Consider the following 270,634-nt stretch of genomic DNA (forward strand, 5'->3'; position numbering starts at 1 on the left):
GTAAAAGAGATACTAGAGTATAGAGATAATAAATTTTAGGTAGGCTTAGTATATAACGTAATTGCACTAATAGGTAGAATTAATAAACTATAGAATAAAACTTTAGAAAACTTAGACAAAGATATATTAATAGTGCCTATAGAGTATAAGTCTAAGAATAAGAATAGCATTCTACCTTTAGCACAAAGACTACGTTTCTAAGTAGTACTATTAAGAAAACGCGCAGCTTAGAGCTAAGTAGACTAGTTCTCTCTAGTGCGTATAAAGTAATTATAATAGAAGTAGTAGAATATAGAGAATAGCGAACGCAACCTCTATAATAGAGGTTTAACTAGTAGAAACCTTACTAGAGACCTATCTACGTAGTCTAACAAAGATAGCGTAAAGTTAAGTAATAATAAACTAGTTATTTCTAGGCGCTATAGAAGCGCAACTATTTAGTTATATCTTTAATATATATAAAATAATCTAACTATTAGCGCAAGAGTTATTAACGTAATAGTAGAAAGAGAAGAAAAAGATAATAAAGAAATAGTTAGAGAAGATAATATAGAGAGAGGCGTATTAGAAACTATTATAGAAGAAGCGTAGAGTAGAGTAAAAAAGAAAATAGAAGAAGAAGTTGTTTAAGAGGTAGAAGAGAAGGTAAAGAAAGGTGTAGAAAAGAATATAAATAGAGAAGTAGAAAAAGAGGTAGAATATAGAGTAGAGAAAGACGTAGTTGCTAGAGAGAAAGATATAGTAGCTAGAGGGGAGAAGAAAGAGTAGGAAAATAAAAGAAGAGAGGAGAATAATAGTCTACTATAGAACGTAATAATAGAATAGAAAATTATATACGTAATAATAGTTATAAATAATAATTAATAGGTAGAGGTGCGTAGAATAGTAATCTAGCAAGACCTGCAAATAAAGCAACGCTATCTAATAGAGCTGTAGGCGCCTATAGTAGATATACTATAAGAGAAGTAAGAAGCTTATAATAATATAGTAAAAAGAGATAAAATAATAATTACGTAGCTAATTAGTAGAAAGGTAGATAGTAATAGAGTATTTTATACGTTTATAAATACGCTATACACTAAAGTAACTTTATTTTTAGTAAAGGCGCGCTAGTTTAGCAACACTAGTTTGTAGTATAATACCTAACAGTTTCTTTAAAACTAGCGCTAATAAGGTACTCTATTTATTAGATAATCTAGTAATTATTAGAGTCTTAAGCAATTCTAGATAGTTATAGCTATATTATCTAGAGGTTTACTAGAAGATAAGGTAAACTAAGACTTCTGCTTTGCGTAGAACATATACATAAAGTATAAGATAGTAATAGTAGCTGTCTATATTAGCGTATAATAGGTAATAGTATTACTTAGGTAGGCGTACGTGCGTAAAATAGAGTAGATCTAACTAGAAGATAAGCGCGCTAGTAGAGACGTTACACGTAACTATTATAGTAAAGGCTAAGTGTAGAGTAAAGCTATTATAGAACTTATTTAGCTAGTCTACTATTTACTATCTAGAGTAGACTATAAGGCATTCTACGCAAGACTTAAACTAGCAACGTAGTAGCATATAATTATATAGAACTTAGGTTAGAGTAGTTTACTTCTTATTCTATATAAGAAAATATTAAATAGATAGTTTAAACGCGTGTTACGCGTAGGTAAGTTAGACCTATTTCTTTAGCTAGTAAGAAAGAAAAAGCCTAATATATATAAAGCTAGTTAAGCGTTAGAAGAGTAGCTAGGCCTAGAGGGTATTAAAGAGGCACTAATTACTAAAAAGGCTATACTAAGTATTAAAACAGTAATAAGTGCAGCTTATAGTAAGATCTATAAGATAGATAAGAGTAAGAATAAGAATAATAGTTTAGAAGAAAAAGACAAGAAGAATACAAGTGCAGGCGCTTTAGAATACAATAATTAGACTACTAAACTCTAGTAAGAACTATTATTACTAGATTTGTTTATTTTAGTAAGCTCTAGTAAAGAAAATTAGTAACTAAATAGAATTTAACATTTAATAAGAGCTAAGTAGAGTTAAAGAATAAGTATAGTAGAAGTGTAAGCTAACTATAGAGAAGAGCGTAATTAGAAATTAGAAATTAGATAAGATAGTGTAAAAGCACTCTACGTATGTAGTTAAATAAAATAGATATAATAACCTACATAGTTAAAATAACTTATAAAAAAGAACTATATATATTATTCTTCTAATACTCTATTATAGTAGATTAAGTTATTCTCTAGAAATATAGTGTACTTACTCTTAGTCTTCTATAGAGTAAAACGCAATATAATTATCTTAGCAAAACTATTAGCGTTCTCTAATCTTACGCGCTAAGTAAGCTAGCGTTAAGTAACGTAAATAAGGTATTTATATATGCACTATAATAATATAGGTAGAAAAACGCGCAGTTAAAATAAAGTAAAGAAGATATAGTAACGTGCGCAATAACGTAGTAATAAAGGTTAAATAACTAGCGCTAGTAAAGTAGAAACTAAAAGAATATAGACTTTATAGGCGTTATAAAGGTATAAGTTAGGTAACTAGTAAAAATAGCTCTAAAGCTTAAGTAAGGTAATAGCGCAAGCGTAGCAAGAGCGTAAATAAGGTAACTAGCGCAAGCGTTATAATAATATAAATAGAGTAACCTATATAGGTATTATAATAATATAAATAGAGTAACCTGCGCAGCGTTATATAAACCTAAAAAACAAAACCTACGCGTTTAATATAGCAGCGTTAATAAGAAAGATAATAGATACGCTATATATAGGTAAACTATAAAGTATTGCAAGTATTAATTTATTACACTAAGATAAGGTATACCTTAAGTAGGTAGAGGCAACCTGTAATACCTAGTATAGGCTTACTATAGTAGATAGTAGGCGTAACGCAAGCGTGCGCTGTAGTAACAATAACACTAAAACTAGTAATTAGCAAATAGAAGCGCTAGGTATTATATAGTAAGCCTACTTATTACAAAGTAGATGTAGAAGTACTAACACTAAAGAGTAGGTAGAAAGATAACATATATAGACTTAGTATTCTTAATACACTATAAGACGCCTATATAGCCTACTTAGAGTTATACGTAAACTTTAACTTTCTATATTAGCGTAACTCTAATAATAACACACAATAGTGTATAGAGCGTAGTAAGTATTAAGAAAGAGAGCGTATGCAATTGCAATACTACTATTAAAATCTAGAGATATATTTTAATAGTTAAGTGTAAATAATTATAGCTACAAAGAATAAAGAAACGCAGTAGGTAGCTAGTGTAGGCGCTAGCAATTTGTTAGCGAAAGCAAAGAATCTAACTCTAATTCTTTATGTAATAAAGTTAGGTTAATAAAAAGTTTTAGTAAAAAGTATAGACTTTTTTTAATTTAACTTTTCTAAGTAAATATTTACTTTATCTTTCTAATAACTTTTATATAGTATATAAGCTATAAATCTAGTTTATTAATATAGAAAAAATATAAAAAAGTTAGATTTTTTTCTAAACCTAATCTCTAAGTCTATACTATAGTAATCTATACTATATATTCTATTTAAAAAAGCTAGTAGAGAGTTATAGAATATACTTAATTCTAGATTAATACTTAGTAGATATAAGAAAGAGAAGGTAGCTTATATATATAATAATAATATAAAGCTAGTAGTAGAATAATAGTACTACTAAGAATAATATACTTTTATACTACTACTTAATCTTTATAAATTTAAAAAATATATTATTCTTAGTATAAAGTAAAGAGAGCTATAAATATAGAGTATTATTTCTAATATCTAGATATCTATAGAAAGATAGAATTTACGCTAATATTAGTGTTACTAGTTTATATTATAATATAGATAAAGCGTAGTTTAATAAGTAGACTAAAAAAGAAAAATATATTAGATTTAAGGTAAAATTTATATATCTTATACTATATAATATAAAAAGCTATAGCTCTAGAAGCTATAATAAGATTATAGAGTATTCTAGTATTATATATAATATTATCTTATACGTAATATTACTTTATATATAATAGAGTTAACTCTAATAGAAAGCTATTCTATACTTAGTTTCTACTAGATATTATATATTCTAATATAGTTAGCTCTACTAAGTTACTTTATTATTACTATATTAATTACTTTTTATATAACTATATTACTATTCTAAAGATTCTATAAGCTACTTTATATTTACTAGAAGAGAAACTATTAAAAAAACTATTTTTAAAGCTATTCTAGTAGCTATAGAATAAAATACTATCTATATAATAAAAGATATAATCTAGATCTTCTACTCTAAGTATATATATCTTAGTACTATTAATACTATTAATACTTTTATTATTCTAAAGATATGTTTAGCTAAGATAAAGCTTTTTTTTATTTATTTATCTATACTTATCTTTAAAATACTTACTAAGAAGATTTATAAAGTATTTTATAAAAGCTATTCTATTACTATAAACTAGATAGAAAATTACTTAATTAGTAAGCTAACTAGAAAAGAGTTATTAATTACTATTACTATTTATATTTATAACTTTATATATATAGTAAGGCTTAAAATAAAGTCTTTACTATCTTTATATCTAAAGTAGACTATATACTAGTAGTATAAAACTATTACTAGAATTCTAGATATAGATAATAAGAAATAGAATACTAGAGATAAAGTGTTTATAGCTTATTTTCTTTTATCTAGTACTATTACTTAGATAGATACTATAGTTACGTATTATAGTTACTTTTAATAAGACCTATTAGTAGCTATTATATTAATATTACTAGCTAAGAATATAGATAAAGTTATAGTTAATAGAGAATAGATATAGTAAGTTCTATTAGTAGTATTTCTATTACTATATATTATATTATTTCTAGTTATTCTAGATTATAGTATAAAGAAACTTATATAGATAAGTATAGAATAAGTCTATACTATAGACTAAAATAACTATATTACTATAGTAATATATACTAAATTAATATTAAAATTATTTAGTAGTTCTAAAAAAGACTAGCTTAAAGTTTTTTAATATCTTTTAATATCTTTTAATATTATTTTACTATAAAGATAACTAAATTAGACTTAAAGCACTAAGAATATATTTATAGTTTACTTTTCTATATACTTATATAAATAGAAAATATTAAAAGAATTAAATTTCTTTATATTTTTTACTTTTTTACTTTCTATACCTTTACTACTTTTATAGTAGAACTTTTTAAAATAATTCTAAAAGTTAATAAGTACTACTTAAATAAGCTTCTAAAATTTTATATACTTATACTATAATATAGTAGTATTATATAAATATAAAGTAGTAGAGCTTTTAAGTAGATCTAAATAGTAAATATTACTAAAATATAATATTTTTAGTAAAAACTAATTAATAAAAATTATATAAATAAAATATCTATATTACTATAACTATTTTAAGTTTTTATATTTAAAAAACTTTATAAAAGATTTTAGAAAATCTTTAGAAAATCTAAAGTAATTTTAATCTAATATTAAATTACCTAATTAGAAAGAAAATTACTATTTAGTTTTTTAGAAGTAGCTAAATAGTAAAAAAGAGTAGCTAAAAAAGCTTTACTAAAAATCTTCTTTATATAAGAATTTATAGTATTAAAAAACTTTATAATATCTAGTTACTTTATTATTATAACTAATAAGCTATAGTTATTATATTATTATTTCTTAAGTTATACTTAGAGTAACTATTATTATCTAATTTTATTAAAAAAGTTTATCTTACTAGGTAATATTTAGATACTACGCTATAAAACTTAGTTTAAGCTTCTTTAGTCTAAGAATATATTATATACTTTTATTCTAAAATCTTTTTAATACTAGTAGAAAGCTATACTAGACTTAGATATCTTTTTAAAGATACTCTATAGTTTATACATTTATCTTAATACTGTCTTAGGCCTACTCTCTTATTTCTTATTAGCCTTATTACTCTTACTAAAAATCGCTTAGGTCTAGCGGACCTAAGACGTTCTCTAGGGTAGGCTGTAACCTATCTATACTAAGATACGCTCGCGGAAGAGCTCTTGCGCGTTACGAAAGAAGATACCTGTTCGCTCGACATCTTCCACAAACCGCGACGTCTCGATGCCTACTAGCGAAGGCGCATACGTGAAGATCGGCGCGTACGGGTAATCCGTCCCGAACAGAAGCTGCGACGCCGGTATGTCGTACGCAAGAAGGCCGCCGACTTGGTGGAAGTACGTCGGGCCCGCGGAATCCCAGAAGAAGCGCGTCTGCAAAGCAGCGAGGGTACGGTCGTAGATCGCGGGGAACGACTTCAACAGGCGGTCTGCGACAGACGGGAATGCGCCGCCGACGTGCGGGATGATGTAGTTGATGTTTGTGAAGTTGAGGATGGTTTGCGTGACGGCGAGGTCTTGGAGTACCCGCGCGGTTTCGAAGTAGAACTCGATGTTGCCGGTTGGGTATGTCGTTGGGTTTGCTTCGATGAGTGAGCCGTTCACGCGCAGGTACGGCGTCGTGGGGTGGATATAGAGGATCTGGTCGGCCCCGCGCGCATTCATAGCTTCGAAGAACGGCGTAAAGGCTGGGTCACCAAGGTAGCGACCTTCGAAGTTGGAGTAGAGCGCGATACCTGCGGCTTCCAGCGTGCCGAGAGCGTACATGGCTTCAGCGATGGCATCCTGGGTATATGGGAGTGGTACGACCGCGTAGAATGAAAAGTGCTTCGGGTAGACTCGCGCGTACGCCGCGGACTGCTCGTTAATCAACCGCGCAAGCGCGATCGTCGCCTCTCGATTTCCAGGATACACGTTCGCGCCGGGCGAGGAGAATGCCACGACTGCATGCGAGATGCCTTGGCTCACCATGAAGTTGAGATGCCCGCTGACATTCCAGTATGGGGTTGGATTCCCGCCGGCTGTCGGAGCGATTGCGCGATACCAGTCAGGAACGCAGTGCGCTATGAAGCATCATTAGACCTGTCATCACATGGTGGGGCGAGGGCTTACCGTGCACATCGATGATGGTGGTGGCGTTCGAGCTATTGCGCTGTGGCAGCTCTTGCGCCTGACTATCGAGGTATGTTGACGCAATGCTGTCAAGAGCGGAGCTGAGGTTGAAGCCAGGTATTGCCTCGAGGTTGATGGAGTCTGAACGCGAAAGGTCAGTTGCATTGCGACGTCGTCTGCAGGTGCGTTGCGAATACCAGCGGTGGCGCGTTCCTGGATGGACTGAATGATCTCGTCACGAGTCGGCCATCCGTGAACAGAGGCGCAGAAGGCAGTCGTCCACGTCAAGGCGACGAGAAATCTCGTGTACGTCTTCATCCTGGCGTAGAAAGAGACGAAAGTGTCGCTGCGAGAGCGGGCATGCGTGGTACGCCTACTTATGTAATGCGCATCGCTGCTATAGGGTACGCCGGCAGTACATCTAAAGAGGAAAGTCTTTGAAAGCCTCATATGGTCCTTCATTCATCGGTGACACCGCGCAAGCGATGCGTAAGCAACGCCACTGCATGTCAGCACGGGAGCGTGTAAACAGGCAGCTGAGGCCAGACTAGACCCGAAAGGCTGGGCCTTGAGATCTATCAACCGATGTACTGCTGTGCGATTGAAAAGCTCACTGGCACGAAGTTTAGATGCGCTTTTCAATCGAGAGACCTCGCATAAGGACATGGCGTCCGAAGCATCTTGAAAGCACGCAACAACAGGAGCGAGCGATAGACGCTTCACATTAGTTCTCATTCACCCCGGTCGCCATAGCACGACGAAGCCGTGCGCAGCGCATTGCAGATTGTGATGCGGGATCTGGTAACACATGCGTCGAGTTCAGCTTCGCAACCGCTTCCATGTGCCCTGATTGTGCTCGACGAAGCATTTGCGACGAGTACGACCCCAGGGTGCAGACCCATCTATGCCTCTCGCTTCGCCCGTATGTCTTTTGAACTGTTGCGCGCCTATTCGATATGTAGCTCTTATCGGGTTACCGGGTTAGTCACGAATGTGCGGCGTTTGGCGGATTGTGCTCACACCATGCCCTGGTGCAGTGTCCGATGCCGAGGAATGAGGATGAGACCATGCATCGGTGGCTGGCTCGGATGCGCGAAGGCGTGTGGTGCGACGGGCGCCTTTTCGAATTTTGGGGTCGAGATTGGGCGCTGGTGGCTGATTGGACGGGCGCATCCGCCTTTGCGAGAGCGTCGCGAAGTCAGTGCACGTCCCACCCCCACATCCCGACTGCTCTACCGATTGCGACATATCTTCCTTCACTCATGGACGGCACAGCAACTATACCGCACTGTTGTGCGCATAGGAGTGCCATTACCGCTGCTGCTAATGGTAAACACGTTGCTGATGTAGAGGATAGCCTGGGTGTGTCGCACTGTGGTAAGCACTGGGCATAACGCATTGGACCTGTGGTGCGCTCTCTGGCGATATCTGACAGCACTTCAGCGCACGTAAGAAACCGGGGTTCTACACTATCCGCTAGTTGACGAGGCTTTCGCTATCTTGCATCGATATCGAGAATCACTGCGCTTTCCTCACGACCATGGTAAGAAGATGCAGAACACATCAGAACCACCATAGCAAGATCTTCATACGAGGTAGAAGCGACTATAGTGCGCCTTTCGTTCTACTCTGCGAGTACTTTCCCATCCTTATTTACAATTATCACCCCGTCCAGCTTCCCATCGATCTCCACCTCCCCCACTACACCATCCTCATCCCACCCAAAGTCCACAACCCCACCGCCCCTCAATCGCAACCCCTTAACGCTTCCCCCACTCCAACTCATCGGAATCGCCGGGCCCAGCACCACAGTCCTCTCCCTCATATCCCCCGCAGCCAACGGCATATCCGCAACAAGCATACTCAACACCGCGCCTCCGAACCCAAAGTTCGCATCGATCTGAAACGGCACCCTATCCCCATCATACATACTCAATCCATTCCCAGCGAAATTCTGCTCGATAGCATATCTAAGCTCGTAGTACGCTTCATCTGTCTCATTGAGGCGAGCCCAGCAAGCGGCGCGCCAAACCTTCGCCCAGCCAGCATTCGCCTGGTTGAGGGCCTCACCGTTGCCGTTGCCGCGGCTGTACAGTTTCTGGCGAACGGCGTCTTGGACTGCGGTGTCGGTGTAGCCGTCGAGGAATGAGGAGATTGAGTAGCCGGGGTACCAGCCTACGAGTTCGGAAAGATGGCGGTGGGTATCGTTGATGAACTCCAAGCCGTAGGGTTCCTCGGGTAGCTTCCACTCTTTGATCTGGCCCCAGGAACCGATTGCAAAGCCTTTGTCGAGCTGTTGGAGCGAATTGGTGATGTTGGTGATGAACGCGCTGTCGGTCTCACTGACGATGGAGGCAGTGGAAAGGACGACATCAAAGACTTGGTGGATGAGCTGCTGATAGTGCGCGCATCCGAATGTTGTAGGGCCATGCTCAGGGCTGTTGCATGGGTTCACGACCAGCGAGCCGTCATTGTTGAACCGATCTTCTTGCAGCTGGCTGAGCCAGAATTCGGCAACACCTTTCATTAGCGGGTAGCCCTGATCACGCAACCAGGCTTCGTCGCGCGAGTAGTCCCAATGGTCGAAGACATGCTGCATCATCCAAGCTGCAGAAAGCGGATAATTCGCCCACTCCGCTCCGCTCTTCATGCCCGTGTGGCCGAAGATGTTCATCTCGTTGTGAACCACCCAACCAGGTGCGCCATATAGCAGCTCGGCGGTCTCGCTGCCGCGTGGGACCCAGTTGTTCGACATGTAATCCCATAGTGGTGATTGGAGATCAGTCAAACCCGTCTGGTCGGCGGTCCAGTGGTTCATTTGGATGTTGATGTTGGAATGATAGTCTGCCGACCAAGCGGGTTCGAGGCTTTCGGCCCATCGTCCTTGAAGGTTCGGGGGAAGAGAACCCGGTCGCGAGCCGGCGATGAAGAGATATCGTGAATAGTCGAAGAGAAGGCTTTCGAGGTATGGGTCGCCGGCTGTGATGTTGGCGTTGTAACGTGCGACGAGCTCGGATGTGGGTACTTGAGATGCGTTGGAAGGATCGGGAAGAGATAGCGTGAAGCGGTCAGTGAGAGAAGTGAGGTCCTCCATGTGACGCCCTTGTAGATCCGACAAAGGTCTGGCGGCGGCGGCGAGAGTCGTGGACTCAACGACCGGGCCTGGATCTTCGCCACGGAAGGAGTAATCGTACTCCGCTGTTCCCTTCCTTGCGTCGTAGTTCGTTTCAGCGCCGACTACTATCGTGACGCTGTTCGTACCGTTGCGCGGGGAGACCATCAAAGACTTGGCTTCACCATCACATACAACTTCGATGCCGGTGTCGTATGCAACTCGTGCCATCACGTCGTATCGCATACCTTCAGGTGGGCCAAGCTGCGTCAGGGCGCTCATTCTGAGATGTCCTGGACTCGTCGCATTACCGCCGGCGCATGTAATATTGCGCAACTCCGGCTCAATGAGTGCATTGTCCAGTCTCACATCCAGCGCTGGCAGCCCACCTGACGAGCGAACCGAATAGACGCAGACTTGATCTGGAAACGAGCAAAACGCTTCCGTCTCGATAAGGCTGCCGTTTACGCTGAATGCCGTAGTGTGGACGCCATTGCTCAGGTTTAATGTCCGCATATAGTCGGTAACATCGGCACCTGCTAATGACGGGATGGTCACACTCAAGTTTCCTAGCACTTGGTACGAGCCATACGAAGCGTCTAAGCCCAGCAGTTCCGTCACGTTTCCCGTTCCATTGGTGAAGATCCAGTCGCGGATGCCCGGTAATGCTGCTGCTTTGGAAGAGGTCGGGTTACCACCCGTGTAGTTCTTTTTGATGTGTTAGTGTCGGTTGAAGGTCAATTGCCAGCACAGAGTCAGCGGAGCTTACAGATGCATTGAAGGGACCTCCGGACCACAATGTATCCAAGTTCAGGGTGAGTATCTCAGCACCGGGAGGGCCCATCGGCATGGCACCAAGACGTCCATTGCCGAGAGGATATGTGGTGCGGATGATGTCGCTACCATTCGCAGGGACTGTCGACCACAGTGATTTCGCATTTGACAAGTCAACCAACCCACAGGTCGCTAGAAGCGAACCAATCTGGGATAACCGCATTATCGGTATTGACGAATTGATTCGAAGCGGCCTTTATCATGATCGCAACACGGCGCCGCTGTGGTCTTATTGTATGTTGGCGATCCATGTGACGTTGTGCAGCGGGCTTGGATCTTTTCCGGGGTTAGTTGCGGGGAAGTACAGTATGTACGGATGGCGATCGCTATAAAGATCCTCCGTGAACGACTTTCTTGGAGTTGTTCTTCCGGTGGCATATTTGGGACATCCAGAACTAGCAATTCTCGCGCAAAGTAGGCCGAGCACTCAAGGATCGCGCATCGCTGATAGGTTGACTACTTCGGGATCTAAGTCCGCCACAGACACAACCGAGAGACATGATGGACGAGGCTGGTGGGGGTATCAATACGTTGTCAGCACATTCTGCACCTTCGATATCTATATGCTAGAGGTTGATACAAGCAGGAAAGGTCAATATGTCTGGTTTCTTGTCCTCTTCGCCGAGCGTTTTTGCGGTAAAAGGACGTGAGCTATGGTGGATGTCGTTACGAATGGACCCGAAGCTGATTGGATGACGTGTCGCTGACGGCCACAGTGAGTATGACCTAAATCGCGGCAACTTTTCGATGCATTCGAACCCGCGCGACAAGCGACATGAAAGCGCCGTGTTGTGGTGGTAGAGCGACTTGGGTGTTGACTGGGAATGGGCGGCGGCGGGTGATGATGTCTTCGTCAGGGCGCCAGCCAATCGGCGTTTGGATTGGCCGGGACCGCGCTAACATTCGCGGACCCTCATGTCACGATATGGCAGCAGCCCGCCAACACCAATTGCGAGTCGACAGCCCAAGATGAGGACGCCTTACACCTGCCGACAGTGTCTCTCGGCCCTCAAGACGCCGCGGTCTCAATTACGGCCGTCGCAAGGTCTCCGCCCGCTCGCGCCCAAGGTGTCGTCGCAACGCAGTCATTCCACCAAAAGTGCAGCACCGCCAAAGCTTGCCCTGCCCAAGCGCAGCCTCTCGACGACGCCGGCCCGGGATTTCGAGAAGCCGTTCGAGCCGTATGAATACATCGATCCCGAGGGCCATCGGCGGAAGCTGGTGCTGACCGAGGACAACCTCTTCAATTCCTTCTCCGGCTCGCCAATACCTGAAATACGGAAGCGTGCGGCCTTCATGCGCCAGCATGCTTACTGCCCACATCCCTCGCATCAGCCGACGCGTCCGGCGAACAACCCGATGGACCTTGAGGCGCGCAAGTCCTCTGAGACCGGCGCCCCGCCAGCCCATGTCGACTTCGAGTGCCCGGACTGTGGCATACCGGTGTACTGCTGCGAGGAACATTGGGCGGATGATTACGAGGCGCATCTGGAAGTGTGTGACGTCCTGAAGCAGATCAACGAGGACGATCACGATCTGAGGAGTGGGCGCTTCTTCAAGGAGTTCCAGTTCGCGGAGCCCCAGATGGAGGAGATTCTGGTCAACATGACGAGCTGGGACACGTACATGTACACGCGAGACTTCGACGCGCTGAACGAGGACCGAGAGATGCGCCAGGCGACAAAGCTCTTGACATACCCAATCACCATTGCAAGTGTGTTAAACGAGCTGAGTCCCTACAACATCCGGAAGAACGGGCGCATGACGCCGGAGGGACTGAAGAGCTTCAGCGGTACGTTCCCATCAATTGACTTGCTGAGATAATACTGACACAACCCCAGCCCTGCGCCACACCCTCCACCCACCCCGAACCGGCGGCGGCGACACCTGGAAGAACGCGCGCCTCGCACCCCCCTCCGTCCGCCTCTTCATCCTCGGCGCCCGCGCAGAATCCTCGCTACCCCGCGAAACCTGGATGCAACTCTCCTACCTCTTCCACCGCGTACAATTCTCGCTCAACTTCATCGGACCCGAGAGCATGGCGAACCGCGAGAAGGAACTGCCCCTTCCCGAGCGCACGCCTCTAAACCCGTTCGGCGCCGTTGTTGAGGACCGCATTAGCAACTCGCTGAAGATTAGTACGTTCGTCGAGTACTACCACAACATCCACAAGACGGGGTACTTCTACCCCTACGACCCCTACTTCGATTGCTTCGTCGTTTTCCACCCCGGTTTCGGCAATCCGGCGTCTGCGCATGAATGGGAGGAGACGCTTCCCCTCCTCCTCGAGACGAAGGTACCGATCATCGCGACCGGATACAGCCCATGGGATATGCAGCAGGATGTCGACTTCCTCAAGAACAGGTTCGGCAATGAGATGGACATGTTGCTCGAGCCGGGCGAGAACCTGTTCAGGAGTCTAAGATGGGATCTCAATGATCTTGACCCGCATGATGTTACGTGCAGTAACTGGGGCGTGTACTCTTTCCGTGGTAAGAGGTATGAGACTACGAAGAAGGAGGATGATGAAGAGGTGCATAGTGAGAGGACGGCGTGATTGGAGGGGGAGGGGGGTATGTAGATATGATATGTACAGTATTGTATACCGCACTTCCGTCGCGCTTGTGGATATATGCTTCACATTCTACGGGCTCACACTATCATAGTTTCTGTTGACATTGCTTGTGTGCTCGCCACATCGGAACGCCCATGAAGGGGGGCCTTGGTTCTCACTCTACGTCCTCGTCAACCTCATCGTCATCTAGCAAGCCATCAAAATCACGGGCGCCGTTCAACCTGTCCAGCACCCTGTTCTGCTCGTCCTTCCACGGCGCCAGCACCCAATCCGTCCCACCAGGCTGATAATCGGCCCCATGAGTATACGCGACTCGTCTCTCCGTCTCGTCGCGCACAAAGTCCCGCCATTCCTGCGTACGCGTCTCCCAGAGCTTGTTACGCAATTCCGGAAGCCACATGACATCGCCCACACAGTATGAGACGATATCATCGGCAAGAGGCCGCATGCTGAACGCTTCGCGCGACCCGCCAAATTCGACCCTGAATACCAGCTCGCCCGCGGTCCTATCTCTGCACCAAGTGTTGCGGCGGTGAAATGAGATTATACTGTTGTGCTCCACGCAACGGGGCAGTCCACTGAGATACTCACGCTCTGCCCTTTTCTCTCTCGCCGCACTGTCCATAAGCTGTACGTCCTGCACCCCTTGTAGGGCGATGCCGAAACGCGCGAACAGCGCGTCGGAATCGTTGCGGACGTCGAAGAAAACCTTGGGGATCTTTCCATTCTGCAGTATGTCTTTCAGTGTCGTCCTCATCGTACCCACAGTACTGAAGGCGTATGCGCCGAGCTTATGGACGTCGACGAGGTAGGTTTGTTGCGACTGAGGGTCTTCGCAGAGCAAGAGGGTGAGGATAGAGATCGTGCCCGAGCGGCATAGGTTTGCGCCTTCGAGAGAGAGGTGGATGATGGGCCTGTCAAGCGTGTCATTTCGGGCTTCGTGGGTGGAGATCAGCTGGTCTACTAGCTTCACGATGGCTGGGAGCGTATCGACTATCTCGGGGTTCACCGTCGTCATGGCTGGTACGAGCGTTGAGTGAGTTCATCATTACCGACGACTTCGCGCCTTTAAGGGTTGCCTGCGTCTCCGTCGCTTGCTGCTCTGACAACGAGTTGCGGTTTGATGCATGCTGCCTTTCGGGGTTTGCGATATATCCAGCACATCTCAGGTATTTGCGCCTTCAGGTTTCGTGCTTGGGCTTCGATGAGTATCCGGGCGAACATGAACCCTGAGAAGAACTTTTGAGTGGAGCAATGTACTCTAACGTCAGAGTTGTGAGTGGTCCACTGAGCCTAGCAGCTACGACGAACCACGGGACGGCCAGCCGACTTCTGCATCCCGATTCCACGCTCCTCGAAGCCTTCTTAGTTCGTGGGGTAATGCTGATGCCTGCTCACCTCGAATTCCTAGTCGACTCGCTCCTTCCTCCCACATCTGCATCCTTCCCTCTCAACCGCCTCATCAACGCACAACTGACGCCTCCATACTACTATGTCGATCACAGGTTCCTCGTCGTCACTGCCCGACCCAAAGTACCACTCATCTGTTCCGCAACAGCCCAACCCCCAAAATGTACGAGTCTTCGCGACCGCACCTCCCAGACACCCCAAAACTAATTCCCCAGTCACGATTCCAAGCCCCGCGCCTAACGCGTTTGATGCGCAAGTCACTAATTGCATCCTACAACCGTCTTTCCAAACCCTTCTTCCCCAGCGACAACAAGTCTACACGCAAGCGCTCTGGTTTTCGAAACGAGATGCGCAAACCGTGGAGGAGACACGAGGACGCACTACCGCTCTGCCCGGACTGCGGCGCCATGACGTTCGCCGAATGGGAGAAACGGAGCTGCCTGAGTTCGTTCGAGATACACCGACATCAAAAGCAGACGTTGCCGGGAAAAGCGGGTACCCACGATGTCTAGAAAGAAATCCCATATGGTGAAGCTGTACCCTCCGATACTACGGTCGTGAGTGGCTTGCAACACAAACTCGATGAATTCAATTACGTTACGTGAGTGGCTCACCACGTGATCGAGACGAACCACAGAGTGGCTACCGAATTCCAACACCATAACTGCGCCATGATGAACTTTCTTCGGGGGTCACGTGCCAAAGCTGTTGCCTGCACCGGTTGAGCTTCAACACACACTGATCTTGCAATTCGTGCATTTCTTTCTCCCACACCCACCGCCCCATTCAAACGTCGAATAATTCACTGTCGCACGATGCTGCCGCAACACATCTCGTTATCAGTACCCGAGTTAAGGTATGCTCCGGCTATACCACCGTCCTCGGACGCCAAAGATGTACGAGTTCTCACGACTGCACCTCCTCCTCAGCACAACACTAATGCACTAGTCGCGAAACCAGACCGAGCCTCTACTGCGCAACAAGGGCGCACCACTGACCGCACACTATCTTCGTTTTTTGGTGTCTTGATACCACTGGGACAGCATGTGAGCGCGGAAGACCTGCATCTTGAGATACCAAACACCGAGACCGTGCGAAAGACCAAGGAACAAACTATAGCAGTGCCTGGACTACAGCGCTCTGAAGCAAGCCGGATGAGATCCGCGGACATGATCGAGTTCCTTCAATACACACCAACAACGGCAAGAGACTCCCGCGGACGAACAAAGATGGTGAAGAAACGTGAGTATCCGCTCTACCAGCCAACGAAGTTCCGTCATTTCGTACCTTTAACAGAGAAGTTCGTGAAGATACCCGAGAAGGAGGTCGATGTCTACGACCCGCCGAAGGGTAAACGAAAGCGCATCCCGTGCAGAGCGCCTTCGCCGCCGGCGCAAGTTCTGCGGTCTACTTGTCGAGTGCTTAGTACTGAAGAGCAGGATCGGTGGAAGATACCACCGCTGGTGTCGGGTTGGAACAGCCCGAATAGATACGCTATACCTCTCGACAAGAGACTGGCGTCAGATGGAAGGGGATTGCAAAACGACACCATCATCGTCAGCAACTTCCACGAGTTCTGCGAAGCCCTAGAGGCTATCGAACGATACGCAAGCGAAGACGTCGGCCAGCGCGCAGTGGTACAGCAGCGTATCAACGAGAAGAACAGGCTACAAAACGAAGCATGTCTTCGCCATATTGCATGTCAGCAGAGAAACGATCGCACTAATTACACCCGCCGCTCAGCTAGCCCTTTCGACTCCGAAGATGAAGCCATTCACCGTCGCTTGATAGCACGCATTGAGCGAAGACGAGAGTTCGAACGCGAAGAGCGGCGAACGAAGTTATGAACAAGGAGACAAAGGGAGCGTTGAAAGTGTCGGGGCAGCAACGACTATCCCACGCCCCGTCTCCAGGCTAGGTATTTGGCCCGACCCCACATTGCTCGCTTCCCCGCACGTCCCATTGCTGCCGCCGCGCACGCATACGACGGCATCCATGCTCACACTGGGAAATCGGCGTCGATGTCAGAGAGTTCTTGGCATGATTGGGATAGTCTCGAGCTCCCCAGAGCATCTCATCGTAGATTCGATTGACTGGGCCGCCTGGTTGCCTGGATTATAAATAGTAGTACTTGCGGTATCTTTAGACTCGAACCAAAGCCAAAAGCAATCCCAGAGCTTTACCTTACAAAATGCTTCAAGCGTTTGCAATTCTTCTCTTCTTCGCTTTCGTTGTTTTGACCGCTGACTACATCCACATGCTATGGCGCCGCCGATACCTCCCTCCAGGCCCCTTCCCATTTCCCATCGTTGGCAATCACTTCCAAACGCCTTCGCACAAGCCATGGATTACATGGGAGAAATGGGCTCAGCACTACGACTCACCCATGATGACTCTCTGGATTGGGCGGCAACCGCGCATCATATTGAGCGATGCGTGGGTCGCGAGCGACTTGCTGGAGAAGAGATCAGACATCTTCTCGAGCAGACCAAGAATCATCGCAATGGGCGATGCAATCAACGCGACGAATACGAATCAGACTACTTTGCCATACGGCGATCGATGGAGGAAACACCGGAAGCTCATGGTATGTTAACCTGTATTGCCGCGCTTGCTGTACAACGAGCTGACAGCGTAGCACATGGCCGTCGGCTCTCAAGCCGTACGCAAATACCGCACATTCCAAGCGCATGAGTCCGCGATCTTGATCCGCGACTTCCTTCTTGAGCCGCACGACTTCGAGCTCTCAATCGAGCGCTACTCCGTATCCATCACCTCGATTGTCGACTGGGGCCGACGAATCGATCGGAAGAACGACTACGTTGCCCAACAAGCTCTCAAACTGATGGAGGCTGTTAACTACATCGTCCCTGGCATCTATCTGATGGAAGCAATTCCGTTCTTGATGCACTTGCCTGCTTGGCTCTACGCGTTACCGAGCCAGATGCGACTGGGTGCTGGTATACTGTCGCGCTACTTCTACCTGCTTACGCAGGAAGGCGCCGAAGCGAAGGGAGATAACTTTGGCAAACACGTTATGGCATCTCAGCAAGCTAGTCACATGACGGATCTCGAGGTTGCAAGCCTGATGGGTAATTTGATTGGTGGTGGGGTGGACACGACTAGCAGCACTATGCTCTCATGCATCCTGGCAATGGCGCGCTTTCCGGAGGTGCAGCACAAGGTACACGCTGAGTTCGATGCAGTCGTCGGACATAATCGCTCTCCAAACTGGGATGACATCGACTCCAATGCACTGCCATACTTGACTGCAGTGGTAAGTTACAGGTATCCCAAATTTGACTCTACATCTAACACACCACAGGTCAAAGAAACCCTCCGATGGAGAACTGTAACGATCCTAGCAGGAATACCCCACGCCAACACCGTCGATTTCGATTACAAAGGCTACCACTTCCCCGCCGGCACCAACTTCACAGGCAACATGTGGGCCATCCACAGACATCCGCGCGACTTTCCCGACCCTGACCGATTCATGCCCGAGCGATTTCTCGAGGGCAAAGGCAGCGCGAAACAGCCCTATCCGAACAGGTACGGCATGAATCCTTTCGGTTGGGGGCGCAGGCAATGTAGTGGCCAGCCGCTTGCCGAGCAAGGTCTTCTTTACTCGCTTGCGCGCATGATTTGGGCTTTTGACATTTTGCCGGGTTTGGACGAGGATGTAAGTCTGCTCCGACTGTTCACCAGGACCGTTAGTGTGTGCACCACTAACACACTGCGACAGCGGGATGAGGTCGATTTGGACATCTTCGCATACACCGACAGCGAAAATATGCGACCAGAGCCTTTCCGTATGCGATTCATCCCACGCTCGGACGCGATCAAGAAGCTGCTCTTGGATGAGGCTGCGGAAGCGCGTGAGGCGTTGAGGCCATACGATGGGGAGACTAGAGTAACGATGGAGGATGCTGTGAATAACTGATAGCAGTTGGTGGTTGGCTCAAATAAGAGTAATTACTCTCTCTTCTGCGAGACGATGCGCTTCGAGAATTTGCTTGACGCCAAGATCCCCATCAAAACAGAGCAGTCCCACCTTTGCAAACGTATTGTCGCCATGTGCCTGTAAGAACAAAGCTTCGGCGCTATCCTTCTCATACGGCTCTTCCTCTGACTCAGAGTCTGTTTCTTCCTCATTCTCTGAAACGTCGGGACTTCGGGGCATTGCTGAGTCTTGGCTATGGACACAGTGCTGAATGAGTACGACGTAGCCATCCGTACTTGATTGTCTCTCATGCGATTCCTTGTCGATCTTCGCCTTCTCAAGATAGAATACTTCGCAGAACGTTTGAACCTCGCCACGTCGGAATCGGTGTGTCAATTTGCGACTCGCTACGTCTCCGTCTTGATCGAACAGACGAAGTACCATGTCGCGTGACGACCATAGCGCCAGTTCAGTGATGGTTGCTGGCACTAGCTTACACTTTAGCTCGATCGTGGCGGACTCTAGTTCCCCCGATACCTTCCCGGTAACATGCTTCTTCACGCACTCAGCCTCAATTCGGCGGCTCGCATGGCCCCCATGTCGCTTTGTCAATTGGCTGAGTAAGACTGGACAGTCGGTACAAGCCCAGCTCCATGTGGGGGCCCTCCATTTCGTAGGCCTTGTGTCAGGCTCTGTCAGCGGGAGTTCCCTTTTCTCATCCCAGCAGAGCTCTTCCTCGATATGATCTTCACAAAGGCCAGCGATGAATCGCTCGCCTGTTAATTTAGTAACCCATTCTGTAATACCATGAATCGCTACTAGCTTGTCATTAGGATTCGTTAAAGCGAAGCCCGAATACTGATCTCTGTATGTCAGCCAGGCAAAATAGGTCCCATAACTCATCGACCGTTTCATTCCCAATGATCCAAAAGGCTTCGGAGTATCGTTTGCGCTTTGCTCGATAATGCGACTAAGTTCAGCTTTCAGTTTGGTAGCGTCGAATGCCCAAAGCGCTCGCGTCCAGAGCGGTAAGCCATCTGGATATATCTCGCTCGAGTAGTCCTTGCAGCATTCCCAGAAGATTTGTGTCTCAGTGAAGTGAAGGATTCGTCTTGACAATTGTCTCTCTTGGCTTGCCCAAGCTCTCTCGTTCAGTGGCGCGCTCTCGATACCAACTAGAACTCTGTGACTTATATCGCAAAGGTAAGTACCTCTCAATGGGAATTCGACGTCCTTCCGATATCCCTGCCTTCCACGCATTGTCGGCCCAAATTGAAAGTTTCCACGGTGGGGTAAGAGTGATTCGGGGCATCTTTCAACGAAAAGACCGCACCTGCTATCAACCCCAGCAGTGGCTGCAATGGTGAAGGCAGCGTTTGCGTAGACGCTACCCATCCGACTCGATTCTGATGCCCAATCATCACGGTCATCTTGAAGTATGCAGCTAGATTTGTCAGCTTTGAAATAATGTAACGCGCGATCGTAGAGTCATACAGTGAGTCGATCCAGAGGTACCGGATGCCCAAGCGACGAGTGACGAGCACAGCATCCTGAAACGTCTTTGGAAGCTCATCAGCGTGAATTCCCGATTGTAATGCCGAACGTGTCGTGGCATTTAGTGTCAGCGGTTTGTATGACCCCCAACAGTGTGACAGACAAGCGTATTCTTCAGTACGGAACGATTGCGTATCGCGAACTACGATGGGATCAAGTAGCTCGGTCCCGACATCCAGGAGCCTGGAAGGATAAAAAGCCGACTTGAGAATCTGTGGAATTTTACAACTCGTGTGTAGTCCACGACAACGATGATATTTATCGACGGCGAATGCAAGGGCAGAATCCGCTCCAGTGTTCGACGAAATACTCTCTGCAATTTTTATCTTACTCGAAACTATGTGCAGTCTCAGTATCTGTTGACTGGTGAGGGAGATGCTACTTACTAGGGTATGCTCGGAAAACTAGAGTTTCACTAGTTTGCCTTCTTATGCCATCTTCGCGGAACCAGAAAGTCAATGAGCGATAGTCGTCCCAATCCTCGTTGTCGTAGTAATATTCCCCTTGCATTCCCACCTCCCAATTAGATTCAGCGGCTGGTCTGAGTGAAGCTCGATGCCAAGCAAGCATACATATCAAGCATCGAAGCTGTATCGCCTTCTGGAAGGATTCGAAACTTTCATGATGGTTCCACTCTACTGTGTTGTAGCCGTCGATGGTGACATTGATATCTCCGCGGATGAATCGTTGACAAGGGTCACAGTACAGGTTGTCCGACATGGTGTAGGCAGTCGCGAAAGAGGATAGATGAGGTCTTCTGCTCTGGAAGAGAGCCAGATAGAACGGTGCTGTTGCGCTGGAGAGCCTCCCCGCATGACATCACAGACATTAGCCGCTCAGGAAGGTCTGTCGGGTGTATGCGCTGCACGCGTGATGCAACTGTGCCACATAGCATCTCGTCCTATTGGTGGGGCGCCCTTCGGTCAACGAAGAAAGGCCGCCGTGCCGCATGGAAGCGTTTCAAGATAGCGAGCATGCTTTGGGAGGGGTCGTAGTTGGGAAAGACCGCCGGGTATATCGGTCGCATCCTGTTACCGTCGCCCAGTTTGTGTGAAGGCGCGAAAGCGTGGCCCGCCATCACGGGGCCGATATGCGCAATGCCGCATGCCGCATCGGCTACTTACTCGACGTTCGCAAAGAGTTGGGGTGCAGCTTTGACTAGTGGATTGCCGGTTCGAGCCGATCTTGATAGGGTCATTGTCGTCGCACGCGACATCCTACGAGTTAATCTCTTCGTACCTCCCACCTCCTCTCCACCGTGATAGCATGCTTCGAATCAGCCACCCTCTGCTCCCCATCATGTTTATAAACCGATGAAACGCGCACAATCTGACAAGTCTTAACCGGCTGCAGTTCAATCTGCGAAGAAGCATCATTATCGTCCACCAACTCCGAGAAAGTCGCCGTCGGATCGGCATGTCTCCTGCTCCCTTTTTTCAAGAAGAGACTAGTCTTCTTGCTACTGTCATAGTCGAGACTAGATCGCGTGGCGTGGTTTGACTTCCCGAACAAGGGGCGCATGAGGGGAATGCATGCCAGGACGATTGCGACGGCGGGCTCGAGGCCGGAGAGGAGCGTAGCGAGTACACCGGTGTATGTCATATCCATGAAGTCGAGACCGGGGAGAAGCGTTTGGCGGTATATGGTGATGGCCCAGGTTCTGCGCGACGTGTCAGCAAGAGTTCAGTACGACTCTATGGGCGAGAGCGTGTACTCACCCTACTCCAATGCTGAGAAGAGCCATCGCAGCCAACTTCCTGCGCCACGTCAGACGCAGACTGTACAAGTATGGCATTGGTAATAGGATCATCACGGCGTCTGTGATGAGGTTGATGACACCCATTGCAAAGTAGAAGTTTGGTTGACTACCGCAACTCCCGGGCAAGTTGAAGTTCCAGTTCTTCGCCAGCGGCCGGCATATCGCGAGAGCTGCGATCACATCGGCGATGTTCCACGTTATAATGACAGCGCCGAGAATACGGGCCCATTGCACCATGGAATCCATTGGTATCAGTGTCGTGTACATTGAGAGGACCGACAGTTTGCTGAAGCACACGGTTGCATTCCACAGTATCGCAAAGGACATGATTCCCTAAGACATGGCATGTCAGAGCTGGCAAATGCGAGAGGAAAGTCAGAGGTCTTACCTTGAAGAAGAATGTTGCTGTGTCAGGCCCAAAGCGCTGATAGATATCAAGGGTATGGAAGCCAAAGCCGCCATAGGTAACTAGCGAAATGCAACAAGCATGAAGTGCAGTGTTGCATACCTGGCAGATTTGTTAGCATAGGAATGGTTCGCTTCCCAGTATTGACCTACTAAGGCGGCAAGAATGCAATAATCGCTGTAATCGATTCGATTGGCGATCCTTTTGGCTGCTAGTCGCAGACCCACGGCGACAATTACTATCAAGATAGAGATGGAGGAAGTCACGAGGATGCCGACTTGTTGCCCATTCTCGATGGGAATCGTTTCGGTCATTGCAATGAGTTCGCGTAGTGAGATTGTGGCGTGGAAATGCCCGAGCGGCGTGTGGACTCGTTCGAAACAGACGCAGCTGGACCCGACAACGGGAAACGTATGATGAAAAGGAAGCGATGTACAGCGTTCTTTACGCCTGTATGCACAGACCTGACCTCAGAGTGTTCCGAAGGAACTGCTTGCTAACCGTTATCTGAGATTAGCATCGTCAGAACGGACGTTCTCACGTTGACCCAATGACTAGGGCCTGACGATCAACATCCAACAGCGGTATGCGATATCCTAACGACCAATGCGGGTGATATCGCATAGTCTGCCCCTGCATGTTACGTATGCACAGGAGGACCGTTGCCGCTTAGTGGTGATCCCGTGGGGGCCTATGTAGTTTCCACGATTGGAGGCGCGACATTCGAAAAGAACGGTGATCAACTTCTTCACACACTCCCTACAACAATCTCCTGGTTGCCCATGCATTGCAGCTGCGACGCATATCCGATATCCCGAACTTGCTTGCCCAATGTTGGATGATATGTGTTTGGCGAACAGCGCAACAAGAGATTGTGAATAGCGCAGGAAACTGCCCCTCCATGAGCGTTGTGACGGGAAAGCATTGGCGGCACGATCCTCTTGTGTGCGAAGGATCGTATTCCCTGTACATAGCTATGTGAAGTCACATCGGAATCGCTCTAGGCCCCACACTTAGCGTGCCCCCACTTCCTGTTCGGTAGCTGGTTGGGAACCGCGCCGCATTGCCAAGCCAGCGCGGATGCGGGCGACACGCATCGTCGGCTGTTTGTAGCCTGCGGCACGGTTTCGCGAAGGTCGAACAGGTGGTATTCAGCGAGCTTGGAGTAACGTAGGCATCGTAAAACGAATGGAGTGTCGTCTTTGCAAGATGGAAAAACATCGCTCACCTGGACCCTGAGGGAGGAGTTGTACTCAGGTATGGATCCTGTGGATGTCAACTCCCGCAAACCTTGTAATGTCTAGGTCGAACGGCAATGGAAGCGTTAGTCGCGCCAACTCCTGCAGCTACCGAATCCTCCGTAAAACGGCTCGGAGAAATAATAGGAACAAGCAAGTACTCCTTCTTTGAGCATAGGAGTAGCTACTATGGGCGCGAAGTGGAGAGCATCGTGCCCCAGTACTGAACGCGGATGGAAGGTGTCGCGCATGCATATAGGCAAAATCGTGTGCGTGCCGCTCCCTGTTGGATATAATGCATCATTGTTCCCAAACCTGCCAAAGACCATCACCCGATACTGATAATCGACACCATGGGTTCCATTTCGCAGGATGAGCGCAAAGTCGCCATCATCACCGGTGGCACGGTTCGTCACATCGCATTCCGCAGTTAATCTGAGCTTGCTGACAGATTCCAACAGAGTGGGATTGGTTCCTGGCTAGCAGCCCGGTTACAGGCGAGAGGCTACCGTGTCGCAATCTGTGGTCGACGTGAAAGCGAAGGCAAAGAAATTGCCTCATCAATTGACGCAACAGGAGATTCGGTCATCTTTGTCCAATGCGACGTCAGCTCATACGCCTCGCAAACCAACCTATTCCAGACCACATGGAACAAATGGGGCCGCCTGGACGTTCTGATCGCGAATGCGGGCTTCCCTGATCGTGGATCCGTGTTCAACCTCAACCGCCGCGATGCGCCCATCGACGAATTGCCTCCAGAACCAGACACTAGCTGTACAGACGTCGTGGTCAAAGGAAGAATGTACGGTACAACGCTGGCAACGCACTACATGCGCCACAACCCAAGAGGCAAAGGCGGCAAGATCATTATCACAGGAAGCATGCTTGGCATATATCCATGCAACAGCTTTCCGGAGTACTGCTCGGCTGAAGCAGCGACAGCAATGTGGACGAAGACAACCGGACCTGTTCTGCTAGCCAAAGACAACATCTCTATCAACTGTCTGATGCTTGGCCCGATCGAAACTCCAGTCATGCCTGGCTTCAGCAAAGCCTTTCACCCCGAGCACATGATGCTGCAGTCGACTCTCTTCGCCGGTTACGATCTGTTTCTGGATGACGAGAGGAACATGAAGACAGGGCAAGTTGTCGAGATAGCGCACGACAGACTGGTAGAATGGGGACATCCGGGTTACAAGAATGGAGCTTTCTCGAAGCGTAGTGAGGCTGTCTTCGAGCCATGGTTCGCTATGGTGCACGGAGAGAAGAGCGGCTTGCCCGGTACGATCCACGACTGGCCAAACCGGGGCAACAAGATCATCGCCGTGACAGGCGCGACAGGAAGCCAAGGTGGCGGAGTAGTCAACATCATGAAGAAAACGCCAGGCTGGTCAGTCAGGGCGATCACCCGAGATCCGGACAGCGATGCGGCGAAGAAGCTGGCAGCGGAGGGAATTGAGGTTGTGAAAGCCGATTTTGAAGACGAGGCATCGTTGCGAGCCGCCTTCGATGGCGCAAATGCCGTCTTTGCGGTCACGAATTGGTGGGAAGCGCTCTTCCGGGGCAAAAGCCAGCACGAGTGTGGCGAGATCGAAGAGCGACATGGCATGAACCTCGCTCGGGCTGCCGCGGCCACACGGTCAGTCGAACACTACATTTGGTCAACTTGTCCAAGCGCGAAGCGTCGGTTCTGGGGCAAGATGGAAGCGCCGCACATGGATTACAAGGCGAACGTGGACGCGCGCATCAAGGCCGAGTTGCCGCAACTTGCTGCCATTACGACTTACCTGTACTTCGGGTACTATCCGCAGAACATGGCTTTCTTCCCACTCTGCAAGCCGTTCGAATACGTGAGTCTGACTGGTTCCCCTTCATATGGGCGCATTTAACTGACATTCAATCCAGCCCGGCACCGGTAAATACATCCAAGCGATGCCCACGAAGCCCGACGCGAAAGTCCTTGTAGCCGGCGATATGACAGTCAACCCCGGCATCTGGGTCCGCCAAGTCCTTGCCACTGGCGGCAAGGCTTATGGTAGATACGCGAATGTCGCGCTCGAGAAGATGACATACCAGGAGATGGTCGATGTATGGTCGGAAGTCACTGGCAAGAGCTGTGTCTTTGCTGAGCTCAGTATGGACACAGCGACCAAGCTGTACGGCGATGTGGGCAATGAACTGGCGCTCCAGTTCAAGTATGGCGAGGCTTGCGATCCTTGGGAGGTCACCGAGGAGTTTGTGAGCCCAGAGGAGCTGAGCATAGACGCTGGGGAGGTCGTTGGGTTCAGAGGCACGATCGAAGGCCTCAACGCAGGCGGATTCTGGGCTTGATGCGAACGTGCATTCGACATAATGCTCGGGTGACGTCGGTAGCGTTATGTATGCGGGTTGCGACTACATAAGTAGTGTCGGGACTCTGACGATGAAACGGCGCATGCGACGATGGTTCCCATGTGGGGACGGCCTTCTGTAGTAATAGGTCAGCTTGATGAATTCTAGAGATGATGGTACCACATACAGTAGTAGAACCAGTAGTAGACACAGCCCGGTCGCCATTAGAAGTTGCCTTCGTCGTGGCAGGTGAGGAATGGGGGTGTAGCGTCTGGGGCAGCGGCACCTGTGTAAGGGGGTGTGCAAAAGTACCTCGACCATTCGTGGGATTGTAGCCTAAGTAAATTGGATATGCTTGGGACTCATCGGGTATCTCTGGCAGTTTCTCCTGCAATCCAATCCTCGTGTGTGATCGTTCCAGCCATGGTGGTGAGAATGTGACGTTGTGCTCGTTCGCGAGTCGCCTTGAGGGTCAGTGGGTGCCCAATGCGCGATTCGGGGAGGTAGGCAAGGCTCTCATATTATCCCTACATCGTCAAACCGCGAGCGAAGGGTATGAGCGACGCATGGGGTCGTATTCAGGTATGGTGGTATGGTGTCCAGCGTTGGTTGCACTGGCGGCGGGCAATGTCCGGGTTCCCGTTCCCGCGACCCGCTAATGCCGCCACGTGCCTACCCGTAAACACGCGACGCGCAAACACGTGCGACCATCTTGTCGCCACCAGCTGAAGAACAACCCGCGAATACACCTCTGCCTGGCGTCTCGCTTGTGAGCACCTCTTGCAGGGCTGGAAACAGTGACTTATTTATCGTGTGCCAGCGTTCTTCGCCTGGTGCGTGAGGTTCGGTTTACATTGACGGCATGAACATTCTGGAAATGGACACAGCTTGCGCAATTTCATCACGAGCAACGACACGACCAAAAAGTCTCTCTGGGATAACGCGCCTTGCAAGTATTGGAAACGACAGTGAATTCGATGAGGTTGAATCTGGAGAGCCATCCTTCAGGTCGCATCAAAGCGCATCTGCATGCACAATGGGTGGCTGGTGCGGACCCTGCTTACGACACTCCTCAGGCGCATCCCAGCATACTGGCGCTGCCCATGTCTTCCTATCCACGACAGTATTTTTCGGAGCGCCTGGGGCGCGTGAGATATCAGAGGAACTAGAAGAGTCTGCATCCGTCACCTGCACATCCTTCTTTGCCTGTAGCTCGACCTGCGCATCGACATCGTCCTCATTGTCGAACCAGGACGGCGGGTCGAGCAATCGAGGAAGCTTAGCTGGCGCCTTCTTGTTCCCTTTCTCCAGATGCGCTCCCGCGTTGAGGTTGTCATCATGGTGGTGTACGTTCGATGGGCCGCGAGCCTGACTTCTCGAGAATAGAGGACGCATGAGCGGTATGCAAGCCACGACGATCATGACTGCACACTCGAGACCACCTAGGAACATGGCGATGGCCATGTCCGAGTATCGATTGACCTTTCGCCAATTCAAACCCCACAAGCACTTCTGGCGATAAATGGTAATGGCCCAGGTCCTAGGGTTCATGTTAGCACATTGCAGGCGATGGAAGTATGTGTTGTATACGTACACTATACCCATTCCTAGTAGGATTATCGCAACGATCTTCTTACGCCATGACGTACGCAGGCGGATCAGATACGGCATCGGAAGTGCGATGATGATTGTATCGATGATCAGATTCAGTAAGCCCATGATGAAATAGAACAGAGTCTGATTAGGGCATTTGTCTGCGTTGATCCATGCCATGTTGAACGGTCTGCAAATCGACAACACTGCAATCAGATCTGCCATTGTCCATACGACGATCGTCGCGCCGAAGTAGCGACATATTACGCGCATGGATGCGTTGGGTATGATCGAAGTGTACATGAGCAGGACTGAGAGCTTGGACAGGCAGGCAGTGACATGCCAAGTACACACCGCGACTAATGTGCCTTTGGAGAGGATGCGCATATTGAGGATACCAAAACGCTGTAGGAGGGGTGGGAGTTCGAGGCCATAGCCTGCGTGGAAGACGAGGTATAAGTGGTTGCAGTTTGTTGCTAGGTTGAACACCTGTCAAGTCACGTCAGCGCCTCTCTTCTACACAATGTATCTCGAATCGACGTGGTCTATACGATGCGTCCAGATGCAGTATGAAGATGAAGGGTGAGGATGTAGTACCAAAGCTGCTATGATGCAGTAGTCGCTGGCGTCGATTCGTTTACGGATGTATTTGGCCATGAGACGTAAGATGACCGCGATGGTAGACAAAGCGATCGAGCTGACTGATAAAGCGATTGTCCAGACCTGCAGTCCAGTTTCGATTGTGAAAGCCATACTGAGCGAAAAAGCGCCTTGCGAATGACAAAAGTTCAACGGTAGATAGAGAATGCGAAAAGACCGCTTCCTCGAGTCATGACGGGGGCTTCAAATACAGACGTTGCAAGCTCGACAACATTACAATGACGATTGTCTACCTCTACTCCTTTCCAACGGACGCAAGCCACTCGAATCTTCCGAACGGTGAGCACTCGTCCCTTTCAAAGGGAGGACATCCGAAGAGTTCACTCGGTCTCGGCATTGAATTTCTCCAAAGGGATCTCTGTATACTGCAAATTTCATGCTTAGTGTATCATGCAACGACGGCCCAATCGAGAACGGATGCATAACGTAGATGCAGTGAGACACATGAGTGGTCCGTGGGATGATCCGCGGAGTCCACTCGATCGCGGCGTTGGATGTTCCCAAAGGGATCTCTGTATACTGTAAAGTTCATGTTGGTGTATTATGCAGCGATGGCCAAATCGAAATCGGATGCATCATGTAGATGCAGAGTGGTCCGTGGGAAGATCGAGGTATGTTATAGCGGGCCGCGGGAGTAGTTCGTGATCGGAGCGGACCTGGCCACCGGGAAGATGGGATCAGAGGCCACCCTCAAGATATGCAACTTCAAAGAAACGACTAGCTGTCGCATCTGAATTATATGACGAATGCGCAACAAAATGTGCGCATAAAATGTGCAATTAGTATCCTGCTAGGCACTGAGAGCAGCGCATGCTGAATGTCCAGGATGATAGTTGTGGTGAAGGGAGCGCAGGCAGGAAGGCAGCGGGCGAGACCAGTTTGTGGATCCCCGCTTTTAGAATCAACGCTTTACCAGACCAGGACTAGCCCGAGATGAACGGTCAGCTCTCGCGCCTCTTACACGTCGCGTGCCTCAGCTCACAACAGCAACCAATATCTTCAAGGCGCGTATCAGCTTATTGTTCTCATCTCATGCATTGAATGTCGCCCCCGAATAGCGGTGTCATTGCACCGTTGATGATCATCTCCCTCATCGGAAACAAGAGGTCGAACTGCCCCAACCCCTAGCCATGCCAGCGCATGGTCTTCTCGGGCTGCCATTGGTATTATTCCGCATGATTGTAGAGATTGTAAGCGCCCTTATGGTTTGGCCGAGCATGCAATCGACTGAAGCCGGCATAGCTTCACGACGACGATGCGAAATCGCTGTATTCACTGCGATGTGTGTCCAGCGTATGCCGCGAGGAATCCGACATGTTACTCTTTCGTAGCATCCGTCTAAAAGACCATTTAGATCTCGTCGAGCTAGAATCTGACATAACCCTCGACCTGTACATGGATCAAGCTATTGTTGTCCAGGAAGAGTTTTGGTTGCAGAAAGTAACTAAGAACCTGCTGCAATGCATACTGGATAAGAATAGATCCATCGCGAGACATTTCAGACATCTGGAGATCGGCGCCTTCCATCAGGGCTTCTTCGATGAGGCGCTCACGCCTGTTCTGGAGGATGTATTGACGATGACGACTGGCCTGCAGTCTTTGAGGTTCGGCTGAACCCTTGGTGATATACTTGTATACTAACTTGGCATAGCTGGGGCACGAGCATACCTATACCAGAGGGTGCCCTCCACCTGTTTCACACTATGCATCCCACGGCTCGCCTGCACGTGACGAATCTCGAGCGGGAAGGGAAGCCTCTGGATCGACGTCTACTCTCGTCACCGCAGCTTCACTCCCTCCGGTTGAGCGTTTACTACAATGAACCAGACCAAAACCTTTCCCTAGAGGGTTGTCGCAGCGAGCTCCAAATTCTGAAAGGTTACCTGATGCTCGGCAACAGCATCAAGAAACTTGATCTGAGCTTCGAAGACGCTAAGCTAACCATACATGATAAAGCGCTCGTCGGTCTCAAAGATTACACGCATGGCCCTTTGAACTTTCATTGGCAAGAAGGAGATCAATTTCCCACGCTTGAGGAGTGGGTTTTGAGCCCATCCCATCCATGGTACTGCGATGACGCAGAGCGAGACGAGCCACTCATGACTCCCGAATTACATAACCACCACATACGCAAAAGGTACTCCTCATCAAATGAGGGACATCGCAATACTCAGAGTCAGTGGGTTTTGAGCGAGAGTCACGGAGACTATGTTTACACGGCGCAACACATGGACATGTGGCATCGATGCATGGATTGGTCCCTGCTCCGCGTCCTTGATCTTGGCCGTTTGAACATGTATCCTTCATCTATGCTGCCGATAATATCGTTGAATGGCCATGTCCCGCGGCTTGAGTCTTTGATTCTCGCCGTCTTCAACTATAACGAACACGATAGGAAAGATCCAAAACGCTCACTGTCAATATTGGAAGAGTTTCTGCGAAACGATTTGGCACTCAAAAGATTGCGTCTAGAGTGGGACGGCATTCCGGACTGTCTACCAATAATATTACAACATCAAGGCTCGACGTTGCGTGGATTGGGCTTGGAAGACCTTGGCGATACAGCTCCCTGGAGCCACCAGCTCTTTCTCGACGTACTGAGCAAGGCGCCGCAACTGTGCCATCTAGACGTAAAGACGTCCAATCAACACTCTGAGTTCGAACTAGAAGGGAGGTGGTCAGGTGAAGCCGTCAACTCATCGCCATCTGAGAAGTATAAGAGCATGGAGCATATGCACATGAGCTTTCAGGTCAACAAAGCAAAAGCAGAAGCCGATGTTCTGAAACGCTTGGATATACCATACGTACTAAGGCGAGCTGGAACATACGAATTGAACGCCACAGGAGTCACTTGAATACGAGAATCACGGTAGACAAGGTCATATTCGTGTCATGTCTTCGATTCGAGGTTCGATTGTCATGTTTTAACAAAGACCTTTCGCGTACCTAGTGAAATGTCAGACCGCTCCATTTGGTCAATAGGGTGTACTCTTCTCGCTGATAGACAAGCTTATACAATTCACAATCTCGTATTCTTCGTTCTCAAAGAAATCTTGATGCTTGAACCCAAGCACAGTCGCCATTACACAACACGATATATCATCGTAATGCTGCTGCATTCTGTGAAAACCTTGTGCTCGCTATGGGTACCCACATGTTCCCTTAGTACACCTCATAATTAGCAACAACCATGAAGCCATGCACCCTCAAGAAAGGTCACAACGAATCTCCATGTCAAATCAGAGGTTGGGGAACGAGACAAGACCTTTGTCATGCGACTCAAAGATCCGCAAATCCAAGGATCTCGCGACTTCCCGTATCATGTCGATGGCGTCTAACAAATTATAACCTTGAAGAGACAGCTGTTCGATCAGCGGACACCATGTGTCCTTAAGCTTCAGCATACCACGAAGGCAATCTTCGCTCAACTCGGTGTTGAAATAGCAGTCCTGCAGCTTCAGACATTTCAACGACTCTGGTAGGTGACTGAGGTTCGTAAGTTTCTCAAACTGGATCGTTATGTGCGATAGCATTTCAAAATCGCGGAACGAAGGGTACACGTAGTGTAACGAGCCCTCCCCGTGCAGCTCGATGTCTTCTTGAAACTCCGCACTGCGCATATCGTAATAGCTGTTGAAGTGCAATTCCAGAGTCTTTAGAGTTGCTTTATGCTTTTCCAGTAGCGCGATTCCCAGATCTCGTGGCGTGACGAGGGGTTGGCTGCCTATGTCGACTGGCAACATACCTCCATGACGATTGTCATCTGGGACGACGAATTTGAATGTTTTCAAGCGAGGACATGCCTCTAGAGCTTGTCGCATTGTAGCGAGTGGCCCAAGACTCCACCACAACTCAATCGCCGATGGTGTGAGTAAGTTCGTGGCAGGATGAACATCATTACCGTCCGATACTTCGATCTCCGTAGAGAATGAATTGAACAATGGGTATCGAAGGAGCGGGATGTAGTCAACTATGTTGATTGGCTCGTTATCGAAATGCTTGTGCCTGCAGCTTGTTGAGCGAGAGCGACATGCGCAGGAATTGGTGAGACTTACAAATGGAACGTCTCCAACCTAGCGAGGAAGGCGTCACTCGAAGCTCTCATCGCATGCATCCCTTGCAGCAGTCCGAGAGGAGGCAGATTGTGTGTATCCATACGAAGATGCCGTAGATTGGGCAGACAAAGAAGTGTGTATAACACAAGCGTTTGATACAACACGTTCCGTTCGCTATCGAAATTCTGAACTTGCCATAATTTCGAGAATTCTGAGAAAGTGGGATGGCGCATAAGGTCGGGTCCTTTGTACGGGGCTGGTCGATGGTAATGTAAAGTGAGCGATCGCGTCTTCTTTGCGAGCTTGGGGCGTTCGACACAGGTCCGCAAGAAGAGCTCAAGAGATCTCATGGTCTCGGGCATCGACTGTCCTAGTACCACGCAGGTGTAGAGCGCTGGTTGCGCAACAGCTGCCAGCGCGCGGGATGTTTTGCATAATTGCCATAGTGCTCTGACATCCGACCAGCGACCGGTCTCAAGATGTGCGACAATAGAATAGAGCAATTCGTTGGATAGATCAGTGAGCTTTGCCATGGTCTGATGCGGAGTGACCGCCGGAGGTGTCGCAAGCCAGGTGCACATTATCAGGCAGCAACATTAGTAAGCGACGCTAGCTTCGCGGCATCTCGGCTGGTGGCCACAACCTTCACCTTCACCAACAATCAAGCTCACGGTATCAGTCATACAGAAAAAGCTTCTGAGTGGTACAATAGATATGAATTCAGAGATCACAACAGAAATTTAACAAACAACGGAACCCCCTTCCACTATCCCTCCCAACCAGTCCCAGCTCGCCAATGCAGACAGCCTACATCATGGCGCAAGGAGGGCACCGCTTCTTGCCGCACCTCTTCTTGTTCTCCTTGTGCTGGGTCCGCTTCATCGACTAGATGATCGTTAGCAAATACCATATTAAGCCCATTCAAAGTATGACTTACAGCGACCTTCATGTCCTCGAGGAGCTTGGCCTCCCAAGCCTCGTCCGTCTCCACAATGACTGTGGTAGCGTCGGTGCTGTCCTTGGTGATAGCGGCGGCAGCGGTGGTGGTAGCCTTGGAAGGCTCATCGGCCACGGTGACCATGGGGATGGGCATCCCGCTGGGGGGCAGGATGACGGAGGTGGACCAGGCAGTGACCTCGGGCCAGGTAGGCTCGTCGGCCACGGTGACCTGGGGGATAGGCATCCCGCTGGGAGGCAGGATGACGGAGGTATATGTAAAACCTGCCGGGGTGGTCTGAGAAGGAACCAGGCATGTTAGTTCATACTTCATGAAACAGTTGTGAAATGAATTGCTTACGGATGTGGTGAGAGCAGGCATTTTGCTTCGATTTTTGACTTTGAGATACTTTTTTGTAGATGTCTTGGGATGAAGATGGAATATTGTAAGTAGTTGGGAGGGATGAAGAGGTTTATATAGTGATATTCTCAATTCCTGCTGCGGTAGCGCACGGAACTATGTTGGTGGTGTGTGTGGGCACGAATTGCAAAAACCTCTTCGCTACCCTTGAAATGTGGTCTCACCCAACCACTCAAATCTATTGCACCCACAATGCACACCAAAGCTCTGGAAATTGGAATCATGCAAAATGAGATACCCCCTAGCCGTCCAATAGTATACCTGATATCTCATATCAGGCTGGCAGCGACAATAGTTCACCTCACCTCCCAGAGAACCCACATCTCTACCTCTGGAGAAAACAACCTGAGCGACCATCGCAATCGCACCACCCTTTGCTACCCGTGAAGCATACATTGGCTGCGCGGGGCCACTGGAAGCTTTTGAATAAGAGCCCTTGCCAACTACCCAATGATGTTCGCGATGTATGAAGCCTGGTTGGTAGCGACCGTAGTTTCCAGCACCTCGCGAAAAGCCCTCACCTCCACGCCTAGAAAGCACTACCAATCTTACTATACCGATAATACACCCAAAGCTCACCCATAGAGCATACCACAGTTGCACGCGTCCCTTACAAAGCGCTCACCACACCCATCCGCAACACCCTCACTCTGAATGGCTCCCACAGCCACCGCACTAGCCTGCCCCATACAGTACCATTATACCATCGTCCCTTCCCTCCCCACCCACTCAACCCCACGCTCCCCAATATCCTCCAAACTGCGCACCCTCGCCGCTTCTAACCTGGGGAAAAGTAGCTTAGCGCCTCCCACACAACTTGCCGTGTATATCATCTCACCTTCTACTTCCTTTCTCCATCCTTCCTTCACCTCACCTCACTTCACAGAACGCAAGTCCAGACGCATACTGCAAGCCACCTTCCCAACCCAACCCAAATACACACCCACCCACCAACCACAAAAATGCACACCCCAACCATCATCCTCATCGCGGCCGCAGCCAGCGCCGCCGTCGCCGCGCCCGTCACCACCATCAAGCCTACTGACTCAACCAAGCCCGCCAACACCGCCATCGTCGCACCTGCCTCAGCCGGTATGGTCGACACAGAAGGCCACTGCATGCACCCACCGCGTGCCGCCTTCGCCGCTCTTGATGCCGCCATGGCCGCTGGAGATGCAGCTACTGCTGCCGCCGCCGCTGCTGAAATCGCCTCTGCTGTCGCTGCCGCCCAAGCTACCACTGCCCAGGCCGCTGCCCATGCGGAAGAGGAAGAGACACAAGAGCAGTACAACAAGAAGCTCGTCAAGATGGACAAGGCGAGGGAACATGGTGTTGTTTGCACTGTTTTGTAGATGTATGGCTTTACAGTAAGTACTTCCCATGCACGCTTCCGGAATAATCCAAGCTAACACGATGGCAGTCTGGCGCATCTACCTGACGAATGGCGAGTTATACGAAGAAAGGTGATTTACATGAGAGAATGAGAGAATGGCGAGGGATACATGGCATGAGCATGGCGTTAAGGCACCGTAGTGACGTTAATCGCGATCACGGATACGAACACGAACACTGCGCTCTTAGAGGCTTTTCATCATGTCAATCTGATTCAAACATTACAAACATTCTACACTATCATGCCGTTGTGAAACGTTATATCTCTACTAACGCCCCTGCTTATACGTGATCTCACAACGATGCGCCTTCGGCGCAATAAGGAAGAAGTTCTAACACCAGATATTAGCTTACATATCACATACACACCCACAAACGCATGCATGAACTTACCTCAAACTCCATACTCTCAGGCGTCGTGCTTGCGGCCAACCGGATACCACGGCACTCGCGGAAGAAAAACGCAGTCGCATACCGCAGTTCCATGCGCGCGAGATGGATACCAATACACGAGCGCGCGCCGGCGCCAAAGGGATGAAAAGCGAGCTTCGCATCCGGCGATTGCGCTTCAGGCACCATTTCCTTGTCGGCGATCCAGCGCTGTGGGTTGAAACTATCCGGGGGTTAGCTTGAATTGCTTGCGCGATGAAGTGCAAAGGCACGACTTACGTTAAAGGATCGCTCCAGATCTTGGGGTCGCGATGCAAAGTATACGCTTGCGTATCGACCGTGACGCCCTGTGGGATGTAGTGACCAGCGAACTTGGTGCCACCTTGAGGTACCACTCTCGGCAGACTACTTGGCGCCGCACCGTAGAGTCGCAGCGTCTCTTCGATAACCGCGTTGAGCAGCGGAAGTTTGATGAGATCGTTTTCGGAAAAGTCATGCGCTAGCGCCGCGGTCTCAGCCTCGAGCGCTGCTTGCAGCTCCGGTCGCTGGAGCACCGCCCATGTGAGGTACGTCAGGGTCACTCCCGTCGTGTCGGTGCCTGCAATGATGACGTTCATGGCTTCGATTCTGACGTCCATGTCGTCAATGTGACCCTCTCCTTCCTTCTCGCAGTCCTCGATGACCTTTGCGAAGATGTTGTTTTCGCCGGTGCGCGAGCGTGCGGTTTCGACGGCTTTGCCTGCGCCGGCGAGGATGAACTCGTTTGCGTTGAACATCTCTTGGATTGCTGGGACTGGGACGAAGCGCAGGAGGCGGAGGAATGGCATCTCGACCATGATGCCAGCGCCCATTGTCAGCTTCTTCAGCACGCGCATGAATTGGTTTTGCTACGACTTGTCAGCTTTGATGTGGCATCCGTAGTCGCATCTTCATACCTCTCCTGATTCCAGCATGTTGAATGAGTCGCCAAATGCGAGGTGAGCGCTAACGTCTGAGGCAAGGAGCATCCACCAGTTATACACGTCGGCTGTCGCTTGCGTAGCATCCGCCTTGATCTTTGTAACAGCCATGAGCGCCTTGTCCCTGACGACAGACTCCCAATGCTCAACCAGGTATGTCCTGCTGAAAGATCTCGACAATAGCTTCCTCCGCGGTCCATGCTCGCGTGGATCAAGCATGGTGAACACACCGGCCTTGGGGAAGTTCGCAAGGCGGAGGTACCATTCGCTCTTCATGTACTTGGTGCCAATCTTGTGAATCTCTTTGAAGGCATCCAAGTCTGCAACGGCAACCTCGTTAGGCGATAATCGTACAATGGGTCCATATTGCTCGTGCAGGGAGTCGATGTAGAAGATGCGCTGCCCTGTTACGACTGCGCGCTTCAAGCGATAATGTGTGAATCGAGTATACCAAGGGCCTGGCAAATGCTTTGTCCGACAGGTAAGACCAACGTAGAGAAACTGTGGTCGTTAGTGCTGGGTTGCGGAAGTGATATCTTCGCTGCACTACCTTTGCTACTAGCAGACCGATTGCCAGCAAGAATGCGTAGGCGAACGAAGCCATAGTAAGATGTAGTCGCTCGGACCAGAGACAATAAAGCTGATGTAATTGCAGTACGAGCAGTTGAAGCTTGGGAGTGCTATCAGTCGACCGAGGGCTCAGTGCAGATATGCTGTCGGCACGGTACTTAAACCAGTGCTACGGATCTATACAAGTGAAAATGACCTGCTTGCACACGAAAGACGTGCTCTTATCCATCTTCATTTCTTCTTTCGCTAGACCAAACAGGATCAGCGGGCATCGTGTACCGGCATTGCTTTTGCGTACACCGGTCTACGGTCAACTGGGGACCCGACAAAGATAGCTAACGGTCCCTGTAGACCTCCGACTATCGTCCCGCAACTCTGTTGTGGCATTGCATGGGGGCACGCGAGCGGCTGTCAGGCGAAGCAGGCGAATGGCAGACGCAGGGCGCTCTTCCGCATCAAGATCTCCAGATGAAGCCTTGCCGAATCGAGTATAACGTAGATTGACCGCACCGAAACTTGCATGGTGCTCGCTGATAGATGGAGGGTATACCGGCTCGGGCCCAGGGAGCTCGTGTGAGGCGTAGGACGTTCTGGCAATGGCCCCGACAGACGATCGCACTGCCTCGACGCGAACTTCCGTTGCTGTCTCTACCCGTTCAAGGTTGGGTTCGGTCGTTGTTGATGTGCTTGATGTGGGCGAATGTCGCAGCCCGCGGAAGCCGAAGCCAGCAAAGGTAGTACCAATCCGATAGTTCATAGGATTCGCAGAGTGCGTTTGGCCTGCTACCCAATCTCCGCAATGCGGGGATACTGTAAAATAATAAATGTGGAGGCTAGATAGAGGTTAGCAGAAGCGCTAGAGGCACATCACCGCCATGATCGCCGTTGGCTTACCGCAAGCTTCGAGTCAACGTTCCACAAGCCATACCCTTGTACCCCGCCAGCTCGTATCCAGGATAGCGTTGTTGAAGCGAGTATCTCCGGGCGCTGCATAGTCGGAACAAGAGGCGCGTGCCGATGTGGTCCACGCGAACGCAGCCGGGAATCAAGGGAACCGTGGCCGGGTTGGGTGTTGCGGTGCGGCTTGCTTCTGACGGTACCTAATTTTTGGTAGACTTTTGAATGCATTGTATACCTCAAACCCACCTTCCTCGAAGACTCCCATTAGTGTGACTGTGCAAACGTGAGAGGAATACTTACTACCCTTCTACGAGTATACTTCTCCAAGCATACTCCTACTACCTAATACCCTTGATACCCTCAACACCCTTACATAGAAAAGTGATATCCCCCACCACCCCTCCGCCTCCCCTCCTCCTCCCCGCCACCTCCCCCACCCACCCTAGATGCCTCGTATCCGGCTGAGCTTCTGCACACTTCACTAGGCGTACCGGCTTCTCAGCGGACAGGCAAACACCAGGTACGATGGCGTCGTTGAAAGGTCTGGCCGCGAAAAAAGTCAGCCCAGGCCGTCATTGTGACAGGTCGTTGATTACATATGGCGGCGCATGCTGGGCTGTCGCGATGCGTTGCGTTGACCCCGCGCAGTCGGCCAGCCATGCGCGCAATCCCGATTGCTGTGGCTGAACGCATGACTTCCGGACCGCAACTGTTGCTGCAAATGGGTTACCGGGTATCGACATGCGGATGTGACAGCGGACGGGCCGATGGAAAATGCTGAATGTGAGATGGACGAAGGTGGTTGAATTCGGGGAGCACATGTATCACCCACGGAAGGAGGTCGTGACGTCAACCGTTACCTGTCGCTGGAGCGGGTGTTGCCCGTCGCTATTCGCATGGCTGGGTATAGCTTGAATGATGCTAAGCATTACTTGGGTATATCATACTACCATTGACATATCATCTTGCTGCAGGTGTATGTCACGTGCCCTGATGAGCGACTGCCCAGGTGGCTCTTGCCTGCTTTCCACGGTAGCCGTGAAGGCTGTCCCTACAGCGCTGCACGCGGCCGAACCGTCCAGATGTCAATAGCTGTTCCGCACCCAGTCAATGGAAATGCCAAAATCCGCCACAACACGGGCTGTGAATCCCTGTTCATTGCCTCAAACCCGCATCTGCGAATAGCACTCCTAGATGTATGCAATTACATTCTGATCCGATACCTCACCCGTGTATGTCAGCTTACTAAACGAGAAGGGTATTAGAGCTCACGATCGAGGCAACGCAACCGGATTTTAGCTAACATGCGCTGGGAGAACGAGCAATCCATCAGGCTACACAAAAAGCCATTCCAAGGTTTTTTGTCAAATCAATCCAGGGATATCACGGCACCATAGCATATAACTCTTAACGAAGCAGTCTCTTCGCGCTTTCAGCCAGTTCTTCACTCATTACCACGACCCACCAAAGAATACAGCAATGCAGCATCCATCTTCCCGCCAAATTCCAGATCCCATCAATACCTACCCTTCCATCAACTCCTCATCCCGAAGAAGACGCCCATGCCATCTCCAACAACTCTTACACGTCACCTTCAAACACGGCGTCTCATACGTAATCTTATTCTGCCACACCCCCTTCCTTTGTCTCTTGGGTCCGCCGTAATGGAAGCGGAATAGCTTTACCTTGCAAGACTTCACACCATTTCCTGCGTCTTTGGGTTTACGTTGCTTCGCTTCGCGGATCTTGTTGGACGGAGAAGGAGGTAGTGATAGGCATCGTAACTTCAGAGTCAGCTTCCGTGGTGCGTTCTCGTTATTTGTTTTGTGTAGCGGCGTTGAGGGAGGGGGAGAGTATGCGTTCCATATGTGTGCCGGTATTCTGATCCTCAGCCGCGTTTTATCTGGAGGGCTGGGATTTGCGACAAGCGTGGTGGGCTGGTACTCATTCCACATGCGCTTTGGTATCCTGATCTTTAGGCCCATCATGTCTGTGATTAGGTCGGCTATCGCGACCCTTTCATCGGGATGTTGTTTGACTAGGCTCATTCGTTGCGCTGTCGAGCTTGCTGTTTCCTCCATCATTGCGGTGCTACAAATGTGTTGCTAGCTGAGAAGTTTGTTAGAGTATTTGTTGGGTGCTTGATAGCTTGCATGTGCGGTAAGCCAGAGATCAATGACAGCATGGCTGCCGGAACAAAGGTGTTTCAGATTGTTGAGATGAATGCCATTGTCTTGCCCATGACCAAATGTCTTTCTCTAATGATACCCCGCGTAAATGCTCATGATGCGATGCTGAATGCTAGATGATAGTATGAAAGTCGCGTGAGAACAATCGTCTACTCGTAACACTGGTCCCAAAGACCACCACTCCTCGCAAAGCTCTGGCTCTCCACAAATTTACTCAAGGTACACCTTCCGAACTTGTCGCCGCCGCAAAACTCTAATGGGTGCACGCGATCGTTCACAATGACACGAACCGACTCTTCCTTCGCATGCCTGCACTGCAGCTTCTCCACGTAGAGTCGGGCTGCGAAAGGTACACTCCACGCTGCTGAGTAGCCATGTGTCTTCTTTGTATCCTCGATGGTCGTGTTCGACAGCGGCTTCGTTTTGTTGTAAAGTCCGAGCGCAGCCAAAACACCGCTGATGTCGTTGTCGTGGCTGAAGTCGGCGTAAACCTTGCGGTCGAGCGGGAACGTCTTGGGATCGGAGTCGAGCGTGCGGTTCGTGTTGGTGTTGTCGTCGACAGGCTTGTTAGTCAGACGCGCCAACAGCTCGTTGACGTAGCCGACGCCCTGCGTGGGACCGAGCGGGTTGCCGACGCTGTATCCGTAGTACTTGCCCAGCGTCTGGAAGTAGTCATACTCGCGCCATTCCTTCACCTTGAAGATCTTGCAGAAGTCGGACAGCTTTGCAGACGGGTGTGCTAGTGTATCGAAGGGGCACATATCCATCAGATAGACGATGGACGTCGCGCTAAGGTTCGTTCCAAGAGCTGAGTTGATGCGTTCTTGGATGGGTGGGACGAACTTGTCGGCCCATACCTGCTGCGCCCTGAGTCCGAGACCGTGATGTGGGCCGCCCTCGAAGGCGGGACAGACGTCGTGGGAGAGGGTGTTGTTCCACGTCGGCCCTTCTGGGATCACCACGTCGATGTTTCCCGGCTCCTCTTTCAGCGACTGCGCAACGCCCATAAGCCACTTCTCCGCGGATTCGACCACGCGATGCTGGCCCCCTGACCGCACGAACGGCACGTTCCCGTCGATCAGCTTCTGGTACCGTTGGTAGAAGTGAGCCCCGGAGTTGACCATCTCCTGCCTTCCAGCATCTGTCAACTCATCCGCACCCAGGGTGTAGTCATAATCCTTCAGGAACTCGAATTCCTTCGGGTACGATGTAGTCGTGTTCTGTATTTCGGCTAAGAGAATGTGGTACGCGATCGATTTGCCCAGAGTTGGGTCGCGACCGCCGTGGCGGGAGAGGACGTTCGCAAAGGTGACTTCACAGCCCTTGGGAGGAGCTACGTCGATGTCTGAGGGGACCGAATACCAAAGCGAGTATTGGCCCCAGAAGTGCGATTTCTTCGGACTACATCGGTAGCCTTGGTCGATGGTGTCGCACGACTTCTTGGGACGAGAGAAAGTGAAGAGACTGGCGGTTGTCAGCTTTGCGTGCTCCAGCATATTGGTGCTTCGTACCCATGGACACAATACAGGACCACACATGCGCCAACCACAAGAAGGACCCGACGCCCAAAGCCTTTCGGTCGCTGTTCGCGTCGAGATCTGTTGGAAAGAGGCTCCTTCTCGCTCATTGGGAGCGGAGCATAATCTTGCGAGCGATTGTTGCGCATCCTGTTCCACGCCTGCGTCATCTAATGGATGGGTTGGGGACGATATACAATGCGAGTGGCATTGACGCGCTGCGTACTTCGGTACTAGGTGTTGTTGATGGGAATCGAGTCGTCCAAGTGACGTATGCGTGTATGGCCATCATGGTGTTCGGCAGAAGCCGTGACCGCCAAGCCGACGCCCGGGCCCCATCCTCAAACTCCGCCAGCACTCTTCAATGCCTTTGCCTTTCACTCGCTGTCATCTGATCTCGTCACATATCTCCAAGCCCATCTCCAAGAACACGCTCTTGACGCGCAATCTCCGGCTAGATACGGTCGCGTCCGCTTGCCGACACCAGTTAGGCCTGTGTGCAATTGCGCGATGTAACGCCGTTCCGTCAGCGCGAGATAGTCGTCGCTATGGCGCCTGATTGGCTTCTACCCCATGTTTTGGCCCCTGTGGAGACCACCACCGGGCCTCTTATCTGTGGATGAACCACAAGTAAGCATTGACAAGCTTCCACTGACCTGGTCGCCATGCCTGTTCGGTGCAGCCGACGTCAATGGCCGCATGGCTAAGAGCACGGCTTCGCGCATCCTTCCGGATCGCATCTTCACGTCCATGTGTTTATAGAGACTGTCTGCTCCATCATCATCTTCCGGTCGTTGGTATCACGTCGCGAGGACCCGGTAGCTGCCTGCATACGCCATCATGAAACCCGTCGAACGGCACACGCTGGACGATGAAGCCCAGTTGCAGGCACTCGGACACAAAGGCGAGTTGAAGCGCAACTTCAGTCTTTTGTCTATGCTTGGACTCGCTTTCGCCATCTTGAACTCGTGGACTGCGCTGTCATCGTCAATCGGACTGGCTTTGCCATCTGGTGGCTCTACAAGCGTCATCTGGGGACTCGTCACCGCTGGCATCTGTAACTTGTGTTTGGCCGCATCGCTGGCCGAGTTCCTGTCAGCGTATCCTACTGCTGGTGGACAGTAAGTACCTTCAGTCAGCTTTCGCATCGTCAACTCACGCATCGCAGATACCATTGGGTTGCCGTCATTACCCCGCGGAAATGGGTTCCCCTCGCTTCTTTCATCACCGGCTGGATCAACGTATCCGGATGGCTCGCCTTGACTACCTCCGGAGGCCTCCTCGCGTCCCAACTCATATCCGGCCTCATCGCGTTGTTCCACCCTGAGTTCACGCTGCACGCATGGCAGGTCTGGCTGATTTATGTCGCTTGGACTCTCATCGCCTTCGTCATCAATGCGTTCATGAACAGCCTCCTCCCCTACGTTAATCGAGGCGCATTCATCTGGTCTATCGGCGGCTTTGCGATTGTCTGCATTACAGCCCTGGCATGCTCATCTCCTAACTACGCTTCCGCCGAGTTTGTCTTCACCGAGTTCATCAACGAGACGGGATGGCCCGACGGCGTCGCCTGGCTCTTGGGCCTACTCCAGGGCGGTTTCGGACTCACCGGCTACGATGCTGTCGCGCATATGATTGAAGAGATTCCGAATGCGTCAGTCGAGGGCCCAAAGATCATGATCTACTGCGTCTGTATCGGAACTGTCACCGGCTTCATCTTCCTCATGGTCCTGCTATTCGTGTCCGGCGGCGACGCGGAAGCCATCATCTCTGCAGCTCCCGGTCCACTTCTACAGATCTTATACAACGCCACAAGCAGCAAAGTTGGAGCAGCATGCCTCTTGATGTTCCCATTGATCTGTATCCTCTTCGCGGAGATTGCCATCATGACTACCTCTAGCCGCATGACATATGCATTCGCTCGAGATGGCGGCCTTCCATTCTCCAGGGTCTTTGCCAAGGTACACCCGCGACTCGGTCAGCCGCTCAATGCTCTGATCCTGGCTGCGACCCTCACCATCCTGTTTGGATTGATCTTGATCGGGTCCAGTAGCGCTTTCAACGCTCTGATCTCATCCTCAGTCGTCGCCTTGGGCGTGAGCTACGCCATTCCCGTCGCAATCAATGTCTGCCGCGGCAGAAAGATGCTTGGACCTAGGGCCTTCGTTCTGCCTGGACCCTTGGGCTGGATCGCCAACTTGATCGGTATCGCATACACAATCATCACCACCGTTCTGTTCCTCTTCCCTCCTGAGCTCCCTGTCTCAGCGTCCAGCATGAGTAAGTTTCAGTATGAGTGTGCTTGGATCTCACTAATAACGCTAGACTACTGCGTCGTTGCTTTCGGCATCATACTGTTCATCAGTACCTTCCAATGGTTTATCGATGGGCGGAAGAACTTTACTGGACCGCGGGCGGATGTCGATCTTGAAATCTTGGAAGCTATGCAGAGCAACGAGCCAAACAGTGCTTCGCTTCAGCATGCCAAAGTTCCCGGTGACGATATCACCAAGTAATTCAAACGACCGCATGTAGCAATATTTCATCTCCATATACCCTTTCGCACTGTCTTCCCTATGGACGGGATCAGGTGCTGCTCCTTGGCGGAGCAATAAGTGAAAGCGCGAACTAACTCCCGCACAATAGTATTGACACAACGTCATGTGCAAGTGCTGAAACGCCACAATCACTACTCTCGGTATTGTTATTGATGACGTTAAAGATTCCGCACCCAATGCACCACGTCTCGACCTCTTGTTCACAGCACTCTTCCACTCACAACACTCTTTCCGATACGCTTTCCACGAACATCAACCCCATTCCACATACAGTTCCACGAGAAAGCCACTTGCCAACAGCAAAGATGTTCAACCCCATCCGCAAGCTCTTGAGTTTCTGGAGCGCCGCAGACGCGAGCGTCACCACATCGTCCAACAACGCGTCAACCAAGGATGCAGCGACTGAGAGCACAGCGTACCGCGCCGCCTGCAATCACGCCGCACCTCCTACACGCTACGCAAGCGGCGAGTTCAACACCACACCGTCTCCGCCGCCCAATGCTGCGCTATCAGGATACCTGTTTTCGCAAGTGAAGAACACCAATACGTCTACAGCGAGAATGAGCAACATCCCGCCACCGCCATTTCCCATGTTCAGTGCGCCGACTGGCAACGCCACTGACGACGCTTCTACCACATCGGACGACATCGACATGCCAGATGCTACGCCGATGTCGCCTCTGACGCCTCCAATAACACCAGCCCGTGATGGTGATGATATCCGACCTTCGGTCGAGACACCAGCCCAAGAAGACGTTCACGGCGCATCCGCCGAAGACGATGACACTCGCGAGCCGCGCAACGACACGACACCACCTCCATCTCCGGAACGTGACGACAGTCCTCATTCCCAGCCACCGCGCCAACAAGACACCCAACCTACGACAACCACATCAGAGCCCGCACCAAACTGGTTAGACGAGATCGTCATCGAAGAAGACACCCCCGAGAACGCCCTCCCAGTCGGCTACCTGGGCACATTCCGCGGTAGCCGGCACTTCATCCCCGAGTACCCCGGCATGAAACGCTGCAGCAACCAAGTCACTCACCTCCTCCTCTGCGGCCACTGGATCGCCAGCACCGAGCCCTGCGGCGCCAATTGCAAGAAGCAAGACCACAGCCACAAACAGTTCAAATGCCCAACCTGCACCGACATCGTCCGCAACATCCTCACGGGATCTTTCCAGCCCGCTGATTCAATGAGGCTGAGGGAGTTCAGGAAGCAGAAAGATATCAAGTTTCTGGCTTGCTGTGTCGAGGCGGTTGTGAGGGCGGCACCGGAAATTAAGAATGGGGTTACGGAGGCTGTGGCGGGGTTTCTCTGCAAGGATTCTGGAAGGGAGTGTGAGGTGGCGGAGAATCCGGATCCGAGTGGGAGTGATAGTATTGAGGAGATTGTAAGGGATATGCAGGAGCGGTATGAGCGGAAGCAGCGGGAGAGGAGGGCGAGAGAGGAGGAGGAGGTGAATACGCGGGAGAAGAGGGCTAGGGAGGAGGATGCGAGGGATGAGAATGGCGATGCGGGAACGAGCGCGAACGGGGATGGAGTGGAGGATCGTAAGCGTGAACGAAACGACTCCTCCGCGGGTGACGACGAGAACCACGACACCGCACCCCCTACCAACCCCAACAAGAAGCGTAAGACGTCCCTAGAAACCCACCGCGAACCCATCACACCCTCTACCCGCGGCACAAAGCGTCGCTCGCCATTCTCTCCTTCTCCCTCTCCCTCTACCCCCACTTCATCTTCAACTTCCTCCTCCTCCTCCCCCACCGCCTCACCCTTCGCCTACCTCCCCAACTCTAAACCCCCCTCCCCACCATATCCCTCACCACCCCCGAAGAAGAGGGTCTTCGAGAAGCCTGATCCTGCATTTGGTGAGGCGAGTTTCGTTATCGCACCACCTCATGTCGTCGGGCCGCTTATGCGGAAAAGGCATGCTGATGTTTATGTTGAGGGTGCTATTGAGCGGGAGAGTAAGCGGAGGAGGGAGGCTCGTGAGGCAGAGAAGGAGGGTAGTGTAGAGAACGGAATGGGGAGCGAGAGGACGAGGGCGAGGAGTTTTGAGGCTTTTAGAAGGGCGTGGGACGATAGGGACGAGGAAGAGGATTGTGAGCTATAAGGGTTTGTACTAGAGACGTGAAGTTGAAGAACTTTGAGAGGTGTCGATGACGGATATTATTAACGGTTCTGCGAGGGTGAAGTTTGTCGGAGGCGGTGCATTTGCCTCCATGCGTATTGCTTTTATTCTTTTGCGGCTGATGACGTTGCGATTCTAGGGACTAGCACGCATGTATCAGTCGCTGTGGCAGCGCGGCGTTTTGCTTGAATAGAAAGAGTGTAGCGAGGCACCTCAGTCGCTGCAGTATTCAACACTCTCTAGGTAAAACTTCAAATCGTAGAAAGAATCCTCTCCACACAGACATCCTCATTATCATCCCCATAATCCTACATCCCCGTCATCACCCACTTCCCTTCCTCAATATCTATATCCCCCACCCTACTCATTCCTGCCAACTCCTCCACCCCTCTTCTCTCCACTCCCCACTCCTCCCCCCCTCCTTCATTACAACCCTAACACCACTCACCCTCTGCGCCCTATCCACCGCCTTACACATATCCACCACACTAAGCGCCGCGCCCATAACCGCCGTTAGGGCCTCCATCTCCACTCCCGTCGGCCCCGTACATTGCACTTTGGCTTCGATGTTCACACCCCCAAAACCCATTTTCCCCTTCCCCTTGCCCTTCCCCCCTAATATCTCACTTCTCTCCAATACCCCCATAATCCCCTCCATCTCCTCTTCCTTTGTTGTTGTTGTTGTCCGCGGATCCCACTTATCACCAAAAAGGCGGAGTTCAACGCTGACGTGGGTTAGGGCGATGGGGTGGCACAAGGGGATTAGGTCTGGGCATTTTTTCGCGGCCATTATGCCGGCTATGCGCGATGTACCCAGTACATCTCCTTTCTTGTTGGCGTTTGAGCGGATGAGGCGGAGGGGCACGGCGTTGGTGAAATACACGGTTCCGACGGCGATGGCGGTGCGGGTCGTGTGTTCTTTGGCGGATACCGAGACCATGTGTGCGGAGCCGGTGGGGGTGAGGTGGGGGAGGGATGGTTGTTGTTGGGACTGTTGTAATTGGGATTGTTGTCGTTGGGATTGTGAGGAGGTGGATTTGGTCTGTGAAACGGGTTGTTGAGCGAAGGATGGTTGTTGCACTGGTACCTCCATCCCCCCCTCCAGCATCGACATAGGACGAGTCTGCTGTCTCGGCTCCGCCTCAAAAGGCGAATGCGCAGCAACCTCATTCATGCTATCCAAAAAGTCTTGCAGCGACTTTGTTCCTGGGGCCTTGCCCTTGACGTCTGTCGCAGGCTTCACGATATGTCTAGGCGGCCCGGGCAATTCTGTTCGCTCCAATTTCCTCCATTCAACATGCCTCGAGCGTCTGAGTTCAGGTAGGGACTGGAGGGGTCTCTTGGCGCGTACGAAGGCTGGTTTGTCGGTGTCGGTTTCGGTGTCTTGGTTAGGTACGATTTGGTGGGTTCGTGGGACGGGCTTAGGTAAGACTTCCTCGGCCTTTTTGATGCTTTCCGGTCCGTATTGCGGTACTTTGTCGATTGTGCGTTCGACCGTTAGCGGCTGTTGGGGCGGCTGTTGGGCTTCAGACTCTTCTGCACGCTCTCGTGCACGTACTTGTGAGTCCAACTGTCTCTTCTCATCTTCTGTTCCCTGCTCTTGTACTTCCACCCCTCTCTCTTCACTCTCCCCACCCTCTCCTTGCCGCTTCAGTGTCTCAGTCATTCGTCTCTCATCCTCCATCTTCTTAGCTTGCCTCCTCTTTCTCCGCAAGACGGTACGACTTACGCCCTCACCGAAAGGCCGATGCATCCCAGGTAAGTACTCTATGTTTTTGGGAGGGTCGGGTTTGGCGTCATCTTTTGTGTCTGCGTTGGCGTCGGATTTGGCGTCTGCTTTGACATCGTGCTTTGGTGGGACGGACTCTGCGGGGCGCTTGGGTTGGGGCTTCGGGTCGGGCTTGACGTCTGGTTTGGCGATGGGTTGGACGTTAATCTTCTCGTGCATTTTTGCATCGATCTTCGCGACTGGTTTGGTGTTCGGCGTAGCAGCGGGCTTGGGCTGAGTCGGGCTTTCTGGTTTGGCGATGGGTTGGACGTTGGTCTTTTCGTGCGTTTTCGTTTCGATCTTCGCGACTGGTTTGGCGGGCGGTGGAGCAGCGGGTTTTGGCTGGGTCGTGCTGTCTGGTATGGCGTCTGTCCTATAACGCTGCTTCAAATCCTTTTTCTTCTCGTTCTTTTCGTCTTTCCCCTCCGTCCCCAAGATCTTGGACCAAGACCAAAAGCCCCGCCTTGTGGACGTCGAATACATCCTGCGACCCATAACCCCATTCGTTGTCACACCACTTCCCGCCGTCCTCGCAGGCGAAGGCTCAATGTTCTTCTTCTCGACATCCACCTCCTCACTAGTCTTGCCCACCTCCTGCTCCAGCACCGTCACCCCACCATCCACCTCTTCAGTCTCCACACCCAAAAACCCCAACCCCCCCGCCTCCATCTCCTCCCAGTCCAACCTCCCCTCCGCATCCCCCCACATATCCCCCCTCCCCCCAAAAACCTCATGCCACCTCATCGCCATACGTTCCGCCGCCTCATTCCCCAAATCATGTTCCCTCACCATACTATCCAGTACCTCCTTGACCCTCTCATCCACAATCCCCTTATCAACCTGGCCCGTACGATCAACATGGTCAAAGCGCTCATTCCACCGACTGATCAGGATCTTGAGCCAGGTTTGCAGGGTGCGTTTGTTGGACGAGGTCCAAACGTCGTAGGGGAGGTTGTCGATGCGGGGGTAGGAGGATTTTAGGCGGTTGCGGAGGGCGAGGACTTGGGATTGGAGGGCTGGGACGGGGGAGTCGAGGGAGAGGATTAGGGAGGCGTCGATGGGGACGATGCCTGAGGGAGGGATGTTGAGGCGTAGGTCGTCCTTGGAGGACGGTGGGGATGGTGGTGGGCGTGGAGTGTCTTTCTTGATGGGTTTGCTGGCTTTGATTGATGGCTTTTGCTGGGGGGACGAGGGAGGGAAGGGATCTCCTGCGTTTGCGACGGAAGTGGTGACATCGTCGGCAGTCATGTCAACTGGCTCATCTACCAACAGATCGTCGGTCGACCCGCTGGTAATGACCGTTGTCTTTTCCTGACCCGATTCAATCGTGAAAATTTCCCCAGCATCAGCTCGTTCCCCATCCATAACCTCCTCCCCCACCACCTCCTCCCCATCCCCATCCCCACCCCTCTTCAGCACACTCACAGCCCCCTTCCCCGCCGGCCACACCACCCTCTTCGCCCTCGGCACATCCACATCCTTCACCTCCCTCTCTTTAACCACCCTTTCTTCCCTCGGCGGATGCATCGGCATCTTCTTAACCTTCTTCATCGCATCATCGAGTACCTCATCAAGCTCAAATCCCTCCGGCAACGCCCCTGAGCTATCAGCCTGGCTAGATATGCGTACGAGACTGGCCCTGCGCTCCTCCTCTTCGTGTTGGTGTAGTTGGCGGAGTAGTAAGCGTTTCTTCGCTAGAACGACTTCTCGTCGCTTGCGCATCTCAGCGTGCCTCTCTGCTTCGGCTTTGACGACTGCGGCTTGTTGTTTGTACTCCGCTAATAGTACACTGAGTTCCTTCATCTTCTCTTTCCGGTATCTTTCTTGTTCGCGTCTTCGGGCTCGCTCGCGCTCGTTTTTGCCTTTCCTTTTCCTTGGTCCCGTCGCATTATCGTTTCCATTACCAACAGCAGTGCCAACGGCATCGAACGCATCCGCCACACTTTCTTTAATCAATACTGGCGGGTCCGGCACCTGCGATGCAGAAGCAGAACCAGAAGCAAGCGGCGTCCCCCTCTCAACCTCCACAATGCGACGATGTAGGTTCGCAATCTTCTTCTCGATATCCTTCAGGAGGTTTTCGGATTCATTCGGTGCTTCGACGTCCTCTAGAAACTGTTGGACGCCGAAGGCGTCTGTGGATCTTGATGTATCGATGTTCTTTAGGAGCCTTTTGGCTTTGGCGAGTCGTTTTAGTTGGTAGGTTTTCTTTGCGAAGGGGGTGGGGGATGTGGAGAAGGCGCGGGTGGTTGTTGTTGTTGGATGAGAGGTGGTGTGTAGGAAAGGGAGGGGCGAGGTGGGCATGCTGGAGCGTGGTCGCAAGGGGTTGGAGTGGCTGTAGGAAGGTGTTCGCGATGTAGGCCATTGGGAATCCAGGCTGGACAAGAGTTTACCATCTGAACAAGGTTAGCAAGGTACATCACAGACTGGACGGTCTCAGATGAGGACTGAATCGGGTATATGATTGGTGTATGTAGCCATAGCATAGCCGACTATCCAAGTCTAAGCGACAGTGTAGAGTCAGAAGAAAGAAGCTCGATCGCTCAAAACGCCATCTATGCAGTGACCGCCGTGGTATCATCAGACATTCCTACCATGACCGTCGTGAGAGGAAGAGATCTCGTCGCATGCGACAACAGCTCGATGGATCCAGAATGCGTGAGAAAAGAGAAAAGGAGAGTCCGAATTCACCCACCAATTAAAATCATAGGCCTATTCTCCCCATTGGCCAAATCATCCAGATCAGCATGCTTCTCCGCCTTCCTCTTAACAGCAGCTCCAACAACATCCAGAAGTTCGCGCTCGCGTTGGCCCCAGCCCAGCACCGTTTCGTCGCTCAGCCGGCCCTCGTGCCGGTCCATCTCGATCTGCCTGATACGCTCAAACGCTTCCTGGTCAATAGGCTCGCCATTATTACCCTGTCTGAGCACGTCTCTCAAGCTCACCTCCGCATTACCATGCAAACAGACTTTGAGATTCCCGTCACTCGTAATGCGAAGTCTATTGCAGGACCCGCAGAAATCGTTCGTCATACTGGTTATAAAGCCGACTTTGCCCACGAAACCAGGTACTTCGTATGTTTTGCTCGTGTCGTTTTTGTGTCCAGGGACGGGTCTTAGGCCGGGGTATTTCGTGCGGATGATGTCTAGCATCTCTTGGAAACTGATCATCTTGTTCTCGCTCCACTTGTTCCCGCCGAAAGGCATGTACTCGATAAACCGCACTTCGATGTCTTTCTCGCGGCCCATTTCGACAAAAGGCAGGATTTCGCGCTCGTTGAGACCGCGCATGACGACGCAGTTGACCTTCAGCTTAACATTCGCGCCCAGCTTATTCATTTCGAGTATGCGGTCAATTGACCTCATGACGGCGTCGAAGCCTTTCCTTCGGGTCATGATCTGGAACTGGAACGGGTCTAGTGTGTCGAGGCTGAGATTGACGCCGGTCAGGCCTGCTTCGACCATGGCGTCTAGTTTGCGGTGCAGCGAGATGCCGTTGGTTGTGAGGGCGAGTTCGCGGAGGCCGCGCGGGCGCAGACTGCCGATTTGCTGCATGAGCGGGACGATGTCGCGGCGGACCGTGGGCTCGCCGCCTGTGAGCCGGATCTTGGTTACGCCTTGCGAGACAAAGAGGGAGGAGAGGTAGAAGATTTCGGGTGTGGTGAGCATGTTGGCGGGGGGTGATAGCGGTATGCCCTCTGTTGTTTGTTAGCAGCTTGTTTTGCTGTGCAGATATTGGAAGCGCACCCTCTGGCATGCAGTACAGACACCGCAGGTTGCAGCGCTCTGTGATGCTGATCCGGAGATAGTCATGCTGCCGATTGAACGTATCCGTCAGGAAATCAGAAAAAGGTTTCGCGTTCTTAATCGCCTTCCTCCGCTCCTCCACCTTCGACGACGCCGGCACCGAAACTGGGGGTACTCCCGCGGGGAAATCCACATCAGGTTCCTGGATCGCAGCATTCGTCGCAATGCATCTTGTGCGTAATGCGCTTATCGACAGTCGCGTAGTCGGGTGTGCAAGCGGTCGTGAAAGCGGACGTGACATGGGATTGCCACCAACCGCCCGTCGCAGTCGCAGCGCGGCCGGACCCGCCCGTATCCTAGCCATTTGCGCCATTACGTGGAGTGTCGATTCGAAAGTCCGCGTCGTACATTGGGAGGAGGAGGGGCGCACATGGGGAGCTATATACGCCGCAAGAGGGTAGGGCGGAGATGACTGATATGTGACATGCTTCGGAGCGGTTCAGGTGGGCTGTCTGAGCCTGTGACAGGGATCTACAACCGCTCTTGGCGAATCCTTAGTAAGATGGCTCCAGCAAAGGTGGGGTATGCGGCGAGGTGCGATACGCGGTAGTTCGATACACGGTAGTTGGATTGTCACAATCGTGCGTAAGTACAGAGATCCATGCTTGTTCTTATGTGCGATTGTGTAATTCCGTGCATGGTGTTTGCAATGCGTTTGAACATCTTCGCATCGCCGCGGATTCGTTCCGAGATTTCCGACATGGAGAAAACGAGTGACCCTCTACAGGTCCTTCTCATACAAGGGAACATACAGCAAATCCGAAGACTACGCTAAGACAAAGCAAGCATGCAAGACACCTGGTGTGAATGAAGACTCTAGTATCATTATCTCTTTTGCCTTCATTTATGTGCCACTAAGAAGCCCATCCATAGACGCGCTGCCACAGACCACCAATACATGCGCGATCGTTCCCAAAATCGCACCCGGGCAATGTCATCAACCGCGAAAAAACGACCACAGCGACTGCGCTCCCTTGCTGCACCTTTTCTACCCCAAACAAAAAGCCGCGAAATGACGTCTTATCTGGCGCGAACACATACTCCCTCGCCTTTCTCGAGCGCAACAGCGTGTACTCTCAATTCTGTATCACACTCTCCCTACACCCCCAGCCCTAGCCGTCCACTTTTCATACAACCCTAACCAGCCCCCATCTCCCGACATACCCATCTACCCTCTCATCCCCCCCTCCCAATTCCATACCCAGGATACGGCCTAACCCCCTCAAACATCCTAATACAATCCCCAACATTCCTCCCCTGCCCCTCCAGCCCCACCATCTCCTTAACAATATTCTCCAAGAAACATATCACCGCCCTCGCTCCCTCTGCCGGATTCCCCCCACTCAACCCCTTTCCCACCAACCCCTTCTTCCCTCCCTCCTCCCTCGCCAACTCCATGATCAGCGGTAAGTCAGAGGCGTCAAAGATAGCAGAGTCGTCGAGATCGAATTCAGTCGCTGGACCCGTGAGGTGCGACCATGTGGCAGGCCAGTTTACATCGTCTTCACGTCTGAAATCCGCGCGGCCGAAGAAGAAGAGGGGGCTGTTGTTTGTGGAGGAGTTGAGGAGGGGGGGTGTACCGGAGAGGTTGATGCTGAAGCTTGCTCTGGGGGAGTTTGTAGTGTTTGTACCGGAGAGCAGGCTAGGAAAGAGACTGAGACTCGTTGCAACTGTGCCACCTAAACCATGACCAATGACACCGAAAGACTCCGTGTTTAAACTACCCGTAAAGTGGAGGGCAGGAAATTGGCGGATTATCAAGGAAGTACTGTTGATTTGGCTGAGTGTGAATGCGATATCCGAGATGCGTGTCGCGACCGCAGTTTCCACAGTTTCGTTATACTCCGTAACCGGCGATAAATTAGACAAAGGAACCGTCCCGCTGTTATACACAACCTCCAAATCCCGCGTTCGAGACGACGTGAACTCGACGATTGACGCGTCGCCAGGGTGATCGATGACGACAACTGCGGCACCATTAGCCGCGATGTAACGCGCGGTTGTCGAGTACATCAACCTGCTCGTGTCGACGTGTGGTTCCAGTACCACAACGGGTACCTTACTGACGTCGCCGCCGCCGCCACCACCACTATCACTACCAACACAAGACTCGTAAGTCATCGTTTCAAAAGCCCCCGCATCCCGCTCATTCCCTTCAACAAACTGCTCATTTGCTATCTTCGCGGTTTGAGGCGGCATGTACTCCTGCGTGCCCATCGCAGAACACTGTTTCCTGGGTACAGGCATGTACAAGCTGACCATGATCCGTCGGTCTTGATCTGGGCGGTAAGGATCCTTTTTTGTCGAATCGGTCAAGGGGAAGTGGGAGACCGCGACGAGGTAGTTGTGGTTGGTGTCTGCGCCGGGGATTTCGATGGAGTGGACATTTTGCGGGAGGAGCACTGTGAGTGTGATGACGAGTATGAGGCCGATGATGCCTAGAGAGGGAAGCATGATGGCGGGGCGAGTGCAGAGGCGGAGGAGCTTGAGGAGACGGGCCTTGAAGGCGGGTTTGGTGGGGGTATCTGAGGACATGGAAGCGAGTGTGGTGCGAAGTGATGTTGGTGAAGCAGTGGAAGAGCAGCGGGTTCCCGTTGTGACGTGGTAGATACGGGAAGAGGAGGAAGGGACGCAAGTTACCGGATTGCTACTGTAGGAACTTGGTCTAGCGCAAGCATTGAGTGAATGTCTCAGCAGCGGGAGGAACTTTAGTGTGTCGTTTGTGTTTGTACTACGGTGCCGACATTCCATACATAAGCAAGGCCGCCGGCAGCATAGAACAGGCATGCAGACATGCACACGCACAGAGGAGAGAAAAGACCTCCACCACCTCCCCTCCTCCACCCCTCCGCCTCCCCTCCGCCTCCCCTCCGCCTCCCCCACCCACCCTGGGATGCAAGGTACCGGATTACTCTGTTTGCGATGTGATCTAGTGGAACGTTTGAGTGAAAGGTTTCAAGAGCGGGAAGTACTTAGTTTGCCGTTTTTACTACTGTGCTCACGCTCCATAAATATAATAAGGCCGGCAGTGTACGCCAGGCGGACAGATAAACACACGGACAGAAGCAGAGGGAAGAGGCCTCCGCCACCTAGGCATGCGAGGTACCGGATTGTTACTGTAGCAAGTTGGTCTAGTGCAAGCATTGAGTGAAATGTTTCTGACAGCGGGAAGTACTTTAGTGTCCCGTTCGTACTACTGTGCCCACGTTCTGTGAATGTGACGAGGCCTTTGTGTGGTCGGTGCGTGGTCGCACTGGCAGGATGCGCCTTCGTCTTCATCTATGTCTTGGTTACGAGCCGAGTAGTACCCGCACGGCAAAAAGTTGCCGATGTGTATTGTGTTTCGCATACCAACAGACACTGCGTAGGACCCGAGTTCGCTTCTCCAGTTTCGGGCTAGTGAAGGAATACCAAGACGTGAAAGCTGGCTAGGAAACTGGAATGGGATGGGAGAACAAGGAGAAAGGACGCGGGACTCTTGGAAATGAATACGCGGATGGAATGTGAGAAGTAGAAGGATCGTTACTAGTCTATAGCCATGTACCATGACACCTCTATGTCTTGTCTCTTCATCCCCTCCTCTATGCGCAAAACAAGTAATGTTGAAATCCGGCCGTATCTTCGTAATCGTGCAGTGTGGGGTATAAGCAATGTTGAATCCTCCGTACGTAAAATGAGCGTAAACATCGTGGCCTGTAGATCCCCTCATCAAATGATTGATTGAGAAGGGATCTCGAACGCGAAGGTCATGGCCTGACGTAGATCCTTGGGACTGGAACGTCTCCCAGCCAGAACCTATCAAACACGCGTAAGTAAAACCAGAAACAAAACCAAAACTTTTCAAGACCCCGACTCCAGGGAAGAAAGCGACAACCTCTTCCTCTTCTCAATCGGCAACCTCTTCCACATGCCAACATGCTCAATACCCTCTTCGATCCAGTGGGGTTCTGCTGGTATCTCAACCTCGCCGTCATCGTTCTTCAACTCCTCGTGGAAGCCGTGCTTCTCCCACATGCTCTGCAGGTTGGCTTGGGCGTGGATCATGACCAAGCCTTGCCAGGTAATCTCCCGCTCCTTGTTGTTGCCGAGTATCTGCGCCATCTCCAGGGCGGTGGGAGAGGGAGGCCGGTAGATGAGATCAGGATTTGAGCCCGCGTAGTCGAGGGCGGCGTTGATGAGCAGCTTTGCGAGGCCGAGACTGCGGTAGGGCGCTAGGACCGCGAGCCTGCCGAGCTTGATGTATGGCTCTGGCGGGTGCTTACTCTCCTGCTCCTCACCGGGTGGGTCTGCATCGGCATGCTTGTCCGTCTTGTCGTCCTCGACGTACTTGTTTGGGCCGTGGGGCGGGGGTATCAGGCGAATCGTCGCGACGGGCACGCGGGTGGCGGTGGCTGAGGCGCGGCGGGCGTCATCAGCTGGAGTGTTGCCAGAGTCGGAGCGGCGCAGTGTCTTGGGAGGGTGGGTGGAGTGTGTGGCAACGGAAGCATAAGCGACCCAGTGCCAGCTGCGGGCATCGTCTTCGTCGAACTCGGCTTCGAGGGGCACGCCCTGCTCGCCGTAGACTTCCTCGCGGATGGCCATGGCGTCGGCGAAGTTCTGCGGGACGTGGATCTTCTGCTTGCTGCAGGGGAGCGTGTTGTCGTAGCCATCGAGGGCGCTCTTGAGTGGGCACACGGTGTTGACGAACTCGGTGCCGGAGTTGGTCGCGATTAATGGCGCACCGTTGGGCGAGCCGAAGCCGCCTTTTAGTACGCTGGTCATGGCGGGGATGGATGGGGTCGCTGTTTAGTTGCGCATGTGGTGAGGTCGGTGTGGTGGTGAAGGTGCGGTTGATTTGGGAAGAGAGGACTAGAATGGCGCGCTTGGTGGCAGTGATGAGGGAAATTGCGTGGCAGTCGTCGTCTTGAATTGGCGCAATTCAGGCAAACCCTGCTTTGGGAAGGCGCGATGCGCCCTATAAAGAGGGCACACCGACAAACTCTACGGTAGCATGCAACACGTTGTTTTGGGACCCGCAGTTTCAGTCGCTCAGGGTCCTAAGACTTGCTCTATACTCATAGCGGCACAACAGCTGGAGATCGCGCGCAGTCGAGGTGCGCGGGCGAGTGACGTCTCGAGGCCGTCCCCCACTGATGTTGAGAAAGTGATGTCACTAGCTTGAACCCTTGCTCGGACCGCACGGACTACACGGCATATGGGGTCCGACGACCAATCACGGCGCGCGCTACACATCGGGCTGCCACTATCGCTGCCCTGAGATCGTCTGGTGCCTTACCTGCGTCTGTTTCACATGTCAGCTCGAGCTATTCGCCATAGCAGAGTACGGTAGAGTTTCCGGTATTGCGCGTTCCCTCCATCAGTGCCAGACTGCCATGGGCATGTGTGCGTACGCAAGGCTGACAAGAGGAGGCGCAATGAAGCCGATAAAACCCACCAGGCTCGAATAATGCATACCACGCTGCCTTTGCATTACTGATCAGGTTATACATGCACGCCCTTCAAAAAGTTTTTGACACAACACCAGCAGGTTGCATACTACAATCAGAATCGAGCGAGCTTTTTTTTTTTTCACTAACGTAGCTATCGTGACTCATGCACTGCTGTGTCACCTTGAAGGGCGTGCGTATACACATGAACGCTACTCTCGTGGGATTCTCCTATCCTCTCCCATTCATCACACCCGGATAGTTCAGACAGCCGAGGATCATCGAGCTTGTGAGAGAGTCGTAAGCAAAACCCTTAGATACCTTGATAGATCTACGAAGGTTGGAGCACCAGGGCGAGCTATTCGCCACCATCGCCCGTTCGACAAAGTTCATGTTACGCGGTCGCTTTATGGCTTACACCCAAGCTTCCTATCGACGTGGATACGTATGGAACTCTGACGTGTGGGGCATGAGTAGGTATAATATCACAAAAGCCTTTTCACGAAGATGAAAGGATAGATTAAGGCAACCTTCAAGTCACACATGTGCTTTCGCATCCAGCTTTTCCATTTTCCCCTCCGTCTTGGTTAGGCAACCATACAACATCAAGCGTCGCTGAGTTCTACTGTGGGAGTTTTTTTGGACTTCTCTTGGGTATATAAGATTCTGGGGATCTGGCAGTCTTATCTTCGGCGAGCCACTCGACCAAACGAGTCTCCAGTGTATCCCGATCAGTCATTATCAAATCCCCAAAGCTTTTGGGATGATCTGACGGATCAGATTGAAGGTAGAAGTCTTTGAAGTAATGCCATACTCGCAATGAACTGTAAATAATAAACACCAGTATGGCGGCATTTCGTTCGTCTGTATAGGGTAGGATCTCGAAATTTTCGAAATATGCCCTAAGTGCAATAGACAAGGTCCAAGTAGATAGTCCAAACACCGGCTCCTGGGGATATGTGGGATTTTCGAGGAGATCGTCTTGAACAACCCCTTCGAAATTGTCCAGTTGAGCCGCGCTCAATCTAAAGATCGATGCAATCTTTTTGGAAACATATGCGTTCCGTGGAGAGGGGCGCTTCATCTGCTTGAGAGATTCCGTGGAAAATGCAGAAGCGGTACTTGCTATCATCGTTGCCGGAGATATCAATTGTTCCCCATGCTCCCGAATCATCATGATTGCGATGGATATCCTTGGAAGTGACCGATACTTCGCGGGCAACAATTTGGACGTGAGTGGAAAGAAGTTGTAGACTCTCACCACATCTTCCCAATCATCTAAACGCCTGGTGTCATTCCGCAGTGGGGTCGTGGGAAACATCCTGCGGTACAGATGAAGTATATAATGTGTCAGAGAGTCCAGAAGGTGGTTTTTTGCAGCGGTGTTTACCAAAGGAGTGTCGTCCATGTTGGAAATTCCTTCGTACCAATAGTTGAGAGTTATGATCCAAGATATGTCCGGTTTAGAGGTAGAGACGTAATCGAGACTTGAGAGGAACATTCGGAAAGCATCGCGGTGGAAGTTCGTATGGAATTCCACTACGTCTCCCAATTCTGGCCAAAAGAAGCGTATTGCGTCTTTCCATTTGACCATGCTGAAAGAGTAACTCCAGACCGTCATTGGATCGGACCCCTTGGTGTCATATTGTCGAAAGTGAAGTGGTTCCAAAACGTCTAGAAGATTGCGGACTCGCCAGAGGAGCCTAAGCATAATATAAAAGCCGGCCTTTGAAAATGGAACTGTGGAGCGTTCAATCGTCACAGGACCGAAACCATCGTCCAGATCAATCTTCATGGGGCTAGAGCGACCGCAAAGCAATTTTGGCGAGAGCCCCGAGTCCGCTGATGAATTTTCTGGTGGTATATCGGCGAAGATCAACATCTCGGAAAACTTCGTCCGAACGTCGCACGTAAACTTCGGAATAGCTGTTCGCCACGAATATGTCTTCAAGATGTTTTGGCATCGAAGACAAATACCACGAGCATCAAGATCGCACTTGGGAATTAATCAGCAACATAGTCAAGCTTCAACTGGAAGTTGTACACGCACCTTTCGTTTGTTGAAGCGACACCCATAGCATGACCGTGTGGCCTTCTCCGTAACGTGACGACGCCTTGGCTCAAGTCTCCGCCGCTGGCGATCAGCACTTGGGTTGGAATGGAAATATATGTTGTCGAGTGCATATGCAGCGCTTGTCCGTTCAGCGCCAGTACTCTTAGAGCTGCGTTCTTTCCGTTTTCCGCGCTTGATCTGTCCTCTGCGACTTATTGCAGGAAGCTGGGGCTCGAGAGTCTCAGGTACATGAAGGCTGATTGTGTCGGAGTGATCGATTGCCGGTATTGTCACATCCAAAGATTGACCGGGCACTAGAGGGGTATGGCTGTCCCATGACGGGCCCTGATGAGGAGTAGTCGAACCGTGAAGAGGTCTATTGGTTTGACATGTCGGAAATTCGCCCCGGGAAGCAGGACTTGATCTAACATCGTACAGTGGAAGACTCAGTTGAATGCAAGGAGGCCTAGGGGCGGCCATGGAGAGATCGTAATAATTGCCTTGGTCATGTGAACCCAGCACAGAAGGCATCGTGTGGTATTGGGATGTTTCGAACATTACCGGATGAAAAGCAGGTTGCTGACTGTATGCCGAATGACCGAAGGCATTGTAGTCGAGGTCCTGGACGGCGAGAAAGGTATCGTTCTGCTGGCTAACATCTTGGAAATGATTCTGAAAAGCATTCAAATAGACAGTAGGCTGTGGTAGCTGTTGTGAAGGCCAAAAGTTGGCGTCGATCCCATGTGCAGTCATGTTGTCTGTCGAGATCAAGCCGTGATTGGGTATCTGAGATGGGTTCGCAGGCATGTTGGTGTAATCATCGGCCCCAGTATATCCAGTAGCTGTCCAATCCATGGTAGTATAAGGATGGCTATCCGTAGCATCCTGTAAGTGTTGACTTGCGGGAACCGCCTGCGCTTTCTCGAGAATCTGGTAGCGTGCTACCTCATGCTGCCACTCCACTTCAGCAAGCTGTCGCTGAACTTCTTCGGATAGGTGAGTTTCCTGTATATGCATGTTCTCGAGATGATTCGCTGCTTGCTGATCCAACTGGGAGGGCACCAACGGTGTTGGAGGGGGTGCGTATTGTAGCCCAATACTCATGGATGGATCACCAAGCATCTGGGAATCGTCCAAGTGCGGAAGAGGGTATGCAATATCTTCTTGAGCGACTGTAAAGAGCGATGAATTGGGTGGTCGATGGTTTCGTCCAGTCGTGACTTCCTCGCCTTGTTCGGCTGCAATTTCGCCATCATCCACGACGTTGACTTGCATGCCTACTTCGTGAGATGCGGATTAACGGTTCTCTCTTTCGAGAGAAGCTCCGGAGATCCCAAGGGCAGAGGAGCGAAATGCTGATGAGGTATCGTGCTGAAAGAGAGGTGCGCAACTGTGTGAAAGCCCTCAAATGATTGAGTCGGTGGGTTGGGAGGCGACATGTTGATAGAATGCAGAAGCATTGTTTATACACTGACACGGCGAGAACCAGGGCTGTTGAGAGACAGGCAGACATCAAGGGCCAAGCCTGAGTGACAGAGGCTGAGGGACGTCGGTAACAGCTTCCGCATCCCAAAGCAGACTAGACTACGCCATCCTTCACGCTCAGGCCATGCTTCCGCAGCCAGAACAGTCTTAGCGCTGTTTCGGGCACTCACTAGCGCGATATCATTACCAGCACTCTGCAGTTCCGCAGCACGAAAGAGACTAGCACCATCAACATGCGAGGATGCTCATCGTTCCGCAACCGCATACGGATGCGCAAAGGAATTGAGCCCCTAAACCTCGCGATGTCGCCGCGCACAGCCTTCGTGCCTTCTTCCCGGGCAAACATGTTCATACCCAGGTAGATAAGAACACAAAAGCCCGCAATGTAGTAAAGGACAGAACGACCCCCGAAGGATCACAACCTATCGTTTCCGCCCCCACACCCCCTTACCACGCCGCACGGGAACAGCAGCCAACATCCTAGCTATGTGGACGAGATCAGACGTGCTTGCTCTCCTTCAGCTTCTTGCTATGATCATCTTTGCGAGTGTGCATGCTGTATGGTGTTTGACCATCCATCGAGGTACGCCCTTGGACATCCTGCATTCGCGCGGACCGATGTACTGACATCGATCGAGTTACTGTTCGACGTAGCGCGCCCGTCCCAGCATCAGGTGCTAGGAACAGGAGTAGAGGCGGGATACAACCACAGCCACAGCCAGGAGCCCTGTCGCAGCCACTGCCACTGCCACTGCCACGCAAGTGAACGTTGTTGTCTAGTGTTGCAGCATACATACATATCTGCCAGCCACACCAAACAACGACTCGACAAAACCTGCGCAAATACAGCCACGTGAGAGCGTCCAAAAACCTGTTACGAGAACAGACGAAGGAGATGGTGGTCGCCCTCGACACTAAGAGTATCGCAAGAGCGCCAATCCACACATGGAGTTGGCAGTTGCGTCCATTACACGAAGAAGAGAGAGGAGAACACCAGAAAACAATGATCACGTTGAATTGTGGATATAGTGATGTAGAAACTATTTTTCACATAACTGTCATGTTGAGATTCATTTGGGTATATTTCCCCTGTCGTCACTCCTTTACCTCTCAATGTCTCTACACGCTCATCCGCAGACCATACCATCCCTCGGCTCCTCAACAACCTCGTTCCCCCCTTTCCCTCCCTCTTCCGCATCCTCCCCACCCAAAACCCTCTGCTCAACCCGTCCCCCAGGCACCAGTCCCACACTTCTAACTTCCTCCTCCTCTTTCTTCTTCCTCTCAGCCTCCTCCTCCGCCCTCTTCCTCTCCTTCTTACTAACAGTCATACTCCCCTTCTCCAACGCCTCTTTCGGCAGTGGTCTAACATACGGCTGACACACCCAATACGGCCTCTTAACCCTCGCGACGGTTGCGAGAGAACTCTCATACGGGTCTAACTCCACCTCTTTCGCCCCCTTCTCTTCTTCTTCTTCATTCACTGTCGCTGTCCCTGTCGTCGTGGAGGTCGGTTCGGCAGCACCATTACCACACTCCTCCTCATACCCCATAATCCCCTCCCTAACCGCCTCTTCAACAAGCCTCAACACATTCTCAAACGCATCGATATCGCCCGTCCGTGATCGGGCAAGCGCGTCTCGCACATTGTGGTGTTGAGAAACCAGTGGACGCAGTAGGTGAAAGAGATGGGCTTGCATGGCTGTGAGGTTGGGGTTACTAGCTTCCTTCTTCTTTGCGGCTTTAGACAACGGTTTTTGTTTCTTCTTTGGCGGGCTTTCGCCTTGGTCGGCGGGGCGTTTGCCGTTTTCTGCTGCGTCCGTGTTCGTGTTGGTGTTGGAGTGGGCTGTTTCTTGCGGTTGTTTTGATGGGTCTTCGGTATCGACATCTCCAGACATCCAGAGGGGCTTCCGTTGTGGTGGTTCCTGACCGAGTGCGTATTTGTGGATGATGTCCATGTACCGTCTCATCACAGCGTCCATCCTATACCCACCCTTACCATCACGTCCGCGCCAGTACTCTCGTCCTTCCTGGCCGGGCGGCGGTGGAGCGGCGAAAATGGTGGGGTCGTAGAGGTTTCCTTCTGCGCTCATGACGCCGTCTGCGCCTGTGGCTTCTAGACACGCGGCGATGTCTTCGTGTTGGAGGATGTTGCCGTTGGCGAATATGACGGTTTCCTTGGGAAGGTTTTCCCGTAAGTGGCGGATCATTTTCCAATCTGCGAGGCCGGTGTTGTGGCCTTTTTGTTCTCGGCGTCGGCCGTGGACTGTGATGATGCTTGCGCCGGCGTCTAATAGGGTCTTTGCGTATGCCAGTGTCTTTTCCGGTGTCTCGAGGACACGCATCTTCGCTGTGACTGGGACGTCTAGCTCCTCGTGCAGTTTGCGTATCATCCTTGATATCAGATCCCAGTCTTCCTGCAGGAATGCGCCGTATTTCCCTCTCTTCGCGATTCCTTGTGGACATCCCAGATTCAGATCCACCGCATCGCAAAAGGGCGCAACGTGTTTCGCCGCGCGCAGAAAGTCTTCGGGATCGTTCGAGCAGAATTGTACGGTGAGGGGTCTGTCGAACGCGGGGTTGCCGTCGAGATGTCTCTCCGATTCAGGCAGTTGTGAGAGGTGGTATTCGTCGCTGGGTGAAGGGATGGTCGATTTGAGGGGTTGGAAGTGGGCGTCGCGGTAGTTGCTCTTCTCGCCGAACATCTTCGAGTGGAACATTGGGGTGTATGCTAGGAGGTCTTTTTGCTGAGATTCGGGGAGGAACGAGCGCGATAGTAGTCGCCATGCCTATGGACAATGATGTTAGCTATTGTCTTTGCGCAGAGTCGTATAGAGACGAAGAGACATACGAACTCAGACTGTTCGACCATGGGCGCAAGGATGAGCTTCGGACTGCCGATACTCTCATAGAATGCGCGCCCATGTAGTTTCCTCCTCTTCCCGTTTGACTGCGTCGCTCCATTACTGCTTCCAATTTCTTGCGCCATCCCATTCCCAGTGTTGTGCAGTGTCCCCGCCACCTCCCCATTCCCCTGCACCGTTGTCTGAGCCATAGTCGCCATCTTCGCGCAGTATCGATTCGTGAACCCCCTCGCTAACCTGGGGGCGACGGCGCCCCCAAACACGTGGAGAAGAGAAGGACGTATGGCGACGGACGTCGAACGCGGTGATGTTGAGCGCAGCGAGATCTTGTCCGTCGGCGAGTGTAGCGAGCCAGCAAGTGAAGCGCGTGTAGCAAAGTCGCAAACCCGTAAATGCCGAGCAAGTTCGAGTAAGACTAGTGTATCTCACCAGATGCCTCGATGACTCGTGCAGTATGCAGTGAACGTCGTCGTGCTCGTCCAGCAAAAAAACGCCATCAGCACTCCACTGCATCTGACCAATCGGAGTGCGGGGTATCTCCGTATGGTGCCTTTGTGCGAACGAAGCACGGGGAGGAGTCATGGACTTTGTTTGTGGTATGTAACTTGTATTCTCTGTTTCTTATTTCTGTGTCATTGTTCTTGTCTTACTGTTTTGCTGTTTGTGTCTGGAGTTCTTGATGCTGGGGTAGGTTGGTGGAGATGTTTCTGCAACTCCATCCATGCTTGAGACCTTACAAGGGATATGCTAACATATAACACATGTGCAAACATTGTCTATAGTTCTCAACTACTGGGTTCAGCATCATTCGATCCCGAAGACGCGGTACATTACCCACAAGCGGCATCCACATATCAAACAACCTCCCTTAGCCTTGCCGCAACCAAACCCTTACCGACATCACGCCATCAGGGTACCACATCACAACACACCCGCCACATCTACTACATATATAAGCACATGCCCACCATTTTATACATATATGTATAGGAAGAAGTACTTGTCTTCTCCCATATATTAGCACATCACCAACACAACTTTGCACAAAGATTCAGAATATACCAATGTAATTTCATCTCATCTCAACAAACTACAACCACCACACACCATCTTCCACGTATACCATAACCACATGATAAAACACACTTACACCCAGCCGAACGAACAATCAGCCATCCATCTGCCCAAAGACCTCCAGATCACCACGGTACGCGGTGATATGAGACGGACGCACGTCTTCCTGAACGGCCTACGTGCGTCCGTCGCACATCACCGCGTACCGCCATGATCCGGAGCTGGAGCTGAAGGTTTCATCGAAAAGAAAGACCATCTCCAACAATCATTATTCTGGATATCTTCGTCGGCCGTGAAACACTGTAACATCTTGTCTTCTCCACAAAGGGGACATATCAACAGATCGAGAGAGGTAAGAAACTCTCTATAAGGTTGTTGAAAGAAAACGCTGAATCGCAAGGACAAGACGAGAAAAGCACACGCAGACCACCCCCCGTGATTGATCAAGACGCCATGTTGGAAAAGCAAAAACAGGACGCCGGTATTATGCAGTTTAGTTGATGCAGATGCAGAAAGGCTTCGTGTCGTCGAAGCAGTGAAAAGGTGGAATGGGACCAGTGCCGTTGCGACAATACTGGGCCCTCCGGATATCATCAAAAGAGAGTACGCCAGGAGCAGGAAGATCCGTCCGTCCAGGTGTCATGAAGAAATGAAGGAAGTTTGTGGGCAGCGATGACAAGCAAACGCCCATGTTTAGAAAGTGCTCCAGTTCCATGTTCCCTGGAAGCTCTGTGCGAGGCTGCCTACGCGCGTATTCTCAGGACGCTTAGCCGGGACAGGGGTCTCGATGGATTTTGCGGGAGCGGGGCTGCTATTGCTGCTGTCGGAGCTCTCGCTGTTGGTGCGGCTGGAGCGGAGGTGCTCCCACTCGCGGAAGGAGCTGTGGCAGCGGTCGCAGGCACGGTGCCAGTGGCCTTCTGGGTGGAAGCGCGCGAGCTCGTCGAGACGCACGTTGTTGCGCGAGTGCTGCCAGCAGAAGATGCCGCCGCACTTGCGGCAGTGGTGGCGCCGCTGGAAGAAGCCAAAGGGCTCCTGGCAGCTGGATGCCGAACACACCGATGTGGAACCGTCGGCCTAGGGATGAGTTAGTGGGGATTCTGGACGCAACGGCAACTCTGAATTGTGGACAAGTGGACAGGTGTCGCTAGCCCGAACAGCCCGGACTCCAGCCCTGCATCGGGTAAAAGAGTAGGTATAGGTCTAGCGTGGGGGACGACGTGTGCATGTCTCGACAGCCGGCAGACGATGGAAATTATCCGAAGGCCATGGCGAGGCGACATGCACAACATGATCGACCTTGGCCGCCGAGTTTGCCCCCCAGGCGTCTTGTTGAGCTGAATTGGAGGGCTCGGCATGTCGGCTCTGCAGACAGCGGGAGGCCAGACCAGCGCACGCTAGGCGGTGGGACCGGACCATGTACGTAAGACGGTCCCCTCGCAGCCCAGGTGAGCACGCGACAGGGAAGCACGGACGGGCTAGCAGCGGCATAGCGGACAAGTAGGAAAGGCGCGAATACATACCTGCCAGTGGTTGCGTGTGATTGGCCCCGCGACGGGCGACAGTGGTTCGGCGTTGTAGAGGCTCTGCATGTCTTCATTGCCAATCTGCGAGACGGGCGTCGCGCTGCCCTCGTTGGCGACCCACCCGTACGTGCCAGCCGACCAGCCCTGGTTCGGGGACGACACGCCCGAGTCGACCTTGGGCGGCGACTTGCTGCTGGGCTTCTCCGTCTTGCGCAGCGCCGCGGGGATGCCGATGGCGGTGCGCGGCTGGTAGATGCCCTGGTGGCGGGCGAGGGGCAGGTGTGTGGTGCGCGGCGACGTGGGCGAGACGTTGGCGGGCGTGTTGACGCCGGAGTGGGTGGGCGAGTACTGCGAGTGGGTGCTCTTGCGGTAGGCGTGGTGCTGGTAGGGTGCGTGTTGCGGGATCGCAGTCGCCGTCGAGAAGGTCGTGGCCATGGTGACGGGGGGAGTTGAGGTTGGCGATGACGGAATGAAGTTGAGGTTGGCGAGAAGTCGAGAGAGACGTATAATACGTAGTCGTAGGCGGTGAAGTGCTGCGCTGGTATTGGTGCGCTGGAGGTTCTGATACAGCGCTTTGGGAGCGGGAGGCTATCAGTGGCTCTGCAGTGGTGCGACGGGTGCAGACGACGCTGACAGGCCAGCAGGACGCGTGCGGCTCCTTGGGGACGGTTGGGGACGTGTTGGTGGTGAGGGTGCGTGTCAATTGGTAGCTGACGTGCAGGCGATAAGAGACGAGGGCGGTGATACAACAGACGCCGGGGCCAACAGTCGACCGTGGTTTAGCAGGACATGATAGTGAATATAGTCGTGGTCGTGGTAGTGGGCGTATATGTGTTATGCGTCGAGTGAGGCGGATATAGGTGTAGATAAGAAACAGCGGTGTCGCGTGAGTGCGGAGGAGACCTGGGGTGAGGCTCTGGGGACAGGATGAATTAAGTTGTCGCCCGCCAGCTGCTCCAGCGACCTCTTCCCAGCAGCGAACTGACGGATGGGCGGCCATGCCCGATGGGGGATGCCTGCGCCCTTGGCGACCGACCGAACGACAGGGTATCATCGGGCTACGACCGGCCATTTGGAAGATTCTAATTGTAACATGGCCGTCGCATCGAGCGAGCTGTCTTCACGCTGCCCTCCCATGCTGCTTGAAAAGAGACTCGACAACTACAAGTCCTAGGCTGAGAGTAGCTTCTATCTCCTACGCGAACGCCCCATTTCCCCCTTCCCCAGCGCAACCCTCATTTCTTCACCACGACCGTTGCGCCTCTTCTCGAGGCGGCCAGCCGTTGGGCCCCACTGTGCCCGTTTGGGCGTCTCTTATCTCTAACCAATCACGCCCTCTGCAAAAGAAAAGCAACGCCTCAACCTTCTCCGAGGACGGAACTGCTGCGTCAAGCGTGAACTCATTTCCTGGGGCGCCCGTACAGTGATGACATAGCACTCACCCCATATCTTGATTGCGACGCCCTGCGCAAACGCAAGAAGAGGCGGTGATGGACGTTGATAGACATGATAGACATACTTTGACATCACAGCTAAATGACAGGCAAGTATGCCGCGAGAGGCGCCACACACACTACCATCCCGCTCAAGTACGGCCAGCTTGCAACAACTGGCGGGGCATTTGGCCACACTACTGTATTCAATTCAATGCACCTCATCCACTCTGTAGCCACGCGAGCAAGGCGCGCGCGACGCAATTATCCAATATATTATGCTCCACTCCAAGTGGAATTGAGGCTATTCGGCCAGAATTGGGATGGCGGGCGGGGGAGGTGGAGGGGTGGTGGTGGACGTCAATTCAATCTACTTACTTGGGTGTGTGAAGTCTGTAGGTCCGTATCGGTGAGGCCATCATGCCATACGTGCATCGTGAAGCGCAGCGAAGAATTGAGGCTATTCGGCCAGAGCTCACGATCTTGAATAATGTGGGACCGCTTCATAACATCGTACCCACTTGGGCATAGGCGTAGTGTCGTTGTTCGTATTGGTGTTGTGACCGTGCGTGCATCGTGAAGCGGTCCTGCGAGGCGTTGCAGCGATCCCCGGTTGGAGTTTTGACATCGTACCAAACCTTGCGACGCTGACATCCGAAGACTCCCCACCGTATCCGCAACTTTCCTGGGAGAACCACGAGGAGCCTGAACAAAGTTTCTGGTGACTGAACTCTGATTAGAGTCCTGGTAATACCGAGTGTCATTGCACGGTACGTCCTCGTCACCTTTACAGTTACGAACGTCCAAGGTGAAGTCACGGATCCGAATGCATCTTTCCATCAACTATCTGTCACTATTCGTCGTCCCAAGTCTTGCTAAGTCTAGGCATCTCTTGCACCGAAGTAAAAGTGACGGTGAAGCTGAAGAACATCTGTCATGTGATGGTTGGAGTGTTTGGGTCACTACGTCACAGTCGCCCAGCGTCTTACCCATGTCCACCAACCGTACGATCTCTAACTTCCCAAAGCTACATCCACCACCCACCATCTCGCATCGCAATACCTTCGCCATGTCCTGCAAAAACATCTGCAAAGACATGTCTGGGCAGTATCTTTTGCATTTGGAAGGAGACGCGAGTATAAACAAATCATTCAAGGGCTGGCACGAGAAGGATCTTATAGCCGCGACGCAAGAGCTCTCTGAGCTCAACAAAGAGACAAGGCATATCTTCGATAGCGAGAAGGAGGATAAGAAGATCATCTGCACGAATAAGATTAACGATCTTACTGCTAAGATTGCTCAGCTGGATGAGCAGCTGGCGAGCCTTGACGAGCAGATTCAGCGTTGGAAAGAAGAACACAAACCCCGTCCCCCGCTGTCACAGAGCGAGCTTGCGGAAGTGAAAGCACGAAATGAAGCGCATATGCGCGCTAGGTTGGAGAGGATCCGGTAGGGGATTGTTCGATGCAAAATCATGAAGACAGCACCTAATTCTGTAGCTATTAAACTAATCACATATTCAAGCTAAAGTCAAGATATTAGTTTATCTAGGTAGCACTGACGTACGCGTCTTGACTAGCGAGCCTTCAATACCTTACACCAACGACCGCTTGCTTTCCAAGAAAGAACTGTTGGGACCGAAATCGAGTCTCGAGTGCAAATGCTCTCATCAGAACCATCTCCAAAGAGGCATCAACGAATGTCTTGACAGACAGTGGTATTGTGGAAACCTCATCTCGCCTAGAAGCAGACGGCTTCCCAGTCGGTCCCCTGCATATTCCTGAGGCGCACCGACCAGATCCTGCCAGATGGATTCAACCGGATAATTGGATTCGTGGGGACGTTGCGCAATCATCCTTGGTGGGATTTGCCTCGCACGAAGTTCGCTCGAGCTTCTAAGATTGCACGGGTGTCGGTAGTTTCTTTTGACCACACCATGCGCAAGGGTGAGGACGTACGTACGCGTAAGAGATGGAAGTTTGGCCGGCAGATATCTCATATTACCTAGGTACTGATCCTACGCTGCGAGTTGTTTCAATGTAGTCCAGCTGCATAGGCGCGAAAGCGTAGTTGGAGTACTCCTGCTAGATCCAGAGATAAGCGACTCCCCCCGTTGGAGTCTTGGAGACGCCGGCCAGATTCGCCGAGATGAAGAAGCGCCCGTCTCATCCTGGTTCAAAGACCGAGCCGACCCACCCACCATCGTCGGATATTCGCCTCACTAACGCTGCGCCGCCGGCCACTGCAACCTCACGATACCGCCAGAACTTCGGATCACATGGACACGCTCTTCCAATGCATTGATGAGAGATCCGCAGTCTACGACGCTGAGTTGCGCAACGGCCCACACGCATCGAAGGCTAACATGACTACGACTGAGATCTGCCGCGCAGATCAATGCAAGACATCACAGGATTTAGCCTATCCTGACGTCCTCTATAGCCCTTGAAAGACGTCCAATGGCGGCTCCGGCGAATCTGTCCTTCCGACATCCACGAGCAACGGCAGCCTTGGCAACCCTCCGCCGGGACACGTCGATGAACTTTGTTTTCTGTACCGAGGCATGAACCGCCACGGGCTAGCAGACGTCAACAATGGCACGGCATGTGGCGCGGGGGAAGTTGCTTCATCTCTCGCAGTGGACACGGTTGGAAACTAAACAAAACGACGCCTGCGTCCTTAGCATGCCCGACAGCTCCACCTTCAAGACCCTTTGATGGTCCACGCGCGACATCCAGGCTATCCCTGAACACCCAACCATACGTGGCAAAATGTCAACAACACTCCCTTCTGAGCCCGTTTCGCCGAAAGCTACTCCGCTGCCTCCGCTCCCAGCTGAGGATCCGCTCACGCCTCAACAATGGAAGACGCTACTTGCTATCACGGATGCGGTCATCCCAGCAATCAAGCCCATCTCCACGGCGAGGACGCAGACTGAACTCGCCGCAACCGACACCGACTACTCGACTGCAGTCAGCAAGCTGAGGGCTTTAGCGCCCGGAAACGATCCTGATGCGGAGACGGCGGTGAAGGAGTATCTCGACGACTATGCGAGTCAGGATCCGGCGTTCCGAGCGGAGCTGCAGCGCGTCTTCGCCATGTACATGCCGCAGAACCAGAGAAAGGACCTGTGCATGGTGTTGAATGTCCTCAACACTCGGGCGGGGTCACTGGCTTTGACGGGCTATCTCACGCCAATCAGCGAGCAACCCGCTCATGTAAGGGAGTCGATTATCCAGGGCTGGGCTACCGCACGGTTGGGACCGCTTCGCCAACTGCGCCGCTCGTTGGTGATTATCACTAAGCAGGCTTGGATCAAGACGTCGCCTTCGCTGAGACGCGTAATAGGTGCTCCACGTGTGCCTGTTGGTATGAGGCCTGGGAAGGGCTTCGACTATGAGTTCATCCAGATACCTCCAGGTGACGAACCTGAGATCATTGAAACAGACGTGGTGGTTGTGGGTAGTGGGTGTGGTGCTGGTGTGACGGCGAAGAACCTCGCTGAAGCCGGCCATCGTGTGTTGATTGTAGAAAAGGCATACCACTGGACGCCAGACCACTTTCCCATGGCCGAACTGGATGGATGGCACCACCTCTTCATGAGCGGATCCTTCCTAACATCCGACGACAGTTCAGTGAGCGTAGTAGCAGGCCAGTCCCTCGGCGGCGGAGGAACAGTAAACTGGTCTGCCTCCCTCCAAACCCAAGGCTACGTCCGCCGCGAATGGGCAGCCCGCGGCCTCCCCTTCTTCACATCCGCCCAGTTCCAAGAATCGCTCGATCGCGTCTGCGACCGAATGGGCGTCTCAGACAAAAACATCAAGCAAAACCGCAACAACGAGATCCTGCTCGAAGGCGCCCGCAAACTCGGCTGGAACGCTGCGCCTGTACCTCAGAATACCGGCGGCCAACAACACTACTGCGGCTACTGCAACTTCGGCTGCGGTTCCTGCGAGAAACAAGGCCCTGTCGTGTCTTTCCTCCCTGACGCCGCCCGCGCAGGAGCGAAATTCATCGAAGGCTTCCACGCCGAAAAGATCATTTTCTCCAACAAGAATGGCAAGCGCGTCGCAACCGGCGTGCTTGGTACATGGACCTCACGCGACGCCCAAGGCGGCGTCTCCAGCACGCCCCTAACCACCCGCCGCGTCCTTCTAAAAGCCAAACGCGTCGTCGTCTCCGGCGGGACAATGCAATCCCCGCTCCTCCTCCTCCGCTCCGGTCTCACAAACCCTCAAATCGGACGAAACCTCTACCTGCACCCCGTCACCTTCCTCGGCGCCTACCACAACGAAGAGATAAAACCGTGGGAAGGCGGCATCCTGACATCCGTCGTCTCCGAGTTCGAAAACATGGACAACGCAGGCCACGGCGTCAAGCTCGAAGCCACAAACATGGTGCCCTCGGCGTGTCTGATGTGGGTGGACTGGAAGTCTGCGATGCAGTATAAGATTGATGCTGCGAAGTTGAAACACATGGTTGGGTATATTTCCATTGCAAGAGATCGGGATACAGGGAGGGTGTATCCGGATCCGGTGGATGGACGTGTCAGGTTCTCGTATCAGACGAGTAATTACGATAAGAGACATGTGCTCGAGGGCGTTATTGCGCTGGCGAAGATACAGTATGTGGAGGGTGCGACTGAGATCTTTACCGTTATACCCAATATGCGGCCGTTTATCCGCGATCCGGCGGGACCGTCTGGAGATGGTATCAACGATCCCAAGTTTGTGGCTTGGCTCGATGAGATTCGTGCTAAGGGGCTGCCGTCGCCCGAGACTGTGTATGTGTCTGCGCATCAGATGGGTACTTGCCGGATGAGTGCAAAGGAGAGAGATGGTGTTGTGGATCCCAAGGGCAAGGTCTGGGGCACTGAAGGTCTTTACGTTGCGGATGCCAGTGTCTTTCCCAGCGCTAGTGGCGTCAATCCTATGGTTACGAATATGGCGATCAGCGATTATATTAGTCGGGGGATTATGGCGGGGTTGGAGGTTAGGGAGTCGGCGAGGCTGTAGGGGAAAAGGAGAAGGGGGTGGAGAATATGTGTATGAGGTTTTAGGGTTTAGCGGTAATGATAATGATGTCTTGAAGGGTTTGCTGCTTTGCTGTTTCGATGGTCTACGTGGTGTAGCTGACAATGGCTCATCATTGCGATTCAGTTAGCATCATCGAGAGAGTCGTAGACAAACACAATTCAGCAGGCGAGCTTCGGATTCAGGCTTGTTGCATACAAACGATGGACACAAGATCTAGATAGCGATAACTTCCACCATCTCCCATCCGCCTCCCCCACCCACCCAAGCTACAAGTCTCCCCCTACCACCCATCCGTCCCACATCACCACTCCATCCCCCAAAGACCCCTCACATCCCTCAGCGCCCTAAAAACCGCGAAATGATCCTCTTCCTCCATAATAAACAACAACTGCATGCCTCTCCTCCGCATCTCCTGATGACTCGCCCAATCCGCACACCGCGCCAATCTCTCGAACAAGTTTCGGAGCATCTGGGAGTCGGTGATGCACACGGCCTCTTGACCATTCACGTCCTCTCGACCATTCATATCCTCTCGTTCCTCGAAGCTATCGAGAAGTTCAGGCTTCCCCAGGATATGAATATCCTGCACAATAGCTTCGAGCTTAGGCAACAGGTCCCACAGTTGGCTAGCCGTGATACGTTTCCCCCAGTCGAGTTCAAGCGCGCGCATCATGAAGTGGTTCAACAGGGTGCTGTATACTTTCGTCGTATACTCCGACGGACAATCGATGCGTGTGCGTTCAACAACGTGGCCAGCTTGGTAGTAACAAAACTCCTTATAGAGACCACGCGCAACAACACCATCCGGTATCTCCCGTCCACTCCCCCCAAACCAAGTCTCGGGATCAGTCTCCAGCTCCCGCACTTTCTGCATGGGTACACGACCCAGTACCAGTTCGTGCATCATGCTTCCCAAGGACCAGATATCGGATTCTGGGCCGTGGCGAAGATCGGCTTCGGGGGGTTGAAAGGACGGTGTACCTATATGTCCGCGTGGGATTTCTGGCAAGGGGTTACATGACGCAGCGCCGAAGTCTGCGATCTTGGGTAGGGAGAAGCGCTCGCCTTCTCGCGCCGCGGTGAGGAGGATGTTGGCGGGTTTTATGTCGCCATGCACAATGCCGCGGCTGTGCAGGAAAGCGAGACCGCAAGTAATATGCTTGAACACATGCCAAAGGAATAGTTCGGGGATAGGGCCATCCAAGGTATCCAGGTAGTCCAGTAGATCGCCTCTGGGACAGTATTCGAAAATCAATTGGAGGCGAGAAGGGTGCGGGGGACTCAGGACACTGTTGTAGTATCGGATGATGTTGCCGTGGCGGCCTAGGTTTTGCAGAATCGTTGCTTCTGGTAGAGGTGCGGCGGGGTTTGGGAGGGTCAGAGTCTTTACGGCGACGAGGATGCCGGCCGAGGTGTCGAAGCAGAGATCTACGAGGCCGTTTCCACCGGAGCCTATGCGCTTGACAAGCTCATACTGGGTCCAGATTGGTTCCGCGGGGGCTGCGCTGCTTTTGATGATGCGTAATTTGGTGAGCGCATTTTTGATGCCGAAGGTGCTTGCACGTTTCTTGAGTCGTGACGTGTTATCTTGAGCCTGCGGGGCGTCTGTTGCTTGCACTAAGGTCTGGTCGGAATTCTCAGGTTGCTTGGGGCTGCGCGCTGCCCTTCGCAAGTCGTGCAGAGTGCGGCGCCTGCCGAGGGGACGTTGGCTGCCTTGCTTCATGAAGCCCATAATGCCGGCTACTTGGGCTGAGGTCAAAGCGGGAGGGAAAAGGGCTGCTGTAATTCCGTGGTAGCGAACGGAGTGTGGGTTGGAAGCGAACCATAGGGGAGCACAACTGGTCATTCAGGGTCATTTGAGTGACTGCTTCTCTCGCCGCTCAAGGCGCAATTCACTCACAGTTTTGAGAGCTCGTCAATATTCATGTGAATGTTTGCAACTATGGAGAACAAGGAAGGATGTTGCAGACCTATCAGAAAGTTGCAGTAGCAATGTTTCATCTTCGCCAATGTAGCATGCGGTCATGTGCCAGCCACATCGCGATACAAGATCCACCTTGGTATCGCTCACACGCCTCTTCGTTCGAACATCAAAGGAAGGGGCTGAAGGTGGAGCGTGAAGCAGTCGGCTTGATGATCGATGAAGTACTGGCATAGAGTTTCCTGGCCAGGAGCAAATGCCATGGTGAACCGTCGGGAGATCATGGCGAGGACCATGCGTAGTTGTAACATAGCGAGGGGCTTACCCGCACAGTTGTACACGCCATAGCCAAATGGAACGAATGCGTCTCTGCGAAGGATAAGGTCGGGGCGCGAGTACCAGCGTTCGGGAATGAACTCGTTTGGTCGAACGTACGCGCGTTTATCTAAAAGATCAGCTCAAGCTGCAACAAGTGGGAGAGAAATCGCTACCTCGATGTAACGCGTACGTCGGCGTTGTGACATTCATGTGGCCCGGTATGTGTCGGCCGGCGATGACTACGCCTTCTGCGGGTGTTACACGCTGAAGACCGGAGGGAACAGGCGGATGCAATCTCAATGCTTCGTTGATGATCCCATTCAAGTAAGGCTGGTCCAATAGATCATAGTCGCTGGGGAAAAGAGAATGTAAGCCGGACAACTCATCGTAGAGCTTTGCCTGGTACTCAGGATGCCGGCATAGAAGATGGCAAATGTTCGACATCGTGATAGCGTTTGTATCAGCGCCAGCAACGATAGCCAGCTTCGCCTCTCTGAGAACGTTGCCGTTCGAGTCTGCAGATCGCGGCAAGTATGTGTATAGGTCGGACGTTGGAACGGTTTTCTTGGCACATGAGCATCACGATTATGAGTCCGTCGGAGCTTAGCTAACTTACCTTACTGCGGGCCTTCAATGCTTCATCGTACCAACCTTCCCAGGACTTCTGCTTCTTCACGGACATGCGAAGGTTCTTGGCGAGGTGGAGTAGAGGCATGTTCAGCAAGGCGAAGCCAAGTGCTTTCTGTTTGCTGAGAAACTCTACCACGATCGGATTTCGCTGCTTCGTGGTCTGTGTGTCGAAGGACTGGCCGAATGTCAACTCCGATATAACATCAAAGAAGAGGTCTAAGAAAGCACTGCTGGCGTCGATCGGCTTTCGTGATGCTGCATGACTCGCAAATATACTGGCAGTGATTCGATAGTGTCTTATGAGTCGTGGCACATAGCCCCGCGATGCTACAGCTGTTAGCTGTGATATTCAAACATTCCATCATGCTAGCTGGCCACGTTGATCGCGGGGAATCAGGAGGGGTAAAACAGAAGGAGGTGTATGCTCGACCTATTTGCTTGGCAGCAGACGAAAGCGGCGACCACTGACCTTGACTAAAAAAAGCTCTGTCCCAGTTCCGACGCTGTTCCCTATGGAGGTTCGTATCGCGGATGAATTGGAGGCTATGAAATGGATAGGTCTGATCGTAGAATTCGCCTTTCCTGATCTTGCTTCTCGGTCCGTGTACGTCCGCTATCGCATCAGGATGACAGATCGAGATCTCGCGTGGCCCTGAACAAGATCAACACTGCATCCGCTTGAATGCTCTCGAAACCCACTTATTCGCACAAAGTCCCCATATCGATCGTGCAGGCTGCGCATCTTGACGTAAAGGTCGAGATGAGGAACATTTTGCTTGATCACCCAAAGGCTGGTTATCCGTGCAGTTAGCGGTCCTGGAAACGATCTGAGAGGGTGAAGCAATAGTCGATACACAGTCATGGAGCTGAGAAGGCCGCTGACGAAGGACGCGCTTAAGATGCTCGCGGAAGCGAAGGAAGAGATCCAGGAGATATTTCCAGTAACAGCGACTGCTATAACTGTAGCTGCGAAGAGGACGCATGATGAGATGAGGATGTTGGCTGCATGGCGGTCCCATTCGCGATCCCCTGCGAAGACAGTAGCGTGGAGCACGACACCCGCAGCGAATGTAATAGCGAATCTCATATTCTGTATCCTGGCATAAGAGTGATTGATGGAGCAGAAGGGTTCATTGTTTGGAAGTCATCTAATACGGCGGGTAGCAGCAGCTATGTGTTGCTGCCAGGCAGTCACGCTCGGTCCGCGCGGTCGGCATTTTCGGTCATTCCTTCTCACCTCCATTACGGTGCTGCGTGCTGTCTAATCAATTCACAAGGGACGATTGAGGATAGGCAAGAGATAGGTGTGGTGATAGAAAGAGCAACGTGATGGGTAGGAAGAGATGGTAGTCGCAGACGCGTCACGAAAGACGCGATGCCGCCGGCACGACTCCGGCAATGCTCATTGGCTGACACGCGTCGCCCGTGCGATCTATCTCGAAAACAACGCGATGCCGCCTCCATCGCCCTTCGACTCCGAAACCTCAACACCCATACCGGCCTTCGCATAGAATCCTCTATTCTTCTCTCCGCACAATACACTAGCCACAACCTCGTCGCCCTCCTTCTGCGCTTCGCGTACACCCCACGTGGCTAACAGCTTTCCAACACCTTTACCTTGGTAGTCTGGGTGTACACCACAGACGTGTAAGTCCCAGCACTCAGTGCGATGGCCAGTCCAGTACTTTTCAGAGTTCGCGACAGCGGTGTCGAGGAAGGAAGTGCGCGTAGGATCAGCCGCGCGGTTGGGGAAGAGCGCTAGAGACATGGAGTGATATGTCTTTACGACCGACGCGACGAGGTTACCTGCGGAGGTATGGTAAGCTGAGTGATACGCTCATAGAGGCTATAGGAAGTGCTTTATGGACTTACGTGGGTCTGCTCTCGCCAACTCCAACTTCTCTCCACCTCTACCTAGCCTTCTCCAATCCGCTGCTCCGATGACCTTTCCAGCGTCTGTCACGACGAAGAATCGATGTCGCCAGTCCCAGAACCGTTCTCGGATACCGCGCAGCAAGAACCAGTATACGTCGTCCGGATACTCCTTGCGGTGCGGATGCATGATCACGCCGATAATCTCATCGTCAAAGAACGCCGCTGTCCATACTGTCGCTATCGAAGAAAGATCTGAGAATCTTGCAGGGCGAAGCTCAAAGTTGGTTGTGCACGTCGACATATCCGGGCAGTTGATCAACGGTTAACACTGCGATACAGCGCTATGCTCATGCATTGCCAACTGACGGGGCTGCGTGTACGCGCTCTAAACGTACTTTATCCAGTTGTGAGAGGCCCCACATTCGAGCTACACCCCTGTCGCTATGCGTGCGGAGTATGCATACATCACAACCAGGACAGCACGCTTTCTTTCTTAGTGCAGTCCAGGAGACCGAAAAGAGTCACAAACCTTTGATCTCTGCTACCATTCCTCTTCTCATTGTTTGTCGGTGCTCACAAGGGCTGTGAAAATGGTTGAGCAGCACGTGATGCTGTTTGCTCACTCGGTGTGGTCCACGCGCGCTACGCGGGACGGGCATACGTATATATACGTGTATCATTCGCTGATGCTGACCCCGGATAATAGCGCACGTTCAACTCATGAACCAGATGATGCCCTGGTCAAGTACGCTGGTTGAGGAACAAGCTCATCTCATCGATCAGCCGCGCATTCAACGACTCCATGACGATGCTTGCTCGCCGTCCACGCCATCGCGCAATCGCTTCCCACTTCCGAACGAACTTCTAGACGATGTACTAGAGTACGTCGTCTGCGACAATAATGAGAGCTACAGTGACGTCCTTAGCTTCCTCTTGACCTCCAAGGCCTGCAACGAACCGGGGTTCAAGAAGTATCTCGATCGCACCGTGTGCTTTGCGCCAAATCCAGATAGCCTCGCCGTACTCAAAGGCATCGCTGATGATCCAGCTCGAGCGAAACTCGTGAAGGCTATAGTGTACAAAGATGCGGCGCCCAGACGACTGGAAGTTGCAGAGTTTGAGAGGGCAGGCCTGAGCTATCGTGACCGCGAGTTCCACCGCCCTTGTCAACACGACCGGATGACGGATCCCTATCTTTGGTCTACATGGTTGGAAGATAACAGCGTAGGTTGGATGGACAAGTTCATCAACTTGGAAGCAGTTTGCTATCGGCCAACCCGCAGCATGCTTCCACTTTCCGTGGATAGAGCGTACACGAAGCATACACCACTCAGGGAGACTAACAACTTGCGTCTCATGGATCAGGCCCCCTATCAAGAGCTGTACGGAATTAATACAGGCAACATTGTTCTCCCTTCATTCAGCCTCGCTCAAAATTATCCGCTACGGTACACCTGCGCGAAATCTCAAAGCAGACACTCCATGAACATCTTCTACGCGTTGCTTAGACACATAGATCACCGCCAAGGCCAGCGACTTTGGAAAGCCTCCATCAACTTCAACACACTTGGCTTCGTCGGTTTTCCGACCGGAGACATGGTACTCTCTCATCTCACTACACTGGAATACATATTTGACAGTGGCGACAAGTCTGATGCGTATAGCAGCGACTCGTTGAAGATGAGACTGGCCAACGACACTTTCATCATGCCCAACACCTTGCGCTGTCCAAATTTACGGCATCTGACCTTTTCGGGAAGATCGCTCGCAGAAAACAACGCGCTTCACATGTCCATGCCTCAGATAGGGCTAGTGTCGGGATCGTCTCAGCTTCTCTGTCCGATCTGGACCTCCAGTCTCGACACGTTGAGTCTCGTCAATGTGAAATTGAACCGGATCGCAGTCCAGAAGTTACTTCGACTATCAATCAGACTTCGGTTAGAGAATGTTGTCTTTCTTGAGAATTCATTGGAGGTCTTTACAGAAACCTTGGAGAATCGCCTCCTGTCAATCGAAGTGGGCGGTCTTATCGTCGTTGCAAATACGATTATAGGTGGGTTTGACAAGGTCTGGGTCGTCGGTAGTGAGATGGAGGCTGCAGCAATCGTCCGACAGTATCGTGAGTATGTTCGCGACTCGTCGGCTTTGGAAAACATACCCTACGTTTCGTCCAAGGATCTAAAGTGGTATATGCTGCTTAGGGGGCCTTCGCCGTTGCGGCTGGACAACATGTGGACGACGTCGAAGGTTCTGGCGCTGAGGAATGATTCATGGTGAGAGCCATGCAGCCATCTACGGAAGCATATCGTCAGTCCCTCAACTCTGCTGATGTCCCTCGGGGAACGCGGGGGATCGCGAGAAATGACCACTAGAGCCAGCGGAGCCATTCCCATAGCTAGTAACGCAATGACACGTAAGGCTTTTGACTCATCTCCAGGGAACGAAGTATTGTGGAACACACCGGCACTTTCGATCATGCAGTCTAGAAGGGGCTCACATAACCACATTTCTTCTATCCATCCACCCAGGCAGCAAACAAACCCATTGCACATTCACTTATAAAGCGCCGGGACTATTCTTACACTTACCTCGCTCAGATTCACTCCACTCAGACCGACAGTAATAGCGATGCCACCCATAATCCTACGAACGCTAGACAACAGTACCCCTACAACCAATCTATCAACACCCTCAACACTTACCCCAAACAACAATACCTCCACATCTACTTCAGCCTCCCCTTCAACCTCCCCTTCGACAGCTGCTCGCGACTCCTTAGCCGCCAACCGCCTACTTACCGGCTTATTCATCAAACCCAACCCCAATCCGCACGACCAGCCAGAGCCCGCCATGCCTGATCTAGAACGCGGTCGCTCCCCGCACGGAAATGATGGACGCAAACGTCGGTATACTGGGATGTACAGGCAGGGTGAATGGGTGAACATGACTATCGCGGTACTTCTGGTTGTGAGCGGTGTGTGTTTTGCGTTGTCTATACTTTATGGCACTGGTGTGTTGTGAGTGGTTGATGGGTGAGAGGATTGGAGATCGCGGTATGGGGCGGGGGCAGGGTGTTTCCCAAGTCCATCCGATCGAATACTACACAAGTCGCTCGCAGCGCTACATGCCTTTCGTTCACACCAGATTTCAGCCAAACAGTGCATTGCTCATTCACTGTCAAAGCGCCCGGCCGCTCTATATAATCGTCTCACTTATTCACCATATCCACTATGTCACCCATTATATTACGAGCTCTACACAACGGTACGCCTACAACCTATCAACCCCTGCAACCTGTTCAACAGTTGCTCGCGAAACAGCAACCGACACCAACACCATGTCCGACCCAATCATCTGCCCCAACACATACGACCAGCAAGAGCGCACTACAATTGATCTAGAACGCGGTCTCCCTTCAGAAAGAGATGATAGGCGGCGGGACATCAGAATTCACAGCGTGGACGAAATGTCGAACATAGAGATCGCGGTAATCTTGGTCTCAGGCGTTGTATGCTGTGTACTGTCTGGACTGTATCTATCTAGCGTATTGTGAGTGGTTGTTGGATAAAGAAGGGGGGGATTTGAGATGGCGACGTGGGGAACTTCATGTATGATAGTTTAGAACTAGATGTACTGGAGCATGCAGATAGATAGTTCAACTCGCGTTAATAAGTGTCAAAATAAAATATGCTGTACACTTCAACCGTGCATTTGGTACGTTGTACAGAGGACGGGTGGCGAGATGGCAGGTTGCAGATTAGTCAGCAGACGAAGTGGGGTGAAAGCAACATCGCACACGATCACCAGACGTTACCCTTCTGCATCACATTTTTCATCAGAAGCGTGATCAACGACATGTTCCATTCAATATGTACCCATACCAGAATACCAGCCTGGCAAATACGACAGTATCCACGCATCGCATAGCAGCATCCCCACCATCCTTGTTTTCTCCAACCTCGTCATCACATCCACATCCTCACGTTTTCGCACCACCTGTATCCGCCAACCCCTCACACCTTCTTGCGACCACTTCCCTTAGGGCGCCCTGGCTTCCTCTTCGGGGTAGCTGGCAGAGCCAGAGGCAACGAAGTAGCCTTTTGTCGTTTCCTGGTTCTCTTGACACCCTCTGCTTCTTTCTCCGGCGCGTCCACGTAGTCCTCATCGTCGTCGATGACGATGGGCCTCTTGCGCGACTGCTTTGGAGTTATCTTCTGCGCGACATCGGGGCTTGGTACCACCGACGATGCTGCAGCGGCCTCACGGGGAGCAGACAGCGATGCGGTCTTCTTAGCGTTGGAGGCGCTCGGCTTGGCTTTGGGTGCCTTGGGTGCTGCGGATTGCGCTGCCGTGTATCGCAGGTAGTTTGCGCCGGCTTCGCCGAGATTGGCTGGGCTACTGCCGACGACGGGGTGGTTTGCTTCTCCAGGCGCGGTCGCGGTAGTGTTGCCAGGCGCCTTCATTTTCTCCACCGGGCTCACCAGGATGTCTTCGAAGAAGTTGTCGCCTACTCGAGGGATCGAAATATCGAAGGCATGATGCTCTTTGCGCGGCGTATAACTCTTGCGTAGTGTGCCGTCGGTATGGCAAGGCACGGAGGTGATCTTGAGTGCGATATAGCATTTGCGAAACTTGGTCTGCTTCTCGCGCTTGATAGCTGCCTTTTCGCGTAGGGTGCGACGCAGGTTCTCTGTCAAGCGGTCAGCGTCATCGCGGGCGTTACTGCCAGTAAGTGAACATACCTGCCGCTGCTGACGTCAAAGTACTAGCCACGAGCTTCTCGTTCTCCTCCTCTACGCACGCGTCGCAGTAGAACAGCAGCATCTTCGCCTTCTTCTTCTCGTCGCCGTTGATCTTGTGCGATCTGTGCTCGACACAGTAGCAATTGGGTGCGCATCGCTCGTCGGGCGTGGGTGTGGTGATGAGGTGGCCGCATGCGAGGAGGTGCTCGTAGGACATGGATGTGTTGTTGCATGAGTCCGCGTCCCGTGATCCTAAGACGCGTGGGTAGGTGACTGTCTCGTGTATGGCGTCTGTCTTCTGCTTGGAGTCGGTCTTCTGCTTGGTGGATGGCGACGGCGCGGCTGCTTGGCCTGGGAGCGACCACCGAGTGTTGAGCATGTTGCCGAATTGTCTGGCGACAGACGACGACATGAGTGCTAAAGACGAGAACACTTTTGGATACAGGATGATATAGGCGGCAAGCGCGATCTGAATTGTGCGGTAGGTGGGTGGTCGGTAGCTTGGACTGTAGGTCAGGCGAGGCAGAGTGAGTCGAAAGAGAAGAGTCGGTCTCGCGACAATAGGATTGAATACTCAGAATTCACCGCCAAGAAGTGAGGGTGAGTTGGGTGTGAGCTCTTGAACAGGCGATACTCACGCAGCCGTAGTTAGTGAAGGGCAGGCCGCGCACAATAGCAACCGCGCAGTCTTCACCTCGCCCATGATTTCAGACCGCGCATCGCGTACGCAGCGAATATTGAGGGTGTTATAGCGTCTTCGGACGATTTCGTGACGTGGGTTCACATGGTGGTGTAGTATATAGTTGCACCACCTGAGATTGGCGGAGGTATCGTGAAGCTGGGTAGGCGCGACTGACGAGTGATTCAGGAATGACGTCAGCTTGCTACTTCTGCTTTCACGTTGATTGCTGGTTGTGCGTGCTTGCTCTAGGACGTAACAATATGCGATGCGCAAGATGACTGACACTTGCAGCAAGTGAACGCCTACCCAACTTCGTATGATTTCGGCGATATTCGGATGTATCGGCACCGAGACCAATAGCTCGAAGAGCCAGTGAGAACTATGAGGTCTCTCCAGCAGCATGGATGACAGCCACGCTCATTGGCTGCCATAGTGGTTGCCTAAATCGTCAACATCGGGCGGAGTCAAAACGTCAAAAGCCTTGACATCAACATCGACATTCACTCCTCTACACACCCTTCTTCTTTGACGACCCATAGAACAATCAACGTTTCACGATGCCAGTCTCTCTAGAACTAACAACAGACACCGAGCATCCCGACACTCTCACCGCATCGTCAGAATGTCCAGATATCTACGCAGAAACCATGCCTGGCAACCCGCCATATCTTTCCGTTACCATCAACGACCCCGAGACCCTCTCAGTCCTAGGCGACGCGCTAGCCACATCAGGCGCCGACATCCGCATCCTGCAGCCACAGTCTTCACGCAAGTCTGCCGACGACTGCTTCTCGCTCCCCGTCACTGCAATCAGAGCGCTGCACATCGGGATATCTCCGCTCGTCTCCTCCGATGATGTTCTAAACGACGGTGACACCTACGGCCCATTGATGACTCCTTTCATCCAAAGCTGGCGCGAAGCATTTCGTAGTCTCCCAGAGCGGCACTCAATCGAGCGCGTTGTATTCAACGTGCGCTGTGAAGATCCAGGCACGGTACGGAAAAGTGGCCATTTGCTCCAGGAAGTGAGCACAGGGATGTATGTAAAAGCGAAACGGACAATGGGGAGGGAGATAGTGTTTAGGGTTGTGGGCTATAAGGATGTAAAGCACAAGCGATGGCTGGAGGGAGCTCTGCCTGGTAAGAAAGAGGGACTTGGAGCTCCGGTAGCCAAGAAGGATACGAGGATAGCAGATGCACTGCAGCTTCAATGAAGGTGGTCATTGTATGCCGAGAGTAAGCCAGCCTTCAAACAGATGCAATCTCACTTGCACTTTGACCCCTCTCCCATATGTCCGTCCACATCATATCTTCACAATCCAGTCACTACAGCCTACCATTTCACTCACACCCAAACCCGAATTCTTCCCGCCCGCGACTTATCTAGCCAACCCATACCGCACCCTACCATGGCGCTCACGAAGCCGTCGCCCCAAAACCACTGCGACGACCCGTCCACCCCTCTCCATACTCTAGACTGCGAACACGTCATCAAGCCGTCGTCCTCGCGTTCCACGCCGGTGTGCTTCCCTGCCCCAAAGTCGCCATGCTCAACAAACTGCACGCGCAGTATCTACACTACAAAGCCCCAACTTCCCTTGGCCTGGCTCAAGCGACAAGAAAACCTGCATCAGCATCCATTCATCTGCCCCGTCTGCATCGAAGATCAGATACGCAGTCAGTACGCGCGATACGTAGGGAAGCAAAAGGCACGATCGGATGCGCGGATAGTAACAGACGATATGGAAACGAACGTGCAGCTTTGGACGTATGAGGCTGTGTTAGAGGTCGCAGCGCAGGGAGGTAGGGTCTGCGAAGCAGCCTCTGGAGATGGCGAGAGGTCTGTCTTTCGGATCAAGTATCTTGAGGGGTTCAAGGCTTTAGGACAGAAAACAGACATCATGGATAGGGTTTGGGAGATGAGAGTCGTGCGCGAAGAGATTGGAGTTGAGGAGCAGAACATGATCACGCCCAATGAAGATGTAGAGATGGACAACTTAGCTGAGCAGCTTTTGGACACAAAAATTGCGATTGCGCAAGACAGCGCAGTTGATGATCTTATGGAGGGTGTGTCAAGATTGTAGACGGGGGCATGTCTTCTGTTGTGTCCACCTGGTTAAGCTTGTTCTCGCCGTCGGCCTACCTGCCCGCCCCGGACATGGGAAGATGGCAAAAAAAACATCAAAATACATACAACAGCGGGGATTCGCTAGTAGTTACCCACCTAACTACTAATCCGCCGGTATCATGCTTATATATAGCTTAATTAATTAATTAATATTAGTTTTACGCCTATATATAACTTTCTAGAGAGCATTTTAGTAGGCACTACTAAGAAGTTATAGTAGTTGTATACTACTTTATAAGCCTATTCTAAAGTAAATTATATATATATTAAAGAAATAAGAAAGACCTCTAAGTACCTCTTATACTTATTATATTTAGTAGTAATACTACTTTTTAGTAGTATTAAAGTAGCTTACTACTATATTAGATAAAAATAAATAAAAAATAGTAAATATAAATATAAAATAATAAGAAAATAGTAAATAAAAGTAAGTAATAGTAGCTTTTAGACTACTAGTACTTTACTAAAAAATACTAAGAAATTTAGTAGGTCTTAGTAAATTTAAATAAATTTATAGTATAATTATACTACTATAGTAGTTTATTACTTTAATAAAGAATATAAATTTATTAGGCTAGTTTATTAATTTTTTAAAGTACTTAAGCTTTTCTTTCTATATACTAAAAAAGGTGTTAAAGTGTAAAAACTAGTATTAAAACTTTAACTAGATTCTTTTATAAAAAATAATATATTTAAAAGTCTTAGCTCTACTATATATATACTCTAAAGTTATATCTTTATAGTTAAATCTTTAGTAATACTAAGTAAAGTCTTTATATTTAAAATAGATTATTAGAGTCTTAGCTAGTACATACTAAAGTAAAGTTAGTATAGTTAGTAGCTATCTAGTAGCGTAAGATAGTTACTATTATAAGTACTAAGTAGATAGTTTATCTCTTTTAGTATTCTACTAGTTTTAGTAAATATATTTTAGTAGGCTTTAACTAATTAATCTAATACCTAAATATATAGAGTTATTTACTTATCTAACTAGTAGATATAAGTCTTTAGCTTTATTATTTACTATTTAGTCTACTAGTTTATTTCTAAAGATACTAGTATATTTAGGTATTTACTATACTTATATATTATAAGTATTTATAATACTATATATTTATAAGAATACTTATTAAAATAATACTAGTACTTATTTTTAGATACTTTAAATAATAGAGGTACTATTAATATAGAGTATAATCTTCTAGTAGCTAAGTAGAGTAAGATAAACTATATATATAAGACCTTTATAGGCTTTTATTACTTTTATATTAAATACATAAAAGAGAAGATATAATAAGCTTTAGCTAGTTATTAATTTAGTCTAGCCTTAGTAAATAGTATATTTATAAGTTATAGCTTTTTAACTTTTAATTTATTACTTAAAGCTATCTAAAAAAATAGTTACTATTATTAGGCTAAGAGCTTTCTACTATACTATAAAAGTAGCTATAGCTTTAGTTTTAGCTTAGCTAAAAGTAAAGTCTTCTTATAAGCCTAGTAAGAAATATTAAATATTAGTTAAGATTAGCCTAAAGATAGTAAGTAGAAGCTAGACTATTTATTAGACTTTAGATTAAAAGTATTAGTAATCTTTAGCGCCTTTACTCTATTAAATAAAAAGTAGTAAAATTTTATTTACTAGTAGGTAGAAGCTATCTATACTTAGTAGATATACTAATTATTAGAGCTTAATCTCTTCTAGAGCTACTACTACTAATAGTATAGTAGCCTCTCTTAGTATAATAGCGTTTAGTATAGTTTACTACACTAGTAGTATAGCTCTTATAGTAGTTATTATAGTATAGTTTATTATAGCTAAGTACTACTTAATATAAGTACTAACTATAAGCTTATAAAAGGCTCTAATAATTTATAAGTTCTTTATTCTTTTTTTATACTAAGCTTTAGCTCTATAAAATAATAATAGTATAATATAAGTTATAACTACTTTATAAAAGAATATAGTAAGTAGACTATAAGTAGTATTTATAAAACTTTAAAAGTAGTAAGAAATCTTTTAAGTAACTACTACTTATTTAGTAATATAAGTTTTAAAAGTTAGCTTTCTATTAAACTATATCTCTAGCTAGCGTAAAGCTACTAAGCTACTATTTACTTTAAAAAGAATAGCGTAAATTTCTTAGTTATTAAGCTAGATAGAAAAAGAAAGTAGGCTTTATTTTTTTATTAGGTAAATTAGCTTAGTCTTTTTAAAAGTAAATATAATTTTATTTACTACTTTCTATTTATTAATAGACTTTAAATTAAAAACTAGTAATATAGTACTCTTATTTAGAGAATAAGTAGTTCTATAAATATAGATATTATTAGTATACTTAAAGCGTAATTATTAGTTTTAGTTTAAAAGTTTAGCTAAGTAGAAAGTATAAAAAACTAGTAATAGTAGTAATTCTTAGAGTATTTTATAGCGTATAAAGTAGACTAGAGTAGTAGCGTTTTCTAGCTTTATATAGATAGTTTTATTAGATAAAAACTTTTAAATAAGCTTTCTAAAAATTAAAAGCTAGCTCTACTCTTTAAGTTATTAAAAAAACTAATTCTTAAGTAGTATATTAAATACTTCTTAAACGTCTATAGTAGCTATAGATATATACTTATGCCTAGACTAGGCTGTCTTTACGTTATAGATAAAAGAGGTAACTAGGTCTATAGCTAAGTGCTTAGGTAGCGCACCTCTATGCTATAGGCTAAGGATGTTGTGTGCTATAGCGATGCAGGCTATCCGCCTCGCGAGCTTGTATATGGCTGAGCGGACGGGAAGCCTAATTTTCATGGTCGTATGTGAAAGAATGGATCATTTTTGTATACATATCCATGGGTGTTGGGTGATGAATGTTAAGCGAGCGAAGCTGCATGAGTGGAGGTAGTTCCCGCAATACCGCTGTAGAGGAAAGCAAGAAGCGGAGTAAATATTAGACAAGATATCGAGAGATTGGCAGCATGAAGGTCTGTGAGGGTTCGTGCTCCAGCTGACATCGGTGATGTTGGTGCGCGCGCTGCCGCAGTCTAACTTGTAAAGAGATCGACTCATCTGGAAGAGGAAGGTGGCTAAAGAGTTATCATGCATGCTGTACTTCGTCACAACCTGGGTACATGTTCAATATGCATGTTTTCCTGCTGATGCGGACGGGTGCGGCTGAACCCTCCTGAAAACGAACGTGGTCCAATTGTACAGGCCAGGTACCCACAATTTCAATAAGCGACGCATGCTGCAAGTCTGCCCTCCCTCTACTTTCTCTTGTTTGGGGGTTGTTCGCCTAATTTTACGGCGCTATAATATATGTCTTGTTCACTATGACTGGTCTGGCCACCCGAATTGTGGAGGCTATGCGGCTGGGAAAACAAGCTTTGAGGGCGGAAGCTGAGTGACAGCAGTTTAGCTGCTCTATTGCGAGCCGTGCCGGGCTGCGTTCAAAAGCTGGGCGTAGACATTCAATGCGGGAGCCTGAACCTGAGAGCTGCGAAAGTAAGTAGTGACACTAGGCTCGTCTTATCGAGCTGCAGATTCCGAAGGATTAGCGATGGATTTCTTGTGCTGATCTTGAAGGTAGCCCCGGAAGCAGGTGCCAGAGTTAGACTAAGAGACGCGAAATCCCAAAGCCTCCAGGGCTTCGACTGCGCGATGGCAACTGACTCTGAACCGCCAATGGAAGGGACGATGCCGAGCCAGCCTATCGAGAACGGCGCGGTTATGGACAGAGTTGAGCGACCATGCAAGGAGTGCGCATCGCTCAATCTAAACATTGAGAAGTTCGTGATCGAAGACGATAAGGCAGCAGAGATTCGCCCGTCACTCGATTCGTTGCGACTAGCCAACGAACGATTTCGACTCGGAACTCTTGACAGCATCACTGAGAGAGCAGAAACTTGCCCTCTCTGCCGTCTCGTAATCAACTCAATCGCAAAGGACGTCTTGAAGAATGTCGATGCTACTAAGGCAGTCTGCCATCTGACGTGGGAGATGGACGGCCGGTTGTCTGTCGACCCCAGACGCGCACTACGAGAGAGGCGAACCCGTCGACTGAGGGTTACATGGAGTGATGCGTTGCTCAAAGCCTTCGAGTCTTACTTGGTCTTAGCAGCACCGATGAAGTACGCCAATTCTGATCTGGATTATCCCAAGCAGCTGAACAGGGAAACACAATTCCTCGGGCGTCGCTTCGGTGCAACGGAGAACAAGAAGAACCTCATCCGCGAGTTCTTACGTCTATGCGAGAATAACCACGATCGTCGCTGTACCGAGCAGATTGGCATCGAGAACCCTTTCATGGAAACGTTGATGGAGCCCTATTTCGGCGTCATTGACATCGAGAATGACCGGCTTGTTCCCTTGCCATTCGAGGGTACGATGGAGCGCCTGGAATTCGAGCCTTATGCCGCTGTGAGCTATGTTTGGGGCGACACAGGTAGGATGGACTATCGAACGAAGATCAGTAACATACAAAGTCGGCGGAAATCTGGTGGTCTGGCTGCTACAATTCGCAAGCTGCCAAAAGCGCTTGTGCAGAGCATTCGGCTGGTCCATGACTTGGGTATAAGATACGCTTGGATTGATGCGCTGTGTATTGTGCAGGACAGCAGCCACTCGTGGAGCCTTAACTCGCGGGCCATGCATCTCATATACGGCAATGCGACGCTGACGATTTGCGCTGCGGACGGTGATTCACGGACTGGTTTGCTGGCCCTTGACGAAGGTCAGCGTCCACAGCAGCAGATTGGCGTTTATGCTGATGGCGTGCACTTAATATTGCATCAGCCATCTGAGATCAGTATCCAGACGTCAAAGTGGAACACGCGCGCTTGGACGTTCCAGGAACGATTGCTTTCCAAACGTTGCTTGATATTTACCCGAGGTCAAATTTACTTTCAGTGTCGCTCTACTGGTATGTCGGAAGATGTCTTCGCAGACGGAAAGGGCAGAGGCTGGTCGCTAGATCTGGTACAAGCGCCTCTCCAAATGCTCACGGAGCTCAAGAAACGTAGCATGTGGTTCTATGCCCACTGTGTACATCTCTACACCTTGAGAGAGCTTCACGAACCGCTAGATATCCTGGCAGCATTCAGTGGAATGTGTAGGCTGATGGAGGGAACCATGCGAGCACCCTTTGCTTTCGGGCTTCTAACGTCACACTTTGACTTCGCTCTTTTGTGGGAGCCAGTTGACCGGTTGGAACCTCTGGACTATCACAACGTTTCGGAAAAACCTAAGTATAAAGACATTAAGTTCCCCAGTTGGTCTTGGTGTGGGTGGAAGAGTGATGGTATCCAATACAAACCGCAGATGATCGATGGCTGTCTCACTGATGTGCATGCTTGGCTGTTGGACCACACGTGGATTGATTGGCACATCAGAGACGGCCATGGAACACTGCGTCGCCTTTGGGATAGAGAATGTGCCATCACGGATCGAAGTACCGACGATAAATGGAGAGGTTACAGCGCATCAATACGACCAGCCGAAGAGCCTGCTGTTCCTGAACCCAATACAAGCGAGAATGGAAGCGACAATGACTCAACGTCATCCTCCAGCGCGATCCACGGGCGTCGGCATCGACGGGCCGTTCGTCTTAGGCGACCTATTGCACATGCGTTGACCAGTACCGTTACGGATCGGCAGATGACTAACACCATTGGCACGGGAAGCCTGAAGCGCATGAGAACGTCCACCGGTCAACTTCTGGAGAGAATGGCCAACCGTGAAGCCCATGATAGTTACGGTCGGCGCTTAACAGGAGGCCCATTAGATGAAATCCAGTTCAAAAGACGATTAGACTTCGCTCTAACCTTACCCGAAGACCCCTATCATGTCAGGATAACAGCATCCAGTCAATCCGCCGGTGATCTCAAAGAGTTTCCAGACCAGTCCTTCTTACAATTTTTCACTTGGCGGGCCTCTTTCCACATAGTACGCTCAAGTGAGTCCAACGTCGAGGGAGACAACGTTGGAGCCGCGAGAGCTCGATGCCACATAACAGACCGACGGGGCGACAAATGCGGATCCGTTGTTGTCAACAAGACTTGGCTGGAGAAGTACGAAGCCACCGGTCAGACTACGTTCGAATTCATTGCGATCTCAGACGCAAAATCATTCAGCCAACAGGAGTTCCCGGTGTGGACATATTATCTGCCAAAAGAGAGGGTCGATTCCGAATGGGATTTATACTTTGTGCTCTTGGTTGAGCCATTTCCCGAGGAAGGAATTCATCGGCGCGTGGCTCTTGGCAAAGTCTTCAAAGCGGCGTTTACCCTCTCGGACGATGAGTGGAAGGAGATTATCCTGGGATAGTCTAGCGTTTCGATATGGCAGAAGACGAATAAAAGGCGCATTGACGTGATGCCGTGAAGACACACCGACATGACAGCCAATCCGGTGAGGTGGGTATGACAGACCGTAAGATGGCAGAATGTAATGACAGTCAGGCCGTAACGGACATAATCTTAAATGCGTGATGTGTTAAGTGGTCGCAATGCCATTCGCCAAAAGCGGGTGAGCGAACGAACTTGCCCATCTCAGACAAACAATGACCGCAGGTTCCGACGCATCATGTTTGCGCGAAGCAGGGAAGAAGTCGATTGGACTGTCCTAATTAGCCACAATAAAACAATACAATCGAAACCTGTCACGACGTCAGGCAATAAACATGGTCAGCAGCGGAGAAGGGTCAAACCACAACCACAGCCACAGCCTCATGGAACCAATCCACATCCAACACTCTCCACATCAAGAAGGCCATAGTAACAAGGGATCCAAGAGAGTATCTAAACACATGATTATTGGCAGACAAGTCATCCAGGAAGATAGGAAGTGACGAGCTGGTCCTATGTGCTATTAGCAGCCATGAGTCCTCCACTTCCGTGGTAAGTGCCGCTGATGCATGCGCAATCGTCTGTGAGGAGACCTGAGACCAAGTGAAAGATCTGAACAAGACCGAAGTCCTTTCACGGAACGTACCGAAGTAAGCACTCCTCCACCGCCATGTCCCACGCCATATACAAGCTCTCGCCCATCATCCGCCTAAACAATCATGCCCGTCATGCACCGGGACCTTATCCTTTCAGTTTCCACCAAGACCTTCATCCATCATACCTCTGAACGTTCGTTCATCCCTCATGTTGATCTTGACAACGCAGCTTCCACCATCCAAAGCACTGCACGTTGTACACCTTCGCCAGCAGAGCCTGAAAAGCAACGCCAAAAAGAAGAACAAGCAGATGAAAGAAAGAGAGTCGTATCATACCGTCAACGCCATGCGTACGTACCAGAGGTGTGAGAGTGTGCCGAGAGTAGGCACCGTAAGAGTAAACCGAGAGAATGAGTCGTAAAGAAACCGTAAGAACCGATCAAGGTATACTGTGCACATGAGTGATCGGGCATGCTCGGCAGTAGTGGCTACCGAGCACCCCACGACAGTTGTGACGTACCGGTCGGTTAAAACCTGCTGGCAGCAGCACCCCAGAGGGAGTTGTAGATCTTGTCCACGACGTAGGAAGCGCGGATGGTGCGGTGGTTGAAAGTACGACCGTTGAGACCTTGGAGAGCCTTCTCACCGCCGGAGACCGAGTCGAACTTGACGAAGACGTCACCCTCGCTGTTGGCGTCGACAGCAATGTGAACGACCTTGCCGTACTTCTTGTCACACTCGGACTTGATCTCGTGCTGGAGCTCCTTGTTCCAGTTGTCACCGTAGTTGCGCTGTTCCCTGATAATGTGTTAGCGAATGTCTGGGAGAAGATGCGAGGACTTACTCGTCAGGGTCAAAGACGTTCTCGATCTTGACGCACTTGGAAGCCATGGGAACGGCGGGGGCAGGAGCGGGAGCCTTGCGAGTGGTGGGGACAGGCATAGCCTGACCACCCTGCCTGGAGTCTCCGGGCACGTCGCGGCGCGCGAGAGCATCCATGAGCCTGCTGCGATCATAGGTCTTGAAGTTGACCCCAGCGACATCAGAGTCGTCAAGAGCAGAGGCGCCGCTAACACCGCGGTCGTCCTTGCTATGGGTACGGTCGAAGACACCACCAGTACCACCAGCATAGGCACCACGACCACCAGCACCGCTGAAGGCAGAGCCTTGGTAGGACTGAGCCTGCTGGGTGAATGTACGGAGGAGGTTCGCGGTCGATTCGGGGGTGAACTTGTCGTTGCCGAGACCAACGCGGATCTGGCGGCCGGCGAGCTCAAAACCGTTCATCTCTGCGAGAGCATTCTTAGCGTGCGAGGGGTCAACGAACCTGTGATGTATTAGCAAATGATGTTGCAATGGACACAGACAGAGTGCTTACTGAACGAAACCATATCCCTTGGAGCGGCCAGGGTTCAACTCATCGCGCTGGAGGATGACCTGCTCAAGCTCACCAAAAGGCTCGAAGATCTCCTGGAGATCCTTCTCGGTGACGCTGAAGTGGATGTTGCCGACGTAGAGACGGTGGAAGGGGGCGCCGTTGGCACCGGGTGCAGCACCGCCCTCGGAAGGACGAGCAGCACGGTTCTTCTCGGCTTCAGTAAGCTGGGCAATGATGGGAACGCCCTTCAGTTTCTGGCCAGTCAGCTCCAGTGCAAGAGGTACAGACTCTTCAGCTTCGAACTCAACGTAGCCGACGCTGGAAGGATGTTAGCATGCATCTATGAGGAATGGAGAAGTGAGCACTCACCCCTTGCTACGGCCAGTAACACGGTCCTTGACGATCTGAGCTTCGACAACAGGGCCGACACGCTCGAAGAAGCTGCGCAAGTGACGCATCTCAGCGCGCTGGGAGATCTGCTGGACGAAGATGGTGCGCTTGTCGCGGTCGTCCTCGGTGACCTCTGGCTTGGGCGGGGTGTTGTTGCGACGGCTGTTGCGGCGGTCGTCACCACCGTTGCGGCGACGGTCGCGGGACCTCTCACGGTACCTGTCGTTGCCGCGGTCGCGAGGGGAGCGGGAACGCGGACGACCGCTACCGCTGTAGAAGTCGCCTCCGCGGTCACGGCCTCCACGACCTCCACGGCGGTCGCGCGAGCTGCTGCGGCGGAGCCTATCACGGTCTTCATCTGTGTCAGCACCTTTGCTAGAACGGGGACGGCTTCCGTCTCTTCGGCGGTGGTCTCTATCGCGGCTGCGACGGCGATCTCCATTGGACTCACGATGACGGTCCCCACGGTCTCGGCTCCTATCACGGCGGTCACGGCGATCTGAGTGGCGGTCGTCGCGGCGGCTGTCGGTGTCGCGCGCCTCGCTGCTGGCGGTGCGCTTGCGCTCAGCGTCCTTCATCTCGACTTCGCGGGCGGTCTCCTCGAGGAGGGCCTCGACTGCGGCTTGGGTAGACATGTCGACGTCGGTGGCGGTTCCTAGCTCTCGATAAGCGTAGCTGGTGGAAGTGATGCGCGATGTCACTGCAATGGGCGATGTGTTGTTGTGATGGCGAGCTGGGGCTCAAGTATTGATTTCAATTGCGATATCGAACGGACGTAGAAATGTCACTGCTGGCGCTTGCCGAATGACCTCTTGACCGAGATGCACTTGACAAATGGGTGCTTGATTGAAGCTTTGCTCGTGCAGCACGACGTGTTAATGGGTGGGTGAGTGGAAAGTGGAGAGGCAGGCCTGGGCGTGATAAGTTGAAAAGTTGGAGAGGCCTTGGCAGGGTCCGCGTGACTAATAGTCAGCGAGTCCGTGCGGAGGTGACTGCCGCCGTGAGCGCAACAGGGAAATGAGCAGTGACTGAAGAATGGTGAACAGAGGTGAAGTGATTGTTGGCATTACGATTATCTGAGGTAGTGAGTCATAAAGTTATCTACAAACATCAAAGCTGCATCGACCCAAAATGGCCCTGCAGACCCGCTGAACGCCTTCTTCAATGCCGGTCTTGACAACGTGGTGACAGGTGGGTGTCTAATAACAAAAGTCTATTCGTGGGCCGCCATTTAAGTGGACTTGATGACCTTGGAGGGTCCCATCTCAAGCTCGGTGCCGAAGATGCGGTCCCAGAAGCGGCTGGTGACACCGAAACCGTTTTGGTAGTCGGCGAAGTGGTGCGCAAGGTGGTACTTCTTGAGTTGCTGGTAGTAGGGAGGTAGCCTTCAGTTTGTTAGCGAGGTCCTTCATAGTGATCTATGGGTATACATACTTCTGGTGGTGGAGGAAGTAATGTGTCATGTCGTAGCAGGTGTAGCCAAAGATACCACCACAGTAGGCAGCCAGAGCGGCATACCAGTTCCAGAAGATGATCGCGTGTGCAAACTTCCAGAACGGCGCCGCCAAGACAGCGAAGAGTGTAGGGGGCATGACGAGCCTGTATCTGTCCATGGGAAGGTAGTGGTGGATGCCGTGGAGCAAGAAGTGGAGGGTGATCGCGACGCGGTTATCAGGGAGATGGCTGCTTGTTGTTAGCACAAGTCGAATCCATGTGGATGGGGAGTACTTACTCATCCAAGTGGAACAATCCCCTGTGCAAGACGTATTCGATAATGGTCCAGAATCCTAGCCCAAAGATCCAGTATCCAGCAAGTTCCGTCGCTGATGATAGCCCACCAAACGCGACCGCTGTTCCATATGCGACACAAGGCCACCAAAGCGATGGTACAACCCACCATGGGGTCTTGCTGAGCGGCTCCAGGAAGTTACCGAACAGCGGCGCGGAATCGCCTCCCTTGTAGTGGCGCGGGCGATGCACTTGCTGTAGGTAAAAGTCCTTGCTAAATCCACCATTCCAGACCTGCATCAGAAGCGGCTTGCTCAGGTCCAAGAACTTGTGCTGCTTGTAGTCCTGGTTCGGGTCTGTCGGTTTTGAAAGGTCTTCCGCAGATGACATGCCGGTTGCTTCGTACAGCGGCTTGCCGTCCTGTTCCATGCCCTTGAGCTCCAGCTTGCCAGCCTCGGAAGATGGCAGAGGCACGATATCTGCAGGATTCGAGCTCTTTACTACGCCATTCAGGAGATTTTCGGGGACCATGAAGCCCACCAAGTTTTCCTCGAGAATCTCGTAGGCGGAATCGGAATGGGTGTGTGAGATCTCGTCCTTTAGGATTGCCTCGATGTCTTTGCCCGCATATTCAAGGATAAACTCGGGGCCACCGGGATGGCCATCAAGGAAGTCGGTAACATCGTAGACCTTGGTGCCAATCGTGACATAGCAGGACTTCTCGTTGTTGTGCGCGCGTACCTCGGCGGTCGGAATCGTCGGAAGGGTGCGGCCGGGCATTGTGGTGGTTGTAGACATCAAGTCTATGTTCGGCGGTGGGTTGTTTGCGGTACGTAGGAATGGGACTGTGGTTTATATGTGTCCAGCGGTGTATCTTCAAACACTGGTCTCGGCGGTGTGGTGAATAGCTGCGGTTGCGTGGCGACACTAATTCGGTGGCCGAGGACAGAAGCTGCGGCGCAGTAAAACACAGCACGATGTAGAGAAGGAGCGTATAGGGTGGGAGGATGCGCGGTAGAGTAACAATACAACACGCGGGAGTGTGCGGAGAGTAATGTAGCAATCAGTCAATTGTCAGGAGAGCCAAGAGATGCGCAGATCTCACCACCCGCAGCTAATGGTGGCGAGACCGGCATTCGTGCGCTTCCACCTCCGAGATGCCACCACGAAATCTCAGACCGCGAATAGGAGATGCAATTTCCCCTCGCCTGGTATTCGCCGTAGTATGCGCTGATTGGCCTCGGTCTCTTGTAGCGTTCTGCTCATGCCCATAGTCGGATCACTGATGTTCTAGTTGTCCGCTTTCGTTGTCCGAATGCTTTCGCTGCCCGGATGCTTTCGGTTGTGGTTTGCATGTCGACCACGCCTGACGCCTAACGCCCCAGGGGATGACAGACTTCCATCGCATTAGTTTGCATGCACAACATTCCAATCAGTCCATAATTTCTAGGTAGACGTAAAATCCTATCTCGATTGATATTACCATCATGAAGGACCTTCTCAGGATCTAGTGCGACACATAATCCGGCGTACCTTGGTGACGCTTTCACGTCTTTCACATGCTTCACGCGTTGCATGGCCACCAATGAGAACCCGGATGCAGCTTGCATTGTTGCGAAACTATCTGGGTGCCTGGGGCATTTGCATCTCTTTGTAGAGGACAGCAGCAAAACTAATCAATAAGATTGAACATCTCCACGAGATCGACCAACTCTCAACGACCGAGACCCGGACATCTTATCAGATGCCTATCTCAGAGAATGCAACCATCAAGCAAGCCACCAACTCATCGGCCCGTTGTTTGGAAAGCCATGGCGTGGACGCCAATGACAGGCTGTGAGGCTGTCCGTCAGCCTTGCTGGACCCTTGTCTGCCAGGGGCAGGAACACGACATTGCGTCACTGACGGATACCAAGTCGCGACTTCTTCACTACAGCCAACAACAGCCAATCCTTGGATATGTGCCTTGCTTGCGGTGCAGGGCCCCGGCCCTTAACCTCACCACCTTTCCCAGCCTTATTCTCAGCATCCTCACAACCTTACGCTCATCTCTATACCTTTGCGACGACGCTCAGCAGATCTGCACCCTCGCATCACATATCTAGCAACCATTCCTCACCACGAAGACCTATTCTGTGATTGCGCATGCGCCGTGCGCAGTCACAGCCCATCATGTCTGCTGTTATGTTCAACAGGGATCATACCCGGTCTATAAACCGCCTCTCTATCGCACAGCTATGCACCCTCCTCTGCCTCAGCGCGCTGCCTATGGCCGACGCCATCCATCACATGGGACCTAATCACCACATGGCATTCAAGGCACCCTGGAAGACCAATCGAAGGAAGCTGGACATCACACCCCTGCTGGTGACGAACCAGTGTCCCGAGCCCATCTGGCCTGGTATTGGAACGCAGTCCGGCACAGGTCCAGGCGAGACTGGCTTCAAGCTTGAACCCGGAGAGACGAGGAATCAGACTGTATCAGAGGACTGGCAAGGTCGAGTCTGGGGGAGAACAAACTGCACTTTCAACGACGATGGCACTGCTGCTGCATCGGGTCGTGGAAAGGCTTGCACATCCGGCGACTGTAATGGCGCCTTGAACTGTCAAGTCGGAGTATGTCATACTCGTCTTCCCTTCTAACCGACTCCCGCTGACTCAGACACAGGGAGACGTACCCGTTTCGCTCGCCGAATTCACGTTGGACGCTGGAGACGGAAACACATACTACGACATCTCGCTGGTCGATGGCTACAATGTCCCCATGGCAATTGTCCTCCAGCCGCTTGACAACGTGACGCTCGACGACATCCCTCCGAACCTCACCAACCCGTCATGTCAAGGCACAGACGGGCTCCTGGCTACCCAGGGCTACAACCCGTACCCAGAATTTCCCAACTTCCTCCGCACGAATACCTCGTATCCACTTTCCTTCGACCAGGACGTAGACGAGAATAAGATCTCCAAATGGTGTCCGTGGGACCTACAACAGAGTCCTCCCGAGAAGCCTGGCGACGGCGTATATCCGTACCCTGACGACAACATCCAACGGCCACAGTTCAACCCATGCTTCTCCGCATGCGCGAAGAACAACCAGCCCAAGGACTGCTGTACAGGCGAATACAACTCACCCAACAAATGCGAACCGAGCGAGTACTCCAAGAACGTCAAGGCCGTCTGTCCGGATGCTTACAGCTATGGTACGTTCAGTCACACTGAACAATTAGAATGAATATGACTAACAGCCGCAACAGCATTCGACGACCAATTCTCTACCTTCATCATCCCCTCTGGCGCCGGCTTCGAGGTCGTCTTTTGCCCTGGTGCGCGTTCCACAACCATCCTTGCGACGAGTCGAGATAAGATGCTGGCATTGGCGCAGAATGGGAGGGTCGAGAGACAGACTACGATGATGATGAGCGAAGCCAGGAGTGACGAGGTCCGGAGAAGCGCTGCATCGGGAATCTCCCGACCTGACGGCAGCTTGCTCGCGTTTGTCTCCGCTGTGGTAGCTGCTGCTTCAGCTTCGTATATTTGGTAGCAAGGCGGTTGCATATGGTCAAAAGGGGTCTGGAAGCTCCGTTGTTGCTGGTAGTTGAAGGTTGGATAGCTCTGGTGGTTGCTGTTGTTTGATACTCGGATAGTTCTATACCCTTCGTGTTTGTACGAATTCTTCTTTAAACACCTCATTACATCAACTACCTGGCCACCGAAGGCTTACTGCATGTTCACATATGCCGCCTCGGAAAGCCGGCAGCCCATTCACCCTCCGTTGTCAAAGAAGCAATCCTGAGGTCGCACGACGCCGGCACCATCCCACACCGCGTGGGGCTGCACCACCCGGAACGCTGCCGTCGCGCCTCTCCCATCCTACACAACACTTCCAACTTCTGCATTCGACACGGAGCGACCAGGACCGCTACCATCTCGCAACTCGCCGTCTATACCTGCATCTCGTGGCCGCTGGACGGCTGAACTGCGGCTCAAGACCGCATCTTCCGACGTCAGATCCACAAATGGTATCGCGCTAGCTGCTTTGGGCGCGGAGCAGGTACTCCGTCTTCCTTTCTTGACCACGTTAAGCGCGAGAGGGAGCTCAACGCGGCACTGCTTGCTCCGGAGTGGTGAAACGTCTGATGTGGTATGGCTGAGGTCTCCAGTCGTCATTCAAGAGGACGGTACTCTTCTCTCATTTGAAGCTACCCCGCCAATTGGTAGTTCACAGACAGCCACGTCCTGCTGTCACGAGTTTGATCGACTACCACCATCTTGGACGACGACCATCATGGCGAAAGCACAGGTTTTGAGTGTTCACGTCTTGTCGGAAGGATGGACTTTCAAGCAGGGTGATGACTCTGCTGAGGATGCTTGGATGCCAGTCAAAAAGGTCCCTACGAATGTTCACCTGGACCTGATGGACAATGAAAAGTACGTCCAACATTCCAAAATCTACATGAACTTGGAAGAACTGACACGAAGACTAGAATTCCAGATCCGTTCCTGGGCTTCAATGAACTTGAAGCAGAATGGGTAGCGGACAAGACTTGGACCTACAAAGTCGAACTGCCCAAAGTACCAGAGGCGAAGGAAGGCATCGTACATGTACTCGCATTTGACGGTCTCGATACCTTCGCCACTGTCAAGCTAAACGGAGAGACTATCCTCAAGAGCGACAACATGTTCGTCCCGCATCGACTTGATGTGACTAAGAAGCTCAGCTCCGACGGTGTCAACTCTTTGGAGATCGACTTCGCCTCCGCACGTCTTGAAGCCATCAAGATCAAGGAGAAGTATCCGGATCACAGATGGATCGGATTCAACGGCGACATGTCAAGGCTTGCCGTTAGGAAGGCCCAGTATCATTGGGGCTGGGACTGGGGACCGATCTTGAACACTTGCGGTCCGTGGCGCAAAGTGCGACTGGAGACCTATCAAGCAAGATCTAAGGACCTGAGAGTCGACTATAAGCTCGATGATAGCCTCAAATCCGTCCAAGGAACCATTTCTGCGACTGTTGAGGGCGACTCGGCGGATAGCGTCAGCTTTGATGTATACGATGGGGACCAACGTGTCTTCAGAGAGACTGCGAAAATAAGCGACGGCGTTGCTAAAGTGGATTTCCATGTCAGCAGTCCCAAGTTGTGGTACCCGCACGGTTATGGCGAGCAGCCGCTGTACACTGTCACTGCAACGGTCCTTGCCAATGGAACAGACGTCCATCAAACATCACGGCGAACAGGATTTCGGAAGGGCGAGCTCATCCAGGAACCGGATGCGATTGGCAAAAGCTTCTACTTCCGCGTCAATGGCGTCGATGTGTTCTGTGGCGGTTCGGATTGGATTCCCGCGGATTCATTCACTCCTCGCGTAACCGAGGAGAAGTACCGCAAATGGCTCGAGATGATGGTTGATGGCTATCAAATAATGATCAGAATCTGGGGCGGCGGCATCTGGGAAGAAGACATATTCTACGAGCTCTGCGACGAACTCGGTGTCCTTGTGTGGCAAGATTTCATGTTTGGGTGCGGCAACTATCCCGCCTTTCCGGACATCTTGCAGTCAATCAAGGAAGAGTGCACTGCCAACGTCACCAGATTGCGACATCACCCATCCATCATCATCTATGCGGGGAACAATGAGGACTACCAGGTGCAGGAGTCGTATGGCTTGACTTACGATTACGAGGACAAGAACCCGGACAACTGGCTCAAGACCGATTTCCCGGCCAGGTACATATACGAGAAGGTACGTGCGTATCGTATACTAGCAAATACCATTACGCTGACAGTACACGTTGGTAGCTGCTGCCCGACGTCGTTGCGGCGGAAAGCCCACATGTGCCATATCACCCAGGGTCACCATGGGGCGACGGACTTAAGACGTCAAACCCCACAGTGGGTGACATGCATCAGTGGAATGGTAACAATTTCCACATTGCCTCACATATAGTATGCTAATGATGGATACAGTATGGCACGGCACACAAGAGAAGTACCAAATATTCGACACGCTCGGGGGACGCTTTAACAGCGAATTCGGCATGGAAGCCTTTCCACACATCGACACGATCAAGTACTACTGCACCGACCCCTCGCAGCTTTACCCGCAAAGCCACATGCTTGATTTCCACAACAAGGCCGACGGCCACGAGCGGCGAATAGCCACGTATCTGGTGGAAAACTTCCGGACCAAGACCGACCTAGAGGTATGTGCCGCCCGACGGTTACCCGGTTCATGGTCGGGAACTAGACCAAGTGCGCCGCAATATAGCCGGTATAGGGTACTGACAGCGAATAGTCGTTCATCCACCTTACACAGCTGTCGCAAGCCGAAGCACTAATGTTCGGCTACAGGGGCTGGAGGCGCCAGTGGGGACAAAACAGGCATTGTGGTGGTGCACTCGTCTGGCAGCTCAACGACTGCTGGCCAGTTACCTCGTGGTCCATCGTCGATTACTTCCAGCGCAAGAAACCGGCTTACTACGCCATGCGCCGCGTACTTGCCCCGATTGCTGTCGCCGTCAAACGGGCGCATTTTGATTGGAGCGTCGTGCATGCCAGAGTGCCCCCAACGAGCGACTACGAAGTCTGGGTCGCGAGTCAGAGGCTAGAAGAAGTGGTCGCAACTGTTGAGTTGCGGTATATTAGCGTTGAGAGCGGCAAGGAGATTAAGAACAAGATCGTCAAGAAGGATATCAGGCTCGTACCGAACGGAACGACCGACGTTCTCGCAGGCACGATCGACAACCGGAACGAGGAGCCGCATGTCCTAGCCGTACGCATATGGGTCGATGGCGAAATCGTGTCGCGCGACGTCGATTGGCCGCAGCCGCTCAAGTATCTGGACTTCATGGACCGCGGGCTGGAAGTCGTACCCCAAGGCGAGACTATCACAGTCAAGGCACAGAAGCCGACCAAGGGTCTGGTCTTTGAGGAGCGCTCAGGCGTCCTTGTTCACGACAGCGCTATAGATGTTGTTCCTGGCGATGAGCAAGTCATTAAGGTCAAGGGGCTGGGTAAGCAGGACGAACCGTTGAGGTGGACATACTTGGGCAAAGAGTAGCGATCAGCTCGTAACTGTGGATTCGGAATGTGGAGGTTGCTTGATGAGGTGGGAAGGATGCAGGATCACAATGCTGTGGAGTTTGTGGAAATGCAAAGTATACATGTAGTTAGAGGAACATGTCTTCGCGCATGCTGACGCGCCAGCACTCCAAGTCCTTCATCACCACATCATTACTTGCAACATTCACCGGCCCTGCGTAAACAGTCATCTCGGACGATCTAACATAAACTTTGTGAATACGGACATTATAGGCAAGGAGCGACACATTTACGAATTACTGGATTACTCAACGGTAATACTACGCATTGTCGAGTACATACATAGAGTTTGAACCGGCGGCCTATATGTGAGGCTGCTATAGGCCCGTCGTCATGTTGGCCTGCCAAGGCCTGGATATGAAAGGCGTCTATCTTTCCAGGGTAAATTAAATGGCGTTGCTGGCGGGATGTCGCATTGGTTGAACGCGGCATGCATGGGGTAGAGGGGTGCAGGTAAATGCAACCTAGCCGCATGCTGTCACGCAAAGCCGGTTCCCAAAGTTCGCAGCGATGGTGGTGCAGTTTGCGGGTCGAGAGGCTTGGGAAGGAGCGATGGGTTGATGGGAAGGTGGTGGACGACCCCTCTCTCTTTCTGTGTGTTTGTATTTGTGGTAATGATAGAGCATACATACCCAGTACCTACGAAGCCTTGCAAATAGCCGGTGATGCTTTCCTTCAGCGCTCTCTTAGCACTGGTCAGAGTACTGCTGCATGGGGTAGAGGGTGCAGACAGTATGCATCCTAGCCGCATGCATCACGCAAAGCCGGTTCGCAGCAACTACGCTGTGCTCTCGGCCCAGGAAGGATCGCGACCCGGACGCTGGTATGTGGACTTTTATTTTGGATACTGAATATGCCGGCAGAAGGCCGTGGTAGCGAATACGCGCAGACCCTCCTCGTTCTCTCGCCTGTAACGCGGCTTGCCTGTAATGACCGGCCTTCATAGATCGGGTGAGTGGTACCCGAAACATGGTGTTCGACGTTTGGGTCTGGAATTTAGGTTCGCAGCGCACCACACGCGCTCCCCAGAGACCCACACACACATGTACACGTTCTCTAACGTAGACCCGCCATCCTTTCTCATCCGCGGACATGCGATCGAGAGTACGCGCTGCTTGATCGTGGCGGGAAGGATCCGCACTCGCTGAAACGACGTGCAGTAGTGCTGCCGCAGGCGGCCAGGTGGGAAAAAAGGGTTGCTTCATGTCCCGTCGGACGAGAAAGGCAACTGACATGCGCGATCTCTTCTGGAACGCATTTCGAAGCCGTCGGCAGCGGCACGCTCCCATCTCTCGACACCAATCTCGCTTGGCTCACCCCCTCCCCTCCCCCTCGCAAGCCCTGGAAGCAAGGCAAGACGCAATCCCTTCCCGTCCGCCCGTCTCAACGGTCGCCTGCACTTATTTTTTTTTCTCCTCATCTTGCCAAACTCCACCAGTCAGCCCTGCTGCATGCATCACCAGGGTGCTGTGGGCTATAATGCGGGGATTATACCCTCTTGAATAGTCCACTCTGGAAGGCTGTTTTGTCGCTCCGGCCCTGCTACTGCGACTTGCGACTAGCTTCCGCGCGCCGACTTCATACACACAAGCTTTCTGCAGGATTATGACGGCACATGCCTGGAAGCCAGACGCACCTACGTTTACGTTTTTGCCTCTGTGCACTTTCTCGTTTTTTTATTCAGGCTGCAGATGGTATGCGTTCAGCTCAAACTGCACTACCGAGCGTCTCTGATATATCAGATCCCGGTTCGTCGACGTTTTAGTTCCGAGTCTTGTTATATTGGTCCTGGGACGTACCACTGGTACTTTGGACCATCGTCTTGGTTTTTCGCCTCCCTCCTGACTGACCTGTCACGACATATTTCATCGAGCGTCCTGCAGGGTCGTCTGACAACTCTGGCCTGAACTTCTTTCTCTTTCAGCTCGTGGTTGTCGAGTGCGTGGCCAGCCGACGTACCACCGAGGTCATCGCAACATGTTCCATACCTTCCAGTCGTCCGTGGGTATGCGCTCGCCCGGGATCGACAGCGACAGCGCGGGAAAACCATCACGTCCACCTGGCTCACGACGGATATCCACCAGCAACGCATGTGTCGAGTGCAGGAGACGCAAGATTCGGTGTGACGGTTCACAACCGTGCGGACAATGCCAATGGTATCAGCACCCTGAGGCATGTGGCTATTCGAAGCCTGCACAGCGAGTTGTGCCTAGCAGAAAGTGAGCATTCTAGAACACTGCCAGGACGAATTTGGCGCTAATCAGTTTGGTAGACTAGTCGACAAGCTTTCCAACAACATCGAACAGTACAAGACCATCTTGACAAAGTTGTACGGAGTCAAGAACCTGGAATCGCTCGCTAATCTTCCGCGGGAAGAATTGCTAGAACTGGCGCTGTCATCCTCCGCGAACCACCCAACGACATCACCATCGGCGGCCGATTCGCAAGCCTTATCCGACGCCCAAGCTGGATCTGATGGAGCCGAGAGCTTGGAAGCGCTCGAGCAGGCGCCGCCTGAAGATCCTTACTGGGACGAGGCACGGAAGCACCAACTCCGTGTCCAAGGCATCTCCGACGATGTTAACGGGCTGTCAATGTCGGTCGACCGCCTGTCTTCTTACGTTGGCATCTCGTCAATCACAGCCGCACTAAAGGTTATCGTGCGATGCGCGCCTCAGGCACGTTCACTAATCGCACATAACAGCCAGGAGACTGCGCTACCAAGCCGTGCAGGCTCACCGCCACCAGAGCTAGCAGATAACAGACCTGATGCTCTACCGCCTCCTCAGCATGGCCAGGAACTGCTCGAGAGCTACTTCGACCGCGTACATCCTTTTTGTCCTATGATCGATGAGCGCAAGTTTTGGTCTACATTCTTGTACGGTAACCGCAAGGACTCAGCATGGCTTGCACTACTCAACATGGTCTTCGCGCTGGGGTCGCTTGCCTCTCTAGCTGCAGACAACGAAGCTCACTATGTCTACTTCAATCGATCTCGGCGCCACCTGTCTCTGGAGTCGTTCGGAAGCGGCAATCTGGAAGTCCTCCAGGCTCTGGCTATCATGAGCGGATACTACATGCACTATCTCAACCGCCCGAATGAAGCGCATTCGCTGATGGGTGGTACGCTTCGCATGGCTACTGCACTTGGATTACATCGTGAGTACTCAGAGCGTAGCGACGCGAGTAGACAGTTTATGGCGCCTGGTGAGGAAGACTCGATATCGCCTGAGATGCGCCGGCGCATCTGGTGGAGTCTGTTCTGTCTGGATTCGTGGGCTTCGACTACGACAGGACGCCCTTCGCTGGGAAGAATGGGGCCGTCAATCACTGTCTTGAGACCGGGTACGGCTGTAAACGCTGTAAGACTTACTGGTGCATGTTTCAAAGCGCAATACTGACGTCACGACAGCCTCAGTGTATTCCACCACCCAATAGCCCTCAGTACATCGAGCAGCTCAAGATCCTGCCTCTAGTCCACGCCTCGGCATTCTGTCAAATCGCTACGAGGATACAGGACCGACTTGTCGAGTCGCCACTCCTTGCCTCTGCAGAGACAGCCAGCTACGACGCGCAGGTTGTAAAGTGGCACGAAGAGCTACCATCAATCCTTTCCAACCCCGATGAGCCGTGTCCAGAGTTTCTCCGACGAACGCGCTTGGTCATGAAGTGGAGGTTTCAGAACATCCGCATCATCCTCCACCGCCCCATCTTGCTCACTGCCGCACTCCGACGCTCCCCATGGGTTGCCCTGAGCGCAGACGAAAAGGTCGCAGTGGGCAAATGTCGACTCATTGCCTCCAAGACCATCGAGGAAATCAGCCAGGAATGCATGCCCGACCTCATCTCCGGTTGGAACGCAGTTTGGTTCTGCTTCCAAGCGTGCATGGTCCCACTCGTCTCCCTCTTCAGCGACACGAGCATACCAGAAGAAGTCGAAAAATGGAAGACCAGTATCGAAACAGCACTCACATTCTTCGAGACAGTCAAAGACTGGAGCATCGCAGCGAAAAGAAGTGGAGATGCAGTAACTCGGCTCTACGCAGCGTACAAAACGAACGTCTCTACACTATCACACCAAACCCAGCCAACTATGCCACACATCCCGCACCCCCAGCAATACCACCCACAACAACCTCATCCCCACAGCCAGACACACACCCACTTCGCCATCCCCGGTACCTCGACCGCACCGCCCATGCTCAACACCCACGCCGCCGCCTACACACCACAGCACCCATCGATGCCACAGCCCCAACAACAACATCCCTCTTCCTTCGGCCACCACTACAACCCCGCAACACCCACCTGGGCCAGCGCTAGTAACGACCCCACTATCCTGAACAACTTCTGGGACGACATGATGTGGGATACAAACTTACCGGATATGCTAGAGACGCCGTTTGGGCTGGGGAACGAATATGAGTTTGGGGGTGCGGCGCAGGATTCTGGGGCGCAGGGCGCGTGTTGGATGCATGGGAACTAACGGTAACGCTTCAGAGCGTTGACTTGACTCTCCCGCAGCGCCAAATACACTACACGCACAATCGTTGGGGCTCTACGCAGCACTGGAACGCAGATCCGACATGCGCATGCCAAACACGACACCATCCACCGACACCGGCCGAGAGCGGCCCAGTCAATCGCATACCCACCCTCCTATTTCCCCTCCATGCCCCTCGATTCCCGGCATACGGAGACTGCACGTTGTCTACAGCCGTAGTACAAGCTGCAGCAAGCAATATACAACAGCCGGCACCGGCACCCGTAGACGCGGAGTATACGCGACATGGATGCTGAGACACCCTTGTACTTCGTCTCATGTATATTTGCATGGTAAATTCGTGCTTCCGCGCGCGTCTCGGGAAATCGGGTTACAGGATGATTGCCGCGGGTTGGAAATAGATCGGCAGTAGGTGTATGGGAAAGGGCTTCTGGAATTGCGATGCCGAAGCCGCGGCTTTGCGTTTGTCGATCTTGTTGATCTTTATATGACCGGGTTGGAGGGAAGTGAGGCTGGCTGCCATCTTTGGGCTAGAGTGTTGAGGGCAGCGCTGCATGTGTCCATTTCCTCTCACATCTTCACGCATCAACATCTTTCTATCCTTTTTCCACGTACATCCCTCCTTCCCCTCACGTCTCTTACCCGTCTCTTTACCCCTTCGCCATTCAATCACCAAGTACCGCATACATGGTTAGACATCTTCCCGAGCTCCTTTTCACACTTTGTTATAGACCAGGGGGGTGAGCATTATGATACCCCGGATTCTGGTGGTGGCTAAATAGCTAGTGGAGATGCAGATGCGTAGTTGATCGCACGCATGCATGCACGCACGTTGGATGTAGTTAGATATGGACTTGAACATGTATATCGCTGTTTGCCGAATGTAGAGAGGGAGTGCGTGAGACCGTTGTTGAGGTGACGTGTGATGGGCTTAAAAGAGGATATATAGGGGGCTGTTACGAGGTGAGGTGACTTACTCCACCTTTTTGGGGTGGGAGGGCGTGTTTAGGCTAAGAGGGTGCGTGATGGTCGGAGTGGTCACTTGGAACAACTACTTCTACTGCAATGCTACGGCTGGTCGATTGAGATGAGAATTTGTACATGAGGATATGTCAATGATATCCATCACGCGACTCACCAAGTCTATCATAACCGCAACACACCACAATCTTCACCTCACCATCAAGCCCACAGCAGTCACAGTTCCTGACCATCTTGGCAGCGACACCAATTGCTTAACCGACCTGTATGCTCATCGGTGAGTATGCGCAAGTGGTTGTGATATGCTGTGTGAGCTGGTGAGGTATATGCAGGGTTCAAGATCCATCCGTAGATGTTGAGTGTGCAAGTGAGAAACGTGACGCACGTGGTTCTGTTCAACGTGGCAGGCCAGCCGAGGTGAGCGGGGCGCCGATGACGGAATGGGTGCGTCTCTTATCGATAAGACACCTAAGGATCTTGTCTTGTAGCGCTGCTGCGCGTGCGGGCTGGGCGCGATAGACTCCGCGCGCTAGAGTATGAGAGCATGCTTGGTAGGCGGTAGTACTTTGTACCGTGGTACGGGTGCATGTTGACAGATGATAGACGGGCCCTGGAAGTCGGGTTTGTAGAAGGATCTCGGGATGGTCTGTCTAGATACCGCAATACCTTGAAAGACAAGTTCGCAAACAAAGGAGTCGGGACGATTAAACAAAGTTCACCTATCACCACGCCGCGCATCTCCCCCACGTGTACGCTGGAAGCTTGGCCACAAGCGGTCGATCGCAACTATGGCGCTTGGCTGGCTTGCTTCACCGGACCTATTTCACCGCCGCCATCACTGGCATCTGTGAAGGGAGCGCGCAATTGCTTCAGTATCCATCTGCATCCACCCACATCAGTGTGCGAAATCGAGTAACCACCGCAACAATGTCAGAACCCGATCTGCACCGCGCCATATCTATGAAACCGCACCCGTTCCACACGCACCCGGACCGCATAGAACGCACATCAAGTCCCCACCACGCGCACCTCAGCGCCAGCAGCAGCAACAACAGCCCCAGCGCGCAACATACCCACAGCCATGCCGACGCTTCAACTCCGCGCAAGAACGACGCCAGCAGCACCGCCATCGAAACCAGCGCCCCAACACCGTCCCACGACCCCATAGCCCGCCACGTCCGCCACTACCCCGAAGGCTCAGACCTAGAATCGCAATCACCCCCCTCCTACACCCCCGACAACGACCCCTACTCCCTCTCCTCCGCCATAAAACCCGAATCCGAACTCGCCCTCATCCGCGCCAACACGAGCCGCAAACGCGATGGCTGCGGGCCCATCACCCTCAACAAGAAGGCGACGTCAGCGAAGAAGCTCGAGGAGTTTTACTCTGCCCAAAATGAGAATATAGAGAGGTTGCTTAAGCCCGTGGCGGAGCATAGGGCGGCGGCGAAGGACGAGGATACGGCGAATCATCTCAAGTATAAGATTGCTGTTATTGGGAGTTTTGCGGCGAATATTATTCTGGCTGTTTTGCAGCTTTATGCGGCGGTGTCTTCGAGGTCGCTGTCGCTGTTTACGACTATGGCGGATTCGCTCTTCGATCCCTTGTCCAATCTCACGTTGATAATGTGTAATCGCGCTGTTGCGAGGGTGGACGCGAGGAAGTTCCCCTCCGGGAAGGCGAGAATTGAAACAGCGGGAAACCTGTCGTTCTGCGCGCTTATGATTACCGTTTCGGTGGTTATCATCGTGGAATCTATCCGCACAGTCGCCGAACACAACGGTCCTGAGACGAACGACTTCTTTCTCCCGTCTGTCATCGCAGTCAGCATAGCATTCGCGACAAAGTTCAGTTTGTTCCTGTACTGTTGGGCGTTGAGGAATAAGTACAGTCAAGTCCGGATTCTGTGGGAGGACCACAGGAACGATCTCTTCATCAACGGATTCGGTGTCCTGACTAGTGTCGGTGGATCGAAGTTGAAGTGGTGGTTGGATCCCATGGGCGCGATGATACTTTCTGTTCTCATCATCTTCCTTTGGTCGAGGACGGCGTACTCGGAGTTTCAGCTCCTCATTGGTGTTACGGCTGATACTGCTATGCTGCAGCATATCACGTATATCTGTAAGTCTTCTAGTGCGGGCAGTGAGCGGAGGTCTCCTCCATCTTTTACCCCACCTACCGCTACACGGTCCTTCCAAATTCGCCCTCAGATTCAATTACTAACATATACCCAGCGATGACACACTCCCCCACCATACTCCAAATCGATACCGTACGCGCCTACCACAGCGGCCCGCGTCTCATCGTCGAAGTCGACATTGTCATGGACCCCGAAGCTACGCTACGTGCTACACATGATGTAGCCGAGGAACTTCAGATCAAGCTGGAGAGTCTGCCCGATGTGGAGAGGGCATATGTGCATGTGGATTACGAGACAGATCACCGACCTGAGCACTTCTTGAAGAAAGAGTTGTAGTAGCAGAGAGGCTCAGAGGGAAAGAGGGCACGGCCTCGTTCGAAAGCCTTGCTTCGACAATCTGAAGTCATATAGAAGTCTCCGTCTGTTAGGGCACTGGATCTCCTGCAGAGATAATGACCAACAATAGCACGCTACAACCTTTTACGAAAAGAAAATACATCTGTCCGGCATATCTTCGCTAGCACTGAAAAGCGCTCTCTAATCCACCATTTCACTTCCCCTTCCTCCGATACGGCGTCGCCATCCCCCCACCACCTACCCTCCCACCCTGCACATTCCACTCCGCCGCACTCCCCGCTCCAGCCCTATCCTCAGAAAGATCATAGTCGCCAAAGTTTCTTTCTTTAAAATCATTCCAGCGCTCGCGGAGCGTTTTCTTCTTGCGGTCGGCTCGTCGCTGAGCATCTAGATCGGTGTATTCAGAACCGAGGACTGCTGCGATGGTACTCGCGGGTGCGCCGCTGCTGTGTCGTTGATTTGTGGGTGCGGGGCGTGATGTAGGCTGCTTTTGCGGGTCTGGAGAAGACGTGGAGGGGTTGGTAGGGTATTTTGGGGGCTGGGCTGATGGCTCGGCGTCGTAGTAGATTGGTGGTGTCTCGTCTGAATCGACGTTGTTTCTGTTGACGTTGGCGTTGGATTTGGCATCAGTCGAATCCGACTTTTCGATGCCCTGGGTGTAATCCGATTTCGCGCCCATGTTGTGCCTGGCGAGAGTGTCGCAAGTGGCTGATAAGTTCGCAGCGTTGTGGATATAATGGCAGTAGCTTTGTGCATAACAATGGTCAAACCAGTGGGACCAACATCGCCAATGCTTGGTTGACGTAGGGTGGGGTGACCAATTTGGTACGAGCTCCTCCGTACTTTACGCCCGGGTGGCACAGCATGGTCAAAACTTCCAAAATAAGAGACATAATGTGCCGTAACTCCGACGTGGCGCTTAGATAATCTAAGCGATTTACTCGACTTATCGGTTTAGTAGCAATACTACTATTTTGTTTCTACAAATGCTACTGGCTACAGCGTTGCTTCTACAACCAGTCGTTATAGTAGGATTCCTATAACCAAGGCAGCCGTCAGCACTACATACGAGGCCTCCAAATGATCCTTCATAAACAGATTGATCCCACCAATCATCGGGATAGAACACTTCACTAGACCCACCACTTCCTCGCGATGAACCCATTCGCGCCCATCGGGATACATGCCAACGTCGTCAACGGCATTGTTGTCACCTTTCGTCAGCACGAGTTGCCTACGCACTTTTACGTCAGCCTTTTCTAGATGAAAGAGATTTATTCAACTTTGATTCGCAAACGTGCCTTGTTTGTATGGTCATTTCATTGCCACTCTCATCAAAATGAACGCTCTGATGGTACTCGATCTTGATTGCACGATGCACCATTGGCTCTTTTCTCCCGCTGAACCACACCACAGGTATATCACCAACCTGGATCGTCTCCTGTCTATTCCATAGGAAGATGATATCGCCTCGATAGAAAGTCGGCTCCATTGATTGTGAGGATACCACGAGGATTGGGTGCGTGGAGTTCGTGACGATGCAGAGACTGAAATATGATGTGATGATTATTCCCACCATCCACACGATGGGAGCAATGCTGGTGATTCGAGAGAGCGAAAGCCATGGTGAATACATGTTGAAATAATCCAGGTAGTATATAGCAGCAGCTGTGAGAGCGGATGAACGAGCGATTGTATTTAAGAAGAGTACAGTAGTGCTGGCCGACTGAACGACGTAACCAAGTATAATCGTCAGCGAAGGACACTGGCATCCCCTTGTTCGCGATTCAACGTATCTTGGCAAGCTGGGAAAGCTTCCAGTCATCACGGATACAATGACGAGGAAGGCGAAAGCATGGTGAAAAAGGATTCCTCGGCCACCTCATAGACTTGGAAGGTTGCCTTGAGCTACTCACACGAAACAGGCAGGTCGTATCTTGGCCGTAGAATTGTTGAGGCCGTGTTTCCGTGAGAAGAATGGATAGAATAGGAAGGACGAGAAGGATAAGAAGCTTGAGGTGTGTGAGAAGAATTGGAAGGATGAGAAGGATGTTGGGATCGGACCGTAGCGACCACCTTCTTGAGACGGGGCGTATGTCAGAAGGATTGTTGCCCTGTATATATCGAGTTGTTGTTGCATGCAACATTACGTATGGATAAGATGTATAGGTGCAGGGCCCGTGTATCCTGCTTGTGATTAGATGGGTTAAATTTGTGTACGGCTTGGAGTCGAAACGCCTTGCCGAGCCTATGTTCAGGCAAAATTGAAGATGCCGGATAGGAAGGATCATGTTGGTGTGAAGTTACGAGAGACATTGAAAACAATCCATCTTGGCTTACTTGGGATCGAAAGAAAGGCCCCCCATTTCTTGCTATAAGAATGATCATCGGCATCATACTGTTGCTCTACATCCCCACTCCCACTCTTTCAACCAGACAATTCAATCCCTCCAGCATAATGCATACCAAACTACTTCTCACGGGCACCGCTCTAGCAGCGCTGTCCACGATCCCTTCTTGCCCAGCACCAATGGCCGGTGCAATCGTATCCGGCGTTATTGGTGCCGTCGCCGCTCCGCTTGCTGGCGGTATCGTTGCTGTGGGTCTCGGTGCCGGGGGCGTTTTCGATGTGCCTCAGTGCTGCGCCCGCAAATTCGCACGATCTAGCAAACGAACCGAGCCCATCGAGATAGCTACTCGTCAGTCTGAAGACTGGCCTCCAGGTGTCTCTGAAGAATCTATCGAGCAGTGCAGGGTTACTAATGAGGGCCGACAAGTCACGCTCACAAGGACGGGCGAGTACTGTATGTTGCTCTCAAATTAATTCAGAATGTTTGGTGCTAACGATCGTGACTTGTAGCTATGCGCATTGAAGGGCTAGCGCCAGAGTGCATGAATTTTGCGGCATTGTTCACTGATGAAGGAAGCCCTATCCCTTGCGGAACGTCTTGCCTGGACTACGTGGACTTGCCTCAGGACCAAATGGTCAACTTGGTCAATCTTGCAAATGGTCTTCTCTGAAGATATGTCATTGGAAGGCTCCCCGCTCTTGGTGTCCGAGCTGCAAACTACCGTCACGGAAGATTGGCAAAGTACTGGAGATGTACTTTAATGGGTCTATTCAAAAGCACGAGAATGTCACGTTCGCTAGCATTTCGCGTCAACAGTCAGTCTTTCATATATTTTCGATTGAAGTGTGATAGCACTGCATGGTGCCCAGCTGGTCGATGTTTGTATGCACATTCGTCTGGGATAGTACATATCTCTTTATAAGCAAATAGAAACATGCGTTCTGAATTATCCCGGAAGTTCCGGATTAAAGTGATCATGAGAGCCACAGGCTTCGGGGCGACCAAGCATACAAGGCTTACATATGTATTGGAGCGGATATATAGAACAAAAGGACGCGTGCGCAAAGACGCGCTAATCTCAACGGAAGACTTGGTAGCCGAACTTCCTTAATTGGCTTTGAATGCCATGCACGCTGGAGGCCGTGCTCGGCGTAGGATATATAATTGGCGTAGCCTGCCCAACATATCTTGGTTCTCATCTGTACGTCGACCGCTCACTCTCAAACTCTCCTCATCACGAAAATGTTACCACTGGCGGCCTCTATCCCGATCTTAACTTTCTGTGTCTCAACAGCAACATTCCTATTCGCTATTCAATCACCCAGGAAGATGCGCGTCTACCTATCGCCTCTGTTAATGGGAAGTGCAATCATCTCTCTTTGCACATGCTCAAACCTACCAGAGTATCAAGGAATTCCAGCACTATGGGGCCTGTTCCAATGCATCTGGATGCACGATGCTATGTCGTTGTTATTCTTCGAGGATTTTGAGCTGCCTCCAGGCACAACGAAAGAGCGCTGGATCTACGCTTATAAGAGCTGGTGTGATCCTCAGCGGCGTGTGGACTGGGTCACACTGCCGCAAAGCATGAAAGATAAGAACGTACTACCTTCACAGCGAGTAAGGTTCGCGTGTAATCGGCTGGCCAAGTCGATGTTCTGCTGGATCTTACATTGGTATGCCGTCGCAGCGATACCGGGCCATTTTCGATTGAACTCTAAAGACTTTGCACCTGAGCGAGAAGGCTACATCAAAAGAATCCTATGTCAAGATTCAAGGCCGCCCATCACGGCCAGAGAGACCGAGATCCGTATCTTCGTGTCGTACTATTGGATCTGGATATCGTATCTCATGCTAGATACGTGCCATGTCGTCCTTTCCATCTTCTTTGTTGCAGTCCTGCGCATCGATGGGCCACAAGAGTGGCGACCGCTGTTTGGCTCTCCGTTAGAAGCCTACAGTATTGGGCGGTTTTGGTCACGGTTCTGGCACAGACTCACCACGCCCGCGTGCATCGCCTCTGGACATCGAATTACCAGAAATTTGTTAGGCATGAGAGCCGGCTCGCGGAGCGAAAAGATTCTAGTCGCTTTCTGGACTTTTCTAGTGTCCGGACTATTCCATGCGATTTCAGACTGGCAAGCCGGAGATACTGTTGATCCTTTGAGGGACATCAAGTTCTTTCTGACAAGCTTCTTCTTTGTCATGGTGGAGCTAAAAGTCACGAAGCTATCTAAAGGGCTGTTGTCGATCCATGGCAGCTATGGCCGCATGTTCCGCTCTGCCGTTGTGGCGAGACTGGCAGGATATGCATGGGTACTGTGCTTTTTCTTTTGGATTTCGCCCAAATGGCAGTATGCTAAGCTTTACCGAGCCGTGAAGGATGCAGAGTACCTTGCTTTGTTGAAGGCGTTAGGATTGTAGTAGCGTGTACACCAACCTTCACGTACTATATGTATAATCTGTATACGGTTCTTATAAACGAGGTGCTATCTTGGTAGCTTGTACCAACTCCAGCTCGGATTACAGATATCTCCATCTTGTTTTGACCGGAGCATGTTGACTACCTAAACTAACCGGTCACAGAGGAAGCGGGCGTACCCTTACCAGCCAACCTCTTACTCCTCCTCATCACTCCCACTGATCCATCTCCACCGTCCTCCACAACTTCCCTCTCCGCAACACAACTCGGCGGATCCTCCCTCCTGAACTCCCTACTCCCAGACACAGGCTGTGCATTAAAACTCGCAGTCCTCCCAGCCGCCCACGGCCCGCTGTCAAACGTAGAAGATTGGCGCCGATACTTCGCGTTATTACCAATAAGCGCATCAACAGCCTCCTCATCCATACACACATCATCCATGCCCTCAATAGAAAATTCATCGAGATCGATATTAGACCAAGAAGGATCGTTGTTAGCGGGGAAGAAGGCGCTGAGGCTCTGTTTGCGGTCGTCGAAGGGGATTGCGGGCGCGTAGTTGGCCATGAAATCGCTGGACGGAGGAGGCGCGGCGGATTGCACAGGGAGTTCGGCGGGCTCGGAGTAGTTGATGCGCTGTTTCTTGCGGAGACCCGCGCGGGAACCTTGACGGGGTTTTGTGCCGGCTATGATTTTCTCGAAGGAGTCTGAGTCTTCGGAGTCGGAGAGAGCGGTTATGCGTCCTGTAGACCGGGCCGTAGACGTGCGTTTGAGTGCCGGACGCTCGTCATCAGAAGAGTCGCTATCGTTACCCTGACGTTTCTTGGACCGCGATCGCTTCCGCGAAGGAGTCTGTCGTTCATCATCCGAGTCCGCAAAAGTAATAGTCCGACGCGGTGTTTTGCGCTTGCCACCAATACCCGCTTCGTCTTCTTTGATGAATTCGTCGCGCTTCTTTTCCATTTCCGCGATGCGCTGGTTGATCTCCGGGTGGAGGATATCGTAGTAGGCTGAGTAGTCGAACTCCTTCTTCGATCCTTCTCGTTTGTAGTCAATGTATACATCCATTTTCTCGATCTTCTTGTCAACAAGCTTAACCTCCATGTCACCGCGGTGAACGGGGAAAGAACCGGGGCGGATCTTGCGCTGGAGAATGAACTGCTTCATTTGTGATTTCGCGCGGTGCTTCATGTTCATGCCGTAGAGTGCGTAGATGAGCGTACGTTCGTGAGGCTTAGGATGACCGCCCTTGTAGTGTTCATGGACAGGGTAGTCAGAGAACTCGTGGGTATCACCTAATCGGCCTTTGCTAGCAGCTTCAATGAACTTGCTAGCCAACGCCGCTTCGTAATGATGTTTCGAGCCGAACGCGGATGCGAAGTGGCCTTTTGGCTCTTTCTCCATGCCTACTCGCTGATCAACCTTGACGTTAGCTACCTGGCAGATGTAGGCAAAGTCTAGGAAGCGCTCCATACAGTATAGATGAGCGAAGCCCACACAGTCGTACGGATCAACCACACCAGTGCCGTAGGCTCGGTGCTTTTCGTCGAATGCGACGCGGTAGTTACCGACTTCCGCTGTGCCTTTGCCGGTGTACACACGCATTGGGCATGCGTCGAAGCGACAGTGGCTGTGAGATGCAGAAGCATAACGACGGGCAGAGTCTGAGGCTACGGGCTGGATCCAGATGCGCAGATTTTCGCCGGGATACTGCGTGATATACTCATGAATCTCGCGGGCAGTCATGGTACGCTTCTTGAACTCGTGCATGCCGTTGTTTTGGCTGTACTCGAACTTGAAACCTGATGATGATGACCAGTTGCCGTGAGGAAGAGGCTTGGTCTTGTATTTGCGACCTTCTTCTGCGTGTTGGTTGATGCGAGCGGTGCGTGTGGTTTCGCCCCTAGTCGTGTTGTTAACGCGGACCCAGGGCTTGTCGTCGCATTTCTTTGGCTTTTCTCCAGCTCGCACGACAGCTACTTTGACCGGTTTGCTAACCGAGCTCGCGCATGAAACGTTAGAATCGTGACGGGTATCTACTGATGATCGGGTTCGATGTGTAAGCTGCCTGGGAGGTTGCTTGGCGACATAAGCGTCGTCGTCAGATCCGAAGCCAGATTGAGTACGTTTACGTTTGGGTAATTGCGGTGCAGGGCGACTGGATTGGCGAGAGCTTGGAGGAAAGGTTTGGTTGAATTGGTGTGATGCAGTATACTGTTCGGTAGGCATCGCCACGTATCCAGTGTGCTGCTGCGGATACGGTTGCTGTGTTGGCTGGTAGTACGGCTGCACTGGGTAAATCGAAGTGAATGGGTCAGGATATGCCTGTGAAGGCTGAGCAGCAACAGGGTACTGCGACATGTCCGGCATGAACGCGTTACCACCTGGAAATGCTGAGAAGCCGGGAGTGGTGTCTAAAAACTGAGATGGCATCTGGAAGTTAGTATCCCAAAGACCAAGATCCTGCGAGAAGTCATAGCTAGGGTCAGTAGGCTGGTAGCCATGCGGCTCTACGGGAACCAAGTCAGTCGACACTTGTCCAACCTCATTCTGGTTGACCAACTGGTGTAACTGATCATTGGTCTTATCTTGCACAGGCGCAGATACAAATCCTTGACCAGTGTGGTTTTCTTGAGAGGGGTCACTGAGTTGGAATGCGCCTGCGTTGACCCCGTTCAAAGGCTCCTCATCCATGGGCACATCGAGGCCATTATTAGGTATCCAGTCGAGCGCGTCTAGACCAAATATATCATCGTTGCAATCTTCGTTGAGATTAAATTGCGTTAAGTCAAACTCGCCGAGAAGGCAAGGATCGATTGTACTGGGTAGACCAAGCACAGCGCCGGAGCCGGTTCCTGATATAGTATGAGCATGACCTGTTCGTAGATGAGTATCTGTTATCGAATCGGGCTGACGAGCGTGAAGCGTTGGAAGTCCTGACTGTAAGTCGTATTGGGTGAATGCGTTCGTGGGTTGATCCTTGTGTGACCTCGGAGAGATTGGCGAGATGCGTGAGACAGAAGATGGATACATAGCTTGAGCGATCTGATAGGTTCACGGCGTACGGGACGCACAGATAACACGGCTCACATCGTATATATATGAGAGCTCACGAGATTCTTTCATCGAGTCTTGTGAGGTTACAGATTTGAATTGGACAAAGGAATGTCGAGTGTAAGTATACTATGGTGTGCATCATTGTGCTGAGCTACAAAGCGGTCTTGAAAGGGCGGCCAGGCGGTGAATTACCAGCATTGTTCGAGTCGCTCTATCAATTGAAGAAACAACCCCACTCATCGTCGTGGCGATGGCGTACTTCAAGCAGATGTGGTGTTGAACAAGACTTCGGACCGCCTGGTAATGTGGACAAGTGGATTGCATTAACCGGTAACTGCTCTTTGTTAGCCAATGAGCTCTCTGATCTGGACGTAGAGAAGCAGGTAGCCAAAGAAGGTGATCAGATTATATAAAGCAAAGTTTTCGACACAATTTTTACGAACAGGTCTGTGAATTTTGTCTTTTTTTCATCATGAAAGGGGAGGGTGTAGGAATGATGGAACTTACCAATTGCTGGGTTAGTCTCGCGCTGCACTAGAAGTGAGCATGTGCGAAGTAATGCCTGTAGAGCCATGTCGCGCTCTGCGACGCGCTGAGAGCCTAGATTGAAGGCACATGCGTGTTGAACACCCTTTGACAACTTTGCACATTATAACCATGGAAATCCAAGATCATAGTGTTCAAAGTTGTCCCCTGATGCTGGCCGCGCATGTGAAGTAAAAGTTGAGGCGCTGCAGCTCGAAGACAAAGAAGAAAACTTTCGCCGAGGCGCTAGGATCGGAGCATCTATGTTGCCGAGATCCCGGACCATCTTCAACCACACGGGCCTTCCCGCCTTGACACCTGTGGCCACAACCCTGGGCCTTACGAACACCGAGTGACGTTCGCCTCAGGTATCCACGGGTTCGGTTCTCTCCTAATGTTGGGACGATCAAACATGCGTGCCGCATCTGCACGTGAGTCGTTTGGGGATGTTCCCTTCTGCACCAGGCCCACGCGAAACACGCCTCACGCGCCCTCGTCAAACACGGACTGTTTAGTCAAACATGAGAGCTTTCGAGAACACGAACCTATCGCATCTGGGAGAGCAGATTGATATACGGTCAAAACTACACTCCGCTGTCAATCATACCATAATTCCAGATTTGTATAACATCGAGCGCGTTTCCTTATTGTCACGCGGAGAACGAGTCGTCGAGGCTCTTTGTATCGAAACTTGTGTTTCTGATGGGTCGACTCCAGACCTTTGCGGGTGGCACTACCTCCTGGGGTGTTCGGAAATGCAGCTCATTCATCGGGGAGACCGACTTCTCACAGGCATATCCAGACTTTAACATCGTACGACTTCGCAGCTCGACGAGGCTTTCTTTCATAGCGTCATCGATGAGGCCAGCTTCCCCAGCGTACATGACCTCGGTGCTCATGCTCACCCGCTGGATGTGGAAGCAGTGTTTCAAGATCGACGAGCCTCTCGAGACACCCTGACCATGACAACAGGGGCTCCCACGCATCAAACATTCTTCGGACTGCCGAGAACACTGTGGCGGGATCTGATCCGCATGGGTTACATTACTAAACACCAAACATCTGGAATGCTTGAGCTGCGACATCCAGGTCATTCACAAACCGTTCGGGTTACCACCTACGTCAGTAACCAATCGGTGAAGGCTTGCAGAATAACAAAGTTCATGACCCATACCACACACCCGATCCCTCACCATGCATGCAACGCGTACTACCGGGATGTTTCCTACCGCGGTCATCGTGGTCAAGGCCATGCGTTCTTAATGCCCGGCTACCTCTACCTGCAGCTCGGATCCTTTACCGTCGTGCTACTTCTCGACTGCTAATCTTCCGCCAGTGCGTGGTTGGTCCTTTTCCGATTTCGGACCTTATATCTTTACATCAATGTTAATTTCCTTCTAAACTATGGCAAGCGAAAAGCTTATGGAGCTGGTGCTCCTGGGTCGAATCACCTTCTATGGTATAATAACACTTATCATCTTGAGCTATGTTACAGTCGGTTTGCGGTTATGGGTGCGGTATCGCATCACGAGATCTCCAGGTTGGGACGACGCTGCTATGGTGGCCTCACTTTTACTGTTTACTTGCTATTGCGCTTTCGTAATGGCCATCACCTTTCGGAGCATGGACCGAAAACTCTTCGGCGAAGAGGACATCCACGTAACCTTAATTGTGAGTATGCCTCCAAACTTCACATCCCTCTCAGTGCTAATTAGATTGCAGTTTATTCAACTTTCCGAAGTCTTTTACGTCCTAACGACGAGCTTCCTCAAAGTCTCGCTAGGTCTCTTCTTCCTAAGGGTCCTTACAAAGAGATGGCAAAGGCATCTATTCCACGTCGTTCTCGTCATCAGCGCAACATACGGCCTCTACTACGTCCTGATCATCATTTTCCATTGCGGCGACCCAACACGCCTCGCAGATAACCTGCGATCACCGTCATCGCCCAACTGCTTGCCATCTGTTCTTGTTCTCACCTCCGGGTATCTCTACGGCATAATCAACGTGATCGCTGATTGGACGTTCGTATTGGTACCGATATCCGTCCTACTGGATAGTGACCTCGATAGAAGGAGTAAGATCAGCGTTAGCATGGTTATGGCGTTGGGTGCAGTGGGCAGCGTGAGCTCGATCCTCAGGATGGTCTACCTGAAGGGACTGGGCTACAATGGACCAGGTTTACACAGTGAGTCTTCCTTCATCTGCATGTCATCATTCGAGCATGTACTAACAACTATCTAGTCGACGCCGTCAAAGCAACAATATGGGCGACCGCCGAGCCGGGCACAGGCATAATCGCAGCCTCAATCGCCATCCTTCGCCCGCTCTTCCGCAAAATCGCTTCGGATGTTCGGTCAAAGGCGTCTTCTTACTCCAACTCACGCAAAGGGTCTCTACAGCCCGACGACTCTATTGCGTTGAGGAGCCAAGATATGGTTGCGCAGGAGATGAAGAACAACAAGAAGTACAGCGTGTACAGAGTCAGCGAGGATCTAGATCCATGGAGCCCGACGATTGTTGCCACGGCGGATGTGCAAAGGATGATTGTAGTGAAGGGGAGGATGAGCCCAGCCCCAGGTGCACCTCCAACGAGGCACGATAATATGATATAATGCATTGAACTGCGATTATGCGTATACAAGATATCAAAAGTTTCACAGAAGACCCAGGAGGACTCAATGTGCTGTCAGTAATTCAAATTATTACTTTATGATTAAGACCAGCCTACCTCCTCGGCCCCAGATGTGTTGTCGTCTTGGACTATCGTCGATTCAATGTGGTATCCCAACCTACAATCGATCTCTTGTCAGCTGACCAGACAAGGGCGTATGGCTCAACAAAGGCCTCTCGACTATTGATGAATGTCGCGGCGCTCATCACTACCTCGGCGCGCTGATGGAGTGGTGGAGTAGGGCTAACGGATGACGTGCCGAAAAAGGCAAAGGCGGGAGTGCGGCCCCAGGAACAGCGGAACATGGCGAGTTTGGAGCTTGGAATTGGTTATCCCAAGGTCACCAACCATGACATAACTACCCACCTAACCGCGCCATGCGTCCTTCGCAGCAAGAGACGACATGTGGAAACCGAACCTCCACGCCCAAAGAGGCACCATAGGACACCGCGTTGCCTGCCTCTGCGCCCGCGCCCCCAGGCTGCCCCCGACCTATCACCACCCCCGCCAGCGACGCTGCTTCCACGAATACTTCATAACCCACATACCCTCGACGTCGCTGCATCCTGACTCGCGAGTCACCCAGCCTGCGCTGCACCACAAGCTGCCGCGCGACAAGAGCACGCCATACAATGCGGACAAGTCGGGGCGGTCGCCGGCTGCCGTCGTGGGCACGTCGCGCGAGATGACCGTCGTCCGCATACCATTGAAGAGCGCAAAACACCATTTCGGCGTCTCCTTGTCGCGGGGGTCGCGGCCATACAACGAAGATGCGTTCCAGGCGGGCACCATTGACCTCCCCGCTTTCGCACGGCGGTGCCCCATCTCTCTGAGCAGAAAGGGACAGAGCGCGGACACCGAGGTCACACCAGACGTAGGCGCGAGTGGAGATCCACAGGTCTTCTACTTTGGCGTCTTCGATGGCCATGGCGGCGCTGAGTGCTCTGGCTTCCTGAGGGAGCAGCTGCACGAATACCTGGAGAAGGCGACCAAGCAGTTTGAGCTCACGAGCAGCCTCGCACGGGAACGAACCGAGACCCAGTCTGGCAACCCAAAGGCCAAGGGCGAGGCTTCTTCTGGCGACCGAAGGCAGAGGGACAAGGAGAGCCTGAATGCTATAGAAACGCATACGCCACCTGGCACAACAGCTATGAAGCCGCCACAGCCTGGAAGCAAAGACCAGCTGCCAACTGCCGGCTCCAAATCCATGGACGGCCCAATTGAGGGCGTTGCCCCAGTGCGACAATCAGACAGTGTACGGAAAGCTGAAGAGCTCGAGCAGCAGCTGGTCAAGCAATGGAAGGAGCTCGTAGGCGGATACTTCAGACGCTTCAAGCCCGAGTACTTCTCCATGTTCGCGGGCGGACGCGGCCATCCAGCCGAGAAAGAAGTCATTGAGAAGCGCCACACCAGCAATCCAACAATACCCGAAGACGTCAAAGAAGGCATCGGAATTGAGACTGTCCTCGAATACGCCTTCCTAAAAGCCGACTACGACTTCGTCGCCGCCCAAGTCGGCAAGAAAGAAGAAGACCCCGTCCGCGCAGACAAGGCTCTAAACGACGACGACATCCTCGGGCAGCCCTCCCGCCAAACCAGCACAAATATCGGTGGCACAAACCGCTTCAAAGGCGGCAGCACATGCAGCGTAGCCCTCATCTCGACACCCACGCCCTCACCCTTCTGGCACCCATCCTCGCCATCCTCCCTCATAACCGCTCATGTCGGCGATACTAGGATACTTCTCTGCAACACCGCAACCGGGCTCGCCGTACCCCTAACATCGAACCACCACCCCTCCCTCCCCGAAGAAGCAACCCGCCTCCGCCGCTTCGCCGCCTCTTTCGTCACAGACTCCTTCGGCGAAGAACGCATGTCCGGTCTCGCAAACACCCGTTCTTTCGGCGACATGGCACACAAACGGGTGGGCGTAAGCGCAGAACCCGAGATCCGGCGTATAGAACTGTCGCCCGCGGAATACTCCTTCCTCATCTTGTGTTCAGATGGTGTGTCGGGTCATTTGAGTGACCAGGAGATTGTGGATATTGTTAAAGAGGCCAAGACGCCGGAACAGGCGGCGAGGGATGTTGTGGCTTTTGCTACGGAGACGAGCACGGGGAGTGAGGGGGCGGATAATGCGACGGGCTTGGTTGTTAGGTTGGGGGGTTGGGAGAGGAGGGGGGAAGGTGGGTTGGGTAGTCTGGGAACGAAGGAGATGAGGGATTGGAGGAGGCAGGAAGCGGAGAATCCGAGGGCTAGTGGGAGGATGTGAGGACTTTACTCGAGGAAGAGATTCTTTTGTATCGATGGGACTGCGGTGCATGATAGATGCTCTTTGGGGACATAGGAGGTGGGTTAGATGCATTGTATATAGGACTACTATGATGATCCTCCTATGAAATAGCATATATCGTGTCTTCCGTTGTATTATTGTGAGCCGCGATGCCGTGTATGTCTTGCTCGCAGATTGTAGGTACAGGGTGAATCTCAGAGAGAATAGGCCTTTTCGTACATGTTGGTACTTGTCAGGGGACATGCTTCAAGCCCAGTCAAACCCTCTTTCAGTAGCATCAAGGAGGTTCCGCCAGATGGGACTGGTAAGAACGACTCTGTCTCCTCGAAGGATGAACAGCCTAACACGTGAGCACTTGACTTTGGCGCACGCTCGTCCATGAGCCCATGTCCAAGCAAAGAGTCGTTCCCAGTAACCCTCTCTAGGCGTCCAGATGTGGGTTCAGCTGTAGGCTGCCGTCGCTACCAACTACGTTGAAGACATACATGATGTAGGCTGCCTCGATGACTGGGAACTTCCAAGATGATGATGTTCGTGTACTAGAGTTTTGCATCGATGCGATTCGTCATGATGCGCGTGTATCGTCCAATAGCCTCGAGGTGATTGACGGGCTGCAGGTAGACGCTTGGCTTGGCTTCCAGACAGAACCACAGCGACGCGATGTAACAGTATGAAGAACTCAAGGTGCACAACGACTAGGCTGGATGTCATAACTCTATGCAGTGTCTGTGCAGGACGGTAGGACCCTCGTTCAGTGTCATGGCTCTCACAGGGCTGCATGCGGGAGGGCGAGCTCAATCTGGGGGGGAAAGCACGATGCGCAAGCGAGCCAATGCGCCGTTGCCAGGCGGGCGCCGCTCCTTCCTCCAACGAACCCATCGACGGTGCCTGAAGCAGCGGAAGAATAAATTTCTCACCTCACCCTCGCCCTCACGACGCCGTCTCACTGTCAAACGCCGTGTTTGCCTGTTGCTTGCTGCTCTTTGACTGGCTGCCCTTACGCCCGTCTCCTTGCACCAAAGTCCGCACTGTTAGTGGGGCAGACCCTTTAGGAGGAAAACAACACGTGAACTAGGCCTGTCTACGCTCGACCTTCTTTCGCTTCAAATTCCCTCCCTACGACGGACGCCCTCCGCAACCTCACCACGACCTGCCTTCCTGCCGCACCACCTTCTGCTTCTCCCGCCACCGCGGCCCTTTAATTCTTCCCACCGCCAGATACCCCGCCTGAATCTTTGAAGCACCCTTCAGCAGTTATGGATATCAACCAGGTGTTGGAGGGGACCTACTCCGCCGGTATGCTGCCTTTGCTGAGACCCGCACTTTTCTAGAAGCTCGACTGACCCTCCTGCAGACGCTAGCATCCGTAACAACGCCGAGCAGCAGCTCATCCAGGCTGCCGACAACAACTTTGTAAGTCTCCCCGCAGCCAGAAGGCTGCATGCCCCCCGAGACATAGCCAGAACATATCCACTAACGTCTATCCTCAGCCTCAATACCTCACCGTCCTCGGCGGCGAACTCGCAAATGAACAGGCCGCGCCCCAGATCCGACAGGCCGCCGCCCTGGCCCTAAAGAACGCCTTCACCGCTCGCGAGTATGCCCGGTTACGTCAGGTTCAAGAACGATGGCTCAGCCTCGACACCCAGATCAAGCAGCAGGTCAAGGACATGGCCCTGCGGACTCTGGCCACACCCAACAAGAACGTAGGCTCCGCCGCCGCACAGTTCATCGCCTCCGTGGCTGCTATCGAGATACCCCGCAATCAATGGCCGGAGCTCATGACCTCGCTCGTCGAGAGTGTCGGTCAGGGCAGCGACGCCCAAAAGCAATCTTCGCTTACCACAATCGGTTTCGTGTGTGATACAGACGACGTAGAGTTGAGGGACGCGCTAGCACAGCACTCCAACGCTATCCTGACGGCTGTCGTCCAGGGTGCCCGCAAGGAGGAGGCTAACAACGACGTCCGTGTAGCCGCCATCAACGCGCTCAGCGACTCGATCGAGTTCGTCCGCTCCAACTTCGACAATGAGGGCGAGCGCAACTACATCATGCAGGTCATCTGCGAAGCCACACAAGCGGACGACAGCCGCATCCAGCAGGGCTCGTACGGATGTCTCAACCGCATCATGGGTCTGTACTACGACAAGATGCGCTTCTACATGGAGAAGGCGCTATTCGGTCTTACCATCCAAGGCATGAAGAGCGAGGAAGAAGATGTTGCTAAGCTGGCTGTCGAGTTCTGGTGCACCGTCTGTGAGGAGGAAATCGCCATCGAGGACGACAACTCCCAGGCTCAAGCCGAGGGCTCCACCGAGCTCCGCGAATACTTTAACTTTGCCCGAGTTGCCACACAAGAGGTCGTCCCAGTACTGCTTGAACTTCTTGCCAAGCAAGACGAGGATGCCGACGATAACGAGTACAACACTTCCCGTGCAGCATACCAATGTCTGCAGCTCTGGGCACAGTGTGTCGGTAGCGGCGTTATGCCCCCTGTTCTTGCTTTCATTGAGAAGTACATCCGCTCAGAAGACTGGCACTACCGTGATGCGTCCGTCTCCGCCTTTGGTGCCATCATGGAGGGTCCTGAGGAGTCTGTGCTAGACCCCATTGTCAAGCAAGCTCTGCCTACTTTGATCGGAATGATGGATGACCAAAACATACACGTCAAGGACTCCGCCGCATACGCCTTGGGTCGCATCTGCGAGGCTGTTCCCAGCGCACTCGACGCGCAGCAGCACCTGCCTCCCCTGATCGGAGCTCTATTCAACGGTCTCGCCAGCAACCCTAAGATGGCCGCATCGTGCTGTTGGTCGCTGATGAACTTGGCCGACAGGTTCGCGGGAGAGCCCGGTTGCACAACCAACCCATTGTCGCCCCACTTCGCCCAGAGCGTGCAGAGCCTCTTGCAAGTCACCGAGCGCGCTGATGCCGACAACACGCTCCGCACAGCCGCATACGAAGTACTCAACTCCTTTGTCAACAACGCCGCTGGTGACAGCGTTCCTCTGGTCAACGAGCTCGCCAACGTCATCCTAGAGCGCCTCGAGAAGTCCATGGCACTTCAATCGCAGGTTGTCAACGTTGAGGACAAGCTGACTCTCGAAGAGATGCAGACTAGCTTGGCCAGTGTCATCATGGCCATCATCCAGCGCATGGAGAGCGACATCAGGCCCCAGGCCGACCGCATCATGCAGGCGCTGCTGAGTCTGCTTTCATCCCTGCCTCCCAAGTCCAGTGTTCCAGACACTGTCTTTGCCGCCATTGGTTCGATCGCGACGGCTCTCGAGGAGGACTTCCAGAAGTACATGGAGGCATTCTCGCCATTCCTGTACAATGCTCTTAACAACCAGGAAGAGCCCGCGCTCTGCTCCATGGCCATTGGTCTGGTTTCTGACATCACCCGGTCTCTGGGCGAGAACGTCCAGCCATTCTGCGATGCGTTCATGAACTCTCTTCTTCACAACCTGCGCAGCCCTCAACTTGGCAACCAGCTCAAGCCAGCTATCCTGCAATGCTTCGGTGACATCGCACATGCCATCCACGGCGCGTTCGAGACTTACCTGACTGTTGTTGCTCAAGTGCTGCAACAAGCTGGACAAGTCACATTGACCACCGAGGGCAACTACGAGATGATCGACTACATCACCTCCCTCCGTGAGGGTATTATGGATGCATGGGATGGTTGCATCGTTGCCATGAAGAGCAGCAACAAGAGTAAGTTTTGTAATCCAAGACGTTGATCACACACTAACAGTTCCAGCTCAACTCATCGTCCCATACCTTGACTCCATCTTCGACCTCCTCCGCACTATCCAAGCAGACAGCAACCGCACTGAGGCTCTCCTCCGATCTTCGTGTGGTGTTATCGGGTATGTACAGGTGTCCCTCTTTCAACATATCTCACTAACATCATTTAGTGACCTCGCGGATGCGTTCCCAGCTGGTGACTTCCGGGAGTACTTCCGTCACGAGTTCCTCACCGCAATGGCGAGGGAGACACGCGCAAACCAAGACTTCAGCGGTCGAACCCGAGACACTGCTCGATGGGCACGTGAACAGATCAAGCGTCAAGTCGGTACGTCGCTCGGCTACAACCCCTACCTCCGCCCCGCTCCTCTCTAGTGAAATCGACATCCCCACCTTATATACATACTCCAGCCCACTGACTTCCCCTTCCCAGGCGGCAACCAAGGCGTAATGGCTTGATTGTCTTGATACCCCTTCCCTCCCCCAGCACTGCTTGAACCTTGTGTTGGCCAAGATGTTGGATAACCTCTCTGGAGGTACCGTCTAGCATGTGGCTAAAACATAGGTTCTAGCTCCCCCTCGCGTATCCCAGCACCTCGAAGCACAGTACGGAGCCCATCCGTTCGAAGAATGTCGTCGCGCACGGAACTTCGCTCCCCCTGGGTCATCGGTCTACGTCCCTCGCAGTTACCCGGAAATCCTTGATAGAGCAACGTCGTCGCATGCGTCCCGATTCGGAGGAGGAGGCGGAGTCGCCTCGCCGCAAAACGGTCGTCTCGCTGCAGCATTTGGGTATTGGGAATTGGTTAACGGTGTCTCAACCTATCGTCCACCCGTGGAAAAGACTCCAGGTGGCTGCGGTCATCCCGAATTTGCCTAAAGTCGACACGAAACATATCCAGCACCCCGACCCCGCGACTCCCGACCCCAGCACCAATGCGCATTCCCCCCGTCGAACCCGAATCGCACAGCACCCTCTCCAACCCTATCATGTAGCACCAAAAGTCTTGTAAGGCAAAGCAAAAAGCTGTTATAGCTTTTTCTTTCTAGCCAAGGAGAATAATAGATTCATTCCCATCCACCCCTTTTTTGTACACTCACTTCCTTCTTTCTCCCCCTTCGGGGCCTTCGGGGCTTCAACTTCCCAATCATAACATTGGAAATAGGCGTTTATACCACTTTGACTACTTTGATTCTGAAGTAGTTCGTTTCTGTGGAATGGGTATATTTGCTGGCCGGTGGTTTATAGTTGTAATGATTACTGCGTAGACTTGATGCTGATGTCTTTCCTGTGATGGACTGTTGATGACGTGGTTATGTGTGTTGTTCTGTCGTGATGTCGATAAGATGACGGTGTCACGAACAAGTGTGAAGAGTGAAGACCCATCATGTGAAGAGCTCTTCATCCCAACGCAACGTTCATCTCCTCTTCTCTTCCCTATCTCTATCATCTCACCGTCGCTTACTATCACTACTAAGCTAACACATACTTCTGCATAAATACCGACAAAACAGCTCGCAGGCCGCTACCGCGCATCTACGCACACACTCATACATCCATCTCTCCACTAATTAACACATGGTTCGTGAGTACTGGCAAAAACGATGGTTCAAATGGCAAAAGAATACAACGGCTGATAGTCAGCCCGGCGGCTGTGTAATCCGAAGGTCAAACCAACAAGCCCCGACTTTTCGATGCAGACAGCCATGACGCCCTACAATACATATCTAAAATACATATTCTCACCATCCGTCAAATCCATAAACGCCATCTTATCCCTTTCTTCCTCGTCCACGCTCATCGTCTCTCTCCTCTTGTTCTCCCTCTTCAGTACGGCGTATAGCGCTACCGCAGACGCTATCGTGATACAATAACAGATGATCAGGCCCGTCCATAGCCTAGGATAATGCGCACCCTTCTCTTGACTCCTGATCAGCAGTGGACCGACGATGTTGCCGACGCAGTATGCGACGAAGACTGTGCCAGCCATCGCACTCTTCTTTGTTGCGCCGCTGACGTTGGACATGGCTATGACGATCGTCTGGCTGACGACTGCACCGAAAGTGCCGATTATGGAGTATCCGGCTACGGGGGTGGGTGCGTGGTATGTCCACTCCGACTTCCAGATCATCGCGCAGCCGGCGATGACGGGGAGGCAGTTTACTATGAGCAGAATGATTCGTATGTTGGGTATACGCGAGGAGAGATAGCCGCAGAGGAGAATCGTAACGAGACAGATCAGCCCGAGCGGGAACTGCCAGAGTATAGATGCGAGAGGCGACCAACCGAACGTGTTCACGATGAGTGGGCCGAACCCGGAGACTGCGCCGTTGACGGTATATGCGCTACCCATGAGTAGGAATACGAGGTAGAACTTCACATCCATAACGCATTCCCTGAGTTGATACATCTTAATCTTCTGGCACCGCACACCCGTCGCACCCTTCCTCAGCCGCTCAACAGCGACGACTCGTTCGTTCTTCGTCAGAAACCACGCTTCGGCACAGGAATTTGGGATGAAGAAGCAGAAACAGCCGAAGAGGAAGGTTAGGCAGCCGGCGAGGAGGTAGATGTACTGCCAGCGTCTTAGCGCGCCGGACGTGATTTGTGCGAACCCGTAGTTCAACGCGCCGCCGATGATGGTGAAGAGACCGGTGGAACTGAACCACCAGGACTGGCGTACGGACTGTTCGCGCTGCGTATAGTAGCTGCTCACTATTGTCATAAAGCCAGTTGGGATGATACTCTCCACGAAACCCAGGAAGAAACGCTGGACGTACAATCCCTTGTAGTCTGTAACAGCAGCTGTTAACATGCAGATCAGACTCCAGAGTAAGACGACAGCACCAAGGATACGGCCTAGGTTGAAACGCTGGAGGGCGAATGTTAGTGGATAGAGTCCTGCGAGCATGCCGAAGTAGAACAATGAGGTGGCCCATGAGAGACGTGTCGTGGAGATTACTGCTGGGGAAGTTGGTGTAGCAGGGGAGAGGGTTTGGGTGAGATGTAGGTCGGTTGTCATGCCGAAGAGGGCGGCGGAACCAAGGATCGCTTTGTCGTAGTATACCAGACCATAGCCTGGATTCGCTGTTAGATGGGAATCATGTGGTAGTCATGATGGTGAGAGGTGGATGGTATGGACGAGGCTGGTGGGATTGACGTACCCACGATCATGGCGGGGATGAGAAACCAGTCGATCTTTCGGAGAACTTTTGCTTCAATCTCAGGGTCGATGTCTTGGGCGCGTTCACCGACGAGGTTGATTGCTATATCTTTGTCGGTGGACGTCGCGTCCAAGGCTGTTTCGGCGTCATGGCGAGGAGATAACGCCGTCGCTTTTTCGTCTTGCAGGGCAGTCACCATGTTGAAGTCGCTGTCGCGATTCCAGATCCGGAGCCAAGAATAAGCGATGAGAGAATTAGAGGAAGAAATGAAGTTGATGATTCCACATCGCTTGACTCTACACGCACGGCTTGGATATCCACGGGATGCCACATAAACACTAGCGCAACATCAGTCCAGCATGCCAAACCTCTGCGAGCTGCAAGCGAAGCCGGCGGCCAATCCAGGGCCCTGGGCACGCCATCTGCGCACAACTTTGATTGGCGGGTGCTGAACATGCCGCGTGAACTGGCAGAAGTTGGGATGAATTGCGCGGGTTGACTATGAACGCTAGTACCCTACAGGTTTAGTGGCACGATGACATAATCGTGAAAAACTTTCCCTTGCTCACGCCGCGCTTTCTCCCGCCTACTCTGCCCAACCACAACCGGTGCCACCATCACCACGCGCGTGTGAAGTTTGTGTACTCATGTCGTACACACCTTACTACACGTAAATCACTATCACAGTCTTCATCAATTCATGAAGATGCGCGCGCAGTACGTGCGAAGCTTCCAAGGTTGGGAAGCCTAACGCGCGCGCTTTCGTAGAACGGTCTCTTACCTCGCTCAGTCCGCTGTTCCATCAGCAGATTTCGAGCTGGATACACACAACACTTTCTCTTCTCTTTCTTCGAGGAGAAGAGGTTGTGTGTATGAGACAAGAGTAAATGCGACGATCTTTGAGTACGGAACCGCCTGAAACCATGTGTCGGACCTCTGTAATTTATCTGTCGGGACATATTTTGTATTATGAATGATTTGCTTTCGATGTTGAGCATGTTGGACTGCTCATATGTTGGATGCGTGCGTAAAACAAATTGTTCACTACGAGAAAGTATATCGCGTTATGGCATTGATGTAGATCATTCTGTGGAGCTCCTCGATGTGATGCGCTATACTAAGCGGAACTCTCTTACTTCATTATGCGCAAAAGATTGTCGCTTGATCTCTGCAGTTCGAGATGAATCCTCGTGATTGCGATCCCTTTTCGCTAGCCCACTATGCTGGGTGTTCCTGTATAACATTTCGCAAGCTCCGACTAACGTGTATTCCTCTTCGTCGGGTCCAGTGGCATGACGAAGCAGCCATGGTTTTTCGGCTCCATTCAACATTGCGAGTACGTCTCCCTTTCTAGCTTGTTCGTCATATCTTATAAGACGCAATATTGAACCTCGCGAAGTTACAAAATACAAGCTCTTTGCGAATTTTGACAACAACTCGGTCAGAACAGTGCTTTGAGACGTGTCGCTCGTGTCGCCCGTGTCGCCCGTAGAACAAGACATCATCGAGTACCACTCTATCAAAGAGTTTTGTTTTGGGAACAACGTCAATGGCGATTCAGACACGCACTCGGAGTAGACTTCTCGTACCTTGCTTGCTTGAAACCCGCGAAAACAGGCATTTACGCAGAAGGCCCCGAGGACTGTTTTCAGGACGTGGTCTTTGTCTAGCTGTCGTTCTCTGCAACATCTTTCCAGAAATTTGTGGAAGTGATTGATGACGGCAGCGTGTTCATGTTTCGAATCGGTGACGTGGCTCCAATCCAAGGCTAGTACTGCTTCTCCTAAGTAGACCCCTTTCGTAAAACATACTCGGCCGTCCTCGGAGATGGTGACATCAGGCTTGATTGACGACGGACTCACATTCGTCGAGGCGGGAATTGCAAGCGCGACCCTGAAGTCTGGAACCCAACTGGGCACGCCTGCGAGTTTGTGTTGCATCCTAGGAATGATGGCAAGATCGCCTGTGTACTCTAGTATCAACTTACTGTATTGATGGAAGACGTCCTCATATCGTAGCGCATAATTCGGTGCAAGCTCTTTGGGGTATATCAAGGTACCCCCAATCGAAAGGATGCCATAAAGGTAATCATGTGGTACTGTAGCTTTGTACCCTGAAGCCATGCTCAAGAGCGCAGCCTTGAGTAGGAACGCAAGGAGTCGGGCGCGTATGTGAGCTTTCGCAACCGCAAGGCTCTCATGCAAACTTGCTGCTTCGTGGGCCCAATCTTCAAAGATGCTTGATCTTGGTCCAGGCTCAGGAGAACGCTTCTTGATGTAGCAGTCTGATTGCCGATCACACCCATCTTTCTCGTTTTGTGACGTAGCGGGAGGCCTACGTGATACTGCTATAGACTTTTGCGCAAAGATGGCCTTTATGTCGTCCTTAAGCACCGCAGCGACGGAAACATGGAATCCCGGCTGAGATATACGCCACAAGCCTAGGCCTTCATCGATCATTGGACATTTCATGAGTATCTCTAACATAGCGTTCCAGGCGTCCAGGAAGAACCGAAGGTAACACCAATGGGAACCCGCTAGTAAGATAGTGCAGTGTGACATCAACATTTCTTGTACCACCCATGTCCTTTCGAACCAGGGTCGCTGCGAAAGGCTCTCGAAGCCATGTCGGATGCGAGAGAGTCTGGTCTTATCGAGGTTATCGATTGTGCAAGAGTAAGTACGAGAAGATCTCGTCACGTTGTCCGGACTGACACTGTCAATCAGATTCATGAGATCTTGAACGTCGCGATCGTCTTCTCCATTCTCTCCTAGCCATGCCACAACAAGCCCCGCAGTTCCATAGATCATGCCCATCCGAGGTACCTGCGCTGATTTCTCCGCATCATCTGACTGATTGATGCATAGGGCGTCGACCCAAAAGAGTGTGCTTTTGTGGTGGAGGATAGCGGGTGTGTCAGAAGGGTCTTCAAGCAAGGCCCTCAGTCGCCGCAAGCCAGCTATGAGATTGGCGGTCTTTTGGACTGGCTGGCCATCGAGAAGGAGTTCTCCCGTCTGATTTGAGTCACCCCACACATACGATATGGCGACGAAAGGTGTCGGCGCGGTTGCAGTTGATTCTTCTTCAGAAGTTTCCGTCGTGCCTAAGCATCGTGGGTCATATAACTCTTGATGCAGCAATTTCGGTAGTGGCTTGCCCGAAAACCATGCTTCCACCACGTCGACTTCAGTGTTGGGGAGCGGTAGGTATACCAGCTCACATTGAATAGGATCGGTCCAGGCACCAGGCTGAATCCTGACGAAACGGACTTCGTCGCCTTCGAGCGTTCGGTAGATGTTGGCCATGCTGTGGTCGAGGGGAGTGTCGACTATTGCCACGAGGCTACGGCGGTTTCTCATGAGGAGGGGCAACTTTCGGCCTTGAGACTGTGCCACACGAGCGCATGATGGTACAGGACGTACGCAGCGCGTCGCCGTCCAATGGCATATGCATGCTTTCACAATCAAGCCTGGAGCCTACGTCAACGTCAGGCTACCTAATTTGTGCGTTTGTATCTTAATGTAGGCTCTTAGGTGTTTGGTTTTGCCCTGGTATAAGAGAGATTCGCTACGCAGCCGTACGTTTCTCCGAAGGACCAACAGCCCTATCTTGACGTTGGATTACAGGAGGAACGATACAAAGGGAGGAAGCTTCGGTGCACTCGTAGTCTTCAAGAACTGGAAACAATAACGAAGTCGAGTACACTCGCTTGGACAACGGCTGTTACGCCATCTTGGGAACTCCGAACGCATCGAGCACGATGCGAATGTTTCGTGACCACAGGACAGAGCTGGGTCACCGCATCGTCGAGAAGATCGTGGTTTTCGGTAAAGAGGGCCTTAGGATCAACATGGCAGACACATGAAGTATGGCCATCATTCTCTCCGCTCGTCGAACCCCTCCATCTCGTATTCCCGGTTCCGTTAACTTGACTCGCCCTGCCTATTGAATCACACCAGGAAGGAAAACCCAAGGAACCCAAGGAGCCGAAAACCCTAGAGCCTACATTGACGTCATGCCACCTATTTTGCATGCTTTGATGTTTATGTAGTCTCCCGACTTGTTCGTTGTTTTTCTTGTATGAGGTGCTGCTGGAGAGGAGGAAGAGCTGGGAAGGCGCCGCGGGACACAGGACCGGAAGAATGGACCCTGCAGCACCGTGCATGCCGCCAAGTCTAGCGCCTTGGCGGGAGGCGGGAATTCTCATGTTTGGACGCTCGAAGGTGGTAGATACCTTTATACTTTGCGCAACAGATACTGCCAACGCCGCTCTGATAAGATACTTTGTATGGTCGGCACAGGTTTGATCGAACCTGCATTTTCGAAAACGCGTCTGATGCCATGCACACTCTCGAGAGCGCTCGAGAAGGAGAATCCATGTCAACCCCCCTACACATCTTGAAAGGATGGCGACTAGGTTGCAGCACTGCAGATGATTACTCTGAACGCCCCACCGCGGCTGACGCCACGCTATGGAGGATTCTCGCCACTCGCCTAAGAAGTTCTACAAAACGGCAATAACAGCCCGGGTAAGTAGTGATACCAGGGTATGCTCTTGGTTGGGACAATCTCACGTGTCATTGCAATGCGTCTTCATCATCCCCGATCCAACATACGAATTTTTTCCCATCATGTTCAATTCACCACGGGATACATTCGTACCCTAGCATCATGAAGCTCTCCAACGTCTTATCAATGGCTTTGGCCAGTATCACCGGCGCAAAGAGTATAGGGAAGCCTAATGAAGTAGATGCACTGGCTGCCGAAAGTCTACATCGGATGAACGCCTACTACTCAGAAAACCCATTACCGAGCCCGAGAACATGTACACTGGACAACGTAGCCGTTCGTCGGGACTGGTGAGTGAGGTAGACACCATCCCATTCTGCTCCAACTCACGCAATCCAGGTCAGCATTGAGCAAACAAGAAAGACGCAGCTACATCAAAGCCGTGAAATGTCTGGCGAAACTGCCAGCAAAGACACCCGCAGCCATCGCTTCAGGCGCCAAAAGCCGATACGATGACCTTGTGGTGACCCACATCCTGCAAGCGTTCACGATTCACGGAACGGCCAATTTTTTGACATGGCACCGCTACTACACGTGGGCTTTTGAACAGATGCTGAGGAATGAATGCGGGTATAAAGGGTACCAGCCTTATTACAACTGGTGCGTAACCTCCAAGTATGGACGGCACGCCGAATATAAACTGACATCTATGCCAACCATCAGGGGCCACTGGGCAGACGACCCAGAAGCCTCACCCTTCTTCGACGGCAGCGACACCAGCATGTCAGGAGACGGCGCATATGTCGCCAATAGATCCTCCGTCTGCTTCCCATCAGCGGAAATGTGCTACATCCAACTTCAACCCGGAAGTGGAGGCGGCTGCGTAACCTCCGGTCCGTTCAAAGAGTACGCCACACCCTCCCACCTCCCCTCACTCCAACAACACCCATCGCTAACACCCCCCTCAGCTGGACAATAAACCTCGGCCCACTCGCCGCCGTCTCCCTCCCCCCTCCGACCCCAAACCCCCAACCCAACGGCCTAGGCTACAACCCACGCTGCCTCTCCCGCGACATCTCCCTGCAATCCTCCGCCGAAACCAGCGACTCCGTCGTCGCCGCCCTAATCAAAGACAACACCACCATCACGTCCTTCCAAACCGTGCTCGGCGGCGAATTCGCCCAAGGCAAAATGGGCCCTCACGTTGGCGGCCACAACACCATCGGCGGTGACGCAGGTTCTGATTTCATCAATTCGCCTGCGGATCCTGCGTTCTTTGCGCATCATGCTATGGTGGATAGGGTGTATTGGACGTGGCAGAATTTGGATTTGGAGGGGAGGAAGGAGGCGATTGCGGGGGGGACGAGTGGGGTGGGGGAGCCAGGGGAGGCAGGGACGTTGGAGGATGTTACTACATTGGGGGAGTGGGTTGGGGTTGGGAATGTGACGATTAGGGAGGCGATGAGTACGGTTGGGGGGCCGTTTTGTTATGTTTATGCTTAGGGGTTGGGTATTGCGCTTCTAGGGCTTTGCTAGATAAAAGTCTAATGGACGAGGCTAGGTCCTGTTATCGGAATGAAAGAAGTTGCGACACCCGACCGATACCCAGCGCCTCAATAGTCCCCTCGAGGTCCAAACCACTATTTCAATTGTGTCATGTCCCTCCCCCTTTAACCCCATCCCCTCACCACCCCCCATCCCAAGGAACCACAACCCCTCCCGCACTGCTCGCCTCAACATCACTCAACCCATTAAACTCCCAACTAACATCCACCCCATGCATCTTCCTAAACCTTGTTCTGGCATCCTTCGTCACGGGATCAACCTCCAGCTCATCCGGAAAAGTCTCAAGTAGCCTCTTGACGAATCTCTTGCCCGGTCGTACTATAGTCACAATCTTGATCTCCGTGTTGGGCGGCGGTGGAAGGGTCTCGGTTTTCGTTGTTTGGAAGGAAGACTTGCTGTCGCTGGTAAAGCGGGATGGTTCGACGGACGTGGTATTAGCACCAGTAGTTCGTTCGGGGTATCGTTCGGGGCCGACTTGTCGATGGTGTGAGAGTTCGCGTAGTCGGGTGCCGAACGATTCGGTAGGGGTGATGGAAGTGGAGGATACGGGGGATAGCGCAGAGGGAGGGGGTTTGGTGTGGAGGACGTCGTGGAGTTGGAGGCAGAGTGATGTGACGACTTTGAAGCGGTTGGAGCGGATCATGCCGGAGTAGAGCTTGTTGGGGTCTGTGCTGTTTGTGGGGGTTGTAGGTGGTGGTGTTTGCTGAGCAGGTGGGTGTATGACCTGGACGGTGGGATTGTCGTGTTGGGCTTGGAGATGTTGTGCTAGCGGACTGGGGTTCGGTGGGTGGTTGTGCTGGCCGTGGGCGTGCGGTGCTGGCATCGCTTGTTGGTGCTGCTGTCCATGGCCGCCCATGCCTAACGCTCCTTGCATGAATTGCGGAAACGGCATAGCGGGAGCTGGCGGGGGCGGAGGCGGGACCTGGTTCGCGTTGGCAGGAGTATGCGCATGGCCGCCTGTGCCGCCGACGATTTGCACGCCGGCGGTAGTCATGACCTGGTTTATGGCGTTCTGGACATGTTGCTGTAGGGTGTGTATCTGATGTCCCACAGCATTCTGAATCGCCTGTGGGTGTCCCGCTGGTTGGGGTCCGAGAAGTGGGCGTTGTATCCCAGCCAGTACGCCTGACATGAAGTGTGGACACATTCCCAATTTGAGGAATACCCAGAGACTCTTCAACTTAGGCAGATCAGCTCTTAGGCTCCTCACTTCCTTCCCGCTTCCCATATATTCCGTCCATAATGGCAGGTCCTTGTCCTTTATGCGGATGTACACGCTCGTTATGTTTGCGGAGGCGGGAGACGTGACGACGCGGAAGATGTTGCAGTCGCTGGGATGTGTGAATAGAAACTTGTTCTGTGCATACAAAACAATGACAGCCTCGTCGTGGACCTGCCTGTTCGTCCGGAGGAGGTTCACGCTGACATGGCGATGTTTGCTGTACGTGGATTTGGACACGGCACCGGGCCACAGGAACGGCGTTTTGGAAACCAGGGCATACGTGTACACGCGGTCGCGGAGTTCTCTCGGCAGAGACAAGAGCAGTGAGAAGCACGGATCGGGGAGAACTTCGTGGGTCGGCATCTGGGAGGATGTGGGCGTGGGCAGTGCGGCGCTACGCGAATGCGAAGGGTTGCGGAGGCGCGCTGGGCGGCTGGCTGATTGCGGCGGCGCGTCTATCATGGTGGTGTCGGAAGAGCTGCTGCTGTTGGAGGAGGAACGCGACCGCGAAGGTGTCGAAGTGCGCGAGGCCATCTCGTCCAACTTCGGACGGGCGCTTGCTGATAAATAGCCTGCTAGCCTGTTTGTGGGGCGGCGAAGCGATACGGCGGACGGTACGGGACGTTGGGCGTGATGGTAGTGGTACCGTGTTGCGCGCGATTGGCGAAGCGGGGCGGATGATTCAGCGTGCTATCGATGCCCAACAATGGCAGATGGGGGCAGAGAGGTCTTATAATCCTACGCGCCCTACGAGGCCGAGATTGAGGGGAAAGTGTTGAGCGGCTGTGACCTGTGCCTCATTCCTCCACTGCTGTGATCCCATCATCATCCAGCCGCTCACGCTATCGCCGAGGCTAGACCGGTGCCGATCAGCGTTTGCACTACCCAATAACCTGCACCATCATCCACTATAGCTATCCCAAGAACCGCATGTGCTCTTCCATCTATTTTGTCTTTTCACATGACTGACCTCTCAAAGTACATTTTCTTATGCTATCGGTCCTTCGAAGGTACATCATTTGCCTGGTTGGCTGTCCCGCGGTGATGAGCGGGGAACCGACCTTCAGCCTTCTTTTCATCGCGCATGTCGCGCTGTCATACAACTTCAAAATCTTCCTATGACTCAATCGCGAGATCATGAGTGCCCGAAACAATCAGCCTCAGCCTGGGCTGTGGTGATTATCTATGCCACGCATTACAGCATTGTTGCGACGTGATATCGCATCTATCGCAACCTGAACCACCACTGAACTCGACACTAGGGTTTGCAGCCTACATCAGAATGGAAACCTGCAAAGTAAGCGACTTAGCATTACCGTGGGCTCTAGGTAAACGGTCTTTCCTTGATTAATCTGCAATTGTACCTTAGAAGAAGAATGTACCTTCAATAGGTCGTACTCAAGCCAGTTTGGTTGCAAGCGCTGGTGGCGGCGTATCTGCTATACACGAGTTCTTCTGTTCGGCCAAGTCATACTGCGCAATGACATCGAGCGCCAACTATCACGTCAAATCCTCAAATTCGACACTCTTCTCTGGAAAAGATGCCTGAGGCAACATTCAATACACCGGACCGTGCCGCTGGGGCTATGTGACCAGGGTGTACAGCACATGAGGATGGATGCACATGTGCTGCCTATGCGAATGATTGGATGAGCGGTTCGTTGGCGCCTGCATTGTTATGCGTTCGAAGAGTATTCGACGAGACGAATGCTGTGTAACGTGCATCGTGCTGCGCCTCTAGGCACTTACCTGTGAGCCCAGTCCTTGCCAGCCTTATTTATTTCTGCTCTCTCCCAGCCTTTCTGCTGCAAGGATCTCATAGTTGAGACCATTTTGCGTCTGCAACGTTTCGAGAGCGCAAGATGTCGGACCCGCAGGTGCAGCTGGAGTCCTTGCAAGATGTGTGGAACACATGTCAGACGAATGATGATCAAAAGCATGTTTTGATCAAGGTAAGCAAGCCATTCCTCGAAGATTCTCCCGTCACTTACTTCCAATCCAGGATCTATTCGCATATGTGAACGATCTCTCTGCTCGGTTGTCAGAAGCTGAGTACGAACTTCGTGATCGAAAAGACGTGATCAAGTTGACACGCGATCGTATCGAAGAAGCCGACAAGCGGATCCAAGTTTTTCAGGCTGAGAAGGCTCGTCATGCCTTCGCATCCGTTTTGATCGATGGTGATTGTATGCTGGTAAGTCCTCTACCCTTCAACCATCCGTCAACTCTAACCTGGTTTAAGTTCAATGATGACCTTGTGAAAGCCGGGCTAGACGGCGGAAAGAGAGCCGCCCGCTTACTCAAACAAGCTGTTGAGGAAGAACTTCGATCATCTCCACCTGCGTTGGCCCACCATATCCAGGTGGTCATTCGTGTTTACGCGAACATGAAGGGCCTGGCGAAGACATACAAAGACGCTGAGATTCTCCCACAGTTAGCGTCACTTGACGAGTTCGTACGTGGTTTCAATATGGGCGATCCCATGTGTGACTATGTTGATGCTGGCAACGGCAAAGAGTGTTCGGATGAGAAGATCAAGGGTAAGTCATGTGTCATCCAAGCAAGACGCCAAATGCTTACTGCTCGAAGCAATGTTTCGGCACGATCTAGCGGATATGCACTGTCACCAGATCCTGTTCGGTGGCTCAGCTGACAATGGCTATGCCCGATTGCTGGGCCCATATAACGAAGACGACGCAGTGCGAAGCCGTATCACTCTCTTGGAAGGCCCGCCGTTCGCCCGCGAGTTAGCTGCGATTAAGGACAGATACCACACTGTATCATTTGACAAGGTGTTCCGGAGCCAAATGCTGGTGGTCACCCCTAGGCGCGCAACGGTGTCTCTCCCGACTCCGCCGCGAACACCATCGACAGACTACGCAACGGCCGCTGCGCAGATTCCAACAGGGCCTTCTTCATCTTCGTCGTCTAAAGCGCATAACTCCGCTGTCACCAAGCAGCCTACCACAGCTGCTACGGTACTTCTCAACAAATCCGGCGAACGTGTAGATTCGCCTCTGAGCTACACGTCCAAAGACTTCATGGCGATGAAAGGTCGCAGGCTCTGCAACCAGTTCTATTTGCTTGGGAAGTGTTCTTATCTGGAGAAATTTGGAAACTGCCAGCATCAACACAGTGCTAAATTGAGTGATAAGCAGTTGGTGGCTTTGCGAGCTGTTGCCCGCTTGACGTTGTGTCAGGATGGAAGAGCTTGTAGAGACTCGGAGTGCCTTTGTGGTCATCAGTGAACGATGATGGTTATGATGTCGAATTCAGGTTGGGTTACATGATGCGAGTGCTTCTTGTAGCGGAATTGTATGGAGTTCGCATCATGTTCGATTATTATCAGTCTTCTCAATCAGGCGCAGTCATACATTGATAGACTTTTGATACGGTTTAAACCTGAATTCTGTGGGTCGTTGTTTTCACCTGTGTTCTCCTAACATCCAAGATTATCAGATTATATGGTAGGTTTCTCTTTCGCATCCTTCGAACCATCTCTCACTAGGGATTGAACCAGGATCTTTGGGAGTCATCCCGACAATCGTAATAATCCCAAGACCTACGCGCTCGAAACGACGCACCGTGCTGGCAGCGCAAATTCGCTCAACCAAGACTAGACATGCTATTTCTCTCTTGGACGTATGCACAGGAGAGAGGAAGAACTGATCTGGTTCTCCACCTGCGCAGTCGAAGAAAACATACACATGGTCCTTCTCGAGTGCGTCTGATATTACTCTGAAAGCGCGTTTGTTCGGGTACTCCTGGTTGAGATACTTATTTCCTTTCACAAAGCTTCCTTTTTGTGATCCTCGTAGCATGCCTGAAACCTTCAGAGGATGGTTTGCCCACGGAACGAGGGCTTTGTCTTCGATTGCCTGGAGTTGTAAACTACAATCTTTCAATCCGTGGTCTTCCCAGGCTTTAACAGTCATCGTGCTGAGTTGTAATGGAACCCCCCAAGAGGCCCATGACCATGAGGAACATAGCCTAGATTGACTAGTCTCTTCAAGTACCGACAGGTTTATTTGTTCTTCGGGAAACCACATCAGTTCGTGCAAGAACTGCGATGAGCCATCATCCCAATGGCCATCAAAACAACGGAGCCCAGTCTGTTCTTCAATGACTTGAATGATGCCCATAAGAGCTATCAAACGATCAGTCTTGTTGGTGAGATGTCTGGTACTGTAGTAGCGAATAAAAGTCCTCCAGCTTGGGTAGAACGAAAGGACCGATTTCCTTGTAAAGCGGATGTCATTCGCATTTTCGACGTGCGTTGTTCTGATCCGGGAAGCGGTTCTCACTGTAGACCAGAAATATGACGGCTTCAGAGTTGCATCTTCAGGGAAAGGAATATGATCTTCGCGTTCTTCCCCAAAGATGCCTGCCTTGCATTCCCAGTATACTTGTGAAGAGGCGAAGTGGATAATCCGACGCGAAAGTATCTTCTCTTGTAGTACCCAGCCACGTAAGTTGAGCGGTGCGTCGTTAAGGTCGCTTTGAGAGCTCCACGACGCATCTGTGAACCAAACGTGTCCTTTGCTTTCATCCGTGCCATCGCAGGGGAATCTGACCCAATTGCTTAGAGGGCGGACACTATCCAGTCCGCCATTGCCATTCGTTGAAGAAGTTGCAGCTATGGTAACGTAGGCATTCGTGTAAATGCTACCCATCTTCTTCGATTCTTGTAGCCAGTCATCTTCGTTATCTTGCACGATGCACAGTGAATCGATCCAGATGTATTCAATACGTAGCCGTCTTGTAAAGCGTATAGCATCCTGGAAAGTCCTTGACAGAGCTCCAAAGACAATTTCTTCTTGATGTTTTCCGATGTTCGCTCTCAACGTTCTGACTTGTGGCAAGTTACCCCAGCAATGGCTCAATGCGACATAGCGATTGCTTTGCTGTCCTTGGGCAATGTGAAGATGCGGCTGTCGGATATCAGAGCCAACATCAATAACTCTGGTAGGCAAGTATCGCGGCGTCGGTTCTGGCATCAGTTCTGACGTCTGTTCTGAAAACTGGGCGGAAAGGCTCTGACAACGTGTGTGTGTTTCGTTGCAGTTCTCGATTCGCCGATCAATGTTCTTGAACGTAACATCCGAGAGATTGGATGATGGTGCTCGCCAATACGGTACAAAATCGGACGCGTATGAAGCTTCCAGGATCAAGATCAGAGGTGAACGTCCAGTGACAGAGGGAGTGAGTTACGTACCTGGTTTTGCATATATGCGGAGCTTCCCTTTGATTCTACTGCCTCCATTTTCGTATCTTGAAACGCGAACTTCGTGGATTCGTCTCCCAGTATACATGTCGCTTCCCGCATTGGGGTCCTCGACCCTCAACCGAAGACTAATCTCTCCGGTCAACTTACTTTCAGGATCGATGGAGTTGAAGACTAGTTTGCACATGGTGCAACTGTTATGCCTGTATGGACCATAATCGACCACTAAATCCTCCTTTTTGTAAATGTCTGTTTCCAACAGATTATGCAGTGTGATCTTCTTGCAGGAGCTACAAGTTCCTTTGGGAAACAGAGTCGGCTTCACAGTTGTTGGTTCCTTTTCCGACATACTGACTTCGTTCGGTGGTGTGTCGTTCCTGGGGGTTCTAAAGCCGCGAAGACGGGGTCAAAGTGAAAGTTTCCAGATTATGCGTTGAGGTCTCTTCCTTCCGCAGGGGCTGTACGTTGATAAGCACAGCCTTGATACAGTGGATGGCCTCCTTATAATATGCTGTCAAACCAAGGCAGCTGAATAGGTCAGCTGAGGGGCCGAAGGAACCTTCAGCTCACCCGTCATCTTACCCCGCCGTGTCCATCTGCCATCGAATCAGCTTAAGTGAGTCTTTCACCGGAAATGATAGTGCTTTCCCGTTGGATAGCCCAAAGTCACGGCGCCCTCGTGTTAAACCAGTGCTCGAGCGTCCTCCATTTGCCGAGAGCTTCCGAATGATTGCGCGCCTAACGTGAGGCTGAGCTGTGCAGTGTTGGAGTGGTACCAGGCTGCGCAATGTAGCAGCCACGACCCTGGTCTAGAGCTGTCCTAAACCACGCGGGCCACACCCTTGGGCAGGTGCGAGCGCCAAGTCCAACCTCAACACAGCCGCACTACTTCGGAATCACCACGCAATCTACATCCATACCCTATCGCCATACCATAAAGCTAGCACTCTACTAGGTCCCAAACCAGCACACTCAACCCTGATCTCCCTAGCCACCTCTTCCACCCCCCATTTTGCCTCCCAATATATTTCCCCAAAATCCACAATCTATCACATACGACCACAGGATCTTGAGACACAGCGCTTCCCGTTCGCTCAGCGGTACTTAAGCAAGATACCGGCGGATTAGTACTCGGGTGGGTGACCACCGGGGAATCCCCGCTGTTGTATGTTTTTGCCATTTGAACCCTCTTTTTTGCCTCCATATTGCTATGCCTTTTGCCATGTTCTGCGACTCCCGGCATAATCTTGTGTGTAAGGAAGAGACAAGTGACAAGGGGAGAAAGCAAGGACAATGGCAAGACAGACTGGTGTAGAGCTTTTCTTTTTTTGCTGAGAGATCCTACTACTAGAACCCAAAAGGTACTACAATAGAAGGATTGCCGAGAAACGTATGGAGCTCAAGGCTTCCACGTCTGACCAAATGGCATGTGCTCTAATTCACAACCCGACTCTTCCCCAGAAAGCTGTGCATGAACGCGTACAGCAGCAAATTTCGTATCCGCCAACTCCCGAAACCCATTCTTCAACGCCTCTGCCTGTATTATGCGAGCCCATACGTTGGGGTAAAACCTAATATCGCTACTGTATCCGACGGGTGTTTGATGCAGACAGAGACTCTTGTCTAAACTTGCACTGCTCGGTTCCTTTCGCTCATCGATCCTGGCCTCCAACTCAATGACAAACCTAACAGCGATATCCAGGGGCACGCGCAGGATATCAAGGCGAGCGACATCGTCTCTGTCGATAGGTAGGGCGAAGGGTTTGAGAGGATCTAGAGATATGTGGATACCGGTGCTGGTTCGACTTCTTCCTCCTGTGAGAATAACCAGCACAGTCTTCGTCCTCCCCACTTCGCGCAGACTAACGAAGCCATCTGGTCCGCATCTAGCGGTTGAGTCACGGCGGTCGCATACAAGGATAACAGCAGGAAGAAGCGGATGCACGGAGTAGTTCTCCATCTCCAACGAGACACGCTGTGCTTGCTCACAAAGCGATGAATGTGCCTTCAAGATATCTGGTAGGCTGTCCGGACCCGTACCAGCAACTCTCACGGGCGCAGCGAAAAAATGTCCAAACTCAATATCCAGCTTGCCACAGCTCCGACGCCATTCCTCGTATATAGCAGCAAACACACCGCCGGACATGCAAGTCTTTTCGGGGGTATGGGGCGCACCTGTTTGTGCAGACTGGAGCCAATAGAATGCCGTAGGCTTGTTACACAGCTCTTTTGCTATGTCGCCTACGGTGCCTTCGACGTCGCGAAGGACAATGCGGAAGCGGTCAACTGAGGTCCAAATCACTTTTTGCATCCAGCAGGATTGTGCTTCTCGCTGGAAGTGCCAGGAGCGTTTTAGGTCGGCGAGGATGAGGGACTCTGGGGGTGATGAGAAGATGATGGCGGGGTTGCGCCATGGGTATGGACTGTCTGCCCATGGATTGTGAGTGGACATTGTGCTTAGATTGTGGAAGGTAGAGAAGGTGGCGGCGATGTTTTGTGTGTTCAGGAGGAACTGAGGAGAGATTAGCTCTCAAATGAATTGAGCGAGGGCTAGTTCTTTACTTTGGTACGCCAAGTATGGCAACCTGGAAGAGTCCCAAGGTTCTCTATAGGGACGGAATTTGTATGTTCGTGCGATTTGACAGTAAGAGAAGGACGATTTGTGTTCGTAGATGGCGTTTTTGGTGCTCAGTGCTGAAATTGGAGATAGAATGGAGTAGCTAGTCTTTGCCAAAGCCCTAGGCAAGTGACTGGAATTCATGGGCATATCGGGATGGTGAATAGAACTGGCCTTTGAGTGTGAGAGCGTGTATATTGACAATCCAAACAACTCATCGCTTTACTACTACAGTCCAAAAGCTACCACATGAGTAGCCAAAGCCAGCCGCAATCCAATTTGACCACGCTTCAACGCACATGAATCCAATCTATCCCTTATCAAAACGCCAGCAACAAGAGTATTCGTGTGCTTGTATCATTCGTGACTCCACCCAGAAAGCAAGCAAAAAATAGACGTAACAATGCTCGCTTCCATAAACGCCAGGTAGGTTGTTGGACTGGTGAGATAATCAACCTGCTCAAAAATATGTTTCGCTGCCACCCATGCAGTCCATGGAGAAAGCCCCCACAGCGGTGCGTTCGATCCACAATGATCTTTCGCAATGAGATGGATCCAGCCCCGACAGAGATAGGAAAAAAAGGAAAAAGTTGAGCGATAGGGTATAGTGAAAAGACGCAATCCTTCCTCTCAGATTCGTCAAAACAATGGAGAGTAGAGTAAGACAAAAGAAAAATGACTTCCAGCTTATCTAGCGGGGTCCACGCGGTCTCACACCAGCTTCTGTCGCGCTCCTCACTCTGATAGCAGGACGCCGTATCTCTGGTGTATCAGCCATCGCGGCATCATAGCTCGGAACCGGTGGACTTCTTTCGCCAGGCTGCTGCTGGTTCTGTAGAAGCGGTGCTCGCTCGTCCCAGTATCCGTTTCGTTCGTGGTCGGCCGTGTTGCGCAGGTTGGGCGAGCCAACAGGACTACTGTATTCGGGAGGGAGTTCGCCAGGTGACAGAAGTCCAAGACCTTGACGTTGGTCTACGGGGATTGTAGTTGTCGCGTGATCGTCATGGCTCGCCCCTTCACCGACATCTTCGTTAGAGTCGACCAGACTAAGGGCGGCTAATGAGATGTCGGTTGGACTGCGTTGCGGACCGGGACTCGTTGGCACTTGGCGTCCGAGACGCATTTGCTGGCTGCTCGAGCGGCCGTGACCGAAACCGGCTTGGATGTAGCTTCCGCCCATGCCTTCTCTTATGCCTTCGCGACCGGAGTCGAGGAGGATGGATCCTTGTTCGCTGCCGTAGGGAGGTGGGGGTGCGAGGCTGCCGGTTTGGGGGGCTAGACCCCATTTCTTGACGTTGGCTTCGATGAAGACGAAGCCCATTTGGCCGAAGTTGACGTGAACTTGGCATGGGCCGTTTGCGCCTACTGTGGGAAAGAAGTTTTGCGTCTTGAGTCCGTGGGCAACATCGTCGAGTTTCTTTCCGTTTCGCGTGAAGAAGATGGTTCCCGTTCGAGGTCTGTATCCAACACCAATGACATCTCCTTGCACGTAAGATGGGCCGTAAGCGGAGGGTTGGAAGGGCTGGTTGTATCGGCGGTTTCCGTTGGACATGTACGATATCGAGGCTTTGTGGTATCCTGATAAATGTTAGTAAAAGAGTGAAAGGTAGGACGTCGTCTTAGACATACCTGGTAGTCTGAACAACGGGTACGGCTTCGTTGTGACGCCAATCGCAATGCTAGTGTTCTCGGGCTTCTCGTAGACCTTGGCTTCCCAGTAGTAGACTTCATTTTGCTTCGGGATCGGGAGGTTGCTCTGGACGCTGCACTCCGAGTCAAAGAACTCAATTTCCGTGCGGCCTTCGACAAAGCAGTTGGCAATCTCTAGTTCGGGCTCAAATTCCCAGGCGGACACTCCCTTCTCTTGTATAGCCAGGAATTGCGATAGGGATATGTCGGTTTGCACGGACTCGGGCGGGTTTGCTTGCACAAAAGCTGTGGAGATTAGCTGGTGCTCTTCCTGCACAATAACCTGCCTGGCATACCTTTCGCTCTCATGTACTCTGTTCTTTGCAGGTCGTCCATATCCTCTAGCGCCTCGGCCTCCTCCTTGGCAAACTGTTGCTCGTCGTCATATTCACCAGGCCGCGTTATCCGGTCGAGGAAGATGCGTCCTGTGTTGGTGTAGCGGAAGTAGTAAACAATGGCGGCAATGATAAGACATACGCCCGCAGCGCCCAGCACGGAGAATATGCCTATCATGATGCCCTTGGCCGTCGAGCCGAGAGTGTTGTTGTATCTTGATATCCGCACGTCATCGAGCTGTGAGGCCGGTTGCCCGGTAAGGATGGTAGCATGCGCAAAGGGCGCATTGCCGGTCGGGTAGTAGGATCTGGACAGAGTCGTGTGCGGCGAGCCCGCTTGCAGCGGTTCTTGGGGCAGCATAATCGAGTGCTATGGGGGTTGCGACTCGGTGAGGGCGGGTGCGATGGGCGCAGCAGCGCTCGTTCCGGGATGAAGTCGTCCAGTGGAGTCGCTGGACGGATCAGTGGGGGCCGGTAACCACTCGTTGACGTGCCGCGGCGGATGGCTGGCAGAGCTGGCGACAGGGCAGCGACGCGATGGGGCGTGGTGAAGGTGCGAATTGCCGTCGGTAGCAGTGCGCCGTCGTGGGTGAGGGTGAAGGAACGGCGTCGAAGTGTGATGATGGATTGGCGTGATTGTGAGATCGGCGTGAGACGTCAAGTGCCTGACGCAGCTTGGCTTGGAATCGCGCGGCGCTTTGCCACCTCCGCCTGCACACGACACTCTGAGCCCCCGGTCCTGGATTCTGCCGATCTACCCGTCACGTTACAGATTCGCCGCGAAACACCACACTTGGGAAAATCAATACTTTCGTAGGCTTCAACGGCGTCCCTTAGCATTGCGCTGGCTCCCTTCGCCGTCTTGAAGCGGTAATCTCGACCATGGTAGTCGTCGCGCAGCAATCCAGACCGAAAAACCAACTCAGACCTGCATGGCCACGACAGCATGCGTGCACTACTCTTCTAGAAGGCTGCGAGCCTTTCTACAACACAACAGAAATTGCTAGACTTGGATCACTCTCGGTTCTCGTCCCTCGCAAAAAGTAGACATATCGCTACTCCAGACATGCCAGAATAGACAGGCCAAAATTAGCCCTTGATCGCGATTGCTTTTGTTCAAGCGCGGGGAAGTGCTTTCTGAGGCACTTGATCCACTGGCGAACCCATGTCGTACAGTCCTGAAACACCAACATAGCAGAGCCGCCTTCAAAGGCGCTTCAGTGACTAGTGTCTGTGCCTGATATGGGTAAGCCCTATCAATATCTCGTTACTGCATACCAAATGAGACGAGGCTCTTTCGAGCTCGCCTCGATGTCCTGGAGTCAGCAACATGGTTGCTCATTTTCTCTCATCGAGCAAGGGGACTTCTCTGAGTTGCCGACGACTCAGTAGCCTGTCTGACATCATGTTGTGCTCAATGGCCGATTGCACTGGAATTTGTCCCGCGCTTCTATCACACACAACCTGGACATCGATCTTGCGTCGTTCTACGGATAGGATGCCGACCCGCTTGCCATTGACGTCAATGATGTCAAAGCTCATACCCTGAGTAATCGATAGCGGCTCCAATACGTTAACGAGGAAGAAGCAAAAGTAGCCATGAGTTGTCGAATAAGGCGTATGATACATGACTTGATAGCTTGAATGATGCAGTTGGAAGATTGGAGACAGACCATGCTCTCTCAAGGGAGGCGTAAATTCAGTGATGACTTCGTGCATGACCCAAAGGAGAGGAGTCAGTATTGACTATTGTCAGATGACATCGACCAACAGTACATTCGCGACGACGTTTGTTCGGAATAGTGTAACTTCAGACTGGATCAAGTTGCACGCGAATCCGATAGTAGACAACTGTCCGTGGGGGTATTCATGGGCGTGATATTCTGACTTCATAGACGGCCCATGCGGACGCAGCTCATCGACATAGGCTGCAAGTAGTTCAAGTCTGATACGAGCCCTCGTCCTTTGTCATCGGCTGAAGATGGTGAGGTCCTAGCGACGCGTTCTTCTTGGACCAAGTGTATTGCTTTCGCCCTGCTGGCAGCCATGAGGCAGTCGCTCATGTGTAACTGGAAGGAGGCTCAATTGTACTATCATCATAGCACAAGAACCCAATATGTTCATGTCATGGTACACGTGAATCACGCAAGCATCCAAGTGAGCAATGGATACTATCCGGAATCAGTCCTGTACCTCTTTTACAGTGGGTCGTTGACCATCACAATGTGACTTCCGTTGTCGGCGCCTTCTGGCTCTTGACGACTGGCTCGTGTTGTCGACGTCTGCTGGCATATGGGCTGTGCTGTGCCTTGAGCGTGGAGGAATGTACTTCGAAGACGGGTAGTGTATTGCGTGACTGAGGGAGATGACTGTGCCTTGACGTTCTTCATGCTTTTGAGACTTCCTCACGGGGTCTCCCGAAGTGAGGTCGAGGAGTAAGGGTCGTTGAGCTAGTAAAGTGAGACAACCTTGGAACAGGACCTCGGGAAGGAGCGATGGCGATGCACGTGATTTCCCTGAAGCACTCACATGACTTTTTAGGTGCTGCCCGGACGTCAATTCTCGACTGACGCGATACCGGACGGCGTTATTGAAGCAGGAGCACGATGCAGGTGCTGCGGTACGACGTGTGCTAAGAGCACCGACTTGTACAACAGACGGCTGATGACAGGTGCTGTTTTCGACTACCGCGCAATATCGACCATTGACATACCGTGTGAATGATGAGGCGCGATGAAGGCGACTTTGTTTGTTGGCGTGGAAGAGCTGGGGAATGTCTTGCACGCGTCTCGCAGTCACGTCGCCCTTTTCTACCGAGCCCGCCCGACTTGGGCGGTCGCAAGCAGGCACATCACCCCAGCAGACGCGCACTCACTGAGATTACGACCGCGCCCGCTTTATACCGCCCCTGAAGCTCACCGTCTCGGCCTTGGTAAAGGCTGACTGCGCTCGCATCCTCGACTCAGTCGCACGGCAGCTGCTCCTTCCTAGCTCACCGCCCGCTGCGCATAATTGGGTCGCAAGCAGAACCCACTGCACGTTACCGGCTCCCGCGTCATTCTCGAGCAAACTTGTTGCACTACACGCAAAATATTACAGCGAGGAAATAATTTGTCGGCCGCTAGAAAAACATGTTCGTCGCCTTGTAGCCCGCCCTATTGTCTGTTTCGCGTGAAAGGCTGGTGAGCACTGCCCCTCATTGTTCATTCGCCCATGGCTTTCCCCATCAGAGCTAACCATGAAGCGTACCAGCAGAACAAGCTTAAGTCGCCAGGGTCTACTCTTTTTTCCGCCTGCTTCACCTCCGCAGCGCAGCCCTGCTTTTCCGCACATACCCAATTCGAGGGTGCTACTAGACTCTCGCACACACCTTCCCCGCACTGCGAAGTAATCCACCGCAAATATGGCGTGGCAACCCCAAGAGGAGCCCCTGCGACAGCTGGCGCAGTGTCTGAGGGACTCGCTGAGCGGCCATGATCAGAATGCGCGCAAGAATGCCGGAGAGGTTCGTTTGTCCCTGCTATGAATTGCATTGCTGTACTGTGCTGACCGCGGCGACCACACAGATGCTCAAGTCGGCCCAAACTTCACCTGATATCGACAAGTACCTCGCCTACATCTTCTCCAGCAGCCAGCCCCCGTCCGTCGTGAACATGGACGCCTCTCAATACTTCCAGACGCGCGCTGCCGCTGCCGTTATGCTCAAGAACGACATCAAGACCGGCTACAAATCGATGCCCGACTCCACCAAGGACTACATACGATCAGTGATACTTGCGGGATTGCAAGACTCGACTACGCAAATACGGGGCTACGCGGGAAATGTCATAACGGAGATTGTGCGCCAGGGCTCTATTATGGGCTGGCCCCAGATTCTCTCAGAGCTGGTCGGCATGGTCAGCAACGCCGACGGCAGTGTCTCGACACAGGCGCAAGAAGGCGCCATGGGCGCGCTGCTCAAGATCTGTGAGGACAACAGGAAGGCTCTGGACCGGGACTACCAAGGACAAAAGCCCCTCAACTTCCTCTTTCCCCAGCTGCTCGAACTCACAACAAGCCCCCAGCCCCGAGTACGCGCCGACGCATTGGCTGCGATCAACGTGTTCGTCCCAGAGAAGCCCCAGGCCGTCGTCACCAACATCGACATGCTCATGCAGCAGCTTTTCAAACTAGCCACTGACCCCAGCGAAGACGTGCGGAAACACGTCTGCCGAACCTTCGTCCACATAGCCGACATCGCTCCTCAGATGATAATACCACATATGGAGGGTCTGGTCGAATTCATGGTCGCACAGCAGCGCACTGAGAACAATGCAGACCTGGCTTTGGACGCGGCCGAGTTCTGGCTGTGTGCCAGTGAGGATGAGAAGATGAGGGACCACCTTGGACCATATCTGGCCAAGATAATACCTGTATTGCTATCCAGCATGGTGTATAGCGAGGATGAGATTCTCCGTCTAGAGGGTGAAGAGGAGGACTATGAGCAGGAGGATCGGGAACAAGACATCAAACCTCAGTTCGCATCAAGCAAGGCCGCGCGACTTACCACAAACGCGAACGGCGAGACGGTCCCAGGCTCGAATGGAGCCGGATTACCCACAGGCGATGACGATGGTCTCAGCGACGGCGAGATTGACGACTTTGACGACGATGACGAGTTCGGCGACCCCGAGGAGATGTGGAACCTTCGAAAGTGCTCCGCTGCGGCCCTTGATGTCCTCGCATCCGTCTTCCACGAGGCCGTATTCCAGGCGACTCTTCCATACCTCACAGACAACCTTAACCACGCTGAATGGCCCAACCGGGAGTCCGCAGTTCTGGCTCTTGGCGCTATTGCGGATGGCTGCATGGAAGTTGTGGAGCCGCATCTTCCCATGCTCACTCCATTCCTCCTGACACTACTGAACGACCCGAAGCCTGTTGTGCGCCAAATCACATGCTGGACTCTCGGTCGCTACTCGGGATGGGCTGCGCATCTTGACGGGGCTGGCAAGAAGCAGTTCTTCGAACCAATGATGGAGGGCATTCTGGTGAAGATGCTCGACACCAACAAGCGCGTCCAGGAAGCTGCGGCGTCAGCCTTTGCAAATCTCGAGGAGAAGGCCAACGTTGAGCTAACCCTATACTGTCCCGTCATTGTCAAGCAGTTCGTACAGTGCTTTGCTATGTACAAGGACCGGAACATGTTCATCCTTTACGACTGCGTTCAGACACTGGCCGAACACGTCGGACCTGCACTGGCAGACGACTCGCTCGTCCAGACACTTATGCCCGCGCTCATTCAACGATGGAACAAGGTGTCAGACCAATCAAGAGAAATGTTCCCATTGCTGGAGTGCCTCTCATATGTTGCCACGGCTCTCGGACCCAAATTCGCGCCATACGCAGCTGGCATATTCGCCAGGTGCATGAAGATCATCCACCGCAACCTCGAAGAAGGTCAAATGGCGGCTGAGATTCAAGGTTTCGAGCCTCCGGACAAAGACTTTTTGGTAACAAGCCTTGACTTGCTCAGCGCCATCATCCAAGCCCTCAACTCCCAGGACAGCGCGACACTAGTCACACAAGCACCAAACTTCTTCAACCTACTAGTTGTCTGCATGCGGGACCCAAACAACGACGTGCGACAGTCTGCATACGCACTTCTCGGAGACTGCGCCATTTACGTCTTCCAACAACTCCAGCCCCATCTGCGAGACGTATTGACCACCCTCATCACACAGTTAGACGTTTCGCGGATAGATTCTAACAGTCTCGACACTGGATACTCAGTCATTAACAACGCCTGCTGGTCCGTCGGCGAGATTGCCATGTGCCACAAAGAAGGCATGGAGCCCTATGTTGAGCAGTTGCTCCAGAAGCTGGGTAACATCCTCTTCGACGAGCGCGTTCCAGAATCTTTGAACGAGAACGCAGCCATTGCTCTCGGTCGTCTAGGTCTTGGTAGCGCGCCCTTACTCGCCCCCCATCTCGCTCAAATTGCCCCTCCTTTCCTCCGCGCCATCAGGAAAGTGCAATGGACGGATGAGAAGTGCCACGCACTCACTGGGTTCATGTTGATTGTGCTGGCCAATCCAGGAGCCATGGAACAATCTCTTCTGGAGTTCTTCAGCGATATGTCTCAGGCTGATCGGAATGTTGTTCGCGGACCAACGGCTGGTCGACAGGTGCAGGAGACGTTCCAGAAGGTGAGATCACATCCACGCTTGACAACGAAGAGTACATTCAGCTAACACCGTTACCAGGTCATCCAGCAATACAAAGGCATGATCGGCAACTTCGACGCCTTCCTCGGAGGTCTGCCTTCGGAGCAGCAGGCTCGCTTCCGCGAACTGTACTCTGTCTGAGTACATACAAAAACCGTATCAACTTCCGATATCATCATTTCCCACATGTGTGTGCGTGCTACCGCGGGCGTTGAATAAGGGATAGGACAAGGGCATGTCTGGTCTGGATCTCAGCTTAGAGGAAGAGGTGGAACATACCGGAAATACCAGATAAGAGGAGGAAATGGGACTAGTGATAGCATTTTCGGCAGGCAAATAGGGGGTCGGCGGGTGAAATATCTATATAGAACATGTGTGTTTTATCTTTTTTTTTTTCTCCAGCGAGCGAAGAGCGTAGCCCTTTGAATTCACGTATGAGTAAAGAGGCGGATGATACATGCGCACGACCATTTCCAAGGCGTTTTGTTTTTGAGCGAATGTAGGTAGTATAGTAGATAGTAGGTAGTCTTAGTTTAGCTTTAGTATAGTTCTATTTGCTCGACGTTCTTATTCCCCGTTCCAAGAACACGTCTGAGTCGATGGCATGGATTTCCTGTTCGCAGCCTTGCGCAACATCCTGTGCAGATATGCGACGCCGCGTTGGGCACTTTATGGCTACTACTGATCAGCTTGCGCTTTCTTTCATTGCCTTTTTGGTTGAGTCGTGATACGAAGAGATAGATTAGTCCACCCTAATCTCTTCCTCTCCATCGGCTCTTTTGGGTCTGGGTACGCATCACATGCTTGCTGACGGAACTCGATTGAAATCGTTATCTTCTTCTCACATGCAGTTACGCGTAATCGCCGCACATCATTCGCACGATGCAGGGATGCGCAGCCCCACATCACGGAGTGAACTGTGCCACTCTGGACACATCGTTCTTATTTCCACCGTGTCGCGACTTTGAAACACCACCACGCCACTGCATCGTTGTCATGACCAGTCTTTCCGATTACAACGACATAACGAAGAACGAATTCCAGAGCCTGTTTGTTAACGGCTTCTATGGCCCCGGCGGATGGGCAGCTTGGTGCATTACCCTCATTGCATCTTGGGTACCGATCCTGCGCGATGATTATACGCACAACCTGCATTACATCACTTATTCGCTATATCTCAACTGGGCAGCTATAAATTATTTTCAACTTCTGCATATTGAGCAGCGGTTTGGCGAACTAGCCACAGACGTGAAGAACTCGCTTCGCCAGATAGCGAACGCGGAAATCCCTCTAGCGCGTATAGTTGAAGATCCCAAAGATGGACTGGGTCTTTGCTCGATCTCAAAAGCTGTTATTGGAAAAGAAGAATTCATCGCTCTAACTGCTACTTCGAGATTTGGACCCTGGCGATGGAGTGTATCTGAGCTTGGAGAGCGAAACTTCGGCCATCTGCGTGCAGACGAACGCAAGAATGAGTTCAAACCCCTGCTCACTGCTCACAAAAAGACTTGTCGCCAACTTGTATCACGCTGGGTTCAATCAAGAGCAGCAGCGGCGGTGCTGAATCTGGGATCGCTGCATGCATGCGCACAGCTCGTGGTTACTATACGCAAGAATATCAAAGCTACTGAAAGCGTATTCGCGAGAAAACTTTGGAAGCGCAACTTGATCATATCCCTGGGCCAAATACTTCCCTTGATTGCGATGTGGTTCGACTTCCTAGCTCATCGTCAGGACATGCCTTCGAGATGGATCCGGGACATGCTGCCGAACATGGGCACAGTTTTTGCGACTGCCATCGGTGTTCTATTGGGTGGACTCTGGCTATCAAACATTGCCAATCTTGACAGTGATTTCAGAAGCATGTATGCTCCACTGTTCAATATACTGGTCGTTTCGGCAGTGTTTGCACGGTGTTTCGGGGCGCTCATGTTCGTGTTGTTTGTAGAGAAGGGGGTATCACGGAGATGCTTATTCGTTCCTTGTACGCCTGTCAGGATCTCGGAGTTAGATCAGGCGTTTGCTCTGTTTGTCGCGCTTGTCTATTTCTTGTACGAAATCAGGGCGGTCTTCTTGAAGCTCTTCATGTGCCTTGGGTTTTACCTCAAGAGGCTCTTTTTCAGGGATGCTCATCTCACATTAACAACACAGACTAGATGTCCGCTTGATCATCCGCATCTAGATCTTGAACAAAGTCAAATCGATTCGGTGTAGTAGTATGGTAGAGTACGTTCAGATTGCAACGCTCATAACGATGTTCTGCGTGTAACAACTTCGTGCTTTGGGGGAATTTCTGTACGAATTCGGGTACACGATCCCTGAGTTGTTCGAGTTCTTTTGATCTCATTGTTAGGAGGCTTTTCTCTAGGGCTCGATCACAGCCGACAATCACTCGAGCAATTGAGCACACAATGACATCTACATCGAGAGCAGTCGGCTCACGTTAGCACTGTGGCCGATCAATCTCACATCGTACTGCTTATACCAACATACCAACATACCAATATACTGTACTCATCCTCCTAGTGATGTTAGGCCTTACGAGTGCACCCACGTAAGCCATGTCTTCTTGTTACTTCCTCTTCTGATGAATGAAGGAGACTTATAGTATACTCGCAGCTTCGTAGTGCCGATGAAACCGAGTGGCGATGCGTCCACTGCCCTGTTGTTGATACCAGTATGTAGGAGCCAGCAATCTGGTCTGTGTCAGACTGGGGCCTGGCCTTAGATGGACTGCTCGTTGAGAACGTACTCTTGTATGGAGAATGATTGCGAAAGCTTTGAAGTGTGAATGACAACGCGAAGTCTACCTTCACCTACCCGGGGCATACCTCACTCTTCGAAGAATCCAGTTCCCACACAACCAATGACATAAACCACCCATCCATCCCTTCCACAGCACAAGCCGCACAAACCACACACCCACATATCCACATCAAGCGCCCGGTACCGCCGATGAACATATCCAGCTGAAACTCCCCTCTCCCCCACCTTCACCAGCATGTAACATCGCCCACGATCTGAAACACAACACCGGTATCAGGCCACCCAATATTCACGTAAAAACCCCATAGTTCCATAGTCTGTGTATCTCCCATGCCGAACGACCATGCATTCACGACTCGCCGAAAAGCGAAAAGCGAAGGGCAAGTGACTGACTCAGCATACTAGTCGTCGATCACGTGTGGGGTCACTCAATCTATTGAAAGAACCTTGGAATAGCGAACAAGGCTATCGGCCTGATTACCTGCCAGATGAGTGATATTACGGCCGAGGCCGAATGTTTCAGGTTACGGAGGTATTGCTCACCAACACGCAAAACATTGGGTTATGTATCAGGTCACGAAGATGGTTGGCTGGTGTGTAGTATTGGGATTGGCATTGCCTTTAGGCTTATTGGGGTGAATGATAGTTGTAGTGATGTATGTTTAGGTAAGGTTCAGGCGGGTGGGCTTGCATAGGCAGGCGGGTTTGTAGTGGGCGATATATTGGCAATATGAAGGATTGGAGGGGTGAGTATGATGGGGTGGTGGTGTGTGTCTGGGATGTGAGATCGACGATACACAGTAGATATGCGTGAATATCAAAAATTTGATCTTGCAATTGGTAGTCGTGCATATTCGGCCGGTGGATCAAAACCCCCCCAAAGCGTTCGGAGGAATTGACAGGTCACATCACAGTGCACGCAATGGCCCGTGAGGGCGGAGAAGAGGAAGTGTCTGTGTGATTTCTCTGTGTCGCCTGCCACACTTGCCGGTAGAAATCGCTTCCGCGCCAATGGTAGCTCAGGGTGCGACGCTTTTTATAGCTCTGGGCCGACGGGTGGAGAGGGATGCTTTGCATGGTCGTGCAGGTGCAAAGTGTGGCTTGCAGATGGCTGGGGAATGTGTATTGCGCGCCGCGCTGAAAACTCGACATTTTGTGTTAAAACTTGCATTTGGTAGCCGGCTTGGCTGCGATGTCTTGTTGTCGTGTGACTGACGGTGTGGTGTCGCGACATGAAGCCTCTTCAGACGTCATAAAATGTATGTATAGTAACGTTCGGATGTTTTTTTTTGTGGTTGCTGAATCGCTGAGTCGGTTAGTAGTGCGCTGGCTTAGTGTACGCTGGAGCTATGCTGAGGCTACGCTGAAAAGGCGAGTAGGCCATCGGAAAAGACCGATGCGACGATGGACGAAAGATGCGAGTGGAGAGGTGTCTTGTAACCCTAGTCGCAGAACCCCAGAGAAAACATGGCTGCATGGGTAGCCCTAGATGCATGGTCGGCTGCAAACTCCCAGGGTAAAAGGACCTTAATCCTAAGAATAGCCACCACGGATCTATGACAACCAAACACCAGCTCGACGTAGGCGTGTGGCTGAAGGAAGACTAGCCTGCGAATACACATGTTGTCGCATGAACCTGCTTTCGCGCATTCCGCTATGTCATCTAGTAGAGTTTTAGCCTCGGTGGTTGCAAGAGGTAGCTGGTAGGTAGGCGACGGGTGCCGCCGCGATGCCACTGGTTCCTGGTTTAGAACTCGTATCTCGTGGCAGCTACTTGTGCTCCACCACGCGACGGTCGCGACGGAATCGCGCGTATAGACAACGTCATAGGTACAGCCCTATGGAATGTCGGCGACGAAATCGCAGCTGCTGTGACGATATCTCGATATGTGGATGCAGGCTGTTGTGTCAGGCGCCCACCAGCAGGGTCGCGTAATTACTCAGTTACTGTATAGGCCCCGCCAGCAAGCATTCTCCGCTGCATGAGATATTGCCAGGCGGGGAGGTTCCCAGGTTGTTTACCCAGTGATGCGATGGCGTTTCGCGATGCCACAGGCGAAGTCACTACGAGTGGGAGCGGAAGCCACGCTTATTCATCGCGCGGCGCCCTTCCGTCGATAGCGGAGACAGGAATAGAGCGAGGTCCGCCGCCACTGCTCGGCGCAACTGGATGCGAAGGAGCGGTATGAGGATAGCGGCGTGAGGATGGGCCAGCGTAGTATCGATGGAAAATCAGCGCGATGAGAGTGTAGACCCTTTTTGCGTGCGGTCTGGTGACAGGTGACGCACGGAGGGCTATTTTTGACCGCGAGATATTGAGGGCCCCGGCTTCCGCAGTGTTTAGCGATCGCTGGTGGCATCGCATCAGCAACGTCAGTCTGATTCGACCGACGTCGCTGGCAGCGTCCAGCTTCGCATTTCGCGTTGATGAGATCTCGGGCATCCATGTCGCCCGTGGTCGCCCGTCACGCCCGTCACGCGTGGGCGCTGCCACCTCACTCAGGGCTCTGGAGCTGTCTGAAAAATTAGCAGCGCGCGCGCCCCGAAGCTGACCCGGCGAGCAAGCATGGCGGCCTCCTTCACCCACTATTCCGCAGGCGGCTTCCAACTACCCGTTACAGCATGGCCAGCGAGCTATCCAGGTGCTACTGGTCGATCGTTCTCCACGCACGGCCCGCGCAGCTGTTGGCGTTTCCTCGGTCGTCGGACCTGAATGGCCGTTTTTCACGCCTCTTGCGCTCTGAGCCCGAGCCCCAGCTGGAGCGGCTCATGCACCTGCACGCTCAAACGTCTCCGTCCCAAGCGGATTGACAGGGGCTTTGACCAGAGGGCCACCAAAGGCTGCTTTCTGCGACATGGCCGTCGGCGAACTAGCACCTTCACACTGCACCCTAGCCCTGGGCTCAACCCTCGCCCGACAGGGGCCGCTTCATTCATCCAAACACGTCCTGAGTCTTTGAGCGACGCCGTGCTGCATGTCTGAAAGCGCCCTGCCGACTGCGAGGGTTCACGTCTCGCTGGAACCTTAATCCCCACGGGAGTTACACCGGGGCTATGTCATACGAGCAGGAGCCAGCCGGTGCCATCTGGCAATCAGTCACTCCATCGTCTGTAGCTCCCGCAAGCTTCTCTGCCCTCCCTGCTAGCCTCTCCCGTCTCGCGGGCTGCCACCCAAGTCCCTCTTCCGCCGCTCGTGGCGTCACTGCTATTTGTGTGGACGCTACCTCAGGCTAACCCTACCTGGCCCCGTTTCTCGACGTTTGTCGTCTTTGGGACCGAGCACAAGTCACCCTGCGCTTTTGCCCGCATACCACCCAAGTCCCTTCTTCAGCCTGGCGAGCCTCTAGTCCATAGCCTTGTCCTCATCCTGCATGGTCATTGTGCAGGGGGTAGGTTGCAGACGAGCTTGACTACTTCCGCTGTCACGTCGTCCTGTCGTACCCTCTTAGCCTGTCCGCCGGAGGTATTGCTGGCCTTGCGTCAATATCTCTCCAGCCCTAGAGCTATCTAAGCTCATCCCATCTGCACTCTGCACTATATATCACCAGAACGCCCACGAACAGCCTCCAAATCACCACCCTGTCCAATTTAGTCACCGGTTTCGACCCCATTACCCTCGCTTTGTCAACCGCTCGCCAGATCTACCGCCCGCATATACACAGCCCCTCGTCTATCCCACCTTCCCGTCCATCTCGCATACCACACAACAAGAGAACACTGCCTGCGACTGATCCTGTGCCCTGACGTGCTACCACGACCACGCCGTACGGTCCACTTCCCACTCTCGCTAAATTACTTCATCTTCCTCTTGAAAAATGGCTGGTCCCGGTGGAGGCCCTTCAAGGCGCAGCCATACCAAGTCCCGAAAGGGCTGCAAGACGTGCAAGAGGCGGCATATTCGCTGTGATGAAACATTCCCGCAATGGTAAGCACCAACATCTCTTTGTCCACGACTCATGTACTAACATTTCCCAGCCGCAACTGCACCAAGCACCAGGTTCGCTGCGACTACATGGACAGTCCAACTGCCATGATGCCAGAGTCTCCCCAGTCTCCTCAGCAGCCCAACCTGCTCTGGACGCCCGAGATCGAGGCCACCATCGAACTCTGGAGACAGACGGGAGAGTTCCCTTTCCCCGAGCTCCGAGTATACCCACAGCCGCAATGGCGCGCCTTGACGACGGTTGACCTCCGTCTGGTGCACCATCTTGCCTCTATCTCGAATGAGATGTTCAGAAACAGGACTTCGAAATCGACCCTCTGGACCGACATGATGCCCAAGTACGCACCTACCACCCCAAGCGACTACGCCCAAAAGCAACACTAACGTTTCTAGATTCTTGAGCATAGCCGCAACCCATCCATTCGTTATGCACAGCATCCTCGCCTTCTCTGCCTCGCACTTGGCCTGGATCTCTCAATCAACCGAAACCCGAAACCTCGCATTCCATCACGCAAGTCTTGCTCTCAAGGGCTTGCACGACGGCATCACCAACTTTACTAAGCACAACTCGGATGCTGTACTTGCGGCGTCTCTCCTGCTTGCATGGCAGGCGACAGACTGGTAAGGACTATCCGAATATATTAGGGTAATCAAAACTGACGCAGTCATTTAGGCGAGGCTGGGCTTCTCTAGTCACAGGCACGAAGACTGTAATTCAATCCATGCAACCCTGGAGACATGAGTCTCTGTTCGCCGACTACATCGCAGAGCACACGCCTATGCCAAACCGACACTTTATGAACCCAATCAGTACCCCGATATCGCCAGAAGCACGAAGAGAGCACATGAACGCCCTGGTCGATATCCACGCCTCCCTTCAACGACTACAGCCCTACCTCACTCGCAACGAACAGGAATCGAAATGGGTGGACCAACTCAAGGGCTACCTCGACCGCCTGCGATCGTCTAACCAGCCGCAAAGCCCGGAGGAACAATTTAACCAACTCTACGCATTACGGAAGTGGCTGTTCTGGGTTCCCATTTCACTTCTAGCTGCGAAGCGTGGAGACGTCAACGTCCTGGTTGTTCTGGCTCATTTCTACGCTACTGCGCTAGCCTTGGAGCCAATGTTCCCGGATGTTGCTTCTGTCTTTGTCGCGGACCTTTCCCTTCGCCCATTGGAGGAAATAAATCAGCTGGTGCAGAGTTTCCAAGACCCTCGATACGATGCGCGCATGCAGACCATGTCCTATCTGGTGCAATTTCCTATCGACATGGTCTCGTCTTATAAGACCCGGCGAGAATGGTCTAGACAACAGATGACATCTATTTCGCCGATGCAGCAGCAGTCGGCCTACGCACTGGAGAGCATCAACCTGGACCTGGAAAACCACATTGCACAATACAGCTACGGCCAGAGCCTGTCTCCCGCCTTTGCGCCATCACCGCTCACGTTCCTTCCCCATGGCATGGCTTCTGCACCGACGTCACCGTACCTTGAAGTCCCGCGATCTGGCACCGTCGACACATATGGCACAGCTAGCAGCTACGCATCGTCGAGCAGCTATGCGTCTCCGCTGGGGTCGCCTGCAGCGCTGCTGCCGCCGTACTCGGCCCCACAAGAGCATGCATTCGCATTCGGAATGCAATCTGGTTATCCCAGCGGGTTCGTGGCTACACCTATCTGGACGTGAACGACGCGCTGAACGATCCCCCAGGAACCAAATGACTACTCCGATGCAGATTGTCGCTTCTCAATCACATACTCCCGCGCTGGACGATGTAGATGACAAAGGCCAGGCGTCCACTGCGGGGTACCTTCCCAGCCAGTACAACCACGCCTGAGAGCACCATGTCGGCGGAAATTCGAGGAACCATGCGCACGCAACGAAACCTGACATCCGCCCGGCCCGTCCTCGCTGTATCCACAGGTGTGCGAGACGAACAATTTCCGATCGATTGATCTCTGTCAATCATGACACCCGAGTCGGACCTATGACATGCCACCACTGGCACGGTGCTGTGGCTTTCCGCCGTAAGCCGTTCGCGGTTTGGCTGCTGCGGCGCTTCGGCGCAATATCCGGAGAGACGCAAGGTGGACGGAACAACAAGTGGACATGTTTCGCACCAACATGCAACGCGCGCATCGTCCCCTGTTATGTCAGCCGCAGTTGGACCGGAGTTCGCTACATTGTAGGAAAAGGCGCATCGAGCTGCGGGACTGATGCCCGGCGTGGAGGAAGCCTGACGAGGCTCTCACAATACGCCACATAACGACATAATGGAGAGCTTGCATAGCGCAGCGAACGAACAACCACGCTCAGGGAAAACGTCTTCCTCATTGAGCGTCGTCCGCACTTCCCCGAGTACAGAGAAGAGCAAGGATACTTAGGCACCAGCTAGATAGCAATGCACAGAAGAATTAAGGTTGTCCAACACCGTCCTAGTTTCTCAGCCCTAGTCCTAGTTTCTCCATGTGATGGCCAGGGTCTGCCCTGCATGCTCGCGTGAAAGATGGACAGGTCAGCTACCAATTTTAGCTTGCTGCCGCCAATCAAGACCGAATCCCCCACCATCGCTTCCCATTATCAATTATCAACCCAGCACTGCGGGTTTACGTACAAGCATGTTGCCGACAATGCAGTCTCGATTCAGCGCAATAGTTCTCTTCAATGCCGTCCAAGACGTAATTCCCAGGTTTTCCCTGATGGGTAAACCCTGACGAAAGAAAGGATAGTTAAGGATCAAAAGACAACGGCCGCGCTAAGGTATGACCTACAGCGTGCGTAGGCTCGAGCTTGATGTCATACCAGTGCGCTGGATTTCGCTTTTCGCGGGTAGCGGGATAGGATTTGCTCACTCGCCTAGCCTGGCTAACGCGTACGAATCGTCACACCGTTCTCTCACCAGCCACGCACACATGCTGGCTGCGCCAACCTTGTTTTGTGTGGGAATGCGAAAATGCTGTGATGGCTGCACCGCCACAGAATGCTCCGGCTTGGCAGGCTACTTGTTGGTGCAGAGACCGGTCAACGTTAGGGAGATAGGGCTGATGTGGTGTGTTCGAGGGGAGTTGCGCATTGAGATGTCGATTGGCCGTTTTTTGCGTGCGGCGTCAGGCGTTTGGAGGATTCCAATGCATAACCATAACGACACAACGGGAGCGGCATCCATGTCAGCCACAGCATGCAAAGTGGAAGGTGCAAGCGAATTCCTATGACTTTCTCTCGCAATTATTCCACTTTCTCGCTGCCTTCCCCATTTCCATCGCCAGCCCATCACACACTTGCCGTTGTCGCAACACTTGCTTGTCAATAAGAAAGGCTGCCTTCGGCTTTGCGACCCCAAAGCGGTTCACCGACAATTTCAGCACTTTGTTACGTCTTAGCTAATAGTGCTCACGCCAGGGTCTCCAGGGTTGTACTTGGATTGGGACTGCGAGAACCATCTCCTCGGCATCTCGGTACTTGAGCTCTTACAAGGCATATCCATGGTCTGCCCGAAGAGCGCGAGAGAAAGAGAGCTACCCGGTAGTGTTGCAACTTGCAGGTGAAAAAGTTTGGGTCGTCTGCTGGCCAGCTGCTTCAAACATCCCAGATAGGCGTTGCATCATGGGAGTCCGGCAGGTTGCTTAGCCGCGTCCCTGGTGTCGAGTTAGCGGAAGGACGATGGACCAGGGCAGGCGAGTAGAAACTCTGTGCACGCGCTTCCTTGCTTCCTCCTCCTCCCTCCAACAAACGTGCCTCCCAATGTGAGAGGGCGACCCACAAGAAATTTCCGCCGTTCCTGAGGGACGCTGTTCAAGCGGCTCCGCTCTCTTGGAACGTTTGGGCTCCGCTGTCTCCATCGCGCCCTACACGTTTTTTCTTCTTCGCTGGCCGCTGAGAGTCGGACGTCCAGGGCATGTCCCCCACTCTCCCGTGGCCCACGGCCTCCGTGGTGTGGGCTGTTGCGGTGCTATTATGCCGAGATCTCGTCTCGAGGATGTGGAAATGGAGTAGGTTTGCATAAATGATCACTCATCACATCCACCAAAAGAATCGGAACTTTGCGAACTATCGGATGATGCAGATGGTTTTCCACTCGCCATAGTATCCTCTTGTCGCAGCACACCATGACACTCCAAAATTCTGACCTGGCAGAACGCAACGGGCACTACCCGTGGTGTACCAGCGGCGGCTGACTCGAGTCTCACTCGACGTTGGGTTCTTCGTTCACCGTACTTGGAATCCACCAACCACCGCCCGGGGCTCGGATCTGGCTTTTGTCCGGCTTCCGAAGGAGAGAGAGAAAACGTGACGCGACGATCAACCACCAAACCAAACAAAAAAAATGCGTGAGCTCGGTCGGCCGAAGGATGCGCACCTGCGCTCGCGCACCCTGCCAGCGCTCACGCACCAGCACCTGCAGGAAAGCAGATCTCTACTTTCTGACAGCCGTGCAGCCCCAGCAGCAGCAGCAGCAGCCCCCGATTTCTACTAATACCGAACAGGTCATTGATAGTTTCTATTCTGGGGATCAAGCGTGCATGGGTGGGTGGGTGTGTGAGCCTCAGCGTGGTCATTGTCATGTCGAGCCGAGGCGGAGGGTCGGTCGGTCGCTGTAGGTACATCATGTACTGTGTGTACATGAACCTAGGCGTGATGAAGCCGAATGCTGGAGAAAGTTCCGACCGACGACATGATCCGCGCGTACCTAAGGGGTGGCTGAACGAAAGAACGAGTAGTAGCCTCGCGTCTGGCACGGACACCAGAGCTGCGTTAGACTGTGTGGCTGGCCTGTCCCCGACTTGTGTCGCGCTCACTACCATCGCCATGGCGCGTTTTTCGCGGAGAATGCCACGATGCCAAAGTTTGTTTTCCTCTGGTTCACCTCACCTCGGACAAGCACGATCCGATGGGTTGTGGCGTTTCTGGCGCTCTTCTAACGCCGCGTCGCATTGCCACGTTTCTGCGCAAAAGCTTTGGAAGCGAAACCCGACCGTCGACGCTGCTAACTAAATAAGTTCGCGAAGACTAACACCCAACTGCCTAAACTCTACGTCGACCCCCAACCATCAGCACGCGGAGACATCTCCTACACACACACACACACACACACCCTTTTCGCCCGCACATCTGCCTGAACTGATTGCCGGACGGAGCACCCCACGATGTCATTATCAGTCGATTCCCGCATTCCTTCCTTCCTTCCGACCGCCCACGCCCATACTCCGATAACTGACTACTAGTCGGGGAGCTAAGCCTCACCTTTGTATGCTTTCTATGTCTCCAAACCCCCCAATTGGGGTTTTGGGGGTGGGCTAAGCTGTATGCGGGCATATCTAAGACGGGGGGAGTTGACCCGATGGATGGTAGATCTGCTGGTACTGTGTATGCGACTGCGACTGCGACTGCGATTGCGATTGCGACTCTGCTGTGCTACTATGTATTGCTATTATGGTAGTGAGGATGTTACCTTACGGTGAGGTTGCAAAAGGGATCAGCGAATACACTGACACGTAGCGTGTGTATCTGGAAGTGCAACGCATATCGTGGCATCATGGGACTTGCACTCATGGCACCGCTGCCTTCGCTACTACTAAACACATCGATCCCAACTCGAGCAGTCCAAAAGACACTTGGTGTACACCGCGTGGCAGGCGTGAAACATAGCTGTTGAAGATCTTTTCCCCTGCGTACAAACGTGTAAGACATGATTCATACATCGTACATCGACAAACCTCCCAAACCCAACAAGCCTTTCTCAACCCTGAGAAAACAGTGGAAACGCACGGCCTCCTCTCGGTCCTACATCCCTCGCAAGTTGGGCGAACTACGTTAGGTAACGTGACTGGGTGTCGTACGCGGTGTTGATCGCTTCGAACGCGACGCGTAGCTTCTGCACTGGCTTCTACTCGGTACCGTCATACATTCTCGTATTTACGGCACGTCCCATTAGCGCGGCGCTGCCATTAATGCATGCGTGAGGCTGAAAGTACGGTAGTGGAACGTGGATGTGGGTAGGGTAAGACTTTTTTATAACTCCGAAATACGAGGTTGGCGCGAGCAGCAAGATGTCGGTCGGCCAGGGACGATAGGGTGATGATTGGAGGGTGTGGGATTTGATGATGTCGATTGGGTATATTTTTGTATGTTGGATGGTAGGAGCTGAGGCCTTGGCTTCCGATGTGGTTACGCTGGTGAAAGGGTGGGGGGATTTAGCTGCACATGGGAATTGCATGCATGTTGTTTCGGGTTTTGATGGGATTTGTCGAACTCTCGGCCGAGGGAAATGGGGATGTGGGGTGGTGTATTTCTATGCGTATGTTGAAATACTTATTTCTAGCTTCCTGGGTCAACGGCAAACTACCTCTGGACGCTATGCGAATTGTGTGGTTCTGGTCTGGACTACTACACTTCTTGCGTGCTGAGAAGATACAAGGGGGATCCAAATTGGTAATTAGCTACACGTGCTCCTATTCTCATGGGTCATCTTGTCGGGGACGTGTTGACGAGGAATGCTCTTCGGACTTGCCGATGATGGGCATGTATCCTGCCGTTTTCGTGTCTTTTTTCGTGTCTTTTTCGAGACAGGGAGTAGTGAGTGGATGCCCTGATCTTCGAAACTGCGGTAAGAGAAGGGGTGGTTTCGTTGGTCCAGTATTGACACTGGTCGGACGGTGTCAGAGTAAGATCTCTTCGAAGAGTAAGTTGCGACAGTAATAGTAAGATACGTCTACCTAAAATAATGTGTGAAAACAAGATTAATTACGGAGATACATGAATTAGAAAAGAGCTTAGTGTAACTTGAGTCTATTCGCAAGAATTTGCACATGTCTAATCAAGAAAATAACACCATGCTATTAACCATTACCTACCTCTCTGCAAACTAGCACATCACTCTCAACCAACACTATGTCCGCGCCCCTTCTCCCTCTCCCCAAACTCCTTCACCGCATCCACACACCCACTACACTCACAACCCCTCCTCACCTTGCCACACCCCTTCTTCCTCCCCAACCAACTCGGCACAGGCAAATCCCTCGCATCAGGACTCTTCCACCATCCCGGCGCACTATAATACTCACTACACATCTGCAATCTACGCTTACCTTTTACCGAATCTAGACCTCTTACAAGCACCGCCATATCTAAACTTACCCTAACACCAGACATCATGCTTTCCTTCTTCACCTACTTACCTGTGTGAAGAAGTTAGCTCAATACCTCAACACACGGGATCAAGAAGTTTGATACGTAGCGACACGAAGTCAAGATGCGGAATCGAACCAAGACAACCCAAATGGATTTGATCTTGTTGATAAAGCTTTTGATGGCTTTATCCGTTCCGCTATGTTGTCGGCTGATGAGCTGATTTAGAATGCTTTACTGTGGTATATATACCGAGGGAAGTTTGGGCTGGGATTTACGCTTTCATAGCTGGTGTGTGTGCGTGGGGGGAAGGTTGGAAGTGCGCGGGTTGCAATGATGATGTATGGTACCTAGTTCTGTTTGGGGGTTGGAAGCGAGATGGTGACTCTGTTGGGTGTAATGGTAGTAGCAAGCGTACCAGTGGTGGAACATTGATCCACTACATTTCCTTACATTATGTCTGGTCGCTTGACTGGTCGAGTGGTGTCGTCTCTTCGTGTATGCTAGTAGTGTCTTGTGATTTGAGTTTGGGCCGCGCTCACTCCTCAGGCTGGATACCCTTCTTCTTCAACTCCTCCCTTTTCCTGCTCGCCCTACTCTTCGCATCCTCAACCCATGCGTCGTACGCCCCATCACCCTCTTGCAACTTCGCCCTGGTAACGGCCTTCAATAGTTCGCCAACAAAGCCTACGAAATTGTGTCTCCTCAGAGAGTTTTCGTATAGCCACTTCGCGCGCTTGTCCTCCTGCTCTTCGAGTTCATCTTCGTCGCCTATCTCGCGTGCGCGGATGCGCAGGTCGCGACAGCAGGCCATAAGGTTGAAGCGGATTTCCGAGGGGGGGTAGCGCGCAATGCGACGTTGGAGGACGGGGATTATCTTGTTGGGGAAGTCGCTCGGGGTGCAGGGGCCGTGGAGGATGGGCGCGGGTTGGAGGCCGTCGAGTTCGTAGAGTTTGTTGTTTATGGATGTGTAGCTGGGGGTGTGTGTTAGTGACCTGTGGGAGATAGATGGATAGCGTGGGAACTTACGCGATGAAGTGGAAGACATCGTCGTCTTCAGTAGCCGTCCGCTGTGTCTCGTCGACGAAAGGCGAGGAGCGCGCGAAGGAGTTGTGGGTTTCGCGGATGAGGTCCGAGTTTGACAGTGTTTCTCCTCGTAGCTATGCCTCTTATCAGCCCCTCATATCCAAAGCACCCAGTCCCTGCCTTCACGTACCTCGGGCGGAAAGTCCCCTGCGAATTCCTTGAACTCCTTCAGTTCCTTGCCGATGTCAACCTCCTCTTCCCTATTCAGCAGCAGCGAAACAATCGCTTGTGTACCACACGCATTCTGTATCGTTTGCGCGGGGAAGAAGAGCTTATTCGCCGCCTCATAGTCATACGACCCGTCTCTCGGTACGTCGCTGGGTTTCTCGCCGGTCGGGTACTTGAAGAGGAAGATGACACCATACAGCGTACCGAGAGCTTGTAAGTCTGAAGGTTCGAGTGTGGTAAGTTCTTCGAACTCTACGCCCTTGACACCGAGCTTCTCGATGAGGTATGTGAAGACACCCTGTGGGTTGTTAGTATGCGCTTTTCTTGAGGTATAGTGGTGGCGGGCTTACCGCATCAGACTCTATTGTGTTCCAGCCTCCCGACATAGTTGCGTGAAAGTAGAGCGGTGAGGTGCGCGAGTGTGTTGTCGATGTGTTTGGACCTACGCCATCGACAGGCGCCGCCGGAACAACTCCTCGGCCCGCGCTTCGGAACGTTCCGATGCCCCACTATGAATTGAAGTGAACAAGGTCGTCCCATGCGTCGGACCCTCTACTCGGTATCGCTCGTATTCATGGAATCATCTTCTCGTGTCACAGAACAAAGGTCTTGGCGAGCATGTATTGGTATGGTCACAGCATGGAGTCGACGCAGCAGCCCTGCAATGACGTCTACCTAGGTACCGTTCTAAAGTTTCACTTCATTCCAACCGTATCCAAGGCCACCTAGGTATGGCTAGCGTAAGGCCGACGGGGTTCCTTACCCAGTACTTCCAGTCATCTCAGATTTCTTTGCAAATTCACCCTTGTCATATCTCTATACAGGTAGATCTGCTGTGTACCGGCAGATAGATCGGAAGCACGCTCCTCAGCCTGCTTCACGATAAGCTCATACTGTCAAGTTCTTTCTCCTTTCAAGACTAGAGCTCCATTCCATTCACGTCGGTTATCACTTTCCCTTCCATCCTATTGGCAGCTATGTCTACTAGTATGCATCGTGAGTGGGACTGTGCTGAACCCTGGTCTGCTTCCCGAGCACGCAATGGAGTTGCAACTTCGCGCGATGGGCGTGGGTCGCGACTACCCAGATACGTCAGAGTGTAAACAAAACCCGGGGTATATCAATATTGTGAATTCCAAAAGGCTCAACCCTCGCCCAGAACCATGATTCCAAGTCAAATCTTACTGTTACTGTCCTTCGGTGTAGCCGCTGTTACAGTGCGCTCTTCCAAACCCAACTTCATCTTCATTATTACCGACGATCAAGACTTGCATTTGAACTCGCTCGATTACCAACCTGCTGTGCAGAAGCATTTCGCCCAGGAAGGTACTTGGTTCAAGAAGCATTTCTGCACCGTAGCACTATGCTGTCCATCACGAGTGTCGCTCTTGACGGGGAAAGCTGCTCATAACACGAATGTCACAGACGTCTCAGCTCCTTACGGTACGTCGGGAATAAAGGGGATACGCTAGAAAACTGTACTGACTACCAGCAGGCGGATATCCTAGGTTCATCGAGGAAGGTTTCAATGATGCTTATCTTCCGGTGTGGCTTCAGGAGGCGGGCTACAACACGTATTACACTGGTAAATTTATGAATGGACACTCCATCTCTACCTACGATGCACCGCGAGCCAGTGGCTGGAATGGTTCTGACTGTAAGCATCCCAATACCACTACAGCGAAGCTTTCCAGCCACTGACATCTACAGTCCTGATTGACCCCGGAACATACGTCTTCTACAACTCAACCATGACGCGCAACTACGACATCTACAGAAACCTACCAGGAGAATACTCAACCGACCTAGTAGCCAATGCCGCAGTCTCCTTCCTAGACGAAGCCATCGCAGCACCCGACCGACCATTCTTCATCGGCGTCGCGCCCATAGCCCCCCACTCAGAAACAATCACCAACCCACGTCCCACAAAGTTCAATCTACCCGTCCCTGCGAAGCGACACGAACACCTCTTTCCAGATGTGAAAGTACCAAGGACACCAAACTTCAATCCTTCCAAAGTAAGCCAATCCCCTCTCCCCCGTACTAAATTCCTCCCCTCACATCTTTATCTCAGCCAGGAACAGCATCCTACCTCTCTACCCTGCGCCCACTCAACGCTTCAGAAATCGCCTACAACGACGCCTGGTACCGCGCACGCCTACAGACCCTACAATCCGTAGACGACCTCATCGACTCCATTATCGACCGTCTCAGTCAACACCCCTCCGTCCTAGAAAACACCTACCTAATCTACACAACCGACAACGGCTTCCACATAAGCCAACACCGACTCCCACCCGGAAAATCCTGCGGCATAGAAGAAGACATCAACATCCCCTTCTTCATCCGCGGCCCGGGCGTTGCCAAGAACGCAGTTCAAAATATCCCGAGTAGTCACACGGATATCGTGCCTACACTGTTCCATCTCGCTGGTATACCAGCCCGGGAGGACTTTGACGGGGAGCCCATCCCCGTTACGGGTGAGATGCAGAAAAGGGGTGGGAAGAGCGAACACGTCAACATTGAGTTTTGGGGCGAGTATTTGGTAGAGGGGAATACATTTTATGGGCGAGATGTTTGGGGGGAGAATACGTATAAGACGGTGAGGGTGGTGGGGGAGGAGTATGATTTGAGTTATACGGTTTGGTGTACGAATGAGCATGAGCTTTATGATATCAAGGTTTGTCTCATTCTCTTTTCTCTGCCCCTCTCGCCCTCAATCTATACTCTAAAGCCTTGGGGAAATGGGTACTAACAAAGGATGGCAGACGGACCCCTACCAACTCACCAACCTCCTTTCCACACCCAACACAACCACCACCATAAACACCTGGCCCATCCCCTCCCTAACCGCCCGCCTCGACGCCCTCCTCCTCACGCTCAAGCGCTGCAAAGGCCGTGTGTGCACGAGACCGTGGGAGAAATTGCATCCAGAGGGCAATGTACGTAATCTGAAAGATGCTATGCATGGAAGGCACGATGTGTTTTACCTGGAGAAGCAGACGAAGGTTAGCTTTGATGAGTGTGCGATGGGTCAGATTTTGGAGGTCGAGGGGCCGCTTGAGCCGGTGACTTGGAGGGAGGAGGAGTGGGATCAGTGGAATTAGGGTACGTGATGATTTATGTGAGAGATGGCGTTGGCGGTTGGATGCATGGGGGAGGAGGGAGAAAGGTGAGATGATGTGTGGTTGAAGTGATGGAACATGGTTTCTCGATACGCCTAAGACTTCAAGATCTAGATACGTGGGAAGGAGAGGAAAAACTGTATCGTTCGCGCAATGCCAATTGGGATTAAAACAACGGGAACCGTCTTAATAAGGGGAGCAGAGAATAAGCAACACTTCATATCTTCATTCATTCTTCAGTATTGGTATATACTCCCATATCCATATCCACATCCACATCCAAACTATCCAACCCAACAACCCCACTCCATTCCGCCTCAACCTCAACCTCAACCAACAACCAACAACCCGCTATGCCCCAACCTCAACCCAACCCAACCAACCCACACCCATAAAGAAAAAAAAAGCTCAAGAAAAGGGATATCTTCAATCGAAACCGCTACATTACGTCATGAACATGAAACATGGTATAGTATCGTGTGGTGTATGTATGCAAATGCAAACGCAAATGCACATGTATATGCATATAGATAGGTAGATGCTAGAGGCCGTGAGGGGGTATGCGTTAAAAGCTTAGAGAAAAGAAAAAGGAAAAGTATGACAAAGGACAAAGGAAAAGAGGAGGGAATATGGGGGTGGGGAGAAGGCGATGGAGGAGGAGGAGGAAGAAGGCGGGAGAGCGTCTAAGCAGAAGCCGCGCAGTACGCAAGCGGAGCCTCGAAGACGTGTTCGACTTCTGAAGCGCAGAACGAGGCTTCAGCGGGCGTCTGGTTGGAAGCGACAAGGACGTTCGTCTTCACCTCAACCTCAGCAGCAGCGAGGGGAGTAGACTGCTCCGCAACGACGTCGAAGAGCTCGAGGTCTACAGCGGGGCTGGTAGATATCTCTTCTTGCGCCTTCTCCTCGACAACGACGTCAACCTCAACCTCAACCTCAGCCTTCACTTCCTCAGCCACAGACTCGATCTCCGGGTCCGCAATCTCAAGAACCGGGACAGCAGTAGCAGTGGCAAACTCCGTAACCGTAAATGTAGAGTAACTCGTCGCAGTCATAGTAGCCGTGACGGCATTCATCATGGGCGCCGCAACCTCGGTGGGGAGCTCTAGCATCTGTGCTGACGAGGGTGCTTGCTGAGCAGCACGCATGTTCATCGCCATGTACGCAACCGCAACAGCCAGTAACAAGATAATAGAGTTGCGCTTGTCGCTGAGGAGAAGGATGATGTAGTTCTTCAGCAGCGTGCTGAGCGGTATTTGAGCTGCCGAGAGACGTGTGGCAGCTTCAGCGCTCTCCTGTTCCTTGATAGCAGTTTCCAGCGCACGGAGACGCTGGGCGACGGCGTCGGATTCAGCAAGGGCTTTGGCTTCGAGTTCAAGACGAACAGCCTCCTTCGCTTCGTTGAGCTTGAGCTGGAGGTCCTCTTCGAACTTCTTCCTCTCAGCTGCTTTCTCTTCGATGCTTCTTTGCAGAGCGGCGGCGGCCTCTTCGAAGCTCTTCTGTAGTTCGGCTTCCTCCTTGCGCTTCGCCTCGTTGGCTTCCTCTTCTAGGATCTTGGTCTTGACGGCGGCTTCTTGGATTTGGCGTTGCAGTTCGACGGTGTATTGTGCCTTGCGCTTGTCTGCTTCTTGCTCCTCCTGGGCGCGGCGCTCGAGCGTCTTGCGGACCTCCTCGGGGATCCAGGGGTGGATCTCGACGTCGCATCTTTCCATGTCGTTCCAGCAGGCTTGCCAGGCGGCGGCGCGCATCAGACCGTTGGCAGCGTAGATCTTGATGTCCCATTTCCGTGTGCCGGCACCGATGCCTTTGCCGGGCTTCTTGAGTTCGCGATGGCAGTCTATGCACATGCTGTGGTCGCCGTTGTGGGAGGTGTTGCTTCCTTCCGTCAGTGTGCCTCCACTCATGCGACTGCCCCGTCCGGTGTTCTCGTCGCCGACGCTCGCGACATCGTCCTCGTCTTCCCGCTCGTCCTCGTCTTCGGGTGGGACGAAGTGGCCGCACGGGAGCAGGCGGGGTGTTCTGAGCTCCAAGCTTTCCAGTATGCGTTCCTCGAGCAGGTCGTACTCGTCCCTGGGGTGCGGGATGAGAAGGCCGCGTCGCATCAGGATGATGTCCTGCAGCTTCTCCTCCAGCAGCTTGTAGTTCTCCACCAGCCAATCAGGCATGATCCTGGCCATGATGTCGTGCGAGTACGGTACCTGCATGGGCAGAATGGTAACATGCAACAGGACCAGCGGCGCCTGCTGCGGTGTCGGGGTCGGTCTCGGACTATGAGGCTCCCGTATGCTCCTTCTCCGTGAGCCGGTAGACTGTCTCGACATGTCGTGCTCTGATCGGCTGCTCCTGCTAGGTGTAGCCAGCTTGAAAGAGCCTTTGAGTCGCTCCTGGGAGGTCTGGTGTGCGAGTGTGGGCGGCGGCGACGACATCTGCATGGCGCGGACAGACTCAGTATTCCGGAAGCGCGGACGTTCTTTGCGTGCTCGTGCACCGGCCTCGTTAGCGGGCAGGATGGGTTTCGAAGCTATCGACGACTCGGAGGGGATAGCCGAGACGAAGCTGTAGTGCGAGGACATGCGCTGCTGCGACCCCGGGCGCGAGGTGTAGGAGCTGCGGTAGGGCTGGGGCTCGTCGTCGGGCTCCTGTTGCTGTGCCAGCTCAATGCTATGTACAACGTCGTGGGCCATGGGGAACGAGCGTTCGGAGTGGTACGAGTCACTGCCGTCGAACAAGTCCGAAGGCGACAAGGGTTCGCGATCCTGTGGGTCTTCGTAGATGGCGAATGAGGTAAGGCCCGGCTGGGGAGACGGGTGGTGCATGGTAGTAGCCATATCGACCTTTCTTCCAACAATTCTTCGCAATGTGTAACTCAAAGTTTGTGAGATGGAACAATTGCAGGATAGATAGAATGGGAGGCCAGGGATCCCATCATCTGAAATTCATGGTGAGCCGAGGCGGCACCCGGTGGGGGTTGGCTGCGAGGTGGTTGGGATGGCTAGCGCGTGCGTTGTCGACGTGTCAAGAGCGTGCTGGAGTTTGTTTACACACCGACACTTTAGCGCCTAACCCCAAACGTACACCAACGGCCTCGCGCCCCATACTTTCCAACCCTTCCAGCATGGAGCCTTCGGATTTCAGTGGGTGACGCCCCGGTAGTGTTCCCGCCTGCATGCCTTTTCGAGAACCCTCGCCTTTGATAGGATCTGGATCTTCCTTCATGCGAGTACAGCCTCATTCTGCAGCATGTAACATGACTACTCAAAGATAGCCAGTACCCCACCACGAGACAGACCGTTTCACGCGCGCATGGCGACGAGCAGAAAATCTTTGAGTCGCTGATTCACGTCTTTGTAAAAAGGTCGGTGTAGGAAGCTGATCGCAAGTGGCACAAGCTCGTCAAAACAAAGAAGGGCTACCAATCTCACGATATATCGTTGACGCTTTCATCGATTCATCGAAGCTTCTTACCAGCCACTTCATGTCCACGTATCGCTGTGCTGGCTCTGCGGCGGGGCACAGTCTACCCCTCCTGTTTGAACTAATTCCTCTTCGCTCGTAATTACCACAACCACGATAGCCAGCACATGCTGCATCACTCACTATTCCTAGTCTGGCACGCTCTCACTCTCGATAGTTTCGACTTTGCCTTTTATACCTTCCGGATCACGTGTATGAGTGCAGATTCAATTATTCAAGCTGGTCAGTGTATAGTCAGCGGACTTGAGAGCCTCAAGCTTTCGAGATTCCATATAGGCATCACCATACAATCGAAACCCCTCGACTTACTGCAAGCGGCGTCTAGCATCTCATTACTCAACCGAGAACAATGAGCAGCCTTCCCGCGCCATCCATGACGAGACACTACAAGTACAGTCTGGTATTGCCTAGATCTTCAGAAGACAACAGATGGATTCACCAACTCAATCGCACTCCCAACTTCCTTCGCACTCGTAGTCTTCCAGAATGTCTCGGCTCTACCTCCGCCAGCATACTGACCATGACTCATACGCCATACACCCAACATGCACAACATCACAACCCCCCTCCTCATCCCCAAACCCGATACCCATCATGCCACGAACAGCCCTCTTCGCAATCGACATCCAAGTCGAATTAGCGCAAAACGCAGCGACCGAAATACCACATGCGGATCGTATCCGCGAAGCCGGGACGAGCATCCTGCAGCGAGCGCGTCAAGCCATTGACACGGCGTGCGAACAGGGACGAGAACCAGATTTGGAGATCGTATTCGTTCAGCACGAGGAAAGTGCTGAGAAAGGACCGCTGGTGAAAGGGAGTAAGGCGTGGGAGTTGGTGTTTAAGCCACGGGATGGGTGTAAATGGGAGAGGGTTGTGGGGAAGGATGTCCGTGAGTATGTGTCAAGTTCTAGAGATTTCTTGACGAATGTGTTTAGGTGACACATTCTCCTCCAACCCTCAGCTTGCCTCCCAGCTGAAAAGCTCGGGTGTACACACGATAGTAGCCTTTGGCATACAAAGTGAATGCTGCGTGCTTTCGACATGCAGAGGAGCAATAGCCGCTGGGTTCAAGGTTGTCCTGTTGCAAGGTGCGCACTCTACTTACGACTACGATGACAAGACAGCTAGGGAGGTTGAAACAGATGTGGAGTTGATGCTCGAGAGCGCGGGCGCTGAGGTGGAAGGCTGGAAGGCGTGGAAGCCGGTGGCTTAATTTTCAGGATGGTTGCTCAAGTGTAATCGCATCACTGGGAGACGAGCGCGGACAAGATGATCTCGCGATGCAATGTCCACCGCCTCGCCTCCACCTCACTCACTCATCCATGTTACGCAAGTCATCAGCTCCATACATGCGAGTGCAAACAAAACTTTACCTAGATACGCATACCCGCTCGTTCGTAACACACACCGTGCCAAATCTCGTAGTCTATCACCTCCCTGTCCCCCGCCGGATCACCGCCGCCTTCGTCAACTCTATTAAGGAGCGATCACATGATAGGTAGGTGCTTCTAGGCTAGTGCTAGTCTATATAGTTAGGTACCATCAGATACTTCGATTCATCATTTCTAGACTCAACAAACTCCTCCACCAGGTCACTCCTTCGTGCGACTGTCAAGGTCCCTGAAGAACGCAACATCGCGTACGCTGAGTACAAGCGCGCAGATTCAGGTCTCTGGGGCCCACGCGATACCAGGGTCGCAGGCGACCTATGGTCACTATAGGTCCAAGACTCCCTAAACTAGAATCAGAGGACCAGGAAGCGGGCCCGTGATGACGCAGAGGTGGATGATATGGTGCGTCCCGTTCCGGGGGAGTTCAGAGGAGCGCTTGCGCATGGTCGTGCTGGGCGCCATTAGGGCTTTATATGGGTCCCGAGTTCTTGGTGGGGAGACATCGGGTACGGTTCGTGGTGGGAACAAGTACGGGGGTGAGGTTGATATTACTGTATGATGGGTTTTTAATGGGGATGACGTTGTTTGTTCTACGGTATCAAAACACCGGAGTTAGATACATTGGGGAGATACCTTGGGGAACCACCCGCAGGAAGTACCCTGAGGAGCCACCTTGACGAACCACCTTCTTAAGAGGTATTCACCAGGGTCTTCCTGCGGGTGCTTCCCGCGGGTGGTTCGCTGGGTTGCTTCCTCAGGGTGCTTCCCCAAGGTGCTAATGGCGTTTACGTAGTGACCACCAAAGTGTTGCTGCCTGACACGCTGGCTACAAGTTCGTAGGTAAGTCCAAAGAACGGCTTGGCGTGTAGAACTAACTAACACCTTTAGTGGTGAAACAGCCTTGGAGTAAAGCAGTCAGAGGCCGACATCTCACTAGTAAAGTCTCCAGGCGGCAGGCTTAGGCAAGCTAGAAGCCGACAAACGCTTAGTGACGGCATGTACGATTTAACTCATCGAACCGCGAGGGCGACGTCGCTCTGAAGCTGTCTCACAAGATCCAATACAAGCAAGTGTGCAGCCGACATCGGCTCAGCAACACGCCAACGTCTTTGTGACCTCATATCCTGGAAGCGACGTAGCACTCACCGAAGAAATACAAGCTTCCTCCAATTCGCCAACCCCTTCCGACAATGATATCGGTCATGGCTTCAGTGTTCACTACTCTCAACATCACTCGACGCTCGCCCTATCTCCGAGCCCTTCACCATTCAGGGCGAGCTCGCGGCAACATGTGGTAGCCTTGACCGTCGTGGGTGAGGTAAAGGGGGGAAGGTACGAGAGGGCAATCGCCGTTGCTGTACTTCCTCGGTGGAGAGGACATCTATGATCTTCCGAAGACTTGCGGCCTTCTGTAGAGCTGTTCAATTACGACGAACGCGCTTATTGTACCGACTTGTTTATAGCGAAGAGGTGAGGTAGTTTGCGTTACAATTATTCAAGGACTCACTGTATGCTCGTCACGACGCAATAGTATCTCGAATCTCCCCACTCAACAGCATTGTCGCCTCCACGCACCCTCGTGAAGTTCCAACACTACTCGTACTCAGTTAAAGTCGTCTTCCACCGCATTAGCTACTCGCCGTAGCTTGGTCGGTTGGTTGCACTTTACAACACCCCTCGCGACAAAGGACTCAGGCCGGATCTACCAAATTACTTCCCGAACAAGCTCATGCTATTTGCCGCTATACATTGCTACGACTTGCACCCTCACCTCGGTGACGTGTCACTAAGCTGCCGCCATCCATGGCGAGATACAATGTCGTCGCGCTCTTTGTCTTTGAGGGTCATGGCAGCCGTGTGCTCGATGCGTAAGTCTTTCAACTTCTTGGCTTCGTTCTTCTTTTGCTGAGTGACTAAGTCGAACTGTTCACGAAGCCTACCCGTTGCCTCATCATCAGTGACGTCTTCGCCGCTTTCTTCTTGCTAGCTGCCCCCTCGACTCGCAACTTGGTGAGCGTGTGGCGGAACGCCTCCGTCGTCAGATTTGCCATCTGGTTTTTCAGATGCTTGCTCACACCTTCTTGGTGCGACTCCAACTTGGCCTTGATCTTCTTCTTCTTCTTTTGGGCTTTTGTGACGTAAGCCTCGATAGAGTTCGGTGACTTATACGTCCATACAGTGACCTCTCGGTCCTGCCCAGTCCTGTTTACTCGGGCGATCGCCTGCGCGTTAGCAGCACAAGATATGTACGGCTTTGTTCGCGGTTACCCAGCAGCTGTGTCGAAGGCCTCTCTCACTCGGGCGATAGTCTGTGTCCCGGCGGCGGTGGGTTCTGGCCAGCTGCGCCAAGTCAGTCACCGAGACCTGCGCTGCCTGGGTGAGTGTGAGGCCTCGGCCGCCGTCAGACGCCTCTGGTATACGTAATTAATCCTGGAGATGCTCATAAGAGTTCGGATGGCCGTTACAACTACAACGAGACTTCGCTTCGGTCAGACTCTCCATCTTTCTCCTTAATCGCTCACTCACCCCCTTCTGATCCAATGTCAAAACAGCCTTCTTCTTCTTCCTTTCCCATTCTTTCTCGACGTAGCGCTCAATTGAGTTGTGTGCATAAAACGTCCAGATAGTCACCTGACGGTTCTGACCGATCCGGTTGATCCTCGAGGCGGCCTGGGCATCAATGGCAGGGTTCTACCTTGGTGTCAGGATGAACATATTTGTAGCCTCTACCAGGGTCAGGCCTAAACCAAAGCACTTAATGGTCGCCAGCATGACCCTGACTTTGTCTTTGGGGTCGTTGAATCGCTCGCGCACAGCGTCCCTCTCCTTCAAGCTCATGTGGCCGTTGAACTCGAAGAATTCGATGCCCGTTGCTCTTAAGGCGTTGGAAACAACGCCGAGAGTCTGGAGAAATTCATCAGTGATGATGATTTTCCCCTCGCTCTTGGACTCGTGCAGGGAGAGAATCTGCTCGATAAGCTTGTTAACCCGTGTTGAGTGCCAATCCTTCTCTGTCTCCTCTAAGAGTTAATTGCGGGACTCTTTCGCGGTTATGTCGACGTAGGCCTCCTCTTTGCTAAGGCTTTCCCACTCCTCGAAGTCGACGCTTGCTGACCACGTCCAAAGACTGCAGAAACTCATCTAATACGATGATCTTGCCCTCCGTAGCCGGCTCATGAATGGGGACGGGCTGCGGCATCAGCGTGTTGATGCGTGCAGAGCTCCAGTAGTCCTTGGGTTTATCGAAGAGACGCTGTCGCGCCTGCTTGTGGCTCATATCGAGGAAGATGTTTTTGTGAGCCAGACCCATGGTCGCCTCTAAGTCAAGGCCGAGCCCCTCAAAGTCTTTCGCACCCCCATATTCATCCTTGCTCTCAGAATCTTTGGCAAGGTTCGCTCCCTCATCATCTTCGCTAAGGCTTTGTCTCCCGCGCGCTTCCTCCTACTCCCTTGCGGCTTTGCATCCTTCTGTTAAGTAGGCTCCTGGGGGCTGCATGCGCTTCTTCTCCCTCAGTGCGTGGCCAATGTATGCCTCTGGCACCTCTTTCGGTTACCCATAGCTCCGCGTCTGGGACATGGAAGTCTTCTGCCTCTCTATCACCGTTCTTCGGAAGTTGTGACTCATGTCCACGTAACTTTCGCCCTCATAGTTCACGACAGCGTTGTGCGTTGCAACCTGATCGAATGCGGCAAAGAAGACGATGCCCAGGTGTCGGTACCGCTACTCGACGTCTACCACCAGTACTTCCCCGCCATCCCAAAGCGCTTGCGTGGGAGGTCGCTTGTCAGCGCTTACCAGCTGAGCGTCCTGGCCGGTAGACTGAATGGAGACGGAAGACGGAGACCGTCCCGGTGTCCACCCCCCAGCGGCCACACCTGGACCTACAACCTTCACACGTGCTTTGAGGACCTCTGGCAGGGCCCGGACGCGGAGTCTCTCGGACCACCGCTCTCTGTCCTTGTCCCCCTTCTGCTTACCCCAAATGGGTCTTGTCTCTTTCTGGTGTGCCGCCTCGGCCGTCGGTAGTGTCAACTTTGTGGTTCTCACGCTGTGTCGCGAGAATTCAACGAGGCGACCTCGATTGAAAGTGTCGTCGATTGCGAGGGGGAAGAAGCAGGCCCGTAGGCTGGTGGAGAGGATCGCGTTTCTTACGCCCTTGAGGGGTTTGGCTTTGGTTTTCTTCGGCTTCCTGGTGACGAAGTAGTCGTTGAATACTTTAGCGTCGTTTCAGGGCTCGATCCCCAACCATTTCATGAGGGTTTGAAACTCGTCGTAATCGTTTTCGAGGGGAGTTCCAGTGAGACCCATCCTCTTCTCTGCCTGCAGTGCGCACATGGCCTTCGAGGTCTTAGACCGCGATTGGCTGGCCTTACCTATCTCATCGGCGATGATGATAGCGTACCGAAGCAGCATACTGTGGTAACTACCCTGAACGGGTAGAGGCCCCTTGTACCCCTTATCCTTTTTGTGGTCAAGTACAGCCGCGATTTCCTTGAATCTGGTGTATTCTTGTCGTACGTTGTCGTGTGTGTAGTGTCCCCGCACCGTCATGAGCCAACTTCGTTCGTTGTTTCCATCGTTCGTATTCCTCTCGCGGAACTTCTCACACGGCATAGCATTCAAATATGGGGTCGCGAGGCCAAGCGGACCTCATTTGAGGGTGGCGATGACCCTGACGCCGAAACCGAGTGGTGACTTCGACCTCTGGCAACATGCGGTTCAATGCACTGGATATATGGATACTCAGAGTACCACTCATCAGGCCGAACACGTCCGGGATCGTGAGGTCAACGATGGCTCATCCCATAAGAGTGAGAGTGAAGATAATTACGACAATGAAGATGGCAATCTCGCGAATCTCAAGGATGATTCCGAGGATGAAGAGGTTAGCCCGGATATTGAGGATGTTCTGAACGATATTTCAGACACTGAAGACACCATGGTGAAGCAGGCTTTTGCCTTGTTCCGCCAAGGACGCCACACACCCGCCAGCAACACATCCTTGCCTGAGTGCCTCACGGAATATCCAAAAGTAGTGGGCACGACCACTCAGCGGACACGGCCCCGACATTGTCCCGCAGCGTATGGCTACCCCATACCACAACAACTCCAACCCCTACAACTCCGTGGGATGACGCTCCAGCGGTAGCTTACCGGCCTATGCTTCGCAGTTTAAAATGAGATGTTACCCATAGAGGGTCAATGCTATCTTCAGCGAGTTGCTTGTGCAGCTCCAGCTCGAACCTCGTGATGTGGAAGACATGGCGGAATATAACGTCAGAGACGTGGTGGGCGACAGTGACAAAGGATAGGTGGATAAATCCTAGAAGCCAGGAGGTAACATACTGCTGTCACACTTTACACTGTCTGACCAAACTTTATCGCGGAGACTGCATACAGCAACTACACGTCTTATCGTGTCGGCGCAAGGGACCGCGAAGGCGACGTAACTTCTACAGAACGACATTGTCTTACAACTTATTGAATAAAACCCGATCGTCGAACCTCCTTAATACCTACTTCTTACATGGCGGAGATGCAAAACTTCTACGTGCTTGGCGCTGACGATGGTTTGCCCAGAGGCGAAGACGAAACTTCAAGCTGAGGTATTGAGTTCTCGGTTATGTTGTACTACATAGGATGGGGAGAGTTCCCTAATGAACACAAGCATGGATATTGGGCCACGGGGTCGAATGGCACACCAGCGGCGAGACCCAAGGCCATGATGCCGGAGGATTATTCGATTCACTCCACGTCAACGGATCGAATTCTTCGTGATGAGAGGAGGCAAACGGAGTTAGACAAGCGGGAAGAAGAGTACGAGACTTTGACAGCGGAAGCACGGAAGGCGCCTGATCTGCCTGAATAAGATCCGGGTGCGCTATGCGTGGTGAGCTCCTTTCACACTGCGGTAATAGAGATTCATAACCGCCCTCCATTGATCATATCGATCATACTCCTGAACTCCATCCTGTTTTCGGGTGTACTTAGTTGTACTCGCAAACGAAGACTAGAGGTTTATGTAGACCCCTGGAGGTTTTCTGGAGCAGAGAGGCGTCGGTCAGAAAGTACTTGTCGTCTTGCGGCGGACGTATCATCTGGGTTTGACAGAACTGCCGATATAGAGAAGTCTTCCACGGGTGACTGACATCCATAGGCGTTTGCAAAGCTCTTCGGTTATGATTTAATCCTGCATTCGATGCTGAAGTTTACATGTTATGTGTTGGAAATCGATGTCCTTGCAGCTCGTAATCGATTGCAGATGGTGAGATACAGCGCTATTTAAGCTGAGTGGAGTCTCCTCGCCCTAGTGTTGTCGTCATTCCGGCGCACGACGAGGTAGATGTCAGCTTCTCGCACTCTCTGTATCTGAAGAAGAACGGAAGGAGCAGGCCCCGGGGGCGGGCGCGGTTGTAGCCGCCTGGGTGGGTTGAACCACCTGCTGCGCAGGCTGAGCGAGAGTGTCATCGATGGCCTTTGCCATCTCTTTGACTTCGGAATGAGCCTCGACAACGGCTGCAGGGAACGTCTTGATGAATGCACACTGGTGCGGTGACTTGGAGTCGGGGGAGCTGGTGATCTCCTTCTCTAAACGACCACGGCTCGGTGGGTTGCAGACCTTCCTGGTACTGCTGAAGGTTTCTCACTTGATCGCGGAGGCCCTGAAGCGCGGTGGTCGAGTAATCTGTCTGGCGAGATGCGGTATCAAGAGCTTCTTCTGCTTCGGCGAGTTGGGCTACAGCTCCCTGACGAATGTGATCCTGGTGCATCCTGAGGCATTTCTTGTACTCCCTGCGAAGTGCAAGACGGTCGGTGCGGTGTGCTACGGTTTCGTTGTCGGAAACCAATTTTAGTAACTTGACGGTGTGGTTCATGTTGTTCAGCTTAGCTTGTAGGTCGTGCCAAACCATCCGTTGCTGGGAAACTCGTCCTAAGGCATTGTCAGTTTTCTGTACCGATGAGGTCGTGATGACGACCACCCAGTGGATACGCGACATGGTCCCGTGCTGTATGCCCACCCCATGTCACAACAACTCCAGGGCCTACGGCCCCGTAGCCTATCATACCAGCAGTAGCTGATCCCACATTCTTCTGGGGGTGAGACCCGCAAGCTGGACGGTGAGATCCTGCTGTGATATTTCACACTGTCGGGCCAAACTTCATCGAGGAGGCTACATGCACTGACGACATGTATCACTGCGTCGGCGCAAAGGGACCGCGGAGACGACGTTGTCTCTACACAAGGAAAACATAAACTACTCGCACTATGTTAGACACGACTGTGCTGTATCTTGTCTCTGTTGGTGGGAGTAAAGGCGCTCTTGCCTGACGGCGTGTGAGTGGGTATGTAGAGGCGTGAACACGGTTGTGTACGGTGTCAGTGGGAGGGAGAAGCTTCACAATGATGAACAGAAGAGAGAAGTTGGTTGCTTGTAGCGAGGCTTCCTATTAGGCTGTGCTAATGTATAACCTTCCTATCTAACTGTAGACTCAATCCCCATCACTCTCACTCGTTTGTTTGATTCGACATGTAGTCTTGGATGATGATATTGACGGAGCCCATGACGTCGTTGTACACCAAGTCGCGGACTTCTTGAATGAGCTTATCGCGGGCTTCGTTCGTGACATCGTTGAACAGGTCGTTACGCACGTCCTCGATGAGTGCATCGCGCGCTGCGGTTGTGTTCAAGGTTTTCTATAAAGAAGACGTTAGCATAGTTCCCCTGCTTCACAAATGCGTGGCTAGGCTCACCTAAGCCGATAGAGTGTCGATAACAGTCTTAGCGAGGGGGGCTGCGTGCCAGATCATGAGGAGGAGGAATGTGCCCTTGACGATGAGAAAGACCAAAGCCCATGCAGTCTGCTTGTTGGCTTGCTGATTTGCCTGGTCGTCATGGTCGATCTTGGCTTGGGCTTCTTGGCTGCGTTCGCCGTTGGCTGGGTTGACCCATCGTGGAGTGGATTCGAAAAGATTGACGATTTGGGCCCAGGTTGGAGTGGCAGGAGGGGTGGGACCTGCCGGTGCCGGTGGGGTGAGTGGTGAGTTGGGCATTGTGCTCGTTTTGTCTTCGATCTCGTAGTTATGAATGTCTGTGAAGAATGTGGATGGCGGTGGTGAAGAGGAAACAAGAGGGAGAAGGGGAGTGGTCTCCTTTTTATCGAACATGATGGCTACGTCAGCGCCTGGTGCGTGCTTTGAGATAGGATACAAATGTGCAGGAGTGTTTGAGGTGCAAATCCAGAAGGGGGGAGCGCGACAGGTTTTATAGAGCAAGTGCGAGGCCTTGCCGAGGGAGGAACTATGGTAGACACTGCCACACTACCCACCCAATCTGCGCACATTACTATAGCATAACCGCTCATTCGAAAGGATCGGGGTCGACTCTTGGTTCAGCTACACACATGTAGGGCATATGATACTCTTTCACTTTCTGCAGTACTACAGCCAATGAGTATCGCCTGTATTGTCGCTGCTCGACGAGCGTGACGTCACTAATCAGAAGAAACGATGTCAGCTTCCCGCAGTGTAGCAGGAAGGCGCAAGATAACTATGCAGCCGCCTCCAACCCACAAACTGCGAGGAGATAGACTTGGAGAAGTCGCGGAACTGCGCTTACGTCGGCCTAGGGGAGAGGCGAGGTCGAAGCCTTCCCGCTACTGTATGAGCGTGCTGTCCTTTCCTTCCGCGTACCAACGTCACTTCCTCGGACCGTCCTAGGGAACCGCAAGTCACACCATCTACAGACGTCTTCGACCACCCTATACAAAAGCTCTCACATGGTGGCTTGGGTCTAGATTAGTGTAGCGCATGGAGACGGAAAATTTGGAAAACCACGTACACCGTATACAAGATGCGGTGGTTGGGTCTAGATGGACGTCACTAACAAAGAACCTGCAGCTGAAGAAGAACGGAAGGAGCACGCGGTAAGCGGGGCTTGTCCTCAAGCGCTGAGGCATTGTTAGTTTTGAAAGAGGAAGTCGACGTCCTCTAATCGCATCCCGCCGTCGTCCCTTTCCACATTCAGTACGTCCAGCCCGTCATTGCTTAACCAGACCTTCCCGGTATCCTTATTCGGGCAACTCTTCAGCAAATACGCTGCCCTTGATCTCAGCAACCTGGAGACTGTGCCAGAAGTCTTTGCGGTCTACGGCCAACGGGGGGACGTTGACGAGGTAGCTCTGCTACGCGGCGGGGCGTCTTGTATGGGGGCTTGAGAACTTCATCCTTCTCCTTGGACTCCTCGTGGTTTTCCAAATTCCGTGTCCATGCGCTACACCGATCTGGACTTGCCCATCGGTTCTCTGAGAGTGATATCCTGCCGGCGAGGCCTTTGGTACGGTTGGTCTTGTTGGCGGCCGTGTAGTACCGAGAGGCCTACTTTGCCTCTTTCCCCAACCGGAACTGTCGCGTCTATACCACGTATATTTCCCGGTGTTGTGTCAGCTGTTATCGCTCCGGTGGTAACGGGCATGTCGTGCTCAGCATCTACCCATATCCCGCATGGACTGCTGGCATGTAGCCAATGTCTGCACCAGCCCTGCTTCCTACGTTAACAACAAATGAAACTCACTGTATTGTCAGTACCTCACCCCTCCAGGAAGACGAGTCCGTTGTGGTATCAACATGATGTAGTAGCCATGCCCCATGTAATTTCGTGTTCATTACTCTCCACCATCCACCACTTCTCGCCCCGGAAACTTCCTTCATGCCATAGATACGCAAACACCGAAACTGTACAACCATTCAAACATCTCTCATAAATCCCATTATCTTCATTTCCAAACGCATAATAACAAGCTCGCACAGCAAGCTCCTTCCACCTCATCTCCTCCCACCCCTCTTCCCCTTCAACGGACTCTCCCCCATCCCACTTTTACAAAACACACAAACAAACACCCTGGGCAACCACTCCTCCTTCAACCCCACACAGCCCATGTGCAACCACTTGAAGCAAGCCTCGCACTGCACCATCAACGTATCGGCATCATCCACCAACCCATCGCACACACACCTCGTGCTATCATTACTCTTGCTGCTGCATTCCGTCGAGGGCGTAGTCGTAGTCGTCGGCGAGCCGTTGAAGGAATTAGAGTAGGGATCGTAAGCGCCGTGCGATTGCAAATGTTGAAGTACGTTGTGTGACGGAGGAGGATGCGAGGTGGACATATCGGCACTCGCCTGCGCCCACCGTTGATTATGCGCGAGCAGTGTGTTTTGAGATGCGCGTTCTGAACTTGTCAGTCGAGAAAAGGGGAAGCGACAGGCTATGCTAGCGTACCGATGCGTTGTTGGCGGGCGCCGACGACCTTTTTCAAGGCGCCGAGTGCGTCGCCGGGGGAGTCGGGCATGTGTGTGTCTTCGGGGTCTCGTTCGCGGGGGTTGGGGCGCTCCATGGCGCTGGAGCGACGGATGGTGTTTTCGGCGGCGACAGCGGCGGAGCGGCGGGTTGATCGTAGTGTTTCGAAAGAGGTCTTGGAGAGGGCGTCAGATGCGAGTCGTGAGGCGGAGACGGAGCGCGCCATTTTGAAGGAGTTGGCTCGTTCCAGTCCACCGCTGTCTGCTCGGGCGTGTTTCGTCGCTCGACGTTCGGGTTGGGGTATGACGAAAGATGGGTTGCGGCTGACGATTGGAGCTGGCTCGTCGTCGTCTGACTCGCTGTCTTGCTCCTCGTACAGTCCGGGGTATTGGCGTCGAAGATCTTGCTGCGAAGTCTGCCGTCTATTCCTGGGGGTCTCATCATCTCCAGTGGGTATCGTCTCTGTGCGAGCCGTACCACTCTCGTCGATAATGAGCCGTGTCCGGGGTCTTCTGATCTCAGGTATCGCTTTCAGTGATCCGCCACTTTGGCGCTTCAGTGGCGATGAGCGACGAGGAATTGTCGAAGCATTAGCTGGGATTGCTATCCGAGGATCCATTGCTCTGGTTACTCTCGGCCCACTATCGGTATTGCTTCGTTGAAGCACAGGTCTCGCGTTTTCCGCTGAACCCGACGACGAAGCTGTGTTGCTGCGTGAATGCTGACTCTTAGCCTTCTTCGCCATTGCCCTCTCGTTCTCTGCATCCCGCAGTTGTGTCTCGTACGGTTGTCTGGACATGTCGAGCATTGGCTGCTGCGGCATGCTTCCAAAGGAACCGGTCATATCGGGATTGGAAAAGCTGAGCAGCATGTTGGGATCGACACCTGCAGCTGTATATACAAAAGAGCCATTTCTTGAGCCGTGTCTCTGCTGTGAGGGTGTATTTGCAAACGACGCTGGCATGGGAGAAGCTTGGAAGCCCTGGAACGCTGGGGTTTGCATCATGTTAGCCGAAGGATGGTTCATCGCTTGCCAGTTCATGTCGTGCTGCGGTCTATGCGGGGTGGGACCGAAGGGGTCTACACCCAGAGGCACATCTAGATCCATTTGCATGCCATCGTTCGCTGGGTCCCAGAACAGCTTCGATTGAGGCATGGGTGGCGCAGACATTGGACCACCGCTGGGGAACTGCATCATATGTGGAGTGTACTGCAGATCAGCGAAGCCAAACGGTGTCTGATCAAACAGAGCTCCTGAGGATTCCGGCAGTTGGCTGGGCGTCCTGTGCACTACCGTAGCTGGTGTTGCCACCCCATGTCCACTTTGTTGCACACTCCTCCTAGACGAAGCGTCCCTCGTTGGAGGTGGCGTTTGCATCTGCGAAAAGTCCATGCTGACAGGACGAGAGCCGAACTGTCCCTGTGATCCAACCTTCCTCAGCTGATTAGGGCCCGGCGAGGACGACAGCCTTCGGGACACGTCGACCGGCGGAAGAGGTAAGTTTTGCGGTGCGAAGTGGTTGACATGGAACTCTGGGTCTTCGGGGGTGCGGACGGGTTGGCTGTACGAGCTCGACGGCCGGCCTATGGGCGTCGAGAGTGTGAAGGAAGGAGTCTGCACCGGGGTGTGCTGCCCATTAGGTCGTGGGGTGGCCCAGGCGTCGAGGAAGTGCGAGTGGGGAAACGACTCGCTCTTTGGTGTTTTGAGAGTTCCGTCAGTGAACGTCAGCGACTTGGGAGTGGAGGAGGGACTTGGGAGATGCCAGTCCGTCGATCTAGCACGCGACCCACGTTAGCCTGGGGCACTTGCAGATGCGAGCCGAGACATGAGGAAAACCAAAAGTGAAATATATCAACAGAACGGGAAGGAGCGGAAGAAGTCTAAAGAAAGGTATTCTTGGGATAGCATGGCAAGGGATGATGGCAACGAGCTCCAAGTGACAACCGTGCGGTGCTGCCTGACCTCTGCCTACCCTAGACCTGGATTGGGACATAGTCTGGTCCGACATGACATGAAGCCAAGGACGGCCGGAGGTGTGCAGATGAAGCTCGTTGCACCAGCCGAACGCTACACGTCTTCCGCCACATGGGAAGGTAGAAGAGAGCCGTACCCATATATGTGCTGATCCAAACTCATAGCAAGCCCAATGACACAAAGCCCTGACACAATGTCCTTCCTTCCCGACCATGTAGCAGCAATGTAAGACGTCGAGGTCGTCCACGAGTCGAGGGAGGCGTTCGGCGGGGTTGGGTCGACGGGTGGTGAAGACAAAGGCGCCCTGGATGGATTTCTTTGTTGACGGCGGGATGTTCTCGCAAACGCAGGCAGCTAGACGGGAAGCTGTGAGACCTGTTGGGTAGTACACTTGAGCAGCAGCAGGGGATATGACAGCGTTGTGAGACGTCGTCGAAGCAGGTACCGAGCAGGGCGTCAGCACAGCGTGGTCGTTGTGAAGAGGCACCTGTTGCTTGCTTTGGGTGACCAGGCACGGCGAAGGTTTCTCACGTACTAGGCAGCTGGTGGGGCCGGGGAAGCTGAAGCTGCAGTTGCAAAAGGTAGTAGTTCGGCAAAGATGAAGAATTGATAGTCCCGATCGTGACCCGCAGCTGGCAGCAGCAGCAAGCACTCCGCAACACACTGGCAGCACCGCCTGAGCAGCACCCGGAATGCGGCTTAGGCCAGGTCTCCTGAGGGCTAGGAGGCGTCTAGCTCAGGTACCGAGCCCGCAGGTGCATGGGCCGGCGAGGGCGATATAGCGAGGCTGTCCTAATTGGGTGGGCGTGGCAGGGAGGAAGCATGGAAGAGAGGCTCTTTGTCGTCGCCGCAGCCAGCCAGCCAGCACGCACAGCCAGGCGAAGGAAGCCGACGCCTCACCAGCCATGCGCCTAGCAGCGAATGGGGCCAAACATAACGATGAGCTAAGTCGCGAACGGACACGGAACGAACGACACCATGGCTTGGGTGATGCGTGCCGTAAGGATGAGATGGTTGAAAATGACAGGTCCGCGCGCTGAGGTCAACGCATACGTGCCGACGCTAAATCGTGTTTCTGGACCATCCACTCAACGCCCATCCAACCAGCGCTGTCTATCCAGGGCGACCTCCTGAGCCCTACCATCATCTATCCTGGATCTAATAGACAGATAACGCGAGCATTCCACCACCTCCCCTCCGCCTCCCCTCCGCCTCCCCCACCCACCCATGATGCGAGCCGTAAGGATGAGATGGTTAGAAATGACAGGTCAACGAGGTCAATGCCTAGATGCCGACGCTAATCCGTCTTTCTGGCCCACCAACCAGCGCAGCCCTTCTCCATCAACCTCCTGAGCAAGCGTAAATCATCTACCGCTACCTCTACCAGCTACCATCTACAACATACTAGCACCCGTCCTCGAGCTCCATCCCATCAATCATGCAGCCTGACTACGCTGTATATGCACTCCTGAATCCTTCCACCCCCACAACCATTCTGGAATGTCTCCGCGCCGCATGCCGTAAATAAGCAACCAAGAAAAAAAGTGACTGCCAGCTGGCGAAATGATTAATCTAGCCGTCATCATGCCAGAAAAACCCACGTACCTGGATAAAAGCTACCCGCTCCCGGCGAATCATGGTCCGAGGGACGCTCTAGATTTTTAAAATCAGGCAGGGCAGCGGAGAAATGGGCCACGATAGCACTTGCCGCATTCATCGTAGTTACGGGTTTGGCCCCAAGAGGATTGCAACCTGCATGAATTGTAGGAGATGCGTGAGTATTGTTTAATATCTGCTGGCTTGATAGATGTACATCTACATTCCAACGAAATAATCCCATCCCGAGCATGAATCGCGGGGTAGGTTCGCATCCCACCTCCCATCTCAACACCCACTGCGATTAACATGTGAGCTGGACTTTTCAATAGCCGTTCACGCCAACACTAGCCGCCACCCGTTTCATGCAAGGTACCAATCGTTCTTTCCAAACCGTCCATCCAATCCAACCCGTTCATCCAATCCAATTTAAACCCCTCTCCAGCTATCCAATTGCTTTGATCTCGGGCTGTATATCATCACTACGAGGTACGAAGTTGTTATAATGGGTAACGTCCACCACCACCCCTCCACCTCCCCTCCGCCTCCCCCACCCACCCGTGTGGTTGGTGAGGAATTCGCGAAACTACTATAGCGTTCCCAAAGTCGAAGGAACGATTGCGCGCGAACCATTCTAAGCTGATCTTCACACGATACTCACCTGCTCTTCCAAGCAAGCGCAGCGCCACCTCCACATCGTTCGCCGGAGATAAGATAGTGTAAGGCTTCGGTTCGTCCGGTGTCGCTAGATTTATTGGTCGCGGGTTGTTGAGCGTTTGGCTGTCTCAGGCGTTACTAGGAACAACGAGTGAGGGGCTTAGGCGAGATGAGTGGCTTGGTGGGGGGTACGTCATAGTATGGGAATGTGTTTCGCTATCGTTCTAAGCTTCTTGTGTCATTTTCGAGATTTGATGGAATAGATAATGCGTTCTCGAATGAAGAATGCGACTTCCACCACCTCCCCTCCGCCTCCCCCACCCACCCTTGATGTAGCGACAGCGGATTGTATGCCGCCTCTTTTTTCGTGCTTTAATTCTGCTATGTATGTTTCAGCGATTCTTCAGACTTCCTTCAATGTGCTTTTAGCATTTCGCTCCCAGATTCCTCGGAAGCTTAACATGAGATCCAAATACCACAACGAACATCTACTTAACGAGCATGAAGCAGGCAATGTGGTGAATGAAATACATTCCACGAAAACTATATACACGTCGAAAGAAAAGAACCCTCCAACCCACTACCCTGCATTACCTAAGAAAAGCCCCTCCTACTAAACTCATCAAACGTCTCTCGCTGGTACGAAAGATCCGATACAGCTGACATGCTGTCTCCATTTCCGTTTCCCCCATGTGTCGGTCCACTAATCTCCGACACCCCATCATCCGGATCATCAAAAGGACTCCGTTCGATAAGATGCGCCTGAGAACCAAACCCGCCCACCCCCTCTCTCAAGCTACTGTGCCTAGAATTTGTTGTAAAGCTAGGCGGCCCAGCACTACGCAGCGAATTCGTCGTGAAACTAGGTGGCGCACCCCCCTCCGAGACAAAACTCGGCGGCGGCAAACTACAAGGTCGATACGGCGGCGGCGGCTCATTCAAACTACTATTGTCGCCGAAAGGATCTTCAATCGGTTGTATCGTGTTGGAAGACACAGAGACCATGTCTGAGGTATCCATGCCGGTCAGGTAGGCGCCGTTGGAGTTGGAATGGGAGATGGGGCCGAGGATGATGGGGTGGAAGGCGGAGGGGGTTGATGTTGGGGGGAGGAGGTGGGAGTTACGTTGGTGTTGTGATATGGAGGGGATTGGGGGAAGGACTGGGGGAGGATGGGAGGGTGGTGGTGCGATGTATGGGTGCACGTGTTCGTTCCCATGTCTTTGCGATGTCTGTGATGGAGTCGTCATTTTCATCTCCTGCACCTCGCGCTCGGTGGCTAGAGCAGCGGCACGCCGTCTCTTTCGTTTGCGCACGCAGAGGAAGATCACGCTGGCCATGATTGCAAGGACAACAATGGGTATGATGGCTGCGGCGGCGTAGATGGGCGTGTTATTCGTGTGTTTCTCAGGTAGAGGCAAGGTTGCGCCTGGAAAGATGTTTGTTGGGGATGGTGGTCCGAAGGAATCGGGCGAGAATGTTAACGTTGACGTTGTCCATGGCGAGGTTGTGGGTAGGTGGTCGGCGTATGGTGTTGTTGCAGAAGCGGAGGTTTGCCAGTCTTGAGATGAAGGGGTGGGTCCGTATGGAGGAGGAGGCCAGGGACGGTTCGACGGATACCCAGGTGGTCTTTCGTTTGGTAGAACAGGTTTGGGAGGCGGCGAGGGTTGGCTGAAGAGTTCGGAGTTCCATGCACTGTTCGTTACTTGGACTTGGGTGATCGACGGCATCGCAGTATACGGCGTTGGTTCAATCGATGGAACAGCGGTTGGGATAACGACTGGAACCAGAGAAACCGTTATCTCATCATCGCTTTCAGTTTCCGTGGGCCAGGGCGGCCCTCTGTCATCTTCATCTTCGTCCCATTCCTCTTTCCTAGGCGGAGCCATTGCGGCAGGACGAACCGCTGACGCGAGCAACTAGCTGTGTATGGACGAGCCGCGGTGGTGTGTTGGGACGACACCAGTAAGGAGACAGGAATCAGACGGAGATGCCTGACACCTAGATATGACCGAGGCGGGGAGCTGGAATGTGGTGGTGGTGATGCTCCACTTTCTGACCAGTGATGGGAGATGCGGGGCCGAGAACGGGTTTTGGGCGTGACCTTCCAAGGACGGTAGTCCAATCGATGACGCGAAAACGGCACACTATGTATCCTTAGGCAGCGAGTCGTTTCTTCTGCTAAACTCCTACGCTGGAAGGATTGATTGGCGTCTTGTTGGTCTTGAAAGGCGATGCAAAGTGGACACGGAGAGGGGAGGGCAATCCTTTGAGAAGTGGCCGCCCGGCTGGGGTGGCGCAGACATGTTACCCGTTGTCTGGCAACATGTGTGCGATGCAAGCTGTCAAGCCAACAGAATCAAAGTCCGAAGGGCCGGCTGCAAAGAGTCGGCGCGGTTGGCTACATGCTGGGATGCTGGGGAGAGACGGACTCAGCCTCGACGCCTATAAGACGAACAAACCCCACCTGCTCGGGAGGGGGTAAATTTAGCCTGGCTAATGTCTAGCCGTCGATCTAACAAAGCTTAGTATGATGCAATCGTATCTGCGTGCTGAGCACAGTCTGACGGCGTTTGTTCGTTATATTGCCTGGAATGCTGCTTTCATACTCATGGTGTCTTCGTTGTGGTGACGGGAAGTCAAACAAACAATCGCAAGGATAGGCCGGCGCATCCGACTGAGCTGGTATGCAGATCCTTTGGAGTGCCTGTATCGTGGTGGGTGATTGGATGGGAGTAGGGCCGGGACGATAGAGCTGACTGTGACAGGCTATAGCTGCAGTTGGTCGTCCTGGATGTTGCAAGTGGGTACCGTTGAGGCATGGTATCACGACAAACTCCCCTCAGCTGCAGCTAGCAAAGATGAAACACGGAACTAAGCCATGCATTGCAGCTGCAGTGCGGGAGGTTCTCAAGTCCGGATGTTGTGAGTCTCCGCTGAGCACGTGTGGCGCCTGCTGACGGGCGGCCTCGAATCTTTCTACACGACAAACACATGGAGCGTTCCCACGCAGACTCCGCATTCACAGCACCGTCATGCGGCATTCAATGTCCCGATGGAACTCTGCTGCGGCATGTCAGCCATTCCCAGGGCAATAGTCCGACCGACGTGCCGGCTTGAGCTGACATGTGCTAAAATCCCGCTTGGCTGATGATCTCATCGGCCCGCACGCGTCGGTTCCGCTATCCGCTGGCATTCACGACGCCAACGCTTAACCCCAGACTCCTCCGCTAACACGGCATGGACAAATTCAAGAGCGTCGCCAAAGGAGGCTGGCATCCCGAAAAGAGTCGCACTAACAGTGGGAGCGGTGGAGGCGGAGCGAGCGACTCGAAACTTACACAGGTGGTATGTAAGCCTGTCTTGCTCCTTATCGACCGTCAACTAACGGTGTGTAGAAAGGATGGGTTGGAAAGGCACAGGGTAAAGACGCCCATGCAGAAGCCGCCCGCGATCACCAGTCAGCACCACTGTCATCCCTGAAAGACCCCTCGCAGTTTGCGCCGCCGCCCAAGAGACTCGACTACAGCGGCGGTTCGGCAGCATCTGCACCATCCGGACCGTCGTCTGCGCCTGCTGGGTCGGCAAAGCAAAGACTGCAGGAGCGAGAAGAGGCTCGCAGGAGGGAGGAGGAAGAAGCAAACAGACCAGCCCCAGGGCCATACCGACCCGACACGACAGGGTTGAGCACAGCGCATCTGCCCAAGCCGCCTGCGTTCAGACCTGGCGCTGCGACACCACCGACTACAGGTGCCGCCAAACCAAAGCCCAGCCTGCCCCCACGGCCTCCACTACCACCGCGCCAGAACTCGAACCCCGATGAATTCGCACCGGCTCCTCCACCTACCTATAATGAGGCGACACAAGAGGCAAGACCTGAGCAGGGAGTGCTGAACCAAGGTGCTCTGGATCGCCTGGGTCAAGCAGGTGTCTCGGTGTCGGGCTTTGGTATCGGACGGACAGCTTCTCCTCCAGTACCGCCTCGCGCAAACCCATCACCGCCCGTCCCACCGCGACAGAACTCAAGCTCGAGGGCTGTCCTACCACCTCCCGCCCCGCCTAGTCGTGGCTCGCAAATGAACGAGTTGCAGAGTAGGTTCGCAAGTATGTCTGGGCCAAAATCACCAGCAGCTCCCCCAGCCACTGGCACGTCGTGGGCAGACAAGCAGGCAGCACTGCGGACCGCCAGCAGTCTACGCGATGACCCATCCAAGGTATCAGCTTCAGACTTGAAAGGAGCTGCATCGACTGCCAACAACTTCCAGCAGCGGCATGGAGATCAGGTCGCCTCTGGGTGGAAGTCGGCCAACTCCATAAACCAAAAGTATGGCATTGCTGGCAAGATGAACAACTTTGCATCGTCGAGTGCATCGCCAGGCCCAGCGCAGTCGTCGTCGCAAAGTAGTGCGGGAGGCCTAGGAAAAAAGGCACCGCCTCCGCCACCGCCCAAGAAGAAGGAACTGAGCGACGGCTCGGGTGAACCACCGCCGATTCCTCTGAGTAGCAAGCCGAAGTTTTGAGCGTATCTATCTTAGTCTACCCATAATCCAGAGATACCAGCTTGAATATTACCAGTGCATCTCCCACTATGATATGAAACCTGTTCCCCAGATGTGGCTGCGGCACGTCACCCTGCCTCTTCCCAGTTACGGCGTCGGTGGCTTTTGCTCCCAGATTTGCGCTTAGCCGGACCCTCAACAGGTTCACAGCATCCTTGCAGAAATTTTGCAGCATGCATCTCTACAATCGCACAACGCAAGATGACGACCGCCTTTTCGTCGACAAGACGGGATGTATACTCGTGTTACCCCATGGCGTTAGACTTGCGAGCAGATGTAAATTCTAGATAAACTTCAAGAGGGTCTTGTCGAGGCGGGTGTCCAGTGGGAGGTGGTGATTATTCGCCTCGGTAGCTGGTCGCGACGCCATTGGCCCGTCACGCTCAGCATAACCAAGAGGGACGTCCAGAAGCCTTTGCCTGCTGCTTCTAGCTCCTTGTCCGACGCACCGTTACTGCATGCGTCCTCGCTCCGGGCATATCTGTGCACTTAATTCTACGATATAACCTGTGCGCCTTGCCCTGGGTTCGTGCGTGCACCCCGAGCAATACACCTAGTACACGTAGGTGGTATCGCGTGCGTAGCGAGAAACGAATAACAACACCACCAACTCTATCGCAGCTTTGCGCCGACGATAGGCACGCCCAGAGCTCCGAGGGCCGATTCCCGCGATAGAGTTTAGCACAACCGTTGGGCATTGACCTCATCGGACCACAGAAAAACCCCAGCGGCCCCCAGACCCTCTGCCTCTGCCGCACCCTGTTTGCGCCTGCCTGGCCAACACCTTCACCTCACCCACCACCCGCCCATTGAGCGCTGCCACCACCTGCCCCTCCACCCGCGCATCGTCCCCCGCCGCCACGCCCACCATGTCCGGCGCAGGCCCTTCCCTACAACCCGGCGACTGGCCGTCGAGGGCTGTCCTCCAGTTCCCTCCCGATGCCGCGCCCTCGCCCATTCCGCCGCCATGGTCGGGCGAGTCGACCTTCCAGAACCCCTTCCCCATCCCCGAAGACATCTACCAGGGCGCGCTGTCGTACAAGGTCCCGCTGACCATCGCCTCCGTCTATTTCGTGGCCGTGACGTACGTCAACTGGTACAACCGCCAGCACGGTAACAAGCCGTGGAGGATCGCCAAAACCCGCCCCTTCTACGCCTTTGTCATCTTCCACAATGTCTTCCTCGCCGTCTACTCGGCCGTGACGTGCGTGGCCATGATCCGCTGCCTCAAGCACTCGTTCCCCCACTACAGCGAGCCCAACGCCGTTGTCGGCACCATCGACGCCCTCTGCAAGATCCACGGCCCCCGCGGCCTGGGCGACGCCGTCACCTACAGCAACGTCAACGACAGCTGGAGCAGCCTCAATTCCAAGGTCCAGATCGGCCCCAACGGCCTGCCCGACACCACCGACGTGGGCAGGATCTGGAACGAGGGCCTTGCTTTCTGGGGCTGGTGGTTCTACCTCTCCAAGTTCTACGAGGTTCTTGACACGGCCATTATTCTCGCAAAGGGCAAGCGCAGCACTACTCTCCAGAAGTACCACCATGCCGGCGCTATGTTGTCCATGTGGGCTGGTATGCGCTTCATGTCGCCTCCTATCTGGATGTTCGCCACGGTCAACTCTGGAATCCACGCCATGATGGTAAGCAGCTTTTCTTGAACTCAATGGCGCTCACTAACGTTTTTCAGTACACCTACTACACCGTCTCCGCGCTCGGCTACCGCGTCCCCAACATCGTCAAGCGAACTCTTACCACCCTCCAAATCACCCAGTTCCTCGTCGGATCCGCCTTCGCCGCTATCCACCTCTTCATCTCCTACACCGTCCCCGTTTCGGTCGCATACAAGGTTGCTGAGAAGGTCGCGCCCAAGGTGGTCTCGTCGAGCGTCTCATCCGCAGTTGCATCCGCTACTGAATCGGTTGCCGAGGCTCTCCCCACTGTGACTGGTGTTGCTGTGGCCTTCCTGAGGAAGCTCATCTACCGCGCAGCTGGCGATGAAGGTCTCGCTGAGAACATCCCCGTCCCTGGCCAGCCCATCCCCGTTCGCCAGCCCCAGCAAGTCATTGCCGGAGAGCCTGCCCCCACCCACAACGCAGTTCACGACTTCTTCCACCCCCACGAGACAGTCGAGAGGACCTTCTACCGCACCGAGTACCAGACCGTTCCCTGCGTCGATACCTCCGGCCAAGCCTTTGCCATCTACGTCAACCTGATCTACCTGGCCCCGCTGACCATCCTCTTCATGCGCTTCTTCTTCAAGTCGTACCTCCGCCGCTCCACCCCCAACTCCAAGCAGAACTTCAAGCACCGCACCATCTCCGACGCCGCCGGCGACGCCAGCCGCAACGTAGAGCGCGAACTCGACTCTCTCGACAAATCCGCCGAAGACGCCATCTCCTCAGGCGTGAACCGCGCTAGAGACGCCGTCCGCGGAAGGAAGCCCGCAAACGGCCACATCAAAGACGAACGCAAAGGCAGCATGTCGCCCGCCAACCAAAAGTTCCTCGAAAACGTAAACCGCCGCGTTAGCCAGAAACTGCAAGAGCTTGATGAGGGCGCCGATGCGACCAGCAAGAAGGCCAGGCAGATTGCTAAGGAGCTTGTTGGAAAGGCTGAGGCTGCTGGCGAGAAGGTCGAGCAGGCGTACGAGGATAACGAAGAGGATGTCAAGGAGAAGGAGAAGGAGAATGCGAATGGTAACAAGGAGAAGATGGACCGGAACCGTAGTCCGAGCAAGTTGCCGCGCAAGCAGCAAAACAAGAAGAATGGCCCGAGTGACGAGCAGGTCGCTAAGCCGGAGAAGGAGGCTGAGCCTAAGGATTTGAAGAACACCCTTGGGGAGAAGGACGGTAAGGGTCTTTTCTAGATGAAGCAGAAATGTTTCATCTAGGTTGGCCCAGTGCACCAAAGCCACAAAAGGCTCAGTCCTGTGTAAAAGCAGCTAGCCGACTTCGGTCTTCACGCTGTCTCTCCTGCCCCCCTAGGGCTGGAAAGCAAATTTTCCTCGGCGCTCTCTGTTATAGATCGCGAGATATCCGGTCACATATGTATCTGTATCTTGCTTTTTGAGGGAATCGATGTCATCACCGGACATTTATACACAACTAAAAGCTGGGAGGGAAGGTATATCCAAATGTACGAGAGATGATGGAACTGGAAGGGAAAGGATAGGAAAGGAATGGATGGCGTAGCTATGGAATCTAAATTTTTTTATTTCTTCATCGATGCTTCGGACTTGGTACTTTGATGGTGCTCATGCCCAAGTAAATCTTATCAATGCGCATTGCGTTGTTGCCGCTCATTCCAGCTTTCAAGCTTGTGATCTGAGGGTGCTCGCTGACCGACCAGAACGTCTCCGGTCTCTTGTCTACTCGTTCAACGATCCATGAATATCATCTAATACCCCCCATCCCTCCTCCACCTCCACCCATTCCCATCCCCATAACCCCCCCACCCAACTCCAAAACCTCCTCCCTCCTCTTCCTCTCCATCTTCTCCCTCTTAACCATCTCCTGCAACCCACTTCCTTCTATCCTCGCCGTCACACCCTTATGTCCCTGCCCGCCACCACCACCCCCTCCCCCTCTCCCCCCATCCTCATCATTCCGCGCAAAAATCTGCAACCCCCTCAAATGCGTATCCTTGCCATTCTGGTGATTCTCCAAGATCTTAATCTGAACCAGATGGGCGCGTAGCACAGGTAGCTTTGGTGTTGAGAACGTATTGGAGGGAGCGGGGCGGGGAGCGGGGTTGGGTGAGAGGGAGGCGAAAGGGGCGCGAGGATGGGGGCGGGGGAGGGTTTGCGGTTGTGTTTGTTGTGTTTGAGGGGGGATAGGGGTAGATGGGGGATGATTCTGGGTTGGTGTGATGGTGGGGTTTGGGTGGAGATTTGCGCGGCGCGTGCGTGTGCGGGTTCCTGGTGGAGGGGGTTGTGACTGTTGGGTGGGTTGGGGTGTGTCGTATGAAGGATACGGAGGTATAGGCGTGTCTTGCTGTCCTGGAGTTTGCATGTCCATATCCGCTCCCTGGCCTGGCGCCGCGTTTTCGGAATCAGAAGAAGCGTCGTTGCCTCTCCTCCCACCGTTCAAGTGCAAGGCGTCTGTGAGGAGACGTTGGGGGCGTGCGCCTGCGTTTCCTCCTCCATCACCTTCTTCGTCGTCGTCGTCACCGCCCTCATCATCACTATCCGGATCTCCTACACCCGAGAAATCAGCCCAGATCCATCCCCGCGGACTCTCCAATCGCATCTCGCCCCATTCCTGGAGGTCATTGAGCCCGCTGCCAGCGAGGAAGATGATCTTGGTAGGCGTGTAACTCTCGTCTTGTTCAAAGTCGAGGTACAGTCTCAATCCCACAATACGGACGAGTTTGAAGAAGTGGATGTTGAGGTAGTGAGGCTGTGGTCCATCGGATTGCCAAAAGAGGTTGGTGTTTGGGTGCCGCAGTTGGGGAATGGAACAGCCTGGTTTGGAAGAAGAGACGGTCCAGGATGCTAGGGTGGAGATTTCGCGGAGGTAGGGTGGTGGGGGATCGAGGTTGGGTAGACTGTCTGAGGGGAGGTTTGGGGATGCGAGACCATCTTCTGAACCGAGTTCTTCGTCGCCTTCGTCGTCTTCTTCTTGGTCTTCTTCATCGCCTTCGAGGCCGATTAGGTCGTCGCCAAGGGTTTCGTCGTCGTCGGCGGCGGAGGCATCCTGCTCTTCTTCTTCGACATCTTGGCGACCGTCTAGTTCTGCGTCGCTGGACGTGTCTTGGGCTTCTAGTGGTGAGGGCGGGGGCATGCGATGTTGGTGTGCTTGGCCTCCTCGTCGGCGAAGTGAAGGCGGCATGCTGATCTTCGCTTCCTCAAGTGCTGTAAAGGGACGCTAGATTGACGTCACGGGATGCAGGATGCAAGCTTCGGGGGAGCGTGACTAGGGCCCGTGGCGACAGCAAGCAGGGGTGAAGCGCGTCTGAAAAGGGTCTGGAGTGTGCTGTATGGCTGCCCTGACCGGACACCTCAGGCAGCTTCCGTGCAAACCTTCGTTCCCAAGTCGCGACTACTCCCGCACCTATCGTCTGTCTAGGCTCGCCTCGGTCCACGGGTATCTGGTCCTTGGGATCGTGGCGTCCCTGGCTAAGGCGAATGTGGCAGACCGTGCGGACAAGTGTTGATCACTCACGTGCATGCGAGCCAGGTACCCAACCGGACGCGAACAGTGCGAACCCAACTTCAGTGTCGATATATTGATGGAGGCGATACTCTCCGGTATCCAGGCCTGTTCTTGGTGGCCGATGTGGTTTCTTTTTCTGCCGTTTGCCTCGTGCTGCTTTCTCCGCCAGGGTCATGTTTGCTTGTTTGCGATGGAAGCTGGACTGGGACTGGAAATCTGAAGGTCCAAGCGTCGGGGAGATCACCAATCCCGAGGTCTCTCTCCCTTTCAGACCCACCCTGTGCCTGACACTACCCTCAACGCCCCCCCACCGACTCCCCCGCACGCATACTGTATGTTTCGCGTCCGCTTATGATTGTCTACCTACATACTTGCTGCACATACTCCTAATCCAGTGTCGGAGAAGACCCCGTAGAGCCCAACATGGAGCGGCAACGCTAGGCAGCGTCCCCGCAGCGCCGCCGTCTACACTACGAGTAACGATAGCTCAAGGTTCGGATTCGCCTCAGCCGTCAGATTAGAGTTTTGGATGCAGCTCCAGAGCTCCTCACAGGATGGAGAAGGCCGCTGGTGGGCAATAGTCTACTGGGAACTTGATAGACTGGCTGGGCCGCTGTGCATGCTACTACAAGCCATAGTCAACCAAACTCGACTCAACATAATGATGCGGGATACTAAACCGGTTCTTCCCTTCGATGCAGGTCCCGCCGTTTCTTGTTGTATCTTTCTCATGAACGACCATACGTTGCTCTCTTCGAGCAACACGCTACTCTCGTTTGATACCACTGCGCAACTTTGCTTTCCGTCAGCTTGACACTTGGTCGTGCTCTCGACATCGACACCATGACGCACAGCTCAGCCGACCTGGCGATGGCCGCCGAACAGCAACAACGGATTACCATTGCCTTCCTGGTTGTATCCTGGATCTTCATCCTACTCAGGATATGGACTCGCACATGTATTATCCGTAGTTTTGGCTGGGATGATGTGGTCATGCTACTTGCCGGTGTAGGTTTTTGTCACCGCTGCCAAGTGATCATTAACTAACATTAGCAGTTGACGTTCACTTTGTTCTGCGGATCAGTTTGGTTGGTTGAAGCATCTGGTGGAACGAGCGAGATCACCAGCGCGGACGAGTTGCAGAAGGTGACAAAAGTAAGTATTCTGATCCTGTCCTTGCGAACCATACTAACCATTGCAGTGGGTTATTGTGAGAGAGACCGGCTATCTCATGGCAATCATGCTGGTCAAGATTTCTCTAGCCATCTTCTTCTCCCGCATCGTCGTCAGGCGCAGTCACTTCATCATCATCTACGTGACCGTCGCTGCCAACATTGTGTCATCGATGTCTGCATTCTTCTACGTCATCTTCCGATGCGGACCCAACTTGGAGAAGTACGCAGTCAACGAGATCATCGGTCGCTGCCAATCGCGGCAGGTCGACTATTTCTTTGCCTATCAACAAGGTATGTGGCGCGAATGAATTATTTACACACAAGCTTACGAAGTACTCCACAGCGACCTTTAGTACATTGACAGACGTCGTCTTCTTCTTATTACCCATCCCCATTCTATGGTACGCCAACATGGATCTGCGGCACAAATTCTCCGTCGGCTTTATCCTATCCCTTGCAGCTCTGTACGTCTCCACCAAATCCACTCTCAAACCTCTCTACTAACATATCACAGTGGCTGCATCTGCTCCGGAATCCGCTTCCCTTACATAACCGGTCTAACAGAACTCGAAGACTTCTTCTGGGACGTGACCAACGTGTCCATATGGAGTACTGTCGAATGCGGCACATGCATCATCGTCGGCTGCATGGCAACCCTCCGCCCACTCATGAAGATGGGAATCTCAAGAGCACGCGACATGACCACCAGGGACGGAAGCAGGAGCGGCACAATGAAGAGCACGCGAGCATCTCCACGAACGACGAATCACTCACTCTCCCAACTCAACTTGCATGCTACGCCGCAAAATAATCTTCTACTCGCGGAGCTGGGTATCCAATATAACGGCATTGAAAGCAAGACCTCTTCATCACCGAAACTGGAATCGATGTACGAAGCAAAGACCATTACGCGCCCAAACACCGCGGCAACACCTCTTCCATCGGATATGGGCTACACGAAACGTAGCAGCGCAGACCCTATCCTCGCTCGCACCTCGTCCGACGCAACAGACCTCCCTTTATGGAAGGCGCCGGAGGAGAAGAAACCACGCCAACCGTCGCGTCTCAGCCTCAGTCGCGCTCTACTGCACCGCAGCCGGCCCACGAGCGAAGACATCAATTATGGCAATCCACTTTCACATCCGGTTTCGCCGCCGAGGTATATGGATGCGGGGGATGCTGTGTGAGAAACCCTCATGCTTTGCTCGATATTTGTACATATACACAGACACGACCGTAACGACGCTACGCCTTTCCTTTTTCATTCGTGGAGATCAAAACCAGTCGTTAGATGGACGATTAGAAAAACTAGTTTTATACCCCAATGTATTCTAAGCCAACTGCATATCTTCATATCTAATAACTAAGATCGTCAAGACAGTATTCTCGGTGTCCCTAGACTGCAAACCATGTGCTGGATTGTGACATGGACGGCCCGCCACCCGGTTTGTCAACGCTAAGCTTCACCGTTAGTTGGAAGTAGTGAATCTTGTACTACGGGTAAACACGGCGGAAGAAGGTTTTCAGTTGTACCAGTACCAGTTACAAGGAAAGGGGGATGCGACTATTGACATGGCATGGCATGCCTTGCAGTATGGTACGATGGCGTCGTGAAGTATGGGGTAGTGGGCGAGAAGTACCTACCTCCTCAAACTAAAGGCTCCGCATTCTATAGTAACACCCACCCAGAAGAGAGACGTCCGCCACCACCCCACCCGAACACATAAATGACTATATCCCGTTCAAGTTCCGACGGACAATTCTCGATTCGTGTTCATACATCATTACAATATATCATATCCCACCATCACATTTTACCTCCTTTTTGTACAAAACATATGACCATGACTTTCGTTGCTTTTCACCATGATCACCAACGATCCCGCATCCTCATCACCTATCTCCCACCCATAAACTCCGGCTTGTATGCCTTAACACCCCCCGCCTTCATCAGCTCCCGCAGGGCCATAGTAGCATACTGGCTACTCGCCAACTGCAACTTAATCACCACAGCAATCTTCTCCTCTTCTTCAGCCGCTTCTTCCTTCTCCTCTCCATCTTCCATCTGCGCATCCGCACCCTCTTCTTTCTTCTCATCCTCTTTGCCCGCCGCATCCTTCTTCCCAACATCCCGCTCGCGGCCCAGGCTTTGCAGATCTGTTTGAACAAACTGCTCATCCACCTTCCTATAACTATGAACCTCGAATTCCAGCGGCTGGAGTGGTCTGGCTAGGAACTTTCTGTAACCCCCGCTTAGACTGACTTCCCGCCAGCTACGGCGCATATTATACGGATCCAAGCCCCCACCCTTCTCACTCCCCATAAAAGTCTTGTAGTACTCTCCAATCTCATTTCTAGGATACTCGACATCGAAGCCCGGTTGCGGAAGCACAACGTCCCAGATACTATACTCCCCACTCGCAGCTTCAGCCGCAGTAAGCGGACGCGCGCGTTCGAAATCCGCGTCAGGCGCAAGGGATGAGTCGGCGCCGGAGGGATCGATGATGGGTTCGCCGTCTTGGTCGTGGGTTGCTTTTGGCATTTTCTCCGTACTTCCCACCTCTTTATCGCGGTGTTCGTTTACGAGGACGAGGTCGCCGGGGACGACTTTGTCGCCGTGTGTGGCCCAGCGTTTGCCGGCTACGCTGTTCCAGACGAGGGATTGGTAGGCGTGGACGTACATTAAACGGAGTGTACGCGGTATCGTCATGAGCGCGCCTTGCCAGTCTGTTTTGCGGTCATAGCGGCCTGATTTACTGTTGCGCGAACTTAGATGCTGGATTATGTTTCGTTCGGCGGTGAATTTGCGGGGCAGGAAGTCGAGGGCTTCGGTGCCGGAGCCTTTGGTTTTCCAGATGTGCAGGGCGTGCGCGCGGTTGCGGTCGTCTTGCGAGACTAGGGTTGTGGACTCGGACGGGTTTAGGGCAGAGGCGAGGGCGGTGTCGCTGTATGCGAGGAGGTCTTCGACGGCGCCTTGGAGGTCGTCTTGGAGCATCTTGCGGCCGATGGCGTCGGTGCTGGCGGCGAAGGAGCCGAAGCGTTGGAGGCCGTAGTAGTTGATGAAGCCTTTTTGGGAGAAGTCGGTGATGGCTTTGCTGACTACGTCGTGGGCCAATTTATTTCGCTGAGCAAAGTCTAGTCCTTCTTCGCTCTGGAAATGGCAGTCTCGGAGGGTGATGGTGAACTCGTTGCCCAGTAGGTCTCCTAGCTTTAGGTCGTTGTGGCGGTACTCAAAGTCTCCTACAGCGGCGTTGAACAGGATCTTGTTGAAGTTCTGGATGCGCTGGGCGAGTTGGCGCTTGACGCAGACTCGTTGGACGGTGCATGCTCGTCTGTCTTTTGTGCCTGCGAAGCCGAAGCCTTTGGCGCCGCAGTTGAGCTTGCTTCCAAGGAACCCTACAACTTCCATTGTATCCTTGTTTTCCTTGTACAGATTGAAGTGCAGGTATTCTCCACCAAGCTCCTCCCAATCTTGACCTCCGCGTCGGCCTCCCTGGTTCTCGCGATCCTTTGCGCCACCCTTGCCCTTCTTCTTTTTGCGCTCCGCTGGTGGAGTCGCCTTGATGCGTATGGTCTGATTCTCCTCCATTGCACTCTCGAGGAGGTTAGGAAAGATCCGACGTAGACTCTGGTGAGCCTGGGTGCGCTTGTCCTTATCGGTTATGGGCGACGATATGACGGCTTTGAAGTCTTTTGCCTTTCGCGATTCCTTTCTCCGTACTTGGCGGACAAGCTTTACGATCTCGTCGGTAGTCTGTTCGCCGAATATCGAGTGTAGGATATTGCGATCTTCTTCTGGCAACTGTACGTGTTAGCATTTGCGCAACATGTATGCGTACAGACCACCTACCTGTTCTTCAGGCTCTTCCTGGGCTGCAGGCGGTTTCCCAATAATCTCCTCTCCATCATTCTCCGACTCCTTCGGCGCATCTTCCACCTTTACCGGCTCGGGCACCGCAAGCGTAGTTTCACCAGCAACTCCCGCATCCTGCATAACAGCATCGACCTTCTCCTCAGTCGCAGCCGTACTCTCAGGCTTCTTTCCACCCGCACCATTCGTCTTCTCCACGTCCTCCTTCCCAGCCTTCTTCTTATCCACCACCTCCGTGCTCTTCAAATGCAGCACCTGTCCATCCAACCCAATCTCATTGACCAAAAAGTCCGTATACCTCTGCTTCAGCACCCCGGTAAAGCCCAGATTATCCGGGCACACATATTCGGTGATACCGGCGCGTACTTCGCGCTCCAGATCCGTGTCAATGGTTGCTGGTGCCGAGAGAATCGAGGCCGTGGGAATCGGAGCTGTATTCGGAGCTGCGGTTGATGTGGTGGAGAGCGAGGGAGCGGCATTATCGTCGAGGCGCGCGCGTTTCGCCGGTCGCGTGGATTCGTCTGACGGGTCAGACATGTTTGCGCACGTGAGAGATGTGGTGGGGTGGTTGTGTGGAAGGCGTAGGTTTTGTAGAAGGTTGAGCTGCGAGATTCTGAGCGGGGAAGTTTTTCCCGAGGACGTGCGCGCGGGGAGGTGAGTTTTGGCGAGGGCCTCACACGTTAACATCAACACTATCCACATACTCTCACCTTACCACCGTGAACAATCATCTTGTTCAGAATATCAAAAAGACATCACAAGCAGAGGATTCAAACACTGATAATATCACAAGATATCGATTCATCATCTATCTTATCAACTCGACTCAAAAGAAAAGGATCCGGCCCAAACTCCTCCATCCTGCCCAGGGGTATAAATAATGCTTCTCGACTTCATACAGCGTATCTTTCAAGCGAGTGTGACATCCCGCCTCTTACATGGGACAAAGACAGAACAACAAAATATACATGTTCGTTAAAAAAAAACAAGGTCCCCAAAGGGAAAAGAAGAGAAAAAGTGTCTATGTCAATGAAGATCCATCAAGGATATCCACGTAGTGTTGTCGCAGAGGAAAGGAAGAAGGTATCTATCCCGAAGCGAAGATAGCAAGGGTAGCGCAGAAGTTAGAGCGGTTATCCTCGTCCTTGGCTAGACCCTGACCACCCATGGTGATCATGTTGACAGACGCCTTGGTGCTAAGACCGAACCAGTTGACGTTTGTCGAGTTGGCGATCTCGTTCATGTCTTGCTGGCAGTTCTGACCGACGACGCAGTCTTGGTCGTAGTTCTGGAAGAACGAGTAGGTACCCGCGCCGTAGGACCAGATGCTGTCGCTGCCGTCGGTGACACGGACGGCCCAGGCGGCCTTGGCTTGGCTCATGTCTGGGTCGAAGTACTTGTCGTTCTTGGTGAAGGGGACGGCGGCGGTGGGGTTGGGCTGGTAGTAGGGTGTCTCGGTTTGGATGGCGCCGTAGAAGATGTCCTTGGCGCCGGAGAACTGGTATTGAGACATTTGGGAGTGCTCGGAGGCGGTGCCGTACATCCAGACGGGGCCTTGGGATTCGACGAGCATGCCGCGGCCGTTGTAGATGTCGATCTGGGAGTGGTCGTCTTGGTCGAGCTCGTGGTCGGCGGTCCAGAGCCAGACGTTCTCGAAGTAGCCGTTGGAGTTCTTGGTGATGTGGAGTTGCATGAAGGAACCAATGCACTCTGGGTTGGGCTCGTGGGTCGCGTCGGGGTTCTTCTTGCAGTTGGACGACTGGAGCTTGGTTCCGGCGTAGCCACCGACACGGAAGTGGACGTCCCAGAGACCGGCGGCACCGTTCTCGGCGTTGATGTTCCACTCCATCAAGATACCACCGGGAGCAGGGCCTTGAGTACCGATGATGAGGTCAGAGGCCTCGAAAGAACCCTTGTCGCCGCTCTTAGCACCAATCTGGAAACCAGGCTTGGGGTCGTCCATGTTGGAGAAGAACTCGCCGGTGATGAAGAAAGTGCTGTACACTTCGCCAACCATCTTGACGTTCTTCTCAGCGGGGACGACGACAGTCTTGGTGATGAGGTAGGCACCGTGGTCGACGTGGAGAACCTCGCCTTCCTGGAGACCATCGATAGCAGCCTGGATAGCGGCAGTGTCATCGGTAGCACCGTCACCCTTGGCACCCTTAGACTTGAGGCTGACGAACTTGGAGACGTCGACGTTCTCGTACTGGGGCTTGCTGCGCTCGAACCAGCCGTTGAGGCCTTGGAGGCTCTGGGGCTTCGCGGGTGCACCGTTGACATCACCCTGGACACGACCGAGCTGTGCGCCGGCAGCGAGAGCGTTACCCTGAGCCCAGGTCTCGACCTTCTTGCCACCCGCAAGGATAGTGTTACCCGTAGCACCAATGACAGCCTTCTCGGAACCGGTGAAGTCGCAGTTGTCAAGGATGAGAGTGCCGCCAGTGGTGGGAATGCTGTTCTCGGTGAAAGACGAGTTGATACCGATGGGAGTGTTGGTGAACTTGCTGTCGAGCAGAAGAACAGAGCCGACAGTTTGGTTGGCGGGGCTGTTGGCCATGTCAAGACCGACCTGGCAGTTGTTGATGAAGATGCTCTTGTAAGTGAAGAGCCAGTTCCAGTTCTGGAAGATGGCGGTACCGCAGTCATTGAAGGTCATGTTGCGGATGGTGAATTGCTGGGAGCCCATGAAGGCGCCAATGGCACCACCGTTGAAGGTCAGGTCGGTCATGAAACCACCGGAGCCGTTGTCCTGGAAGATACCCTTCTGGTCCTTGCCGGCGTCACCCTTAGCCATCTCGAAAACAATGTTCTGGAGACTGGTGGCTTGGGAGACCTGCCAGTGGATACCAGCGGCAGCCTTGGTAGCCGAGATGTCGATGACGAAGTTGCGGACCTGGCGGTAGAAGTTGTTCTGGTTGGTGTACCAGTTGGCGCCGTCGCCGCCTGGGATGTAGGGATCGGCATCGATCAAACCCATTCCCTCGAAGTCCGCGGTGGCTTTGAGAACAGGCATGTTCAATGGGTCACCGACGAACTGGGTGTAGTAGTATTGAATGATGGGTTTGCTGATCATGTAGGTACCGGCGGGGAAGTAGATGAGTGCCGGTGTGGTGGTGGTGGAGTCACAGCCCTCGCCGCAACGCTCGCCGTCAGCGATGATCTTGTTGATGATTTCGGTATCGTCGGTGGACCCGTCACCCTTGGCTCCAAGCTCCTTGACATTGCGGAAGACCTTGTAGGACTCTGGGTTAGGGTTGAAGGGAGCCTGGCCCTGGCGCTTGATGGTCTCAAGCCAGTAGCCGGAAGCACCACCTGGTGCTGCCGGTGCCGGTGCTGCCGAGGGAGCTGGTGCTGCTGATGGGGCTGGGACTGGTGCGTATGAAGCAGTAGGTGCTTGCGCGACGGGGACAGCAGCAGAAGGAGTGGCGGAAAGGAGGACGCGCAGCGTCAAAAGAAGCGCTCCAGCGCTAAAGGCAACCATAATGGCAGTGCGTTTGTTGAAGTTCGGAGTTGCTAGTTGGAAAAGTCTCGACTTGAAAGACTGGAAGTATCGTTGTCAGTTGACCGGCAAAGGACGTTGATAGTGTTGTTGGATAGTCGAGGAGAAAGATTGCAAGTTTGCAGAAGTGGTGGTAAGGTTGGCTAGCAACGAAGGAAGAAGAAAGTAGTAATGTTGTTGTGAGAAGATGACTCTACACAATAGAAATGAATGACAGAGAACAATAAGAACTGACGGCACACAATGAGTGCTGGTAGCTGACAATCGCCTGCGTGAAGGGAAAAAGTGAATGGGGGCGCCGCCGCATAGTATATGTACAGCGGTTCATTCAGGAAGGGGACTTACAATAGGATCGGGGCGCCAATCAACGTTGTCGAAACGCCTTGTTTCAAGTTCCGGGTAGCCGGGGTGTGATGTTCGCTGTGCTGTGCTCGATTCATGTTCCCCGGCATTGAGTAGGCATTTTATATCCTCGTCGTCGCTGTGATACCCAAGCTCTTTTGCCATCTCTTCATCGTGGGCGTTCATCCTCCCCGATTCACAAAGCAGTCCCTCTTCCTCCCTTGCCTCCTGACGACCGCTTGCGGCCATGTTTTGAAGCCGCATTCCACGCCCGCAGACAAGTGCCGGCTCGTGGTTGCGTGCCTGTGACCCTGCCGCCGTCGCGTGCGTCCAAAATTACCTAGGGTCTCGACTAGCCAGGCCCACAAGACTGTACCCGTTGTATCCCTTTCTCCGCGTGAAACAAGCGGGAGACGATGGCCAGTGAGTGGATGGGGAGGGTAGAAGGCGGCGAGGCGAGCGTTTGTTCCTGAAGGGAAATCAGGGATGTGGTTGGTAGCGCCACAACCGATGCCCGCATGTGAGACGGCGCTGAAACGCCAGGCCATCGACAGGCCCTCGCTCGCCCGCCGCGCAGATAAAGCATTTGCCAGCGCGTCAACGCCACGCGCGACTTTCTCTGCAATTCGACGCGACGGCCCGGCAGGAGATCGTGGATACACTGCGATGCGCCGGGCTCCATCCAAGAGGCGCTTGAGAGTCATGCCAAGGTGTGGTGCACCACGACTGCATTGTACTCGACCACGACGTCGCTGTTCGCCTCGGCACGCGCATCTTAGACATGTTGGCTGGTGCCTCCACATGCCGATAATACACAGACATATAGCAAATAGTGTCATTCACGAGCGTTGTGCGCAACATAGCACGAGCCTTGCGGACAAAAAAGCTCGAACCGAACACCACCCCGATCGTTATCCTGGACGTGACAAGTTCCGAAAGTTTCTTTTGCACCAGTGCAAGACATCAACCATGGCGTTACCACGCTATGCTGTGCCCGATGACTGCCTGAGGGTGCATACCCAACGGTCACTGCGTTTCGCGCCGCCACTCGACACCGGGTATAATGCTTTTCATTTCGTTCAGGGTGTCGCTGTGGGGCGTGGTGGTGTTTCGACGAAACCGCGTCCGTCTATCCAGAGCGACCTTACAAGCATCAATCCATCTATTTTACTGTAGTAATTAGGCATTCACCAATCGAATAGACAGACAGCACTCACGGGAAGGCCATTCAGGGTCGAGCGCGAAAGACAGGAGTAGATCACGACGCGAGACATCCACCACCTCCCCTCCGCCTCCCCTCCGCCTCCCCCACCCACCCTAGCCTGGGGACGTTTCGACGCGATCCCGAACGCGCAGATCCCTCATGCTTAACGCAACCTCTATTACTGCATTTCGACGAATGGCATTGTGCAAGACCAGAATCACATGACATGGTCCCTACAGTCGTGGAAGTTTCTGCGTGATTTCCGTGTGATCTAGATTGTGGCTGATAGGATGCTCTTCACTTCGAGACAGCGATCTTCCATCCCATTCGCCATTCCTTCCTCCGGTCACTTCGCTCCCTCCGCTCAATCACCACAGACCCTTCGCGTCTTCTTCTTGAGCAGCCGCCTTCTGAGTTGACTGTCCTCCATTGGCCTCTTCCTTTAACATGCGGTTAATGACTGTGGCGAGTCTCTCAATGCCCTCGGCGAGCATATCTTCTTCTTCCCACTAGCAATCGATTAGTATCGGTTAGGAGAACCAATCGAGAAATATGTACTGACCGCAAAACAAACCCTGATGTCGTTGCTGAATGACGTGCCTTCATGGCCGGTGTCGCCGGGTACCTGAATCTGTCAGTTGGGCGCACATGGCTGCGGAGCAGCATACTCACTTCGAACATTTCGCCCTACACAAGCGTCGTGGTTAGCTTTACCCATGATCTGGACAAGGGACGTGGACGTAATCGTGGCTTGTACTCACCTGTGCGACGGCTAGGTTCTCTTCTTCCTTTGCGCGTTGTGCTACCACTGCGCCTTTTAGCGGGGATGGCAAGGTTAGCCAGATGAAGTAGCCGCCGACGACCTCGCGATCGGTTTGGGGGATTTCGACGCCCAATGGGATGAGGTGTTTGTTGATGGCTTCCACCATTCGACGGTACCGATTGCCATAGGTGGGCTGGAGTCTGTCGTACACGTAGCGTTGGAGCTCTCCTGTTTCCAGTGTCTCGGCCACAAAGCAGGCTGTCAGCTGGCTGGGTGCTCCGCCCGAACGGCTGGATCCTCTGGAACACGTTAGCTGTCATGCCGGATGGAGCGAGACATCGTTGTGACACCATAACCTCAGATCGATCTGAGCCCGATGGTTTCGATCTCGGGTACCTCAGACGCGGCATGAGTGATAGCGCATGGCGACAGAGACAGATGACGGGATATCCAAAAGATATGCTTACGTTTGCGAAACACCATACGCCATCTTGGGCGTTCCTTCACACCAACCCGTCCGCAAGCCAGGGCCGAAGATCTTGGAAAACGATCCATTCGAGACTGCATTGCCGAAGCCATCTGCGCCTTGTCTTTCGGCGCCGCCGTCCAGGTATCTGTCGATGTCGACAATCCGGGGCAAACCGGCTTTCTCGATGGACAGCGTACTAGGACTGAGACTTGATGGCCATTGCAAGAAGTCATATACGTCGTCTGTAATGATAAGGGCGTCGTACTCTCGCGCCAAACGTACCAACTCCTCTCTACGCTTGAGACTCATAGTCTTGGAGCTAGGATTCGAGAAGCCTGGAACCGCGTAGATGACATGTTTGTAGATCTTATTCGAAGGCCTTGGGGGTTTGAATTGCTGGCAATGTTGTTAGCCATACGGGGATATATCCAGATATGTTGTCTCAGTAGGGTACTATGAGAGAACATCATTGTAGACTCCACCATAGCTCAGACTGCCGGAAGATTCAGAGCAACTCACCGGCTCATCATTACTCTCAGATCTCGCCTTTTCCTCACTCAGCTTAATCTGACTCCTCAGATACGCCATATCAATCCCCTCCTCATCCTCAGGCACGGCCCTCAGCTTTTTGTGGAACCCAGCATCCTCGAATATACGGAAAGCAAGCATATACGCCGGAGCGACGATCCACACATTCCGTGTATACACCGGATCTGTAAAGTCCTGAAGCAGGCAAGCTAGATTCTGCGAAGCCCCACCAGAGATGCATATGCGGTCTTCGGATACCGGGTCCGCGGGCTTATAGAACGTGGTGAGCCATTGCGCAATATTGTTCTTCAGCCGCGGGTCACCTGAATCGGGCCCATAGCACATGGCTGGGTACGCAATGGGCTTCTTCTGGAGGACATTATGGGCTGCTTTGTCGAGCAATTGCGTTGGAAGTAAAGACACGTTTGGCCATCTGGTGCTGTTAGCGATTACTCTGGGCTAGGCAACGTCTTGTTCGGCCGCGTCATGTCCCAAAAGGGTAGCGGGTTTGCATGAATGGCAGGGGCACGTGCCCTCTCAGCAGATTGATCAGCTTCTTGGAGCTAGTCTTGGAGCCGACGACGTCCGGTAGGGCGAATGTCTTGAGTATCTGGTCCGCGATAGTTTGGCCGCCGCCCATATTGGATGCTGTATTGGATGCTGATGAAGCCGTGGCGGCGTCGGAACACGGCTGCGTACCGAAGTGGCTGGTGCGCAGGTATGGGGCTGAGTGGACTCAGGCCAGCCGTAATAACGTGAGAGTGCCGCGATTATATCAGATGCGAGATTCGAAGATCGGTCTGTTGGCAGCAATTGAATGAAGCGTGCATGCGTTTTGTCATTGCCATGCTCATATCAACGTAGGGCGCGCCTCCAGCACGTGTGTATGACAGCGACGAGGCCTCGGGTGGACGCTATCGATTAGGGATGGTACGTCATCCGCTCGCTAAAGACCTCATCGATGCGGCCGGCGCTGTCGATAGTTCTACCGATGCTGCAAATGGTCACGAAAACACGACATGTCAGCTGCAGCTGAATAAATTCACTCGTGGTAGTATCGCACAGTATTCATCGACCGTTACACATTTGAAAGCCGGGCAACTCGAAACAGTCGTCTCTGGCACGACACGGCTGCGCATGGGTCCGCTCCCAGCTTCCGTGGATGAGGTGGGCCTTGCCCGCAGCATGCCCGCAGCATGAGGCGCAGGTGCTGCAAGTCACAGCCAGCGCTGGCAAAGGGTCTTTTGGACGTCAAAGAGGCCGCTGAGTGGCCGGCCGGCCATACCAAGGTGTAAATGCACCCCAAGGCGTCAGAGCAAAGCCAATGACAGATGTAGAGAACGACCCACGTTGTGGCCACCCGACCTTTGACGTTACTCGTGCACTAGCATGGTTACGACACTGCGGATCTGCGACAGCTCAAATATAGATCACCTAAACACCTAGTCCCTTCACTAAGCTTTTCAGTCCCTTTCGACATATACTAACTGACCGGTGCCCGGGGCCCTGCATGTGTGGTGCTCGTGTTTGCTGTTGTGTCAAACCCATGTTGCGGCGCGCATAGTATATTTTCCTACGCTTCACGATACCCCAACTCTTGCTCCTCCCGCGCCGCATAGACAACTACTAGATCGCCTCGCCATGCTGGGAGACAAGAAGAAGTCTGCTCGTCGGCTGTCGAGTTTGTTCGGATCGTCTGGGTCGTCCGAGCCGTCAGGGTCTACGAATAATGCGAAGCTGAGCCCAACCCCTGCGTCATCAGAGTCCAGCAGCCGCTTGACCAAAGTGCGCAACCGCCTCTCTTCAGCGACACACCTCACGCCCGAATATCCTCCACCCGCCGCCCAGTCACCACGCGCGGTGTCCCTCTCCAACCCCACCATCCAGCCGGTCGTGCCTGCCGATCTTGAGCCCCTCGAGCCACCTCCGCCGCTGGAGGTGCCGTCGCGCGCATCGTCACCAGCGAGTAGCCGACCCGGAACGCCGAGCTTAGACCCATCCGAAGGGAAACTGAAGAAGCTGCGCAGGAAGAGCGGTCTATTTGGCGGCCCACCCGGCGGCATTGAGGGAGTAGACGCTGCGTCTGGCGCACCACAAGGCAATGCGAGTCCGCTGGCATGGATCGTCGGACACAAGGGCAAGGTGCCATACAACCTGACGTTCCTGCTGAACGGCGAAAAGGTAGTCTGCGGCTGCTCAGAATATCATACCAACGCTGACAAGATGAAAGGTCCCTGAACTCTGGGACGACGCTGGAGACACGTTTGTCTACCTCTTCCCCCGCACCTCCGACAAGGGCCCTTCCTTCCGCATCGACTCGTCCGTATACGCAGCATCGCACCTGCTCACCCGCCTCGTCCACGGCAGCCTCTACAGCGACGCGAACGTGCCTCCGCTCGACCTGGCCGACCGCACATCGCGACGCGTGTCACGAGAGCCATTTGGCGAACAGTCGCGCACTGCATCGCCCGACCAGAGCCAGATAGGAAGCTCGGATGAATCCATATCCAAGGGGTCCAGAGCGCTAAGCGACGCCCTGGAGGACGAGTACACGGAGAAGCATCTGTACATGCCCATCTCCCTGAGTTCCGACTCTGCCATCACCCCTCACGAGCCCCGACTCGACGCGAACGATACCGACACATTGGTTACCTACCGCAACTTCTTCGCCTTCCTCATCGGACAGTCGCTGGTCGCTACCGAGCGTCACTCAGACATCTTCGACATCTTCCTGCGGATTGGAGACATATTGTCGCACTATGCCTTTTCCAACGTCGACGGATCCACCTTTGGCGAGGTTGCTGCGTCGAGCTTTGACTGCTACGTTGACGAGTTGACCCTCGCAGACGTCCGCCACAGCCGCGAGAAGACTATAGAAGCCATTGTGCTAGGAGAAAAGTTGCGCTCGATGGCACTATACACCGAGGGTTTCGTCCACGCTGCCGGAAAGTACAACAGCGTCAAAGAACTCGACTCGCCTAAATTTGGCATGATCAGCCCAAAGAGTTCTACGCGACTTGCCCGAGCTGCTATGGATCTTGAAAACCGCGAGCAAACCATCAATCACAAGCTCAAGGACTTTGAGTTTCCGCATATCTTCTCTGGCATTATGAACAGCGCAATGGCAAGCGAGGGCAAGGTCATCAGCTTCAAGAAGTGGAGGGCTGCCTTTATGACTATCAAGTCTTTCGTCATGGACTACTACAGGCACAAATACGGCTCATGGCTACCAAAAGCCAAGTCGAAGAAGAACAACCTGACTACAAGTGGCCTTAACCGACTGGTCTTACTAGAGATCTATCGCGACATGGCTAGTCTGTATGATCTCCTCGTGGATAGGAAGAACTTGACGAATCGCACTGCGGACGGCTTTATCGCAGAAGACGAAGGAACAGACATCGAATCCGTTGTTGCGCGTGCGCTGAGGAAGGTTCTGAGCGAATACGACCGCAGCACACCACCAGTCGCGCCACCAATTCCTTTTGACCTACCACTCTACCCCATCTCACAGAACGCGAAGACCGGCGACGCGAAGAAAGACGCAAAGGCGCGCGGAAAGAAGCTGCACAAGGACGAGGTCGCCAAGCTACTGAAGCAATCGCACAATGCCGATGCCGAGCAACAAACACCCTTCCTAGAAGCATTCCGCACATTCGAGTTCAAGCAAGCCACCGGCTCAAACATGGACGACATGTGGGACATGCGATCAGGCCAATGGCTCTTCCTATACGCCGTAATCCAGTCCCTACCCATGTTAGTCGTCGACGCACCCGGCGTGCGCTTCACCGAAGGCGTAGAATACTTCCTCTGCGAAGTCCCACGCAGCGGCGTCCCCTGGGCCCGAGAAGACACAACCCGCTCGCGAACCTGGTTCGGAGTCGCAGGCGGTGCGCAAGTCGTGTCCTTACCCACCGACGTCGTCGAGCACGGCGTCGAAGGCACATTCCGTCGCTCGCACTGCTGGAAGAAGGCTCAGCAGTGGGCTGCAGACGACACTTTGCTCAACGCCGCGATGCAGGAACTCAATGCGAATGCGAGTCCGTTACCGCCGCCACCTGGTCTTCTTGATCCTGGTGCGGCTGCGCGTGCGCGGAGTCAGAGCCCGGATCGAAGGCGGGAAAGCGTTATGAATTTGGGGTTGGAGGCTTTGCCGCTGCCGCCTGGTGTTGCGCCGCCGATGCCCATGGGGAGCCCGAGTTTGAGGCCGGCGAGCAATCACGATCCTAACAAGACTTTCGATGATATATTAGGAACGTCGGCGTCGGACAACGGGAAGAAGAATAAGAAGAAGAAATGAGGTATCGACAATGAGGGATGGGATATGGGGTGGATTGGGCTGGATTTGATGCATAAAAGCGCTTGTTTTCAGCATTGGCCGGTTTCTTGTCATGATTTACAGCGTTCTTGCATGGACGCGCGCGGCTGTTATATAATGTAGAATGCGCGAAATGTAGAGGCTGGATGTAGAGCCTGATGTCTAGTATCTAGAGATATCCATGGATGAAATGAACCTATCGCGCTTATCGCTAGTTCCCGCTTCGCATCATCGCCGATATCGTCGCGCCCTACAGATTTACCCACACGAACACTCATCCTCGCAAACTCGCGTGCCGTTGAAGCTTCCTTGCTTCAATCGCGGCTTCCACATCCTCAGATTCTGTCAACATGACGTCCTCGCTACCAGGAAACCGCGACCTGCCAGTCTCGCAGTACAATCTAGGGACGTACTGGGGTCGCGTGCAGCACTCAGCAAACATATCAGATCCGAGGTGAGATACTGCGCGCGTGGGACGATGATGTTTTCTTGGGGATAATGGGTGTGGTGAGTACCACGACCTTGAGCTTTTCCATTGCTTGTTCATGTCTCTATAGTCATTCTATGATCATTGCTAACCAATGCGCAACAGAACCCTCCTCACCTCGTCGGCCGGCCTCGAAAATGCAAAGAAACTCGTCACCGCATACAAGACGGGCAAGATACCAGAGATGACACCTGAGCTGTGGAATGCGAAGAAGATAATCGATTCTACCATACACCCAGGTACTACAACCGGCGCGGTCGCATGATGAGGGGGAGACGCTGACAGAGTGAAGACACGGGCCAGCCAGTCTTTCTGCCTTTCCGCATGTCGTCTTTTGTCCTGACAAACTTGATTGTCACGGCTGGCATGCTTACACCGGGTCTTGGGGTATGAGAAGCCATCGTACTAAAAATGAGCGGTATACTAAGTGTGTACAGACAGCGGGCACACTAGGATGGCAAGTCACGAACCAGTCGGTCAACGTCGGAATCAACTTCTCCAACGCGAACAAGTCGATCCCGCTCTCCACCTCGACAATCGTCCAATCCTACCTCCTCGCCGTCAGCGCATCATGCGGTGTCGCACTCGGTCTCAACGCGCTGGTGCCCCGCCTCAAGAGCCTGTCGCCCAACGCAAAAGTCATCGCTGGCCGATTAGTGCCCTTCGCGGCTGTCGCTACAGCTGGTGCGCTCAACGTGTTTCTCATGCGCGGTGAGGAAATCAGACAGGGCATCGACGTCTACCCCGCGCTGTCGGAAGCCGAGCGACGCAGAGTAGACACAGGAGACATGGAGGTCAAGCCACTGGGCAAGAGCAAGAAGGCAGCTACACTCGCTGTGGGAGAGACGGCGCTAAGTCGCGTGCTCAATGCGACGCCTATTATGGTGCTGCCGCCTCTCCTGCTTGTGAAGTTGCAGAAGACAGAGTGGCTTAAGCAGAGGCCTAGGATGGTGACGCCGGTGAATCTGGGTGAGTCGATGTGAAATGTGTTTGTGGGATGATGGCTAACGCGCAATCAGGACTCATTTTCACGACATCCATCTTCGCGCTGCCTCTTGCGCTGGCTGCGTTCCCGCAACGCCAGGCTGTCAGTGCGCAGTCGCTCGAACCCGAGTTTCATCAGCGCGGTGGCAAGGATGGCATGGTGGAGTTTAACCGTGGGATATGATGGACCGGTAGTATGGCAAGAGAACACGGTGGCTGTATATCTGAACAGCTGGGACATAACCATTGTGTGAAATGCTTCAGGCGTATATGCCATGCTGCAGGCATCAGACGCAGTCGAACATTGCTGCAAGCAGGCGGAGGACATGGTCGCGCTGCTGCATTGCGGCGAAGACGGTTTTCCTGACGCTGTGATTGGCCAGATTGCTCAAAGGATCTCGAAGGGCATACAGAGGACTCGACACGATTACTAGATAAGACCAAATGTCCTCAGTCTAAAAGAAGTATCAGGCAGCAGTGAATTAAGCTTTTCATCAAACAACCGTCTCTACATGTGACGTTGCGTTGATGCTATAACGTCAAACTGTCCTTTGGAGAAAGACCAGGTGTCAAATAAGTCCGGGACAGGGTAGCTCGATCCAAGTACATTACTACGAAACCGCCCTCGCATTTCAACGCTCAAAGGACCACGGTTTCGACCGACAACCTATTCACCGCTTTTTCTCTGGGATAGATTCCCGATCACTCTCTTCTCTTCTATCGAGGTTTTCTACTGCAACGTATAACCTCCCACCTTTCTTCCCCGCGGCGAAGCACGCACATCCCACCACAACCTCTCCACGCCTGCCGTTAACGACACCTTTCGCTTCCCGCACCACACCACACATCATGGCGCCACCCGGACGCCGGAGAGGCAACCTCTCACCGGGAGCCATGCTCCTCGGTCTCTTCTTCCTCTTCTCGACGACCGCCTCCGCCGCCTCAGCCGTCATCGGCGTAGACCTAGGCACCGAATACATCAAAGCCGCGCTCGTAAAGCCCGGCGTTCCCCTCGAAATCGTCCTGACCAAAGACTCGAAACGGAAAGAGACGTCAGCCGTCGCTTTCAAGCCTTCCAAGAGCGGTGCTCTGCCTGCGGGCTCCTTCCCCGAGCGCTTCTACGGCGGCGATGCGATTGCGCTCCAGGGACGCTTCCCGGGCGATGTATACCCGAATCTGAAACACCTTCTTGGTGTATCGAGTGAGAGCGATATCGTGGGCACGTACAAGGAGAGATACCCTGCGTTGGAGGTTACAGGAACGGACAAGCGCAACACGGTTAGCTTTGTGAGCAGCGTCTTCGCTGAGGACAAATCATACACGGTTGAGGAGCTACTGGCTATGGAGTTGAAGAACGTCAGGGAGAACGCGAAGGCGATGGCGGGCAAGGGCTACGATATCCAGGACGTTGTGTTTACGGTTCCAGCATTCTACACGGTCGACGAGAGGCGCGCGCTTGAGGTCGCTGCTCGTCTGGCTGGTCTCAAGGTGCTCAGCGTTGTTTCAGATGGGCTGGCTGTTGGTCTCAACTACGCTACTGGCAGGACCTTCCCCGATGTTACAAAGGACGGCAAGCCAGAGACGAACCTGGTGTTTGACATGGGCGCTGGATCTTTGTCGGCTACTGTTCTCAAGTTCCAGGGCAGGTCTGTCAAGGATGTTGGCAGGCGCAACAAGACTATCCAGGAGGTTCAGGTCATGGGCGCTGGCTGGGATAGGACGCTTGGAGGTGATGCGATGAACTCGCTCATCGTCGACGACATGGTGGCTACCTTTGTTGAGCTTCCAGCTGCCAAGAGCGCTTCTTTCACCGCCGACAAGGTCAAGGGTCATGGACGTACCGCCGCGAAGCTCTTCAAGGAGGCTGAGAGGGTTCGCCAGATGCTCAGCGCTAACAAGGAAACTAACTCTTTCTTCGAGAGCTTCTACGAGGATGTCGACTTCAAGTACAAGCTCTCTCGCACCAAGTTTGAGGAGCTCACTGCCGACTACGCCAAGCGTATCGATGGACCGATCAACCAGGCCCTCGCAGCCGCTGGTCTTACATTCGCTGATATCGACTCTGTCATCGTCCACGGTGGCGCGAGCCGCACACCCTTTGTCCAGGCCCGTCTCGAAGCAGTCGCAGGCAAGAGCAAGATCAGGGCAAACGTCAACGCCGACGAGGCCGCCGTATTTGGCGCTGCATTCAAGGCCGCTGGTCTCAGCCCATCTTTCCGCGTCAAGGAGATCCGCGACTCGGACACCCAGGGCTACAACCACGGCTACCAGTACATGCTCAACCTTAAGGAGCGCGACCAGAAGATCTTCACTCCCAACACCAAGCTTGGAGCGACCAAGGACCTGCCTTTCAACTTCATGGGCGAGTTCGAGTTCACCATGTACCAGGCTGTTCCTGGCGCTAACGGCGAGGTGTCCAAGGAGCCTACTCTTCACTTCCAGAGCGGTAACTTGACTAAGGTTGTTACCCACATGATCAACGACAACAAGTGCGAGCGTGATAGCTTCAACAACTACGTTCAGGTTAGGCTCAGCCCTGTTACTGGTACTCCCGAGGTCTTGTCTGCGTGGGTTACCTGTGAGACTGAGAGCGAGGATGTCAAGGGCGGCATCGTCGATGGTGTCAAGAACCTGTTTGGCATGGGTGGCAAGAAGGACCAGGAGCCGTTGAAGGAGGGCGAGAGCTCTTCTTCTTCATCTGCCTCGTCCTCCAAGTCCTCCAAGTCGTCGTCGTCTTCGTCTTCCGCAGGTGCTGAGAGCACTGATGCTGCGAAGGCTGGAGAGAAGAAGATTAAGACTGTTAGGTCTGCGATCACGTATGATGTTGAGCAGTTGGGTTACAAGAAGTTCCCTCGCAAGGAGATGAAGAGGATGCAGGACAGGTGAGTTTATGAGCTTTGTTGTATTCGTTCAAAGACTAACGTCGACAGGCTTGCCGCCTTCGATTCATCTGACAAGTCTCGCCGCACCCGCGAAGAGGTCTTGAACTCGCTTGAAGCCTTCACCTACCGCGCTCGCGACTACCTCGAGGACGAATCCTTCATCGGAGCTTCCACCTCTGCCGTCCGCGAAACACTCGAAAAGACCCTCAGCGCCGCCTCAGATTGGATGTACTCCGGTGGTGCCGACGCCGATGAGAAGACTCTCAGGAGTAAGCTCAAGGAGCTCGAGAACATTGTCAACCCAGTGATGAAGCGCAAGGACGAAGCATCCAAGCGCCCCGATGCCATCAAAGAGCTCAAAGACACCATCGCCCACATCAAGGAAGTCGAGCAACTTGTCGATGGCCAGATCAAGACGCAATCCGCCGAGAGCTCCAAGAGCAGCGAAGCCGTCTCCAAGGCCTCCGCTGACGCCTCCGCCTCACCTTCCACCGACCCCATGGACGACCTCGACGAAGAAGCCGACGCGCCCGCCGCACCTGAAATCACCGAAGTCCCTACCATCTACACCGAATCCGACCTCAAGACCGTCCAGGAACACGCACAAAAAGCACAGGTCTGGCTCGACGACAACGAGGCCAAGCAAGCTGAACTAGGCCCCACAGACGATCCCGTCTTCACGGTCAAGGACATCCTGGCTGAGAAGAAGAAGCTAGACGACGTCGTCATGGACATGATGATGAAGAAGATGAAGCACTTCAAGCCCCCGAACCAATCCAGTTCCAAGACCAAGACTGCAAAGCCGAAGACTAAGAAGGCGAAGAAGACTAAGACGAAGAAATCTGCTAAGGCTGAGACCAAGGAGACGGATGTTCCCGCTGCAGATGGTGAGAGTGGTCCCAGCCAAGCGGAGTTGGAAGAGGCGCTCAAGAAGGCGGGGTTTAGCGCTGATGGAATTAAGCTGAGCAATATGGGGAGTCAGACGGATGGAGAGGGGGAGGGGGATGTAACGGATGAAAAGGGCAGGTTGCTGAAGAAATTGGATATTGGGAGTGAGGCGAGTGAGGAGGATATTAAGGCTGCTATTGAGAGGTTGGTGGCGCAGGGCGCGAAGGAGGATGGGAAGGGGGGGAGGGAGGAGGGGAGTGATGAACTGTAGATGACGTTGGTGGGAGGTGCATGACATGTGCAGGGGAAAGTAGGGAATGCGAGAAGGGGGAATAGATGCATAGATCGACCGACTAAGATGGCAATGTGGATTTGAATACGAATGTAAATCGTTAAGCATGTGTGCTGTTTTTCTACCCCTCCGTCCTATCCTTCCGTCTTCCTCTTCTCAAGCCGCTGCCAAACCCAACCAAGAAAAATCCAACATAGAGACCCTTTCCTTGTACCCATAACATACATCCCGTTCCCAACAAACATCAGGTATCTCGGCCTTCGATCACCACTCTTGCTACTCCTTGCCCACTCAGACTGAGATGTGTATACCAGAAATGAACTTTTGTTCATATAAGGCGAGACAAGCAGTGCTTCCGCGATCGTGAGGGGTGGTACGGGATGGCGTAGCGAGAGGAATTGAAGTGCTGAGGAACAGATGGTTGTTCAGAGGAATAGGGATATGTCTAGTTTTCGCAAGTAATTGTGTTGGGTTATTACGCTGCGGGGAGAGTACGTCGTGTTTTTGCACCTTCGATCGGGCTATGTAAAGTATGCGGGAAGAAAACGCTTAATTGTGTAGAAGAGGCGTAGTGGATAGAAGTGTACCGCGGAGAATCCAAAACCGTGTATCAAATTGCTACAATTTTCTTTCAGTGGGCCAGAAGAATACACAGATTACACTGTAGATAGACAGCTATATCTCACCTCACCCGGAGGTCTACCTAGATCGCTCACCACCGCCAGAAAATCCCCAATTTGAACCCAGAAGACTTCGCTGTTCCACCCCGCTCGCTTGTACTCGCCATATGCAGTGTTTCGGTCTCCTAGGAGGGTGATAACAGCACGAAATATAAGCAACTTCGACATCTGCGTGCACGTAATTGTGATTTGGCGGCGCACTGCGACATACAGAAGCACTGGTATGCGGGGTAGACGAGGTTATAGTAGCTACCATGGTACATGTTGCGGATCGTGGTGTCGTCGCAGTGGGGGTCGTAAAGGCGTCAGCCTACGTTGAGATCGGGCGGGTGCAAGATGTTAGTGGGAAGTAGACGTCTATTGCGGTACTGTTAATCGAGGCCTTTCTTCTATTGGATGAGAGTAGTACCCGCGCCCTCTTCAAGACCGTCCTCCTACGCTATCCTGCTCATCGGGCTTGCAGCGACTGGACTGTGATCACCGCCTCCAGCGAAATTCCAATCTTCCCATGCAACTTAATCGTAGTCGTCTTGATGCAGACATCCTATGTCTCCATCACGTTCCAATGTTTTCAATCGCTCCGCCTACAACCCCTCGCTCCATATGTATCACGTAAGAAATCCGCCATACCACGTCCTTCCTCCTCATCACCATCGCCCTCTCGAGCCCGCTTCCTAGTCCGCATCTTCTGGCTTGGGGCACCCTGGACCTACAGAATCATGTGGGAACCGGGGGGGTTTACGTGTTCTGGACCTCGGGAGGATAGAGGATCGAATCAGCGCGCTTAAACACTGCATACGCGAGAGCCTTGTTGTCGGGGAAGTCAAGCGAGCTTCGAACGAGAGACTTGGTCGCCGAGCTCTAACACACTGCTGTCGCCTTCAGAGGTTCTAAGGTGTACTGGTGGGATACGGGGTCTGCGGGCTAGAGGGGGTTCTTGCGGTACGTGCTACGCAGTACGGCGTCATCCCATTCGACATGAGTGATGCCGTCTCTGAGCGTCGGGACAGTTTCCAGTGCTGCTTCGGCGCCACCGAGCTCCACTGCCGCTTCTGGGTGGTTATGCCCGTGTGACTTCGGATCGTCTCCTTGGAAGCTCAGCGAAGGGTGCGGCGAGCGGTGGGAGGCGCCGCTGCCTCTCAATCCGAACTATATTGAGATGCTGGGCCGGTCATGGGTGTGATAAATATCGCACCAAATGCCCGAGACCTCCCAAAGATACGTGACAAAGACATCTTCAGTCCAGCGCGCATTCCAGTATGCGACCTGCTCGTCCCCCGAGAGAGCACGATACATGACGCCTTTCTCTCCAGCGTCTGTGATCGTGCGGACTACGTTGCAAGTTGTGGGTGTGATGCCCTCTCCATGGCCGCGGAGGAAATCGAGCTCGTCCCGAGCGCCCTGGAGTTCAACTTGTGTCACGCCGTCCTTTGCCGACAAGTCTTCCAACGCATCTTCTGCAGTCTGGATTTCTGCCTCTACTCCCAGGCGGACGTGTTCTTAATAGGCGCGCAGAGCTTTCTTGTACGCTTCGCGGCGCGTGAGGTGTAATGCGCGATTCTCAGGCGTCTCGCCCTCCGGGATCAGCTTCAAGAGCTTTGACATGCGGTGGAGGTTGTTAATGATAACTTGATAGTCCTACCAGCATGTCTCGCCCTCGACAAAAGCTTAAAGCCACAAGAGAGTTCCCATCCAGTTAGAGGTAATAGTATCTACGGAATTTTTGATGGCACTCTCGAGGTGTCCGGCATTCGCCTGCGGGCCTCCGAGGATTGTGCTGTAGTGGATTGGATCGACCTGCGAGTACCTTGCCGTAATGAGATTCATTATGTCACGCTGTACTTTGGTGTTGTTGGGCTGATTTCCTGGGAGATTCTGCCACTCGTTGGCTGCTCTCGCAGGGTCTCGCTCGTTCAGATCTGGCATCTTATGTGTCGGTATAGTATTGACAGTGTCGACAACCTTCTTGATCGTATGCTCGAGCCTCCCGGCTTTTGCCTGTCGCGGGCTCTGGTCAACGCAGGTGGTTTTGTAGTAGCCAGAGTCCATTTTGGGATATCACTCTGTTACTTACTAACCGCATCGTATTCCTCTGGGTCTCCGATGTTATTCAGTTAGTCTCTAAGCATCCGCTCGTAGGGCTGCGCCTCTCTTGAGAAATCTCATTCGCTAAGATCTGACCGTATTGTAGGCACCGCGCTCAGTCATTCCAAGGTCGCACTCATACGACTTAGGTTATTGATGTAGGCTTAGAGGTCACCTGTCTGGGTGTGCTCAGTATGAATCCTAACTGCTTTCTTGTATGCGCGCTGCAGAGCTCGACAGGCGGTCCTCTGCACGGGAGTCTCATTTTGCTGTGGTACCTTGAGCAGGAGTCGAAATCGGTTGAGATTGTTGACATGGGCTTGGAGATCGTGCCAATCAGTCTCTTCCTTGATATAGCCTTGGACCCAGGAGGACTGGCCGATCCAGCTGGTCTGCATGGTATTCACCATGCTGACTACAGCCTCTACGTCCTCACTTTTACTGTTGTTTTGGCTCACGCCCAGAATAGTTGGGTAGTGAACTGGGTCTACGGCGGACCATCTCGCCATGATCAACTTGACCGCGTTTCTCTGATGGTTGATGGTGTTGACCGTCTGACCGATCTCTGCTGTGTATAGGTCTCCTGCCCTTGATGGCTCGCGTTCTTTCAAGCCATCCATGCGGTGACTTGGCAGAACGGGGCAATTGACCGGCCCAGGGTAATATGCTGGTGAAGAGAGTAGGGTGTCCATGATGGAGATTGAGATGATGAATATAGATGCGCATGTTGATATATGGTAAATGTATATGGTAAGTAGTAAAAGATGATCAATTGATAGTGTGAGGATGGGAAATCACGACGCTGAGAGAAGAGAAGAGGAGGGAGGGCATACAGGTAGGCAATATATAGTATCCTCCCGAGCGCGATATGACATCAGATACTTTAGTGAATCGGCTCTTCCGGAAGAAGTCATGGTATTGTCAGTTCGGTGTCGCTGATAGAACCCAGCCTTGTGTAGAATACGAGTTGAGGTGACTTGCAAGCTGGACAAGTTCGGGAGAGACTCTGGAGCATACTATGCTGGAGAAATGAGCTGGAAGATGTAGCAGGGTCTACCCCCGGAGGATTCGCAGTGCTGCAGTTTTGCAAGTCGAGAGAGACAAAGATAACGTATACTGATATCTAGAGTATGACATACAAGTTGCGAAGCGCTGCCTTCTTTGTAGGCGTCTGGCTAGTTGTTCAAAGACGTCGCATACGACACGAAACCCAATCCTGACGAGGTCTCAAGACTGGCTCAGAGATATGACCACCAAGTGATTGTAGAGAAGTAATCTGGTATGCTTGCACTGGCCTTCAAAGAGCACCTACGCGGTAGCCTAACGAGCAGGCGTTGGAGTTGGTGTTGTCGCATATTGCGAACTCCACGAAGACCAGAACTTTCGATCTTCTGATTTTCTCTGGGCCTCCTGGGCATTCCACTGTTCCCACCACCCATCACTTTCTTTTTTGCTCCAGGCCCTATAGTTTTCGCTGAATCGAGCAGGTGTTGGAGTTGGTGTTAACGAATATTTCGAACTATACGAGGACCAGAACCTCCGGTCTTCTTCCTTGCTCCAGGTCCTATAGTTTTCGTTGTATCGAGCTTGGATCTTATTGTTTTCGAGGATGATGGACAATATTTGTCCGTGTGTCAGACCAGTCCATACCTATTGAGGCGTTAGCATGTTAAGAGCTTATAATAGATGTATGATCGAAGACCAAAGCTTACTTGATCAGCTGTAGGGGTCAGGCTGAAGGCTGGTGCGGCCTTGATTGTCGGCACGGCGTTGGTTGCCACCGGCAGCGTGACTGTGACTGTAGTAGGCGTGGCTACCGGTAGCGTGACCGTGACCGTAGTAGGCGTGGGCGTCATCTGGACAGCTTTCGCTTCTAGCGCAAATGAACAATGTTCGGGCGAAGAAGATGGTAGAAAGCCACATATCATGAAGGCGGCGAAGGTGAGCAAAACGACAATAAACGTTCCGATACATGTCTTCAACTCGCGTTCGTAATCCTTCTTCTGGTTTTCATTCTGGTCCTGAAGGTTCCTATTCTGGTCCTGAAGGTTCTTATGCTGGTTCTGAAGGTTCTCCATAGTCTGCCGTTGGAGATCTAATCTGGCCTGAACTTCCTGCGCTCGCTTAACGAAGTATGGAGCTGACCATTCCCAGGATGTCGTCTGGGTTGCGGATGTGGCTTGAGCCGGAGATATGACCTTTGCGTTTTTGGTCATGGTTGCGTCTGGTGCAGATTTGATTGCTGTGTGTAATAAAGAACGTAGAGACAGCCTATGTAAGGGTTAAGATGTGTAGGAGGGAGGATGAGCAAGATCGCTATATATTCGAAAAATCCAGAAGTTGATTCTCTGGTTCCATCCACTCCGTTCCATGGTACTGTGATAACCTGGAGACAACGAGCCAACCACACCTTCCACAATTATCACGATTGATTGCGCATGAGATTTATCGCAACTCTGAGTACCTATGTTCCTTTCTGTTTCCCATCGAGGTAGACTATCTGAGATCTCTTGTCCCACCAAGGTACCTTACTAATCATATCATTTTACAATTCATCCCTCTCGTTACCGTCTTCTCTCGCAATACTCTTCGCCTCGAACTGATCGTGCTCTGGCGCGATTCTTCGTAGTCGGAAGACGCGAGCAGCGTGACTCTTGACGTCTGCTTTGAGCCTACCACCAGCCTCAACAACGCCAATCTTCTCGCCAAACAGTCGCGGGTCTTCCTGAACCAGACCCTTGGCGTAAGGGATCTCGGTAGCGTTGTACCAGTTGGCCTTTGACAAGATCGACTCTCTCTCCGTGTGCGAGGCCGCTGCGAGGAGCTCTTCCGCTGTCGCTTCGGGCATGCGATGGGCCCAAAGGTCGTGGATTGCCCAGTCATACTTTACGTGTGGGGCTGATCCACCAGGTCCGTATGGAATGAAGATTTCAGCGAGGGAGACGCTCATCTCCATGTCTTCGCCACCAGCGTTGAGGAAGATCACGACTTCATCGCCGTTCTGGAGATGACCTGCCCACACGTGCGTCTCACCCATACCCCACTCGTCTTTCGCTACACCTTCCGTATCCCTTCGAACACGCGTTACGCTACGTCCATGGGGATCCTGGCTCAGCGCAATAATGGCTGGATTATTGATGATGGTGAGAGCGGAAGCTGGCATGTTGCGCAGGTCGTTTCCGAGGAATAACGGAGACTTGATGGCGGCCCAGAGAGCGAAATGTGCTTTGTACTCTTCGTCAGTCATACCGCCTTGGCCGACCTCGAGCATGTCCAGATCGCTCCATCCACCAGGAATACTGCGATCGGCAAAGGGCGCGACTTTGTTGAGAATGAAAAGAACGGAGCAATGTGTGCCGGGTGCTACGCAGTTGACGTCGCCCGGTGATACGGTGTTGCATCCGCATAAATCATCAGGACGAGAGAAAGAGTCGTAGATGTCGCCTGTAATGCGCCAGCTGTTGGAGATACTCATACCCCACTGGTGATGGTAAGTCCTTGAACGTCGTAGCGGACAGGTATCTCATGGTGCTTACTGTGTGGACAAGATCCTCTCCCCAGTTGCACAGATTGAGGAGAATGTTCCTTCCTGTTGATTTCAAAGCATCTGACATGACTTTGAAGCGGTTGAATGAGACCGAAGGTGTGCCAACACGACCCATGTGGTAGCAGCTGTCGTACTTCAACATATCGACACCCCAGCTTGCAAAACTTTCTGCATCGTCGACCTCGTGGTCTAGCGAGCCCTCTACTTTGAGTTAGTTTGATGCAAGAGGTATGTTTATTTGATTCATCTTACCAAATCTCGCACATGTCATTTCACCAGCGCTGCTGTACATGCCAAACTTGAAGTCTTGGCTATGGAGATGATCTGAGATAGATTTCAGACCGTTGGGGAACTTGTCGAGCGCCGGTTGAAGCTTTCCCTTCTTGTCTCGACCCTTTGGGTTCTGCCAACAGTCGTCTAGTACGACATAGTTGTAGCCCAAGTCTCGCAAGCCTAAGCTCACGATCTGTGCGGAGGTTGTAAGGAGAAGGTCTTCGGAGACGTCGCATCCAAAAGCGTTCCAGTTGTTCTGATCTTGTTAATGATAATTCAGGAGTAGGATACGAATATCTTACCCAGCCCATTGGTGGGGTAGTAGCGAGGCCATTGTTGATCGCTGTCGCGCTGCCCAGCAGCGTCGTGACCACGAGAATGGTGCTGCGTGATAGAGCCATGACTTGAGTGCGAAGTTGATTCTTGCTTCAAGCAAAGAAGCACAATCCAGACTCTTAAACAGCTTTACACGTGTGTACTACTTCGAGTGGACCGCAAACGTGAGTGACGGACCCTGTCGCCAAGCCCTGGCTCTCTTGGGGCTCCACACTCCAGGAAAGCTCGTAAGTTTCGCGACGCTAGTCTCGGCTCCACCATCACGCTTGAGCCGTAATGAACCACTTCGCTGCCGTCCTCGTTTCCAGGTTCCCCAGCATGCTGCTTAGAATCTCAGTCGCGCATGATCACATGGACAGGCCTGAATAGCACGACAATGGGGATTGCCTGCTCAATGCGAGCAACGCTTCGTACTCGGGGTCGTTATCCCTTGGCTCGAGCTCCATATGAGGGGCAAATTGGACCAGGAAGCGCAACAGCCACCGATCAAGCACAAAGCTGGTCTCTTTGCTTCGAAGACAGGTCTGGTGGAACGCCCGAAGACGACTCATTGCACCGTCGACACTCGGCCAATAGGTCTTCAGCCGCAGGAGTATCTCGAAGTTGCGTTCCAATCTGGTCTTTGAGATGCGTATCTGGCTTTCGTCACCGGAAAAGAGTAAGGTGTGGATTTGAACGGTGGAAGCAACGACAAGGATATGCGAAACTGCCGGATACAAGACTTCGCTCCCAGGCGTGGACTGTGAGCGGTAGACGAGGGCGCAAAGTCGGGCGGCATGTTGCTTGCAGGCATCAGCATATCGTCCGGAGTCGGGTGATGCTTCGATTGAAGATGACAAGAATTGATAGTTCAGGAGCAGTCCGTAGTGGTAGTAGCCGAGATACACAGCTACAAACATACGCCCAAGGCCACGCGACGCGAAGGCTGTCAGGTTCGCTGGCGTGTCACGCATATGGTGCGGGACTTCCTCCAACCAGATATCGAGATCGCGGGAAAGTTCACGTATCCCTTTCTCCAGCGGTAGGCCTTCGAGATGTTCTGACACGCACAGTCGATTGAAGTCGATGATCCTCGCCAGAATCCGATTGAGCTTGATCATCTCCGCGAGAAGAGGTGAGGTGATGCCATGCGTTTGGTCGCTGATAGCCCAGTCGTTCATCATAGAGAACGGTATCTCATCAATTGGAAGAGGCACAGCAGTGTCAAACGGCATGATTCGCGGTAGTCTCACCGCAGTAGATGACCAAACGTCAACCATGCACAGTGTCCACCAAGTTCTGATGTTGACTTCGCGCTCTACCAGACTTGTGACGGGTCGATTTGGTAGATCGAGGGCCAGGCAAAGTCGTCCACCCATGCTGTAGTACATGTTTTCGACATCAGTCTCACCACCCGCAGCAGCATATGCGCCCAGTAAAACGCATGCTTGAATTGTGGTAGGCGTGAGGTCGCGCAAATTGAACAAACTCTCGCTTGCCTTGCGGTAGACCTCGCCTCTTTCTCTCGGATCAGTTCCGTCGAAGAAGCTGTCGGTAGAGAACCTGGCAGCCAGCGCACATATCGCGAAAAGCACGATAGACGGTACTCGGTTGTTTACGACATCGTCCATGAACGAAACCTTATGGTACATGGAGTGGAACTGGTCGTGGATGTAGTCGAAGTATAGCTCCACCAGCGCTCGTCTCAAGGCAGTCGGAGGCAGATCGCCATGACCTTGATTTGGTAGTGCTTCCGCTTGTTCTAAGGACGCTCGATGTACCTGACTCAATTCTTGAAGTCTAGCCCGGCGTTTGGCATAGTAACCTCCCTCTGGTGGGCCTTGGAGACACTGCAGACCATGTGACAAGCAATACTCGCATGCCGTTGCGAGCCCGCCTGTTGGGTAGATGCATTTTCGGCGTCGGGTTCTTCCAACCGAATTAGCGGGCAATCGCCTCTACTGACAACGTGCAAGATGCTTACCGGCACGCTTGGCAGGCAGATGGTTTGCGCATAGCTTGACGGACTTGCGCAAGAACCTGGGGATGGAATGCAGGAGGATGAGAGCGGAAACCTCACGTGGAAAACTCAACGCCACGGGTTAAAAGGCGGGTCTGCATGGCTCGTGCAGACACATTGCCTCGGCTAGCGTGACATCGGAAGTTGGAAACACGCTCGGGCTAACAGCGGGCATTTCTCACAAAACAACAACAAAACACTCTGGTAGGCTCAATCGAGGATTTTGTCCTACTCAGAGCATTACCTACGTTACTTCCGTCGTCTTATGAGAGCTTATGTTTTATGTTATAGCGTATAATGACCTCGGGAGAAGAGAAGGGTTGCTGCAAGTCCTACTTCTGGGCCCTGGCTTTCTTTGCAACACTAGAGCCGGGACGGGTCCGCCAAGTGACAATGTTAGCGGCGGAAAACTTCGAGGAAAGCTTTCTTGAAGTTCTCTCGCGATCTGGTGCCCGGGCAAACCTCGTCGGGGTTCTGATTGGCTTCATTTGCGCACTTGACGCCTCGTCTCCCCATGGGCACTCTTGTTCTGAATGTCTTTCCCCGCAACTCACCGCGGTCTTGCCCCATTTCGGTCATTACCGGGGCTTAGCTTCCCAAGCTCTCGGGCTAGCCATTTGACTCCTGTAATGGGTTCGTCTGTCAGGCATGCATACCACAGCGCTGGGGACTATATAGACCGCAGATCCGTACGTGTGGTTGACCTGCATCTTGTCAACCCATCAACACCGAAGACCCATCTCTGACACCGGGCATACTCTGGACTCAATTCGACATGGCTTCGGTAGAGAAGACTACTGGCCATGTGGCCGCCGAAAGGGTCACCTCGACACAAGGCCACAACACCGGAGACGACACCAACGCAGCTATCAACAATGAGCACAACATGTCCGTCCGACAGTCCTTGAGGTTCTGGTGGAAGGCAATCGTCTTTTCTTTCGTCATTTCGCTTTGCGTTGTGATGGAGGGATACGATACCAGTCTCATGAACAAATTCTTCGCCTTCCAGCCCTTCCGTAACAGGTTCGGTGATGAAGTCGATGCGGATGGCAACAAGCTTGTGTCTGCGAGGTGGCAGACCATCATCCTCAATGGAACACAGGTACGCAGATTCTCGATGAGGATGTCGACTGAAAGAGCTCAACTGACAAAGGTATAGGTCGGATGCATTCTCGGTCTCATCATCAACGGCTACATCACTGAATGGATTGGATACAAGAAGACCATGATTGCCAGCATGCTGTTCATGACTGCTGCCATCTTCATCCCGTTCTTCTCCACAGGATTGGAGATGTTCCTCGTCGGAGGCATCATCCAGGGTCTTCCATGGGGTGTCTTCCAGACACTTGCAATCTCGTATGCTGCGGATCTCTGCCCTATGCATCTCAGAGGATACATGACTTCGTGGATCAACATGTGCTGGGTCATTGGCGGTCTCTTGTCCACCGGTATCCTCACTGGTCTGATGCAAAACACCACTCAATGGGGTTACCGCGTTCCTTTCGCTCTCCAGTGGATCTGGCCCATTCCTATCATCGCAGCTACCTTCCTTGCACCAGAATCGCCATGGTGGTTAGTCCGACAAGGTCGCATCGATGAGGCCAAACAAGCTATTCGCGCAATCACGACACCCACTGAAGGCATCGAGTTCGACCTTGATGCGCACGTGGAGATGATGGTTGTCACCGATCAGTACGAGAAGCAAGTCGGCTCTGGAACCAACTACTGGCATTTGTTCCAAGGAAGCGATCTACACCGCACCGAGGTCTCAGCCATGGCTTTCATCACTCAAGCTCTTTGTGGCGTGCCCTTCATGGGCTTTGGGTAAGTCTCTGCACGACTGGCTGACGTAGCAACTATACTGACTTTGCCAGAACACAATTCATGCAGGGAGTTGGACTTAGCCAAGACGACTCTTTCCATCTTACCATTGGTCAAGACTGCCTGGGTCTCGTTGGATGCTTTATCGCCTGGTGGATCATGACACGCTTTGGTCGACGACCTATTTACCTCGTTGGATTGACTGCCATCTTCATCATTCTTATGATCGTCGGGTTCATCGGCCTTGCACCACCGACCAACAAGAGCGCCAGTCTTGCTGGAGGTGTTTTGATCATTCTGATGATCTTCTGCTTCCAGGTAAGTCTTTGCATTCCTCAAGCCACCAGACCAAAGCTAACTTAATCAGCTCTCTCTTGGACCAATCTGCTACTCCCTCGCTGCCGAAATCCCCTCATCGCGTCTCCGTGTTAAGACTGTCGCCCTCTCTCGTGCTTCCTACAACTCCATCGTATTCGTTACAAACACTATCATGCCAAAGATGGTTGGCAAGAACGACTGGAACTGGGGCGCCAAGGGTGGCTTCTTCTGGGCAGGGATTGCGCTTCTGTTTATCCTTTGGGGATACTTCCGTCTTCCTGAGGCAAAGGGCTTCACATACTCTGAGCTTGATCTTATGTTCGAGCACAAGGTTTCTGCACGCAAGTTCACGCGCGAAGCAGCGGATTCACTGAAGCCTGCTTTGACGGAGACTGCGATACAGTATGAGAAGCAGAATGGTGTCGAGCGCGTTGAGTCGCATGCATAGATCTTAGTCAAGTTGGTTGTCAGACATCTTGATCAGTTATGCCGCGACTGAGTAGGCTTTCATGCTCTATCAAATAACACATTATCTTCAATAACTGAACTCTCTGTCCATTCCCGTCGCATCCGGCCCCAAGCGTTGCAATCTCTTATTTCGCCACTGGTAGTAAAACCTCAACCCAACACAGCCAACGGCAACCATGACCAACATTCCAAAGTTCGTCCAATGGCCAGTAGAATACCCTCGCTCCTTCTCGTTCGTCTTGTAGATCCAAACACCCACAATTTGACCCGGAGCTCCCCAAGAGACGTTCAACGCGATAGCCAAGCCTGCGGCAGCGGTGCTGTGCATGTTGTTGCTCAACCAGCCAAGCAGCGGGGGAATACAAGAGAAAGCTCCACTGGCTGCAACAATCAGACATCCGTAGCGCGCATGGAAAGACTCAGCCGGAAGAAGAGCCGATGCCAGAAAACCAATTGCTCCAATGGTAGCCAGGACAGCTGAGTGCAATGCGCGGGCGTTGAAGTAGTCCGATGACCAAGCTGTGACGATCGAAACAACGTATGCGACGGCGTAAGGTGGTACTGTCATTAGCTGCGCCTGGAGGTTCTCGTAACCCAACCCTGCAGTAATCGTCGGAGTGAAGAGAGAAAGCGAGCTGAATGGCGCTGAGATGCCGAAGTAGATGATGTAATGCACCCAGAGTCGGCCGTCAAGTAGGGTTGCCTTTGCGGTTTCCCAGTTCAACGATGGCGCATCACCCTTTGATCCTTCTTTCTCGAGCCGTGCGACTGCTAGTGCGCGATCGGATGTCGATAACCAAGAGGCTTCCTCGGGATAGTCCGGTAAGAATAGCCAGACGGCTACTGACGAGACGCAGGAGGGAATGCCTTCGAGGATGAACAGCCACCTATGGAGAAGTCAGTATATGTCCTACTTGCGTGCTACGCGTCACGACATACCTCCACGCAGAGAGGCCCTGGACCTGCTTCATGTGTCCAACGCCATACGCAATCGCACCACCAAACGCACCGGCGAGCGTCGCGCTCGCCAGGATGATAGCAACACGCATACTCCTCTCTTGCGCACGATACCAAAACGTCAAATAGTACACCAACCCCGGAAACAATCCCGCTTCAAACATACCCAACAAGAACCGCACAGCGGTAACAGTCGCATAGTTGTTCGCGCCACCAAGTCCGATCGTGCACGCGCCCCAGCCAAACATGAGAAAAGCAATCCAGCGACTGGGTTTCAATTTCTTCAGGAAGTAGTTGCTGGGGACTTCGAACACGGCGTAAGCGACAAGAAAGACCATGAGCGCAATGGTGTATTGGTAGTTCGTCATGTTGGCTTCTTGCAGGAGGGATTCTCCGGCGTTGGCATTGAGAGTTTTCGCATTGCCGATGTTGGATCTGTCGAGGAAGCAGAGGAGGTAGATTCCTGCTGTGAGGGGGATGATGCGAAGGTCTTGTTTCCAGACTAGGGCGCGAACGGCTGTATTATCGTAATCGCTTGCTGCATCTATGTGTTGAGAGTCCTGAGAGTTTTTGGAGTCCTGTTGACGGTGTTAGAAAGCAAATCATGAACATCGCCGAATGAATTCATACCGAAACCCTCTGCAAGTCTTTCTCGCACGCCTCGACATCGTTCGGAAGCGCCATCCTGCCGTTCACTTGCCCGTTTTCTCAGAAAAGACAATGTCGCAACGCAAACAGAGAAGCAGCAAGCAAGGCTGCAAACGAAGCAATATGCAAAGACATTGGCACCATCTTAAGCGCCACCAAGCAAATGCTTAAATCGCTTACCGCCCTTCCGCTTACCATCTGTTGACCCTTTGGATTAACGCAAGAAGGAAGGGATGAGCGGGCTAATGCGGTTTCGTCAGTAAGCCCCGCGCTGGAGAGAAGTTATGACTAGCCGAATGGCCCGAATCCCCAACGATGTCCCTGACAGCGCGTTATCTCAACAAACTTTCAACGAAGTAGAGGTAGAGCTCGGGAGATGCGCATTCGACCCAGACCAGGACCTAGTCTTGTTTCGCAATAGGCATTAGAGTTGTACACTGATGTACGAAATACGAGGTGTTTCGCGACAGAGTCGAACGCGTCATCGCAGTACCGTGGTGATGGTTTCTTCATAACCATTGCTCTTATATGCGAGTTTACGGACCGATCGGTCACCGAAGTCGAAAGATAATGCGTCGCATAGTTCAGTCTCGTCTCTGCCACAACTACCTAGGTACTATCACATGGAAACTGGTTCGCTAGACCGAGGCACTCTTTCAAAAAGCTGGCTTCGATCGAGGTGCACATCAGGGCAAGCTTGAAGTTGCTGCGAGAAACGAAAGTAAGATCTGAAATTATTTGAATATCGCTGAGGTGAGTCCTTGTATTGCTGCGATGCTACTCTATCTATTACAGGTCCTTCGGATATTATCATAAGCTGCTTTGTCCACGCACCGAACAGCTTCTCTCGAATCTACTCGCCCAGGTTCTGCTGGAAGAACGCGGTGAGCCTGTTGAACGGGATCAAGTCGACGCGATCGTACAGGTCCACATGTCCGGCGCCCGGAATCCAGATCAGCTCCTTCGGCTCTGCAGCAGCGTCGTATGCGTCCTGACTGAACTCGCGAGAGTGTGCAATGTCGCCGGAGATGAACATCACTGGACGGGGAGAGATGCTATCGAGGTCGCTGAAAGGGTAGAAGTTCATGAACTTGGTCTGGCTGGAAAGCGTCGGATAGGTGGTGAGGTTTGGCGCTGATCCTGCAGGTGTGAACTCTCCGCGAGACGTGCGATAGAAGTCGTAAAACTCGCGTCCCACTGGATCGGTCTCATTGGTGACTGCCTGAGGAGTTCCGCCGGTGTACTCCGTCTCTCCACCACTGGCTTCAACCCAGCGCTGCGCCGCCGCGGTCGCGATGACCTGCTTACGCTGTTCGAGGCTCTGAGCTCGCTGTAGACCGTTGCGGGTTACTGCGCCCATATCGTACATGCTTGCTGTTGCGATGGCTTTTATGCGCGGGTCGATTTTTGCTGCACTCAGAACAAATGAGCCGCTGCCGCAGATGCCAATGGCACCAATTCGCTCGCGGTCGATGTAGTCCTGGAGGCCTAGATAATCAACCGCAGCGCTGAAGGTCTCGGCGTAGACGTCAGGATGGACGACATTGCGCGGCTCGCCGTCACTGCCGCCCCAATACGAAACGTCGACTGAGATAGTGACGAAACCCTGCTCAGCCATCTTCGTAGCGTACAGGTTGGCGGACTGTTCCTTCACAGCCCCCATTGGGTGGCCAACAACGATGGCAGAAGCATTGATGGTGCGATCGAGGTTGTCGGGTAGAAAGAGGTTGCCAGCGACAGTCATCTGGTAGAGACTGGGGAAGGTGATCGGCCACATTGTGACGTTGTCGCTGCGGTAGAAGTTGTTGGCTCCATATGACATATTTTGTGCCGTAGCAGGAAGCATCTGAAGAAGGGCCACGAAGGCTACAGATGTGACGGCGGACAGCGGCATCTTCTGAACGTTGAGATGGTAGAATGTATGCTGAGTCGATTGGCGTGGATGCGAAAGCTATGTGTGATGCTCTTCACAGTCGCAACACACCGTTCTTATATCTCATCAACATGAGCTCCAGTAATTTGCACTGCCATGTCTTGCGTCACCCTATCTCATGGATATTGTGTTGAGACCAGGGCGTAGTGGGCGTTTTCCTCCGCCCTTCTCTCGCCGCTGAGCTTGGCATGCAAAGAGCTGACATGACGATGGCCGAGATATGGCGGGCAGCACGTCCGCGCACCAAGGTTGATAATGAGAAAGGACTCAGGACTCCTATACTAGTGTCGTTAATTCCTTTGTTGGCGCCAGGTCGATGGCAAGCAGAGATAGTAATCAAGGTGACTAGTACATCAGTAGAAGCAGGAGGTTCAGGATGACAAGACCAATGCAATTACCGTACGATGCTCAGCCACGATAGAAGGTGGTGCTTGCTGTTGCGCGTTCGATATTGCTTCTGTGAAAGTGACGTCTTGGCTCACTGCAGCCAGCTGACAGCCTTAAGTCCATCCGCCACTAAGTCGAGATAGGCTTAGCCTAAGGAGGCTGCACGTGCATCACAGCCCTGGGCTGGCCGTCGTCTACCAAGATTCTGTGCACGACCATCATCATCCTTTGATTTCATCATCGCAAGTCGCGGGGCTGCCAATATCCATCACAGACTATGCGCTGCTAGTTATCGCGTGCAAAGAAGCACGATCTCCAAGGCTCTCATTTCCCGAAGAGCTTTCCCGTCGAATCGCGTCCATGCAGCGGCCACTCCATCACGCTCGTTTCGCGTCATCCTTCGCTCTTTGACAAACCTCCGAAGACGATGCCCCAATGGCGTTCAACTCACGATAAGGCACCTGTCATGCGAATGGAGAAAGATTGTCTTCGATCAATGAGACCTTCAGCGCTTTGTACAACAAAGTAACAATGCCACCTGACGATACGTATCAGAGACCCTTTACGCTACATTCACAGTGCACTTGAATGGATAGTTTTAAGTCGCGCGCGCAAGTTTACGATCTGCAGACCAGAAAGCCCTTCCTGTACCGAAAACAGACTTCCTAGCCGAGCATCATCAACATCATGGCTCCTAACTTCATCGCAGAGCGCGTCGAGCCTTGTCAAGGCCTACCAGTCCATATCCTGATGTGCGGCCACACTATTCAAGCCTCTTTCCTACACCTGAAAGAGTCGTCGAAATGCGCACCGAACTGCAGAGACGTCAACATATGCACGCACGCCGAGCCAAACTTTCTCTGTCCTACATGCTATGCGTCTGAACATCACCACAAGTACCGCAAATTCATGGATGACTGCAAGGCCCAGGATACGAAAGGCCTATATCCCGAGAATCTATACCGTACTATAAAACGTACCGACGGAGTTTATAACGCACTTGACGATTTCGAAAACCAAGAGCACTCGCTCTGGTGCGAAGTGGGCCTGGGGAAGGTAAAGTTTGAGAAGGCTGTGGTCATCAGCTACAAGAGGAAGATTGAAGCTAAAGGGCTGAGGGAATGCAAAGTTGTGGATGAGTGCGCATAGTATGTTGATTGGGCATGAGATGGACGTAGCGCTGCCTTGACTGTGGTTTAGATCTAATGCCTGAGCTTTCAGACTACGCCATCTTTGTTTCAGGTATTCTTTGCTATAAAAAATACAACAACTCCGTCACGGCATACATCTTCTCCATCATCATCGATCTCATCAAAAATGGCTAGCTTCTTCGGTGACCAGCTCTTATCGCTCGTTCTTTAAAAGTTTAACGGGACAAAATCATTATCAAGTCCTATCCTCGTAACGTAGATCCCAGTTCGCCTTCGTCTTCTCCCTATCGTACTCCTTCCCCGCCCAGGGCGTACCACAAACATGCAAATGAGCGTATGGCGTCTTGTCAAACATGACCCAAGCACCCTGATCACGAATCGTATCCGGAAACCCATCACGTTCAGCTTCGAAAGGCCATAGAATCATATAATGCGGCCCGATGGGAATAGCTGGGCTCGTTCTGTCTGCCGGATTCGTTGTAGTGTGCTGATTTGCTCCGCACAACATGTATATGAGACCTGGCGCAGTGTTCGTGGGTGCCGGTTTAGCGGCATAGGCATCTTGGATCCACTGGAGACCCATGGGGTCGGCGCACATCGGGACATTGCCGACTGTGTTCTCGTTTCCGGGGAAGGCTGTCCAGTGGTTTGTTCCTTCTCGTAGTATGACTAGTTTCCGATCGGGGCCCCAGTGGCTCCAGTCGGCGATGGTGGCATTCTTGGTGATGGATATGGGTCCAGACGCCAGAGCCCGGTTGATCTTGCAAGCTAATGCTTCTTCTTCTGGGGTGGGTATTTCGCCTTCTCCTCGAGGGGTCAGTGGGTTGGGCACGCAGCACTGGAAAGCGCTGTTGTATACGAAAGAAGCCATATGTGAATGTTGGGAATGTGGTGTATCATTTCTCGATACTGTAGGAACATGACAGTCTATATACCTAGCTAGTCACCGGGATAGAGAAGGTTTGAACCGTTCTGATGGGTACATAGTGACTAATGATCACGCCCGAATGCTTATGTCGAGTGACCTCGGATTTCAGTGCGAGAAGCGGGGACTGCAGTGGTCGAAAGTTCATGACTATTGCGACATCCGTCGATCCGTCATATCGACCGACGCGTCCTTGCGAGGATAGGACCTTGTGCGACACGGTGGCAACAACGGTGCAGTCTTTTCATTGCGCTGGTGCCGACAGTACGCAATATAGACAAATTGCGCGTTCTTTGCCTCGAGTTTTGGAGAGCGCGCGACGACGCGATGTTTGATGTTTGGGGCATGCAGACGCGTGGACGCGTACCTCCATGGGCAGGTACGCACAGGCCACATCGCTGTGCGGGCGGAAATCTGGCTACACCTACATCGCCTTGACTTACAACATGCACCAGACAGATCGCAAGTCTAGTCGCCCAGCAAACACTGCTGTCTACTAATACATGAGAAAGTCTAGTATCTAGATTTCTACTACTGCCATCGCTAGCATGCAGCTAGGCGATGATCGTCAGGGAGGGGTCCGGGACTGACGTAGACACCATCGAACACCTCTCACAGCGCGACAACTGATACGACTAACATGACCTCGGGAGATTGAATGAAAATAACTTACGGCCGTAAACGGTCTGAACTTCCTCCGGACCTCACGCTTCACGCTTTACTCCACAGAATGACCCATTACCTAGATGGGATTATGCTGAGTACGCAGGATCGAAGCTAGCGCTTACCAACAAGATGCTATAGAATGCCTAGGTATAGAGTACCCCAGATTACTGATCGACTTCTCTTCGAACCTCATCCACATCGTGATGCTTACGAAACATTGAAGCTACGTAGCTATCCAACGTACCTTCCAAAACCTCAACTGTCCTTGCTCATATGGAACGCAAATCCATATTTTCTTATTACAAACAGAAACGAGACGACCCATCTTATTTACAGCGGCTATCCCAGGCCCACGATACAGACATCGAAAGCGCAATAGCCATGACCAACAAACCCATCGCTATCATCGCGGGCGTCGGCTCAGGTACCGGTGCATCCCTCGCCCGGCGCTTCGCGAAAACCTACCCTGTCGTTCTTCTTGCCCGCAATCCCTCCAACTTCGAGGCTCTCGCCGGGGAAATAAACCAATCCGGTAAGGAGGCTATCGGCATTTCCACGGACGTCAGCAGCGAAGAGAGCGTCAAGAACGCGTTTGCAAAGATCAAAGAAGTCTATGGCGGGGCGCCTGTCGCAGCGATGATCTTTAACGCAAGCGCAAGGCCGTCCAGGAAGCCATTTCTGGAATTGACGACGGAGGAGTTTGGGATGGGGTGGGAGGTTAGCGTGTACGTTATCCTGGATGGAGTTCATGTCATTCCAATGTCGACATGTACACAGTACTAACAAATCTCACTCGTGTAGAAAAGGAGCATTTCACATCGCCCAAAACGCCATCCCCCTCCTACTCACCCACGTACAGTCCAACCCTCCTGCCGGTACCTACCCACCAACCCTTATCTTCACGGGCGCCACAGCCAGCGTGAAGTCAAACGCCCAAATGTCCTCTTTCTCGACGGGGAAGTTCGCTTTACGCGCTCTTTCCACGAGCCTCGCGAAGGAATTTGGTCCGCAAGGTGTGCACGTCGCGCACGCGGTCATCGATGGTGTGATTGATATCGAGTTCACGAAGAAATATATAGAGGGAAAGCCGGAAGAGGCGAGTATTGGGAGTGAGGATATTGCAGAGGTTTACTGGGGGTTGCATACGCAGGGGCGAAGGGGGTGGGTTAATGAGGTTGATGTGAGGCCTATGTTGGAGAAGTGGTAGAAGAACTTTTGAGGTAGAGATGGCCAGAGTAGTGTAGAACACCATGAACAAATGACCCAGCAAGAATGAGGCTGTCTGCGTAGTTGATCTGCCGTTGGAAGGCCGATTGCGGGGTAATGCTGCAACGAGTCCGTTAGGCCAGCATCGTTAACGTCTAGCGGCCTTGCTCTTCTAAGGCACAAAAAAAATGCCAAAAAAAAGAAATCGAAGGTATTCAGCCGCGGCGCGGGGGCAGCGAGGTACATAGCCAGGTCGCACCAACACTGGTGGTTGTGGGGATCCACTGGATGGGGTCGATCAATCTTTTGTTATCTCATCCTAGGCTTCGTGCGTGTACTCCCATAACGCAGTACTTTATAGAACGATCAAAAAGAGACGAAGCCCATGGGGATCGAACCCACAACCTTTGACCAAGTTAGGGGTACAAAGTAAGTGCAGCCTGCAAACTTCATGTGAGTAATTTTCGGGCGAACGCCAAGATAGACACTTCTAGATTTACGTTCTCGATTGTGAATATAAATCATGGCAGCTTCAAGTAGCCTCGATACCATGTTGCAATCCTTCGTGTGAGAGAGACCTTGTAGGAATTCATAACCCCATCGAGAATGTGATCGAACCCCTGCTTTCAGAACGTCCAACGGCTGGCCGAGAGCTCGAACCGAGATCGCTCTGTCGTAGAGGAGAAGAACCAAGCGAGCTCTTGAATATAATCCATCGAAGACAACCTGGGAAGGAAGTGTCAATATGTGCTATGTAGCATCCCAATCGCTCTCATCGCTAGAACCTTCGATCGAATTGCCAAATTCTATAGGCCTTGTAACCAGCGCATGTCGGTCTACTAGACTTTGATGGAGCTCTTGGAGTTTCACTTGATACGTTGTTGGCTGGCGTCGTATGGTAGAGCCACGGGGTAGCGTGAAGTCTTCTAGACCAGCAATCTTTTCAAACGTGGTCCAAAGTTCGATCCAAGGGGTCGAATTTGCTTCGAATAAGAGAGGACCTCCAGTTGAGATAGCGTAGTCCATAGGGTTGAGGCTGGTATGCAGAAGCTCTGCAAGTAAAGGTACTCGTCCTTCGAACTCTTCGTGTTTGTTCTTACTGTTGTTTGCAGCATAGACGGCGAACTGATTTGCTGTAGGCCGGACGTCATCAGACGGAACAACAAGAAGCGGAGTACACATCCCGAAATTATCATTGCCAAAGACATCGAAGACAAGCAACCTGTCTTGGGAACACAGATTGAGTCGCCGAAACTCAGACGCGGTAAGGCTTGGCCCGCGTGTTGTCATCTCTCGCGTTCGAGTGTATAAGAAGAACGGAACAACCGCTGTAGTTGCAGGGAGCTCAGAAATCGTGCATGGGATTTGCTTATGAAGGAGAAAGGCCTCCTGCTCCTCTGATGTCCATCTATACCGGCAGAAAGCTAAGTCGCCCATGGGATGCGCAGATGACAATACCACCACCATCCCAGACCGCTGTGTTGCACATTGTTCTAGAAGCGCGTAAAAGACCTTCCTGAAGAAGACCTCAATGTAGTGTAGCAGCGGTGACGGCTGCAGCGGCGGTTTGGGAAGTTGTGGAACATAGGAAAGGTTTGAAGATCGGGTTGGTCGTCCTTCGGGCAACCGGGGCTCTGGTGTGCTCTGTATGATATCATAGACCGAGCGGACCCATTCGCTACGGGGATCCATCGTTATCCAATAAGGCTTAAACGCATCCAGGGTAAAGTCGCCGTCCTTTGCAAGCGTGGTGTAGAATTCATCTGGGATTACGCGCTCAGGCAGGAAAAAGAACTTTGTGCATGTACGCCTTTGTTGGTCAGTGAGGTCGAATTGATAATAGAGGTAGTCAAAGCTAGGCGTGTTAGTATCAGATACACAATGTGGGATGAAGCCAACATACCGCTCGAATTCGTTGAAGTAGTATCCTAATCGTCCTTTCTGTTTCGTGCGTGCGATAGCTACCTTTTTCAACGGAGATGCTGAAGACCGATAGAGGCTGTCAATCTTGTGCTGAACAAACACTTGGCGACGTCGTCCTTGCCTGCGTAAGTCGGGTACAAGGAATTTGAAGTCCGCTAATCGAGGCTGTAGATTGACCAGTTCGAAATGAATATGAACGCCGTCTCGAGCCCGTGCTACTTGGCAGCCCCTCCAGACTTCATGGACGCCTTGAAAAGACGAGTAGTGTTGCGTTTTCTCCATCGGCACTAGACAATCAATCTCTTGCTCAACATGAGGTCGCCAGCCTGGAAACTGTGCGCCTGTCCATGGGTTGACGTAGTCGGCCTTTCCTTGTGCGCAGAGCTGGAGGGCCTTCAAGGCTTGTGGCAAGACTGAAAGGGGCATGCGATAGCTACTGTTGCATGGGCTTAAAAAACCATAGGTTGACGGTGGCAGCATGCACTTGCGGGATTCATTTACAGCGACCTTGCGATTCTCATCTGTAGTTGATCTGCTGCCGCTGAACCGATTGGGTATGACCTCAACCCACCCTGGGTCAGCAGCGCATATAGCAATGTAGAATCCCATTCTTGATTGTTGCCTTGTCGAAGTGATGTAGGTTTGGTCTTTGGCGCGGCCTGAAACGCAACTCTTTACGTCGAATGGCACTAATATGCGAGCCCGGTGTGCTTCATCACCACGCGTGATCCGGATATCCTCGTTGAGTCGCCAGAAGCGTTCAGTGTAATTGCCTAGTGGAGGCTGACCGCCTTCAGTCGCAAAAAGAGCTCCATCTGCTAAGGCGAACTCGGGCGATCGAATGACGAAAGCGTGATGTAGCAACGTATCGAATATCTCCGCCTCAAAGAACGTACCGCGGCGACTCTTAATGAAGTTATCAATGGTCTCAAAAGGGCGTTTATGATCAGTCGCCATCGCGGCGAAAAGATCAGTGGGGAGTGTGGGGTAAGCGATCGGGGAGTAGATGGAGTAGCGGGCTGCTAGGCGATCGGGGAAGTAGGAGAACTATCGGCGGTGGCGCACGGGCTTTACTCCACTTTCAAAGTCGCACAAGAGGGTGGGGTGTTATTAGTTCCACCGGCTAATTGCAATGAATGACGCGTTCTGCCTCACCATGACTGGTGTAGCATGTCATATCACGAAAAGCTATTTTCTGGTACCCTCTCGCCATCCACCCCTAATGCTTGGCTCGGGCATCAAATTCATGGAGTGAAATCAATTTGAAAGAACTATTGTAGATACCAAGAGCTACATGTAGTGAATGCAAGTCATCCAGAAAGAATTACGCTTGCACCAGCATCGTTACCCAGGCGCTTAACCCATCAACAATAGCTTCATCACCATACTTCCAACGTCGCAAATCAATTAGCCTTGGCCCTAAAGAAACCACTAAGAAGATGCGAAAGTCGAACACCCCAATTCCGCTTGATCTCCACATTCGAGGAATCCGTCAAGAGTCGTGAGGAGCAGTCGTTCAACTCTCGAACACGTTGACGCTTCATCGTCCCAAGCTCTTCCGTGGTACTGCGTCGCCGCTTTACCTTGCGCGTAAGACTAGCATCGCAGTACGGGGGACCCGACTGATAATGCATTAAGTCGAAGTGCAAAGTAAGGTTGCGTTCACGAAGGCGGAAATCGAATGAGGTAGGGGTAACGACCTCAAATTTGACTCCACTAGGACCGCCGACTGAAATAAGCATATTAGGCGCGACTTCGACTGGCTCACAACAGGACTGGATGCAGCGGCTGCGCTGACCAAGAAGAGTTATGTAAAGACCCTGAGGAGAAGTGTTTCTGAGGTACAGAATGCGCTTCTGTTGATGGAAGAACATGATGAAATGATGTGGCGCAACCTCGCCTGGGAATGGTAGTTGATAGTCATTCGATCTTGCCGATCCAAACGAGAAACAGGAATGACCGAGAAGAGCGTCGAACGATAATACGACAATCCGACGCTCGATGAGGGCGGGTGCAGAAGTAGACGAGCGAGGTTCGCAGATAATGTGGCGTAAATTTGGTCGCAATAACGTTGTCGAATGCGAGCTAGCGGAGAGTGGTACTAGTTCAGCAAAGGCTTGCAGCTGCGAGGAAGTCATGGTGTTGGTACGCCATTGAGAAGCTGCAGTATACGCATGATATACTCCTCCACGAGAAATGTCTCATGCTGTGCGTTGAGACATGACCTTTTGTCTTATACCACCTGTCAGGCAGGAACATTCCGAATAGCGACAGCTCGAAACGGTAATGCCTCATGAATCCATCGACTCGTTGGCATCTTCTTCTACTGGTAGTCGACGAACTTGGCGGCCCCCGAACCGAGAGCGAATGGGCATATAGAGTGAATCCAGTCCAATGGCTGAGCCAATCTCTGGATTCGAGGGACGTGGAAGGAGTGTCCATAGCTCAGCCGACGTCATGCTAGAAGCATTCTTAGTAGGGTGACAGGCCATAATTATGGCTTTGTATAGGCTCTTCATATCTGTGTAGACATACTGCTGGAACCTAGGAGCAGGTGATCCGTGCCCGCCCCAGCAGCCCTCTACCTGACCTAGCCGTTGTGCCGCATCTGGCCCTTTCCGTTTACGCGCTGGTAGGCCAAGGATTGGCGCAAGCTCTGCCACCGTACCGAAATACATTGGATCTGCTCTGACGATTATGAACGAGGTATGCGATGTATTGAAGACAGGATAGAGAGGGCCCGATACCACCTGGATGCAGTATAATGGCGACGGGGCAGGAGGAGGATTGAGCTGGAAGTCGCACGCAAGATACCGTGAGCGGTGGGGTGCTTGGAGGAAGTTCAACTGTCCCTTTTCACTCCATGTATGGCGCATGAAAACAAGGGATGGAACTGATGCCCTGCTAGAATTAGCGGTGTCTCCTAGTGCATCGCTGCACTTGACTCAACGTACCTGAGGCTGCCTGGAGCGGGTCCTCGATTTGAAGGCTCAAAGGTCTGGCGACTCCAGCTCGTCCGGCTTGGCAGGAAGAAAAAGAACCCATCCTTGTGCGCTACTGCGATTTCATTTAGTGCTAGCGCGTCAATCTCATTTGCAGGAAGATCGCGCTCGTTTGTACTATCGTAAGTCCTGTCTTTGATTTGCTGGGCGAGGTGTTCGCGGATGTCCTCCTTCCAGAAGCAACGCGAGGAGGGTGTGATATCGCGCAGCCTGGGCACTGTCTTATGCTGTCGCTTCGGGCGGGGCTCGCGGCTAGTACTGTTGGTAGGGGAAGTTGCGGTAGCATCCATGATGACAGCAGGTGAGAAGCTGTATGTTGCAGGTATCAAGAGCGACACAGTGTAAGTTGAGCAGCTGTGGGTTTCTTTCGCGAGCAAAAAGCGAGAGAGCAGACTGCCTTTGTTACTCGCTGCACGGACTGTTTGTACACACGAGCTTGGAAGCCTGGGCCCAAGCGTTTGGTAACAGCGACTGCCTCAATATGTGCAAAAAAATTGTCCTGTGCGAAGCCCATGGGGATCGAACCCACAACCTGTTTAGAGGAACGTTAGACATGTGGAGCTTTTTAGGGATTAGATCATACCTTTGGTGTTTTATGTTTTCAACCGAAAACCAACGCGCTACCATTGCGCCAAGGCTCCTCAAGAATCTTCATCTACAGATGCAATGTTGATGAGATAAAAAGTATATATATAAATTATGATGGGTGGATCAACATCGACTGCGGTACCTCTGGTGTATCTACTCTGCATGACTCACGTTTCCGAGCTTTGCACTTTCGACCATGGAAGGTTGCGCTGGCAAATCTCCCCCACTACAGATCCGCTCCGGGTTGCGACACTGACCACTTCGCATGCAGGCTGTGCAGGCAGGTATGTGCTATGTTTCTAAGTACGTACATATCTATTTCAAACAGCCCCTGCATCTCTGCTTTCTAGCGGCACCGTCGTTTGACTTTAAGATACATACATTGTTACATGAGTGTGGTGGGGCTGCATGTGCGGGGTAGCTCCTGAACGAGGCTACTGCTTACCCAGATACCTAAATACGCTAGACAGATTAGGTTACCCAAGCGGTGATGTCTTCACTAGACATTCGATGTTTGTGAACGTACCTGCATTGATACCATAGACTTAGCGGGCTACCTTGACAGCCTACGCAACTCAGTCTTCAGTACGAACCCATCGCAACGATTAAAAGAAGGCCTCCCGTATTGCGCACCCGATAGTAATGAGCAGCTCAAATACGCTCCCGACCGATACCGACCTCTCCCTGCAACAGCTACACAACGATATATGTAGCACTGGTTGTAGCGATCGTGGAGCCAAAGTCCAGATGTTCTGCGAGCAAGTCTGGAACAGGCTTGAGGAGCATCCTCCACCCACCAACGAGATCTTGAAGTGCCTTGTAGCGATATTACAAGATGACGATAACGTTCTCCTTGCTCGCCTGGTCATTCCAGACCTTCGAATAGGCTCTCAAGATCCAACGCATCCCGTCAAGAGGGATCTCTTCCACCAGATCAACCCCCACCGATCGTCGCTAGATATCACGCCAAGTCGGTTCGAAACACGCGACGCTGGAGCACACGCACTGTACGAAGAGGAAAAGTCTCTACTTCAGGAAGCTGAGTTGTATCGGGCAGCTGTACTACTATACGGCCACGGCAACACGAACGAGGGACAAAAAGAAAGGTTGAGGAGATGGCTGGCAACTTATCCTGCTGAAGAAGCATAATGTCTGGCTGATGCGATCGTGGCATGCAGCATGCTACAGCTATCGTCAAGGTTCCATCATGTTCCATAATCATCACGCGTATATACCAGACGCCACGAGATCATAGTCAAGTGATGCGATTGTGTCCTTCATCAATATCTACATATATATCATGATTGTACGCTCTATCGTGCGGCTATCCAACCTGCGAAGATGTCCGAAAGCTCAACAACCTCCTCATCTGGTCTCGCGGACTCCTACATTGCCAAGAAGAGTTTCGATGCTTCTCAGTGCACCATATGTGAGAAATGTGAAATCCGGTATGTAGAACCGCATGAGACATACAGAAATCTACCAAAGAAAGGGCAGAGGCATCTACGTTGCCGTTGGTGCATGTCTACCAAAGCAGTCGCAGACAAAGAACCCTTCCCCGAGCATCTCATGGTACCCATGAACTTGTTATCGAGCACAGGACGTCGTCGCGCGGTCATTCATCAGCACCAGCAGACAAAGGGGGCACCCAAAGCCACCAAAGACTTTGTTGGTCCTGCGAAGGCTCAGAAAAGCACCTCAAAAGATGTAAAAGATGACGCGCAATCAGCGGTTTCATGGTTAGCGAGTCTGACTGCTGAGCAAGAGAGCATACTCATGCACCCTCCAAAACTCTTCTCTCCAGCGACAGCCCTCAAAGATCTCGCACATGCTCCAACCAGCATCAGTTGGGCAGAACTATCGGAGCGTATGAGAGATGTTCACTCGTTAGACCGACTCTTCGCCGATTTCGCTAAATTACGCGTAAAATATAAGGTCAATGTCAATACCGTCACACCAATTTGTTTACTGGCGACCTCGCTAAACAATGTAGCAATATACAGTGATATACCCTGTAAGTATCTGCTTAAAGCCATCTATGGGTCCATCTAATATCTTCTTAGTCAAATTTTGTTGGCTAGATTGTGCTTTCGAGGAAGGCGAAGCTGTGATATTCATGGCTCTCAACGTCTGGACATCGGAAGAGAGGATGAGCTGGAGCATTGCTCCGCCAGCACAGCGTGTGAAAGCATGTTCAGCGTGGGAAACCAGCATACGAGAGAGGTAAGTCTACGTTCTTGAGCCGAGCTTCAAGTGGCTAACGTCCAGCGCAGCGCTAATACTGTTTCTCTGCCGTATAAGACGGTAGCCCAGTGCAGACTCAACCGAGATGGCATGATCACAGTACAACACAAAGATGCGAATTCTCTGCTCTGGGTTCGTTCAATCGTTACCGACGATAGCGCGATTGCAGACTCCACAAGAGCAGGAGAATTGCTATTCTCAGAACGGAAAGCTACACTCAATCCAGACAAGTTGCAGAGCAGTAATGACCTCATAAATCTGCTCGTTAGCTCATTCCATCGACAACTTGGTAAGAAGAAGTGGGGGGATCTGCAGAAGTTTGCCCTGAACATACTCCGTCAGAACCGAGCACCGACCCCGTATAAGAGGTCAAAAATTGCGAGACTGATTTTAGACAAACGTGAAGGACAGGCCGTGGAGATTGATGAGGACTCAGGTTGATACCAGCCAATAGCATAGGGTTCTGCTGCACAAGTTTGTGGTACAGGTTTGCGATGAGGTTTATTAAGAGATCACGGATAAAGCTGCCACACAGTATCAAACAACAGGGGTAGGATAGCCTTGTAACTATCTTGCAGCATTCTCATTCTCGTCCAACGCAAACACTAAAATCATGCTGTCAACCGTCCAGGATATGTAGTTGCAAGTCCTGGAGTTCGCAAACAATGCGGGCTTTCAAACTGCGTTTCGCGCGCGCTCGCTCTGCCAGAACGCTTCTTGGAATGGTCGTATCAGAAGCTGGCGGATACTGATGCCAAGCGAGCCAGTGTTCGTGTTCTCCAAGTAGTTGTGGAGTTTGAGATCGTCTAGTCGATGAATAGCCCCTTCAAAGTAGGGCCCAGAAGCTGTGAACTTGCCCTCGAGACTAGATTTGTTAGCTTCCACCTTTACCAGGGCGATGTGATCTTACAAGCTTCTCGAGAGTTGCCTGTGAAGGACTATGATGACACCAGGCCCATATCGGCTGCAAAGCTTGTTGATCTTTGAGCCGCGAATACTCCAATCGCCAACATTCTCCATCACCTCCTCTTTCTGGAGTTTCATTTGATCGAAGTCTAATGGTGTCAAGAATTTGTCCAACTCATCACGCATTATAGCGCCCACTCGACCAGTGCCCCGAGGCCTCAACAGTTGCATTATGTCAAACCAGAAAAGGTCGTTAAACAGCTGGAGGATGTGTATCTTATCATCGCGACGTTCCACTTGCTGAGTCCAACTGTAGCGAGCCATGAATGCGTTACCAAGGTCGTTCGTAGAGTTATACTGGCCGCAGTTGCTAGTAAGACTCAAAATTCCGAGGAATTTCTCATCTTCTGCATTCCCTGGATGCTTGCGGATGTGCGCGTTGACGTACTCAGGAACTTCGGGAAGATGCTCAAGGTTTGTGATGCGTTTCCAAGGATCCCTAGGGCCACCAAGAAGGACCTCAGGTACATGCTTTCTCTTCTTAAGCAACGGACTCAGCTCTTTCTCCTGGACATCCTCGCACTCGGTGCACTGATCGTATAGTCGTTGCAGCGTGGCTAAACGTTTCGCATCGAGCAGAGTACGGAAGTTGCTTGACTTTGGAAGTTAGTGAAGGAGTAAAAATTAGTTGGTGGCTGAGTACTGCAGTACCTGCCCAGCCTGATCCATCAAATCCTGCGCCCGGTCCACCAATTCCGCCAACTCTTCGGCTAATCCGTTGGCCATCTTTTCTGTTCAAGCACTCGCAAGGATGATGCGGTAGAAATATTGGAACAGCAGAGTCACTATTTTACCGTCTTCGCGTCAGTGACAACATGATGCTGCGTAGGCGCTCATCGCATCTTGTAGACGCGCACGATTGCGCAATGTGCGACCGCGCACCCACACCTGGGCATTTGTCTCAGACAATTCCGAATGTGTCCACTTGCGCTTCGGCCGCATCTCAGATACGTAGATGCTACTGAAATTTCTCTTCATCATCCCGTAGGACACTTCTCCTCTCTACCTCGACCTTTGAAATCAGCCCAAAACACGTTCGAAAAGCTCATTCAAAGTGAAAAGCGGTCTCTGCCCGACAAGCGATATGGTCCTCTTTGTCCCTCAATTGCAAGAGGCGCATGAGGACATTGTGCGCTCCTTAAAGCCACCAATGAAGCGGCTATTGAAGGTAAGTCCTTTGCCATTTCTCGAATCTGGGCTAAGTAATCACTCAGAATCTGCGCTTCCCGATTGAAATTCTCGTGGCTATGTTCATGGTCTTTTTGCCAATTTACGTCTTCAACTGGGCTATCGTGTCTCTTGATGTTTTACACCCCGAGCATCTAGAGTCGATGATAGTGTGGCGACCTCTGGTATCGCGTCTCGTATGGATAGTCTTTTTCACTGGATGGATATGGGTACGCACGAAGAGGTACTGATACTAAGTTCCTGTGTGCGCATTGTTGATCGTAGCTAATATTGTACTTCTTTCCAGTTCCTTCAAGCAATGCTTGCTTCGTTGCGCAGCTTGCGCTGTCTGGTGTGGGCTCTCTCTACCTGGGGTCTACGAGATCTTCACCCAGATGCCGCCGCCACGCCCCTGCTATCTAGCAACGACCCGTGTCATCTCGCTATGCGCTACCGCAAGAGCGAAAAGGCTCCGGCGGCGAGCCTCAGATCCACAAATCCGAACGGCACCATACCCGAGACGCTCGTTACAAGCTTCCCAAGTTCCAAGCTTTACTCCAAAGGCAACAGTATCGCATTACGCCACTGTGAGCTTAGAGGCCCTCGGAGAGTTCGTCTACATGCACACTGAAGACACACAGGAGAACATGTTCTGTTCCTCCTTGATAGGGGAAACCCAGCTTCTCAAATCGACTTTCCCTGAGCTTTTGGATGGTCAAGATCTGCACTGGGAGTGCGAGCGGCTGCGGACAATGCTGTATGGCGATGCAAGGAAAAGATTCATCTATCGGAGGCGGAAGCCCTTGAGTCACGGGTCATTGGAGTCGCTTAATGATCGAAGAAGCGACGAAATAGAAGTCACCCGCACCACGTTGGAGCAAGTACAGGAACGCAACGCGAACGAGCCTCAAATCCTTACTGCGCCATCTGATGAAGCGAATCCCAAAGAAGCAAAGGATCCAGCAGTCGCTACCACAGTCACTGAGCTTTGTTTGTCTGAGGATCACCACGGTATCGCAGGGAATCAAGCACAACCAATAGCAAAGACACCAGAAGAGCTTGCCATGGAGAAGGCCCAGAAGGACGCCAGACAATTTGCATACCGCCAGCGTTTCTTGAGTCGACGGTACATTTCCATGCTCAGAGTAACACGTCCAAGATGCCCTCGAGAAGTTGTGATGTGTCATTTCGACATTCAAGACCACACCAAAGTCTCCGCTCGGGATCAAAAACGAGACCCGTCCCTTGGCACTATGGAATACACAACCTTCGATCGTGTGTTTGCAGCATCAGCGCCTGAGGAGACCATCCTTGATAAGATAAGCCCGCTTTTCTCCGAGCTAGCTGACCCTACGGGTAGCCATATGATCTTTGGGGTGGACGGCTTTAGTGGTTGCGGAAAGTCTCACACTATGGCTCATGTGCTCACGGCTCTTGGCCAGGACTTGTTCGCTAGTTCAGTGAGGCCTTTGCAGATCGCGGTCGAAGTATTCCAGTCCTCAGGGAGGGATGTGGATTCACTTGACATCTCCGCCACAGCCGTACAAGGTCTACGAAAATCTAGTCAAGTTCCATTGGACATAGGACGAGATCGGATGTTCCGTAAGCAGCGACCACTATACATAGTCAATGAGCTGTCCGCCTTTCGTCACCTGCTGGAAGAGACTGCAAGCTTCCGCAATCAAAGTCCGACCAAAAACAACGCGACGTCCTCCCGCACACACCTCGTAGTTCTCATATACGTCACTTCTGGCGTTCGTCAAACGACATCCACGCTTTGTTTACTGGACCTAGCAGGTAGTGAGCGCAACGATGCTGCAGGAGCCGCGGGGAACTTCGAAGAAGATGGGCGTACAAACATCATTAACAATAGCCGCATGAACATACATCTTGCGCTCGAAGCTGGACTTGTGGGTATCAAGAAGATATCTCGCGAGACTTCGGTGAGTGAAAGTACACTCAGATCAACTTTGTACGCCATGCTTATGCCCAGTTTTAGATTGGAACCCTGCTCCAAGAGCTTCTAATTGAGCGAAACGCCCTGCTCATTATGCTCTTCCACGTCAGCGTGTACACCCAACTCACTGGAGCCGTCTTGCCAACGTTGTCTACCGCTGAGCGTCTGAACCAAGCAAACCGCAAGCATAGGCAGGGTCTCAGTGACAAACCAAGGACCAGAACTTCATGGAATTGAGATGCACCCCATGGGGCGTTTCAAAAAAAGCGGTCCAGGCCATAGGTGTACTGTGTTCCTCCACGTCTGCCTGGGTGATTTGCGCCGATCACACAGGTCTTTCGATAGACAGCAATGTCGTCCCGTTGCGAGAGGGATGTGAGAAGCCCCACGAGGGGTATCTGGGACGCCGATGCGATATGGTTGGTGGTGTATGCGGAAGCAGACTCGCGGTCGCGCGAACGCTGTGCAGGCGGTGCATCGGGTAGGTATGTTACTGGGCGGGTGACATGGGCGGGACAGGTACGAGTTGTTGCGTTTGCAGTAATTGGAGGCGGCAGTGATACGCTAATGAAGCGAGTGGTAGGGCTGTGGTTTCAACGCTGTGTATCGTAGGGGTAGTAGTATCGTGAGGGTTGGCTGCCACGCCTTGAAGCGTTCCTTGGCGAGGGTCTGTGTGGACGTCTGTGGTAGCCTACAACCCAATGAAAACGAGCTCCTCGGAGTACCGAGGTACCAACATCTCCATTGCCCGGCACCTCATGTTCGTAGCAAAGCTATAATATAACATCCCACCCTGCTGCACTCGCGTACTTCCGCTGATATGTACATTTCTTGCTCATCGTCGCGGCGTATTGCGCGAGGATAATCATGTGGCGTTGTAATCGTGCGCGGTATGCTTTCCAAATTCCTCAACGTAGTGTCAACTTTGAATTGGTCTGAAGCCAAGGAACCCTGCTCGGAGTCAGTTCGGATATCAGTTGGGAAGGGCCCAACATGCAAAAGAACCACGATGCGCAGCTTTCTCGCTGTTTTCAGCAAATTGTGCTGTACATCTTCCCCGTGTGCACTACCTCCGAGCTCACGTGCGCTCCATGTAAAAGGTCTGTCATTTAGTACAGGTTCCAAGCTTACCAGCTGTGCGCGAGCACATCACGAACACCAGTGTCGTATCTTCAGGGCAGCAATGTGTCATTTCAGCCCAGCTGTTGGCTTGAGTACATATCAACAGAAAGACGTCACCTGGGCACATTCTATCATCCCGCGTTGCAAACGTGAGACAAAGGCTATCGCTAGATGTATTGTGAAGTGCTTTTCCTGATGCGAGCCCAGCATCCGTCTTTCATCCTATCGAGGCTCGAAGATAACGGGTTATCTGGAGCCTCGGTAATATAAGACCTTCAGCCAACTTCTTCCGGCTCTCATATGTCAAAGAAATGCGGGGTAATTTCGCAATCATCGGAACTCAACCAGCACCTTGGTTATCATAGTTGCCAGTGTCTCCCGTGTAAAGGAGCGAATGCGTTGGTTGGAAGATTAGACTTGGCCTGAGCCATGATACCCGCTGAGGCCGCTGAGGCCGCTGTTACCTAGGTAGCCTTACGACACTCAATCACCCACCCAGAACACGTCCATACGATACATCCCGCACTTGGGCACACGCACAATCACGCATTTACAATCCTATCCTACGCACATCAAGCTGGTATGCTAAACGAAGCTTTGAATCCGGCAAGGCCAGCTCTCGCGCACCCCGCAAATGAAGCAAGCCCATGGGTACCGATGTACTCGACTGACTCTGCACCTGAGAGCTCAGAGCTGCTCATTTGCGAACCCACCTTCATTTTTCGCATGCTGTCCGACATCGCTCGTCGCCCTGAACCCTGGCCGTCATGCCACGTATTCTGTGTCGGTCGCAGTCGACTGGCAAGCTGGCTAACGCCACAGGGATGGGAGTACAAACGGTGAAGAGCTGTAATTACCCAATACATAGTCTATATCTAAATACGCTGTAGTTCTTAATCCCACGCACACGCTTGCAAGCCGTATACCGTTGGTGAGATAGAGGAAATACATGATCATATCGGAGGAAATAGAAAGAAGCAATGGAAAGCAAGAAGAGACCAACTCCGATACTCCCTGTAAATTTGAGACACCCTTTACCTCTCAAGTCGCTATTCTCGTTCCCTTCCCCACCACCGTATCACTCTGCGAAGTCCTCGCCTAAAATCGAGATTATCCCTAACGAGGAGGTGTATCGGTCGTTGTGGTGATGGCGTACCATGCAGCAGCGAGAGCCCGATAGATAACGCTGAGCAGCCGATAGATGGCAGCGACGATAAGGGTTCCGGCAACGAAGGTCTTGAGAGAGGTATATGTCTGGGCATCCGGGAGGGAAATCGTTGAGACTGCGTAGAGCAAAAGTGTGATGAGCGCGCGAACGAAGCGGTAACATCCTGCTAGAGCTTCGATGCAGTCTCGTAGCGTCATCGCAGCCACCGTAACGAGGTCAGCAGCCAAGTTTGCAGCGGGCTTGTTGAAATTGGTAGATGTAGTTGCGATAGCAAGCGACTAGAGGGTAGTAAGACACACGCTCAATCGTAAGTAGTATGGGTGACTTACCTCTGCGCCCGCCAACAGAGACAGGCCCTGACAATAAACAATTGACAGTCCGCTGATTGCCACTTTGTATCGCATGAGAAGCCAGGTTGCGCAAATTTGTACGAAGCTTGCTACGTGATCGCCCCAAAGAGGGACGACTACAACGTAGCTCGCCCAATGAGCCCGATGTCCGGCTGCCATCGCGGTGACCACAGCGTCGTATATTTCGTCTCGGCACCAGGTAGAAAGAAGGATGTATGCACAGAGCACAATCAATCCTCGTATAGCAGAACGTAAAGTCCGTCTCGCATTTGTGCCGTTCGTAGGGAGGTTGGGAGTGCCCGAGCGGGAAGAAGCCGAACGTTCAAACATCGATGAGTAGGGGTCCATTACGAGCGGGAATGAAGTACGGTGACCTTGGAAATAGAATGAATAGGATTCGGCTGTTGAGAAGAGGATATGGAAGAGAGTAATTATCTGGCGAAGTACGGTCCTGGAGTGGTAGGCGAGGCAAAGTTCGAAGAGGGCATTATATGCAAGCTGGTTCAAGCTTTCCGGACAAGATGCTGTCGTCCTTGCCCAGCGCCATATCACAGCTGCATGACAATCGCCTGAACGTTGCGTCTAACCGTCGCTTGGAGGCGACACCCCGCCCTGCAGGCTCACAGCATTGTCGCCATCGGATTGTTCTGCATTCGTTCCGTGCTCACTGTGCTCATATTGCGCCCCAAACTCGTTGAGACATTTTTCGAATGCAGTCTTCCAGTGCTGAACGAAGGCCGCACTGGGCGTATTGAGATCGGTGAAGTGTGTCCCGGCGGCGGCGGCAATGAAACTCTGCATGCATCGTGATAGCTCTCTGGACATATGCAGGGCATCCTGGAACTGCGTGGTGGCTACCGGTGACTGTTCTGCTGAAGCTGATTGCTTCCATTCACCGGTCGCGGGTGTCAACTTGAGGGGCATAGTGGGCCGAGCCAGGTGCCGTGGGTGCCCAGGTGGTCTTGGCAAGTGGCAGAGGCTTGAGACAGCCTGATCGCAGAACAGTGGCGCGAAATTCTGGTAGGGAAACTAAGATGTTTATTGCATAAGAAGCTGATCAGAGAAGGAGTTTAGGCAGAGCCTGCAACGATGAGTTGCCCTCCGGACGACAGCAATTTGGCGGACCAATGGATTCTACGGAGAAAGGTTGCAACGGTCCCGACAGTGCGACCGAAACCCACTTTGCCCCCACCCCGCCACTCCGTATCCAAGCGCGCTTTCACCAAATCCTCATCCTCTACCTATGACAATCACATCGCCATTCCACCCATGCGCACATCTTTCAATGCTGAGGATCCGCCAATTCGGGCAACAAACAATCATCGACGCCACGTCAAAGACACTCCACCGTCGCCGCAGACAAGTATCGAGCGCCAAATCCTGAGCGAGGCACCGGATCCATGCTCCCTTTCTGCGCGTTCCTCCGCGGGCCACCAAACCGTTTCCCCGAGATCATTTCGCCTACTTGCCTTGTTTGCCACTATTGCATGCCTAGTAACCTGGCTCTGCATAACCTGGCACAATCATCAGAGTCATGGGTTTGCGGCGACGCACCGTAGGCTCGACTCGTTTCTCGATACCTTGGAAATGGCTTCCAGCACCATAGCCGACTGTTGCCCAGTATCTCAAGATACTAGTGCCATGTATCACGCTCTCAACAATGCTATTATCTTAGGTCGGGACGCTAGACATGCCGTCGATGCAGCTGTAAATCAGCTGGGTAAAACTTTCTACCCGCGGAACACCTTTGGAGGCATGTCTTGTCAAGAAGCGAGCCGCCTTAGCGTGAGGTTAGAAGCTGCAGCGAAGCGTGCATCCGACGTTACCGACTATCACGCGAGGGCGCTTCTTTACTGTGAAAGCGTTACATCAGAAGTGCAGCAAGCCTTGAAACGCGTTGACAAGGATCGAATGAACCTCTACGCTAGTCGAAAACAAAAGCACGTAGGGCTTCGGCAGCAGGTTTCTGAGCTCTTGGGTGGCGTTACTGATGCATCTTTTGACACGACGTTGAGCAGTTACGATGCACAAGCAGCAACTCTTAAGAAGCTTGAAGAGATCCAGAGCAATGCGTTGTTCGCCAGCAAAGGGTTCAAAGAAGAGCAGGCTATCTGGCAAAGCGTTGCAAGCACCTTGAGCGAATTGTCGCATGGCCTCCTTGAGAAGACACATGGAGGAGCAGAGGGTGACTTGTGTGTCAGTCGTGACCATCGCGAGGGACTTGTGCACAGACTTGACGTCGTGGCGAAGAGGGCTACATCGTGAACTGAGTTGACAGTGGCTGAGATAGTCTCAACATAGCGCGTTCTCGTACCTACAGCATATCCACGACGCTGTTTAGTGGACACATCATATGACACATGTCTCATGGAAGGATGCCTGCAAAGCATGTGGACAAGTAAAAGAGAGCCATACTCGCCAAATTCTCCATCGTGTCACAGCATATTCGTTGCATCTTGCTCTTTTCCGCTGAATTAGCCTCTGCTTCAGATTCTTCTCTACCTCGCTCAAGTCGTATATCTTAGCCTATTCAATATGCTACCAACATCACGACACTGGGTCCCTACTTGTACTGCTTTAGCTGTCAGGTTACTTTGTTGCTTAGTAGTAAGTTAGTGACTCCAACATGAGCTTTACCTTCTGACACTTCTATGTAAAGTTGTACACCTGCCTCTGCAACGCCAGTAACGCGGCCATCACTGGAACAAACAAACACCAGACCTTGCCCGGCGGCCACCTTCCAGCCGATTTGCTATGCATGCCAGCAATTCCCCATCTTCGCGCCGCGCTCGCACCCAGCCAACCCGACCGTTGCCTCAAGACAGAACTGTCGGCACCTTTCGTCGAACTTGCCTGCGATTTCGAAGTCAACGGATATTGCTCTGGCCCTACATGCGACTACTGGTTCGGCGCTGTGACGCGATTCCAGAATAAGCGCCACATGAGCATCGAAGAAGCCGCGGCGGACCCGGAACTGTCTGTGAAAGTAGTCAACACCTTGCTGGACAATGCGCGCGCCAAATTCATCCTTGGTCTTGACCTGATCAACCTTTCGGCAATGCAAGCGGGAAAGCTTGATACTGATCATGAGCACCACGTTCTCGGCATCGGACTGCAGGTTAGCATCGTGCTTATGTGGCACTGTGACGAGACTCGCACTCGCGCGATGAGAAGTAAGGAATGGTCGAAGATGTACAGGGATGTCGTTGCAATGAAAGAGAAGCTGCACAAATTCGGTACCCAGATGCTGTGTTGGTCATCAAGCGAGTATCCCCCACGGTCCGAGCGATGCAATGTCATGGACATGACCATGGAAGTCTTCAGTATGCTGATAGCAGAGCTCAAGCGCCGGATGCGATATGGAACGTCTCAGTGTATTGCTGCAAAGGATGAGTTGTGAATAAGATGGAGGGAGGGGGGGTTCGTCATCCGTACGAATCGGTGCGGGGAAGGTCCATGAGTACATGCGGCTGCTCCGCTCAAAGATGTTAAATTGTACATTTCTTTTGTCCATCAAGTTCTTTGCATCCGAAGGAAGACATGGGTTGATACTCCCACAAAACGAATCTATCTTAATACAGCTTTGTAATCTCCGATGTGATACATCTGTGCATCATTTATTGTCAGGGTTGTGGCATCTACGGTATCCTTTTTGAAACATCAGAAGCCCTCAATCGTTCATGGCCATATGTGAGACTTACATCCTCTTCTCCACGGCGACTTCTACACAAGCCACATTCACCAAGATTGATTGAGGTGCCCGTCGTCAAAGCTCCACACGTATCCTACATCTCGCTAGACTCTCCACTTTCGTACCAGTCCTTCGGCCCAAGTATAGCAGTTGTGATCATGCGAGGCGTATCCAGCACCCACAATGCTTGGCGAGATAGCCACATGATGATTCGGCGACTGCACCGAGCACATGGCCCCCTCACATGTTCTTGAAGCCAACGTTGGAGATCGTGCGTACATTGAACACTTCTCTGGGTCATTTTGACTAATTTTTTGTAATGCCAATGGGATGTGTGTCTGATGAGAGATTTCTGGCAAGCGTACTGGATGAGATATCGTATGAAGTCGTTGTCCTTGATCAAGATGGCTGTAAGGATACCTGCAATGACCGCTGGAAACATTGGCGAAATAATGTGGCGGCTCAGTTCAAAAGTGGTACAATCTTTTCTGACCTATTACAACCATGGAGTAGGTTTGCTCAAGATGCAAATGACTTACGTACAAAGGAAAATTGTGGAGGGAATGGAAGCTCCACCTGCGGCTGTTTTGGAAGCACTAGTACCATACCAGATTCGCGCTAGCGCTAGATGCTTGCAGTTGCCCAAAGGAACCCCATCGCGCGTGCGGGTTTCTTTGCCATTCACCACCTTTAGTGAATACGGAGCTCACATCAACTACAACGCGCAAAGCTGACGGCACAGCAAGATGCTTGCTGTTGCCTCGTTTCTTCTTTTGTGGTGCGTCGCTGTTGCCCCTCTGTTCAAACCATGGTGTGCCGATGCGCGGCCGGTGAGATACTGGAAAAGGGTAGGCTTTGTACAATAAGAGCCGCTGTATTATTGCTAATCTCCCTGCAGCAACTACTGCAAATAGCACTTGCATTCTTCATACTATTCTTTGTCGTTTTGGGCACATTTCACGTTCTCAGCCTGATTGCAGTTCGCTGCCTCGGTGCAGAGGCCTTAGAGCGATTCCTTGCCGAGCGAGGATGGCTTCAACGTTGCGCGTACTATGCGTCCATCGTTACATGGGCACTTTGGTGGCAGAAGGTCTGGTAACTTGGCACAGGTAATTAACATTGAGAGCTACGGCGCACGCAGTCTGACATCTTCACTAGCTCGCCTACCGTCGCAATCGTTCCTTCCCAGCTACGTTCACGCCAGAACCGTAAACGCCTGGCCGACGAGTTCGCCCATTCTCTCCCACCGAACCCGCCGTACTCTCGTCCTCCGTCCTCGTTTCACGAAATTGTGATCGATCATGTCCGTCCCAAGCTATCGCCTAGTAGTACTGCAAGGGCGCAGACCGATGGGCCACTCACGAGCTCCGCAACCCATACCCATCCCGTACACAGAGATACTCTGCGATAAGAGGGATTACAATCTTCGGAGGTCTGAAGCTACTGCTCAGTACTGCGACGGCTCCCTGTGCTTGTGGCAATCGTAAAGGGTACCCACAGGCATCATCTTTGTCTTTCGGCATTGTTCGCCAGCTAGGGTCTGCCCAATACACCGCGACCGGACCAGGTCCTCAGCTCTGGAGTTTTGGATTGGCGTTTCTTCCGAATGTGCGGTATACGTTGTGCAGACGCGTTCGGTAATCTTGGTTGGCAGGCACATGATTGTATCCAAGGCGAGGGCGAGAAATCTTGTAGGGTGCATAATAAGCCGACTTTGCATCAGCTTGATGCTGCAAAAGACTAATACTTCACCAAGAGCGATGGTGAGACGAGCGCAACCCCAGAGCAGTTGAATCAGTTCATGCAATTTGTTGATAATAGTCCAGGCAATAAGGACCGCGATACCGAAGATAACGATTGCAGATGAAGAAATCATGATCAGCTATGAACTTCCTGCAAGGGGCTTTGGGCTGCTTTTATGTACACAAAGGTGTCATTTCTGGGGCTTTCTAGAATGGACGTGATGACAGTCGAACTTGCTAGCTGGTCCGCCTACCATTACATCCGGAGAAGCTCCATCTCGCCTCACCAGGCGGTAGGCTGTGACGACCTAGTATCCACCATCTATCTCACTAACACCGCCGCTGATATGTTGAAAGATATGAACTCAAGCCTAGAAAGATACCTCGAGAAAAGTGGTCATGAGTTTGTCTTCTCCGCGGACCCTAACTTGTTCGAGCTTTAGCACGAGTTTCCGCGTGCATATTGACACCCTCACTGGGCCTCTTGCCATGAACGACATTCAGATATCCGTCGTCGTGATGAGCCCAACCACACTCTTGACCCAACATATGACAGAATCCATCGTCTCTTGGTTCATCGTAGAACGAACAGGCTTCCCGTTCGCAAGTCAACCCACCATTTTTACATTCCTCACAAGACCCGCGATTATTGTCGCACAGTTTGGCTTCCTTGTAACATGTTGAGCATGGGACGTGGGCCTGGAAGAGGTCATGGAGCTGCTGTTGGAGACCACGGGGCATGCGGTTGAACGTGCATCTATTGATGTGCTTACCGTCACAATTCCCACAATTTGGGAACCCATTTCTGTAGATTGGTTTTCCATGGGCGTATTGGATCTCCGGGCGAAGCACCTTGCAGCTCTCTGCATCGGGGCAAGAATCACAGTGCAGTCCTGGCTCGGCCACGACACCGGAGAGAGCGACAAGTTCCTCTATAGTCATGCCGTAGGTCGGGTCCTCGATAAGATCCCGTCGTGCAAGCGGGCGACGTTTGCGAAGCGGTCTGTGCGCATATGGAGTTTCTGCATCGGTAAGGGCTTTTTCGAAGGCAGCTGCTGACCAGGACGAGGCGTTGGGCGGCAAGGTCGAAAGGACTCGCATCATCAACCTGAGAAGCATTAGCAGTTTTTCCTGCACATCCTTGATGTTGAAAGAAGTTATTGACTTACCAGTCATTTCGACCTCTTCTCTCGACCTTCAATGAGGTTCCATGGTTCCACTGCGTCTGCAACAAGCCAGTTGGGCCATTGAGATCTACAACGAATTCTCCCTTCTCGAACAACGTGCATAAAAACTCGTGAACTTCTCCTCCGGGTAGGCTAAATATACTTAGATCAGGACACGCGGTGGAGTTGAGGAATGGCTTTGCGATGAGAGGTCCTGTGTCGCGACCAAGCTCGTTTCCAACCAGCCATTGCGTCTTGTATGACCAGCCTCTTTCATTATCTCCAGTATCGCAAGTACCGCATGAATGCGACTCGTCTATCATGGCAGTGTGGTCTGACCGTAGCAGAACGACCCGGTCGATACAAAGCGCTTCGCTTCTCTCAGGTATGCCGCCAGTGGAGGCTACATATAGGAAATCCTGTGCTCCACAAGCTGGTATGATAACCCTTGAGGAATTTGCGAGTTCAAGAAGGGTTGAGGTGGGTACGTCGCGAGACTGGGCGCTTACGTTGTGTGGCAGGAGTTTGAGTAGGATGCATCTGGGCCCACTAGGTGACTTCTGAAAGAGCGAAACAGGAAGGATACCACTACATTCGAAGTTTCTTCGGTCTTCGCCCCTCCACTTGTGTTCTATGAACACTGCATCGGCGGTTGGATGATCTGACAGCGGGATGCAGACGTGTTGGCCAAGCTTCCAGCACTGGTTGTTGAGTTTGGTACTGAATGCGTCTGCAAACTCTCGGAGGTCTGTATTTGCTGTGTCTTCTGAGATATCATTCTCTATGACATCGTTGGGGACGCTCTTGTCTGGAACATTGTCGTCATAGAGGGTGGTGTTTTTCCACTTGTCACGGATCCTGATCTTAGCAATCTTTCCATACTCTCTAATGGTTTTGGCGAACTTTTCGGGTGCATCCGTTGAGGTCAATTTGATCCTCGCAGGCGGTGTCGAATGCGTGGCCTGGTCTTCATCGGCTTTGAGTCTCGTATGAATCATCAAATCATCCTCAAGCTGATTGATACGAAAGTGCCAATTGTAGATCGGTTCTAGTTCTTCTGCGGCACACCAGCTAAGCGATTTCCCCGATGTGGGGCCGTAAGTTTTGTGCTCGATCAGATATTCGACTCCTTCCTTGTGGTCTTGGAGGATGAAGTCAGCTACCAACGGTTCCGTCGGATTTGGAATGACGCTCATCTGAGTCTCAGGACATCGCTCTAAGAAATTGGCTAAACGCTGGATCGTTTCTCTCGACGTCCGAGTGTCGGAGTTATTGCGGGAAAACTGGAAGATACCGTCTACTGTCGTATCCGGAGCCGGTACGTGCCAACCAGAGAACACGATATGATTGGTGGGGTTCGTGTACCATGATTTGGTTTCAGCCGCAGTGTTGATCCTCAGGATGGCTTCATACACGTCGTCTTCGTGGACAGCGAATGGGGCAAGGAGAGCATAGCTAACATTGGCTCTCCAAGTTCCGGAAGCTTGGCTGGATTCTTTGGTTCTGTTGAGACGAGTTTGTACCCAGGAAAGACCTTGGTAGCTTCGCAGGGGGACGATACACAGGAAATGTGGAATTGCGGGCATCATGACAATATAGAAATGAGCCCACTGGGTTGGCCTCGTGATGCTGGTCTTGACATCGAATCGGTACAGTCTTAACGGGGTGGAATTAGTCCTCTGCTCAAGTGACCAATGCTCGGTACCTCTGATTTCAACAGCTGGGAAGTCGGAGGGGGGGTCGACGATAAACCCTCCATCAATGGTGCCGCCCTCGGGTCCTACAAGTCAACCATCAGTTGCTATGATACCAAATCACGACCAAGACTCACCTCGTATCGTCGCGATCTTTGTCTTGAACTTAGCCTGCCCATTCGCGCAAACCGAGCTCAGTGTACGGAAAGTCTCAGGTTCTCCGAACCAGCCGACCACATTACGGATGGATGCGATTGTATTTTGAAGTGTTGCTGGCATATTGCGTTACTCTAGGAGATACCGCAGTAGTCGGGGTATTGAACAACACTGCCTTACGACCTTAAATGTCCTCCGTATCGCTATCTTGTTCATCGCCCAGGTTTTACATCCTCCTGAGGTCAGCAAACAAGCCAAGCTTATGAGTATAATCAACAACCACGTGTCAAACTCGATATGTAATCACGTATTCTCAAGTGTCGAAACTGTCAAGCATGACGACAAAGCTTGCACGATTGTTGACCTTGGATGCATTAACGAACAGCTTCATCTTTTGACATCCAGCATACGCATTTGCTATGTAACGCTGAATACACCTTAGTGCCATCAAGCTGCGCCCACAAACAGTGGATCACTGCGTAATGAGGGCGGGCTTCCTTCTTTTGTCTCTAGATAGATGGAAGCATCGTCGGGCCGCGTTCACAAACGGATTGCTTTTGCATGAGATTGTTGGCCTAGTCTCTCTGGCTGAATTCCTATTTCCTTCCAATTACACATCCTTTTGTTGAACGCAACGGCGTATCTCGGAAAGTATGACTAGTCAAGATCAACTGCAGTTGTTTCAAGCCGTCAAGACTGCGTCCGATGGTGGCGAAATCATCGAGACCATAAGGAGTCACTCAAAGCAGAGTCTGTCATGGGCGAGTCTATCTTCTTTTTATAACGACGGAATATTCTAATTCCCTTTAGTTCCAGGACATCATCCCAGGGCTTGTTCCAGGAGACGAAAGCAATGAGCCTTGGCTAGCCGAAGCAAGGGATCTACTATGGCTGGCCGACGACTATACACAACACGAGAGATTGCGGGAACGAAAGACTTCTCTGCAAGCCCCTGAGCCTCTTCCGCTGCATGTCGACCTCTTCAATCTAAGATCATACTGGCCATTGTGCATCCGTTACCTTTCACCAATGACACCAGACATGGCCAAAGCTGTGAATACGGTATCGCAAGTCCTGTACCGGTCCGACATCCACGAGTACAAGCAGGGTGGTGTAAGCGACGTCGCCATCTTTGACCGGATCTGGTTTATCATCACTCGGCAATCAGTACAAGACAAGTTTATAAGCCCAATAGTCAGGGAATTGAACAAACTCATCATTGCTGCAGAAGATGACCTGGGCAAGATGCAGGTAGACGACATCTTACCAAGCGAGGATGCAGCCACAGACTTCCAGCAAGTTCAATTACAAAATGATTATCACACTAGCTTACTTCAAGCGCTGGTAGTGCTCCGTAAGACTATCATAGAGGAAAAAGATGTTTGGGATAAGAGCCAGGACAGCGCTGTGAGAAAGCACGATCGTGGGCAGGATGTGATCGGCGAAGCGAAGAGGAGCAAGCGTTGATGTGGCGCATAGGTGAATGAGTCGAGTCTGCTTACAGAGCGATCGCATTCACTTTTGTGACATTCACTCACTTTGTACCCCTATCTTGGGTTGGTGTTTATGCTTTCTGACCGAAAACCAACGCGCTACCATTGCGCCAAGGCTCCGAATGTATTTCGATGAAGAATTTCGGACACGCAAAAACCATGTACTTGAACGCTGCACATGAAGCAGCAGTCTGGAAGCCGATCTTTGTGATCTAGAACGCCCTCTCAATGGACAGCCAAGCAGTCCTCCTATAGAATGTGTGCTTTCTTCACATGAGGGGCAGTGCGCGTCGTGCTAATGCTCTGACACATCACTATACCCCACATCGATCCACAATCTTCGCGTCGCTGCGCAGCTTCATGCAAACCACTGGAAAACGCGGTACAAGTAGACTTTTGGCCCTTTTAGATAGCAGAGTTGCTAGACAAGACATGTATTGCTTACACAAAAGTCCTACACAAACACTTCCACATGCGCGGAGTTTTCCAGACGCCAAACTTATGCAATCGCTAATCAACACGACAAGTTACACGCCAACAACACTGCTTTACAAGCTCTCAATTCCGTGGCTTCCTCCACAACTCCTCCGGGTCCAGTTGCCGTGTTGGAGACACTCCACTACTCGGCTGCGAGTACTCAATACCACATGCGCCGCGATCCAAAGCAAGCGTGTTCAAGTTCCAATGGAGCTGCTCATCAGGATCTGTCGCCAAGCTCGTTCGGGTACGTCCCTGAGGCTGGTATTGTGCTTGCTCGGCGTTTGAGTTATTTGACGCCATCAAAGAAAGAGATAATGTGTCAAGCTCGGTCGCAAAGTCCATCTCCTCTTTGCTAGCTTCCAGGGCAGAGCAAATGTTGCTCGGTCGTGTTTTTGCTTTAATTTCCAACTCGTATACTCGCTGGTCGCGCGAGAACTCTGCTTCGAGCTGTCGGTGCTCGGCATACCACTGCTCGTACTGCTCCTTACTCATCTGTCCCATAGGAGGGTAGGTCGTGTTGTGCGCCGCTTGCCGTTGCTCCCAAATCTTCGCTGCTTCTGCTTGGATGCACTCATTGCAAATGAAGGCAGCGTCAACCGTGTCGCCATAAGGATCGATGCAGTTTTCGCCACAGTCCTCGACCAGATCCGTCCGGATACGGTGAGAGCAGAGTAGCTGGTGATAGAGACGGCCTTGGCACGGCGCAAACCGCTTGGTCCGGATGTTATTGAATGTAGAAGCGGGTATTTGTTGCGAGGTAGATGAAGAGGCGAAGGGGTTGTTTGCTCCTTCGTCCGGGGTGCTCGTCCAGCCCCATCGACATGCCATTACAAGATTTGCGTGAGACATCGTGTCGTCGGAGACTTTAGAGTTTGGCATGGCCCTAAAGGCACTGTTTGAAAAATCCATAATGAGGTTGATCTCCAAGTTGAACTTTTGAAGTTTGCAGAAGATATGCGGGTGGCGTCAGCTGACAACGCGTGGTTGCCTTGAGTGATGGTATTGATTGGACCTTCGAAAGTTACACAGTATCGAAGTGATTGATGTTGTGCGATCCCCGACGCGAAAGTGATCAAGGTCTGCGTTGAATAATCGGCGCTGTTCCTGTGGTCGCGTGGAGGTGCATCGTGTGTGCACAGAGTGCTAACAGAGTGTGACGCTAGCTATCGCAAGGCGTTCACTCTATGGTCCCTGGCAGTGAAAAGGTGTATTGGCAACTCTGGTGAAGCGGGCCGATAGTGATGTGTCGTACGAATGTGCTGCTGAATCCTCGACGGATGATGTGCTGCTGGGATGGGCTGCGATAAAACGTGGTGAGTCGTCGCGCGACGCGCTGCCTGGGTGGCCAAAGCTCGTGATGGACGCTAAGCCTCGTTCGGGCCGATGACGCTATGGAACCTTCCAGTATCTCGCCAAGTCAACATCCAGCCACTCACCAGCCTTCACACATGTATCACGAGTAATTCTGATTGAGACACTGAGGAAAAGCAATTTGAAGAGGGGAACTGTTGTCTCAGCACCTGTACGCGTCGTCATCCAGTGAGGTGACGGGAGAAGGGGGTGGCAAAGAAGTAAAACAGGGGGACCAATCGATGCACAATCCTGCTAATCGTCTCTATATCCAACTCACTACCCTACAATCTCCAGTTTCCAAGTCTCTAGATCAAGAATCTGAAACCTCTCTCGGCACCAACCCCAGGGACAGCGTTGATTGCTCCTTCAACGTGTTCTCCACGAGCAAGTTTCTTGTTCAGCCGCCCCAGTATAATGCGCATAATGACCGCCATGATAATGGCCAGTGCTGCAGTTGCGCAATCCACACTCAGGGGAACCGTCAAATCCGCCGGACCACTCTTTGGCTGAGGATACATGTAGCTTGCATAGATCGAGCTCGTATTACTGATCGCGTTGATGAAAGCCAGTGCAGCCGCCCTCTTCGCTGGCGGACGAGGTAAAGAGTTGGAGATCCAGGCCAGAGCTACGACATATCCAGTGTATACACCAGGTACCATCAGCATCATGGCGACGTAGCGAGGTGCTGTTGCAGTGGTAGCGGCGGCAAGGATGAAGGCTGCTACGCCGACGCAGAGAGGGAGGACGATGTGGAAGAATCGTTCGCCGGTGCGGTCGGCATGCCAGGCGTTGAGGTAGGTGGTGATGACTGCGAGAACATAAGGTGGCGCTGTTAACAGAAGTGTCTCGATGTTTGGGTATCCTAGCGTCTTGACCACTGTTGGGAAGAAGTTGGTAACACTGGCCGATGATACGTTTGCTAGAAGCATGATTGTAAGCACCCAAGTCTTGATATCGAGTAACGCAAGCTTTAGGCCGTGGAAGAAGGTTTGCGACTCTGCTGAGACCCAGTCGTCTTCGCCAACGTCTTCCTGGAGCCTGTAGACGGCGAGTTGGCGTTCTTCCTCTGTGAGCCAGGAAGTTGTTCGAGGGAAGTTGGGTAGGATCCAGAAAGCGCCAAAGGCAATCGCGACGGTAATGATACCCTGAAGGATCAGCTAACATCCCAGATATCCAGCTCGGCGCGTACGATACTTACCTCGATTATGAACACCCAGCGCCACGCTCTCAAGCCCTGCGTGCCATCCATATTACTCGTGATCCCGGCGGTAATGAGCCCACCGAAGGCGCCCGAGATCAAACTTCCAGAGTAAAGAACCGCCGTTCTCAGACCCAGCTCCTTCCTCGTGTACCAAGCGCTGAGGTAGAACAGACATCCTGGGAAGTATGCGGCTTCGATAAATCCCAGGAAGAAACGACACACCACCAGTCCTGCGAAGTTCTGGCATGCAGCAGTCGCACCCGATATGATGCCCCAGATGATCATGCACGTGGGAAGATAGATGGCGGGCTTGCCGGTCTTATTGAGGAACCTAAAGATGAGTGTACGAAGTCAGTATTTGTCTCACATACAGTTCGTACATGGATATTACTAACAAATTTGACGGGATCTG

General features: G+C 52.3%; 82 protein-coding genes and 1 non-coding gene across 83 annotated transcripts in view; 36 read left to right on the forward strand and 47 right to left on the reverse strand.

Moving 5' to 3' along the window:
- Positions 1 to 6,042: 6,042 nt before the first annotated feature.
- Positions 6,043 to 7,338, reverse strand: J4E87_007667 (uncharacterized protein; the record flags this gene model as incomplete). Its single annotated transcript, XM_049379261.1, has 3 exons — positions 6,043 to 6,971; positions 7,021 to 7,161; positions 7,218 to 7,338. 3 exons carry the CDS (start codon positions 7,336 to 7,338, stop codon positions 6,043 to 6,045), a joined length of 1,191 nt encoding a protein of 396 aa, XP_049230835.1.
- Positions 7,339 to 8,644: 1,306 nt separating this feature from the next.
- J4E87_007668 (uncharacterized protein) lies at positions 8,645 to 11,129 on the reverse strand (the record flags this gene model as incomplete). The annotated part of the gene is made up of 2 exons (XM_049379262.1): positions 8,645 to 10,840; positions 10,902 to 11,129. The coding sequence occupies 2 exons, from the start codon at positions 11,127 to 11,129 to the stop codon at positions 8,645 to 8,647; spliced, it is 2,424 nt and encodes an 807-aa protein (XP_049230836.1).
- An 806-nt stretch (positions 11,130 to 11,935) lies between these two features.
- Positions 11,936 to 13,523, forward strand: J4E87_007669 (uncharacterized protein; the record flags this gene model as incomplete). Its single annotated transcript, XM_049379263.1, has 2 exons — positions 11,936 to 12,758; positions 12,808 to 13,523. 2 exons carry the CDS (start codon positions 11,936 to 11,938, stop codon positions 13,521 to 13,523), a joined length of 1,539 nt encoding a protein of 512 aa, XP_049230837.1.
- Positions 13,524 to 13,695: 172 nt separating this feature from the next.
- On the reverse strand, positions 13,696 to 14,559 carry J4E87_007670 (uncharacterized protein; the record flags this gene model as incomplete). Its single annotated transcript, XM_049379264.1, has 1 exon — positions 13,696 to 14,559. One exon carries the CDS (start codon positions 14,557 to 14,559, stop codon positions 13,696 to 13,698), a length of 864 nt encoding a protein of 287 aa, XP_049230838.1.
- Positions 14,560 to 15,033: 474 nt separating this feature from the next.
- J4E87_007671 (uncharacterized protein) lies at positions 15,034 to 16,798 on the forward strand (the record flags this gene model as incomplete). Its single annotated transcript, XM_049379265.1, has 3 exons — positions 15,034 to 15,114; positions 15,167 to 15,446; positions 15,795 to 16,798. 3 exons carry the CDS (start codon positions 15,034 to 15,036, stop codon positions 16,796 to 16,798), a joined length of 1,365 nt encoding a protein of 454 aa, XP_049230839.1.
- Positions 16,799 to 17,340: 542 nt separating this feature from the next.
- J4E87_007672 (uncharacterized protein) lies at positions 17,341 to 18,894 on the forward strand (the record flags this gene model as incomplete). Its single annotated transcript, XM_049379266.1, has 4 exons — positions 17,341 to 17,538; positions 17,590 to 18,228; positions 18,277 to 18,633; positions 18,697 to 18,894. The coding sequence occupies 4 exons, from the start codon at positions 17,341 to 17,343 to the stop codon at positions 18,892 to 18,894; spliced, it is 1,392 nt and encodes a 463-aa protein (XP_049230840.1).
- Positions 18,895 to 21,672: 2,778 nt separating this feature from the next.
- Positions 21,673 to 22,453, reverse strand: J4E87_007673 (uncharacterized protein; the record flags this gene model as incomplete). The annotated part of the gene is made up of 2 exons (XM_049379267.1): positions 21,673 to 22,108; positions 22,167 to 22,453. The coding sequence occupies 2 exons, from the start codon at positions 22,451 to 22,453 to the stop codon at positions 21,673 to 21,675; spliced, it is 723 nt and encodes a 240-aa protein (XP_049230841.1).
- Positions 22,454 to 24,204: 1,751 nt separating this feature from the next.
- Positions 24,205 to 26,182, forward strand: J4E87_007674 (uncharacterized protein; the record flags this gene model as incomplete). The annotated part of the gene is made up of 3 exons (XM_049379268.1): positions 24,205 to 24,258; positions 24,313 to 25,701; positions 25,757 to 26,182. The coding sequence occupies 3 exons, from the start codon at positions 24,205 to 24,207 to the stop codon at positions 26,180 to 26,182; spliced, it is 1,869 nt and encodes a 622-aa protein (XP_049230842.1).
- Positions 26,183 to 27,196: 1,014 nt separating this feature from the next.
- J4E87_007675 (uncharacterized protein) lies at positions 27,197 to 27,901 on the reverse strand (the record flags this gene model as incomplete). Its single annotated transcript, XM_049379269.1, has 2 exons — positions 27,197 to 27,722; positions 27,777 to 27,901. 2 exons carry the CDS (start codon positions 27,899 to 27,901, stop codon positions 27,197 to 27,199), a joined length of 651 nt encoding a protein of 216 aa, XP_049230843.1.
- A 3,773-nt stretch (positions 27,902 to 31,674) lies between these two features.
- On the reverse strand, positions 31,675 to 32,256 carry J4E87_007676 (uncharacterized protein; the record flags this gene model as incomplete). The annotated part of the gene is made up of 1 exon (XM_049379270.1): positions 31,675 to 32,256. One exon carries the CDS (start codon positions 32,254 to 32,256, stop codon positions 31,675 to 31,677), a length of 582 nt encoding a protein of 193 aa, XP_049230844.1.
- A 1,041-nt stretch (positions 32,257 to 33,297) lies between these two features.
- J4E87_007677 (uncharacterized protein) lies at positions 33,298 to 33,673 on the reverse strand (the record flags this gene model as incomplete). Its single annotated transcript, XM_049379271.1, has 2 exons — positions 33,298 to 33,375; positions 33,428 to 33,673. 2 exons carry the CDS (start codon positions 33,671 to 33,673, stop codon positions 33,298 to 33,300), a joined length of 324 nt encoding a protein of 107 aa, XP_049230845.1.
- Positions 33,674 to 34,809: 1,136 nt separating this feature from the next.
- J4E87_007678 (uncharacterized protein) lies at positions 34,810 to 35,199 on the forward strand (the record flags this gene model as incomplete). The annotated part of the gene is made up of 1 exon (XM_049379272.1): positions 34,810 to 35,199. One exon carries the CDS (start codon positions 34,810 to 34,812, stop codon positions 35,197 to 35,199), a length of 390 nt encoding a protein of 129 aa, XP_049230846.1.
- Positions 35,200 to 35,508: 309 nt separating this feature from the next.
- On the reverse strand, positions 35,509 to 37,192 carry J4E87_007679 (uncharacterized protein; the record flags this gene model as incomplete). Its single annotated transcript, XM_049379273.1, has 5 exons — positions 35,509 to 35,571; positions 35,633 to 35,852; positions 35,909 to 36,516; positions 36,565 to 37,089; positions 37,139 to 37,192. 5 exons carry the CDS (start codon positions 37,190 to 37,192, stop codon positions 35,509 to 35,511), a joined length of 1,470 nt encoding a protein of 489 aa, XP_049230847.1.
- A 3,204-nt stretch (positions 37,193 to 40,396) lies between these two features.
- J4E87_007680 (uncharacterized protein) lies at positions 40,397 to 41,934 on the reverse strand (the record flags this gene model as incomplete). The annotated part of the gene is made up of 2 exons (XM_049379274.1): positions 40,397 to 41,711; positions 41,759 to 41,934. 2 exons carry the CDS (start codon positions 41,932 to 41,934, stop codon positions 40,397 to 40,399), a joined length of 1,491 nt encoding a protein of 496 aa, XP_049230848.1.
- A 670-nt stretch (positions 41,935 to 42,604) lies between these two features.
- On the forward strand, positions 42,605 to 44,280 carry J4E87_007681 (uncharacterized protein; the record flags this gene model as incomplete). Its single annotated transcript, XM_049379275.1, has 3 exons — positions 42,605 to 42,885; positions 42,933 to 44,044; positions 44,090 to 44,280. The coding sequence occupies 3 exons, from the start codon at positions 42,605 to 42,607 to the stop codon at positions 44,278 to 44,280; spliced, it is 1,584 nt and encodes a 527-aa protein (XP_049230849.1).
- Positions 44,281 to 44,627: 347 nt separating this feature from the next.
- Positions 44,628 to 46,445, forward strand: J4E87_007682 (uncharacterized protein; the record flags this gene model as incomplete). The annotated part of the gene is made up of 1 exon (XM_049379276.1): positions 44,628 to 46,445. The coding sequence occupies one exon, from the start codon at positions 44,628 to 44,630 to the stop codon at positions 46,443 to 46,445; it is 1,818 nt and encodes a 605-aa protein (XP_049230850.1).
- A 382-nt stretch (positions 46,446 to 46,827) lies between these two features.
- On the reverse strand, positions 46,828 to 52,341 carry J4E87_007683 (uncharacterized protein; the record flags this gene model as incomplete). Its single annotated transcript, XM_049379277.1, has 3 exons — positions 46,828 to 50,627; positions 50,927 to 51,928; positions 51,978 to 52,341. 3 exons carry the CDS (start codon positions 52,339 to 52,341, stop codon positions 46,828 to 46,830), a joined length of 5,166 nt encoding a protein of 1,721 aa, XP_049230851.1.
- Positions 52,342 to 55,877: 3,536 nt separating this feature from the next.
- On the reverse strand, positions 55,878 to 56,798 carry J4E87_007684 (uncharacterized protein; the record flags this gene model as incomplete). The annotated part of the gene is made up of 1 exon (XM_049379278.1): positions 55,878 to 56,798. The coding sequence occupies one exon, from the start codon at positions 56,796 to 56,798 to the stop codon at positions 55,878 to 55,880; it is 921 nt and encodes a 306-aa protein (XP_049230852.1).
- Positions 56,799 to 62,128: 5,330 nt separating this feature from the next.
- J4E87_007685 (uncharacterized protein) lies at positions 62,129 to 64,065 on the reverse strand (the record flags this gene model as incomplete). The annotated part of the gene is made up of 2 exons (XM_049379279.1): positions 62,129 to 63,790; positions 63,853 to 64,065. 2 exons carry the CDS (start codon positions 64,063 to 64,065, stop codon positions 62,129 to 62,131), a joined length of 1,875 nt encoding a protein of 624 aa, XP_049230853.1.
- A 1,567-nt stretch (positions 64,066 to 65,632) lies between these two features.
- Positions 65,633 to 66,897, reverse strand: J4E87_007686 (uncharacterized protein; the record flags this gene model as incomplete). Its single annotated transcript, XM_049379280.1, has 2 exons — positions 65,633 to 66,013; positions 66,460 to 66,897. The coding sequence occupies 2 exons, from the start codon at positions 66,895 to 66,897 to the stop codon at positions 65,633 to 65,635; spliced, it is 819 nt and encodes a 272-aa protein (XP_049230854.1).
- Positions 66,898 to 68,964: 2,067 nt separating this feature from the next.
- Positions 68,965 to 69,401, forward strand: J4E87_007687 (uncharacterized protein; the record flags this gene model as incomplete). Its single annotated transcript, XM_049379281.1, has 2 exons — positions 68,965 to 69,344; positions 69,395 to 69,401. The coding sequence occupies 2 exons, from the start codon at positions 68,965 to 68,967 to the stop codon at positions 69,399 to 69,401; spliced, it is 387 nt and encodes a 128-aa protein (XP_049230855.1).
- Positions 69,402 to 70,432: 1,031 nt separating this feature from the next.
- Positions 70,433 to 72,910, forward strand: J4E87_007688 (uncharacterized protein; the record flags this gene model as incomplete). Its single annotated transcript, XM_049379282.1, has 2 exons — positions 70,433 to 70,441; positions 70,634 to 72,910. The coding sequence occupies 2 exons, from the start codon at positions 70,433 to 70,435 to the stop codon at positions 72,908 to 72,910; spliced, it is 2,286 nt and encodes a 761-aa protein (XP_049230856.1).
- A 322-nt stretch (positions 72,911 to 73,232) lies between these two features.
- J4E87_007689 (uncharacterized protein) lies at positions 73,233 to 74,663 on the reverse strand (the record flags this gene model as incomplete). The annotated part of the gene is made up of 1 exon (XM_049379283.1): positions 73,233 to 74,663. The coding sequence occupies one exon, from the start codon at positions 74,661 to 74,663 to the stop codon at positions 73,233 to 73,235; it is 1,431 nt and encodes a 476-aa protein (XP_049230857.1).
- Positions 74,664 to 74,998: 335 nt separating this feature from the next.
- Positions 74,999 to 75,885, reverse strand: J4E87_007690 (uncharacterized protein; the record flags this gene model as incomplete). Its single annotated transcript, XM_049379284.1, has 3 exons — positions 74,999 to 75,297; positions 75,344 to 75,734; positions 75,787 to 75,885. 3 exons carry the CDS (start codon positions 75,883 to 75,885, stop codon positions 74,999 to 75,001), a joined length of 789 nt encoding a protein of 262 aa, XP_049230858.1.
- Positions 75,886 to 77,232: 1,347 nt separating this feature from the next.
- On the reverse strand, positions 77,233 to 77,976 carry J4E87_007691 (uncharacterized protein; the record flags this gene model as incomplete). The annotated part of the gene is made up of 2 exons (XM_049379285.1): positions 77,233 to 77,606; positions 77,673 to 77,976. The coding sequence occupies 2 exons, from the start codon at positions 77,974 to 77,976 to the stop codon at positions 77,233 to 77,235; spliced, it is 678 nt and encodes a 225-aa protein (XP_049230859.1).
- A 3,712-nt stretch (positions 77,977 to 81,688) lies between these two features.
- Positions 81,689 to 82,829, reverse strand: J4E87_007692 (uncharacterized protein; the record flags this gene model as incomplete). The annotated part of the gene is given in 3 exon segments (XM_049379286.1): positions 81,689 to 82,365; positions 82,418 to 82,809; positions 82,822 to 82,829. The coding sequence occupies 3 exon segments, from the start codon at positions 82,827 to 82,829 to the stop codon at positions 81,689 to 81,691; spliced, it is 1,077 nt and encodes a 358-aa protein (XP_049230860.1).
- Positions 82,830 to 83,656: 827 nt separating this feature from the next.
- On the forward strand, positions 83,657 to 85,183 carry J4E87_007693 (uncharacterized protein; the record flags this gene model as incomplete). Its single annotated transcript, XM_049379287.1, has 3 exons — positions 83,657 to 83,662; positions 83,693 to 84,239; positions 84,576 to 85,183. The coding sequence occupies 3 exons, from the start codon at positions 83,657 to 83,659 to the stop codon at positions 85,181 to 85,183; spliced, it is 1,161 nt and encodes a 386-aa protein (XP_049230861.1).
- Positions 85,184 to 88,894: 3,711 nt separating this feature from the next.
- J4E87_007694 (uncharacterized protein) lies at positions 88,895 to 91,534 on the forward strand (the record flags this gene model as incomplete). Its single annotated transcript, XM_049379288.1, has 2 exons — positions 88,895 to 90,237; positions 90,892 to 91,534. The coding sequence occupies 2 exons, from the start codon at positions 88,895 to 88,897 to the stop codon at positions 91,532 to 91,534; spliced, it is 1,986 nt and encodes a 661-aa protein (XP_049230862.1).
- A 1,143-nt stretch (positions 91,535 to 92,677) lies between these two features.
- J4E87_007695 (uncharacterized protein) lies at positions 92,678 to 94,553 on the reverse strand (the record flags this gene model as incomplete). Its single annotated transcript, XM_049379289.1, has 4 exons — positions 92,678 to 92,948; positions 92,995 to 93,477; positions 93,529 to 93,846; positions 93,898 to 94,553. 4 exons carry the CDS (start codon positions 94,551 to 94,553, stop codon positions 92,678 to 92,680), a joined length of 1,728 nt encoding a protein of 575 aa, XP_049230863.1.
- Positions 94,554 to 95,149: 596 nt separating this feature from the next.
- Positions 95,150 to 96,426, reverse strand: J4E87_007696 (uncharacterized protein; the record flags this gene model as incomplete). The annotated part of the gene is made up of 3 exons (XM_049379290.1): positions 95,150 to 95,303; positions 95,353 to 95,601; positions 95,651 to 96,426. The coding sequence occupies 3 exons, from the start codon at positions 96,424 to 96,426 to the stop codon at positions 95,150 to 95,152; spliced, it is 1,179 nt and encodes a 392-aa protein (XP_049230864.1).
- Positions 96,427 to 97,818: 1,392 nt separating this feature from the next.
- Positions 97,819 to 99,187, forward strand: J4E87_007697 (uncharacterized protein; the record flags this gene model as incomplete). The annotated part of the gene is made up of 4 exons (XM_049379291.1): positions 97,819 to 97,827; positions 97,882 to 98,262; positions 98,315 to 98,846; positions 98,901 to 99,187. The coding sequence occupies 4 exons, from the start codon at positions 97,819 to 97,821 to the stop codon at positions 99,185 to 99,187; spliced, it is 1,209 nt and encodes a 402-aa protein (XP_049230865.1).
- Positions 99,188 to 99,931: 744 nt separating this feature from the next.
- Positions 99,932 to 102,708, forward strand: J4E87_007698 (uncharacterized protein; the record flags this gene model as incomplete). Its single annotated transcript, XM_049379292.1, has 5 exons — positions 99,932 to 100,074; positions 100,131 to 101,391; positions 101,448 to 101,565; positions 101,616 to 101,851; positions 101,944 to 102,708. The coding sequence occupies 5 exons, from the start codon at positions 99,932 to 99,934 to the stop codon at positions 102,706 to 102,708; spliced, it is 2,523 nt and encodes an 840-aa protein (XP_049230866.1).
- Positions 102,709 to 104,726: 2,018 nt separating this feature from the next.
- J4E87_007699 (uncharacterized protein) lies at positions 104,727 to 107,235 on the forward strand (the record flags this gene model as incomplete). Its single annotated transcript, XM_049379293.1, has 4 exons — positions 104,727 to 104,802; positions 104,855 to 104,968; positions 105,027 to 106,111; positions 106,162 to 107,235. 4 exons carry the CDS (start codon positions 104,727 to 104,729, stop codon positions 107,233 to 107,235), a joined length of 2,349 nt encoding a protein of 782 aa, XP_049230867.1.
- Positions 107,236 to 109,161: 1,926 nt separating this feature from the next.
- On the forward strand, positions 109,162 to 110,711 carry J4E87_007700 (uncharacterized protein; the record flags this gene model as incomplete). The annotated part of the gene is made up of 2 exons (XM_049379294.1): positions 109,162 to 110,356; positions 110,470 to 110,711. 2 exons carry the CDS (start codon positions 109,162 to 109,164, stop codon positions 110,709 to 110,711), a joined length of 1,437 nt encoding a protein of 478 aa, XP_049230868.1.
- A 214-nt stretch (positions 110,712 to 110,925) lies between these two features.
- On the reverse strand, positions 110,926 to 111,411 carry J4E87_007701 (uncharacterized protein; the record flags this gene model as incomplete). Its single annotated transcript, XM_049379295.1, has 1 exon — positions 110,926 to 111,411. The coding sequence occupies one exon, from the start codon at positions 111,409 to 111,411 to the stop codon at positions 110,926 to 110,928; it is 486 nt and encodes a 161-aa protein (XP_049230869.1).
- Positions 111,412 to 113,262: 1,851 nt separating this feature from the next.
- On the forward strand, positions 113,263 to 113,753 carry J4E87_007702 (uncharacterized protein; the record flags this gene model as incomplete). The annotated part of the gene is made up of 2 exons (XM_049379296.1): positions 113,263 to 113,536; positions 113,593 to 113,753. The coding sequence occupies 2 exons, from the start codon at positions 113,263 to 113,265 to the stop codon at positions 113,751 to 113,753; spliced, it is 435 nt and encodes a 144-aa protein (XP_049230870.1).
- A 1,902-nt stretch (positions 113,754 to 115,655) lies between these two features.
- On the reverse strand, positions 115,656 to 118,757 carry J4E87_007703 (uncharacterized protein; the record flags this gene model as incomplete). Its single annotated transcript, XM_049379297.1, has 2 exons — positions 115,656 to 118,442; positions 118,752 to 118,757. The coding sequence occupies 2 exons, from the start codon at positions 118,755 to 118,757 to the stop codon at positions 115,656 to 115,658; spliced, it is 2,793 nt and encodes a 930-aa protein (XP_049230871.1).
- A 1,929-nt stretch (positions 118,758 to 120,686) lies between these two features.
- J4E87_007704 (uncharacterized protein) lies at positions 120,687 to 121,696 on the forward strand (the record flags this gene model as incomplete). The annotated part of the gene is made up of 3 exons (XM_049379298.1): positions 120,687 to 120,755; positions 120,807 to 121,269; positions 121,326 to 121,696. The coding sequence occupies 3 exons, from the start codon at positions 120,687 to 120,689 to the stop codon at positions 121,694 to 121,696; spliced, it is 903 nt and encodes a 300-aa protein (XP_049230872.1).
- Positions 121,697 to 122,158: 462 nt separating this feature from the next.
- On the forward strand, positions 122,159 to 124,027 carry J4E87_007705 (uncharacterized protein; the record flags this gene model as incomplete). Its single annotated transcript, XM_049379299.1, has 1 exon — positions 122,159 to 124,027. The coding sequence occupies one exon, from the start codon at positions 122,159 to 122,161 to the stop codon at positions 124,025 to 124,027; it is 1,869 nt and encodes a 622-aa protein (XP_049230873.1).
- A 170-nt stretch (positions 124,028 to 124,197) lies between these two features.
- J4E87_007706 (uncharacterized protein) lies at positions 124,198 to 128,173 on the forward strand (the record flags this gene model as incomplete). The annotated part of the gene is made up of 6 exons (XM_049379300.1): positions 124,198 to 124,204; positions 125,267 to 125,344; positions 125,403 to 125,461; positions 125,539 to 127,765; positions 127,812 to 127,920; positions 127,969 to 128,173. The coding sequence occupies 6 exons, from the start codon at positions 124,198 to 124,200 to the stop codon at positions 128,171 to 128,173; spliced, it is 2,685 nt and encodes an 894-aa protein (XP_049230874.1).
- A 1,340-nt stretch (positions 128,174 to 129,513) lies between these two features.
- On the reverse strand, positions 129,514 to 131,162 carry J4E87_007707 (uncharacterized protein; the record flags this gene model as incomplete). Its single annotated transcript, XM_049379301.1, has 2 exons — positions 129,514 to 130,877; positions 130,964 to 131,162. 2 exons carry the CDS (start codon positions 131,160 to 131,162, stop codon positions 129,514 to 129,516), a joined length of 1,563 nt encoding a protein of 520 aa, XP_049230875.1.
- Positions 131,163 to 133,084: 1,922 nt separating this feature from the next.
- J4E87_007708 (uncharacterized protein) lies at positions 133,085 to 133,986 on the forward strand (the record flags this gene model as incomplete). The annotated part of the gene is made up of 3 exons (XM_049379302.1): positions 133,085 to 133,130; positions 133,562 to 133,638; positions 133,831 to 133,986. 3 exons carry the CDS (start codon positions 133,085 to 133,087, stop codon positions 133,984 to 133,986), a joined length of 279 nt encoding a protein of 92 aa, XP_049230876.1.
- Positions 133,987 to 135,634: 1,648 nt separating this feature from the next.
- On the forward strand, positions 135,635 to 136,975 carry J4E87_007709 (uncharacterized protein; the record flags this gene model as incomplete). Its single annotated transcript, XM_049379303.1, has 4 exons — positions 135,635 to 135,822; positions 135,872 to 136,132; positions 136,196 to 136,378; positions 136,441 to 136,975. 4 exons carry the CDS (start codon positions 135,635 to 135,637, stop codon positions 136,973 to 136,975), a joined length of 1,167 nt encoding a protein of 388 aa, XP_049230877.1.
- A 181-nt stretch (positions 136,976 to 137,156) lies between these two features.
- On the reverse strand, positions 137,157 to 138,623 carry J4E87_007710 (uncharacterized protein; the record flags this gene model as incomplete). The annotated part of the gene is made up of 1 exon (XM_049379304.1): positions 137,157 to 138,623. The coding sequence occupies one exon, from the start codon at positions 138,621 to 138,623 to the stop codon at positions 137,157 to 137,159; it is 1,467 nt and encodes a 488-aa protein (XP_049230878.1).
- Positions 138,624 to 140,122: 1,499 nt separating this feature from the next.
- Positions 140,123 to 141,192, forward strand: J4E87_007711 (uncharacterized protein; the record flags this gene model as incomplete). The annotated part of the gene is made up of 4 exons (XM_049379305.1): positions 140,123 to 140,212; positions 140,263 to 140,800; positions 140,850 to 141,037; positions 141,088 to 141,192. The coding sequence occupies 4 exons, from the start codon at positions 140,123 to 140,125 to the stop codon at positions 141,190 to 141,192; spliced, it is 921 nt and encodes a 306-aa protein (XP_049230879.1).
- Positions 141,193 to 144,883: 3,691 nt separating this feature from the next.
- J4E87_007712 (uncharacterized protein) lies at positions 144,884 to 145,936 on the reverse strand (the record flags this gene model as incomplete). The annotated part of the gene is made up of 1 exon (XM_049379306.1): positions 144,884 to 145,936. One exon carries the CDS (start codon positions 145,934 to 145,936, stop codon positions 144,884 to 144,886), a length of 1,053 nt encoding a protein of 350 aa, XP_049230880.1.
- Positions 145,937 to 146,792: 856 nt separating this feature from the next.
- Positions 146,793 to 148,486, reverse strand: SSH4 (Rsp5p-dependent ubiquitination, sorting of cargo proteins at the multivesicular body; the record flags this gene model as incomplete). Its single annotated transcript, XM_049379307.1, has 3 exons — positions 146,793 to 147,679; positions 147,731 to 148,036; positions 148,087 to 148,486. The coding sequence occupies 3 exons, from the start codon at positions 148,484 to 148,486 to the stop codon at positions 146,793 to 146,795; spliced, it is 1,593 nt and encodes a 530-aa protein (XP_049230881.1).
- Positions 148,487 to 151,528: 3,042 nt separating this feature from the next.
- Positions 151,529 to 154,472, forward strand: J4E87_007714 (uncharacterized protein; the record flags this gene model as incomplete). The annotated part of the gene is made up of 3 exons (XM_049379308.1): positions 151,529 to 151,630; positions 151,692 to 154,313; positions 154,371 to 154,472. The coding sequence occupies 3 exons, from the start codon at positions 151,529 to 151,531 to the stop codon at positions 154,470 to 154,472; spliced, it is 2,826 nt and encodes a 941-aa protein (XP_049230882.1).
- Positions 154,473 to 161,130: 6,658 nt separating this feature from the next.
- On the forward strand, positions 161,131 to 162,734 carry J4E87_007715 (uncharacterized protein; the record flags this gene model as incomplete). The annotated part of the gene is made up of 3 exons (XM_049379309.1): positions 161,131 to 161,378; positions 161,434 to 161,661; positions 161,714 to 162,734. The coding sequence occupies 3 exons, from the start codon at positions 161,131 to 161,133 to the stop codon at positions 162,732 to 162,734; spliced, it is 1,497 nt and encodes a 498-aa protein (XP_049230883.1).
- A 5,977-nt stretch (positions 162,735 to 168,711) lies between these two features.
- Positions 168,712 to 169,813, reverse strand: J4E87_007716 (uncharacterized protein; the record flags this gene model as incomplete). Its single annotated transcript, XM_049379310.1, has 4 exons — positions 168,712 to 169,147; positions 169,203 to 169,333; positions 169,390 to 169,725; positions 169,778 to 169,813. The coding sequence occupies 4 exons, from the start codon at positions 169,811 to 169,813 to the stop codon at positions 168,712 to 168,714; spliced, it is 939 nt and encodes a 312-aa protein (XP_049230884.1).
- Positions 169,814 to 170,590: 777 nt separating this feature from the next.
- Positions 170,591 to 172,534, forward strand: J4E87_007717 (uncharacterized protein; the record flags this gene model as incomplete). The annotated part of the gene is made up of 5 exons (XM_049379311.1): positions 170,591 to 170,870; positions 170,923 to 171,084; positions 171,138 to 171,445; positions 171,502 to 172,029; positions 172,196 to 172,534. 5 exons carry the CDS (start codon positions 170,591 to 170,593, stop codon positions 172,532 to 172,534), a joined length of 1,617 nt encoding a protein of 538 aa, XP_049230885.1.
- A 701-nt stretch (positions 172,535 to 173,235) lies between these two features.
- Positions 173,236 to 175,377, reverse strand: J4E87_007718 (uncharacterized protein; the record flags this gene model as incomplete). The annotated part of the gene is made up of 1 exon (XM_049379312.1): positions 173,236 to 175,377. The coding sequence occupies one exon, from the start codon at positions 175,375 to 175,377 to the stop codon at positions 173,236 to 173,238; it is 2,142 nt and encodes a 713-aa protein (XP_049230886.1).
- A 3,807-nt stretch (positions 175,378 to 179,184) lies between these two features.
- On the reverse strand, positions 179,185 to 182,032 carry J4E87_007719 (uncharacterized protein; the record flags this gene model as incomplete). Its single annotated transcript, XM_049379313.1, has 8 exons — positions 179,185 to 179,322; positions 179,358 to 179,639; positions 179,944 to 180,108; positions 180,148 to 180,435; positions 180,533 to 180,859; positions 181,019 to 181,138; positions 181,214 to 181,607; positions 181,665 to 182,032. The coding sequence occupies 8 exons, from the start codon at positions 182,030 to 182,032 to the stop codon at positions 179,185 to 179,187; spliced, it is 2,082 nt and encodes a 693-aa protein (XP_049230887.1).
- A 2,893-nt stretch (positions 182,033 to 184,925) lies between these two features.
- Positions 184,926 to 185,585, reverse strand: J4E87_007720 (uncharacterized protein; the record flags this gene model as incomplete). Its single annotated transcript, XM_049379314.1, has 2 exons — positions 184,926 to 185,114; positions 185,196 to 185,585. 2 exons carry the CDS (start codon positions 185,583 to 185,585, stop codon positions 184,926 to 184,928), a joined length of 579 nt encoding a protein of 192 aa, XP_049230888.1.
- Positions 185,586 to 187,684: 2,099 nt separating this feature from the next.
- On the reverse strand, positions 187,685 to 189,109 carry J4E87_007721 (uncharacterized protein; the record flags this gene model as incomplete). The annotated part of the gene is made up of 1 exon (XM_049379315.1): positions 187,685 to 189,109. One exon carries the CDS (start codon positions 189,107 to 189,109, stop codon positions 187,685 to 187,687), a length of 1,425 nt encoding a protein of 474 aa, XP_049230889.1.
- Positions 189,110 to 195,182: 6,073 nt separating this feature from the next.
- On the forward strand, positions 195,183 to 196,462 carry J4E87_007722 (uncharacterized protein; the record flags this gene model as incomplete). Its single annotated transcript, XM_049379316.1, has 2 exons — positions 195,183 to 195,290; positions 195,341 to 196,462. The coding sequence occupies 2 exons, from the start codon at positions 195,183 to 195,185 to the stop codon at positions 196,460 to 196,462; spliced, it is 1,230 nt and encodes a 409-aa protein (XP_049230890.1).
- A 3,260-nt stretch (positions 196,463 to 199,722) lies between these two features.
- On the reverse strand, positions 199,723 to 201,672 carry J4E87_007723 (uncharacterized protein; the record flags this gene model as incomplete). The annotated part of the gene is made up of 4 exons (XM_049379317.1): positions 199,723 to 199,871; positions 199,959 to 201,356; positions 201,496 to 201,616; positions 201,667 to 201,672. The coding sequence occupies 4 exons, from the start codon at positions 201,670 to 201,672 to the stop codon at positions 199,723 to 199,725; spliced, it is 1,674 nt and encodes a 557-aa protein (XP_049230891.1).
- An 828-nt stretch (positions 201,673 to 202,500) lies between these two features.
- Positions 202,501 to 204,019, forward strand: J4E87_007724 (uncharacterized protein; the record flags this gene model as incomplete). The annotated part of the gene is made up of 5 exons (XM_049379318.1): positions 202,501 to 202,665; positions 202,714 to 202,812; positions 202,859 to 203,123; positions 203,197 to 203,296; positions 203,347 to 204,019. The coding sequence occupies 5 exons, from the start codon at positions 202,501 to 202,503 to the stop codon at positions 204,017 to 204,019; spliced, it is 1,302 nt and encodes a 433-aa protein (XP_049230892.1).
- Positions 204,020 to 204,729: 710 nt separating this feature from the next.
- Positions 204,730 to 207,240, reverse strand: J4E87_007725 (uncharacterized protein; the record flags this gene model as incomplete). Its single annotated transcript, XM_049379319.1, has 2 exons — positions 204,730 to 206,634; positions 206,683 to 207,240. The coding sequence occupies 2 exons, from the start codon at positions 207,238 to 207,240 to the stop codon at positions 204,730 to 204,732; spliced, it is 2,463 nt and encodes an 820-aa protein (XP_049230893.1).
- Positions 207,241 to 207,790: 550 nt separating this feature from the next.
- J4E87_007726 (uncharacterized protein) lies at positions 207,791 to 210,796 on the reverse strand (the record flags this gene model as incomplete). The annotated part of the gene is made up of 2 exons (XM_049379320.1): positions 207,791 to 210,247; positions 210,551 to 210,796. 2 exons carry the CDS (start codon positions 210,794 to 210,796, stop codon positions 207,791 to 207,793), a joined length of 2,703 nt encoding a protein of 900 aa, XP_049230894.1.
- Positions 210,797 to 212,119: 1,323 nt separating this feature from the next.
- On the reverse strand, positions 212,120 to 214,151 carry J4E87_007727 (uncharacterized protein; the record flags this gene model as incomplete). Its single annotated transcript, XM_049379321.1, has 7 exons — positions 212,120 to 212,260; positions 212,314 to 212,376; positions 212,424 to 212,438; positions 212,513 to 212,813; positions 212,982 to 213,379; positions 213,503 to 213,880; positions 214,041 to 214,151. The coding sequence occupies 7 exons, from the start codon at positions 214,149 to 214,151 to the stop codon at positions 212,120 to 212,122; spliced, it is 1,407 nt and encodes a 468-aa protein (XP_049230895.1).
- A 1,001-nt stretch (positions 214,152 to 215,152) lies between these two features.
- Positions 215,153 to 217,808, forward strand: J4E87_007728 (uncharacterized protein; the record flags this gene model as incomplete). Its single annotated transcript, XM_049379322.1, has 2 exons — positions 215,153 to 215,692; positions 215,742 to 217,808. The coding sequence occupies 2 exons, from the start codon at positions 215,153 to 215,155 to the stop codon at positions 217,806 to 217,808; spliced, it is 2,607 nt and encodes an 868-aa protein (XP_049230896.1).
- A 368-nt stretch (positions 217,809 to 218,176) lies between these two features.
- On the forward strand, positions 218,177 to 219,481 carry J4E87_007729 (uncharacterized protein; the record flags this gene model as incomplete). Its single annotated transcript, XM_049379323.1, has 5 exons — positions 218,177 to 218,181; positions 218,419 to 218,552; positions 218,606 to 218,700; positions 218,751 to 219,282; positions 219,333 to 219,481. The coding sequence occupies 5 exons, from the start codon at positions 218,177 to 218,179 to the stop codon at positions 219,479 to 219,481; spliced, it is 915 nt and encodes a 304-aa protein (XP_049230897.1).
- Positions 219,482 to 220,146: 665 nt separating this feature from the next.
- J4E87_007730 (uncharacterized protein) lies at positions 220,147 to 223,338 on the forward strand (the record flags this gene model as incomplete). Its single annotated transcript, XM_049379324.1, has 2 exons — positions 220,147 to 222,179; positions 222,228 to 223,338. The coding sequence occupies 2 exons, from the start codon at positions 220,147 to 220,149 to the stop codon at positions 223,336 to 223,338; spliced, it is 3,144 nt and encodes a 1,047-aa protein (XP_049230898.1).
- A 2,201-nt stretch (positions 223,339 to 225,539) lies between these two features.
- J4E87_007731 (uncharacterized protein) lies at positions 225,540 to 226,088 on the reverse strand (the record flags this gene model as incomplete). The annotated part of the gene is made up of 2 exons (XM_049379325.1): positions 225,540 to 225,677; positions 225,756 to 226,088. 2 exons carry the CDS (start codon positions 226,086 to 226,088, stop codon positions 225,540 to 225,542), a joined length of 471 nt encoding a protein of 156 aa, XP_049230899.1.
- A 200-nt stretch (positions 226,089 to 226,288) lies between these two features.
- J4E87_007732 (uncharacterized protein) lies at positions 226,289 to 226,816 on the reverse strand (the record flags this gene model as incomplete). The annotated part of the gene is made up of 1 exon (XM_049379326.1): positions 226,289 to 226,816. One exon carries the CDS (start codon positions 226,814 to 226,816, stop codon positions 226,289 to 226,291), a length of 528 nt encoding a protein of 175 aa, XP_049230900.1.
- An 827-nt stretch (positions 226,817 to 227,643) lies between these two features.
- On the reverse strand, positions 227,644 to 228,340 carry J4E87_007733 (uncharacterized protein; the record flags this gene model as incomplete). Its single annotated transcript, XM_049379327.1, has 2 exons — positions 227,644 to 227,688; positions 227,837 to 228,340. The coding sequence occupies 2 exons, from the start codon at positions 228,338 to 228,340 to the stop codon at positions 227,644 to 227,646; spliced, it is 549 nt and encodes a 182-aa protein (XP_049230901.1).
- A 329-nt stretch (positions 228,341 to 228,669) lies between these two features.
- Positions 228,670 to 230,345, reverse strand: J4E87_007734 (uncharacterized protein; the record flags this gene model as incomplete). The annotated part of the gene is made up of 4 exons (XM_049379328.1): positions 228,670 to 229,605; positions 229,661 to 229,872; positions 229,924 to 230,200; positions 230,247 to 230,345. 4 exons carry the CDS (start codon positions 230,343 to 230,345, stop codon positions 228,670 to 228,672), a joined length of 1,524 nt encoding a protein of 507 aa, XP_049230902.1.
- A 282-nt stretch (positions 230,346 to 230,627) lies between these two features.
- On the reverse strand, positions 230,628 to 232,275 carry J4E87_007735 (uncharacterized protein; the record flags this gene model as incomplete). Its single annotated transcript, XM_049379329.1, has 2 exons — positions 230,628 to 232,188; positions 232,244 to 232,275. The coding sequence occupies 2 exons, from the start codon at positions 232,273 to 232,275 to the stop codon at positions 230,628 to 230,630; spliced, it is 1,593 nt and encodes a 530-aa protein (XP_049230903.1).
- A 779-nt stretch (positions 232,276 to 233,054) lies between these two features.
- J4E87_007736 (uncharacterized protein) lies at positions 233,055 to 234,866 on the forward strand (the record flags this gene model as incomplete). Its single annotated transcript, XM_049379330.1, has 4 exons — positions 233,055 to 233,381; positions 233,439 to 234,103; positions 234,154 to 234,418; positions 234,468 to 234,866. The coding sequence occupies 4 exons, from the start codon at positions 233,055 to 233,057 to the stop codon at positions 234,864 to 234,866; spliced, it is 1,656 nt and encodes a 551-aa protein (XP_049230904.1).
- Positions 234,867 to 234,953: 87 nt separating this feature from the next.
- J4E87_007737 (uncharacterized protein) lies at positions 234,954 to 236,689 on the reverse strand (the record flags this gene model as incomplete). Its single annotated transcript, XM_049379331.1, has 3 exons — positions 234,954 to 235,773; positions 235,826 to 236,421; positions 236,687 to 236,689. The coding sequence occupies 3 exons, from the start codon at positions 236,687 to 236,689 to the stop codon at positions 234,954 to 234,956; spliced, it is 1,419 nt and encodes a 472-aa protein (XP_049230905.1).
- Positions 236,690 to 237,344: 655 nt separating this feature from the next.
- J4E87_007738 (uncharacterized protein) lies at positions 237,345 to 238,385 on the reverse strand (the record flags this gene model as incomplete). The annotated part of the gene is made up of 1 exon (XM_049379332.1): positions 237,345 to 238,385. One exon carries the CDS (start codon positions 238,383 to 238,385, stop codon positions 237,345 to 237,347), a length of 1,041 nt encoding a protein of 346 aa, XP_049230906.1.
- A 1,812-nt stretch (positions 238,386 to 240,197) lies between these two features.
- J4E87_007739 (uncharacterized protein) lies at positions 240,198 to 240,833 on the reverse strand (the record flags this gene model as incomplete). Its single annotated transcript, XM_049379333.1, has 1 exon — positions 240,198 to 240,833. The coding sequence occupies one exon, from the start codon at positions 240,831 to 240,833 to the stop codon at positions 240,198 to 240,200; it is 636 nt and encodes a 211-aa protein (XP_049230907.1).
- Positions 240,834 to 241,934: 1,101 nt separating this feature from the next.
- On the forward strand, positions 241,935 to 242,760 carry J4E87_007740 (uncharacterized protein; the record flags this gene model as incomplete). The annotated part of the gene is made up of 2 exons (XM_049379334.1): positions 241,935 to 242,278; positions 242,355 to 242,760. 2 exons carry the CDS (start codon positions 241,935 to 241,937, stop codon positions 242,758 to 242,760), a joined length of 750 nt encoding a protein of 249 aa, XP_049230908.1.
- A 5,428-nt stretch (positions 242,761 to 248,188) lies between these two features.
- Positions 248,189 to 248,325, reverse strand: J4E87_007741. Its single transcript has one exon. It is a non-coding gene; the product is annotated as a tRNA-Arg (tRNA).
- Positions 248,326 to 249,613: 1,288 nt separating this feature from the next.
- J4E87_007742 (uncharacterized protein) lies at positions 249,614 to 250,957 on the forward strand (the record flags this gene model as incomplete). Its single annotated transcript, XM_049379335.1, has 2 exons — positions 249,614 to 250,195; positions 250,586 to 250,957. The coding sequence occupies 2 exons, from the start codon at positions 249,614 to 249,616 to the stop codon at positions 250,955 to 250,957; spliced, it is 954 nt and encodes a 317-aa protein (XP_049230909.1).
- A 234-nt stretch (positions 250,958 to 251,191) lies between these two features.
- On the reverse strand, positions 251,192 to 252,208 carry J4E87_007743 (uncharacterized protein; the record flags this gene model as incomplete). The annotated part of the gene is made up of 3 exons (XM_049379336.1): positions 251,192 to 251,381; positions 251,427 to 252,074; positions 252,126 to 252,208. The coding sequence occupies 3 exons, from the start codon at positions 252,206 to 252,208 to the stop codon at positions 251,192 to 251,194; spliced, it is 921 nt and encodes a 306-aa protein (XP_049230910.1).
- A 667-nt stretch (positions 252,209 to 252,875) lies between these two features.
- Positions 252,876 to 254,843, forward strand: J4E87_007744 (uncharacterized protein; the record flags this gene model as incomplete). Its single annotated transcript, XM_049379337.1, has 4 exons — positions 252,876 to 252,879; positions 253,045 to 253,191; positions 253,220 to 254,592; positions 254,649 to 254,843. The coding sequence occupies 4 exons, from the start codon at positions 252,876 to 252,878 to the stop codon at positions 254,841 to 254,843; spliced, it is 1,719 nt and encodes a 572-aa protein (XP_049230911.1).
- Positions 254,844 to 260,004: 5,161 nt separating this feature from the next.
- J4E87_007745 (uncharacterized protein) lies at positions 260,005 to 260,646 on the forward strand (the record flags this gene model as incomplete). Its single annotated transcript, XM_049379338.1, has 1 exon — positions 260,005 to 260,646. The coding sequence occupies one exon, from the start codon at positions 260,005 to 260,007 to the stop codon at positions 260,644 to 260,646; it is 642 nt and encodes a 213-aa protein (XP_049230912.1).
- A 2,808-nt stretch (positions 260,647 to 263,454) lies between these two features.
- On the reverse strand, positions 263,455 to 265,818 carry J4E87_007746 (uncharacterized protein; the record flags this gene model as incomplete). The annotated part of the gene is made up of 5 exons (XM_049379339.1): positions 263,455 to 263,484; positions 263,532 to 263,787; positions 263,849 to 264,125; positions 264,396 to 265,625; positions 265,677 to 265,818. 5 exons carry the CDS (start codon positions 265,816 to 265,818, stop codon positions 263,455 to 263,457), a joined length of 1,935 nt encoding a protein of 644 aa, XP_049230913.1.
- Positions 265,819 to 266,724: 906 nt separating this feature from the next.
- J4E87_007747 (uncharacterized protein) lies at positions 266,725 to 267,162 on the forward strand (the record flags this gene model as incomplete). Its single annotated transcript, XM_049379340.1, has 1 exon — positions 266,725 to 267,162. One exon carries the CDS (start codon positions 266,725 to 266,727, stop codon positions 267,160 to 267,162), a length of 438 nt encoding a protein of 145 aa, XP_049230914.1.
- Positions 267,163 to 267,746: 584 nt separating this feature from the next.
- Positions 267,747 to 268,577, reverse strand: J4E87_007748 (uncharacterized protein; the record flags this gene model as incomplete). The annotated part of the gene is made up of 1 exon (XM_049379341.1): positions 267,747 to 268,577. The coding sequence occupies one exon, from the start codon at positions 268,575 to 268,577 to the stop codon at positions 267,747 to 267,749; it is 831 nt and encodes a 276-aa protein (XP_049230915.1).
- A 749-nt stretch (positions 268,578 to 269,326) lies between these two features.
- J4E87_007749 (uncharacterized protein) overlaps positions 269,327 to 270,634 on the reverse strand; it is a gene marked incomplete at both ends in the record, with an annotated part of 1,748 nt that continues 440 nt past the window's right edge. Inside the window, 3 exons of the mRNA XM_049379342.1 lie at positions 269,327 to 270,166; positions 270,220 to 270,553; positions 270,618 to 270,634. The exon at positions 270,618 to 270,634 is cut by the window's right edge and continues 39 nt beyond it. Of these exons, the coding sequence (XP_049230916.1) occupies positions 269,327 to 270,166; positions 270,220 to 270,553; positions 270,618 to 270,634 (1,191 nt within the window). The remainder of the gene's footprint in view (positions 270,167 to 270,219; positions 270,554 to 270,617) is intronic.

This window comes from Alternaria ethzedia, assembly GCF_023757985.1.
Source record: "Alternaria ethzedia strain BMP 0044 chromosome Unknown scaffold_22, whole genome shotgun sequence".
NCBI lineage: Eukaryota > Fungi > Ascomycota > Dothideomycetes > Pleosporales > Pleosporaceae > Alternaria > Alternaria ethzedia.